General features: G+C 45.4%; 1 protein-coding gene across 3 annotated transcripts; it reads left to right on the top strand.

The window, feature by feature from the left end:
* The first annotated feature begins 98,667 nt into the window (after positions 1 to 98,667).
* On the top strand, positions 98,668 to 221,095 carry LOC122943747 (beta-1,3-galactosyltransferase 2-like). 3 transcript variants are annotated; one of them, XM_044301738.1, is made up of 2 exons: positions 98,668 to 98,687; positions 219,897 to 221,095. In XM_044301738.1, the coding sequence occupies exon 2, from the start codon at positions 219,951 to 219,953 to the stop codon at positions 221,046 to 221,048; it is 1,098 nt and encodes a 365-aa protein (XP_044157673.1). In that variant the 5' UTR covers positions 98,668 to 98,687; positions 219,897 to 219,950; the 3' UTR covers positions 221,049 to 221,095. The 3 variants fall into 3 exon arrangements, with proteins under 3 accessions (XP_044157673.1, XP_044157672.1, XP_044157674.1); XM_044301737.1 differs by lacking the exon at positions 98,668 to 98,687 and adding an exon at positions 207,139 to 207,237; XM_044301739.1 differs by lacking the exon at positions 98,668 to 98,687 and adding an exon at positions 216,712 to 216,808.
* Positions 221,096 to 288,358: the final 67,263 nt, after the last annotated feature.

Consider the following 288,358-nt stretch of genomic DNA (forward strand, 5'->3'; position numbering starts at 1 on the left):
GCAGTCGGCTTCCGGAAAACTGTAGTAGTGAGACTGTTATCCACCAGCCTCACTTCTACATCAAGGAAGGTAATACACCTAGAGTCAATGACACTTGTGAATGTTAGTCCGATGTCATTATTGTTTAGAGCTAACACAAATTTGTTGAACTCCTCTAAAGTACCATTCCAGATCAAAAAGATATCGTCTATATAACGGGTCCAAAAGATGACCATGTCACCCCACCAGGTAGCTTGGTCAGGGAAAACATATCTATCTTCCCACCAGCCCAGGAGGAGGTTGGCATAAGTCGGGGCACAGGGACTGCCCATTGCCGTCCCCCTGAGCTGGTGGTAAAAGGACCCGTTATATAGAAAATAATTGTGAGTAAGGGTATACTCCAGTAGATTCATAATAAACTGATTATGATTCTGGAATTGCGTCCCTCTTGATCTCAGAAAATATGCAGTGGCTGCCAGGCCTTTATCATGCGGTATTGAGGTATAGAGTGACTCCACATCTATACTGGCGAGATAGCAGTGTGGATCAAGTGATACAGTTTCAATCTTTCTCAAAAAATCCATCGTATCTCTCGTATGTGATGGTAAACAAGATACAAAGTCCCTTAATACTTTATCAAGATAGATCCCACAGTGATGGGTGAGTGAGTCTATTCCTGATACGATAGGGCGACCTTTTAGGGGATTTAACCCCTTATGGATTTTTGGGAGGCTGTAGAAGGTCGCCAATTGGGGGTTTTTTGGTAGGAGAAACTGATACTCAGATTTATTAATGACTTTTTGTTCCAGACCTAGTTGGAGAATTGTCCTTAATTGGGACAGAAAAGTTATAGAGGGGTCACTAGACAGAATATGATAGCTGTTCATGTCTTTTAATAGATCGAGGCATATTTTCTGATATTTAGAATGATCCATTAGCACCAAGTTGCCTCCCTTATCCGATGGTTTAATAACTATAGAGCTATCGGACTCAAGTTGTCTGAGGCTGGAGAATTCACTTCTAGAGAGATTATGTTCTCTATTTTTTCTAATGTCCAACCTCTCAAGGTCAGCGCTAACCAGCCGCAGAAAGATATCTATATGCTCGGAGTTTATCGGTGGGGGCAACCTGGTGCTAGTCGGATGTAAATCAGTGAAGGGACCATCCCCTACTGTTCTAGTTCCTTCTTCCCAAAGATCCATCAAGTTCTGAAGATCCGGGAAGTCTTCAGGGTTAATGCCCAAATCAGGGACATCTGGAGAAACTTTAGAGTGCCTAAAATCAATATAGTACACCCCCCCTGCACCCCTGCATGATTTGATGGCGGCGGGTGGTGCAGGGGGGGTGGCGCAGGCGGTGGGGGCGTTGCGGGAGGCGGGCGGTGCGGCAGGCGGGATCGCGATCCCCCGCCCGCCTCCTATTGCGTAATCGTTGGTGTACAGTGGGTATACCAGGGTGCCAGCACATTGCTGGCACCCTGGTATAAACGGCTGACATCGTTGATGCGATGTCAGCCGTTTAACCCTTTCCATACAGCGGTCCGTACGGACCGCTGTATGGAAAAGGTTAACAGTAAGAGGGAGCTCCCTCCCTCTCCGATCAGGGGGCTGCTGTGCCTTTGCAGCCCCCCGATGGAGAGGGAGAGAGCCCCCAGAGAGCCCCCCGAAGCCCCGTCCTCACCCTTCCCCGTCTGCGAAGTTCTGACCATAACTGAGCAGACGGGGAAGGTTCCCATGGCAACAGGACGCCTGCTCAGGCGTCCTGCTGTCCATGGTGCTGAACAGATCTGTGCTGAAAGCATAGATCTGTTCAGTGTAAGTAAAATACAGTACAGAAACCTATAGGGGTTCTGTACTGTATTTTACAGACATCAGACCCACTGGATCTTCAAGAACCAAGTGGGTCTGGGTCAAAAAATAAAAAGAATAAGTGAAAAAAGTTAAGATAAAAAAAAAAACATTTATCACTGAATAAAAATTAAAAAAATAAAATAAACTACACATATTAGGTATCGCCGCGTCCGTAACGACCTGATCTATAAAACGGCCATGTTACTTTCCCCGCACAGTGAACGCCATAAAAATAAAAAAATAAAAACTATGAGAAAATTGAAATTTTGCCCACCTTACTTCCCAAAAAAGGTAATAAAAGTGATCAAAAAAGTCGCATGTATGCCAAAATAGTACCAATCAAACCGTCATCTCATCCCGCAAAAAATGAGACCCTACTCAAGATAATCGCCCAAAAACTGAAAAAACTATGGCTCTTAGACTATGGAAACACTAAAACATCATTTTTTTTGTTTCAAAAATAAAATCATTGTGTAAAACCTACATAAATAAAGATAAAGTATACATATTAGGTATTGCCGCGTCCGTATCGACCGGCTCTATATAAATATCACATGACCTAACCCCTCAGGTGACCACCGTAAAAAAAAAAAAAAAAAACGGTGTAAAAAAAGCTATTTTTTGCCATCTTACGTCACAAAAAGTGTAATAGCAAGCGATCAAAAAGTCATATGCACCCCAAAATAGTGCCAATCAAACTGTCATCTCATCCCGCAAAAAATTAGACCCTACTCAAGATAATCGCCCAAAAACTGAAAAAACTATGGCTCTCAGACTATGGAGACACTAAACAATTTTTTGGTTTTAAAAATGAAGTTATTGTATAAAACTTACATAAATAAAAAAAAATTGTATACATATTAGGTATCGCCGCGTCCGTGACAACCTGCTCTATAAAATTACCACATGATCTAACCTGTCAGATGAATGTTGTAAATAACAAAAAAAAAACGTGCCAAAAAAGCTATTTCTTGTTACCTTGCCGCACAAAAAGTGTAATATAGAGCAACCAAAAATCATATCTACCCTGAACTAGTACCAACAATACTGCCACCCTATTCCGTACTTTCTAAAATGGGGTCACTTTTTTGGAGTTTCTACTCTAGGGGTACATCAGGGGGGCTTCAAATGGGACATGGTGTCAAAAAACCAGTCCAGCAAAATCTGCCTTCCAAAAACCATATGGCATTCCTTTCCTTCTGCGCCCTGCCGTGTGCCCGTACAGCAGTTTACGACCACATATGGGGTGTTTCTGTAAACTACAGAATCAGGGCCATAAATAATGAGTTTCGTTTGGCTGTTAACCCTTGCTTTGTAACTGGAAAAAAAATATTAAAATAAAAAATCTGCCAAAAAAGTGAAATTTTGAAATTGTATCTCTATTTTCCATTAAATCTTGTGCAACACCTAAAGGGTTAACAAAGTTTGTAAAATCAGTTTTGAATACCTTGAGGGGTGTAGTTTCTTAGATGGGGTCACTTTTATGGAGTTTCTACTCTAGGGGTGCATCAGGGGGGCTTCAAATGGGACATGGTGTCAAAAAAACTGTCCAGCAAAATCTGGCTTCCAAAAACCATACGGCGCACCTTTCACTCTACGCCCCGCTGTGTGGCCGTACAGTAGTTTACGGCCACATATGGGGTGTTTCTGTAAACGGCAGAGTCAGGGCAATAAAGATACAGTCTTGTTTGGCTGTTAACCCTTGCTTTGTTAGTGGAAAAAATGGGTTAAAATGGAAAATTAGGCAAAAAAATGAAATTCTCAAATTTCATCCCCATTTGCCAATAACTCTTGTGCAACACCTAAAGGGTTAAGGGAGTTTGTAAAATCAGTTTTGAATACCTTGAGGGGTGTAGTTTATAGAATGGGGTCATTTTTGGGTGGTTTCTATTATGTAAGCCTCGCAAAGTGACTTCAGAGCTGTAGTGGTCCCTAAAAATTGGGTTTTTGTAAATTTCTGAAAAATGTCAAGATTTGCTTCTAAACTTCTAAGCCTTGTAACATCCCCAAAAAATAAAATATAATTCCCAAAATAATTCAAACATGAAGTAGACATATGGGGAATGTTAAGTCATCACAATTTTTGGGGGTATTACTATGTATTACAGAAGTAGAGAAACTGAAACTTTGAAATTTGCAAATTTTTCCAAATTTTTGGTAAATTTGGTATTTTATTATGCAAAAAAATTAATTTTTTTGACTTTATTTTACCAGTGTCATGAAGTACAATATGTGACGAAAAAACAATCTCAGAATGGCCTGTATAAGTAAAAGCGTTTTAAAGTTATCAGCACTTAAAGTGACACTGGTCAGATTTGCAAAAAATGGCCTGGTCCTTAAGGTGAAAATGAGCCTGGTCCTTAAGGGGTTAAGGACTCCTTATGTCCCCTCTTGACCAAGGTATTTAATGAGTGTCTATCCTCGGGCACTCTGCCAAGGTCAATGAGGAGGTCCGCTCTCATACTTCTGTCAAAGGGTAAGGATCCAAGCCATATTGAGAATTGGCGTCCCATAGCGCTTATCAATACGGACAGGAAGATTCTGGCAAAGATACTGTTCAACCGGTTGGTGAAGTTTGCGCCGCAGCTCCTCTTGGGATTCCAGCACTGCTCGGTTCCAGGCCGCAGCACCTTTAGGAACTGGAAGGGGTACATGCTGTCCCTGGATCAGGCAAAAGCGTTTGATCGAGTGAACCACGAGTACCTCTGGTCAGTCCTTTTGAAATATGGCCTGCCGGGGAGGTTTGTTGATTGGCTAAGAACATTATACGCGGGGGCGGAGACTCTCCCGCTTGTGAATGGTTGGTTGGGCCACTCTTTTGAGGTTGGGTCTGGCGTCCACCAGGGTTGTCCTTTGAGCCCGCTGTTATACGTGTTTGCGATTGATCCCTTCATTAGAACGGTTGATCGCGGACCGTTGCCACTCTGAGGGTGGTAGTGTACGCTGACGATGTCACTGTCTTTGTATCCCCGAGAGAGGAGGCAGAGTATGTGATGTCAGAGGTGGAGCGCTACTTGGAAGCTTCCGGGTCCCTGATCAACCAGGATAAGTGTGAGAGTCTCTGGCTGGGGGGGGGGCGATCCAGCTTTCGATCTCCCGGACACCCTACCAGGGCCTCAGTCATCAGCAAAGGTCTTAGGCGTCCATTTCGGCCATGGGGATTACCCCACGCAAAATTGGGAGTGCAGGCTCAAGACCGCCGCTCAAAGGGTTGACCAGTGGAAGGGTTGGTCTTTGACCCTAAGGGAAAGGGTTCACTTAGTTAAGTCATACCTTCTGCCTTTGCTTATCTATGTGGGCAGTGTGTGTATCTTGCCAGAGTCTCTCTGGACTCGGGTCTATAGCCTGTTCTTCCAACTGTTATGGGGGAACAGGCTTAACCTAGTCAAGAGGGAGGTGACTTACCGCACGAGGAGACTAGGGGGGTTGTGTATGGTCAACCCCGTGGTGTTCCTGGTGAACACCTTTGTTAAGATCAATCTATCAGATTTCTATCAGAAAGAGAGGGCTCCTTCGTGGGTAGTCTCCTGTAGGGGATGGTTTCGGCCCTTCTTCCAGGAATGGGAGCAAGGAGGGCGAGTGAAGAACTTGAGGACACATCATGGGTATCTTCCGGCTTACGTCACCCCGGTTCTGAAGGTAATCCGCCGGTGGGGTTTGGAGGTAGGGGAGATCAGGACTCTGTCAAGGCATGCCCTTGCCACCAGGGTCTTGTTGACCCACTTCCAAAAGCCCCTGGCCCTCAGGGATTGCCCAAGTTGGGATCTAGACAAGGGGCTTCAGTTGTTAAATTCAGCAAGGATCCCCTTGAAGTATTGGGACTTGGCTTGGCGCTGTTTCCACGGGAAGCTGTATGTAAGGGACAACTTGAAGTACAGGAACTCTGATGAAAGGGGTTGTCCCCGGGAGGAGTGCGGCTCCATACTGGAAAGTATGGAGCACTTCCTGCTTCAGTGTCCCTTTAATACAGAGGTGTACAAACGGGTGGGAGCTTCCATTGGCTGGCCTCGGCTGGCCGCTTTCTCCTATGCGGAGTGGGCTTATGGAGTGGTCAGAGACCTGGGTGGTCGGGACCCCTGCACTGTTTTCATAGTTAGTGTAGTGGTCAGGTTCTTCACATGGAATGCACGGTGTTTAGTTTCGACCCAGCGGAAAGTCCTCCTGGTGGATGAGGTGCATAGGGACATCCTCGGTGATCTGGTAAAGGTTCGTTCTCTTGATTATGAAAGGCTGGGTACCAGCAGGGCCTCTCTCCTCTGGAGAGTTTTTGCTTTTAGTGTACCTTAGTCTGGTAGTAATCTTCCTGGTGGTGGGCTGAGGCTGTCACCCTAGGGTTTTGTTTTGTATTATGGATACGTTTTCAGAAAGGCTTGCAAAGGCCGAACTTAGTCCTTCGGGAGTCGTGGTAGCGTAGATAGGTTTGTAGTTGTTAGGGAGTTAGGGTCAGTGGGAGATAGTTAGGTTGGGTGGGCTGGGGTAGGGGAGTGCTTTTGTGTGGGGAGGCCTGCATCCAGCCCTGGACTATGCGGACATAGGAGGACATGGGGCGAGGGCCTGGATGTGGGTGGTGGAGGAGGGCTGGCCTCGGACTATACGGACATGCAACAGACATGAGGCGGAGGTCAGCCCTGGGTGTTGGGGTATTGGTGGCAGTTAGGTAGAGTGTTAGGGATAGGAAGGATAGGATAAATTTTGTTTGAAGTTTCCCCAAAAATGGTGAGGGGAAGAAAAAAAAAGGATTTTTTTTTTTAAAGTATATATATATATATATATATATATATAGTAGCAGGAAAGTCCAGAATGCACTCCAAGATAAAAGTGAAAAAAGTGATTTATTCACCCATAACAGGCATAACTCGCGACGTTTCGGCTCGCAGAGCCTTTCTCAAGCATTGAAACAGTGAAAGTGAGGGTATTATAAAAGACATATCATCATTGTGTAACCAATCAGGTAGGGATTACAATTAACATCCAATTACATACATCTGTTATAGACATCTAAAGTGCACGTGCGTCAAAATGACATGTGTCATCTGATTTATATTCTCAAAGTGAGAATCTTTTACAAAGATATATAATGCCAGTGAAGACCATGATAAAACAGTGATATGAGGTAGGGTGCGGATCACAGAAACAAATGCCAGAAGGAGAAATAGCGTCCACATATACCGTAATGCTGATCTAGCGTCTCCATCTCTTCAATGCGCAAGTCCAATGAAGCGTCATCTTGGGAGTCAAGTTACTGACGCATGCGTTCTGTAGCGTCATCCAAAAGGATCACCATCTTAGTTAAGGGCAAATAGCCCTATGTATTGCTAATGTGAGCTGTACCTAATATCATCAACATTTTATACGTAGTTGTAGTAGGGATCTCCTACCTATTTTAATGTCAGTGGAAGGACGGAAATCCCACCCTGCCGAGCGGGACACCGAACCAAAGGGACGAAGGTGTCGACAGGAAGCACTTCCATGATCCATATCAACATCAACGGCCAAGCCCCTGACAAAAAAACAACTGTGGGGAGATCATCCCCAAAATAAGGGACAGCATCACAATCAGACAATAATGGAGAAGCTACATGCAGTGATAAAGCTTATAATTCTGGATTAGTGCATATAGAAGAGACACGAGACGTGCATTATGATGTCCACTATCTCCAACGGGCACAGTTCATGGATCCGCATCCGACATCAGGTGCATTAAAATGTTCTAAAAGGCAAAGAGAAATATTATATATTATTAATCATATAAACTATATTTGAATTGTATATTAACCTTTCACAGTTCTCTTGCACGTTTATACATTCCAAAGAGAGACAGATTGCACACGGGGAGGACGGGGGGCGAACCATGGATCCCAAGACTCTCACCTGAACTCTACATTTAAACCTCTAGGGTATAAGCTGTCTAAGTCATGGATCCACCGCAATTCTCTGGTTTTGAGTATTGCTGAACGATCACCTCCTCTCCTGGGGAGCGTGATCTGGTCAACTATCCAGCATCTCAGATCTCGCTCATTATGCTGGAGGGATCCAAAGTGTCTGGCTACAGGTAAATCAGTACGCTTTTTTCTGATGGAATGTCTATGATTATTAAGTCTAAGCTTTAATTCTGTTGTTGTTTCACCAACGTAAATTAAATTACATGGACAAGACAATATGTAAATGACATATGATGATGAACACGTTAAATGAAATTTGATGGGGAATTCTTGATGTGTAACTGGATGTATGAAAGATCTCGATTTACAAATGTAACGGCAATTTACACAGTTGAGGCAAGGGAAACATCCAAGACCCAACGGTGCCAATGTCCGCTGTATGCTGACCTTCTTAGGGCCGACATCCGCCCTCACTAAATGATCTTTGATATTTTTGTTCTTACGATAAGACATAAGAAGGTACGATTGATTGATGGTTCTCTCCATACGGGCCTATATACCAAGACGACCGATAGAAACACTCTCTTACGGTTTGAGAGCAGTCATCCACGTAGTCTAATTGAGCACTTACCTTATTCACAATTTTTACGCACAAAGCGTATTGTTTCGGATCCGATTGAATTTTCTGCTACTTTGGATAAAATGGCAGATAATTTCAAGGAACGTGGCTATCCTCGCCGATTGTTGAATAAACATAAAAATAAAATTCTTCATACCGATACTGGGGTTGCTCCCATCGTTACTCCCAAAATACGTAGGATACCTTTTATGTCCACATTTTGTGATCATAGTGTGGCAATAGGACGTATTTTGAGGGACAATTGGAGCATCCTGAGCAGATCCATTCAGGATGTACCAGAGTTTGGAGTCCCCCCTCTTATGTCTTATCGTAAGAACAAAAATATCAAAGATCATTTAGTGAGGGCGGATGTCGGCCCTAAGAAGGTCAGCATACAGCGGACATTGGCACCGTTGGGTCTTGGATGTTTCCCTTGCCTCAACTGTGTAAATTGCCGTTACATTTGTAAATCGAGATCTTTCATACATCCAGTTACACATCAAGAATTCCCCATCAAATTTCATTTAACGTGTTCATCATCATATGTCATTTACATATTGTCTTGTCCATGTAATTTAATTTACGTTGGTGAAACAACAACAGAATTAAAGCTTAGACTTAATAATCATAGACATTCCATCAGAAAAAAGCGTACTGATTTACCTGTAGCCAGACACTTTGGATCCCTCCAGCATAATGAGCGAGATCTGAGATGCTGGATAGTTGACCAGATCACGCTCCCCAGGAGAGGAGGTGATCGTTCAGCAATACTCAAAACCAGAGAATTGCGGTGGATCCATGACTTAGACAGCTTATACCCTAGAGGTTTAAATGTAGAGTTCAGGTGAGAGTCTTGGGATCCATGGTTCGCCCCCCGTCCTCCCCGTGTGCAATCTGTCTCTCTTTGGAATGTATAAACGTGCAAGAGAACTGTGAAAGGTTAATATACAATTCAAATATAGTTTATATGATTAATAATATATAATATTTCTCTTTGCCTTTTAGAACATTTTAATGCACCTGATGTCGGATGCGGATCCATGAACTGTGCCCGTTGGAGATAGTGGACATCATAATGCACGTCTCGTGTCTCTTCTATATGCACTAATCCAGAATTATAAGCTTTATCACTGCATGTAGCTTCTCCATTATTGTCTGATTGTGATGCTGTCCCTTATTTTGGGGATGATCTCCCCACAGTTGTTTTTTTGTCAGGGGCTTGGCCGTTGATGTTGATATGGATCATGGAAGTGCTTCCTGTCGACACCTTCGTCCCTTTGGTTCGGTGTCCCGCTCGGCAGGGTGGGATTTCCGTCCTTCCACTGACATTAAAATAGGTAGGAGATCCCTACTACAACTACGTATAAAATGTTGATGATATTAGGTACAGCTCACATTAGCAATACATAGGGCTATTTGCCCTTAACTAAGATGGTGATCCTTTTGGATGACGCTACAGAACGCATGCGTCAGTAACTTGACTCCCAAGATGACGCTTCATTGGACTTGCGCATTGAAGAGATGGAGACGCTAGATCAGCATTACGGTATATGTGGACGCTATTTCTCCTTCTGGCATTTGTTTCTGTGATCCGCACCCTACCTCATATCACTGTTTTATCATGGTCTTCACTGGCATTATATATCTTTGTAAAAGATTCTCACTTTGAGAATATAAATCAGATGACACATGTCATTTTGACGCACGTGCACTTTAGATGTCTATAACAGATGTATGTAATTGGATGTTAATTGTAATCCCTACCTGATTGGTTACACAATGATGATATGTCTTTTATAATACCCTCACTTTCACTGTTTCAATGCTTGAGAAAGGCTCTGCGAGCCGAAACGTCGCGAGTTATGCCTGTTATGGGTGAATAAATCACTTTTTTCACTTTTATCTTGGAGTGCATTCTGGACTTTCCTGCTACTATAACAATTGAGGTATTGCCGCTACCCTATACCGGATAGTGCACCCACACCTAGGTTGATGCTCCCGCTGGATTTCTCTGTTTTTCTATATATATATATATACATATAATAGGCAAGAGGAAATTGCTGTTATGTTTATTTCATTTGTTTCTTTTCTTTATTTTTTATTTTTTTCTTTCTCTCTATTTTTATGCTTTGTTTAGTTAGTACTAGGAATGTTTCCAGTCGGGCCGGCTGGATAAGGTTTAGTTGGGTTTTAGTTTGTTTTTACATAAGTTTTTGTAGTCTAGTTTGTATATAGTTTGTATATAGTGTAGCATGTAATGTATAGGGCTGGGCCAGTTGGCATTTGTTTTGCATTTTGTTTGTACCATATATACCGTAAAGTTTTGTACTTTTATATAAAAATAAAAAGAGTTCCCATAGCAGAGATTCAGGCATGGGCGTGGCTGGTTCCTGCAGCCACAGAGTGAGGTTGTGTGTTTGCTGCAGCTCCTGAACTTCCACCTCGTTAAGGCCCCAGGGAGATTTCCAACATCTTAATATCCTGGGCGGAACCAGGCTTGTGGGGAGGTTTTTCACCTTTCTCCCCAGCCCAGGCCGTGCCGCTCCCTAGGGAGTTGGTGGGGACCTGGGGCAATGACATCCAGGAAGGGTGCCCCTACTCTCCGGTCTAGGTCGGCGGGGAGTGGGGAGCCACAGCAACCGGCCAAGAGTGACAACGGTGAGGGGGTTCTACGATCAGGACATGGCAGAGGCAGCCGAGTCCCCCCTGAGGACCTGAAGTCGCAGGCAGAGGATCAGGAGGTGTCGTCCCAGGTAGGTTGGGTGTCCCCGGAGGGAGAGGCCTACAGCTCCCGCGTGGCATACCACCTCCATGAATTCAGGGAGCTGGGGCAACACCTCAAGAGCCTAAGCCTAGAGCTGAAAATGCTTAGGGCAAAGGCTAATATTACGAACAATAAAAAAAGAGCCCCTATCTCTGAGAAAATCAAAACATTCAAAAAGGAGGTTAAGGAGGCACAGGAAAGGAGGGAAAAGCTTTTGAGTGAGAGCGGTCCCTTTAAGGAAAAACTGCTTAATGAGGAAATGTTCCTGGAAATGGAAGAGAGAAGGAGAGGGTGGAACACAGATAACAGCGGCAGCGACAGTGAGGATGAGGATAATCGCATACCTGGCGTGGTGTCCAAGTCCGTCACTCCCCGGTTGGTCCGGCCGGAGCCTGCACCAGCTCCTCCTGACTCACAGTGGTCTGTGCCAGGAGACTGCAGTATCCCCGCACACCAAGCGGGGTTGCCCTCATCCGAGGGAGAATCGTCCTTGGCCGCAGAGGCCTTCAGTGAAGAGCAGCAGAGGGGGAGGATTGATGGAGGAAATCCGTCAGCTGGAATCCCCTGTCCAGTTCCAGAACTTTGCTTTTGGAGATGAGCTAGTAGAAGAAGAAATCAGCATGGGAAAAAAGAAAAGCAAGAGGAACAAGAATAGGAACAAGAAAAAACAGCAGGCAGTGGAGGCACACTTCATCTATGTCCCTGCGGAGCGCTTGGTGCAGGCTGAAAAGTCTGTGCCGGGTACTCTGCAGGTTGATGTCCCCAATCCACTGCCTGTTCAATCCAAGATGGCGCCGAACGCCGACATAAGAGGCAAAGGAAGCGGCAAAAACCCAGTTCAATCGGGAGCCTCTGGTGCTGATGGCCACTCCCCAGTGGGAGGGGGGGTGGTCCAGCGCCAGAGCTAGCTCCCGTGAAGGAGGTGGTCCCGGTGGTGCTGGGGCGTTGTGATGGGATCGCCGTCCGTCCCACACAAGGCAGTGGCAGCCCCGGGTCTCCGCCTGCGGTTGCAAAAGTGCGTCGGGGATCGGGGGAAGCAACAGTGAGTGGGGCTGGAGGTGCAACTGGGGGTGCGTGTCCGGGCCTCCTCCAATCGACACGCATGTGGGCGTGGCTGGGGGGGTGCTGAGCCGTGCTTCCGGGCACCCTCCTAGTGTTGTGAGTGAGTGCGCAGGCGCAGTGAGTAAGCGCCTGCGCACTAAAGAACCGGGAGTCAGAGATGCCGGGAAAGAGTTGTCTGTGGTGCTCCGGTCTTCCGGTAAGGCAGTGAAGGAAGGTTTTATTGCGCCAAAGTATATGGCCATGTATGTTGCCACTGGGCGTGCCCCCCCTGTCTCTGCCTCCTCCTCCAGTGCTGAATCAAGTGCTGGGGAGGGGAGGGGAGAGGTGTGGTAACCTATGCCCAGGTCCATGGGGCAGCGGAGGTGGGGAGGGGCATGGCCAGGGGCGGTGACAGTGGCAATGTTATTATTAAAAGAACTGATGAAAATAATAAAAGTAGTAAAAATAGTAAAAACAATGATATGGTGACTCCTGCTGCACCAGCTGTCAAAGCAGGGAGAGCGGGTGAGTGCAAGCAGGATGTTGGTAGTGGTATTGGTGGGGGTGCTGCATCGGGTCCCAAAAGTGGGAAGGGGGCTGGGGGTCAGCCGACCGTCGCTGGGAAAGTGGCGGTTGCGGCTCCTGGTGTCCGCCCTTCAGAGGGGTCCGGTGTAGCATCTGGTACTAGCTTAGTGGGGGGGAGGTTCGGTTGCCCCTCCTGCGGCCGTAACACCTGGCAGAAGTTATGCCAGTGTGGCTGCGGCTGTGGGGGGGGAGGGGCTGTCCTCGTTGGCTTCCTCACTCCCGGGAGTTGCGGTTGGTGACTTGCAACGGCGACACCTGGAGGCCCTCAGAAGGGGGGAGAGTTCAATGACAGTAGAGGGTGAGAAGGTGGACATATCCTTATGGATAGACAGGCACGGCCTGCAGGCTTTCCGAGAGGAAAGGAGGGGCGAGACCACCTGGTCCCTGCCCACAACCGGCCCTGGGACCAGACGGAATGTAGTCTGTCTCAAGTGGAGAAGCAATGATGCCTGCCCTACATGAAAAAGGGTGGTGGAGCTCCTGCTTGGGATGGGTTTTAGGGTGGCTGACATCTTCGCCCTGATACATCCCTATGGTTCCAGGGAGTCTGACATCAGCTTTGCCCGGCCGGTGGGCCTAGAGCTTTTCTGGTCCGGGTATGAGCTGGTAAAGAACTTACCGGATTGGAAGGGGTTTTTCGCCCAGGCGATAACCCGGCAGAACAACGTCAAGAAAGTGACCATTTTGACCCGTAACGAATCACTTTCTTGCGTTGATATTCTGACCTGGCTAAGCAGGCATGGTGACGTCCAGGGTGTACCATCCAAAAACCTGGACGAATTTGGCATTTGGTCGGGAGCCTGGACTTTCAATGTGAAGTTGAAATGTCTGGGAAGTACGGTTTCCCACATTCCATCTTCTGCCTTCATCGGCCGGGATAGGATTCTCGTTTTCTACAGGGGGCAGCCTAAGCTCTGTCACAATTGTGGCAGCCCTTCACACTTCAGCGCCAGCTGCCAAGTGCAGAAGTACGCGTTGTGTGGAGGGACAGGTCACCTTGCCGCATCTTGTGAGGAGATTAGGTGCAACTTGTGTGGTGTGCTCGAACACCCATTTAGTCGCTGTCCCCTCTCTGAGGTCAATGAGGCCCGAGCTCATGCAGAAGTGGGCCGGGAGGTCTCTTCGGCTGAGGCGGGTGCTGGCGGAGACAGTCGAGTTAAGGGGTCAGTGAAGAGCAAGAGCGGTCCGTCCCGGCAGGGGCGGAGGGAGAGGTGCCAGGCGGAGAGGGAACAGAAGGAACCCCACCAAAATGGGGTGATGTCTGCCCCTCCCCAAGTGGCGGGCTCCCGTAGTTCAGAGACCCTAGGGGACAGGGAGCTAAGTGCGGAAATCGAGAGACTAGACCGGGCCGATGGGACCCAGTCTTCACACTATGAAAGCGCAGCAGAGGGTAGTGAGACTGGGTCCTACATCAACAGACGGAAACGGTACTCAAAAAAGAAGAGCCCGACCAAAGTAGCCAGGGAAGGCGTAATTGGCTCCCCTCTTGGGCTCTCCAACCGGTATCTCACTTTGGATGAGATCTCCGCCTCCTCTTCATCCGGGGAGGAGGTAAGAAGTGGGGTACCGGGGGTGAAGGTGGGAGGGCTTCCAGGAGGCCCAGTGCCCCTCTCTGGTGTGGATGTAAGGTCCCCAGAAGAGGAGGCAAACCTGATTCCCGGAACTGGGAAAGACAGGGGCGGTACGCAAGAGGGAGCGGTGGTGACAGATGGAATGGACACTACCGTCTCTCTCAAAAGAGGACGTGCCGCCTTAGAGGATAGCCCCGGGAGGGGTAAGAAGGTTGGGAAGGAAGGAGGACATTCAGCTTAAACACCAAGTATGGCGGTACCCACTCAGCTGACACTGGCGACCATTAATGTCGCCAGCGTTAAATCTGATGCGGATCGCTATACAGCCTTTGATTTTTCAGCCGAGTTGAAGCTGATGTTTTATTTTTGCAGGAGACCAGACTGTCAAACTTGGCAGAAGTCCACAAGGAGAAGAGGGAGTGGAGATCTGGGCCCTCCTTCTGGTCTCTTGCGGCTGAGTCGTATAGCGGAGTGGCGGTTCTTTTCACCGTACCGGTAGAATGACGACGGGTGGTTGAGCTGGAAATGGGGAGGTATTTGATCTTGGATATCCTCATGAAGGGACAGGAACTGCGCCTGATCAATATCTACGGGCCCCAGTGCAGGTGGGGCAGGAAATGTCTCTTTATGAGCCGGCAAGTGGTCTTTGGTGGGGACTTTAACACCATCATAAGGTCCCAAGATAGGGGAAACCCGCTGGCTTATGATAGTATAGCTTTAAATAGCATAGCTAGTGAGGCTCGTCTGGTGGATGTCCACATTAGGCACACCCCAGACCACGGGGGTTTCACTTTCTATAGAGGAGATAGGATTAGGTCTAGAATAGACAGGTTTTTTTTGAAGGAGGAGGCTACTTTCTCGCCCTTGAGGGTTATGGAGGTAGAATTCTCCGACCACTGTCTGATTATGTTCTCTCTGAATATTTCAGAATCCCCCCAAATGGGAAGAGGTTACTGGAAGCTGAATGCAGGAGTCCTGGAGGAAGCAGAGGTAAGACATTCCTTTGAGGACTTTCTTCAGAGTCAGGTAGCTTTGCTGGATCTCTGTGACACTAAGTCAGAGTGGTGGGAGATATTCAAAGACCGGGCCACAAAATTCTTCCGCCAGCTCTCGAGCCTCAGGTCCCTGGACAGGTACCGCCTGTATCAGGGTCTGAGGAGGAAACTCGAAGATCTGGTCTCGACTGGGGGTAGCCGCGAGGATATCTCCAGGGTGAAATCTTTGCTCAAGAGGTGCCAGTATGATAGGCACACATCTTTAGTTTTTGAGAGGGACTTCGGGAGGTACCGCTCGCCCGACCCCTACAGAAACTGTAAGATGTCAGTGAAGAGTAAGTTAGTGACAGGACTGGTTGACAGTACGGGTTCCCTGAACAGGTCCAGATCAGGGATCCTGGAAGTCGTCAGATCCTTTTACTCGTGCCTCTTGGGAAAGAGGGATCTGGATCGGGACCAGATGTCGGCTTTCCTGGCTGAAATCACCCCTGAGTTAAAAGCTCACCTCTCTTTTGACGGTTTGGTAGAAGAGATCAGGAAGGAGCAAGGCTTAACATCTGAGTTTTATAAGGCCTTTAAGGACTCTTTATGTCCACTCTTGACTGAGGTATTCAATGAGTGTTTATCCTCGGGCACTCTGCCTCGGTCAATGAGGAGGTCAGCTCTGATCCTTCTATCAAAGAGTAAGGATCCGAGCCGTATTGAGAACTGGCGTCCCATAGCACTTTTTAATACGGACAGAAAGATTCTGGCCAAGATACTTTTTAATAGGCTGGCAAAATTTGCGCCTCAACTCCTTTCAGTGGCTCAGCATTGCTCGGTTCCAGGCTGCAGCACTTTTAGTGCTGTACTCGGTGTCCGAGAGGCAGTTGAGCAGAGTAGAGCAGGCTACTGGAGGGGGTACATGCTGTCCTTAGATCAAGCAAAGGCGTTTGATCGGGTGAACCATGAGTACCTCTGGTCGGTCCTTTTGAAGTATGGCCTGCCGGGGGAGGGGGGGGTTTATCGATTGGTTAAAAATCTTGTTTGCAAGGGCAGAGAGTTTCCCGCTCCTAAATTGTCCTTTGCTCCTAAATTGAGCGAACGATTGGTCTGGCTGCTCTTTTGAGGATGGGTCTGGCGTCCGCCAGGGTTGTCCTTTGAGCCCGCTTTTATACGTGATCGCGATTGATCCCTTTCTTAAGCGGATCGATCGTGGACCGTTGGCGGGAGTCGGGATGGATCGGGCGGCGCCGGTAGCCACTCTGAGGGTAGTAGCGTACGCTGACGATGTCACCATTTTCGTATCCTCGAGAGGGGAGGCGGAGTATGTGATGTCTGAAGTGGATCGCTACTCGGAGGCATCCGGGTCCATGATCAATCGGGATAAGTGTGAGAGTCTCTGGCTGGGAGTTTTTGATCTCCCGGACACCCTCCCAGGGCTCCAGTCGTCAGCCAAAGTCCTAGGCATCCATTTTGGCCATGGGGACTATCCCACTCAAAATTGGAATGACAGGCTTAAGATCGCTGCTCAGAAGGTCGACCAGTGGAAGGGTTGGTCGAATCTGGCAAACCTCTGGATGGAGAGGGCTTCTCCGTGGGTAGTCTCCTGCCGGGGGTGGTTTCGGTCTTTCTTCCAGGAATGGGAGACAGGAGGGCAAGTGAAGGACTTACGTAAGCCTCACGGATATCTTCTGACTTACATCACCCCGATTCTGAAGGTGATTCGCCGGTGGGGTTTAAAGGTGAGGGAAATCAAGAGTCTGTCAAGGCGGTCCCTTGACGAGAGGGTCTTGTTGTCCCACTTCCAGAAGCCCCTGGCCCTCAGGGATTGCCCAAGCCGGGATCTAGACAAGGGGTTACAGTTGCTAAATTCTGCAAGGGTCCCCTTGAAGTTTTGGGACTTGGCTTGGCGCTGCTTTCACGGGAGGCTGTATGTGAGGGACAACTTGAAGTACAGGAACTCTGATGAAAGGGGTTGTCCCCGGGAGGAGTGTGGCTCCATACTGGAAAGTATGGATCACTTCCTGCTTCAGTGTCCCTTTAATACAGAGGTATACCAACGGGTGGGAGCTTCCATTGGTTGGCCTAGGCTAGCCAGCCTCTCCTACGCGGAGTGGGCCTATGGAGTGCTCAGAGACATTGGTATAAGGGACCTGTGCATATGTTTTTTAGTTAGTATAGTGGTTAGGTTCTACACGTGGAATGCACGGTGCTTAGTTTCAACGCAGCAGAAAGTCCTCCCAGTGGACAAGGTATGTAGGAACATTCTGGGTGACCTGGTGAAGGTGCGTTCTTTGGAGTATGAGAGACTGGGTACCAGTAGGGCCTCTCTCCTCTGGAGAGGCTTTGCTTTTAGCGTACCCTAGCCTAGTCATACGTTTCCTGGTGGTGGGCTGACGCTTTCACCGTAGATTTTTGTTTTGTGGGATGTTGAGCTTTGAAGAAAGGCTTACAGAGACCGAGCTTGGGCATTCGGGTAGTTCTGTATAATAGAATATTTTGCAGTGTGTGTTAAATAGTTATGTTGTTTATGTTGATCATTAGGATAGGATGAGTTGGGGCTAGTTAGGTTGGGTGGGTGAGGGAAGGGGTCTTTTATTTGTGCTTTTATGTGTTTTATGTGTGTTTTGAAGTGGGTAGGACTGCATCTAGCCCTGGACTATACGGACATGGGAGGACATGGGGCGAGGGGCTAGATGTGGGTGGTGGAGGTAGGGCTGGCTTTGGACTATGCGGACACGAAAGAGACGTGAGGCGGAGGTCAGCCTTGGGTGATGGGTGAAGGGTGATGGAGTAGGTAGTGGGGGTTAGGGCTAGATTAGGGAGGTAAAAAGGTTTGTTTTGCTTATGTATTATATTAGTAAAAAAGTAATATATATTTTAAAAAAAATAATTGGTGATGGAAAAAAATAAATTTGTTTTGTTTTGTATTATTATTATTATTATTATTATTATTATTATTGTTATTGTTTTGTTAGTCTTATTTGCGTTTTCGTTTTATTGACGAGTAGTCAAGTTTTTCTTTTTGGGTTTTACAGCTGAACCGGCTAAGTAAGTTTCATTTCTTTTTTAGCATTTGTATATAGTTTGTGTATAGTTTTTATAGGGTATTGGTATGAATGTGAGTATGAGTGAGGCTGGGCCAGCTGAGAAGCTGTTCTGTTTGTTTTCTCGCCTGTAAAGTTTTGTATTTTTCTAATAAAAAAGAGTTCCCATAGCAGAGAATCAGGCTTCATGTCATAGCAGAGAATCAGGCTTGACGTCACCCAAAACTGGAACAGTCCATTGTCAGATATTTAGGCCCCAGCACCCAGACAGAGAAGAGAGGTCCCATAGCAGAGATTCAGGCTTCATGTCAACAGAGAATCAGGCTTCATGTCATAGCAGAGAATCAGGCTTCATGTCACCCAAAACTGGAACAGTCCATTGTCAGATATTTAGGCCCTGGCACCCAGACAGAGGAGTGAGGTCCTATAGCAGAGAATCAGGCGTGGGCGTGGCTGGTTCCTGCAGCCACAGAGTGAGGTTGTGTGTTTGCTGCAGCTCCTGAACTTCCACCTCGTTAAGGCCCCAGGGAGATTTCCAACATCTTAATCCCCTGGGCGGAACCAGGCTTGTGGGGAGGTTTTCTACCTTTCTCCCCAGCCCAGGCCCTGCCGCTCCTTAGGGAGTTGGTGGAGGTCTGGAGCTATGTCTCCAGTTGGGACCCAGGATCCTGCTTCCCGGGGTAGGTTGGCGGGAGGTAGGGGAGGCGAGTTACGGGCCTCTGCACCATCATCCGTCTCAGCGGTCAGAAGATCAAGCAGGGGTCATGCTGTGGTGTCCCCTGCAGCCCCTGGGAGTGGGGCTGTGAAGACCACCAGCAAGTCCGGGAGGGTGGATGGTAACCCTGCAGGTGAGCGGAGTGTTCCTTGGGGTGGGCTAGGGAGGATGGAGACTGACTGGAGCATCAAAAGCCCCCAGGAATAGGTTTCCATGTACAGCTCCCGTATTGCGGCCTACCTCAGGGAATATGAAGACGCTGGCAAAGCCTTAAAAAAGCTCAGAAGCGACATAAAGCTGGAAAGAGTAAAGGCGGAGAAGGCTTCAAAAAATAAAAGACCTGAGATATCAGAGAAGATAAAGGTCCTAAAAGAAAAGATAAAAGAAATGGAAGCAAAGAGGGCAATTATACTGGAAAGTAGTGGTCCCTTCCAAGAAAAACTTAAAAACGAGGAAAGATTTTTCGTCATGGCCCAGAGAAGTCTGCAAATGGCTGACCCCCCAGACGATGAGGAAGAACCAGAGGCAGAGAAAAAGGCAGAGAGAAAGACAGAGAAAGAGGAGCAGGCCATGGACACTGGGATGACAGCTGAACAGGTGTGCCTGCCTCTCACAAGCTCAGAAGATGAATTTGAAAGTGGAAGTAGTGGAGTCGGGGGAGGGCTCATGGCTGACATTAAACGCCTGGTGTCACCCCGGCTCCATGAAGGCGGTTTGGAGTTGTTTGGAGAAGAACTTCCAGATGAGGATGAAAATAAAAAAAAGAAGGGAAAAAAGAAGAAAGGAAAAAAGCAGAGTGGAGGTGAGATATGTGTATGTTTCTCACCCCCAGCAATCCGGGCAGGCTGAAAAGGCTGCTTGGATTGCAACCCCCACCATCCTTCCAGCCCCGGTCTCTGCTGTGGGACCGGGCGTCGGGAGAAAAAACACGAGGTGTCCAAGATGGCGGAGGATGCCGTCCTCACTTGCAGTAGTGGGGGCGGCCCGAGAGAAGGTGGGACTGAAAAGTCCAACATGCAGGCATTGAGGGCGGCGAGTTCGGAGGGTGGAGGGGGCTTTCCGGTGACGCGGCTAACCCCGCCCCCGTCCCCGCCGCGGTCCTAAACACGCTGAATGGGTGTGTGGTGGACCTGCGGCGGAGTGACGTGGTGGGGGAGGCTGCCGTGGCCGGCGCTCCTCCCCTCTCTCCCATAAAGAAGGCTCCAGGTTTCCCTGTTTTCTCCTCCGGTCCCGCTGCTCCGGTAGTGCCCGTTGCTCTACCCTCCTGCGCCACAGTGTTGGTGGCGGAGAGCGGTGCTGCGGGGGTGGTGGGCGGTCCAGGGGGCGTGTCTGTCGGTGTGTCTCTAGATGTGATTGAGAGCGCTCCTAAAGGACAATTTAGGAGTGAAAAGCATCGGCTTGCTGAGCGCAGTGGTGCCACGGCACGGCGCTTCTCAAGAAGAACAACTGTTAGGAGGAGGGGATGTGTCTCCCCCCTCCTCCATGGCCGCCTATGTGGCCACCGGTGTCATTCCCTCCTCTTCTGCCTCTGCCCCCAGTGCTGAATCAAGCGAAGGGGATGTGGGGGTAGTGACCACCAGTGCCCAGGTTCTGTGTGGGGCAGGTGGTAGCAGAGGGAAGGATAAGAAGGATAAAAGTGATGATATAAATAAAAGCAATATAAATAAAAGCAATGTAAATTATGTAAATAAAGTGTCAGCTGGCCCAGCAGTGTGTATGGGGTCAGATGTGATTGAGATAGTCCCTGTAAAGGTGACTACTGAAAAAGTGGTTACCCAAAAGGGTTGTGGAGGGGGTGTTAGTTTAGGGGTCGCTCCGGGTCCCGATGGGGGGGTGAATGCGGGGGGTTGCCCTGCTGCTGGAAAAGTGGCTGGGTCCCCCCGTGTGGCCCCCTCAGAGGGATCCGGTGTGACAGTTGAGGCAGGTAGAGGGAGGGGGCGGTTCTGCTGCCCCTCCTGCGTCCGTGGCGCCTGGCAGAAGTTATGCCAGTGTGGCTGCGGCCGTAGGGGGGGAGGGGCTGGCCTCTTTGGCTTCCTCACTCTCAGGACCTGGTTATGGTGACTTGCAGCGGTGACTGTTGGAGGCCCTCAAAAAGGGGGAGAGCTCCTTTTCCGGGAGAGAAGGTGGAATGTTCATTCTGGTTCAACAGACATGGCGTTTTGTCCTTCCGAGAACAGAACGGGGGCGAGACCACCTGGTCTTCACCCACAACCGGCCCTGGAGCCAGACGGAATGTGGTCTGTCTCAAGTGGAGTAGCGATGAAGCTTGCCCTACTAGAAAGAGGGTAGTGGAGCTCCTGCTTGGGATGGGTTTCAAGGCTACTGACATCTTTGCCTTGATCCATCCTTTTGGCTCCAAGGAGTTTGACGTCAGCTTTGTCCGGCCGGAGGGGCTTGAGCTCTTCTGGTCCGGATATGAGCTGGTGAAGAACATGCCGGACTGGCATGGTTTTGTTGCAAAAGCGATAACCCGCCAGAGTGAGGTCAAGAGAGTGACCGTGCTGACCCGTAACGAGTCGCTCTCTTGTATTGACATCATGACCTGGCTGGGAAGGTACGGAGAGGTCCAGGGAATACCAGCTAAAAACCTGGACGAGTTTGGCATTTGGTCGGGTGCCTGGACGTTTAATATCAAGCTTAGGCGTCTGGGCAGTACAGTTTCCCACATTCCATCAGCTGCCTTTATCGGCCGAGACAGGATCTTGGTTTTCTACAGGGGGCAGCCTAAGCTCTGCCACAAGTGCAGCAGCCCCACACACTTCAGCGCCAGCTGCCAAGTGCAGAAGTGCGCGTTGTGTGGGGGGGACAGGTCATCTCACTGCATCTTGTGAGGAGATTAGATGCAACCTGTGTGGGGAGCTCGGGCACCCCTTCAGTCGCTGTCCTCTCTCTGAGGCCAATGCGGCCCGAGCTCATGCAGGAGCGGGCCGGGAGGTCCCTTCGGCTGAGGTGGGTACTGGCAACGGCAGTGGAGTTAAGGGGTCAGTGAGGAACCGGAACAACCCGTCCCGGCAGAGGCAGAGAGAGAGGCATCAGACGGAGAGGGAGGGGGAGGAACCCCGTCCTGGGGTGATGCCCGCTCCTTCCCAAACGACTGCCCCTCCTGAATCCGAGACCCTAGGGGGCAGCGAGCTGGAGGAGGAGATTGAGAGACTGGATCGGGCCGAAGAGACTCTGTCCTCGCACTACGAAAGTTCTGCAGAGGGTAGTGGGGCAGAGTCCCAAAGTAAACGGAAACGGCGTACTAAAAAAAGATCTAGCCCGACCGAAGTCGCCAAGGAAGGTGTAACCGGCTCCCCTCTGGAGCTCTCCAACCGGTACCTCATCTTGGATGAGACCTCTGCCTCCTCTGCTGAGGAGGAGGTTGAAGGTGAGGGGCCGGGGGCGAAGGAGGGAGAGCCTTCAGGGGGCCCCGCGCCCCCCTCTGGTGGGGATGCAAGGTCCTCAGGAGCGGTGGCAAAACCGGGCCCTGAGACTGAGAAAGCCAGGAGTGGTGCGCAGAGGGAGGTGGTGGTGGCAGAGATGGATACCACTATCTCCCTCAAGAGAGGTCGTGCTGCTCTAGAAGGCAGCCCCGGGAGGAGGGAGAAGGATGGGAAGAAGGCCGTCTAATTTAATTACTCTTTATGGCAGTACCCGCTCTGCTGTCTCTGGCGACCATTAATGTCGCCAGCATTAAGTCAGATGCGGCTCGTTTCACAGCCTTCGATTTTCTCAGCCATGTTGAAGCTGACATTTTGTTTTTGCAAGAGACCAGGCTGTCAGATTTGGCAGCGATTTATAAAGCCAAGAGGGAATGGAGACCAGGGCCCTCCTACTGGTCTCTTGCGGCTGAGCCGTATAGCGGAGTGGCGGTCCTTTTTACCGCACCGGTAGAATGCCGACGAGTAATTGAATTAGAAATGGGGAGGTGTTTGATCTTGGACGCCCTCATGAAGGGACAGGAACTGCGCCTGATTAATATCTACGGGAAGAACATGCCGGAAGAATATCTAGGAAATGTCTCTTTATGAGGATTAAGCCTTTCCTTTTTACAAGCCGGCAGGTGGTTTTTGGTGGAGACTTTAATACTGTCACAAGGCCCCAAGACAGGGGAGGCACCAGAAACCGGCTGACTTATGATAGTATTTTTCTGAAAAGAGTAGCTAGTGAGGCTCGTCTGGAGGATGTCCACATTAGGCCTTCACTTTCTATAGAGGTAGTCAGATCAGGTCTAGAATAGATAGGTTTTATTTGAAGGAGGAGGCTACCTTTTCGCCCTTAAGGGTTGTGGAGGTGGAATTCTCTGATCACTGTTTGATTATGTTTTCTCTGAATATTTCAGAATCCCCCCAAATGGGAAGAAGTTATTGGAAGCTGAATTCGGGTGTCTTGGAGGAAGCAGAGGTGAGACAATCCTTTGAGGACTTCCTTCAGAGTCAGGTACCTTTACTGGATCTCTGTGATACTAAGTCAGAGTGGTGGGAGATATTCAAAGATCGGGCTGCAAAGTTCTTCCGCTGGCTCTCGAGCCTCAGGTCCCTGGACAGGTACCGCCTGTATCAGGGTCTGAGGAGGAAACTCGAGCATCTGGTCTCGACTGGTGGTAGCCGCGAGGATATCTCCAGGGTGAAATCTTTGCTCAAGAGGTGTCAGTATGATAGGCACACATCTTTAGTTTTTGAGAGGGACTTCGGGAGGTACCGCTCGTCCGACCCCTACAGAAATTGTAAGATGTCAGTGAAGAGTAAGTTAATAACAGGACTGGTCGATAGTACAGGGTCTCTGAACAGGTCCAGATCAGGGATCCTGGAAGTCGTTAGATCCTTTTACTCGTGCCTCTTGGGGAGGAGGGATCTGGATCGGGACAAGATGTCAGCTTTCCTGGCTGGAGTCACCCCTGAGTCAGGAGCTCACCTCTCTTTTGACGGTTTGATAGAAGAGATCAGGAAGGAGGAAGTTATCCTGGCGGTGGAAAGGTTTGCTCTGAAGAAGTCGCCAGGCCCGGATGGCTTAACATCCGAGTTTTTTAAGACCTTTAAGGACTCTTTATGTCCCCTCTTGACTGAGGTATTCAATGAGTGTTTATCCTCGGGCACTCTGCCTCGGTCAATGAGGAGGTCAGCTCTGATCCTTCTATCAAAGGGTAAGGATCCGAGCCGTATTGAGAACTGGCGTCCCATAGCACTTTTTAATATGGACAGAAAGATTCTGGCCAAGATACTTTTTAATAGGCTGGTGAAATTTGCACCCCAACTCCTTTCGGTGGCTCAGCATTGCTCGGTTCCAGGCCGCAGAACTTTGAGTGCTGTACTCGGTGTCCGAGAGGCAGTTGAGCAGAGTAGAGCAGGCTACTGGAGGGGGTACATGCTGTCCTTAGATCAAGCAAAGGCGTTTGATCGGGTGAACCATGAGTACCTCTGGTCGGTCCTTCTGAAGTATGGCCTGCCGGGAGGGGGGGGGGGGGGTTGTCGATTGGTTAAAGATCTTGTATGCAGGGGCAGAGAGTTTCCCGTTTGTGAATGGTTGGTCTGGCTGCTCTTTTGAGGTTGGGTCTGGCGTCCACCAAGGTTGTCCTTTAAGCCCGCTTTTATACGTGTTCGTGATTGATCCCTTTCTTAAGCGGATTGATCGTGGACCGTTGGCGGGAGTCAGGATGGATCGGGCGGCGCCGGAAGCCACTCTGAGGGTAGTAGCGTACGCTGACGATGTCACCATTTTCGTATCCTCGAGAGGGGAGGCGGAGTAGGTGATGTCTGAAGTGGATCGCTACTCGGAGGCATCCGGGTCCATGATCAATCGGGATAAGTGTGAGAGTCTCTGGCTGGGAGGGGGTGATTCAGTTTTTGATCTCCCGGACACCCTCCCAGGGCCCAAGTCGTCAGCCAAAGTCCTAGGCATCCATTTTGGCCATGGGGATTATCCCACTCAAAATTGGGACGACAGGCTTAAGATCGCCGCTCAAAAGGTCGACCAGTGGAAGGGTTGGTCTTTGACCCTCAGGGAAAGGGTAAACCTGACCAAGGCTTACTTAATCCCTTTGCTTATCTATTTGGGTAGCGTGTGTATCTTGCCAGAGCCTCTCTGGACTCGGGTTTATAGTCTGTTCTTCCAGCTCTTATGGGGGAATAGACTGAACCTGATCAAGAGAGAAGGACTCTGTCAAGGAGGTCCCTTGACGATAGGGTCTTGTTGTCCCACTTCCAGAAGCCCCTGGCCCTCAGGGATTGCCCAAGCCGGGATCTAGACAAGGGGTTACAGTTGCTAAATTCTGCAAGGATCCCCTTGAAGTTTTGGGACTTGGCTTGGTGCTGCTTTAACGGGAGGCTGTATGTGAGGGACAACTTGAAGTACAGGAACTCTGATGAAAGGGGTTGTCCCCGGGAGGAGTGTGGCTCCATACTAGAAAGTATGGATCACTTCCTGCTTCAGTGTCCCTTTAATACAGAGGTATACCAACGGGTGGGAGCTTCCATTGGCTGGCCTAGGCTAGCCAGCCTCTCCTACGCGGAGTGGGCCTATGGAGTGCTCAGAGACATTGGTATAAGGGACCTGTGCACATGTTTTTTAGTTAGTATAGTGGTTAGGTTCTACACGTGGAATGCACGGTGCTTAGTTTCAACGCAGCAGAAAGTCCTCCCAGTGGACAAGGTATGTAGGAACATTCTGGGTGACCTGGTGAAGGTGCGTTCTTTGGAGTATGAGAGACTGGGTACCAGTAGGGCCTCTCTCCTCTGGAGAGGCTTTGCTTTTAGCGTACCCTAGCCTAGTCATACGTTTCCTGGTGGTGGGCTGCTGCTTTCACCATAGATTTTTGTTTTGTGGGATGTTGAGCTTTGAAGGAAGGCTTACAGAGACCGAACTTGAGCCTTCAGGTAGTCTTGTATATTTTGCAGTGTGTGTTAAGTAGTTATGTTGTTTATTAAGATAGGATGAGTTGGGGCTAGTTAGGTGAGGTTATGGGTGAGGGGTGATGGAGTAGGTAGTGGGGGTTAGGGCTAGATTAGGGAAGTTAAAAGGTTGTCTTGTTTTGTGCGGAAAAAAACAAATAAAAAAAAAAAATATATATATATATATATATTTAAAAAAAATTGGGGTGATGGGAAAAAAAATATACAAAAATTGTTTTTGTGTTTGTTTTATTTTTATTATTGTTTTATAGGCAAGAATAGTATTTTTTGCGTTTTCGTTTTATTGACGAGTAGTCAAGTTTTTCTTTGGTTTGGGTTTTAGAGCTGAAGTAAGTTTCATTTCTTTTTAGCGTTTGTATATAATTTGTATATAGTTTTTATATTTTTTATAGAGTGTGGGTGTAGGTGTGAGTGAGAGTGAGGCTTGGTCAGCTGAGAAGCTGTTCTGTTTGATGTTCTGTCTGCAAGGTTTTGCATTTTTGTAATAAAAAAGAGTTCCCATAGCAGAGAATCAGGCTTCATGTCATAGCAGAGAATCGGACTTCACGTCAGCCAAAACTGGAACAGTCCATTGTCAGATATTTAGGCCCCGGCACCCAGACAGAGAAGAGAGGTCCCATAGCAGAGATTCAGGCTTCATGTCAGCAGAGAATTAGGCTTCATGTCTGCAGAGAATTAGGCTTCATGTCATAGCAGAGAATCAGGCTTCACGTCACCCAAAACTGGAACAGTCCATTGTCAGATATTTAGGCCCTGGCACCCAGACAGAGGAGAGAGGTCCCAGAGCAGAGATTCAGGCTTCATGTCATAGCAGAGAATCATGATTCATGTCACCCAACACTTGAACAGGCCACTGTCAGATATTTTTAGGCCCCGGCACCTAGACAGAGGAGAGGTTCATTCAACTTTGGGTTGCCCCGCAATATAATGGTAAATTGAAAATAAAAATAGGATTGAATGAGGAAGTGCCATGGAGTACAATAATATACAGGGAGTGCAGAATTATTAGGCAAGTTGTATTTTTGAGGATTAATTTTATTATTGAACAACAACCATGTTCTCAATGAACCCAAAAAACTCAATATCAAAGCTCATTAATATCAAAGCCATCCATGGATTCTGTCAGTGTTTTGATCTGTTCACCATCAACATTGCGTGCAGCAGCAACCACAGACTCCCAGACACTGTTCAGAGAGGTGTACTGTTTTCCCTCCTTGTAAATCTCACATTTAATGATGGACCACAGGTTCTCAATGGGGTTCAGATCAGGTGAACAAGGAGGCCATGTCATTAGATTTTCTTCTTTTATACCCTTTCTTGCCAGCCACGCTGTGGAGTACTTGGACGCGTGTGATGGAGCATTGTCCTGCATGAAAATCATGTTTTTCTTGAAGGATGCAGACTTCTTCCTGTACCACTGCTTGAAGAAGGTGTCTTCCAGAAACTGGCAGTAGGACTGGGAGTTGAGCTTGACTCCATCCTCAACCCGAAAAGGCCCCACAAGCTCATCTTTGATGATACCAGCCCAAACCAGTACTCCACCTCCACCTTGCTGGCGTCTGAGTCGGACTGGAGCTCTCTGCCCTTTACCAATCCAGCCACGGGCCCATCCATCTGGCCCATCAAGACTCACTCTCATTTCATCAGTCCATAAAACCTTAGAAAAATCAGTCTTGAGATATTTCTTGGCGTTTCAGCTTGTGCGTCTTGTTCAGTGGTGGTCGTCTTTCAGCCTTTCTTACCTTGGCCATGTCTCTGAGTATTGCACACCTTGTGCTTTTGGGCACTCCAGTGATGTTGCAGCTCTGAAATATGGCCAAACTGGTGGCAAGTGGCATCTTGGCAGCTGCACGCTTGACTTTTCTCAGTTCATGGGCAGATATTTCACGCCTTAGTTTTTCCACACGCTTCTTGCGACCCTGTTGACTATTTTGAATGAAACGCTTGATTGTTCGATGATCACGCTTCAGAAGCTTTGCAATTTTAAGAGTGCTGCATCCCTCTGCAAGATATCTCACTATTTTTGACTTTTCTGAGCCTGTCAAGTCCTTCTTTTGACCCATTTTGCCAAAGGAAAGGAAGTTGCCTAATAATTATGCACACCTGATATAGGGTGTTAATGTCATTAGACCACACCCCTTCTCATTACAATTACATAGATGCACATCACCCAATATGCTTAATTGGTAGTAGGCTTTCGAGCCTATACAGCTTGGAGTAAGACATCATGCATAAAGAGGATGATGTGGTCAAAATACTCATTTGCCTAATAATTCTGCACTCCCTGTATGGTTAAGGGGAGGTAGTTAATGTCTAATCTGCACAAGGGATGGACAGGTCCTGTGGGATCCATGCCTGGTTCATTTTTATGAACGTCAGCTTATCCACATTGGCTGTAGACAGGCGGCTGCGTTTGAACAAACAAATAATGATCAGCCGGCACTCCGTACTGAATGGCGTGGTGCTCGCGTCCGAGATAACGATCCCAGGATAATAGCAAGAAAAGACCGGCACTCACTGTATCTTGAAGAAAGAAAATCTTTATTGTCACATTGGATCGTGACGCGTTTCGACTCTCGTCTGGAGCCTTTCTCAAACGTGAAGGATATAATACAAGCATTGGTGAACACACGGCATTTAAATAACCCGCCTAGGCGGAAGTGACATCACGCTACCATGGTTACAGAAATCAACATAGGACAGCTGTCCAATTACAATGTAAGCTGATAAAGTTAAATGAAACAAACAGGAAAAAAAGAAAGAAAAGAAAAGATCCCAGCCGCAATCAATTAGCGATTCCTCTAATAGAAGTTACATAACAATAGTAGGGTTAATAGTGGAAAAGAATTAATGACATGATGATGCTGCTGGGATGTCTTCAAGTTTTCTAAAAGACAAGAAAAAAGCCAAAATAAATAATGTGTTGATTTGCCATTATGGTAGAAACAATATATTACACTAAAAATTAGCACATCTAACAAGAAGGTAGAGAATTACAGGAAACTGTGGAGATCATACTCGCGGTTCAGGCCTTTGGGCTCTAATGTCTGCAAAGTGTGAATCCAATAGGACTCATGCTTTCCAATAGGACTCACGCGGCTGCGTTTGTCTGTAATGACGCCCCCTGCCGTGCTGAATACACGTTCAGACAAAACGCTGGCCGTTGGGCAGGCCAGTACCTCCAAGGCATAAAAGGCTAGCTCTGGCCACGTGGACAATTTGGAGACCCAGAAGTTGAATGGGGCCGAACCATCAGTCAGTACGTGGAGGGGTGTGCACACGTACTGTTCCACCATGTTAGTGAAATGTTGCCTCGTGCTAACACGTTCCTTATCAGGTGGTGGTGCAGTTAGCTGTGGCGTGTTGACAAAACTTTTCCACATCTCTGCCATGCTAACCCTGCCCTCAGAGGAGCTGGCCGTGACACAGCTGCGTTGGTGACATCTTGCTCCTCCTCTGCCTTGGCCTTAGGCTTCTACTTGTTCCCCTGTGACATTTGGGAATGCTCTCAGTAGCGTGTCTACCAACGTGCCCTTGTACTCGCGCATCTTCCTATCACGCTCCAGTGCAGGAAGTAAGGTGGGCACATAGTCTTTGTACCGGGGATCCAGCAGGGTGGCAACCCAGTAGTCCGCACACGTTAAAATGTGGGCAACTCTGCTGTTGTTGCGCAGGCACTGCAGCATGTAGTCGCTCATGTGTGCCAGGCTGCCCAGAGGTAAGGACAAGCTAACCTCTGTGGGAGGCGTATCGTCATCAACCTGCGTTTCCCCCCCAGCCACGCACCAGTGATGGGCCCGAGCTGCTTTGGTTGCCACCCCGCTGTGAACATGCTTCATCCTCATCCTCCTCCACCTCCTCCTCATCCTCGTCCTCCTCGTCCTACAGTAGTGGGCCCTGGCTGGCCACATTTGTACTTGGCCTCTGCTGTTGCAAAAAAACTCCCTCTGAGTCACTTCTAAGAGACTGGCCTGAAAGTGCTAAAAATGACCCCTCTTCCTCCTCCTCCTCCTCCTCCTCCTCCTGGGCCACCTCCTCTTCCATCATCGCCCCAAGTGAAAAGATAAAGAAAAGGACTTACCTAATTCAGAACTAACTGAGAAAATAGTACCTTTTGATTCTATTCCTAGATGTCATGGCAATGCTCATGAGAGTGTTACAACTATTGTCCAAATAGGACAACAGAAAACAGTCCTCGCTAGACTTCCCGTGCCGGAACCCACTGTATGTTTAGGAGACGTACTGAAGTTCATAGAGTGGAAGGCAAGTTTTGAAATTATCATTGAGCATCATTGCTTCAGTCCAATCGACAAGTTATTCTACCTTCAGAGATATGTTGGTGGGGAAGCAAAGAAAGTTCTTGAAGGTAACTTCTATAGAAAAGACGAAGAAGCCTACAAGTAAGCTTATGAAAAATGAAATGCAAGATATGGTCATCTTTTCTTAGTTCAAAGAGCTTTTAGAGAGAAATTGAATAACTGGCCTAAAATAGGTACTAAAGAACACTTTAGACTCCAAGAGTACGGTGGCTTCCTGCAAGCACGCAGCAATGCCATCCCACACAATCAAGGACTAGAAGTACTGAACGACTATCTAGAAAACCACAGGATGCTAACTAAGCTACCTGAAGAAGTGGCTTCTAGATAGAATCGCTATGTGACTGAGCAGTTAGATCTATGTAAGGACTTCCCAAGTTTTAAAGAGTTCTCTGAGTTCATAAATAAGGAAGCATGGATAGCATTTAATCCAGTAACAGCATCTTACGTCTTAAAATCCTTAGAAAAAAGTCCTGCAAGAAATATAAGACGTGCAAGAGCAACTAGCTTTGCAACCAACACAGCAGCTAAAGGTCCAGATACCTACGAGAGCAAGTTCAAAGTCACTACTGGGATCAGTAAAGAGACAGAACCGACAAATCTTCAAACTATCTTCAAGTGTATGTTCTGTGGAGAGAACTCCACTCCATACACAAGTGCCAACAATTGAAGGCAAAGTCCCCAGAAGAAAAGAAAAAATGTGTACTGGGTAACCAACTGTGTTTCTGATGCCTAATAAAAGGCCACGTTACTAAGTAGTGTAAGAAAAAAGGCCACATGCAGCGTTTGCAAAGGACGCCATCCTACACCACTACATGAAGAAAGATAACTCCTCAATACCTAAAGATACTGAGGAAGGGATGAAAGTATTGGTATTCTCTTGCAGAGTGAGGGAAGGAGAAAGCAATGGCTGTCACGGAAGGTGTACAGGAAACAAGACAACACAAAATGAATATATGACTCACTGGATCCAAAACTAAGGAACAAAAAGGGAGACCCCTGCATCAGACCTGGCACTCTCCCTGACTGCTCAGCCTATGCGAAAATCCCAATGGTAGATGATCGCATATCCTCGTACCTCGACTGTATAACACCTGAACACCCTATAATAGTGAGGGGACACGACCACTAGCTCCCTTCACTAGACACGGAGGGAGTCAGGGTCACCTGGGATCCAGCAAACAGAAAATCACAAATGAATGTACAACACTTATCTTGTAGAAGACTGGGAAATAGGATCAGCATGCACACACACTCCAGGAAGTTGTATAAACCACACACTAATGCATTATGGGGAGGAATTTAAAGGGATGCAATCAGTCCAATTACATGACAGCTGCGAGAGGCTAACGAGATGAGGAACTGAAAATCAAAACAAAGGAAGCTCAAGGAGGAGGCTCTGAAAGGCATCTGTCAGAGCTTCTCAGATGTCTGGTAGGGACAGTACCCCTCCCTCTACGAGTGGACTCCGGACACTCAGACCCCACCTTCTCAGGATGGGACCTATGGAAAGCCCTGATGAGATGAGTGGCCTTAATGTCCGTCACTGGGACCCACATCCTCTCCTCAGGACCATAACCCTCCCAATGAACGAGGTACTGGAGAGAACCGCGGACAACACGAGAATCCACAATCCTAGAGACCTGAAATTCAAGATTACCATCAACCATAATCGGAGGAGGAGGCAAAGGCGAGGGTACAATGGGTTGAACATAAGGTTTTAATAAGGACATATGAAAAACATTATGGATCTTCCAAGTCTGAGGAAGATCAAGACGGTAGGCAACAGGATTGATGACAGACAGGATTTTGTATGGCCCAATAAACTTAGGACCCAACTTCCAGGAGGGAACCTTCAATTTGATATTCTTGGTAGACAACCACACCAGATCACCAACATTCAGGTCCGGACCAGGCACACGTCTCTTATCTGCCACACGCATATATCTCTCACTCATGCTCTTTAGATTATCCTGAATCTTTTGCCAAATAGATGACAAAGACGAGGAGAATCTGTCCTCATCAGGTAAACCAGAAGACCCCTCTCCCGAGAATGTCCCAAACTGCGGATGAAACCCATATGCACCAAAAAATGGTGACTTATCAGAGGACTCCTGACAACGGTTATTTAAAGCAAACTCAGCAAGGGACAAAAAAGAACACCAATCCTCCTGATTCTCCGCCACAAAACAGCGCAGATATGTCTCCAGATTCTGATTGACGCGCTCTGTCTGGCCATTAGACTGCGGGTGGAAAGCAGAAGAGAATGACAACCAAACCCCCAAGTGAGAACAAAAAGCCTTCCAGAATCTGGAAACAAACTGCGTGCCCCTATCAGAGACTATGTCTGAAGGAATACCATGCAATTTGAAAATGTGATCAATAAATGCCTGCGCCAGCATCTTAGCATTGGGAAAGCCAGGAAAAGGGATGAAATGCACCATTTTGCTAAAACAGTCCACCACCACCAGAATCACAGAACGAGGCAGGTCCGTTATGAAGTCCATGGACAGATGTGTCCAAGGACGGGAAGGAATGGGTAAGGGAAGGAGAGGACCTGATGGCCGTGAATGAGGGACTTTTGCACGAGCGCAAGTCTCGCAGGCTGCCACAAAACCCTCAACCAACTTACGAAGCGCAGGCCACCAGAATCTCCAAGCGATGAGATCCACTGTGGCTCTTGCCCCCGGGTGCCCAGCAAGGACAGTATCGTGGTGTTCCTTAAAAATCTTGTGTCTTAAAGCGAGAGGCACAAACAACCTCCCAGGAGGACAAAGATCAGGAGCCTCTGACTGGGCTACCTGCACCTCTGCCTCCAATTCATGATAAAGAGCAGAGACCATCACACCTTCAGCCAAAATGGGACCCGGGTCTTCAAAATTCCCACCTCCCGGAAAACAACGTGACAGGGCATCTGCCTTCACATTCTTAACCCCAGGGCGGAACGTGACAACAAAATTAAACCTTGAAAAGAACAAAGACCATCTGGCCTGTCTCGGGTTCAGACGCTTGGCTGACTCCAAATAGGCCAGATTTTTATGGTCAGTAAACACGGTAATAGGGTGTCTGGCTCCCTCTAGCCAATGGCGCCATTCCTCAAAAGCCAACTTGCTGGCCAACAACTCCCTATCTCCCACATCGTAATTTCTCTCTGCGGAGGAGAGTTTCTTCGAGAAAAAGGCACACGGTCGCCATTTGGCAGGAGAGGAACCCTGAGACAAGACCGCACCCACACCCACCTCAGAAGCATCAACCTCAACTATGAAGGGTAGAGAAATATCAGGTTGTACCAAGATGGGAGCGGAAGCAAAACTCTCCTTGATATTAGAAAAGGCCTTACGCGCCTCTACCGACCAGGAAGAAAAATTTACCCCCTTTCTGGTCATATCAGTGAGTGGTTTAACAACAGAGGAATAATTCAATATAAACTTTCTGTAATAATTGGCAAAGCCCAAAAAAACGCATCAGCGCCTTCTGATTCTCAGGAAGCTCCCACTCAAGCACAGCGCGGACCTTCTCGGGGTCAATGCGAAAACCAGAAGCGGAGAGAAGAAACCCCAGAAACTGAATTTCTGGAACCGCAAACACACATTTTTCCAGTTTCGCGTATAATTTATTCTCCCGCAGGATGAGCAAGACCTGACGTAAGTGTTTCTTATGAGTTTTGAAATCAGGAGAAAAAATCAAAATGTTATCCAAATACACTAATACAAATTTTCCCATTAAATGATAAAAAATGCTGTTCACGAAATGCTGAAAAACGGCTGGGGCATTCATCAAACCAAAAGGCATAACCAAATTCTCAAAATGGCCCTCAGGGGTATTGAAGGCCGTCTTCCATTCGTCTCCTTCTCTGACCCTGGCCAGGTTGTATGCCCCTCTTAGATCTAATTTGGAAAAGACTTTAGCCCCAACAATCTGGTTAAACAGGTCCGGGATCAGAGGAAGCGGATAAGGGTCACAAATAGTGATACTGTTCAGCTCCCTTAAATCCAGACAAGGTCTTAAAGAACCATCTTTTTTCTTAACAAAGAAAAAAAACAGCGGCAACAGGTTACTTTGAGGGTCGTATGTGTCCTTTTCTCAGACTCTCAGAGATATAAGCACGCATAGTGACCCTTTCAGGTTGGGAGAGATTGTATAAACGAGATTTAGGCAGCTTGGCGCCTGGGATGAGATTAATAGGGCAATCGTACTCCCTGTGCGGGGGCAAATCCTGAACTCCACTCTCAGAGAAGACATCCGAAAATTCAGAGATTAGTAGAAATTAGTAGAAACCTCAGAAACAGATGTCGTGAGGCAATTCTCTCTGCAAAAGTCACTCCAACCATTTATTTTGCTCGCTTGCCAATCAATGGTGGGGTTATGTTTAGTGAGCCAGGGTAGCCCCAACACAAGAGGAGTAGGCAATCCGCTAAGGACGAAACATGACACATCCTCAACATGAGCATCACTCACAATTAAACGGATATTGTGAACTATGCCCTTTAATGATTTCTGAGAAAGTGGAGCGGAATCAATAGCAAAAACAGGAATATCCTTTCCCAAAGTGCATACCTGGAAACCATGAGTTATCGCAAATTGATTATCAATGAGATTGAAAGCTGCTCCACTATCTACCAAAATCTCACAAAAAATGTTCTTGCTCTCTAGCGCCACCCTGGCAGGCAGGACAAAACGGGAACTACAAGCAAACGGAAAACCTTCAATTTCCGCCTCAACCCTGCCAATAGTAACAGATGGAACATTTTTAAAAGATTTTTTCCTTTTTGTTTCTTTATTACTCCCAAAAAACTGCCTGAATCTCCTAGAGGGACAAACATTTGCCAAATGATTTATACCTCCACAACAAAAACAAACCTTCCCATGCGGGCTGAATCTTCTATTGTCAGAGGCAATCAACCCCAGCTGCATGGGCTCCTGCTCAGAAGGGGCTGACAGCGACTGAGACCCCTGCGCACAGAATGAGACCGCTGCACTGTCCTGGGATTGAGTATGACAGGAAGGAGTGATCTCTCCTCTCTCTCTAAGACGCCTGTCAATACGAACGGCCTGAGACATAGCAGAGTCCAAGGAGATAGGTCTCTCATGAAAGGCAAATGCATCTTTCAATCCCTCTGAAAGACCATGGCAAAATTGACTTCAGAGTGCAGCATCATTCCAACCAGTATCAGCTGCCCATCTCCGAAATTCTGAGCAGTATACCTCTGCGGATTGTTTACCCTGGCATAACAGACGTAGTCTAGACTGCCAAAGCAACACAATCCAGATCATCATATATCTGACCCAGGGCTAAAAAGAATTCATCCACTGAACGGAGGGGCCGTGCCCCCACCGGGAGCGAAAAGGCCCACGACTGACCGTTACCCCTGAGCAGCGATATGATCCCCACCCTCCATTCCTCATCACCAGAGGAATGGGGAAGTAGGCGAAAATGGAGTTTGCAAGCCTCTCTAAAACGCACAAAATTCTCACTACCCCCGGAGAACGTATCCGGGAGCGAGATCTTAGGCTCAGAACAAACTCCATGAACGCAAGCTGAACCGGTCACTTGAAACTGAGAAAGAGTCTTACGGAGATCAGCTACCTCCAATGAAAGACCCTGGAAGCGTTCAGTCAAAAGTGAAACCGGATCCATGCTTGAGATGGTTTAGGCGGTTTATAATGTCACGGAAGGTGTACAAGACAACACAAAATGAATATATGACTCACTGGATCCAAAACTAAGGAACAGCCTGACTGCTCAGCCTATGCGAAAATCCCAATGGTAGATGATCGCATATCCTCGTACCTCGACTGTATAACACCTGAACACCCTATAATAGTGAGGGGACACGACCACCAGCTCCCTACACTAGACACTTGGGATCCAGCAAACAGAAAATCACAAATGAATGTACAACACTTATCTTGTAGAAGACTGGGAAATAGGATCAGCATGCTCACACACTCCAGGAAGTTGTATAAACCGCACACTAATGCATTATGGGGAGGAATTTAAAGGGATGCAATCAGTCCAACTACATGACAGCTGCGAGAGGCTAACGAGATGAGGAACTGAAAACCAAAACAAAGGAAGCTCAAGGAGGAGGTTCTGAAAGGCATCTGTCAGAGCTTCTCAGATGTCTGGTAGTGACAATGGCACATCAATGGTTGTACCAGTGTGCATATTAAATCCTAAAAGGAGGAACAAGAAGGAATACACCTATGCGCTACTGGATGCCCAGAGTGATGTCACCTTCATTGATCAAGAAATCTGCAAGAGATTAAAAGTGTCTACAGAACCAGTGAAGCTCAAACTCACCACAATGATGGGGAGAGACACATTAGTGAACAGTCAAAGGCTCAAAGGACTGAGAGTTAGAGAACTTAATTCAAACTGCACATTAGATCTTAGATCTACCTCCAGCTTATACAAAAGACGATATACCTCTAGATCGAGATTGCACACCTACCTGCAAAACAGCCAATGAATGGGAGCACCTATCCGTCATATCTCATGAAATGTCCCCGCTGAAGGAGTTTGGTGTTGTACTGTTAGGCTACGACTGTCACAAAGCCTTGGTACCACAAAAGGTAATCACAGGAGGAAAGGGTGAACCCTACACTGTTCAAACTGATCTAGGATGGGGTGCTGTTGGAGGAAAACAGCAGATCACAAACTCAAGACAGATGACAGGATTGTGTCATTGTATATCTGAAAAAGAGTTACCAACTGTATGTCCAGCAAAAATAATCAAGATCCTTGAATCCAACTTTGCAGACATAAGTTCTAAAGAAAAGAGTGTATCCCAAGAAGACATAAAGTTCGTACACACTCTAGAAGAAAGTATTCAGGAGAATCAACAAGGTCATCTTGAAATGCCCTTACCTTTTAGAGAACCACCTCGTCTGCCAAATAACAAAAATCTTGCCCTAACACGATTGAAATGTTTGACAAAAAAAATGGGAAGTGATCCCAAATTCAAGCAGGATTATTAGAAATTTGTGGAAGGCATCCTCGAAGAAGGATATGCAGAGAAAGTAAATAATCAACCTAAAGAAGGAGAAGTATAGTACATCCCACGTCAAAGTGTTTACCACTCAAAGAAACCAGATAAGATTAGAGTAGTATTTGATTGCTCAGCAAAGTACAATGGTGTTGCATTGAATGATCATCTACTAAAAGGACCAGATCTTACAAATGCTCTGCCTGGAGTACTCTGTAAATTCAGAAAGTATCCCGTATCGGTGATGTGTGACGTTGAAAAGATGCTCCACCAGTTTCATGTAAAAAATGAAGATAGAGACTTCCTGAAGTTTCTATGGTGGGAGGATGGAGATACAGATGCAAAGCCAGCAGCATACAGAATGAAAGTACACCTGATTGGAGCAGCATCATCTCCAGGTTGCGTCAATTATGGTATGAAGTACCTGGCCAATCAGAATAAAAAGGATTGCCCATCAGCTGCAAATTTTCTGAAGAAAAACTTTTATGTAGATGATGGTCTCATAAGTCTAGAGTCTACAGAATCTGCAATCAAACTAGTGAAAGAAAGCCAAGAGTTATGCGCAAGAGGAAACCTGCACCTTCACAAATTAATCTCAAACAACAGAGAGGTACTGGAATCCATCAGTGACTCTGAACATGCAGCAACAATGAAGAATTTAGATCTCAATTATGATTATCTTCCAGTTCAGAACGTACTTGGATTGGGATAGAATGTAGAGAACGACAAAGTTCTTCTTTGAAGTATCTATTGAAGAGAAAGTTGCAACTAGACAAACCATTCTTCAGTGGCTTCTATATTTGATCCATTGGGATTCTTGGCCCCTGTAATCTTCAGAGCAAAAGAAATACTGCAAGAATTATGCAGACAGAAGTTGGTATGGGATGAGCCTATACCTGAAAATGTGAGGTTAAGGTGGGAGAGTTGGATAAGAGACTTGCAAAACTTGAGAGAAGTTCGAATACCCAGATATTTTGTACCTCATAATTTCAGAAAGTACAAGAAAATAGAACCTCATCACTTTTCAGATGCCAGTAGTTATGGTTATGGTCAGTGCTCCTACGTCAGAGTAATAAGAGAAGAAAAGATACACTGTGCCCTGGTTATGGGGAAGGCCAGAGTGGAACCTACCAGTATTCAGACAATATCAAGACTTGAACTACCAGCAGCCATAGTTTCAGCATCATTAGGCAAGTTTCTGAGAGAAGAATTGGAATTGAAAATAGATGAAGAATATTTTTGGACAGACTCACAAGTTGTCCTAGGATACATAAACAACGAAGCTTGAAGATTCCATATCTTTGTCGCCAACAGAGTTGAGAAAATTCGGGAAATAACAAATCCGGAACATTGGCATCACATTGCACAAAGCATAACCCAGCAGATCATGCTTCAAGAGGCCTGAATGTAACAGAATTGAAAAATTCTAACTGGTTCACAGGCCCAGAGTTCCTTTGGGATAAGGAAATCACGCTCAGTGAAAGTTACACAGAATTGTTTATGGGTGATCCAGAAGTAAAAGTTGTAAAAACATTGAGCACTGCTGCCAAGTGTCAAGATGACACACTTGAAAGACTAGCCAGATGTTCAAAATTGAATACAGTCATAAACGTAGTAGCTCGAATTCAAAGCTTGGCAAAGGGAATCAGAAAGAAGGAATTGTTGAATGTAGATGAAAGAAAGAAAGCTGAAGAAACAGTCATATAGTCAACAGAGATTCTACAGTGAAGAGTTAAAGAGACTTAGTCAAGAACCTAAAAGGCTTCCAAACAACCACCCATTGTAAAAGCTTAATCTTGTTCTGCAGGATGGTATACTGAAGGTGGGAGGGAGACTGGAAAATGCATCATTACCTAGCACAGTGAAGCATCCAGCAATTCTACCCAAAAACTCTACCTTCACAAGATTGATTATTGATCACTACCACAACATATCCTTGCATCAAGGAAGAAGCTTTAACCAAAGCTGTTTGAGAGAAGGTGGTTACTGGATTGTGAAAGGAAGCAAAGGTTTAGCAAAGTATACAAGTAAATGTGTAGTCTGCAGAAAGGCACGTAGACCTACCAAAGAGCAAAGAATGGCAGATTTACCGGCAGATCATGTAAACCCAACACCGCCATTTCTTTATAGCGGAATGGATTGTTTTGGCCCATTCATCACCAAACAGAACCGCAAGGAGTACAAGAGATATGGACTAATATTTACATGTCTAGAGCAATTCACCTGGAAATGTTAGAAGATATGTCAACTGACGCATTCATTGATGCCTTAAGATGTTTCATAGCCATTAGAGGTACCGTCAGCGAGTTTAGATCTGACCAAGGATCTAATTTTGTCGGAGCAAAGAATGAATTGAAGAAAGCTCTAGAAGAGATTGATAAAGAAAAAGTAACTGAGTATTTGTTAGAGAAACAGTGTGATTTTCATATGAATGCTCCACATGCAAGCCATACAGGAGGAGTTTGGGAAAGACAAATCAGAACTGTGAGAAATATGTTAAGATGAGTGTTGAAAAAGAACGCCGGAAGAATAGATGATGCTTCACTTAGGACCCTATTCTATGAAGTAATGTCTATTGTTAACAGTCGTCAACTTACAGTTGATAACATCAACGATCCAACAAGTTTGGACCCTTCAACTCCGAACCATCTACTTCACCTTAAGTCAGATTACATACAGCCACCGCCTGGCAAGTTGACTAAAGAGGATTTATATGCCAGGTGGCAAAGAGTTCAATATTAGGGATGAGCGAACCCGAACTGTATAGTTCGGGTTCGTACCGAATTTTGGGGTGTCCGTGACACGGACCTGAACCCGGACATTTTCGTAAAAGTCCGGGTTCGGTGTTCGTCGCTTTCTTGGCGCTTTTTGAAAGGCTGCAAAGCAGCCAATCAACAAGCGTCATACTACTTGCCCCAAGAGGCCGTCACAGCCATGCCTACTATTGGCATGGCTGTGATTGGCCAGAGCACCATGTGACCCAGCCTCTATTTAAGCTGGAGTCACATAGCGCCGCCTGTCACTCTGCTCTGATCAGCATAGGGAGAGGTTGCGGCTGCGACAGTAGGGCGAGATTAGGCAGATTAAGGCTGCTTTCACACTTGCGTTCGGGGCTCTGCTTGTGAGTTCCGTTTAAAGGCTCTCACAAGCGGCCCCAAACGGATCCGTACTGCCCCAATGCATTCTGAATGGATAAGGATCCGCTCAGAATGCATCAGTCTGGCAGCGTTTGGCCTCCGTTCCGCTCAGCAGGCGGACACCTGAACGCAGCTTGCAGCGTTTTGGTGTCCGCCTGGCCGTGCGGAGGCGTACGGATCCGTTTATAGTTACAATGGAAGTCAATGGGGACGGATCCGTCTGTCCTGGCTCCGTTTTGACACAGATCCGTTCGAAAACGTTCATGTTTCTGCGCATGCCCAGTAACTTCCTGTCCCCCCCCTCATTGTCGGCCATTTTGGATCATCGACTTGGTGAGACTGGTAAGTGTATGAAGTTTTGTCTGTTTGTCTATCTCTCTTTTTTTACTATCTATCCATCTATCTATCTATCTCTCTATTTCTAGGGTGGGGGGGCTGCTGGCACTTAGGAAGGGGTGTGTGTCTGGAACAATGGGAGCCGCTGGCACTGGTGGTGTGGGCTGCCTTTATGGGGGGCTTCTGGCACGGGGGGGGGGGGGGGGGGCGCGTGTGTGGCTGGAACTGTGGTTGCTGCTGGCACTGCGGGGGTGTTTGTGGCTGGAACTTTGTTTTCTGCTGGCACTGCGGGGGTGTTTGTGGCTGGAACAGTGCGGTTTGCTGGCATTGCAGGGGTGTTTGTGGCTGGAACTGTGTGGTGCTTCTGGATGGAACTGCAGGGTTTTTTGTGGCTGGAACTGTGCGGTGCTTCTGGCAGTGCGGGGGTGTTTGTGGCTGGAACTGTGTGGTGCTTATGGCACTGCGGGGGTGTTTGTGGCTAGAACTTTGTTTGCTGCTGGCACTGCGGGGGTGTTTGTGGCTGGAACTGTGCGGTTTGCTGGCATTGCAGGGGTGTTTGTGGCTGGAACTGTGCGGTGCTTCTGGATGGAACTGCAGGGTTTTTTGTGACTGGAACTGTGCGGTGCTTCTGGCAGTGCGGGGGTGTTTGTGGCTGGAACTGTGTCTGCTGCTGGCACTGCGGGGGTGTTTGTGACTGGAACTGTGGGGGCTGCTGGCATTGGGGGGGGCTGAGGGCACTGTGCGAGAGTTGTTTGGAACTGGGGGCCTGATGTCATTCTGGGGGGCTGCTGGCACTATGCGGGGCTGCTGTCTCTCGGGGTGTTTATGTAACTTGGGGGGATTATGGCTCCTGTCGGATTAATTTTTTTAATCATTTTATTATTAGGGTCATTCAAAAAAAAGAAAAAAAAAAAGAAAGAGACATCTGCGGTGGGGAAGCCCATATCTATATTTTAAAAAGTAAGTATAAAAAAAAAATGTTGATATATGAGGAAATAGTGCTCTACAAGTTCCTTTAACGTTATCTGCATTTTGTCTGGTATTCTGTCATCAAAGAAGACATCGATAGACTGGCGTAACCCACCCAGAAGGCGCCGCCGTATCCAGTGGCCGGTAAGTATAAAATCAACACTTGGAGTTTTTACTGTTTGATTCGTTGCATTAATCAGTATGTGCTCTTATTATAGATTTCTTCATCATCTTCAGCGGAGGGCTCTCCAGAAGTGGGCGGCGCTGCCGGGGACAGCTCACCAGCATCCACAGCGTCCAGGGGAGGTGGACCAAGCCCGGACCGGGGCTGTCAAGAAGTAAGTATATATATATATATATATATATATCTATATATATATATATATATATATATATATATATATTTCTTAAAAATTGTTTTTATTTAAGTACAGTCTTCTAAAAAAAAAATATTTGTATTAGCAATCTGCACCTAGAGCCGCCAGCGAGGATCCCCCAGTCGCCTCCAGAGTCTGCGGGAATGATCGTGGCGGTCGTAGACGTGTAAGTATTGAATTTAGTAGTTTTAATTAGCATTTTGTATTAGGATTTACATTAAATTTTGTATTTCCTTTTTTTTCAGGGTTCCCTAGGCTCCACCAGGGAAGATGAGGAGTTCGGGGTTGCGAGTATAGATAACCTGCTCCTCATCCGACTGGTGGAGGCGCGTCCAGCGTTATGGGACCACGCCGACCGCCACCACGCCGATCATCGCCATACCCAGCGGCTCTGGAGGGACATCTCTGCTGCAGTTTTTGAGACCTGGGGGGATCTAGATGCGGCGGCTCAGGAGAAATATGGTAAGTAAAATAATATGCATTTTAATAAATTAAAATATTGTTGTTTTCCTTTCATCATGCTGATTTTAGTTTTTATTGTTTTTTTCCATAGTCAAACTGGTTATAACGCGTTGGCGATCTATCCGGGACCGCTTCAGGAGGGATTACAAGGAGGGTCAGGCCCCGAGTGGCTCCGGAGGAACCTCAGGGGCCACATACATCCATACGGCGGCCCTGGGGTTCCTACAAAAGGCAATGGCACCAAAAAGGTAAATATTTATAACAACTGTTTAAAAAATAAATTGTAAAGGGGCTGTCTGAGACAGTGGAGCGTTTGGCTCCCCTGTTTTGGACAGCCCCCCACAGTCAGATGGACAACTGTTCTCTCCATCTGAGTGTAAGGGGCTGTCTGAGACAGCGGAGCGTTTGGCTCCCCTGTTTTGGACAGCCCCCCACAGTCAGATGGACAACTGTTCTCTCCGTCTGAGTGTAAGGGGCTGTCTGAGACAGCGGAGCGTTTGGCTCCCCTGTTTTGGACAGCCCCCCACAGTCAGATGGACAACTGTTCTCTCCGTCTGAGTGTAAGGGGCTGTCTGAGACAGCGGAGCGTTTGGCTCCCCTGTTTTGGACAGCCCCCCACAGTCAGATGGACAACTGTTCTCTCCGTCTGAGTGTAAGGGGCTGTCTGAGACAGCGGAGCGTTTGGCTCCCCTGTTTTGGACAGCCCCCCACAGTCAGATGGACAACTGTTCTCTCCGTCTGAGTGTAAGGGGCTGTCTGAGACAGCGGAGCGTTTGGCTCCCCTGTTTTGGACAGCCCCCCACAGTCAGATGGACAACTGTTCTCTCCGTCTGAGTGTAAGGGGCTGTCTGAGACAGCGGAGCGTTTGGCTCCCCTGTTTTGGACAGCCCCCCACAGTCAGATGGACAACTGTTCTCTCTGTCTGAGTGTAAGGGGCTGTCTGAGACAGCGGAGCGTTTGGCTCCCCTGTTTGGGACAGCCCCCCACAGTCAGATGGACAACTGTTCTCTCCGTCTGAGTGTAAGGGGCTCTCTGAGACAGTGGAGCGTTTGGCTCCCCTGTTTTGGACAGCCCCCTATAGTATACGGTAGACATAGCATAGAACATGGATGTTTTATTTAAAGAACAATTCCTAACTTTCCTTTTTTTTTCTACAGAAGTGCCAGCAGCACTCGGGAGCCTGACCAACCTCCTGAGGCGGAACCAGAACAGATCGCCAGCGCCAGCCCTCCTGTCCCTCATGCATCGGCTCAGGATTATCATTGTTCAATCTTGTGCCCTTTCATATGAGCCCTTGTGGGAGTCATGGTCTGTCAGCATCATCAGGAATTCATTAATAAATTATGATTTTAACGTTTAATGATTTCCCGATGACGCTAATATAACTAGTGTGATTACCACAAGGGACACGCAAGGGACATAGAGTTTTTAAAGGGGTATTCACATAGACAATGGGGGGATTTCACTTGAATATGCCCCCATTGTCTGATAGGTGTGGGTAACATTGGTAGGACCCGCACCTATATTGAGAACGGAGCGGGGAGCACTGTTGCTGTAGGACACATTTCCCATGGTATGTCCACCGCCAAACGCTAATCCCCGCCTCAACTATAGAAATGGATGGAGGGCGGCCGCATCTACTTTCTTGGCTTCGTTCTCAATATATGTGAGGGAACCAGCCGTGGGACCCGCGCCTATAAGACAATGTAGGTATATCCTTAAAGTGGTATGCCCCCATTGTATGAGATGAGAAAACCCCTTTAAGGCCTCTTGCACACGACTGTATGCCACAAGAGACATATGGTCCATGAGCGGGCCATATGTCCCATAGTGGCATTGATCGTGCACACGAGAGTACACAGCATCATATGTTATGTTATGTTACTAAGTTCTTGTATAGCGCTCTAGAGGAACTCAATCCGATCGAAGCGCTTGTCGACGGCTATATTGGTGGGCCCCTACGTCATCCTACACAAAAAGCCAGGTCTTAACCAACTTCCTAAATTCCAGGTAATTTGATGTTGTTCTAATGTGTTCTGGGAGGGAGTTCCAGATCTTGGGGGCCAATACTGAGAAACGTCTGTGCCCCCTTGTCTTGAGGCAGGTTCTTGGCACCGACAGAAGGGAGGCTGAGGTGGATCTCAGTTCTCTAGGAGGATGGTGACGTGTTATCTTTTTTTGCAGGTAGATGGGACCTGTTTTGTAGAGAGCTTTGTGTGTTAAGCAGCACAGCTTAAACTGCACTCTCTCTTTCACTGGGAGCCAGTGGAGTTCCCTGCGTGCTTTTGTGACAGAATCTGTCCAGTCTAGTTTCTTGATGAGCCAGATGGCTCTGTTTTGACAGTGTTGCAGAGCTCCCAGATCTTTCTCTGGCAGCCCCGCATACATTGCATTACCATAGTCCAGGTGGGAGTTGACTAGAGCTCCCACCACGACCTGTCTGCATGTGTTGGGGAGAAACGGTAGGGCTTTTTTTAGAAGGAATAGGGCAAAGTTTGCTTTCCGTATTACTTCTTTAATCTGGGGACGGAGGCTCATTTCTTGATCCAAGATTATCCCCAGACTCTTTCCTTGTGTGGCGATGGCAACGTTTTCCCCAAAGATAGACGGGGCGGCAGCCTCAGGTGTTTTATGTAGTGCAATAAGCTCAGTCTTGGTCGGGTTGAGTTTGAGGTGGTTATGTGCTAGCCAGTTCCTGGCCTTATTTAGTCCTTCTTGCGTGAGCTTGTAGTCATCAGCGGATTTCGATACTCTCAAAAGGATCTGTGTATCGTCCGCATAAGACTCATAGCTGATGTTATACTCCTTCAGAATAGCGAGCAGAGGTCGGACATATATGTTAAAGAGTAATGGCGAGAGGGGAGATCCCTGGAGTCAAACCAGGCAAGTCCGTGGCTATCTACTCCGATGTCAGCTTTTAATCTATTTAGGAGGATGGGATGACTGATAGTGTCAAAAGCTGCCGACATGTCTATGAGGACCAACCAGGTCCCCCCTCCCTCGTCTGCGACCCCTAGGGCTTCATCCCATAGGCTGACCAGGGCTGATTCCGTGATGTGTGTTGGCCTAAAGCCCGACTGGTGTTCATCTAGAAGTCGATGCTTTTCTACGTGCAGCTGGAGTTGGCTTGCCACTGCTGTCTCCATGATTTTAGCTATTAGGTGGATGTTGGTAATCGGTCTGAAGTTGGCCATTATATTTATGTCTGCTCCTGGTTTCTTGAGGAGGGGAGTTATGATTCCTAACTTGAGAGTCTCAGGGACGTTGCCACTGAGAAAGGAGTCATTTATAATTGTTAGCATTAACGGGGCAATGGTGGTCGTGCATTCAATAAGAGATTTAGTTTGGATATTGGAGAGGGGATAAGTTGCTTTGGACATGTTTTTCATGCTTTTTTTTAGGTCTTCAAGTTTTAATGGGCATAGGGTGAAGGTGTGAGTAGGGTTAGGGTTTGTATATCAACCCAGAACAAAAAATGTGTTTTGACGGACACTAAATAACTTGACCAGCCACACCAGTAACAACAGATTTTGCTGGATATAAACTTGAGGCCTAGTATTTAGGTGCTGGGTGACAGGTATACGTTTACTGACAGAATTAGACTGGGATATGGCCAAAAAATAACCACACTATTGATGGTTAAATGCACTTGGTGTGACATCTTGACCAACCACACTACTGAGGGTTAAATGCACTTTGTGACAGGCGCAGCTTGCCCCTGATGTAGTATATGGCCAAAAAATAAACAGACTATTGCTGGTTAAATGCACTTGGTGTGACAGCTTGACCAACCACACTACTGAGGGTTAAATGCACTTGGTGACGGGCGCAGCTTGCCCCTGATGTAGTATATGGCCAAAAAATAAACAGACTATTGCTGGTTAAATGCACTTGGTGTGACAGCTTCACCCTGATGTAGGCTTTAGCCAAAAAACAACCACACCATTGAGGGTTAAATGCACTTGGTGGCAGCATGTGCTGGCGCACCACAAGACACAAAATGGCCGCTGATCACCCCAGAAAAAAGTGACTGACAAACGGTATGGGCAGCCTAAAAACAGTGAGCAATTGAGTATCAGCAGCTCAATGATCCACAGCTGCAGATCGATCAATTAATCAAGTCCTTTGGAGGAGTTAGGCTACTTTCACACTAGCGTTTCACGGATCCGTTTGAAGGGCATTTCAAACGGATCCGTCTATAAACTGACTAAACGGAGCCAAACGGAAGCCATTCAGACGGATCCGTCTGTACGGATCCGTCTGTATTACGGATCCGTTTGTCACGTTGGTTTCCGTTTTGTCATCCGTTTAGCGGATCCGTTTTGGAAGGAAAAGCATCTCTAGGTTCCATCTTCATGTATTGAGATCTATAGGGTTGTAATGCTCCTATATTTCTCCAGGGCTATCTTGTTGAAGTTCCAAAGCTGGTCCGACTTTGATAATGGACCACACCTTTCGGACTCTTGTGCACGACTACATGCACTTAAAGATGTATAGTGTTCGTTAGCGGGCAATATGTCCCTGATCGTCATTGATAGTACGCACAGGAGTACAGAGCATCATGATGCTGACCATGTTGTGCCGCAAACTGGGCTATTGTCCTGCACTCATATGATATATTAGTGCAAGACTATATCCCCGCGGGCAGCTCCACTTGCACAGGATGAAGCTGTGATACTCAATTGCTCACTGTTTTTAGGCTGCCCAGACCCATTTAACCCTCAATGGTGTAGTTGTTTTTTGGCTAAAGCCTACATCAGGGTGAAGCTGTCACACCAAGTGCATTTAACCAGCAATAGTCTGTTTATTTTTTGGCCATATACTACATCAGGGGCAAGCTGCGCCTGTCACCAAGTGCATTTAACCCTCAATGGTGTGGTTGTTTTTTGGCTAAAGCCTACATCAGGGTGAAGCTGTCACACCAAGTGCATTTAACCAGCAATAGTCTGTTTATTTTTTGGCCATATACTACATCAGGGGCAAGCTGCGCCCGTCACCAAGTGCATTTAACCCTCAGTAGTGTGGTTGGTCAAGCTGTCACACCAAGTGCATTAAACCAGCAATAGTCTGTTCATTTTTTGGCCATATACTACATCAGGGGCAAGCTGCGCCCGTCACCAAGTGCATTTAACCCTCAGTAGTGTGGTTGGTCAAGCTGTCACACCAAGTGCATTTAACCAGCAATAGTCTGTTCATTTTTTGGCCATATACTACATCAGGGGCAAGCTGCGCCCGTCACCAAGTGCATTTAACCCTCAGTAGTGTGGTTGGTCAAGCTGTCACACCAAGTGCATTTAACCAGCAATAGTCCGTTTATTTTTTGGCCATATACTACATCAGGGGCAAGCTGCGCCTGTCACCAAGTGCATTTAACCCTCAGTAGTGTGGTTGGTCAAGATGTCACACCAAGTGCATTTAACCATCAATAGTGTGGTTATTTTTTGGCCATATCCCAGTCTAATTCTGTCAGTAAACGTATACCTGTCACCCAGCACCTAAATACTAGGCCTCAAGTTTATATCCAGCTAAATCTGTCGTTACTGGTGTGGCTGGTCAAGTTATTTAGTGTCCGTCAAAGCACATTTTTTGTTCTGGGTTGATATACAATTCCCAATTTAGCAATTTCATAATTTAGTGGTTTCTGCTGTATCAGAGCTATTTGAAATCTATCCCTAAAAGGGTATATCATATTCAAGGTGCACATAGGGTCATTCAGAATAACTTCACACACCCGCTACTGTGCATTTCCAAGTCTAATTCTGTCAGTAAACCTATACCTGTCACCCAGCGCCTAAATACTAGGCCTCAAATTTATATCCAGCTAAATCTGTCGTTACTGCTGTAGCTGGGCAAGTTATTTAGTGTCCGTCAAAGCACAGTTTTTGTTCTGGGTTGAAATACAATTCCCAATTTAGCAATTTCATAATTTAGTGGTTTCTGCTGTATCAGGCCTACTTTAAATTTATCCCTAAAAGGGTATATCAGATTCAAGGTGCACGTAGGGTCATTCTGAATAACTTCACACACACGCTACTGTGCATTTCCAAGTCTAATTCTGTCAGTAAACCTATACCTGTCACCCAGCGCCTAAATACTAGGCCTCAAATTTATATCCAGCTAAATCTGTCGTTACTGCTGTACTGTTGTGGCTGGGCAAGTAATTTAGTGTCCGTCAAAGCACATTTTTTGTTCTGGGTTGAAATACAATTCCCAATTTAGCAATTTCATAATTTAGTGGTTTCTGCTGTATCAGGCCTACTTTAAATACATCCCTAAAAGGGTATATCAGAATCAAGGTGCTGATAGGGTCATTCTGAATAACTTCACACACACGCTACTGTGCATATCCCAGTCTAATTCTGTCAGTAAACCTATACCTGTCACCCAGCGCCTAAATACTAGGCCCCAAATTTAAATTCAGCTGAATTTGAATACAATACATTGGGCCAAATAATATTTTTGTTGTTGTGGTGAACGATAACAATGAGGAAAACATCTAGTAAGGGACGCGGACGTGGACATGGTCGTGGTGGTGTTAGTGGACCCTCTGGTGCTGGGAGAGGACGTGGCCGTTCTGCCACATCCACACGTCCTAGTGTACCAACTACCTCAGGTCCCAGTAGCCGCCAGAATTTACAGCGATATATGGTGGGGCCCAATGCCGTTCTAAGGATGGTAAGGCCTGAGCAGGTACAGGCATTAGTCAATTGGGTGGCCGACAGTGGATCCAGCACGTTCACAATATCTCCCACCCAGTCTTCTGCAGAAAGTGCCTGAAAACCAACCCCATCAGTCTGTCACATCACCCCCATGCATATCAAGGAAACTGTCTGAGCCTCAAGTTATGCAGCAGTCTCTTATGCTGTTTGAAGACTCTGCTGGCAGGGTTTCCCAAGGGCATCCACCTAGCCCTTCCCCAGCGGTGGAAGACATAGAATGCACTGACGCACAACCACTTATGTTTCCTGATGATGAGGACATGGGAATACCACCTCAGCAAGTCTTTGATGATGACGAAACACAGGTGCCAACTGCTGCGTCTTTCTGCAGTGTGCAGACTGAACAGGAGGTCAGGGATCAAGACTGGGTGGAAGACGATGCAGGGGACGATGAGGTCCTAGACCCCACATGGAATGAAGGTCGTGCCACTGACTTTCACAGTTCGGAGGGAGGGGAAGTGATGAGACCGAGCCAACAGCGTAGCAAAAGAGGGAGCAGTGGGCAAAAGCAGAACACCTGCCGCCAAGAGACTCCGCCTGCTACTGACCGCCGCCATCTGGGACCGAGCACCCCAAAGGCAGCTTCAAGGAGTTCCCTGGCATGGCACTTCTTCAAACAATGTGCTGACGACAAGACCCGAGTGGTTTGCACGCTGTGCCATCAGAGCATGAAGCGAGGCATTAACGTTCTGAACCTTAGCACAACCTGCATGACCAGGCACCTGCATGCAAAGTGTGAACTGCAGTGGAGTAAACACCTTAAAAACAAGGAAGTCACTCAGGCTCCCCCTGCTACCTCTTCTGCTGCTGCCGCCTCGGCCTCTTCCTCCGCCTCTGGAGGAACGTTGGCACCTGCCGCCCAGCAAACAGGGGATGTACCACCAACACCACCACCACCTCTGTCACCAAGCATCTCAACCATGTCACACGGCAGCGTTCAGCTCTCCATCTCACAAACATTTGAGAGAAAGCGTAAATTCCCACCTAGCCACCCTCGATCCCTGGCCCTGAATGCCAGCATTTCTAAACTACTGGCCTATGAAATGCTGTCATTTAGGCTGGTGGACACAGACAGCTTCAAACAGCTCATGTCGCTTGCTGTCCCACAGTATGTTGTTCCCAGCCGCCACTACTTCTCCAAGAGAGCCGTGCCTTCCCTGCACAACCAAGTATCCGATAAAATCAAGTGTGCACTGTGCAACGCCATCTGTAGCAAGGTCCACCTAACCACAGATACGTGGACCAGTAAGCACGGCCAGGGACGCTATATCTCCCTAACTGCACACTGGGTAAATGTAGTGGCAGCTGGGCCCCAGGCGGAGAGCTGTTTGGCGCACGTCCTTCCGCCGCCAAGGATCGCAGGGCAACATTCTTTGCCTCCTGTTGCCAACTCCTCCTTCTCGGCTTCCTCCTCCTCTTCTTCCACCTGCTCATCCAGTCAGCAACACACCTTCACAACCAACTTCAGCACAGCCCGGGGTAAACGTCAGCAGGCCATTCTGAAACTCATATGTTTGGGGGACAGGCCCCACACCGCACAGGAGTTGTGGCGTGGTATAGAACAACAGACCGACGAGTGGTTGCTGCCGGTGAGCCTCAAGCCCGGCCTGGTGGTGTGCGATAATGGGCGAAATCTCGTTGCAGCTCTGGGACTAGCCGGTTTGACGCACATCCCTTGCCTGGCGCATGTATTGAATTTGGTGGTGCAGAATTTCATTCACAACTACCCCGACATGTCAGAGCTGCTGCATAAAGTGCGGGCCGTCTGTTCGCGCTTCCGGCGTTCACATCCTGCCGCTGCTCGCCTGTCTGCGCTACAGCGTAACTTCGGCCTTCCCGCTCACCGCCTCATATGCGACGTGCCCACCAAGTGGAACTCCACCTTGCACATACTGGACAGACTGTGCGAGCAGCAGCAGGCCATAGTGGAGTTTCAGCTGCAGCACGCACGGGTCAGTCGCACTGCGGAACAGCACCACTTCACCACCAATGACTGGGCCTCCATGCGAGACCTGTGTGCCCTGTTGCGCTGTTTCGAGTACTCCACCAACATGGCCAGTGGCGATGACGCTGTTATCAGTGTTACAATACCACTTCTATGTCTCCTTGAGAAAACACTTAGGGCGATGATGGAAGAGGAGATGGCCCAGGAGGAGGAAGAAGAGGGGTCATTTTTAGCACTTTCAGGCCAGTCTCTTCGAAGTGACTCAGAGGGAGGTTTTTTGCAACAGCAGACGGCAGGTACAAATGTGGCCAGCCAGGGCCCACTACTGGAGGACAAGGGGGACGAGGATGAGGAGGAGGTGGAGGAGGATGAGGATGAAGCATCGTCACAGCGGGGTGGCACCCAACGCAGCTCGGGCCCCTCACTGGTGCGTGGCTGAGGGGAAAGGCAGGACGATGACGATACGCCTCCCACAGAGGACAGCTTGTCCTTACCCCTGGGCAGCCTGGCACACATGAGCGACTACATGCTGCAGTGCCTGCGCAACGACAGCAGAGTTGCCCACATTTTAACGTGTGCGGACTACTGGGTTGCCACCCTGCTGGATCCACGGTACAAAGACAATGTGCCCACCTTACTTCCTGCACTGGAGCATGATAGGAAGATGCGCGAGTACAAGCGCACGTTGGTAGACGCGCTACTGAGAGCATTCCCAAATGTCACAGGGGAACAAGTGGAAGCCCAAGGCCAAGGCAGAGGAGGAGCAAGAGGTCGGCAAGGCAGCTGTGTCACGGCCAGCTCCTCTGAGGGCAGGGTTAGCATGGCAGAGATGTGGAAAAATTTTGTCAACACGCCACAGCTAACTGCACCACCAAATGATACGCAACGTGTTAGCAGGAGGCAACATTTCACTAACATGGTGGAACAGTACGTGTGCACACCCCTCCACGTACTGACTGATGGTTCGGCCCCATTCAACTTCTGGGTCTCTAAATTGTCCACGTGGCCAGAGCTAGCCTTTTATGCCTTGGAGGTGCTGGCCTGCCCGGCGGCCAGCGTTTTGTCTGAACGTGTATTCAGCTTGGCAGGGGGCGTCATTACAGACAAACGCAGCCGCCTGTCTACAGCCAATGTGGACAAGCGGACGTTCATAAAAATGAACCAGGCATGGATCCCACAGGACCTGTCCGTCCCTTGTCCAGATTAGACATTAACTACCTCCCCATAACCATATATTATTGTACTCCAGGGCACTTCCTCATTCAATCCTATTTTTATTTTCATTTTACCATTATATTGCGAGGCTACCCAAAGTTGAATGAAACTCTCCTCTGTCTGGGTGCCGGGGCCTAAATATATGCCAATTGACTGTTCCAATGTTGGGTGACGTGAAGCCTGATTCTCTGCTATGACATGCAGACTGATTCTCTGCTGACATGAAGCCAGATCCTCTGTTACGGGACCTCTCTCCTCTGCCTGTGTGCTGGGCCTAAATATATGCCAATGGACTGTTGCAGTGGTGGCTGACGTGAAGCCTGATTCTCTGCTGACATGCAGACTGATTCTCTGCTGACATGAAGCCAGATCCTCTGTTACGGGACCTCTCTCCTCTGCCTGGGTGCTGGGCCTAAATATATGACAATGGACTGTTGCACTGGTGGCTGACGTGAAGCCTGATTCTCTGCTATGACATGCAGACTGATTCTCTGCTGACATGAAGACAGATTCTCTGTAACGGGACCTCTCTCCTCTGCCTGGGTGCTGGGCCTAAATATATGCCAATGGACTGTTGCAGTGGTGGCTGACGTGAAGCCTGATTCTCTGCTATGACATGCAGACTGATTCTCTGCTGACATGAAGACAGATTCTCTGTTACGGGACCTCTCTCCTCTGCCTGGGTGCTGGGCCTAAATATATGACAATGGACTGTTGCACTGGTGGCTGAAGGTGAAGCCTGATTCTCTGCTATGACATGCAGACTGATTCTCTGCTGACATGAAGCCAGATTCTCTGTTACGGGACCTCTCTCCTCTGCCTGGGTGCTGGGCCTAAATATCTGACAATGGACTGTTGCAGTGGTGGCTGACGTGAAGCCTGATTCTCTGCTATGACATGCAGACTGATTCTCTGCGGACATGAAGCCAGATTCTCTGTTACGGGACCTCTCTCCTCTGCCTGGGTGCTGGGCCTAAATATATGACAATGGACTGTTGCACTGGTGGCTGACATGAAGCCTGATTCTCTGCTATGACATGCAGACTGATTCTCTGCTGACATGAAGCCAGATTCTCTGTTACGGGACCTCTCTCCTCTGCCTGGGTGCTGGGCCTAAATATCTGACAATGGACTGTTGCAGTGGTGGGTGACGTGAAGCCTGATTCTCTGCTATGACATGCAGACTAATTCTCTGCTGACATGAAGACAGATTCTCTGTTACGGGTCCTCTCTCCTCTGCCTGTGTGCTGGGCCTAAATATATGCCAATGGACTGTTGCACTGGTGGCTGACGTGAAGCCTGATTCTCTGCTATGACATGCAGACTGATTCTCTGCTGACATGAAGCCAGATTCTCTGTTACGGGACCTCTCTCTTCTTCCTGGGTGCTGGGCCTAAATATCTGACAATGGACTGTTGCAGTGGTGGCTGACGTGAAGCCTGATTCTCTGCTATGGGACCTCTCTCCAATTGATATTGGTTAATTTTTATTTATTTTATTTTTATTTTTATTCATTTTTCTATCCACATTTGTTTGCAGGGGATTTACCTACATGTTGCTGCCTTTTGCAGCCCTCTAGCCCTGTTTTACAGCCTTTTTAGTGCCTAAAAGTTCGGGTCACCATTGACTTCAATGGGGTTCGGGACGAAGTTCGGATCGGGTTCGGATCCCGAACCCGAACATCCAGGTGTCCGCTCAACTCTATTCAATATCTATCAGAACAGTTTTGTAATAGTTGGAGGAAAGAGTACTTAGCCAATCTTATGCTAAGAAGTAGGGTTGAACGAACCCGAATGGTAAAGTTCGGGTTCGTACCAAACTTTAGGATTTTGGACTCTGGACCCGAACCCGAACATTTTAGTAAAAGTTCGGGTTCGGTGTTCGGCACTTTCTTGGTGCTTTTTTAAAGGCTGCAGAGCAGCCAATCAACAAATGTTTAACTGTGTGACCTTAGAAGCCATCACAGCCATGCCTACTAATGGCATGGATGTGATTGGCCTGTGCAGCATGTGACCCAGCCTCTATGTAAGCTGGAGTCACATAGCGCTGCACGTCAGGATGCTGCTGGTGATTTCAGGGAGAGAATAGGAGAGAATCTTTGTTCAGAACTTGAATCTAACTCAGTGATCTACATACATTTAGTTGTGTGGGTGCAGGGCACAACCTTTTTACCCTGCCCTTAGCCCAGTAACCGAAAAAACAACAACTTTTATCCGTCTGTTATTTAGGTGGGCGGCGGACATTTTATGCAAGCTCAGTGCACCAGCACTGCATCTAAGCTTTTGTGACATTGAAATCCAATCTTGGAAAACTGCACTAATAATCTGGTTGTAAAAAAAATCACCCTTTTTTGGCAATATACAACATCTGGTGCATTTGCAGGATTAGTCAGTGTGCAATTTAAGCTAGAAATACAGCCATAATTTTCAGGGGTTTTTAAAACACCCTTTTTGTGCAAAATACACTATTTTACATCCCTAGCTGCATCTGGACATATGAAATTCTAACGTTTTATACAGCTTTCATATTCTGTTAGTAAAAAAAAAACACACTTTTTTGGCACTATACAACATCTGAATCAGTCAGTGTGCAATTTAAGCTAGAAATACAGCCATCATTTTCTAGTTTAAAAACACACTTGTTTTGCCAAAATACAAGACGTTTGAAATTCCAGGGTTATATACTGCTGTCATATTCAGTTATTAAACAAACATCCGTTTGGATGAAATTTTTTTATTTGGCAGCCTTTGCTGCAGATGTCATTGTGAGATACACCCTTTATATACAGGGGTTATATTCAGTTATTTGAAATACAGCCATTTTGGGCACAAATCTTTAATTGCGGCCTAGTGTGGGTCAGGGCATGTGAGATACATCCTTTATATACAGGGTTATATTCTTCTTTTAATAAAACACCCTTTTTGGGGGCAAAATCCAAAATTTTTCCACCCTTGCAGCATCAAGATGTTTGAAATTCCAGGGTTATATACTGCTATCATATTCAGTTTTTAAACACCCGTTTGGGCAAAACAAAAATATTTGGCAGCCTTTGCTGCAGATGTCATTGTGAGATACACCCTTTATATACAGGGGTTATATTCAGTTAATTGAAATACAGCCATTTTGGGCACAAATCTTTAATTGCGGCCTAGTGTGGGTCAGGGTGTGTGAGAAACACCCTTTATATACAGGGGTTATATTCAGTTATTTGAAATACAGTTATATTGGGCATAAATCTTTAATTGCAGCCTAGTCTGGGTCAGGGCGTGTGAGAAACACCCTTTCTATACAGGGGTTATATTCAGGTATTTGAAATACAGCCATTTTGGGCATACACATTTAACTGAGGCCTAGTCTGGTTCAGGGCATGTGAGATACACCCTGTACATACTGTCATTCTATTCAAGTATTAATTAAACACCCATTTAGGGCAAGATCCTAAATTCGAGAAAAACGAGGAGAGCGTCAAATAAGGGACGTGGCCCAGGTCGTGGTGCTGCTGGTGGAGCTCCTGTTGCAGGGAGAGGAGGTGGTCGATCTGTGTGCATCACTTCCTGTCAGCTGACCAGTGTGACATCATTGCAGGTCCTGCAAGGTAAGAGCTGCAGGAGAAACCAAACATCGGGCTGTGTACTGCGCTTGGAGACAGGGCCGGTAGGCCAACGGTGTATGCTGGGGGGAGCGCTGCCCTTTCCCCAGGGGGTGGCGCTTTCTCCCGGTATGGAGACCCGGGGTACGGCCATCCAGCGCACTTTACCAGGCAGCCAGGACGGAGATGTGAGGAGGGAGAGCGTTGGAGACCCAAAGCAAGCAGCTCCGGGTGTATGGGAGGTGAAGGTGGAAGTAGAAGAATTGGAAAAGCCGTGTGTGCATTCAAGTGGACTGTCGCAGCTGGGAGGTAAGCGGCATGGAGTGCAAGAATGGCAGTCAAGTCCTCCAGCAAGGAGCAGTGTGGAGAAGCAGGTCCTCAGTGGCGGGAGTCTCAGGAAGATAAGCAGCCTGGACTCCTCACTAGACCAGGCTGGTTTGTGTTTGGGGAAGCCATACGTGGCTTTGGAGAAGAAAATTGTTGCTGAACAGGCAATGGATAAGGAGAACAAGGTTATTGCTGAACAATCAGCCCGCAGAAGTGTGGTTACTACCAAAGCTGTAAGTCAAGCGGTCGTGGAAGCGCCGCCAAAGGTATTCAGGGGGGAACAGGAGCAGGGGCGGAGGTACGTGACTCCAAACAGAGTAGGAGTGTATCTCACCCTGAGGTGTCTCGTTATGGAGTGTCAGGCATATCTCGCCCTAATGAGTCTCAAACTACAAGCAAGGGGATTAAAGTGATGCCTAATTGCGGAATCCAGGGTCCCACAGATACTGCATCAGACCTGGCTTCCCGTGTAATGTACTATCTTGGACTGTATGATACTGTTAAAATGGACTTATGAAAAGCAAAATTGGAGTACAAAAATATCAAAATGCAGGAGGACTTATTACCTAAAAGAAGGAGAGGAACCCTCACTGCTAAGCTAGATAAGTTGGAGGAAGAGGTGTCATTGGAAGGAAGGAAAGCTGCTATAGAAAGGAATGGCGGTCCTTTTATGGAGAAGTTCAGAAATGATGAATGTTTTAAAAATATGTCCGGTTGTCAGTCCGGATCTTCTGACCTGTCAGGGCTGCAGGTTAGGAGCCAGACAGAGGCGGCAGAAAGTGAATCTAAACAGGACTTCTTGCCGGATGGGCAGGGGGAAACTTCTTGGTGTCAGGGAATAGCCTCCGGGGAGGAAAGAGAGTCTGGTGGAGGGCTGATACTACAAAAGATCAGGCAGCTAGAATCCCCGGTAGGTAAGCTCTATTTTGGTAACGAAGAGGTACCTGAAGAGGAAAAAGTAAAAGGTGAAAAAAAGTAAAACCAAAGTCATAGAGAGACAGGTCCTGGTGTATACCCCTTTTTATCCCGCTGCTGAGCCCAGCCTAGCTCCTGATGTGGAGCTAGGTTGTACAGAGCGGGAGAGTTGTTTGGCTGCAGACAAGGTGAAGGAGAGTTTTTTGGCTGCAGACAAGGTAAAGACGGAGGAGATGAGGGCGGACAAGGTCGCAAAAAGGGGGTGGTGGTGCCTGCAAAGGCACCACTGAGGTCTGAAGAGACAACGGCAAGAAAAGATAAGAAAAGTGATGGCAAAGTGATGGAGCCAGTACAGAATACAGTGGTATCGGTAAGGAGAAGAAATATGCAGCGGCACTCACCGGTGTGCGATCAAACAGCTTTATTCAGCCACAATCAGGCAGGGGGCGGACAAGTCAAACACGCAATAACAGCGGCGGCCGTTTCGCGCTATCTGCGCTTCATCAGGCTGTGCTTCAATGCGCGTTTGTGTCCGCACTTCCTTTAACCTCTGGTGCAGGCCGACGTCATGCAAATAGACGAATCAGGCCACATCTAGGCAAAAGGGGTTGCGTTCAGCAACTACAAACATAGAAGGTGCAACATATTTGCAACAAATCAGCAAGAAATCAGAGACAAACATACAAGTATATAAGACACATATGAATAGATAAAATCAAGGGAGCTTGATTACAGGAATGGGCTGAGGTCATTTCTATCATTCAATCCAAGTTCTCCTAATACAGTGGTGATTAAGGGTAGAAGGGGGAGAACCCGGCCAGTCTAGGGGGATTGAATGGTGGTTCCCGGGGAAAAAGTGAAGTGGCGTGAACGATGCAAAAAGAGATGTGAAAGGTAGTATGAAAGAAGGAGAGTATGGAGTCGGTAATGCAGGACCAAGTGCGGATGCAAGTGGGAATGAAAAAGTAAGTGAAAATATGGAAGAGAGTGGAAATTATGTAAGTGGGAATATTGTAGGTGGTGAAAATGTGGATATGGAAGAATATGACGAAAGGATTTTGACTGCTGAGGATATGAATGAGTTGAGAAAAGAGGAGGAGGAGGAAGAAAAGGAGAGACAGTCAAAAAAGGCAAAACGTACTTTTGAAAATGTCGTTAAGCAGGAAGCAAGGGACTCTTTGCCCACAGGATCTGGCAAGGGTAACTTGCAACAGCGCCTCTTGGGGGCCTTGAAAGACGGTGCCGAGACCTCCATACAAGTAGAGGGTGAATTGGTTGACCTGTCTTTCTGGATGGAGAGACACGGGCTGAGAGCCTTCCAAGATGAAAAGGGGGGTGAGACTGTCTGGCCGTAGGAATGTGGCCCATCTGTTTTGGAAAAGTAAGGAAGCAACACCTTCCAGGAAGACTGTTGTGGAGCTTTTCCTGCAGATAGGTTTTGAGGCGAAAGACATCTATGCCCTCATCCATCCCTACGGGACCAAGTTCTTTGATGTCAGCTTTGTCCGGCCAGAGGGGCTTGAGCTCTTCTGGTCCAGATATGAGCTGACAAAGAGCACCCCGGAGTGGCAGGGGTTTGCCATCCAGGCCATAACCTGCCAGAACAAGGTGAAGAACGTGACTGTGTTAACGTGTAAGGAGTCTCTTTCTAGTGTAGATATAACAACCTGGCTGAGTCGCTATGGTGAAGTGGGCTACCCAGCCAAGGTCCTGGATGAGCATAGTATTTGGTGAGGGGCCTCGACCTTTAACATGATGTTGAGGGCCCAGGGAAATTCTGTTACCCATACCCCCTCCTCAGCCTTTATAGGGAGGGATCGGATAATGTTTTTTTAACCAGGGGCAGCCAAAGGTCTGCCATAGGTGCGGCGACCCCACACACTTCAGTGTACAGTGTAAGACCCAAAAGTGCATGAGGTGTGGAGGGAGTGACCATCTTGTCGGAAGATCAGGTGTAACCTGTGTGGAGACCTGGGTCACCCATTTAGTCGCTGTCCGCTTGACTTTGCCAACCAGGCTCAGGGACAGGCTCATAACCAGGCAGGTACTAGCCGCAAGGCTGGGCCTGCAGTTGGTGAAGAGTCTGCTGCCGGGACTGGGCAGGCTGGTGAGGGGACAAGTGCCGGGGATCCCAGCACTGGAGGAAGCAAAAAGGATTCTGATAAGGGGGAAAAAAAATTACGGCAGCTAGGGTCAGGTGGCAGGAACAACACCATAAACAGAGGGAGCAGGAGGCAGCTAATCCCTCAACTGGTACCCTAGTTGAGAATCCGGCCAATAGTCGCCAAGATGACAGTGATGATGATGGGAACCCCGGAGTTCATCCCGAAGAGGATGACTATGAAGCCCTGGAGCTACCTCTCCGCTGTCTCTGTCTCCTCAGGTGGGGATAATGTGGATGAGGAGGACAGTGAATGGTTGGTGAGGAGGAGGAACAAGCAGGATAAGAAGAGAAACAGCAAGAGAGAGGGCAGGAAGGCCTCTCGAGTGGGATCCGTTCATCCCACTCTCCCTTGACCAGATACCAAGGGAGGTTTCGGCTGGTGCCCCTCTTGTGGAGGTCTACAACTGGTATTGCATCCCAAGTGATACCTCCGAGGCTGGCTTGGCTGAGGAAGGGGGGGGAAGGGATGCAGTGCCGGAGGGTGAAAAGGCCTCCTCGCAGGTTGCCAGGCCCTGCCCTTCAGAGGGGGGGGCCAAGTCAGATCCTGTGGGCAAAGAGAAATGCGATATGGATGTCTCCTGTTCTGCCTCGCGTTATTGAACTGTTGTATAACACTAGTCAGACAGCTTAACAATAATTCAGAAGTCAAGAAACGTGAGACATCAGATCTGTATGTATTCTCTTTTCTGAATAACTTTGTAAAACTACAATATAAACATAAACAAAACATATGTGTCAGTACATTACACATAATACAGCAGCCTCACTCCATCAGTTAGAGTACTCACAGACAATTCCATCATAAGTCCAGGAATAGATCAAGAGCTCCTCTGCATGCAGCCTGCTAGATCCAGGAGCAGTCATGAAATGGAGGAAATACAGTTCCAGGTTAAAGGTTACTGCCTCTGACTCTGAAAAAAATACTTCCTGTAAAGTTCTGGCAAAGTGGAACTAACTTTGACCACTAGATGGCAGCAACGTCAAACATAACATTTCAATATAATCTTTACAGCACATTACATACATTTATTATGCACAAAATGGGCAGAACACTCCCTGTCTGGCATAATTTATTATGTCACTACCTAAATAACTACTGCTATGCAGAAAAAACATATAAACAGGAAATGGAATCCTAGCTAATCTGAAACTAAAACTATGATGTCAGTTATAGGTCTAAGATACATTTTGGAAGTCCCATTCTTTGCAATCTTGACCGCCACCTTCCTAACATTGCCATCCCTGCTTGGTAGAGCATTGACAATAAGTCATACAGGCCACTCGTTCTTGCTCTCTTGGCTGTCCTTCAACAGAACAACATCACCCACTTTTACATTTGGGCGATCCTCAGTCCATTTCCTACGGCGTTGCAGATTTGACAGATACTCCCTCTTCCATCTTTTCCAAAAGGTGTCTGCCAAGCATTGTACTTGCTTCCATTGTTTCGCATGAACTTGTGCTGTACTTATGGTTCCGGATGGAGCAGACAAAGAGTTCACCTTTTGAGTCAACAACATTGCTGGGGTAAGAACCATAGGTGTATCTGGGTCTGGGGACACAGGAACTATAGGCATGGCATTCATAATAGACCCATGTACATCCTGTGTCTTGGAGAAATTCTTGCAATTGTGATTCGCTGGCACAAATGTTAAGTTCCTTGCAGGCTCCTACAAAGTTTGTTCCTCTGTCAGAACGGAGCAGTTTTGCTGGGCCACGAATTGAGAAGAATCTCCTCAAGGCATTAATAAAGCTTGATGTTGACATGGTTTCAAGTAGCTCTATGTGTACAGCTTGGGTGGACAAACAAGTGAAAAGGACTGCCCATCGTTTACTGTCTGCGCTGCCTCCTCTAGTGCGGCGGGTTAAAACGGATCACGGACCAAATACATCTAAGCCCACATTGGTGAAAGGTGGTTGAGCAATTACTGTCCTCTGGTAGATCTGCCATCTTTTGACTTTGTAACCTTCCTTGCAGCTTGCGACAGATGACACATTTGTGTATAACAGCTGATGCCAAGCATTTGCCACCAAGAATCCAGAAACCTGTGGATCTAATTGCACCCTCTGTGATGTGTCGCCCTTGGTGAACTACTTGTTCATGACAGTACCTAACAAGAAGTGTGACAATGTGGTGATCATAAGGTATAATGACAGGCTGTTTCTCTTCCTCCTAAAGTTCTGCAAGAGACAAACGTCCACCTACTCTCAACAACCCATTTTTGTCTAAAAAGGGGCTAAGCTTCCTAAGACAGCTTAGTTTTGGGAATGTCTTTTGTTTTTTAATGCAGTCATTTTCCTTCTGGAAATGTTTGTTTTGAACAGAAGAGATTATAACAGACTTTGCCTGAGCAAGTTCTTCTAGATTGACTTGTTCATGGAAACTTTCCCACCTTCTGACCTGATTGCTGCTGGTTTCCTTCTGGAAGGTTTTAGCGACATGGATGAGTCTGGCTAGGGTCTTAACTAATATCTTCCAGCAAGAAAATCTATCAAAGCAATGTGAGTGAAGTGTGGCTTCAGAAGCTTTGGTGCTGAAGCTTGTAATTTCAAATCTGATTTCAGGGTCAGCTTCAGGCTCTATGAGTGGATAAACATTAGCAGTGTCTATATCCTCACAGTGTGGTTGGTACAGAAAGGATGGGCCTGAGAACCATATAGAGTTCTGCAGGCATGCTGCCTGAGTTGGCCTAGTGGCATAATCTGCAGGGTTTTGATCTGTAGATATATAGAAACACTGATCTGGGTGTGTAGACTACCTGATTCTATTCACTCTATTGGAGCATACAGATAAAACCTCCTAGTGGTGTTGCAAATGTACCCTAGGACAGTCTTGCTATCAGTGAAGAATTTCACAGCATCAAAGTCAGTGTCTAGTTCATCTGTGATTAGCTCAGACATTTCGACTGCAAGTACAGCAGCACACAACTCTAAACGAGGAATAGTGTGGGCTGGTTTAGGGCTAAATTTGGACTTTCCCATGACAAATCCAACATGGCACACATCTTCTGCATCAATTACTTTCAAGTAAGCTACTGCACCTATAGCTGTGGTGGATGCGTCTGAGAAGATGCATAGTTCTTTCCTGCAAGCTGATGATAGAGATACGGGCACATAGCATCTGTCTATCTTTAGGTGCTCTAACGCTTGCAAGGATTCTGTCCATTGAACCCACTCACTTAGTCTCTCTTGTGGAAGCAATGCATCCCATTCACTTTTCCCAGATGATAGTTCACGAACTAAAGCCTTACCTCTTATAGTAACAGGTGATACAAACCCTAGGGGATCATAGAGGCTATTTACGGTGGATAGAATGCCTCTACGTGTAAAAGGCTTTTCCTCTGAGGAAACTCTGAAAACAAAACTATCATTTTCTAGATCCCAACTTAGGCCTAGGCTTTTCTGCAAGGGAAGGGTGTCTGTACCTAGGCAAAGATCTTTAAGGTCCTTAGCTCTGTCTGCTACAGGGAAGGCTCCCATTACTTTTGGGCTGTTGGAAGCGATTTTATGAAGATGCAGATTGGATTCTGCCAGCATTTTCTTTGCTTTACTGAGGATGGAGATTGCATCTTCAGGTGTGCTAGCAGAAGGAAGTCCATCATCTACATAGAAATGTCTCAATACAAAGTCTTTGGCTTCTTGTCCATAGCGCTCTGAATTTTTCTGGGTAGCCTTTTGCATGCAGTATATAGCGACAACAGGAGAGGGGCTATTGCCAAATACGTGCACTTTCATGCTGTACTCGACAATTTCTTTGTCTATGTCATTGTCTTTGTACCAGAGAAAACGTAGAAAGTCACTGTGGTCTTCTCTGACAAGAAAGCAATAAAACATTTGTTGCACATCTGCTATGAAAGCAACAGGCTCAATTCTGAAGCGCATGAGGACACCTAGCAAAGTATTGTTTAGGTCAGGGCCACTCAACAGTACGTCATTTAAAGAGACTCCTTTATACTTTGCGCTGGAATCAAAAACGATTCTGATTTGGTTAGGTTTGTGTGGATGGTAAACACCAAACATTGGTAGATACCAGTGTAACGGAACGCCTGGCACCCCGACTGGGTACCTCCGTCGATAGATGCTCCTAGTGCTTTCCGAGGACTCCAAGCACTCCACTTGACACCGTACGCCCTGCAGACCCCACGAACCGCCGCAGCTTGGTTGGGGTCTCACCGTCCTCCACCCACGCTGGACCTACGACAAGGCTCCAGGCTCCAGTGGGTGAACCTCTCCTACAGCCAGAGAGCAGGAACAGCTCTTACAAGAGCTAGTAGTTATGCCAGGGGAGTATAGCAAATCTTCAGTGTATAGCAATCCCCCAGTTTGATCAGTTATCCAAACACCAGTCTCAACATGATGAAGGATAAAACAGGAACACTTTATTGAGGGCTACTCGCCCGTATTTATGCAGGTCCATATCTGGTGGACACGCGCCCAGGGGACCAGGATGGAGACTGCGACACACCGAACAGATACAGAACATCCCCACAATGCATCATGGTTTCCTCCTCTCTGCCCCAGAGACAACCGAGGGATAATCCAATTATCTCTCAGGACACAGGGAGATCGCCAATACACATGTGGGGACAATAGGACAGACACCACCATTTAAACACACAATGGCACACCCTCCCAGCAACCACATACATTTAACATATTCCCAGATAGCTCAAGTCTGAGTGCATATCATTAGGTGAATGGCACTCAGACCACACGAATACAATTAAACTAGCCATCTGGGTACCCTCACATAATAAAATACAATTCTAAAGACAGATTTAAGCTGTGCGGCCGGCCTGTGTTCTTTAAAGTTAGTATGGGCCATAATCCTGAGGCAAGAGGCTAGCAACCAGCCCCCTCCAAAACACTGTGGCGAGGTTGGTTTCGTCACACATCTCCCCCTTCCAGGGAAGACTAACCAGATACCTGACCTCACGGTCAGTACCTCAGTTAGTCTGGCAGTCCAACCACAACCATACTGGACCTGTTGAATTTTGGGGCCTGGCTCTGTTCCGTATGTCCCCAGCTGTTGAGTGGGCATCTGCGACTCCTTGCTGCCTTGTGGTTCTCCAGCTTGGAGCTGTAGGTACTTGGTGGGCAGAGGCCGACTGCGCTCTGCCCAGATGCCAGCTCTTCCGCTGGGGTCGCTTGTGGGGAGTCCGGCTCTGAAGAAGAGGATAGGGGAGGGCAGAGGCCGACTGCGCTCTGCCCAGATGCCAGCTCTTCCGCTGGGGTAGCCTGTGGGAAGTCCGGCTCTGGAGTAGAGGATAGGGGAGGGCAGAGGCCGACTGCGCTCTGCCCAGATGCCAGCTCTTCTGCTGGGATGGGATCAGGAAATCCTATCCCCAGGACCTTGTTGCAGATCAGCTGTGGAGAGGAGGAATTGCTTACCTCCTCCTCCAGGCATTCCTGCAGGGTTGGTGGGGGATCTGAACCGGCCGTCCAGTATCCTGGTAGGCCTGGTGCAGAGACCGCGGTCCCATCTGCACCATCGAAGTTAGGGGTGCTGTCCCCCTGTGGTTGGGGATAGAGACCGGTTGTCTCTTCTCTCTTTACAACACACTGCTGCTGGGGAGTCAGACCGACTGTCTCAACTCTCTGTAACGCTGCCTGGTGCTGGGTAGTGGGTGCGACCATCTCCACTCCTAGTAATGCTGGTTGCTGCAGGGTCGGGGGACTGACAATCTCCTCTCCCTGTGATCCTGTCTGCCGCTGGGGAGAGAGACCGGTTGTCATCTCTCCCTGTAAGTTAAGCTGTCGATGGGAAGTCAGACCGACTGTCTGGACTCCAGGTAATGCTAGCTGTAGTTGGGGATCTGGGCCGGCTACCCAGCATCCCTGTAGGGCCGGTGGAGAGACTTCGGTCCCATCTCTACCTGCCGTCGGGACGTCTTCCCAGAACCAGTCAATGAAGTTCCCTACTTTGGGAGTTGGTAGGGAAGCAGGGGGTATCGCCGGCAAGTCTTCCCAGTTGTAGGAGGGCAGATCTGGCTCTACTTGTCGAGTAGGTTGGGGATGAACAGAGCTGAGCAGGTGTTGGTAGGTCTGCTCCAGCTCCCACTCCCTTGTTACCAGGTGGATCATGTCTTTGCTCACCTCCCTTCTGTCAGCATAATCATGCATGCTCATCCGGTAGTCGTAGATGTCCCAAAACCTAGACTCCTCCGTGCTGCCAAGATCAATGTCCTCCTCCAAGGCATCCCATAGTAACCCAGGTCCATCATAATCCTCACCCTCGGGTCTGTCGTGCTCAGCCATCCAGGGGGAATGTTGAATGACATGCCACCTTAGGGCCTGGTAAGCGTTCTCTAGCCAAAGCTCCTTACATACCAGGTTCTGGAGCTCTGTTACCCAGTCATCCAGGGGCTGCTCTCCCAAGAGACCCATCCGCATCGCCACACGCTTTTGTAGCCGCTGCTCATAACTGGGTAGACTCTCACCTCGCCGCCGCTGGGCATCTTCCAGGGCATCTTCCAGGGCATCATACCAGACTTCCTTTCTGTCTGCATCCCTCTAGTCCGGGTCATCATCCTCCTCGTAGTGGAACGCTGTTCTAAGACTAGCTGATTCCATCCTGCTGTAGCCAGGGGCGCTATACGGATACTAGCGTTGCCCTCAATATACTCCACAGCTTGGTTGGGGTCTCACCGTCCTCCACCCACGCTGGACCTACGACAAGGCTCCAGGCTCCAGTGGGTGAACCTCTCCTACAGCCAGAGAGCAGGAACAGCTCTTACAAGAGCTAGTAGTTATGCCAGGGGAGTATAGCAAATCTTCAGTGTATAGCAATCCCCCAGTTTGATCAGTTATCCAAACACCAGTCTCAACATGATGAAGGATAAAACAGGAACACTTTATTGAGGGCTACTCGCCCGTATTTATGCAGGTCCATATCTGGTGGACAAGCCCCCAGGGGACCAGGATGGAGACTGCGACACACCGAACAGATACAGCACATCCCCACAATGCATCATGGTTTCCTCCTCTCTGCCCCAGAGACAACCGAGGGATAACCCAATTATCTCTCAGGACACAGGGAGATCGCCAATACACATGTGGGGACAATAGGACAGACACCACCATTTAAACACACAATGGCACACCCTCCCAGCAACCACAGACATTTAACATATGCCCAGATAGCTCAAGTCTGAGTGCATATCATTAGGTGAATGGCACTCAGACCACACGAATACAATTAAACTAGCCATCTGGGTACCCTCACATAATAAAATACAATTCCAAAGACAGATTTAAGCTGTGCGGCCGGCCTGTGTTCTTTAAAGTTAGTATGGGCCATAATCCTGAGGCAAGAGGCTAGCAACCAGCCCCCTCCAAAACACCGTGGCGAGGTTGGTTTCGTCACAACCAGTGTTCCCTGTCTGTCTCAAGTGGTCCTGCAACTTCAGCGTGATCATTGTCTAGCATCCCCTTAATGAATTCAGTGAAATCTCTTTTCACTTCTGGCTTTCTCTGCAGTGTTTTGCTGAGTGAATGCAAACGCTTCATGGCTTGCTCCCTGTTACTAGGGAAAACATGTCTGGGTGTGTGAAAGGGGAGAGGAGCCACCCAACTGAGATTGTCATCTTGGTAAGCATCTCTATCCATAATCTGCAAGAAGATCTGATCCTCTATAGAGAGGGCCCGTTTATCGTCATCTTTAGTTTTCTGAAATACTGTTATCCCTAGATTGTCTGTCTCAATGTTGGAATTGACTTCTTCTTTACCATATAGTGTAGAAGAGTCACAGTGTTGCGTTGACCTGCCAAAGCTTTCCTTGACAATGAAGTTGTTGTGACAGGGACTGAGAAGGGATGTGCGTCCATTTGTTAACACAGACGTCTTCAAAGTGATAATGTTGTCAGGCTGGTGCACTGTCCCCAGGCAAACTTCTCCTACAAAGACCCACCCCAGGTCCAGTCTCTGTGCATAGGGGGCATTATAAGGTCCATTGATTTTCTGGAATACCTTGTGTACCTGAAAAATGTATCTTCCAAGAAGTAGAAGGATAGAAACATCTGGCTCAACAGCTGGGATAAGGTGAGCAATTGAGCGGAGGTGAGGGTGGTGATGAGCTACTTCTGGAGATAGAATCTCAGTTTGTCGTCAGGTATCATGCCACACTCTATTAGGGTAGGAAGTGGGAACTGCACTTTCTTATTAAAGGATTCAATGGTAAAGTCAGTAGCTCTTCTCCCTGTGGTTTCAATTGTCCCCGCACATGTCCTTAGAGTGTATGGAACTGTACTTGCCTTAAGGTTAAACATATCAAAGAAATCTGACTTTGCAAGGATCTGTTGCTCTGTTCATCTAGCACTGCATACATTTTCACTGCCCTTTCTCTCTTGCCAGAGGGATACACAGTCACTAGACAGATTTTAGAGCATGATTGTGCACTCTTGCCTTGTCCACATACTTTGGTGCAATTAGACATTACAGAGGAAAGTGGGGTCTCTTGTTGCGCCCTGCCCTGATCTTTCCTGGGTTCTACAGTCTCTAGTGGGGCAGGAGCAGGGCCAGGGTGCAAAGCTGCAATATGTCTCTCACTGCCACATTCTGTACATTCTACTGGTATTTTGCAGTCTTTGACAATGTGATAAGTAGATCCGCAGCACTTGAAACAGATGCTGTCTTGTTTAAGGAAGAACATCTGCTCTGCAATGGGTTTGCTTCTAAAGCCTTTGCATTTCTTTAGTGGATGTGTTTTTTTGTGTATTGGGTAATGTCTATCATGGTATTCTATGGTGTGTACCTTGTGGGTGCTTTGGTAGTCTGTGACTTCTGAAGGTACAGCTGTTTTGTGTGTGGATACATAGGTCCTACAGTGAAGTTGGGAGGTCTCCCAGGTCTGTGTGATTGATTGCGAAACTGGGATCACTTCGGATTTTCGCTTGCTGTCGGACAAACCTAGAAAACACAGAGAAAGGGGGAAAAGCGACTCCATGATCTTCTTTGAATTTACCTCCCACAGACATCCACTTGTCTTGCAGATTTGAAGGTAGCTTTTCTACTATGGGATTAGTGCCTCTAGCTGTATCTAGATACGAAAGTCCTTGCAAGTAGCCATCCTCTTTGGCATATTCTATCTCTAGTAGAAGATCACTTAGTTCTTGTAGCCGCACGTTGTCTCTGTAGCCCAACTTGGGAAAGACTTCAAGTTTTTTCAACAGTGTTCCTTCTATTACTTCTGGGGATCCATACGTTTCTTATAGTCTTTTCTAGGTCATGTTGAATCCTGCTGCAGGGTTGAACAGGTTTGCTCTTCTCATCCTCTTAGCATGCTCTGCTGACTCAGTGCCAAGCTATTTTATCATTAAGTTAAGCATTTCTGCTGTTGATAAGTTCAGACCTTCAGTGGCATTCGGAAAGGAAGATTTCCATGCCCAATAATTTTCAGGACAGTCATGAAATTGGAGAAAGCCTGAGCTAACCATTTCTTTGCGGATGAGATATTTGGTGACATCCACTGCACATTGTTGTTCGCACATGTAATCTATAGGTTGAGGTGATGGTACCACTTGTTTTTTGTTCTTAGGGGTTTCTGGTGCTTCATTCTTGGTTTGCTGGCAGCCGCTGACCTCATGAGGTTGATTGGGCCTGCTCAGGGGGTATGTTGATCTCGGCTTGAATTCCTTTGCTTCAGGTTTAAGAGACTGTTCCTTTGTATGCGCATCAGTAAGGTTCTGGACGTACTCACCTGTACGATCTGCAGAGAATAGAGGTTTTTCTGGAACCTCTGAGTCTTTATATGATTTTTCACTTCCTGACCGACTTGTTCCCATGGAGGCAATGGCCTCTGCTTCAGCAACTGCAACCTGTCGCTGCAGGATGAGCAATTTTGATTCTAATTCTGCTTCTTCTTGTGCTATGGCAGCTTGCCTAGCTGTTCTCTCTTGAGCTAGGGCAGCTTTCCTCGCTGCTTTCTCTTGTGCTATGGCAGCTTCTCTAGCTGTCTCTTGTGCCAGGGCAGCTTTCTTTGCTGCTAACTCCTGCATCATCATGGCTTCTTTTTCTGCGTACTGTAGCTGGACGCGGGCAGCTTCTGCCTTGGCATGAGCTTTAACTGCTGAGGAACTTGCTGAGGAAATCTTGCTAGCCCGTGAAGATCTGGACACATGCAACCGTGCATCGTCTTACTGGGCACTGGGAATGTTCTCCCTGCCTTGCTGTGTCGGCAGTAGCGTGGCATCAGCCTGGTACTTTGTTCCTGATCTTAGACTCATGCTGCAGTAATGGCGTCTCAGTTTATTCCAGACCGCCACGTGGGTTGTCTTTTTACTGTTCTGCTTCGCGTTATTGAACTGTTGTATAACACTAGAAAACAGAGGAAAGGAGCTTAGAGTACCGAACTAATAATTAGAAAAATACACGTTTTTATTGAATTCATAATAAAAAACACACATGTAATAGATGCCAAAGACAGGGTAAGGGAACAGGGAAGAGAGAACGAGAGCCACCCTGGACGAACACACTGATCACAAAATGTAAATAAAGTAATCTATCAATAATATTACTGTAGACATGGGAAAACAAAGTTGTGTGTGGTACAATGACCAACCCATGAATACAGTATATAGTAAATTGATTTGTGTAGACGGTGAGTAAAGATCAATAGAGGGAACCCACTATGGCTGTAGTGCATAAAATTCAGTACAAGAAACATTGGCCGTACAGAGATACGCAAACAGTATACCAATGAGTAGGCGGTTGTAAGCCAAGTGAGTAGTCTCAGCATTGGCAGCACATAGCCATGACTGGGAATCTATGATCTGAAACTCACCAGAAGAGGACCAGGTGTGAACGGAAAACCAGAATGGCGCTACCCCTTTGTATAACACTAGTCAGACAGCTTAACAATAATTCAGAAGTCAAGAAATGTGAGACATCAGATCTGTATGTATTCTCTTTTCTGAATAACTTATATAAACAATATAAACATAAACAAAACATATGTGTCAGTACATTACACATAATACAGCAGCCTGACTCCATCAGTGAGGGTACTCACAGACAATTCCATCATGTCCAGGAATAGATCAAGAGCTCTTCTGCATGCAGCCTGCTAGATACAGGAGCAGTCATGAAATGGAGGAAATACAGTTCCAGGTTAAAGGTTACTGCCTCGTAACTGCAACGTCAAACATAACATTTCAATATAATCTTTATAGCACATTACATACATTTATTATGCACAAAATGGGCAGAACAACTTCCAATGCCTGAAAATGTTGAAAGAAAGTGAGGAGTCAGATGGTTGTGACGGTGAGGGTGGCGGTGGGGTTTAGAAGAAAGCTATCTAGTTCAATCAATTATGATGGCGGAACTCACCCTGTTGACGCTAGCAAGCATTAATGTTGCTAGCATTAAGTCAGACATGGCTCGTTATGTGGCCTTAGATTTTTCCAGCCATCTTGATGTTGATGTTTTATTTTTGCAAGAGACCTGGTTGACTTCCACGGAGTTAATAGAGAAAGCGAAGAGAGAGTAGAGGTATGGTCCATCCTTCTGGTCTCTTGCGGCCGAGCCACGTAGCGAGGTAGCAGTACTTTTTAAAACTGCTGGAAGAGTGGAATGTAGGAAAGTAGTTGAACTAGAAATGGGAAGGTGCCTGATACTGGATGTGCTCAAGGGAGGACAAGAGCTGAGGCTCATTAACATCTATGGTCCACAAACTGTGTGGGACCGTAAATGTCTTCTCATGAGGATTAAACCTTAAATTTTTTCCAGCCTTCAGGTGATCTTTGGTGGAGACTTCAACAATGTGACAAGAGTCTGTGATAGGGGAGGCTCCAGAGTCAGACTGGATACTGATAGCGTCGTATTGAGTAAGATAGTTGAGGAAGATAGTCTGGTAGATGCTCATTTAAAGCATAAGCCAGACCAAGTGGACTTCACCTTGCATCAAGGTAGCAATATGTCTAGGATAGATAGGTTTTATTTGAAGGGGGAAGCTGTTTTTTCAGTCTTAAAAACTGAGGAAGCGGTTTTCTCCGATTACTATTTAATTCCTTTTTCTTTGAATGTTGCAGAGACCCCCTGTATGGGCAGAGGTTTGTGGAATTTCTCTCTCCTGGAAGATGCAGCAATAAGACAATCCTTTGAGGAGTTCTTTAAGGGTCAGGAACCATTAGTGGACCTCTGCAACAGTAAGCCAGAGTGGTGGGAGATGTTTAAAACAAGGACAGTGAGGTTCTTCCGAGAGCTCTCGTACCTCAGGTGCCAGGACAGAAATCATCTGTACCAGTAACTGAGGAAGAAAATCTTGTCTCGACGGGAGGTAGCCACGAGGATATCTCTTGTGTGAAATCCTTGCTTAAGATGTGTCAATATGATAGGTAAGCATCTTTGGTTGCTGAGAGGGATTTTGGGAAATACCGCTCGCCCGACCCTTATGGCAACTGTAAGATGTCAGTAAGAAGTAAGTTGGTGACAAGCCTGATTGATAGTACAGGATCCCTGAACAGGTCCAAATCTGGGATCCTGGAGGTTGTCAGGTCTTTCTACTCTCACCTCTTGGGTAGGAAAGAACTAGATCGGGACAAGTTTTCAGCTTTCTTGGCTGAAGCTGTTCCCAAGGCAGGAATGGACCCCTCTCTTGCAGTTTTGTCTGAACCAAATCAGGGAAGAGGAAGTGAGACTGGCCATTGAAGGGCTTAAGCACAAGAAATCGCCAGGTGCGGATGGATTAACATCTGAGTGGTACAGGACTTTCAAGGAACAGTTAGTTCCTCCATTGACTGAGGTCTTTAATGAGTGTCTTTCCTTGGGCACTTTACCAAAGTCAATGGGTAAGTCAGCCCTGATTATTCTGTCAAAGGGTAAAGATCCATCCCGTATTGAGAATTGGAGACCCATATCGCTTCTCAACACAGACAGAAAGATCCTGGCAAAAATACTTTTTAATAGATTGGTGAAGTTTGCAACGAGACTTCTTTTGGGGGCTCAGCACTGCATAGTTCCCGGTTGGAGCGCTTTTAGCACCGTTCTCAGTGTCCGAGAGGCCGTGGAGCGAGGCAGGGCAGGCCTTTGGAAAGGGTTTCTTCTGACTTTGGATCCGGCTAAAGCTTTTTACCAGGTGAACCACGAGTACCTGTGGTTCATCCTTTTGTGGTACGGTCTGCCGGGGAGGTTTGTGAATTGGCTAAAGGTTTCTTACAAAGGGGCTGAGAGTTTCCCGTTGGTCAGGACAGCCTTTCAAGGTGGCTTCCGGTGTCCGTCAAGGATGTCCCTTAAGCCCCTTGCTGTACGCGTTTGTGAATGATCCCTTCATTAGACGGGTAGATCGTGGACCGTTGGCAGGGGTGGGGATGGAACTGGCGGGGGCAAGGAGGCCATCTTTGAGGGTGGTAGCGTATGCGGATGATGTCACCATTTTCTCCTCTTCTGATGAGGAGGTGGGGTGGGTGATGTCAGAAGTGGACCGCTATTCAGAGGTTTCTGGGTCTCGGATCAACCGTGATAAATGTGAAACTCTCTGGTCGGGAAAAGGAGATCCTGATTTTGATCTCCAGGGCACTCTCTCAGAGCCTCAGAAAACTGTCAAAGTTCTCGGCATCAATTTTGGCCAGGATGAGGACTATCATCAGAAAAATTGGGAAGGCAGACTGAAAGATGTCGGTCGAAAGGTAGACCGCTGGAAGGGTTGGTCTTTGACCCTCCGGGAAAGGGTTCACCTGTGCAAGGCTTATCTGATCCCGGTACTATTGTACTTGGGCACTGTCTGTGTCCTACCAGGTTCTCTCTGGGCAACAGTCTACAGCTACTTTTTCCACATGTTATGGGGAAACAGGCTGAACCTAGTCAAGAGAGATGTCACTTACCGACCAAGGAGACTAGGTGGGTTGGATATGATCAACACAGTGGTATTCCTAATGAATACTTTCTTAAAAGCTAACATTGCAAACCTCTGGATGGAGAGGGCTCCTTGGTGGGTAAATTCCTGTAGGGAATAGTTTCAGTCCTTCTTCCAGGAATGGGAGACACTAGGGCGTGTGAAAGACCTATGCTCGTCAAGGCAGAGATATCTCCCGGCTTATGTTGCCCTGGTCCTGAGAATTATAAAGCGATGGGGACTTGGAAGGGGAGAGATAGAGACCAAGTCAAGGTTCGCCCTTGATTTTAGGGTCCTGTCTACCTTCTTCCAGCCTCCGTTGGCCTTGAGGGATTGCCCAAGTCGGGATCTAGAGGGCGGGTTGACTTTATTAAATTCGGTGAGGATCCCCTTGAAAGTTTGGGATGTGGCTTGGCGCTGCGTCCATGGTAAGCTATATGTAAGGGATAATGTGAAGTGGTACATTAACCGAGTAACTCTCAGCCCTGGTGGTGGGCTGGCATGACACTATTAGATTTTTGTTTTGTTTCATGATGAAGTAGGATGGTTTCGTTTACAGACACTGAACCATAGCTGAAAAGTTGGATTTTGTGTCATGTATTGTCTAAGAATTATATGATATGTATATGTATAAATTGATGATATAGGGACTTAATGTTTTGGGGTTAGTCAGGTTGGGAGGGGGAGGATTATGCATAAATATGTGTATATTAATATTTTTTTTTTTTATTACAAACCGGTCAGCCCCAGTCCGACTTGAGATGAACTATGGAACTGGAGACGCTCAGGGTTATCCAATTTGAACTTTTGTGGGAGACCGGTTTGGTGCGTTATGTGGAGACGGGTGATGGGTTAGAAGTTAGATTTAAGGGTAGCAGTTAAGGATAGGTCCTGTATATATTGTTGTCTTTTAATTTATTTATTCTTTGAGTTTTGTCCTACTTAGTTATGTAAATATGTATATAGAGTATGAATGTGCATGAATGGGTACTATGAATGTAGAATGGGGTGGGAGACTGGCCGGGTTAAGTCCTTTATTGGAAATGGTCCTTGTATTGTTTTGTTTTAAAATAAAAAGTCCTTCCTCGGGTGCAAGTAGGTGACAGAACCTGCAGCAATATTTGGTCGGGCTTATGCGGCTCCTCGAATGGAGAGGCCTGAACAAGTACAGGCGATAGTAGATTGGGTAGGAGACAATGTGAAGGAACTGGAGGCACTGTCAGCAACCCAGTCTCCTGCTGAAAGATCAGAGTTGGCACCTGCAGCCCATGTCCATTAGTCTTTTAACTCACCCCCTTGCAAATCAGCCAAGCAGTCTGAGCCCTAAGTCATGCAGCAGTCTCTTCTGCTTTTTGATGACTCTGCTAGCAGGGTTTCCCAGGGCCATCCACCTAGCCCTGCCCCAGAAGTGGAAGAGATTGAGTGCACAGATGCCCAACCACTTATCTTTCAAGATGAGTACATGGGAGGACCATTATAGCACGTCTCGGATTATGACAAAACACAGGTGCCAACTGCTGTGGCTTTCAAAAGTGTGCAGATCGATAAGGAAGGCAGGGGTGAAGACTGGGTGGAAGATGATGTGGAGGACGATGGAATCAAGGTTATGCAAGTGACCTATGTAGTTCGGAGGAAGAGGCAGTGGTCGCACAGAGCCACCAGCACAGCAGAAGAGGGAGCAGGGTGCAAAAGCGGAGCAGCCATCCTCTAGACAGTACACCTGCTACTACCCACTTCAGCAAGGGACCGAGCACACCAAAGCCAGCTCCAAGGAATTCCTTGGCGTGGCAGTTCTTCAGACAATGTGCTGACGACAAGACACGAGTGGTTTGCATGCTGTGCAATCAGAGCCTGAAGCGAGGCATAAACGTTCTCAACCTGAGCACAACCTGAGCTGCAGTGCAGTAGACACCTCAAAAACCAAGAAAGGTCTCTGGCTCCACCTGCTTCCTCTTCTGCTGCAGTCTCGGCCTCTTCATCTACCTCTGGAGTGACAGTGCCACCTGCCACCCCGCAAACAGAGGATCTTCCAGCAACACCACCATCTGGGTCACCAAGCATCTCCACAATGTCCCACGGAAGCATTCAGCTCTTCATCTCCCAAACACTGGAGAGGAAGAGGAAGTACCCCCCTACCCACCCATGAGCCCTAGCCCTAAATGCCAGCATTTCTAAATTACTGGCCTTTGAAATGCTGTTATTCAATCTGGTGGAGACAGAGTTTTAAAAGCCTTATGATGGTGGCTGTCCCACAGTACGTTGTGCCCAGCCGCCACTACATTTCCAGGTGAGACATCCTTTCCCTGCACAACCAAGTAGGGGACAAAATCAGGTGTGCACTGTGCAACTCTATCTGTGGCAAGGTCACTACGGACTACGGATACGTGGACCAGTAAGCACGGTCAGGGACATTATGTCTCCATAACAGCACACTGGGCAAATGCAGTGGCGGCTGGGCCTGAGGCGGAAAGCAGTTTGGCGCATGTCTTTCCACCACCAAGGATAGCAGGGCGCTTCTCTTTGCCTCCTGTTGCTTCCTCATCCTCTACCTGCTCCTTATCCGGTCAGCGCAACACTTTCACCACCAACTTCAGCACAGCCAGGGGTAAACGACAGCAGGCAGTTTTAAAACGTATCTGTTTGGGGGACAAACCTCACACCGCGCAGGAGCTGTGGGCGGGCCTTGAACAACAGACCGATGAGTGGTTTGTGCCAGTGAGCCTCAAACCCAGCATGGTGGTGTGCGATAATGGGCGAAATCTTGTGGCAGCTCTGGGACTAGCTGGCTTGGCGCACATCCCTTGCCCGGCGCATGTGCTGAATTTGGTGGTGCAGAGACTCCTTAGAAAATACCCCGATATGTCAGAGCTGCTGCATAAAGTCTGTCTGTGCGCGCTTTCGGCGTTCTCGGCCGCTGCTGCTCGCCTGTCAGTGCTGCAGCATAACTTCGGCCTTCCTGCTCACCACCTCATATGCGACGTGCCCACAAGGTGGAACTCCACCTTGCACATGCTGGCCAGACTGTGCGAGCAGCTGCAGGCTATAGTGGAGTTTCAGCTGCAGCACGCATGGGTGAGTCGCTCTGTGGAACAGCACAACTTCACCACCAATGACTGGGCCTCCATGCAAGACCTGTGTTCCTTGTTATGCTGTTTAGAGTACTCCACCAACATGGCCAGCGCCGATAACACCGTTCTAAGCGTAACTATCCCACTTCTATGCCTCCTTGAAAAAATGCTGCTGGCGATGATGGAAGAGGATGTGGCACAGGAGGAGGAAGAGGGATCATTTCGTAGGGTTTCTGGCCAGTCATTCACAAGTGGCTCAGAGGGTGGGTTCCTGCACCCACAAACCCAAGGTACACAATTGTCCAGCCAGGGCACAGTTCTGGAGGATGACGAGGTGGAGGATGAAGAGGAGGAGGAGGAGGAGGAACTTGTTCACAGCAGGGTGGCACCCAGACCAGCTCATGGCCATCACTGGTGCGTGGATGGGGGGGGGACACAGACTATACACCTCCCACAGAGAACAGCTTTTCGTTGCCTCTGGGCAGCCTGGCACACATGAGCGATTACATGCTACAGTGTCTCCGCAACGACCGCAGAGTTGCCCACATTCTAACTTGTGCTGATTACTTGGTGGTCACACTGCTGGATCCCGTACCATCCTTAATTCCCTCACTGGAGCATGATCGTAAGATGCGCGAGTACAAGCGCAAGCTGGTAGACGCGCTGCTGGTGGCATTCCCACCTGACAGCAGGGTCACAGTGGAAGCACAAGGCGAAGGCAGAGAAAGAGGTCGCCAATGCAGCTGAGGCACCGCCAGCACTTCAGAAGGCAGGGTTAGCATGGCCGAAATGTGGAAAAGCTTTCTCAGCCCACCACAACAACCGGCACCACCAGATGATATGGAACGTCTTAGCAGAAGGCAGCATTTCACCAAAATGGTGGAGAAGTATGTGTGCACACGCCTACACGTACTGAATGATGGGTCTGCCCCTTCAACTTCTGGGTCTCCAAATTGGGTACATGGCCTGAGCTTGCCCTTTACGCCTTGGAGGTGCTTGCCTGCCCTGCAGCCAGTGTATTATCTAAATGTGTGTTTAGCACGGCAGAGGGCGTCATCACAGACAAGCGCAGCCGCCTGTCCACAGCCAATGTGGACAAGCTCACGTTCATTAAAATGAACCAGGCATGGATCCCACAGGACTTGTCTGTACCTTGTGCAGAATAGACATGCATACCTGCCTTAACCAGCCATTGTTATACTGCAGCACAATTGCTCATTTTAGTATTTTGGATATTTCACACTATTTTGGAGTATACCCTAATAAAAAAAAAAGTGTTGGCTATCTCATCCTCCTCCACCGCCGCTTCCACCTACACCGCTAGGTCCATCGCCTCCTCAAACTCCTACTCCATATGGAACTCCACCTCATAAATCACATTTTTTTTTTTTTTTATTTGTACGTGTTTTATGTCATTTCACTACTTTGTCAGTTACATTTTCTGGTGAAATTCACCAATTTTTGGGTGTGATGTACCACTGCTATGCCTAGTAGACAGGTAAAACAGAAACAAAAATTGTCAGTTACATTCTCTGGTGAAATTCACAAATTACCGGGTGTAATATACCCCTCCTCTACCTAGTTGACAGCTTAATAAATTTCAATAATTTTTCTTTTACATTTTCGGGTGACAATAAACAGGGTAATACATTTCTGTAATTTTTCTGTTATATTCTTGGGTTGACATTTTACCATTTTAGACGTGAATAAACCCCTATGCTCTGCATAGGTGACAGGGAATAACATTTCAGAAATTCTTCTTTAATTGATGTGCACCACCTCCTTTTATTCAATGCTTAAACTTTAACAAGTTGTCCCACATTTGCACTTTACTCATTTGTGGTCATGGCTACGGCCAAAAGATATCCGAACAACCCTAGGGAGAGAAACAACGGGAACAACCTAACCCAGCTAGGCGTGTCTTGGCTAACCTGACTAAAAGGCTTGTTGTGTGCCCTAAGCCATAATCGTGGGTAGGCCTATAAGTGGGCAAAAACGGAAAAGGAACTCAATTGGCATGTGCAAACTAATCCCCAAGCCAACTGCAAGGCGTCAGGGATCTAGAGCGAAAAATTCTGGGTGTATGAGGTAAGGCCAGAAGGAGAACTACAACCCATCTTGTGGATGACAAGGCCAGAGACATGATGCTCAATATTGCTGATACTGCCCCAAAGCGGAATGTAGGACCGGGAATACGTTGTGAAATGGATCATAAAAACCAACTGAACCTTGTCAAGTTTTGGTTCTAGGGAGTACTGGCAATGCCCTAGCCTCAGGAGATCGTGGGACAAAAACCTAACTGCCTAGACTATGCAGGAATGAGGGCCAAAAAGAACTATGTAGATATCCATGAATAGTTACCCAGACAGCAGCTAACTGCTAGCCGTGGTCCTCGCGTTGTTCTACTGTGTGCCCCTAAGAATTGTTTTAACACTTGAGACGTGAAGACCGACCTACTATCTGAATCTTCTACCGTGAGGAAATGCTGAACCTTGTCCAAAACCTGATTCAACATGGATGTAGGGAGTCTGAGTGCGGAAAGAAGCTACGAAGCCATAATATACAAGATTGAGTGAGGGAATGCAATTGCAATGAAGCTACCGGTGAAAATGAATTACTGGTCGTGGTAAAAAGGCAAAGACTTTGCGCGGGGATCTGGTTGACAAGATGTGATCGACTATGATCAGAGACTGAAATGTTAGAGGGAATTACCCTACTTGTTCCTCCTCTGGCAGGACCTGAACGAAAGCATGAACAATTAAAGCAAGATGAAATATCTGCGTAAGACATGACAATGATGCTGTAGGGCGAACCGGACCAGTTGCGGTCAAAACATAAAGTGAGCGATCATGGATTATTGGGAAATTAGGGAAGCAGGTATGTATGTGATACATACGGGCCAAATCAGCCCAGCAGGACTGAAAACAGTTATCGGGGCCCCCGAAGCCATCATCGGGGCCCCCAAAGCCATTTTATTTATTTTTTAAATTAAGAAATTCGAACTATAATAAGTGACCTGAATAAGGTGCAGGGGAAATTACACCATGAGTCTGACCAATGTGGCAGGCGATACCTAAGATAAAGTGCGTGGCCTGAATAACATGGAAGGCGAAATATCATTAGGAATGAGACCTGACTGACGTGGAAGGTGACCCCCAACATGAATTCAACTGCATGACCTGAAAAGACGAAGGGAAACGTGACAGAAAATGGAGATAATAACGGACATTAACTAAAATGAAACCTAAATAACATAAGCTGGGATGAGAACCTTAGAATTAAGGATGGCTGGGGAAAAAGATTGGGGCTTAACCTGACGGGTTAAGTAATCAACCGCTACTCGATAACCTAGAAAGACAAAGACATGGGGTAAAGCTTCTTAATGAAATAAGGCTGAAAGTATCAGATGGCGGTATGACCTACCAATGTCGATGACAATTGTGAAATCCTCTAAGCCAAGAGCCACTCCTGCGAGTCCCATATGGCAGGAAGCCATGCGTGCAAGTCCCATATGGCGGGAAGCCATGCGTGCAAGTCCCATATGGCGGGAAGCCATGCGTGCGAGTCCCATATGGCGGGAAGCCATGCGTGCGAGTCCCATATGGCGGGAAGCCATGCGTGCGAGTCCCATATGGCGGGAAGCCATGCGTGCGAGTCCCATATGGCGGGAAGCCATGCGTGCGAGTCCCATATGGCGGGAAGCCATGCGTGCGAGTCCCATATGGCGGGAAGCCATGCGTGCGAGTCCCATATGGCGGGAAGCCATGCGTGCGAGTCCCATATGGCGGGAAGCCATGCGTGCGAGTCCCATATGGCGGGAAGCCATGCGTGCGAGTCCCATATGGCGGGAAGCCATGCGTGCGAGTCCCATATGGCAGGAAACCATGCGTGCGAGCCCCATATGGCAGGAAACCATGCATGCGAGTCCCATATCGCAGGAAGCCATGCGTGCGAGTCTCTTAGGCGGAAAAAAGTATCAGATGGCTGTGCGAACTACAAGTGTCAATCGTGAGGTCCTATAAGCGAAGAGCCACTCGGGCGAGCCTCTTATGTTTTAATTTTTTTTTTTTTATTAAACCACTTATGCAGTACCAGAATGCCTTGGGGACTCGCATAACCAACAGCAAACCTGGGACACTAACTAGCCAACAACCATGTCGTACCCCTAACAAACAAAACATGAAAAACGGTCATGGGTCCCCCGGAGCCATGAGGCCGGATCAGTCATAGGGCCAGAGGGATGACGTTGCGGTGACGATAAGTGATTAAAACGTAAGCCGGACCTGATGGAATATGCAGAGGCTAGAAGGTGGCCTAAAGAACATAACTGCCAACAGGCGTTTAAAATACAGACATTAGTAATCCGAAGCACGTGCATACATAAAACACTAACCACCGCGAACCATAAAACGTAAACATGAAATTGAAACAGAGATGGGAGAAAAACAAGAGCCTGCGGCATTGCAAGTTTGCTAAGAGAAGTCTCTTATCGTGACAAACAAATCAACAGCTTGTGAAAACATAGCAGGAAACTTGCTCCTATTGGCCCACTGACCTCCGCTGAGGAGCTGTTTGGTGAACTGGGGCAGGAGACCAATCTGAGTGAATACGAACCAGAAGTAAAAGGAGACCAGTCTGAGTGATTATGAACCAGAGCGGTGGGTGCAGACTGCCCCGGTGAGATTATGGAGTAAAACCATGACGTAGCAATGAACAGGAGAATGCAGCTTTGAGTGGAAACAGAGTACAACATGATATAACAACAAATGGGTGACTGGAGCTTTAGTTGTGAGTGGTACCTAAAAAACATGGGATGGGTGCAGCTCTGAGTATGGGTAGCGCATGAAAAGCATGGTATAAAGCTGACGTATGAATGCAATCTGAAAGTAAGCAGAGTATTGACGTGATGCGAAAGCAGACATGTGAACGCAGCTCTAGTAGTGAATGGAGTATAGGACAAGATGTAAAAGCAGACATGCGGACGCAGCTTTGGATGTGAACGGAACATTAACTTGATGTGACAGCAGACATGGAAAGCGATTTTGGTGAGTGGGGTATACGACCTGGTGTAGCAGTAGAAGTGTGAACACAACTCTGGGTATAAGCAGAGCATAAAATTTGGTATAACAGCAGCTCTGGTTGTGAACGGAGCATAACATAGATGTAACAGCGACATGAATGCAGTTCTTGAAATGGGCCTGGAAAGAAACTGTAGGATGTGTAAATACAGCTCTGGGTGCGAGTAGAGTAAACCTGATAGACGTATGAATGCAACTCTGGTCGAGGGTGGAGTGCAAAAAATGATTTGACAGCGTAGTGTGAATGCACCTCTGGGTGTGGCCGAGAATGAAATTGGTAGAACAGAAGCTATAAATGTGAGTGGAGCATAAACATGATGTAACAGTGAAAGTGAATGCAGCTCTGAAACAAGCCTAGTATGAACATGTTGTGACAGCGGACGTGTAAACACAGCTCTCACAGTGAGCAGAGCAAACATGGTATACCAGTCGACGCATGAACGCAGCTCTGGTTGTGAGTGGAGCAAGATGTGAACACCAGGGTGGTGCGTCCCGAGAATAAAAATGCTGAGTATACAACATGTAATAACAGGTGTGTAATACGGATCCAGCCATCGGCTGGGCACGGAATGAGATGTAACAGCCGATAGGTGATAGCTTGAATGTGAGACCAATCTGAGTGAATACGAACCAAGAGTAGGGAATTGCTGAACAGTAAAGACGTGCGGATGCAGCATAAGACATGAAATAAAAGCCGAAAGTGTAAATGCCGCTCAGGATAACAGCAGAGCATGAAAGTGTGGCATGGTCTTTAAGTACATGGATCAGTGAAATACATGAAGTCTAAAGATGGTGGTAGCGGGGGGACGGGGAGACATGTGGCAAGGAACAGCTAAATCAAGAGGCCTAAACAATAAACGAGATAAAAAGAAAAATATACAAGATGAACAAAGCGAAGTAAAACTTGTAAGATTTATAGGAACTAACTCCCATTACCAACAAACAAAGTTGAAAAGAAATAGAAGTATTTAGCCCCAACGAGCAAACCTGAGGTAGTAGATTCTGTGGTGAAGCCTCCCGTTCACTAGCAAAGTCGGTTCCGACCGGCCAGGAGAGACGGCCCCGGCCCAACCTACTTACGTAGTATGGCGCGTGCATGCTACGGTAGCAGAGAGCAAAATAACAAGCTCCATGCTGCAAATAAAGAATCCTACCACCAGAGAAGCTAGTCTGCTAATGACACCTAGCAGCAGCTGTGCACCTGAGAACACATGCCTGTGAGTGAGGCTGTGGCTCGTATATGAATAGCCTCCGCCCCTCCCACAAATGCAGGCTGACTAATCAGCCTTACCAACTTGTCCCACATTTGCGCTTCAATAACTTTTCCCACATTTGTGCTTCTGTAATTTGTCCCACATTTGCGCCTCAATAACTTTTCCCATATTTCCGCTCGATCTCCAATTTTTTTTATAAATTTATCTCCCTTAAATGTGATCAACATGGTAGGCTCAGAAAAGAACATCGAAAGTTGATAGAGAAGATATCCAAATGGATGGGTGATGTCACTGGGGCGCCTCTTCATAGGTGACAGGAACATAAATAAATAAAAATCGTCAATTACATTGTCAGGTGACATTTTTCTAATTTTTCCATATAGAAACCACCGCTCTGCATAGTTGACAGGGAATAAAATTTAATAAATTCTTCATTAATTGATGCGCGCCACATCCTTTCATTCAATGCTTAAACTTTAAAAAGTTGTCCCATTTTTACGCTTTAAGAATTTGTCCCACATTTCCGCTCTATAATTTTAAATATGAAAAAATGAATCCTCCCTTGGATGTAGTCTCTCTTTCTCACACTCCCTCTCCGGCGTGGAACCCTGATTCGCCGATAACCATGATCAACATGTTAGGCTCAGAAAAGAACATCGAAAGTTGGTAGAGAAGATATCCAAATGGATGGTGGATGTCACAGGGACATACGATCAGGCAGAAGTTAGCTAGAGTCAACAAAGCGATAGCAGGGCCTCTCCTGGCTAACGTTTTTCAAATCCAAAATACCCCTGTGACATTCCCTATAATTTTTTTATTAATCATTCCAATAACAGGGCCTCTTAAGAGTCCTGTATTGTTATCTATCGTCACTACCTCCCCGAGTCGGAAGTGGGTAATTGCCGCGTGCCCCCTCCTTAACTTGGAAGCTTATGCTTCAATACTTTGTCCCACATTCCTGCTCGATTACATTTAATTTCATCCATTAACCTCCCTTGGATCTGGTATCCTTTTCTCACGCCCCTCTCCAGCCTGGAACCCTGATTCCTCGCCACCCCTGATCACCATGGTAGGCGTATAAAAGAACATTGAAAGTTCATAGAGCAGATATCAAATTGGATCGTGAACATCACGGGGAAGTGCGATATGGTGGGGCAGTAAGTGTGTACATGCCTACACGAACTGACTGACAGGGGTCAGCCCCTGCAACTTCTGGGTCTCCAAATTGGCCACATGGCTGGGCTTGCCCTTTACCCCTTGGAGGTGCTGGCCTGCCCTGCAGCCAGTGCATTGTCTGAACGTGTGTTTAGCATGACTGAAGGGGGTTATCACAGGTTATATTTCCCAGTTTTGGGGTGTACCCTAATTTTAAAAAATAAAGATACATTTAAAACCAAAAAGCAGTGTAGGCTACCTCCTCCTCCACCTACACCGCCACATCCACCGCCTCCTCAACCTCCTACTCCATATGGACCTCGTCCTCCTAGATCAAGATTATTATTTCTTTTTACATATTTTATGCTATTTCAAGTAATTTCCCTATCCACATTTGTTTGCAGAGCACTTGCCATGCTTTTAACCACATTTTGATACCATTTGCAGCCCTCGAGCCCTTTCCATGACATTTTTACAGCCATTTTAGTGCTCAAAAGTTCGGGTCCCCATTGACTTCAATGGGGTTCGGGTTCGGGGTTCGGGGTCAAGTTCGGGTCCCGAACTCAAACTTTTTTGTGAAGTTCGGCTGAACCCGTCGAACCCGAACATCCATCCAGGTGTCCGCTCAACTCTACTAAGAAGTAAATGGCAAAAACCCAGAAGAAATGTTCAAGTTGGGGACATAGTGTTAGTGAAAGAAGAATTACCTAGAAGTCAAAGGAAATTGGCCAAAGTTCTAGAAGTTCAAAAGGATGAAGACAAACTAGTAAGAAGAGTGTTGTTACAAATTGGAGACTCAAAACTTGACAAAAAAGGAAAACGTCTCACTACTCCACTCAAGTTGGAACGTCCTATACAGAAGTTATTTGTTCTACTTGAGAGTGATAAAAGACACTTGGAAGTTGAGTACCTGATGGAAAAATCTTCAAATTCATTTTCAAGTCCTACTACTATGAACATACAATTATAGGTAATTTTGGTGGGAGTGTAGCTGGCCAGCTAAGATCTGTCCTAGGTTGCTAGTATAGCCTTATATGTGTATACAGCTAAACCTGCTAATAGCCTTAATACAGTTCCTATGTTTATGTGTTAAAGACAAAAGCAGAGTTATTTACTGTGACATCATGTTTTGGATGTCATATTACTGTTATATATTGTGTTCAGAGAAGCAGAAAAAGATTATATGCCTTTAAGATTCATTTTGTAATGTAAAGTAAACTCAGTGACACAGCAGAAACAACAGAAAGCATAGTGTTAATCTGTTGTTACTGGGCAGAAGACTAGACCAATCACAGCCAGCTTCTTATACAGCAAGAGTTTTCACCAATCACAGCCAGCCTCACAGACAGCCAGTCTGGGAATTCCCCCAGCTCCTGCTGCTAGAATCACTATTCATAGAAACATAGAATGTGTCAGCAGATTTGGCCCATCTAGTCTGCCCAATATACTAAATACTATGGATAGCCCCTGGCCCTATCTTATATGAAGGATGGCCTTATGCCTATCCCAAGCATGCTTTAACTCTTCCACTGTATTTGCAGCTACCACTTCTGCAGGAAGGCTATTTCATGCATCCACTACTCTCTCAGTAAAGTAATACTTCCTGATATTACTTTTAAACCTTTGCCCCTCTAATTTAAAACTATGTCCTCTTGTAGCAGTTTTTCTTCTTTTAAATATTCTTTCCTCTTTTACCTTGTTGATTCCCTTTATGTATTTAAAAGTTTCTATCATATCCCCTCTGTCTCGTCTTTCTTCCAAGCTATACATGTTAAGGTCCTTTAATCTTTCCTGGTAAGTTTTATCCTGCAATCCATGTACCAGTTTAGTAGCTCTTCTCTGAACTCTCTCCAAAGTATCAATATCCAAATGAGGTCTCACTAGTGCTCTGTAGAGCGGCATGAGCACCTCCCTCTTTCTACTGGTAATTCCTCTTGCTATACACCCAAGCATTCTGCTAGCATTTCCTGCTGCTCTGTGACATTGTCTGCCTACCTTTAAGTCTTCTGAAATAATGATCCCTAAATCCCTTTCCTCAGATACTGAGGTTAGGACTGTATCACTGATTTTATATTCTGCTCTTGGGTTTTTACGCCCCAGGTGCATTATCTTGCACTTATCAACATTAAATTTTAGTTGCCAGATTTTTTACCATTCCTCTAGTTTTCCTAAATCCTTTTCCATTTGGTGTATCCCTCCAGGAACATCCACCCTGGTACAAATATTTGTGTAATCAGCAAAAAGACACACCTTACCATCGAGGCCTTCTGGAAGTTCGCTGATAAATATATTAAACAATATGGGTCCCAGAACAGATACCTGAGGTTCCCTACTGGCAACAAGACCATGGTCTGAATATAGTCCATTGACTACAACCCTCTGTTGTCTGTCCCTCAGCTATACTTATTCACATATAGCAGTAGAAAAAGAAATTTTAATTCACCATTCGCTGGGGCACTTACAGTATATGTAGAAAAACCTTTATTGACTTATATCAGTAGAAAAATAAATATACATTCGCCATTCGCTGCTGCACTTATATCTTGAAAAAACTTTATTCAAGTATAGCAGTAAAAAAAGAAATATACATTTGCCATTCGCTGCTGCACTTATATCTTGAAAAACATTTATTGACGTATATCAGTAGAAATATAAAAATATGTTCAGCGTTTATTGTTGCAGTTATATGAGGTAAAGCCTTTAGTGGCGTATTTCTGTACAAAAATCTATATATTCAGCGTTCAGCGCTGTACTTATATTTGGGAAAATCCTTTTTGCGGTATGCACTGAATTACGTTGTGTTGAAATTTTGTATTTATGTTTTACACACTGCGCACTTACGTGACGACATCCATAAGAGCGGCGCACCAATACAGGTGAATACACTATGCACTAAACATGCACAAAAATGCTAAATAATTCACGCCAGCCCACATCTATCTATGGTATTGCTTACTGGACACTACGGGCACTTTTCTGCAGCACAGAAACCACACGAGGTTCGCGTCTCGCTCTTCCAGGGCGGACCTATTTCCTCCGCTACATCCCGTTCACCTCAGAAAAAATCTTGTATTCTGCGTTAAGCGCTGCACTGATATGTGGTAAGATCTCTTTTGAAATATTTGGTTGGGAAAAAAACTTGTATTCAGCGTTAAGCGCTGCATTGATATGCTATAAAATCTCTTTTGAAAAAAATCTTGTATTCGGCGTTAAGCGCTGCATTGATATGCTATAAAATCTCTTTTGAAAAAAATCTTGTATTCGGCGTTAAGCGTTGCACTGATATGCGTTAAATTCTCTTTTGAAATATTTGGGTGAAAAAAAACTTGTATTCTGCGTTAAGCGCTGCACTTATATGCAGTAAAATCTTTTGTGAATTATTTTGGTGGAAATAAAAATTTCCACCTCCTCCATTAACTTCCTCATCTCTTCATTAACATGGGACACACTAACTTTACACACCCCCCCCCCCCCCCCCGCACCCACCAGCTATATATCTAAGTGGTTCCTGCACCACCTAGGAGCGAATAAAGGTAAATGATACTGCCAGCCTGTTAAAGGGAACTGCAGTTTAAAGTGCCCACATATAGCACATAGTGAGACACTGCATCAAAATGAATCAGGTGTGGATCAGCCAGGATTTCAACACACCAATGCCTGAAGCATCAGACTAGATCGTCCATGGTGCCACACCAACATCTTCAGCGAGTACTAGTATTGCCACCCACCTCCACACTATGTCACCTTGCCACTCTGTGGCCTACTGATGCTGCCATGTCCACACTATGTCACCTTGCCACTTGGTGCTGCCATGTCCACACTATGTCACCATGCCACTCTGTTGTATCATGCTGCTGCTGCTGCCATGTCCACACTATGTCACCTTGCCACTCTGGCCTCCTGATGCTGCAGTCTCCACACTATGTAACCTGGCCATTCGCTGGCCTCCACATATTGCTGCCAACTACATACTCTGTGATTGTGCCAATCCTCATACTGCTGCCACCTCCACGCTGTCATTGTGCCACTCTGTGGCCTCCTGATGCTGCTACCACCTCCAGACTTTGTCATTGGGCCACTGTGTGGTCTCCTCATGCTGCTTCCACCTCACCACTCTGTCATAGGGACACTCTGTGGACTTCTCATGCTGTTAACACCCTCCCCACTTCATGACTGGGCCACTATTTTGGCTTTCGGCCTGGCTGACATTATCATTTATTTGACCTTTCTTCTGATCTGTCAGAAGGAAGGAAAAATGAGATGTACAACAGATCTTGTCTGTGTAGCAGCTGTAAGGCCTGTATGGTCCCATCAGAATTGGCTTATGATTTGGTAGACAAAAGCAGGAGTGGGTACAAAACAAAGAAGACACGCAAATATTCAATTTACGTGTCAGCTCTGTTTTAGGTCCACTCCTGTTTATATTGGCATTAGCAATACTGAGCAAATGCTGACCGAGTGAAGGTGTATGCTCCAAAGACAGGATCCGTTTTTTTGTGGGTTATTGTTCTGACGGATCAGAGGAAGGGCAAATTAATCAGTGACGTCAACACAAACTTACTGCTGACATCCTCTCCACTCTGTCAGGGGGGCTCTACTTGTATAAGTGACATACCATCTATGTGGAATCAGCTGACAAGGGTGTAAAAGGAGTGCACTTCTTCTTGACACTAACATCAACCTATGAGGCAGAGTTCATACTTGAGTAATTAGGCCAGTTTTGGCAAATTTAAGTATACTTTCTTATAATTTTAATCAAGTTTTGGTTTAATAAAAATAATGTTACAATATTTAATTCATTTCATAATAAAAATTAAATGTTGCGTAAGACAGGAGAGAATCGGCCAGTTTTCTGTTTATTCAACGACGTGGTGTCGCGATGGAGAAAGCATTCCAAAAAAAATTACTCTCCACCTGGAGCTGAATCCTGTCAAAATTGATGCAAGTGCGGTATTGCATGCTCATCCAGCAAGATACTTCTGGGGGAACCTGCCTGGCATGCTTAGGCCTCTACTAGCGACAGACAATGAGAAGAAGACAAAGCTTCAAGATTGCTTAGAGCCCGGAAGAGTTGCGAATTTAATCAAGATTCAAACCCACCAGGGCCCAGTTTATTACATTTTATAATAAAAATTACATATTTCCTAACACAGGAGGAGGAGGACATCCTGTGGTGCACGGAGATGGAGATGGTCTTCGGATTCACACATAGACGTCTCAGAAATGAACTGCGGCTCCCAAAAGCAGCTCCTGGGAAGATCATGGAGCATCCCAATCATCCGTCATCTATTCGTCCCACTTTATTTTGGAAGTGTGTAGAACCCGTGTGGGACCCCTACGCTGCAGATTTATGATGGAAACACCGAATTTTATAATATATATGGAATACATTTCATAATAAAATCTTTAATACATTTTAAAATAACAATGTTTTTCTTAGGAGAGAATCAGTCAGTCTTCAGTTTATTCAATGATGTGGAGGGAGGCTCTACACCTGGAGCCGAATCCTATTGAGATTGATGCAAGTGCGGTATTGGCTGCTCATCCAGCAAGATATTTTTGGGGGAACCTGCCTGCCATGCTTAGGCTTCTACTAGCAACAGACAATGAGAAGAAGACAAAGCTTGTTCTTTTCTGTACATTTAATTAATCATTTTTGGGGCCTGTACTCCACTAGCCTGCAGTAAAATTGATATCTAATAACCGTCTAATATACCTCCAGCCACATAATCACTTGATGTTTTCTGTCCAGTGAATGCCTAATGATTGGGGTCTCCCGTGCCTTAAAATAAAAAATTTCCAGCTCCAGCATGCACATTTTTGAGAGTTTTAATTTAAGACGCATAAAAATGGCCCTTGATTAAAATAAATATTTTTTGCGGGAATTTTTGCCATTGATCCCCCACTGGTATGTCACTGTCCATGTTGTGGGATGATTTGTGCACTTCTTGTAAGTATTTGGTGGCAGCAAATATGAGCTGAAGGTTCTTCAGGTTCACCTGCCATTAAAGTGAATGGGTCCAGCCGCGAACTTGTGGTTCACGAACATTTGATCGCGTTCACAATGTTTGTCCATCATTAGTGGAACATTCTGCATAGACAAGACATGACTGAAAGATGTCATAATGGCAGTCTGATCAAAATGGAGGTATGTAATGCTATTTTCTCCAGTATGTTTGGCAGCCCTGAAAGACGGCAGGATGCTGAAGGTAGGGCTGACTCCATAGCCCTCTGCTCCATTTCTAGACAACTAGAGGAGGAGAAGGAGGACACAATGTGGGAGCTGGTTCTGGCAGAGGGGCAGCTTCTAGGACACAACTTTTGAAAATCACAAAGAGGGACAATATGTGCGGCGCTCATCGTGACAATTTATTTTCATCAAGAGGCCACGACTCTAATCAGTTAGGTGAGTGTTCTTTTATTTTTTACAGCATGTGGAGCCTCTGGGACATTTTTTTTTCTTGCACTTCAATATCCATTTAAATATTAGCACATAAAGAATCAGATTATAGATAGTTTAAGGTCCAAATTGCACCAAATGATGAAGTTATGGTTTAATACAGAGGTAGAAACCATATGGATAGTTTAGTAAGGAGACATTTTGTAAATTTATTAATGGACATTTATGCATTAATTCCCCAGGTCAAAAAGGGGAACATTGTTTCCGCTCAGAAGATGATTTTTAAGCAGAGACAAAAGCTGTGCATGCAGGACTTTTGTCTCCGCTTAAAAATCATCTTCCGAGCGGAAACATAACGGACCCCATTATAGTCTATGGGGTCCTCAGGCTCCGTTTGACTCAGTTTGGTGTCAGTTATGTGCTTATCCGTCCTTTCCGTTCTCCTGCCCCTAAACGGAGCAGGGGAACTGAAAGGCTGAACGGTGATGTGAACGTAGCCTTATTCTCTTGTATTAATTCCTTTCAATGTAATAGAGTAGAAATATAATAATTATAAAATGATAAGCTGAAGAAAATAGAGAGGAGATTGAGTATAACATTTTTGTCACATTGTGTTTTTCCATTACAATATGGTGAAAAAGACAACTTGTGATTACTAGTCCCATGTTTTTATGCACATGAAAGTATTTTCTTTCCATGTCTGTTCCATTTTTTATTTTTTGCGGACCGTATGTGGAACCATTCACTTCAATGGGTCCACAAAAAAATGGAAGTTACTCTGTGTGCATTCCATTTTTGTATGTCCGCATGTCCGTTCTGCAAAAAAATAGATGTCCTATTATTGTCTACATTACAGACAAGAATAGGACTGTTCTATTGGAACCAGCTGTTTGGTTCACCAAAATACGGAAGGCACACAGACATCATCCTTATTTTTTGTTGATCCGTTTTTTTGCAGACCACAAAATACATACAGTTGTGTGCATGAGCCCTGAGGCTGAGTTCACACTTCAGTTATTTGGTCAGTTATTTCGATCAGCTATTGTGAACCAAAGCCAGGTGTGGGTCAAAAACACAGAATGGGTGCAAATCTTTACATTATAGCTCTATTATATCTGTGTATGTTTAAATCCTGGTTTTGGCTCACAATAACTGATGTAAATAACTGACCAAATAACTAAAGTGTGAACTTGGCCTCAGGGCTCATGTACACAACCATTGGTTGTTTTGTGATCCGCAAATTTTGGATCCGCAAAACACAGATACCAGCCGTGTGCATTTCACATTTTGTGGCACGGAATATCTGGTCCCTGATAGAACAGTCCTATCCTTGTCCGTAATGCACAGGACCCTTGCTATTCAACTAAATAATCCAGTTTAAAATATAAAAAATATAAATAAAAAGGAATATAAAAATACAGAGATGTGCAGATAGATAAAGTCACTCATGCATTTTATAGTCCCAGAGCATAGGATCAATGAACGTGTTATCCTTGCTGGTTACTTAGTATTTATCATATCTGGATGTGGCATGCTCTAATGCAACAATGTTGATATTGAACTGAACTTCACATGAAGTATATATATTATACTTACCACCCTCTACAGACAGCCATAATAAAAAGCCGCATTACAGAAGTGTATTATGTAAGCAATAAAATGAGCACATGGTCAAGTTCCCAAGTGGAGCTTAATGAAAGTAAAAAAAAAAAAAAAACTTTTAACAAGATTTACAGAATATCTGTCACCATGATCAACCGTATTAACACAATTGGCACTTATGTAGTGAAGAGCTTAGCAGGAAAAGCCCCTGAGATCAACCATACATCCCCAAATAAAGTCTAGCCAGGGCATTAGATTTCAGGGCCAGGCATTCAGGATGCTGCCCTGTCAATCAAGCCATGAGGCAGAGTGGCAATGGGGGAGAGGGGGAGGTGAAGTGGGGCTCCATGGGGCTAGACCAGCTCCTTAGTGCTCTATCACCTAATCTGAATAAAAATAAAGTTAATAATAATGTTGCAATGGTACATTCATTTGCAGCAAAAGATGATTGAATGTATTCACAATTCACTGTTATGCATGGTTTAATAGGGTTGAATATGGTGAGATATACTATCCTATAACCTTCCCACAACAATAAAAAATATAAAAGAAATTGCTGTTTTTTCATCCTTATTTTAAGACCTTTGAACCAGTAGAACCTGCAACTGAAACCAGAAAAAACACACCCTCATTCAGCTACTTCAATGAAAATAATCAACATGTGTTTCCCTTGGAATGTAGTAAAACAAGTAATATAACGTAAACATAACTGCATTCTTAAAGATTTTCTTTAGTGGGTGAGGCTCAAATTGGAATACTTCTATGAGCCGGTGGAACATGGAGGGCTGAATCTTCCCTATTTTAAGGGCTATTGTATAGCCTCACAGCTATGGCTTTATAACCACTGGAAGAAATGTCCACTCTGTAGGAATTTGTTGAGTAGATCTACATATGATAATATGTTTATTAGAATCTGGGTTATTATATAGAGTTCATCAGGACTATAGGGAATCTAGAAAGTTATTTATCAAGACTTGGAGCACTATTAGAGGCTGGTTCAGAATAAAGGGATCTCTCCACAGTATGCCCCAGTATGCCCCTCTAGTATAATTACTATCTACAGGATAAATTCTGGCAAAAAAACTATATTCTGTATGCTGCACAAGTGGTGAATAATTAATATATACTTCCTTTTATGGAGATGACACAAAGAGAGCATGTTGTCACGACCATGGTCATGGTCGTGACTCCTGTAACCGCAAGCAGTTGCCTGCGGTCTCAGTCTGGTTGTCAATCACAGGTGAGGGCTGAAGTATGTTGCCTCACCTGTGGTTGCCGCTGGCAACATTATTTATGTGGCAGCATAGCAGCCTGAGCTGGTGCTAGGCAGCTTGCTGTAAGTGCATGCGGTTGCACCTGGCAACCTGTCTATGTAGGTGTGCCTTGTCTCTGTTTTTGTGCACAAGGTTTATTTATGGGTGCACATCCCCTGGTGTGAGAAGGGTTAATTCCCTTCCTAGTGTGTTAGCACTGGGTGTGTCTGTGTGGGTGTGGCTACATGGGCTATTTAGCCTCAGTTGAGACCTGATGTCTGAGGGGTACTTCAGGCATGTTCCTGGAGTCATCCTCCTGGTCCTTTACCATCTGCCAGTGAGGGCCACCCTTGTGGTCATAAATGTTATTCACTATGTTTAGTTGATGTTTTCTTTTTCATGTTTAATGCACCTATGGATCTGGGTTCCTGTGTGTTTATGTGTGTGTGCTGTGTCCATTTATGTTTGGGTGTGGACACCAGCTTGTTGAGCACGGGATCCAGTCACTGTGTCTGTGGCAGGTAGGTATGGAAGTGCTTTTCATCCTCCTGCCATATCCATAGGCTGTTCATGTTTATGTCTCCCTTTCTTTATAGCTTGGCTAGTGAGACTCCTGTTCGTCCGTATCTAGGAGGAATAGGTAGTCTTACCCTGCTCCTAGTCCAGGGCCACCCTGAGGGCTAGTAGGAATATTAGGTTCCGGAGTATGAGCTCTCCTACCATCAGGGTCGGCTCATATGGCTAGGAGACAGGGTCAGAATTAGGGATTGATAGGAGGTGACCTGCTCCCTGATTCCTGTCCAGGCCTTGCAGCGACCAACATCTTCCGTCATCGCACGGCTGAGGGTTTCCCCCACCCTCAGCCGTGACACATATAGTTAATGTATCTTGGTTTAGACATTTTCAGTTACGTTCGGCACTTTGTAGTGTAAAGGGGAAATTTTTGTTACGGATAGATACTTTTACACCTTTGAATGATTTGATGGGAAATTTAGGGCAGAAGTTAAAAAATTCTCAACTTTATAAATTGCTTCTTGAATTTAATTTAATTATATACATTCCCCCGGACAAAAGGTTTGGGGATCTGCTTTAAGGATCCAACCAGATAATTGGGAGACAATAATGACTAACTTAAGATTAGTGTCACACAATTTTAATCATGTTTTGGTTCAATTTAATATCATACATAGAATATATGTCACACCAGTATGGCTTAATAAATGTGTGTTGACTGAAGTACGTCTAATTGTCCATGGTGTGATTCACCTGGAGCTGATTATTTGCACATGTTTTGGTCTTGTACACAACTAACAGACTATAGTTAAATTTATTACTCAAAAACTGAAAATATATATGGTGAAATGTTGGATCCTGGGTGATTTTTCCAAAATTAATTGTGGTAACTATAAAAGAATTCTTTTAATTAAAATACTTCTTTGGCGAGACTTTTAATCACATGAGCTTGGTTTTCACGAAATACTCCTAGTGTTGGTTGTATGGTTAAATATGGTTAATAAGATTAAGAGATATGAAAAAATCTTATACAAACAAAGAAATTATGATGAGAAATGGAATAAGATATGGTGGACTTGGGTAATAATGTTGAAGATCAAGTTGGATTTTTCTTTGGTAATAAACAAAAAAAAAAAGGAAAGTTACATATGTAACTGCTATAGCTGTCAAACTGCTGTGATTTTGTAGTTGCCGTGTGTTTTTTCAGGTGAAACTGTACAATAAATATGTATCACCTTTAAAAAATGTGCATCCCATAACTACATTCAAGACCAAGTAATTCATGGTAAAGACGAGTATGGTTTTCAAATGCAGTTCTCGACCACCCCTCAGTGGAACCCCCACCAATCTGAAACTGATGACCTATCCAAAGGGTAGGTCATCATTATTTTAACCCTTAGAGGACCTTGTTTTCCATTTTTCCATTTTTGTTTTTCACTCCTCGCCTTCCCAGAGTCCTAACTTTCTTATTTTACCACTATGTGGTAAAATTGACCTTTTACGATTACAACCATACCACACTTGTATAGTTTTTCTTGTGTTTTAATACAGAATTGTTTTTTAAAGCCTTGAGAAAAAAAAATGTCATCACCATATTCTGACCCCTATAACTTTTTGTTAGGAAAGTGTAAGTTATGATTTGCCGGGCGATCTGTACTTTTCAGTGATACCATTTGAAGTGTGTGTGATTTTTTTTATCACTTTTTATTAAAAATTCTTGGGGACTTGAAGTGACAAAATATGGCAAATTAGCAGTCCCCCCCCCCCCCCCGTTACGTCATTTGCCGCATGGCATTAATATTGTCATATTGTATTGCCATTATTGCATGCGGCAATGCCCATGTTTATTTTTTTTATTGGTTAAGCATTTTAATTTTAAGGAACGGGGGTAATTTGAACTTTTATATTTTTTGTATTTTTTTATTTTTATTTTAAGTCACCCTGGGTGACTATAACTGGCAATCATTAGATTTTCTATTGTGTTCATTGATGTCTATATAGCCAGCACTGAACACTTCATTTTCAATATAACAATACTGTGCTGACACCTAGTGGCCTGTATTGGCATATTCATCTAATAGCCCCCGAAGCCTATTCTGGCTATAAGTGTACTGTAAAAGGTTCCCGGATCTCAGCCGGGGAACACTGTTACAAGAGCAGGATCACATATACGAGCCGCGGGTGTCTGCTGTTTTAAACAGCAGACACCTGGCAGCTATGGCGCCCGCTGCATGCGTGAGCGGGTGCCATGCTTAAAGACACGTCTTTCGACGTACATGCATGCCGGCAGTCGTGAAGGGGTTAATCCCAGAAAACCCTTTTAACACTGACGTTCCTTATATAAATCTTAATAAAACATACCCTGGTGTAAAATGCGCTAAATTGATTAAGAGGCCCATGCGTATCTCATGAGATTTATGTGTAAAGTCACTTAGGCCATGCTACCACTGTCCAGACTACACCCACTATTAGAAAAGTGGCACACAGAGTAAGAAGGCAAAAAGTTGCAAACATGTTTTGACTTTTTGGGCCACTCCACTGGCATAGGGAGCTTAATAAATGCCCTCCAATTTTATTTATAGTCTGTAACCATTAGTGATGAGCAAAGCGAGCTTCAGATGCTACATCCATAGTTGCTTCGTACAAAACTTCAGATTAATACTGTACGGAGATCCGTCTCCATACAGTATTAAAATGTTCGGGCTTCGATGAGCCTCACGAGACTTCGTTGAATAGCTTCGGTGATTGATCTTTAAAACCACAATTATATTATCACAGTTGGATAATACAAGTGATGATGCAATACTTTTTTTGTATCATCTGACCTAATTAGCATCTAAGGTCCTTTGATGAAATGAGCTCTTGGAGAAATTGCCCACTGGTGCTTCATTTGTAGTGAAAGCACATGTATGAAAGCATAAATAAGGGTGCTATCTATGCATGCCTCATGGGCAGTTTGAGCAGGGAATGGAAGAGTGAGCTGGTGGCTGCTGCTGTAGAGGTGGTTGCAACCGGAAAGAAGGGTACACAGCTATGGGAATTGCTAGCGCAATAGATGCTGAATATTCCTCATGGTTTTGGAGCCAGAGCTGAGAAGCAAAGAGAAGCCACATAGTCATTGTATCCTAACAGCAGATGAAGCCTGTTAAGGAGACTGACTAGTAACACAGGCCAACCTGCCTGTAAGAAATATTGTGTGATCGACTGTGTGCAATACTGCATGTCGTGAGGCAGAAATATAGCAACAGATAAGTGGTTGTGATGTGAGATACAAGTTGAAAGAGCCTGTTAGAGAGTATGCAAAACTGCGCTATGCGGAGAGGTATCCGTGATGATAAGTGCAGTTAAGACCAGTACACTGCTGCCACTCTGAGAAGACCAGAGCCACAGTGTCAATGTCAGATAATTGAGTGCAATGCAAACCAGAGGGAGTACTTTTTACAGAGACAATGTTCCAAATTATCCTGTTGCCTGTAAATAAGCATGTGCCCTCACTGACATAGGTGGACTGGCCATAGAACCTACAGGCAATTTGCCCGGTGGACTGATGTCCATAGGGCCACCTGAGCTCTCCTCACTGTCGCTGACTGAGTACCTAGTACTGGGGAACAATAGAGGTCAATATTATAGGAAGACTGGCTAACATGTTGAAGGTAGGGCTGGCTTGGTGTGTAGGAGGAGGAGAAAGACTGTGACAGCTATTGATGGCCACCACAGAAGGGCAGCTTCTGGGAAGTATTTTGTGCTGCACTGTGGTATTTGGTTCTGTGGGATGGTATTCTGTGCTGCACTATGGTATTATTGATCCTGCCAACTTGTATTGACCCCATCTACTTATGTTGCCCCACCTTCTGTCAATTTCGACCCACCTACAACATTGGGCCACTTTTTTTTTTTTTTTTTCAGGGCCACTTTAAGTCCTCAGTCCACCCCTACCCATTGAGAGACTGTAACATTTAAGGCTGTTGCCTGTCAAAGACTGCTCTAACCCTATAGTTGTTACTACACATGAGTCAAGTAAAAGCTTGTTTAAAACCTTGTTTAAGTTACAACTATATCTGCCTCATTCCTCCTGCCATCCTTGATTGGGGAGACACCCATACCACTTGGGGCCTAAAAAAGCCTCCACTTTTCTGTATTATATTGCCTGGTGAAATAGCTTTTGAAATAGTACGACTGAAAACTTAGCATTTCCAAATATCACCACCAGGTGGGGCTATAACAGAGATCTTGTATCCAAACTGCATGCTATTCTAAAGTGTAATCTTGCTGATTACTCTAGTAATTACTAAACATAATTATTAGGGTCGAGGTGCAGAAAACGAACACAAGACCGAGAACAAAAGCTTGTCACATATAGTAGTTGTTGTAGCTTTGAAAAAATACCACTCATTTCCATGCATTTTCAACTCCTATAGATAAGCCTATGTGAAAACACATGAAAAAAACAAAACTGAGCTAGTGTTTTATATTTCCCTACTGACTAAGTGAATGCTTTGTTGCAGTTTTCTGGAAAAAAAAAGTAAGGGAGAAAAAAAAAGTAGGAAAAATGCAGCATTTTTCTTAGATACCTAGGGCATGCTACTTTTTTATATGCCATTGACCCCCAAAACACTACAAAAATACCCCAATGCTATGTATTTAGACATGTATATATTTCCTTTTATATTTTTAATTGACTTCCTGTCTCAGTGTTTTAGCCCACAGAAAAAGCAAAACACTGAGCAACAGTGAAAATACTGCAAAAACCTGTCTATGTAATCTACCTTATCGGAATTCTTTTTTATTATCACTATTTTACACAGGCTAAATAATAACAAGTACTGAAAAGTGATAGAACAGCATATGGAGATCATCCATGGAGAGAAGAATTGGGTATGCAGTATTAGGAATACAGAACATTATGGTTAGTATACAGTACCTGCAGCTTCCATACAGTATATCAGTTTCTTCCTTTATACATTGTCTTATGGCCTGTTTTATAGGTTGTTAGGTAGGTTTTTAATACCGGTGTATTGTTCTGTATTTCCTCCAATTCCTATATACAGCAACTGTTAGAATACCTGCAGAGCTGTAAGGGTTAAACATCTAGGTGTTGTAGCTCCACCTTTTTGCTCCCTCATCAGTCATTTCATTGTGGCTTACCTGTTGCCTGACTCATTTTCAGCATGCGCTGTGTATAGAACTCAGATCCCGGTAGGTGAACTTTACTCAAACTGATTTTTCTTGATAAGGCATAACTTATTTTAAACTAATTATGATTTCTAAGGTATGATTGTTAATCACTGTGCCATTCTCTTAATTATAGAAAATATTTTGTGTTAGAAATATAAATTACATACAAAGCATTACAAGATACAATGGTGTAATACATCATATATTCATAATTAAAATTAAATTTAATTCTAAATTCATGCATAAGGGTCCAGAAAAATAGTTACTATATAATAGGTGCCTGTATATCTGTTACAAATCTATGCATTATAGACCTAATATATACAGCTGGGTCGTCACAGGATTTCTAAAACAAGGTACACCGCAATGTTAATGAATAAGGTTTTACATTTTAACTCATTAAAAGGGTTGTCTCACTTCAGCAAATGGCATTTATCATGTTGAGAAAGTTGATACAAGGCACTTTTACTAAATTATAGTGATTATCCATATTGCCTCCTTTGCTGGATTGATTCAATTTCCATCACATTATACACTGCTCGTTTCCAGAGGTTACGATACCCTGCAATCTGGAAAAAGCAGCGGCACATAAGGACTCCCACCCTCCCGGCCACCAGAGAGACTGGCGCTTTTTCTTATAGTGTGCAAGCACGAATACCACTGCTGGATTGCGGGGTGGTAATAATCCCTTGATACCACAGCGTATAATGTGATGGAAAAATGAATCCAGCCAGCAAAGGATTCAATATGGACAATCACAATACATTAGTAAGTGCTTGTAATAACTTTATCTACATGACAAATGCCATTTGCTGATGTGAGACAACCCCTTTAAGACATTTTTTAAGCTTCAGAATGCAATATTTTTTAATTTTTGTGCTGCTGCATTCTGGGGGCCTTAATGTGTTTAGTTTTACTATCAAAGCAGCTTTATTGGTTGCCATTTGGGGATAAATATAAGTTATTTAACTTTTATTATACAGGGTAACTGTCATATTTTTTTTTTATGTGCAGTTTATTAGAGCTAGGCATGTATACCTGAGTTAGTCCGTCAATGATTGCTAAAAGATCTGTACTTACCTTATAATAACAGCTTTCATTAATGTCTCCTGTCCATTTTCACTGCTTCCTTAACCGCCTACAGACCTAACGCAGGATTGCGGTCCGGAGGCAGCTGTCTCAGGCAGAGTGACGCATCGGTGCGACATCTCGCGAGACGTGAGGCTTCCTGTGAACACGCGCACACAGGCGCGCGCGTTCACAGGAACTGCAGGTATGTCGATCTACAGCCTGTCAGCGGCGATCGTTCGCTGGCAGGCTGTAGATGCGATTTTTTTAAACCCCTAACAGGTATATTAGACGCTGTTTTGATAACAGTGTCTAATATATCTGCTACCTGGTCCTCTGGTGGTCCCTTTTGCTTGGATCGACCACCAGAGGACACAGGCAGCTCTGTAATAAGTAGCACCAAGCACCACACTACACTACACCCCCCCTGTCACTTATTAACCCCTTATTAACCCCTGATCACCCCATATAGACTCCCTGATCACCCCCCTGTCATTGATCACCCCCCTGTCATTGATCACCCCCCTGTAAGGCTCCATTCAGACATCCGTATGTGTTTTACGGATCCACGGATCCATGGATCCGATCCGCAAAACACATACGGAAGTCTGAATGGAGCCTTACAGGGGGGTGATCATTGACAGGGGGGTGATCACCCCATATACACTCCCTGATCAACCCCCCTGTAAGGCTCCATTCAGACGTTCGTATGTGTTTTACGGATCCGTGGATCCGCAAAACACGGACACCGCGGATCCGCAAAACACATACGGACGTCTGAATGGAGCCTTACATGGGGGTGATCAATGACAGGGTGGTGATCACCCCATATAGACTCCCTGATCACCCCCCTTTCATTGATCACCCACCTGTAAGGCTCCATTTAGACATTTCCATTTTGTAAAGAAGACACCCCAAGGTGTTTTGTGATGGGCATAGTGAGTTCATGGAAGTTTTTATTTTTTGTCACAAGTTAGCGGAAAATGATGATTTTTTTTTCTTAGAAAGTCTCATATTCCACTATCTTGTGACCAAAAATCTGCGAGTTCTAGGAACTCGCCATGCCCCTCATGGAATACCTTGGAGTGTCTTCTTTCCAAAATGGGGTCACTTGTGGGGTAGTTATACTGCCCTGGCATTTTAGGGGCCTTAATGCGTGAGAAGTAGTTTGAAATCAAAATGTGTAAATAATGCCCTGTGAAATCCTAAAGGTGCTCTTTGGAATGTGGGCCCCTTTGCCCACCTAGGCTGCAAAAATGTGTCATACATGTGGTATCGCCGTACTCAGAAGAAGTTGGGCAATGTGTTTTGGGGTGTCATTTTACATATACCCATGCTGGGTGAGAGAAATATCTCGGCAAAAAACAACTTTTCCCATTTTTTTATACAAAGTTGTCATTTTACCAAGATATTTATCTCACCCAGCATGGGTATATGTAAAATGACACCCCAAAACACATTGCCCAACTTCTTCTGAGTACGGCGATACCACATGTATGACACATTTTTGCAGCCTAGGTGGGCAAAGGGGCCCACATTCCAAAGAGCACCTTTAGGATTTCACATGGCATTTTTTACACATGTTGATTTCAAACTACTTCTCACACATTAGGGCCCCTAAAATGCCAGGGCAGTATAACTACCCCACAAGTGACCCCATTTTGGAAAGAAGACACCCCAAGGTGTTTTGTGATGGGCATAGTGAGTTCATGGAAGTTTTTATTTTTTGTCACAAGTTAGTGGAATATGAGACTTTGTAAGGGAAAAAAAAATCATAATTTTCCGCTAACTTGTGACAAAAAATAAAAAGTTCTATGAACTCACTATGCCCATCAGCGAATACCCTAGGGTGTCTACTTTCCGAAATGGGGTAATTTGTGGGGTTTTTCTACTGTCTGGGCATTGTAGAACCTCAGGAAACATGACAGGTTCTCAGAAAGTCAGAGCTGCTTCAAAAAGCGGAAATTCACATTTTTGTACCATAGTTTGTAAACGCTATAACTTTTACCCAAACCATTTTATTTTTACCCAAACATTTTGTTTTATCAAAGACATGTAGAACAATACATTTTGAGAAAAATGTATATATAGATGTAGTCTTTTTTAAAAAAAATTTACAACTGAAAGTGAAAAATGTCATTTTGTGGCAAAAATTTCAGTAAATTTCGATTAATAACAAAAAAAGTAAAAATGTCAGCAGCAATGAAATACCATCAAATGAAAGCTCTATTAGTGAGAAGAAAAGAAGGTAAAATTCATTTGGGTGGTAAGTTGCATGACCGAGCAATAAACGGTGAAAGTAGTATAGTGCAGAATTGTAAAAAGTGGTCTGGTCATTAAGGGTGTTTAAGCTAGGGGGGCTGAGGTGGTTAAAAGACCGTTGCTATGGCTCATCTGTCTCCCAACTTAATGTAAACAGAAAACAGAGGGGCGGTCCTTCACACTGCATACCTGCATTAGGCTTCAGAGCGAGGAGGCATGTCTTTTAGTAATCCAATCTGATTGGCTGGCAGGAAGCTGCTAGCTACAGCAAGTGTGTATGTGAAGTGGGGGAAAGCAGTTTTGGCCTCAGAGAACTGGCAGAGGAGCCATCTTGAGAAGATCCTCATATTGTAGGATTCAAGACAGCTGTAACTAAGGGGAAAACTCAAGGAAAACTGTGGTATTTGAAGAAACTAAAGATTTCTTTATGCATAATGCTGCTGCAGCAGTAACATATTGTCACCACCAGATCTCTGAGAAGCTCTGACAGACGTTCTTCAGTACCTCTTGCTTGAGGTTCTTTTGTTTTGGTTTTGTTTTGTCATCTCGTTTCCCTCTCTCAGCTGTCATCTAGTTGCACTGATTGCATCTCTTTATATCCCCTCCTATACTGCATCACTTTGCGGTTTATACAACTTCCTGGATTGTGCTCACTACTAGATGCTGCAACTGCTGGTTCCTCAGATAAGTCTGTTCCTTTATTTGTGTTTTCCTGTTGGCTTAATCCCAGGTGACCCTGACTCCCTCCGTATTAAGTGTAGGGAGCCGGTGGTCGTGTCCCCTCACTATTATAGGGTTTTCAGGTGTCACACAGTCTAGGTACGAGGGCATGCAATTATCTATCATAAAGATCTAAAGATCTTTGCATGGGCTGAGCAGTCAGGGAGAGTTCTAGGGCTTTTATAGGGCTCATCCTTATGTTACTTAGTTTGGGAGCAAGTCAGTCGGATGTTTATTTGTATCTTCTAGTTTTCTGCAACACCACCCGTGACACATATGATAAAATAGATTTTTTGATGAAAACATGACAGTTATCCTTTAAATGTATAAGGAAAAAGAAAGAGTCTCTCAGCCATTATTTCAGTTCAGTGTAGTATAAATAATACATTAACTATTTTCTACTGGCCATGATCATTGTGGCAACACCAAATAAGTATGGTTTGTTTTTCTTTCAAACTACACGTTTGCACAATAGAAGCACTTATGAAATCAAAAGTTGTTTACTCTTGTTTTTTACCTTGGTCACTCTAGAAGAGATTTGCCAAACACCCAGCACCAGAAAAGTGGTGGCAAGAAGTCATACATTTTTGCACTAGCCACGTTTTGCACAAAAGTGTACCCTTTTACACTGCCACATTTAACAAAAGTGGGTTTGGGCAACTGTTTTGGACAACAAATTGTAGATGACTTATGCCAGTTTTGTGGATGAAAGTCAAACTAAAAATATACACCAGCACCTAGTGAACGAGTATTCTGGGATTTAAGTCAGGTGACAGAGGAAGCTACCTATTTTTGTTAAATCATTTAAATCCATTGATTCCTATTGAAATTCACAACCAAATCTGCATGAAAATCTGCATGTATTATATGCATATTTTGATGTGGATTTCCATTCTAGTTCAAAGCTGTACACCTTATGTGAACTTAGCCTCCGGGTCTGATGCTAAATAACAAATTGTGTGCCAATCTCTATTAATGAACTTATGTATGTGGTATGGCAAGGGCAGACTGCAGAGTTATCATAAAGTCGCTGCAGTACCAGAACTCACATGTAACCTCATTGTTTTCTTATGGGGAAAAAGTCAAGTGCAGAGCTATATGGAAACATTCGCTACAGATGACCCTTTGAGCTTTGGAGTGCAGATTCATAGAATTTTCTGTATCTCTCCTGATTTTCAAAAGAGTCGAAAGAGAAATAAAACAAATATATATATATTACAATGATGAATTGAAAAGAAAAAAAGGAACACAAATAATAAAATGACAGGTATGCACCTATCTTTTCCAACTCCCTTCATCATTTCCAGTTTCCATCTACATAGTCCATTTTTCAACAAAGATAGTATTTTTCCCTTATTTATGAAACTTTCGTATCTGAATGTAGAATCTACTAATCTTGGCCAACTTCTACATATCAAGTGGATTTTGTATAATCAAAAAATGATGGATTCATTTAAAGGGCTTGTTCAGTTGCGGTGTGAAGCTAGACAAAACTGAAAACTGCAATAAAGAAATGTGCTATACTTACCTAGAGGATCCAGTCTCATTTTACCCAGCTGCAATGGTAATCATATCACGTTGACAACACATGACCCCCTTCAGCGCCACACTGAAGCCAGTAATTGGCTGCAGCGGTTATATGCTATCAAGAGAGGCCTATTCCCCACTGTTGTCCAGTTTCTTAGAGAAAGCAGACAGCTCCTTTACAGGGCATCTTTGTATCTATGAACCTGGCTGACCAGTTGCATACATGCTTGGCAGCTGAAAGCATCTGTGTTGGTTCTTATGTGCTCGCAGTGCTGAGAAAAAATATGTTTGAATATATACAAATTATCCATTAGTTGCCATTACCCCTAGAGGCTCCGGTCTCTCAGCAACTGCTGCGCCCTCTCCACTTTGATTGGCAGGGCCACGTGTGATGGCCTGGCCCTGTCAGAGTGGAGAGGGGGCAGCAGTTGCAGAGAGAGCTGAGCCTCTAGGTGTAACAAAATAAAGCAAGACCTATACCAGGTTAAGGGTAAATAAATTACACCATATGACTGAAAGCCATTTACTCTAAATTCATATCCCTTGGCTGCCCTATCATACTTAACCTTTATTGAGAAAATCAAACCATTAAATTTAAACCCACTGTGATTAAAAAATTATAGTGTTTTGTGTCACTTTATGGATACTATGTTGGATGGGAAAAAATAGGCAGGTGGTTTCATTTCCTCATATAGTCAGGATCTTAATATAAGTGTACCTACTAATTGTAACTTTTATTAATATTGTAGTTGCTAATAAACTCAATAGCTGCACTCAGCTTGCTATCATGACATAGGGTTCTGAATGCACTCTCGTTACTGGACCTGCTGCCTACCCGCTTCAATAGGACACCGGACTTCTTATGCGCTGTCATTGCTGCAGCTGCTGTTTGCGCTATATTTGTCAGGGAAGGTGAATCACTGCCTCAGCTATATGCGAGACACCAGATGTGCACTCAGATGTGCACAATAAATGTTTTCTTCCTTGGCTGTTAATATGGGGTGCCTACTGCACGCTCTCTAGCCTGATTTCTAGTTCCAATGCCTCAAGTGTATACGGAAGACCTTAATTGTGCTCACCAATTGCAATTAGGAACTGGAGGTGCAACTATGTTTAAAAACAGGTCACGTTCTCCCGACATGTTTCACCTAAACAGGCATCAATGGGGGGATATAGAGCTAATAGCGACCACACGCTAGTAATTATTAACTTTGGATGTCTATCATATTAGCCCTCATCCAATCTCCTGTACAGGGATAAACTATTATATTTATTATTAATGGCGGCTGCTAGGAGTATATAAATTGTTGCATAAAATATGATTAAGCATTGGAGTAAAAGGTCCAATCCCTTTCAAAAGGAGAAGGCATGTTCAATAAAATGTAACAAGATGAAATTATGAAAGGATGTCGCACTATTAATCATGGAAGTTCATATAATCACATTATTATTTACAACATATTATATTTCACTGACAGATCTGTGATTATGTTTTTATTTTTTTAAAGTATTAAATGAAGGCTGCAAAACAAATGGCTTCATTCAGGCCACTAGGACTCATCGTATTGAGACGATCTAGCCAGTAAGTCTCTTCCTACAAAAGTCTCCTATTAGAGATGAGTGAACCAGTTGAGATTTGTTTCAGGTCTGGTTCGCCGAATTTGTGAAAAAGTTCAGTTCGGATGCAAATTAGTTCGGGCTGAACCAAAGTTGCTCCAATTGCCCAAGAAGGTTGGTATATAACCCCTTCTAGCCTTCTTGGACTAAAACTTGTTTTTATTTAATCTTTTTATTTTTTTATGATTCCCCCCCCCCCCCTCCTGTTTTAGGAAGTGTGAAACTTTAACATCAATCCTGAAGGTTCTTTAGGATCTCTTAGGATTTGCAACTCAATAATCACAAATATAACAGTTAATTAATAACAATAATATGAAAGGAAAGAAAATATAAAAAGGTATTATATCAGACATAAACAAAAATGAACATAATTATAACAGCTCTAGACAAAAACTGGCAAATACAACAGATGCAATATACATTACTCATAAAAAGTTAGGGATATTTGGCTTGTGGGTAAAATTTCAGGATGCACCTAAAATGCACTCTAACCTTTATAGGTTAACTTAATGCGACCTTCTCTAAACTTTTAAATGCACATGTCCAACTGATCAATGTTTCAGTACTTTTTGCACAACTTACTGTTCTCTAACAAGGAGCTTAGCTGCAAAATTCACAACAGATGTTTGATCCATGAATCACCCAATACAGTTCCTGGTTCAATTAGAATTGGTATTTAAACAGTTCTCCTCATCATGCTGTTCACATTTTGACATCATGAGACCAAGATGATATCTACTAATTGATCTACAGTACCTCACCATTGCATGGCTTCAGGCAGGATGTTCGCAGACAGAAGTGGCCACTAGCTTAGAGTGTCACTGTCATCAGTAGATTGCAACAGAGATACAGAGAGACTGGAAGAGTCACAGAAAGGCATATAAGTGGACGTCCTTTGGCCACATCCCACACTGATGACCACTTCATTGTGAGCAATGCCCTGTGGAACCGAATGAAGAATGGCAAACAACTCCAGGCAAACAACTCCAGGCACATTTTAGGGAGTTGAGATGCACCCAAGTGTCATGTCAGACCATTCAAAACCATTTACATCAGTGTGGTCTGCATGCTAGGCGATCTGCAAGGGTAACTGAGCACACCACCAGGCACAGGTGTCATCATCTTGCATGGGCCAGGGAGCCGCTGGACGAGGGACCAGTGGCCTTGTTGTTCACTGATGAAAGTTTAAATGCTGAGCAGAAATGATAGCCGCCAACAATGTTGGCGACATTAAGGCGAGCGCTGTGCATCAGCCACTGTTGTCACCAGACGAGCCTTTGGTGGCAGTGGTGTTACAATGTGGGCAGGAGTGTCTAGTCAATACAGAACTGCCCTACACTTTGTAAATGGTGCAGTGACAAGCCCAAACTACTTTACCAACATCATTAATCCAGTCACTGTGCCTCTGCATGAACAACATAGGCCAAATTTTGTCTTCATGGATGACAATGCGCCAAGCTCCTCGAGGTTGCATCATTAAGGAATAGCTGCTGGAAACTGGGGTACCTCAAATGGACTGCACTTTCTCCAGACCTGAATCCCATTGAAAACCTATGGTATTAGCTAAGTCTCCGCATAGAGGCATGTACCCCAGAACCTCAATGACCTGAGGGCCACCCTTCAAGAAGAGTGGGATGCCATGTATCAGCAGACAAGCTGTAATTGATGCTGGTGGCCAGGTGACAAGTTATTGAGACACTGACATTTTTTGTGGGGGTATACCCACTACTGTTGTTGGCTTTTGTTTAATTTACCAATAATTGTCCTGCTCTGTAATATAATACTATTTCTTGGAAACTAGGTGGACAATGTGGACCGTTAGCTCAGCTAAGTAGCAGTTTATTATCATTGTTTAAGTCTTACTTAGGCTACTTTCACACTTGCGTTTTGGCTTTCCGTTTGTGAAATCCATTCAGGGATCTCACAAGCGCTCCAAAACGGATCAGTTTTGCCCTAATGCATTCTCAATGGAAAAGGATCCACTCAGAAAGCATCAGTTTGTCTCTGTTTGCCTAGCAGCATTTTGGTGTCTGTCTGACGAAACTGAGCCAAACGTAAGTCAATGGGGACGGATCAGTTTTATATAACAAAATCTGGCACAATAGAAAACGGATCTGTCCTCCATTGACTTTCAAGACGGATCCGTCTTGGCTATGTTAAAGATAATATGAACGGATCTGTTCTGAACAGATGCAGATGGTTGTATTATCTGAACGGATCCATCTGTGCAGATCCATGACGGATTTGCACCAAGCGCGAGTGTGAAAATAGCCTAAGCAAAATAACATCAGTTAATGCTTAAAGCCTTGTTTTTATATTAATTGTTTGTTTTTTAGTTTAATAGAGCCTGTAGTTATACAAACCGCAGGGTCTGAATGAGATATCAAGTAATTTTGATTTAACAGATGAGATATGTCAAGGTATATGCCCTAGGTAGTATAATATGATATAAAAGGGCTAATGGGGCACATTCTATTGTACGAAGAGGTCCTTTATATTTATCCATTCTAAGCTATACAAAAAACTGATAACTATGAAGATAAATATATAATAAATCTCTACATAAAATGCAGGGTTTGAATAGCACATTCCTACACAAATCGCAAGGTCTAAATAAGACATGTATCATTGGCGACATCAAAAAAAGTGCACCTAAGTTTTAGAAAACAGTACAATATAATGCCGTAGACTTGAACTGATAAGTATGGAGATTTCCACGCGGGTGCAATGCATGAGGTGAACGCATTGCACCCGCACTGAATCCGGACCCATTCATTGCTATGGGGCTATGCACATGAGCGTCGATTTTCATGCATCACTTGTGCGTTGCGTGAAAGTTGCAGCATGCTCCTCTTTGTGCGTTTTCCACGCAATGCAGGCCCCATAGAAGTAAATGGGGCTGCGTGAAAATCGCAAGCATTCGCAAGCGTGAGATTTTCACGCATAGTTGCTAGGAGTCAATCGGGATGGAGACCTGATCATTATTATTTTCCCTTATAACATGGTTATAAGGGAAAATAATACCATTCTTAATACAGAATGCATAGTACAATAGGGCTGGAGGGGTTAAATTTTTTTGCTGTGCACAGGAAAAGGACCTGTGGTGACGTCACTACGCTCATCACATGGTCCGTCACATGATCCATCACCATGGTAAAAGATCATGTGATGGACCATGTGATGAGTGCAGTGATGTCATCAAAGGTCCTATTCCTCAAAGAAAAAGACAGAAGAGATGCCGGCTGCGCAAACAAGTGGATTAAGGTGAGTTTAATTATTTATTTATTTTTCTAACCCCTCCAGCCCTATTGTACTATGCATTCTGTATTCAGAATGCTATTATTTTTCCTTATAACCATGTTATAAGGGAAAATAATACAATCTACACAACCTTGAACCCAAACCTGAACTTCTGTGAAGAAGTTCAGGTCTGGGTACCACATTCAGTTTTTTATCACGCGTGTGCAAAACGCATTTCACCCGCGCGATAAAAACTGAACAATGGAATGCAATCGCAGTCAAAACTGACTGCAATTGGGTACCTACTCGCGGGTTTGCCGCATTACACCCGGGACGCCTCCGGAGCCAAAACATAACACCCATGTGAAAGGGGTCTAAGAGTCACTTAGTCTAGGTAAGATATAGTTTACTCCGAACCAGATAGTATATTGTATGTAAATGGTATATATAAGAGAATTATATGACTGTATGAATGGCATCTGTGTATAGGGAATCGCAATATCTGAATAAGGCTTAATAGGTAAAAAATACTTGATAATCCTGTCCAGGGTTTTGATATGAACACTGGCCCAATTCAGTTCGGCTCAGGTATTGGAGATTGTATTATCTCCATATAAGTGTAACGGAGTTCCGAAGGCGCACTCGGTCTCCCATCAGCTGCAGACCTGCTGCTTAGCTTCGGGAGCGAGGATCTGTGTTTGACCTCGTTCCCAGGGCGGCTTTGCTAGCTGGGAGGCTCCCTGCTCCTTGGTCTGCCTTGAGCGCCGAGCTGATCACTCGGTGCTCGACTGGTTGGTCTGTCGGTCATGTGACGCTGGCCACGTCATATGACCCTCACTCCCCACTATAAATACAGGCAGCCTGCTGGCCACAGATTGCCTGTTAATTTAGGTTCCTGGCAGTTGTTGGATACCTGTGTACTTACCTGATCATGTTCCCTGACGATCCTTTGACGGCTCCTCCTGTACTGCGCATCTTTCCTGGTATATTGACCTCGGCTTCCACCTGACTATTCTTTGCGGACTCCTTTGGTACTTCTGGACTCTCCTGGTATTTATGACCCCGGCTTCTCCTGACCTTTCTTTGTTTATCCCTCTGTACTGCGTTGTCCTCTTGGTTTTGACCCGGTCCGTTCACTATCCGTTATTTGTCTTGTCTGTCCTTCCCGCACGTATTCTAAGTTAGGGACTGACGTCCAGTTGTCCCCTGTCATCAGGACTCGTGAGGCAAGTAGGCAGGGGCAAGGGTGAGGGTGGAGCGCAGTGGTCACTATCCTCCCCCTGTGTGTGTGTGTGTGTACGTGACCGTTAAAATAAGTCACAATTTTGTCCAGTTTTCATAACTTTTTTGACCACTGAGGAAGAAACCTATGAGGGTTTCGAAATGCGTCTGGACAAGAAAAAACGCAGCAAAAACTAGGAATCACAAGGTCTTACATTAAGGAGCAATTCTGTGGCTATGGAGCGCGATTAGCATGCGCCAGGTTTCAGGTGCCGGCACCAACGCGCATACAGAGCAGGAACACAAGTGGCCGGAGCAGCAGAGAGACTTATACAAACAAAGTCACATATGTATTAAAGGGTTTCTGTCAGATTTAGGGTCCATTCACACGTCCGTGTGTGACATCGGCAATGTGCGTTCTGCATTTTGCGGAACGCACATCGCCGGCACTTAATATAAAATCCCTATTCTTGTCTGCAATTGCGGACAAGAATAGGACATGTCCTATTTTTTTCGGGAACGGAATTGCGGACCCAGAAGTGCGGATCCGGAATGAAAATGCGGAATGAAATTGCGGACGTGTGAATGGAACCTTAACCCTATTAAGCTAGCTGACATTAGCGATGTGCTAATGTCAGCTAAACCTAACTAGCCTATTCCTACCTTTATCTATGCCCCTGTTACGCCAGAAATCTAACTTTTATAATATGCTAATTAGCCTCTAGGAGCGGGGGGCATTGTTTATGCTTCTAGAGGCTCCGTTCTCCCACCTTTGTCTCCTCCCTCCAAGTCCTGATTGACATGGCCAGGCAGCGCTCACATCTGTTTGCTAGCCCTGTGCTCTGGTGAAATCTTGCACCGTTCAGCATTCGGCGCATGTGCGGTGAGGGAAACAGGCTCGCAGGCCGCCGGATTCCTCACCGCAGCTGCTTCACCACTACTTCACTACTTCACCAGAGCACCAGGCTGGCAAACAGATGCAAGCACTGCCTGGCCCTGTCAATCAGGACTTGGAGGAAGGCGACAAAGGTGGGAGAACAGAGCCTCTAGGAGCAGGAACAACACCCCCTAGCTTAATAGGGTTAAATCTGGTGACAGAATACCTTTAACTGTTATGTGAATCTACAACAACACTGGAAATCTGGTAAGCGGATAATATCATAATTTACCAGACTATCATGTATGACTGTTTTCTTTATTCATGGAATTTAGTCAATAAATAACAACTATAGGAACTCACAATAACAACTGTGTGATCTATATGGAAACTAACCACTAAGCAGCAGTCCTAGGATCAAATAAATCGTGGCTCTGTAAGATACAAAACAGCTACAATAAAACTAGACTTACAGTCAGGTCCATAAATATTGGGACATCGACACAATTCTGACATTTTTGGCTCTATACACCACCACAATAGATTTGAAATGAAACAAACAAGATGTGCTTTAACTGCAGACTTTCAGTTTTCATATGTGCCTCCCACTTGTTATGGGACCAAAAGTAATGGGACAGAATAATAATCATAACCCAAACTTTCACTTTTTAATACTTGGTTGCAAATCCTTTGCAGTCAATTACAGCATGAAGTCTGGAACACATAGACATCGCCAGACACTGGGTTTCATCCCTGTTGATGCTCTGCAGGCCTCTACTGCAACTGTCTTCAGTTCCTGCTTGTTCTTGGGGCATTTTCCCTTCAGTTTTGTCTTCAGCAAGTGAAATGCATGCTCAATAGGATTCAGGTCCGGTGATTGACTTGGCCATTGCATAACATTCCACTTATTTTCCTTAAAAAACTCTTTGGTTGCTTTTGCAGTATGCTTTGGGTCATTGTCCATCTGCACTGTGAAGCATCGTCCAGCATTTGGCTGAATATGAGCCAATAATATTGCCCGAAACACTTCAGAATTCATCCTGCTGCTTTTGTCAGCAGTCAAATCATCAATAAATACAAGAGAACCAGTTCCATTGGCAGCCATACATGCCCAGGCCATGACACTACCACCACCATGCTTCACTGATGAGGTGGTATGCTTAGGATCATGAGCAGTTCCTTTCCTTCTCCATACTCTTCTCTTCCCATCACTCTGGTACAAGTTGATCTTGGTCTCATCTGTCCATAGGATGTTGTTCCAGAACTGTGAAGGCTTTTTTTTTTTAGATGTCGTTTGGCAAACTCTAATCTGGCCTTCCTGTTTTTTGAGGCTCACCAATGGTTTACATCTTGTGGTGAACCCTCTGTATTCACTCTGGTGAAGTTTTCTCTTGATTGTTGACTTTGACACACTACCTCCTGGAGAGTGTTCTTGATCTGGCCAACTGTTGTGAAGGGTGTTTTCTTCACCAGGGAAATAATTCTTCGGTCATCCACCACAGTTGTTTTCCATGGTCTTCCTGGTCTTTTGGTGTTGCTGAGCTCACCGGTGCGTTACTTTTTTTTTAAGACTGTTCCAAACTGTTGTTTTGGCCACGCTTAATGTTTTTGCTATCTCTCTGATGGGTTTGTTTTTTTTTTTTTTTCAGCCTAATGATGGCTTGCTTCACTGATAGTGACAGCTCTTTGGATCTCATCTTGAGGGTTGACAGCAACAGATTTCAAATGCAGACAGCACACTTGAAATGAAATCTGGACCTTTTATCGGCTTATTGTAATTTGGATAATAAGGGAATAACACACACCTGGCCATGGAACAGCTAAGAAGCCAATTGTCCCATTACTTTTAGTTCCTTAAACAAGTGGGAGGCAAATATGTAAACTGTTGTAATTCCTACACCGTTCACATGATTTTGTAAATACCCTCAAATTAAAGCTGACAGTCTGCAGTTAAAGCACATCTTGTTCGTTTCATTTCAAATCCATTGTGGTGGTGTATAGAGTCAAAAATTTTAGAATTGTATTGATGTCCCAATATTTATGGACCTGACTGTAATTCACTGTGAAAGCTATCCTGAGCAAACTAACAACAACAAGTTACCTTGCCTATATTTATAGTATTGCTGTGTAATACAAACATTCATTGTTAGTGCGGGAGCTCCGCACTGATAATAAATAGCGGGACCATGACTATATTTCATGTTACGATAAGTGTTAATATACACATCTAGTATTTTAGCTTTTTTTTTTTTAGCTTATTGTGTTTTATCATATAGGGATTTATTGTGATTTATGTATGGTACATAACTATATGTATATTGTTTTTTAAAGGGAATGAAAAGTGTTATATTACAGAGCAGGTTAATTATTGGTAATTTCATTATAATAGCTAGGTGGTATAGCAGGCTGAGCTATATTCCAGTTGAGCTTTCCTATCTATCTTGTTACTGTACTATCTAAAACCACTAGAGGTCAGCTCCCGGAATATTAAAATTTGGATTGTAGTATTTGACATAACTGTTAAATATATAATGGATATTTGGGGATTCATGGCAAATAAAAGAGAACATCTAGAAAATTTCAACTTTGTGGATGATAAAAGAGAGGAAGCGAATAGCATGCTCCTCTTTGTGCGTTTTCCACGCAACGCAGGTCCCATAGAAGTGAATGGGGCTGCGTGAAAATCGCAAGCAAGTGTGGATGCGATGAGATTTTCACGCATGGTTACTAGAGACGATCGGGATGGAGACCCGACCATTATTATTTTCCCTTATAACATGGTTATAAGGGAAAATAATAGCATTCTTAATGCAGAATGCATAGTACAATAGGGCTGGAGGGGTTAAAAAAAAAAATGAAAAAATAATATAACTCACCTTAATCCACTTGATCGCACAGCCCGACTTCTCTTCTGTCTTCATCTTTGCTGTGCACTGGAAAAGGACCTGTGGTGACGTCACTGTGCTCATCACATGGTCCGTCACATGATCCATCATCAGTGCTTCCGTGGGGTTCCAATCCGTGCCTCCATTCTGCATCTCCGTGATTGATAACCCATTCAAGTAAATGAGTCTGCGATCCATGATGCGGAATGCACGCGGCCGGTGCCCGTGTATTGCGAGCCACAATACAGCCATGGGGGGCACAGGGTCATGTTCATGTAGCCTAAAACAACTGAGACAGCAGTGAAAAGTGAAGTCTTTACAGCACTATATAAAATCAGGTATTACACCAAGAGGTCTGACATTATATAAAAATCCAGCATCAGACCTGTGCGGTGAGGACTTCAACTCACAGTGGGAATGCTTCTTTAACCAGCTCAGGACCGCCGCACGCAGGATTGCATCCTGGCGGCGGCCCTGTTGTTCCTCCTAGATGCGCTGATGCGTCTTCTCGCGAGATGTGAGATTTCAGCAAAGCCGGCCCGCACATGCGCAGTGCGGGCTGGGAATCGTGACATCAGAAGTTAGTCACCAGCCTGCCAGCCAATGATCATCGCTGGCAGGCTGGTGACTTTTAAAAAATCGAATCAGAAGCCATTTAACACCTTATATTTATAAGCCATTTAACACCTTATATTTATAAGCCATTTAACACCTTATATTTAAGTGCTCCTCTGCTGGTCCTTTTCGTCGGTTGGTCCCAGCAGAGGAGCACATATGACAGTGAGTACACCAAACACTACACTTAGCCCCCAGATCACCCTCCATCACCCCAATTAACCCCTTGATCACCCCTGTCAATCACTAGTGAAAGGGAAAAAGGTGATTAGTGTAAACTGTCACTTTTTTTTTTCACTAGTATTGACGGTTAGGTTTTAGGATAGTTTAGGCCCCTTTGTTAGGTAGTTAGCGTCGGTTAGCGCCCAGCCCACCGCACCGAAGTCACTGATTCGCTGATTAGCATTGGTACTTTTATAGTATCTGTAAGTGATCAGAACTGATAACAGTCAGATCTATAATAGTATTAGTGTCACCTTAGTTCACCCTCCACCCAAAACGCAGTGTTTGCCTGATCGGTCGCCCATACGTGCGTTCATCCACGCCCGCCCCGCCGCAGTGACAAAATTTTATTTTATTTTTTATCACTGCACAATCACTTTACAAGCGCTGCGGCGATAAAAAAATCTGTTTTGATATTTTTTATCAATCGCAGCGGCTTCCGGTACTTCGCTAGCCTCGCATTTGATAGGCTTGCTTTTTTTTCTTGGGTAGTCTCAGGGAATACCCCCTAAATTTAGTTGTCCAAATGGTAAGTAAGGGGTATTCTTCTGAAGAGGCCTACAGGCTTCTGACCCAGTCGAATGAGGAATGGGAACCCTCATCTAACGAATCCAGCGGGTCAGAATACAAACCTGTAGAAAGCAGTGGCAGTCTGACCCAAAGTTCGGACGATGAGGTTGAGGTCCCTGATACCCCCAGGCATACCCGGCCCCGTGTTGCTAGACCACAGGTTGTGCAGGATCCACTTCAAGGGCAGCAGAGTGGGGCTGGCGCTGTCGGATTACGTGGTGAGGCATACACCAGCAGTGCAGCCCATCCTGGAGCTAGTACCAGCACTGCCGTAGAACATGGTGAAGTGGCGAGCACCAGAAGGGCAGTAGAAGCTGGTACGGTGGCACGTGCAGTAGTTCCCCCATCGCAGCCACCGCACAAACAGGCCCGTAGAGCCCCTAGAGTCCCTGAGGTGCTGGCAAACCCTGATTGGCAGCCCCCAACTTCAGCCGCACCAGTAGTTCCCCCTTTCACCGCCCAGTCTGGAGTTCGGGCTGAGACAGCTCAGATCGGATTGGCACTGTTTTTTTTTTTTTAGCTGTTCTTGACTGCGGAGCTCTTGGACCTCCAATTCATCACATGCCCATGTTCTCTGCTGCCATGTCCAGGACACAATTTGAGACCATCCTGCGTTTCCTGCATTTTAGCGACAACAGCACCTCTCGTCCCAGAGGCCACCCAGCTTTTGACCGGCTCCACAAAATTCGACCCCTCATAGACCACTTTAACACCAAATTTGCTGATTTGTATACCCCTGAGCAAAACGTCTGCATAGACGAGTCCTTTATACATTTTACCGGGCGCCTTGGCTTCAAACAATACATCCCAAGCAAGCGCGCCCGGTATGGGGTCAAATTGTATAAGCTCTGTGAAAGCGCCACAGGCTATACGCACAAATTTAGAGTCTATGAGGGTAAAGATCAGACCCTGGAGCCGGTCGGTTGCCCTGACTACCTGGGGAGCAGTGGGAAGACAGTCTGGGACTTGGTGTCACCCTTATTTGGCAAGGGGTACCATCTTTATGTGGACAATTTTTACACAAGTGTGCCCCTCTTCAGGCATTTGTTTTTAGAACAGATTGGCTGCTGTGGCGCTGCACGACCTAGTCGCCGGGGCTTCCCCCAACGGCTCGTTACCACCCGTCTTGCAAGGGGGGAGAGGGCTGCCTTGTGTAACGAAGAACTGCTTGCGGTGAAATGGAGAGACAAGCGTGACGTTTACATGCTCTCCATTCACGCAGACACGACAATCGAAATTGAACGAGCAACTGGAGTCATTGAAAAGCCCCTCTGTGTCTACAACTATAATTCGCTCATGGGAGGGGTGGACTTCAATGACCAGATGTTGGCTCCCTATTTACTTTCCCGCAGGACCAGACGCTGGTATAAGAAGGTGTCTGTATATTTAATTCAATTGGCACTGTATAATAGTTTTGTTCTCTACAGTAAGGCTGGGAGAACAAGATCCTTCTCAAATTTCAGGAAGAGATCATCGAGAACCTCCTGTATCCAGGAGGTTCCGTGGCACCAACCACCAGTGTAGTGAGCCGTCTACACGAGCAACATTTCCCCAATGTCGTTGCTGGTACCTCAAACCAACCGCCACCCTGAAAAAAATGTTGTGTCTGTAGCAGGAGTGGAATAAGGCGTGACACCCGCTATTTCTGTCCTAACTGCCCTGACCACCCTGCCCTATGCTTAGGAAAGTGTTTCTGGAAGTACCACACACAGGAACACTATTAGCATAGGGATTGCGTCACACAGGACAGGCACACAGGGCTCTTAGGGCCCTTTCACTCACAGCTGCTGCAAACCTCTCCTTTCACTTGGGACAAAGTGCATAATGTACTTCGCCACATCTCTGGGTGATTTGCGCTTTGCACATTGTCCCATGGGGAAAGAGAGGTTTGTCCTATAAAGGTAAAAAAAGCAAAACAAAAATCACCGGTAAGCAAAAAAGTAAATTTTCTGTTCCAAAAGTTCAATAAAGTTAATAAAAGTTAATGTTCTGTTCAACTGTTATATAAAGTTAATAAATGTATTGCGTTGCAGCCTTTTTTTTTTTTTTTTTTACCTTCTAGGTAGACCAACCGATGAACCAGCTGCAGCACTGATGTGCATTCTGACAGAAGCATTGCGCTGCTGTCAGATTACACAAAAGTCAGTGTATGCGGCGCTGCAAGATGAGATTTCTCCTCTGCAGTAAAAAAGATACGTTTGCCGAGGCTTATGAGCTGAGGGGTGGTGTTCATATGTTTTGGCAAACACTTTGTATATAAAAAAATAAAAATCCCGGCAATGATTTATTCATCCACATAGATTTATGTGAATGGAGAAATCGGGTTTGCCATGGCATACGAGCTGAGTGGGTTTGGATGTTAGGCGGAGCTCCTATGTCCTGGCAGACGCCTTTCCCCGATGCGAATGAAGAAATCTATGCCGTTCATTTTTTCTTTTAGCCCAGAGGCTGAACGGAAAAAAAAAATCTCATTACCCGTATGCTCAATATAAGGAGAATAGCAGAAATTCCTAATGCTGGCCATACATGTAATGATTGCGGAGACCCTCAAATGCCAGGGCAGTACAAGCACCCCACAAATGACCCCATTTTGGAAAGAAGACACCCCAAGGTATTTGCTGAGGGGCATATTGAGTCCATAACAGATTGAACTTGAAGACACCCCAAGGTAATGTAAATTTTTTGTCCCAAGTTAGCGGAAAGGGAGACTTTGTGAGAAAAAACTAAAAAAATCATTTTCCACTGACTTGTGCCAAAATAAAAATCTTCTATGAACTCGCCATGCCCCTCATGGAATACCTTGGGGTGTCTTCTTTCCAAAATGGGGTCACATGTGGGGTATTTATACTGCCCTGGCATTTTAGGGGCCCTAAAGCGTGAGAAGAAGTCTAGAATCCAAATGTCTAAAAATCCCCTCCTAAAAGGGATTTGGATTTCAAACTACTCGCCATGCCCCTCACGGAATACCTTGGGGTGTCTTCTTTCCAAAATGGGGTCACTTGTGGGGTATTTTTACTGACCTGGCATTTTAGGGGCCCTAATATGTGAGAAGTAGTTTGAAATCCAAATGTGTAAAAAATGCCCTGTGAAATCCTAAAGGTGCTCTTTAGAATTTGGGCCCCTTTGCCCACCTAGGCTGCAAAAAAGTGTCACACATATGGTATCGCTGCACTCAGGAGAAGTTGGGCAATGTGTTTTGTGGTGTCTTTTTACATATACCTATGCTGGGTGAGAGAAATATCTCTCTAAAATGACAACTTTGTATAAAATAATGAGAAAAGTTGTCTTTTAGAGATATTTCTCTCACCCAGCATGGGTATATGTAAAAATACACCCCAAAACACATTGCCCTACTTCTTCTGAGTACGGCAATATCACATGTGTGACACTTTTTTGCAGCCTAGGTGGGCAAAGGGGCCCAAATTCTAAAGAACACCTTTAGGATTTCACTGGGCATTTTTTGCACATTTTGATTTCAAACTACTTCTCACGCATTAGGGCCCCTAAAATGCCAGGGCAGTATAATTACCCCACAAATGACCCCATTTTGGAAAGAAGACACCCCAAGGTATTTTGTGATTGGCATAGGGAATTCATGGAAGTTTTTATTTTTTTGTCACAAGTTAGTGGAATATGAGACTTTGTAAGAAAAAAACAAAAAAAAAACATAATTTTCCGCTAACTTGTGACTAAAAATAAAAACTTCTATGAACTCATTATGCCCATCAGCGAATACCTTAGGGTGTCTACTTTCCGAAATGGGGTCATTTGTGGGGTGTTTCTACTGCAGGGCATTGTAGAACCTCAGGAAACATGACAGGTGCTCAGAAAGTCAGAGCTGCTTCAAAATGCGGAAATTCACATTTTTGCACCATAGTTTGTAAACGCTATAACTTTTGCGCAAACCCAAAAATATATACACTTATTGCATTTTTTTTAATCAAAGACATGTAGAAAAAAAAAATTGAGAAAAATTTATATAGAAAAATTTTACAACTGAAAGTGAAAAATGTCATTTTTTTGTGTGGCAGCGTCAGGTAGGAGCAGTGTGTGGCAGCATCAGGCGGGTGCAGTGTATAGCAGAGTCAGGGAGCGCAGAGCATGGCAGCATCAGGTGGGTGCGGTGTATGGTAGCGTCAGGTGGACGCTGACATCTACAGCGTCCACCTGACGCTGCCATACTCTGCTCCTACCTGACGATCCCATACCCAGCGCCCACCTGACGCTGCCATACACTGCGCCCCCTGACTCTGCAATACACTGCGCCCACCTGGCGCTGTCATATACTGCGCCCGCCTGACGCTGCCATACTCCGCGCCCGCCTGACGCTGCCATACTCCGCTCCCACCTGACGCTGCCAAACACAGGGCCCACCTGATGCTGCCATACACAGCGCCCGCCTCACGCTGCCATACATTATGCACCATCACTCTGCCATACACTGTGCCCGCCTGATGCTGCCATACACTGCGCCCACGTGACCCTACCACACACTTCTCTCACCTGACGCTGCCATACATTGCGCCCGCCTGACACTACCACACACTGCGCCTACCTGACGCTGCCATGTACTGCGCCCACCTGACGCTGCCATGTACTGTGCCCACCTGATGCTGCCATGTACTGCGCCCACCTGACGCTGCCATAAACTCTGCCCACCTGACGCTGCAACACACTGCTACCACCTGACGCTGCCATACACTGCATTCGCCTGAGCTGCCATATACTGTGTCCACCTGATGCTGCCATGCACAGCGCCCCCTGACTCTGCCATCCACAGCGCCCCCTGACTCTGCCATGCACTGTGCCCCCTGACTCTGCCATGCACTGTGCCCCCTGACTCTGCCATGCACTGCGTCCCCTGACTCTGCCATGCACTGCGCCCCCTGACTCTGCCATGCACTGCGCCCGCCTGACGCTGCCATACGCTGCGCCCGCCTGACGCTGCCATACGCTGCGCCCGCCTGACGCTGCCATACGCTGCGCCCGCCTGACGCTGCCATACGCTGCGCCCGCCTGACGCTGCCATACGCTGCGCCCGCCTGACGCTGCCATACGCTGCGCCCGCCTGACGCTGCCATACGCTGCGCCCGCCTGACGCTGCCATACGCTGCGCCCGCCTGACGCTGCCATACGCTGCGCCCGCCTGACGCTGCCATACGCTGCGCCCGCCTGACGCTGCCATACACTGCGCCCGCCTGACGCTGCCATACACTGCGCCCGCCTGACGCTGCCATACACTGCGCCCGCCTGACGCTGCCATACACTGCGCCCGCCTGACGCTGCCATACACTGCGCCCGCCTGACGCTGCCATACACTGCGCCCGCCTGACGCTGCCATACACTGCGCCCGCCTGACGCTGCCATACACTGCGCCCGCCTGACGCTGCCATACACTGCGCCCGCCTGACGCTGCCATACACTGAGCCCCCTTACGCTGCCATACACTGAGCCCCCTTATGCTGCCATACACTGAGCCCCCTTACGCTGCCATACACTGCATCAAAGAAAGAAGTAGAAACTAACGTGCCTAATAAAACTATACCTTTATTATTTAATAATAAAGGTATAGTTTTAATAAGTTTGTTAGTTTCTACTTCTTTCTAAAATGTAATTTGGTACGTGTAGTAATTTGATTCATACACTGCGCCTGCCTGACGCTGCCATACAATGCACCTGCCTGACGCTGCCATACACTGCGCCCGCCTGATTCTGCCATAAACATTGCCCGCCTGACTCTGCCATACTTAGCTCTCACCTGACTCTGCCATAAACAGGGCCTACCTGATGCAGCCATACACTGCGCCCTCTTGACGCTGCCTCCTGATGTAGCCATGCAGGGCGCCCACCTGATGCTGCCATAGGCAGGGCCCACCTGACACTGCCATACTCTGCACCAAACTGATGCTTCCATACACAGGGCCCACCTGACTCTGCCATGCACTGCGACCGCCTGACGCTGCCACGCACTACTCCCACCTGACGCTGCCATACACAGTGCCTGCCTGATGCTGCCATACACTGCGCCCCCCTGACGCTGCCACACACTGCGCTCCCCCTGACGCTGCCACACACTGCGCTCCCCCTGACGCTGCCACACACTGCGCTCCCCCTGACGCTGCCACACACTGCGCTCCCCCTGACGCTGCCACACACTGCGCTCCCCCTGACGCTGCCACACACTGCGCTCCCCCTGACGCTGCCACACACTGCGCTCCCCCTGACGCTGCCACACACTGCGCTCCCCCTGACGCTGCCACACACTGCGCTCCCCCTGACGCTGCCACACACTGCGCTCCCCTACGCTGCCACGCTGCCACACACTGCGCTCCCCCTGACGCTGCCACACACTGCGCTCCCCCTGACGCTGCCACACACTGCGCTCCCCCTGACGCTGCCACACACTGCGCTCCCCCTGACGCTGCCACACACTGCGCTCCCCCTGACGCTGCCACACACTGCGCTCCCCCTGACGCTGCCACACACTGCGCTCCCCTGACGCTGCCACACACTGCGCTCCCCTGACGCTGCCACCACACTGCGCTCCCCCTGACGCTGCCACACACTGCGCTCCCCTGACGCTGCCACACACTGCGCTCCCCCTGACGCTGCCACACACTGCGCTCCCCCTGACGCTGCCACACACTGCGCTCCCCCTGACGCTGCCACACACTGCGCTCCCCCTGACGCTGCCACACACTGCGCTCCCCTGACGCTGCCACACACTGCGCTCCCCCTGACGCTGCCACACACTGCGCTCCCCCTGACGCTGCCACACACTGCGCTCCCCCTGACGCTGCCACACACTGCGCTCCCCCTGACGCTGCCACACACTGCGCTCCCCCTGACGCTGCCACACACTGCGCTCCCCCTGACGCTGCCACACACTGCGCTCCCCCTGACGCTGCCACACACTGCGCTCCCCCTGACGCTGCCACACACTGCGCTCCCCCTGACGCTGCCACACACTGCGCTCCCCCTGACGCTGCCACACACTGGCGCTCCCCCTGACGCTGCCACACACTGCGCTCCCCCTGACGCTGCCACACACTGCGCTCCCCCTGACGCTGCCACACACTGCGCTCCCCCTGACGCTGCCACACACTGCGCTCCCCCTGACGCTGCCACACACTGCGCTCCCCCTGACGCTGCCACACACGTCTCTCCCCCCTGACGCTTCCACCACTGTACGCCTCTCCCCTGACTCTGCCACACACTGCGCTCCCCCTGACGCTGCCACACACTGCTGCTCCCCCTGACGCTGCCACACACTTCGCGCTCCCCCTGACGCTGCCACACACTGCGCTCCCCCTGACGCTGCCCACACTGCGCTCCCCCTGACGCTGCCACACACTGCGCTCCCCCTGACGCTGCCACACACTGCGCTCCCCCTGACGCTGCCACACACTGCGCTCCCCCTGAACGCTGACACAACACGGCGCTCCCCCTGACGCTGCCACCACACTGCGCTCCCCCTGACGCTGCCACACACTGCGCTCCCCCTGACGCTGCCACACACTGCGCTCCCCCTGACGCTGCCACACACTGCGCTCCCCCTGACGCTGCCACACACTGCGCTCCCCCTGACGCTGCCACACACTGCGCTCCCCCTGACGCTGCCACACACTGCGCTCCCCCTGACGCTGCCACACACTGCGCTCCCCCTGACGCTGCCACACACTGCGCTCCCCCTGACGCTGCCACACACTGCGCGCCCACCTGACGCTGCCACAGACATAACATAACATACAGTTAGTTTACTATATATATTTTAAACACACAGCCTGCTACATGTCCATTACTCAGATAGAACTACTGTGTGCACATTACACACAGAAAAATGTACAATAGACTGGTTACACTGACATAGCCCTGCTTTATACACACCTTCCATACATGAAGTACCTCTGCATTCTCCACAGCACAGCCTGTGTTCCCATAAGTCCTCCCACACACATGGCTGATCACATGACTGTGAAATCCTTCAAGATCCTGTAACGTAGTGTTTAGTCCAGTTTTTGGATCTGCTCCTGGTGAGAGAGATGTCTGTGAGGGGTGGGGCTTCTCAGAATAAGGGCGGGGCTTCAACTAGGCAGGGGCCCACCGAGGATTTCCCCGACTCCCCGGCAGTCTAATTCTGCCCCTGTACACTGTATACAGAGATGTCTGACTACACTAATTTCTCTTTTTCCCCAGGTGAAGGGTAATCATATATTTATAGAAGATTTCTAGGCTGTCAACTGGGAGCGAGTCGTGTGATGATAGATAGATGCTCCTCGCTATGTGAGCAGATCAATTTGTACTTCTGGCTTCATTTGAGTCAGAAAACTGGCAAAAATTAACATAAATTTGTTGGGGCAACACGCCATTGGCCATTGTCACGCCCACATAGTTTGCAAATTTTTAGCGCCACATTTCAGAAACAAAGCAAATGATAAATCTCCCCTTCAATTCATTTTGTTAATGGCTTACATCCAGTGGCACAACTAGAAATTACTAGGCCCCACAGCAAATTTATAAACAGGGTAACTCCCCAGCAACATATGTGTGATACATAAGCATCACATTCCTGTGTGGGACGGGTAGTGACCTCTTTACTGCTGGGACTGGGGTGTTCTTCCTTTTACTATGTCTGCAGTTATTCACTGATGACTGATTTATTGATAATGTCGGAGGGGCTCTTGTCTCCATGGGAACACAGGTGGGCGGGGATGTCATGTGACTGGTCCTCTTAAGATGCTTGCTACAGTGCATGCTGGGATTTTTACTTTCATTTTACAGCTGCTCCTCCCACACAATCGGTCTGAGGAGCTCCTCCAGGGAAGTGTGCCATGGTGAACAGGTTAGAAAAATGACATATAGCCAGTACATTTCACATGATATAAATACTTCATGGTTTTGGCTATTGTCTGGGGCACTTTGGATTTTTGATACTTAGGGTGGCCAACTCCTTTAAGATTGAATGGAAACCCAGTAAAAGATAATGAGGAAGAACTGAAAAATATATGTATAAAGGCTAAAGAAAAGGATATTATAAATAAAATATGATTTTATATTGGGTACCCCAAAAAAATTACCAGTGTTCTATTGTATCCCTGAGGTGCACAAGGATCCTGTAAATCCACCCAGTAGACCGATAGTTTTGGGAATAGGTTCATTAACAAGTAATATATCTCAATATCTAGACAATTTTATTTGCAGCCTTATGTTAAGGATACTCCCTCCTTTTTAAAAGACACTACAATGGTCGTAAAACTGTTTGAAAATATGCCATACAAACCTGGTTGGATTTTGGCAACATTGGATGTCAGCTCGTTATGTACTAGTATCAACCATGAACAAGGAATACAGGCAGTATCAAAAATACTAACTCAGAAAAATGAATTAAAAATTGAACAAATACAGTTTATATTGGACAGCATAAAAGATGTCCTTAACCATAACTATTTTTATTTTAAATCTAATTATTATTTACAGATGACTAGCACTGCCATGGGCACCAGATTCGCCCCAAGTTACACCCATTTATTTATGGCTGCTTGGAAGCAAATAAAAATAACACCAAAACTAGGGACGAGTCTGGTGCTCTGGCAACGCTAAATCAATGACATTATTTTAATTTGGCAAGATACACAAGAGGAACTGATTCATTTTATAGAGAGTTTAAATAATAATTATGTTAATTTTAAATTTACATCAAATATAAATGGGGAATCAATACAATTCTTGGACCTGAATATTGAAGTCAAGGGACTAAAATTTATATGATGTACCTACCAAAAATGTATAGCAAAAAACTGTTTTATTTTGAATAACAGCTGTCACCTACCTCGTTAGTTATTAAATGCACCATTTAGGCAGTTTCAGCGACAAAAAATGAACTGCACACAGGAGAACCAGTTTGAAAAAGATGCGGAGTCCAGGAATGCCCAGTTTCTAGAGAAAAAATACTTTCTATCTTTATTGAATGATTCATTGAATAAGGTGAGAGAACTAGACATACAAACTTTTTTCCAAACAAAAGAACAAATAAGTAAAGATACAGTAGAGTAATTTAAACTTATACTGCCTTTTAATGTAGAGTACAAAAATATATCTAACATTATAAGTAAGCACTGCCATTTATTACAAGAGGACAAGACATTAGCGGCAACTCTCCCAAAAAGACCACCCATAATACCAGGGCTCCAAATGTAAGATAACAAATAGCCCCCACAGTAAGTAGATGAAAAGAAAAGTCCAAAACTTCAGCATAGGAAAACTTTAAACATTTACAGGTGTGGCGTATGCAGTAGTTGCAAAATCACCAAGTTTGAGAGGAAAACAACCACCATAACATCGAAAGTAAATCTATTTAAATGGGAAATTAAAGAAACATTAATATGTAACAGTGAGGTGGTAATCTACATTTTAGAATGCCCATGCACAAAACAATATATAGGACATACAGGAAAAACGTTGAAGGTCAGAATATCAGAACACATAAATAATATTAAAAAGTATATGATAAACATACTTTGTCGCATCACTTTAAACTATACCATGCCAGTAATCCATCAGGTTTGAAATATGCAGCAATTCAATCAGTGAAGAAGGATTGGAGGGGACTTCATATATAAAATGTCAAGATATGAATCCAGAATGATTTATGAGTTTGGATCATTGGCACCTTCGAGACTCAACTCAGAAATTGAGATCTTAGGGTGTCTGTAACGGGGCCGACGGTAGGTTTACACATGTAAACGATGCGTCTTGCATCCTCTCACCGACCCCTGAACAACATGACAGCAGTTATAAATAGTTTGACAGTATGTGTTTTTATTAATTGTTTTTTTTTGTTTTTGTTTAATCGAGCCTATAGCTATGTTGCACAATTTTGTTATACAAACCGCAGGGTCTGAATGAGATTGTGAGTCATTTTGATTTAACAAATGAGATATATGCCCTAGGTAGTATAATATGATATAAAAGGGCTAATGGAGCACATTCTATTATACGAAGAGATCCTTTATATTTATCTATTTAATATATGGAGAGCAAGCTATACAAAAACAGATAACTATGTAGATAAATATATAATAAATATCTGCATAAAATGCAGGGCTTGAATAACACATTACTACACAAATCACAAGGTCTGAATAACACATGTATCATTGCAAAAGAACAAAAAAAGTGGACGCAAGTTTTAGAACACAGTACAATATAATGCCATAGACTTGAACTGATAAGTAGAGATGTCCCAAACTATTCGCCGGCGAACATCGCTTATTCGCGTTCACCGGGGCGGACGAACATATGTGATGTTCGGTCCGCCCCCTATACGTCATCATTGAGCAAACTTTGACCCTGTACCTTACAGTCAGCAGACACATTCCAGCCAACCAGCATACCCTCCCTCCCAGACCCTCCCACCTCCTATCAAAAAACAAGGACAGCATCCATCTTAGATTCATTCTGAAGCTGCAGCGTTAGAGCCGGGAGAGTGCTGCTGCTGCTGAATTAATAGGGAAATCGTTAGCTAGGCCAATGTTCTGTGTCCACTCCAGTCCTCAAAGACTCATCTGCTGTAAGGACAGCGTCCTGACAGCACCCCAAAAAGCCTTTTTTAGGGCTAGTACATCAGTCTGCTTTTTTTATATGAATATATATATATATATATATGTATATATATATATTGCAGTTGCCTGCCCGTGTGTGTCAGGCCCACTGACTGTACTGTGCCCCCTGCCAGTGCCCACCACTCATATCTGGTGGCACAGTACCTTGCAGATAAAAAAGTAATACATTTTTTTCTCTGTAATATAATTGTAGTTGCCTGCCAGTGTGTGTCAGGCCCACAGACTGTACTGTGCCCACTGCCCACCACTCATATCTGGTGGCACAGTACCTTGCAGATAAAAAAGTAATACAATTGTTTCTCTGTAATATAATTGCAGTTGCCTGCCAGTGAGTGTCAGGCCCACAGACTGTACTGTGCCCACTGCCAGTGCCCACCACCTATATCTGGTGGCACAGTACCTTGCAGATAAAAAAGTAATATCATTTTTTCTCTGTAATATAATTGCAGTTGCCTGCCAGTGTGTGTCAGGCCCACAGACTGTAGTGTGCCCACTGCCCACCACTCATATCAGGTGGCACAGTACCTTGCACGCATAGTACCACTAATCTAAAAAACAATGACAGGTAGAGTCAGGCTACCTCACAGGGGCCATCGCGGTCGTGGTGCTGTGATTTCTTTTGGCCCTAGAATAATGCCCAGTGTTCAAAGGCCATGTACCCTGAACTCGAAAAGTTCTGAGGACATAGTTGACTGGCTTACACAGGACACCCAATCTTCTACAGCTCCCGCTCTGAACCTTGACGCACCATCCTCCTCTAGCTCAGCTTTGGGCACCTCTCAAGTTACCACTCGCCTGCCTGCCGCTACCACCAACACTAGCACCACAGCCGCTTCACTTGATCTGTCAGAGGAGTTATTTACACATCAGTTGGAAGAAATGAGTGATGCGCAACCATTATTGCCAATGGATGTAGATAGGGATATGTCAGTCTCAGTCAGGCAGCATTACACACATGGACATACGGTGTGATGATGATGATGATGATGTTGTACTTGCTGCTGCTTTCTTTGCTGAGTTGTCAGATGCAAGTGAAGCGGTTGATGATGACAATGTGTCCGTGGATGTCACATGGGTGCCCACTCAAAGAGAAGAAGAACAGGGGGAAAATTCAGATGGGGAGACAGAGAGGAGGAGGAGACGAGTTGCAAGCAGGGGGATGTCATCGTAAGGAGCTAGTGGCACAGTCAGACAGCATGTATCGGCACCCGGGGTCAGCCAGACAGCACGCCAATCAACGCATGCTGTTGCCACCACCAGAATGCCGTCATTGCAAAGCTCAGCAGTGTGGCATTTTTTTTGTGTGTCTGCCTCTGATAACAGTGATGCCATTTGCAACCTGTGCCAAAAGAAACTGAGTCGTGGGTCCAATATCCACCTAGGTACAACTGCTTTGCGAAGGCACATAATCTCACATCACAAACGCCTATGGGATCAACACATGATGAGTACAAGCAGCACACAAACTCAAAGCCACCATCCTCCTCCTGGTCCAGCATCTTCAGCCACGTCAACCACTGCTGTCATCCTTGCCTCCTCTCAACCACCCGCCACTCCGCCTCTCACCTTCAGCAGTTCCTGCTCATCTGCCCACAGTCAGGTGTCTGTCAAGCAAATGTTTGAGCGTAAGAAGCCATATGTCACAGAGTCACCCCCTTGCCTGGTGTCTGACAGCTGGCTTGTCGGAACTCTTAGCCCGCCAGCTTTTACCATACAAGCTGGTGGCGCACTTTTTCGATATTCAGCGGCGAAACAACATGCCAGTGAGGCGCTTGATTTGCGACAGCCCGACACGTTGGAATTCAACACTCCTAATGTTCGACCGCCTGGTCCAACAAGAAAAAGACGTTAACGAGTATTTGTATGACCGGGGTGCTAGGACAGCCTCTGCAGAGCTGGTTATTTTTTTTTGCCACGTTACGGGACGCTCATGCCCAATGCCTGTAAGCTCATGCATCCTTTGAAGGGGATGACAAACCTAGTCAGTCGCACCAAAGGCACCATCAGCGTCATCATCCCATTTGTTTTCTTCCTGGAGCGTGCCCTGCAAAGAGTGCTGGATCAGGCTGTAGATGAGTGTGAAGAGGAAGAGTTGTGGTCACCATCACCACCAGAAACAGCCTTATCAGCATCGCTTGCTGGACCTGCGGCAACGCTGGAAGAGGAGTCGGAGGAGGAATGTGGCTTTGAGGAGGAGGAAGACCAACCACCGCAGGCATCCCAGGGTGCTCATTGTCACCTATCTGTTACCCGTGGTGTTGTACGTGGCTGGGGGGAACAACAGACCTTCAATGAGATCAGTGAGGACGAGGAACGGGACATGAGTTGCTCGGCATCCAAACTTGTGCAAATGGGGTCTTTCATGCTGTCATGCATGTTGAGGGACCCTCGTATAAAAAGGCTGAAGGAGAACAACCTGTACTGGGTGGCCACACTAATAGACCCCCGGTAGAAGCAGAAAGTGGCTGAAATGTTACTGAATTACCGGAAGTCGGAAAGGATGCAGCAGTTCCAAAACAAGTTAAAAAGTATGCTTTACACAGCGTATAAGGGTGATGTCACAGCACAATGGGAATCTAACAGGAGAAGAGGTGAAAGTAATCCTCCTCCTACCACGACCACGCCGGCAAGGACAGGACGCTTTACAGACGTGTTGTTGATGGAGGACATGCAGAGCTTTTTAAGTCCTACGCATCGCCACAGCCCTTCGGGGTCCACCTTCAGAGAACGACTCGACCGACAGGTAGCAACCTACCTCACATTACCTGCAGATATCGACACTCTGAGGAGCAATGTACCCCTTGACTACTGGGTGTGCAGGCTTGACCTGTGGCCTGAGCTATCCCAATTTGTGATAGAACTTCTGGCCTGCCCCGCTTCAAGTGTCCTGTCAGAAAGGACCTTCAGTGCAGCAGGAGGTATTGTCACTGAGAAGAGAAGTCGCCTAGGTCAAAAAAGTCTAGATTACTTCACCTTTATTAAGATGAATGAGGCATGGATCCCGAAGGGACTGACAGTGGGGGATGCATTTGACTAAAAAAGGCCTGATGAGATGCCTTGGGCTAAAAATGGTCCACACGCTGCTGTATTTAATTTCTGCATGCCGGATGACTTGCGTGACTTCTCCGCCACCAACTAGGGTTCAAGCCGCGATGTTTTAGTGCACTTTCTGCCTGAAAAACATACATTTTTCCAGCTGCTGCTACAGCAGCGGCTGCAACAATACCTAATTTTTCAGGCATGTGTACATGCCTAATTTTTCAGGCCTCTGGTTCTGCACTGTGGCTGTAAAAACAAAACAAAAAAAAGGCACATACATGTGTCAATTCCCCTTCGTGATCGTTACCTTGTTGTGGTGAAGGGGCTTGCGTATCACAATGAAGCGATCACCTCTATGACAGTGTTGGCACACCCCAGATGATAAGGTTGTTGCTTCATTGTGAACAGACCAAAAGCGATCGTCTGGATAATTTTGCATAGAAAAAACATAATAACATAATTTTCTTTGTGATCATCTAAGGTGATCATTAAAGCCTACTAGGCCAACAATTGGCCCACACTGCAGAATCATTGTTTTCTGGGTCACTTATTTGTCACTGCACTACCTCAGCATGACCATAAGCTTTGAAAAACCGCCATTGCCTGCAATCTCCCAAACGTGGGCACAAGCACAGTCATCACTACACCAAGATTGACGGATAGAGGAATAAAATGTATGTTATGAGTGTGTCAACTCTTTGCGGTTGTCTAAAATCTATTCGATACACGTCCCCTAATAGGGGACGTAACAGGGATTAAACTGATAGGAATAGTACTACTTAACACACCACTCATATAGGGTGGCACAGTACATTGCACGGTGCACGCGCAGTGCCCCAAATTGGAAGAGGACCGACCAACCATCTTTTTCCATCTCCCGGTTCCTAAAATCTATTCCATACACTGGCCCCTGATAGGGGACAAAACAGAGATTTAACTGGTAAGAACAGATTTTTTTAATTTAAAAAAAAAAGAGGACAGCCTCTGCAGAGCTGGGTATTTTTTGGCAGCGTTACTGAATGCTCATGCACAACGGCTGTAGGCTCATGCGTCCTTTTGCGGAGGTGACAAACCTGGTCAGTGAAACCCAAGGCAACATCATCGACCTCATCCCATATGCGTTGTTTCTGGAGCGTGCCCTGCGAAGAGTGCTGGATCAGGCCGTAGATGAGCATGAAGAGGAAGAGTTGTGGTCACCATCACCACCAGAAGCAGCCTTGTCGTCATTGATTGCTGGGACCTGTGGCAACGCAGAGAGAGGAGTCTGAAGAAGAGGAGTCAGAGGAGGAAGGTGGCTTTGAGGAGGTGGAAGACCAACCACAGCAGGTGACCCAGGGGGCTTGTTGTCACCTTTCGGGGACCCTTGGTGTTGTACGTGGCTGGGTGGAGGAAGAGACCTTCAATGACGTCAGTGAGGACAAGGAACGGGACATGGCTAGCTTGGTATCCAACCTTGTGCAAATAGGGAGTTTGCGGTTGTGCAAATGGACTGTTTGCGGTGCGTTAAACGGGGAGTTTGGTCTGTCACTGTGAAGCGGGTGTAACCCTTACACTACCTGATCGATACAACATCATACCTGATCGTATACACACACTGGATGTTTTAAAGCATGTTATTCCAAACAATTTAGGAATGTTAGGTGATTTATGCCTTTTATGGATTAAAACCCGACTCTGCGCCAACTACGTAATTTTCCCCCCTCCGGCATGCCACAGTCCAGGTGTTAGTCCCCTTGAAACAACTTTTCCATCACTACTGTGGCCAGAAAGAGTCCTTGGGTTTTAAAATTCGCCTGCCTATTGAAGTCTATGGCGGTTCGCCCGTCCGCGAACATTTGCGGAAATTCGCGTTCGCCGCTCGCGAACGGAAAATTTTATGTTCGCGACATCTCTACTGATAAGTATGGTGATTCTATAAGAGTCACTAAGTCTAGGTAAGATATAAAAAACAATATGTACCCCAACCAGGGAATAATTACTAAAGAGTAATTAACTGGCATAAGCCTATGGCAAACTACCACAATACAAAACCTCCAAAGACTTCCAGACCGCTTATGATATTATTGCTTTATTACAAAATTCCATGAATTGACATACATGATTAAAAGAAAGTATGGTGCAGGAAAAAAGAAAAGACGACATCACTGGAGGATAAACACAGCGGATACATGTCCATATATCAATCCATCTGTATAATACATTGGAGGATAAAGTGAAAAAGCAAACACGTCATATATATAATACATTAAATGATAAAGTGCAAATGCAAACATGTCATATATGATCAAAGGACATGGAACAATTACCCATGCTGTGTCTCCTCCAGGATGGCGCCAACCCCAATGCCAAGGTACGCAGACGAAGGTTCGCCAAAATGAGCGTTGGGGTTGGCGCCATCCTGGAGCAGACACAGCATGGGTAATTGTTCCATGTCCTTTGATCATATATGACATGTTTGCATTTGCACTTTATCCTCCAATGTATTCTACAGATGGATTGATATATGGACATGTATCCGCTGTGTTTATCCTCCAGTGATGTTGTCTTTTCTTTTTTTTTTTTTAAGAGTGCCAAGACCCCTATGCAGACTGCAGAGGCACGGAGCATTAACATGACTGATAATGCTCCGTGCCTCTCTGTGACCTCTTTACTACGAAATCACAGTGAGATAAAGTTGTCACTGTGATTTCGTAGTAAAGAGGTCACAGAGAGGCACGGAGCATTATCAGTCATGTTAATGCTCTGTGCCTCTGCAGTCTGCATCGGATCTTGGCACTCTTTCACGGAGTGCCAAGACCCGCTCGTGTTAAAAAGCCCTTAAGGAGAATTCTGCGGCTACGGAGCACGATTAGCTTCTCAAAGATTTACAACCTGCATGGTATCGGCACCAGCGTGCATACAGAGCTCGAACACAAATTGCCTGAGCAGCAGAGAGACTTATACAAACAAAGTCCCATATGTATTAACTGTTATGGGAATCTACAACAACAGTGGAAATCTGGTAAGCGGATAATATCATTATTTACCAGACTACCATGTATGACTGTTTTCTTTATTCATGGAATTGAGTCACTAAATAACAACTATAGGAACTCACAATAACAACCGCGTGACCTATATGGAAACCAACCACTAAGCGGCTGTCCTGGGATCAAATCGTGACTCTGTAACATACAAAACAGCTACAATAAAACTAGACTTAATTAACTGTGAATGCTATCCTGAGCAAACTAACAACAACAAGATACCTTGCCTATATATATAGTATTGCTAATAATAATAAACTGCAACTTAGCTGAGCTTATGGTCCACATTGTCCACCTAGTTTCCAAGAAATAGCCCTGTGGCCAGCTTCAGCTTCTTGATGAGGATGAGTCTACAATGTCCATATCCATGGTCTCCCTTTTTATCCAGAATTTCATGAATGGCTGCATTAACCTCTGCCCTTTTGGATATTTTGGGGGTGTGACCAACACTCTCTAAGTTTGACACTGGAGGCCTGACAAAGAAGATTGAGAGTGTGATGTGGCAGTTCAGGCTACTGTTCCAGTCTGCCTGCCCAGAAGTCCGTGGTCCATGGGGAGTTGAAAATGATGAACCGCCAGGTGCAAAGAACCAGATAAACTGTTTTGCGTCCCCAAAATTATTTTCATTGCAAAAAATTCATTGGGTCAGGGAACATGGTATACACCAGAGCATGGTCAGAGTTTAGGTAGGCCTGAACCAGGGCATTGATGAGGGAGCTGTCGGCTGGCAGACTGGCCTGGAAAAACAGTTCCATCATGTTGAGTAGACTGAAATGGCTGCTGCTGCAGCTTCTGCGGCTTGTGGTGGCGGGAGGGAGGGAGACACTGCGAGGGGTGGAGGGGGGCCTCCCTTTCTGCTCGCTGTACAATGCGGCAACCTGTGTGCACAGTGTTTCCTGGTAGCAACATAATTTCTCCTCCCTTTCTGCCAGAGAAAGTTCCCCCATTTTGGCTTGGTAGTGAAGTTTCTAAAAGCATGGCTATCCACTATCCAATAATGAGTAAACTGCTTGATGTCACCGAACTGCCTGTCACTGCGTAAGCAAGCGAGTCTACAAGTTGTCATTCTGACCAGCGTGCCCGAGGACCCAGTTCTTTCCACCTCCATCTCCCAATGAGACGATTGGGTGTCTTGTCTGGTGTCACCCTCATCATCCTCTTTCTCCTCCAACTCTGACTCCTCTTCCTCCTCTTCAAGTGGCAGCACCTCCTAGCCCCTGGGAGTTTCTAAGTGTGGGTCCCCAACAGATACAAGGCCACCTGTTGCATGAGCATCAGCAAAAAATACATGTAAGTGGGATGAGGGACAACTGCAGCATGAACGGCATGAGCTGCCACTGCCCGAAATGGATGCAACACATGCTCCCTGCTGAGACAGTCTAGTGCAGTGATGGCGAACCTATGGCACGGGTGCCAGAGGCGGCACTCAGAGCCCTCTCTGTTGGCACCCGCGCCTTGGAAAAAGTCTATGGCGTACCAATATGCTTTAGACTTTTCCTGCCATTTATCATCACAGAACGCACTATGAACAGCACAGGCAGCGCATTGTATGTAGGCTATTAAGCTATTATAGCTAACTGATAAAGTACATGGAAGATATACTATATTGGTATTCAGGTTAAATTGCCGTGTTGGCACTTTGCGATAAATAAGTGGGTATTTGGTTGCAGTTTGGGCACTCGGTCTCTAAAAGGTTCACCATCACTGCTCTATAACATCCAATCTCTCACAATACTTAGACAAATTACTCCAACCCGCAGTAAAAAAGATCCCCTCTTACATAAAAGATACAACGGACATCATCAAAACATTGGGACACTGGTATTTGGGCACTATGGATGTCAGTTCATTGTACACTATTATAGAACACAAACAAGGTTTGGAAGCACTCAGACACCAACTGCAAATGGCCAAGTTATTACAACCAGACCAGATAGAATATATATTGGAAGGGGTTCAACATATTTTAACGCACAACTATTTTTATTATGAATCTGAATTTTATCTTCAGCAGAAGGGGACAGCCATGGGCACCACATTTGCCCCCAGCTATGCCAACCTTTTCATGGCACACTGGGAACATGAGGTGATCACACCGCAGCTGGGGACAAGTCTGGTGCTCTGGCGTCGTTATATCGACGACATTATTTTCATTTGGCAGGACACTGAAGAACACCTGAATGAGTTTTTAGCACAAATTAATCTCAATTATAGGAATCTAAAATTCACTACTAAAATTAGCAATTCTGAGATTGAATTCCTTGATCTTAAAATTGAGATCAAGGGCACCAAACTCAAATGCAGTACATATCATAAACCCGTGATGAAGAATGGACACATATTATACACTAGTTGTCATCTCCCCCGTTGGTTAGTGAATATCCCAACGAGCCAGTTTAGAAGGCTGAAAAGGAATTGTACCCTAAATGAGGATTTTGAAAAGGAAGTGATAATATTAAAAGAACAATTTCTAAGTAAACAGTATCCAGTAGAAACGTTGGATTCAACCCTAGTCAAAGTAAGAAATATGGGAAGAAAATCGTTCTTTGAGAATAGAAAGAAACAGGGTGAACTGGGAGATAAGATACGGATAATCCTTCCTTTTCATGACCAATATAAGAAAATTAATACATTAATACATAAACATTGGCATCATTTACAAAGGGATAAGATCATAGGCCCCTCCCTGTCCGAGAATCCTTTAATCTCTTATGCTAGAGCACCCAATTTAGGTCTGAAGATTGCCCCCACAATAAAAAAACCCAAAGAGAAGCATCAAATCGAACTGGCTTAACCTAAAAGGCTTTTATAGATGTGGAGTCTGCAATAATTGCAAACTAACAGACTTCCAAAAAAAAAAACACACATGTCCAATCAAGACAAAACCCCTTCAGCCACATAATTAAGGATAGTTTGTCCTGTAACTCCACAGATGTTATCTACATCTTGGAATGCCCATGCCATAGACAGTATGTGGGACGCACCAAGCGTCTCTTCAAAAAAAGGATAGCTGAACATATTGGCAATATAAAAAAGGGCTATGAGAATCATACAGTGTCACATCATTTCAAAACACATCACAATAAGGACTCTTCTGGTTTAATTTATATAGCATTGGAGAAAGTACAGAAATCTTGGAGAGGGGGTAATCATATATCAAATATGTCCAGGGCTGAATCCCGTAAGATCTTTGAATTCGAGACCATTGCCCCTGCTGGTCTGAATGCAGAACTAGAACTTTTTGGGTTTTTATAGGGAGGTGTGCCCTTTGGGGACGGTCGGTTGACGTCAGGCTGTCTATCAGCACCTCGACGGTCTCTCCCCGTTGGGCCCCCCTCCCCATACACATATATCCTCCCAATCACCAACTGAATATACACAGTATCAAGTTCTCAAGGTTTTATCAACCACTATAATTTGATGGCCTATTATTATGATTTGATGGCCGATTTTATCTTCATAATTTTCTATCTTTAATTTTTTTATCCTTAATTTTTTATCCTTATAACTTTTATCTTTCTGATTACTAGTCTAAAATCAATGTTATAACAATATAATGATATATTAGCAGACTATTGTTTTTCATCTCACTGTTTATTGCTTAACATTAATGTTATCTATGAAGAACCTCTATAATTTACAAGGCTGGTAAGGTAGTAATAGGATCCATTTCACATCTTGCCAGTGTCCCAGTTCTTCTAATGATCCCTCCCCTATAAATAGGGGGGAAGTCTATAATGCTGAGGGAACAACAAACCACGTGCGCACCAACGCCATCCAGGACCGGATCTTCACCCACACAGACCAGGGTATTTGCCCACAGCCGCTTACTGAGACTTACAGCCAATGGGGTAAGACTGTTCCTCTATCTATATTTGGGACACAAATGTAAGATCGCAAACATCAATACCACCAGTACGCACAGACTTTCATGCGATTATCCTTCATGCGATTATCCTTGATGTTAGTCCCATTGTGATGCGATTTTTTTAACCGGCTCATGTATCTTCCAACAGCCTCCTATTATATTTTGTGCACATATATATTTTAATATTTTTTATCTATACCTACACACGGATTGATCACCTGTGTGAGTAGGTTATTTGATATTATAACATATCTTACCTTACTGGTTCTATTTTAGGCATCACTGATAATGCCAGCTCTATTGGTGCTATTTTATTTTATTCTAATAAACACCTTACTATATACACTACAATTGTATCAAATTTTTATCTGTACACCCAGCCATTGAGTGCCCTCCATCCTTTGAACCTTTTTCAGTATATCCAATATCTTGGCAATAGGTACTGCCATTTGGAGAGAGCACCAGTCCGTGAATCGCTGACAGTAGAGCCTCTGTAATCTTTTATCCTCAATGTTAGGACTGAGACAACCTGTTCCTCCAAAAGGAAGGACAAACAATAAATAGAGATTGTTAAATGACCATAATAGCCACACCTGGGGAAAGAAGGTGTGGCAAGCACCAGAAACTGCACAGGTAGTCATTTGATCCAAATGGAAAACATGTCACATCAAACCACGAGTTGCCAGTCTCACCGATCTCCTGCCACCTGTAACGGGAACAACCGTGACATCATCTTAAGGAAGTATCCCACTTTGCTGATATCACATAATAGGTACATAAAGGACCCTTATGCAAGTGATGGTTGCCCACTATTGTGTAAATGATATTGGTGTGCAATCGCTATTAGCTCTAGATCCTCTGATGAAATCTGTTTAGGGTGACACACGTAGGGTGAGCGTGACCAGTGTTTTTAAACATAGTCGGACCTTCTCCTAATTACAACATAAGGTTTCCTTCATACACTCGAGGCAGTGGATCTAGGAATCAGGCTGGTAGGAGTGCCAGCTTCCACTATATTGTATGCAATATTAAAATATAGTGCTACTAGAAAGTGCAACTTGTTCTGCAGAAAACAAGCCCTCATATGGCTATGTGAATGTAAAAATAAAAATAAAAAGTTATGACTCCGGAAAGGCAGGGAGTGAAAGACTAAAATGCAAAAAAACAAAAACTGGAGCTCAAAGGGTTAAGATCCTGGCTATATGAGGAAGGGAAACCACCTGCCAATTTGTTCCTGTCCAGCCAGTTCCACGTCATAACATAGTATCCATAACGTGCAATATGTGGACCATGGACCCATTGAAGTCAACGGGTCTCCAAAATATGTATATGCATCTCCAAAGCTTTCATTCCATTTGTACTTACATTTAAAAGGGACCTGTCACATTGAACATGGTGATTGATTGTGTGATGGACTGAACAGTCAATGGGGCTGCTGGAGAAGCCTGAAGGCTAGTCTCCTTCCTATGGACTATAGACCCTGAACTATGGAGACCCCCTCAGACCTTTTGGGGTTACAAGTAACTATTAACCCTGATTGATGTGTGGAGTATTATAGGCCATATCGTTCCTATTGCCCATTAAAGATGCAGGGGTGAACCCAGCAACACAAAAAGGGGTTAACTCTGCACTGAGGCTCCCAAGGAATGTGTTAGTTCATTTGTCCCTTTGTTCTATTGTGTTAGTGATGGGATTAAGTAGCCGACTCCGGTGTAGAGGCGTAGATCACCCTACGATACACTCAGGAGATAATCCCATCTTGTGTCTCCTCTCTCCCTATTCTTTCATTAAGACACTGGGGAGGGGATGTCTGTTTGCATGCTGTTCATGTTTGATTAAGTTATGATGTTAGACTTCTTGAACTGTATATATACTGAGTTTCTCTTCAATAAAGAGAGTTCTTGATTTGTTTCACCCTTAACATAGAGTCTCATCTCATGTGTGGGGGGAACAGTTATATTTACTCTAGGGATTGCTATTGGTATTATACTCCCCTGGGATAACAACACGGTTCTACCCACTGAAAGCTGGATCCATCCTGGTCTTGGGCCCAGGGTGGGTGAAGGACTGCGAGACGCCATCCAAACTGTAACGCTGGAAGTGGGGACTACAGTGCTGATGGTGTCCGGTGGAGTGATTGGAAGTAGTCGCTGAGCATTAGGAAGCATCGCTTGGCGGAGGAATCCAGTCGGGGTGCCAAGCGGTCTGTCACAGATTGATATATAGATTTATGGGAAATGATTCAGCAAAACTTGTATTTTACCAATTTAAATTATTGCTCATTCTGGGCTTTGAAGTCAAGGAGTCGGTCCTATCAGATTGACAGTCTTCCCTCTATGACTGTGTATACAGAGATAACTATCAATCACTGATAGGACCTTCTCCCTGATTTCAAAGCTCAGAATGAGCAGGAATTTAAATGGATAAAATACAAGTTTTAATGAATCTTTTCCCATAAAATGATATATCAATTTACTAAGCTCCTCCTGCTCTATAACATGCTGCCTGCAGCATACATTACATTTTCATGATAACAGGTTCCATTTAAATTGACTGTATATTTTGTCAACCATTTGTTAAGAGTTGTATGCCATAATGACATAATCCCCTTATTCTTCCCTCTCTTCCCACACTCCTCACACTCCTATTATGTGTTTTGTTTTTTTTAAACACATTTTTTAAGACCAGCATTTTAGACACCGTTCTTAATATCCCTTTAGCTGTCAGTGAATACGCTGGTGCCTCTACATAACTTTGGCTTATCCACCGCCTGTCTAAATCTATACTATCTCCCTTGCTGGTGTAGATTTAGACCATTTTCTACAGCTAAAAACCTTCACCACCCACAGCACGCCCCCTTTTTTAGACCTACCGTGAACAGGAAAAAGTTGCAGATTGAGCAGAAAATAATAACCTTTGTGCCGCAATCTGTGACAGATATTTGCCAAAAAGTGTTGTATATTTGTAAGTAAATGACCCCCACAATCTTTAAAGTTGTTTTTCGGGAATAAGTTTAAATTGCTGCCAGTAACCTGTCCAGCTATGTGAGCAGGACTGGTTGCCTCCAGTTGCAGAGCTGCCTACGGGGGTGAGGGGCACGCTACACTGTTATTCAATAGATGGTGATGATGTGATCGTGTATACGATAAACCATCATGGCTGGGCAGCCTGACAAGAAAACTCACCAAAATGTAGCATATGCAAGTGCCCTAGCGTAGTGTGTAGTAAGACCCCCATCCCCTTATCCCCTAAAAACAGGTCTCCAAATGGAGGCAACCAGTCCTACTTCACATTCTAGGACAGGTTGCTGGCAGCCCGTGTTGTGGCCAAGATCATTGTGTGGTCCCAGCCTAAAACCTTCAGAATTTTTTCTTTAGTGTGTAAAAGAAACATTATCCCATACAGGTTTACCATAGAGATAAGCTAATTAATTCTGAATGAATCAGATTTGTTACGAATTTCACAAAAATTCGGATAAAAAATTAATGCAAAGTTTTGCTGATTTGCTTCAAGCTGGCACTATTCTACTTTGACAATTGGGGGCAAAAAGGGCAGGGAGGATGACGATGGAGGATCAACTTGTGTGTTGGATGTGTCTGGCGGGCAGCAATTACATACACAAGACAGCAATTTAGGGTATTGTATAGATAGTTTAGGGACATATTTAGTTAGTTAGAGTGAATAAATAGGTAGAAAAGTTAGGGTCTTATCAGAGAGGGAAAGCATTGAGTCACTCAGAGTTCTGTATATGTTTTATAGTGAGTCCATCTGCTAATAAGTGCAAAGTTTCATGTAATGCACTGTAATCACCAAAATATTCAGCATAAACCCAGGACCGGTTTTAGACAAAATGTAGCCCTGGGCAAAATCAAAAGTGGGGCCCCAAATCTTGTAATAATAACATAGCAACATAGTTTATAAGGCTGAAAAAAGACAGTTAAGCCTGTTATCCTGCAAGTTGATGCAGAGGAAGGCAAAAAACAAACAAACTGTGAGGTAGAAGCCAATTTTCCCCACTTAAGTGGGGAAAAAAATTCCCTCCCGACTCTAATCAGGCAATCAGAATACCTCCCTGGATCAACGACCCATCTCTAGTAGCTATAGCCTGTAATATTATTACACTCCAGAAATCCATGCCCCTCTTGAACTCTTTTATTGTACTCACCATCACCACCTCCTCAGGCAGAGAGTTCCATAGTCTCACTGCTCTTACCATAAAGAATCCTCTTCTATGTTTGCGTACAAACCTTCTTTCCTCCAGATGCAGATGATGTCCCCTTGTCACAGTCACAGTCCTGGGGATAAATAGATGATGGGATAGATCTCTGTACTGACGCCTGATATATTTATACAAAGTTATCTCGCCTCAGCCTTCTTTTTTCTATAGTGAATAACCCCAATTTTGACAATCTTTCAGGGTACTGTAGTCCATCTATTCTAGTTATTTCTTTAGTTGCCCTCCTCTGAACCCTCTCCAGCTCTGCTATGTCTCCCTTGTTCACAGGAGCCCAGAACTGTACACAGTACTCCATGTGTGGTCTGACTAATGATTTGTAGAGTGGTAGCACTATGTTTTCATCATGGGCATCTATGCCCTCTTTGATACAACCCATTATCTTATTGGACTTGGCAGCAGCTGCCTGACACTGGTTTCTACAGCTTAGTTTGCTGTTCACCAAAATTCCTAGGTCCTTTTCCATGTCAATGTTACTGAGTGTTTTACAATTTAGTATGTACGGGTGACTTGCATTATTCCTTCCCATGTGCATAACCTTACATTTGTCAGTGTTAAACCTCATCTGCCACTTCTCTGCCCAAGCCTCCAATCTATCCAGATCCCTCTGTAGCCATATACTGTCCTCTTTTGTGTTAATTACTTTACACAGTTTAGTGTCATCTGCAAAAATTTATATTTTACTGTGCAATCCTTCTACAAGATTATTAATAAATATATTGAAGAGAATAGGGCCAAATACTGACCCCTGAGGTACCCCACTAGTGACAGTGACCCAATCTGAGTGTGTACCGTTAATAACCACCCTTTGTTTTCTATCACTCCAGTCACTTACCCATATACAGACATTTTCTCCCAGTCCAAGCATTCTCATTTTATATACTAAACTTTTATGCGGTACTGCAACTCCTCCCTCATTACTCTGTAAAGGGCCAACACCTTTGGATTTATACTTTTTTACCATTAATATAATTGAAGAACATTTTAGGGTTAGTTTTGATCTATTAATCGGTCTCTAGTTTGGCTGCTTTTATTTGTTTTTTACATATTTTTTTCCTTATAGTTTTTCAGTGCTTCCTCTCTTCCCTCCTGTTCTAGTGATTTAAATGCTTTCTTTTTGTCATTTATTGCTTTCTTTACAGTTCTATTTATCCACATTGGGGTTTTTCTTGTTCCTTAATCTTTTATTCTCATAAGGTATGTACCTCTCACAATTAGATTTTAGGATGCTTTTAAAAATATCCAATTTTGTGGCTGTATTTTTATTTTTGAGGACTTTGCCCCAGTTAGTTAGGCCTACAGCCTCTCTTAGTTGGCTAAATGTAGCTTTTTTGAAGTTTGGTTTTTTTGTTCCTGCCTGATGAAACACTCTTTTGAATGATAATTGGAAGGTTATTACTTTATGGTCACTATTTTCCAGGTGTCCCCCGACCTGCACATCTGTTGTTCTGTCAGATCTATTGGTTAATACTAAGTCCAGTATGGCCGTTATTGCCAAGAACCTGTTACCTTTATGAGATGCACAGGTTTCAGTTTCCCAGTTTGAATCTGGGTAGTTGAAGTCCCCAATAGGGATGAGCGGACTCGAACTGTATAGTTCGGGTTCGTACCGAATTTTGGGGTGTCCTTGACACGGACCCGAACCCGGACATTTTCGTAAAAGTCCGGGTTCGGGTTCGGTGTTCGTCGCTTTCTTGGCGCTTTTGTGACGCTTTCTTGGCGCTTTTTGAAAGGCTGCAAAGCAGCCAATCAACAAGCGTCATACTACTTGCCCCAAGAGGCCGTCACAGCCATGCCTACTATTGGCATGGCTGTGATTGGCCAGAGCACCATGTGACCCAGCCTCTATTTAAGCTGGAGTCACATAGCGCCGCCCGTCACTCTGCTCTGATTAGCGTAGGGAGAGGTTGCGGATGCGACAGTAGGGCGAGATTAGGCAGATTAACTCCTCCAAAGGACTTCACTTGATTAATCGATCGATCTGCAGCTGTGCATCATTGAGCTGCTGAAATTCAAATGCTCACTCACTGTTTTTAGGCTGCCCAGACCGTTTGTCAGTCACTTTTTTCTGGGGTGATCGGCGGCCATTTTGTGTCTTGTGCGGTGCTGCGACCAAGTGCATCCAAGCTGCGACCAAGTGCATTTAACCCTCAATGGTGTGGTTGTTTTTTGGCTAAAGCCTACATCAGGGTGAAGCTGTCACACCAAGTGCATTTAACCAGCAATAGTCTGTTCATTTTTTTGGCCATATACTAAATCAGGGGCAAGCTGCGCCTGTCACCAAGTGCATTTAACCCTCAATGGTGTGGTTGTTTTTTGGCTAAAGCCTACATCAGGGTGAAGCTGTCACACCAAGTGCATTTAACCAGCAATAGTCTGTTCATTTTTTGGCCATATACTACATCAGGGGCAAGCTGCGCCCGTCACCAAGTGCATTTAACCCTCAGTAGTGTGGTGCGTCAAGCTGTGACACCAAGTGCATTTAACCAGCAATAGTCTGTTCATTTTTTGGCCATATACTAAATCAGGGGCAAGCTGCGCCCGTCACCAAGTGCATTTAACCAGCAATAGTGTGGTTATTTTTTGGCCATATCCCAGTCTAATTCTGTCACTAAATCCATACCGGTCACCCAGCGCCTAAATACTAGGCCTCAAATTTATATCCCGCTAAATCTCTCGTTACCGCTGTCCTGTTGTGGCTGGGAAAGTTATTTAGTGTCCGTCAAAGCACATTTTTGGTTCTGGGTTGAAGTACAATTCCCAATTTAGCAATTTCATAATTTAGTGGTTCCTGCTATATCAGAGCTATTTGAAATCTATCCCTAAAAGGGTATATAATATTCAAGGTGCACATTGGGTCATTCAGAATAACTTCACACACACCCGCTACTGTGTATTTCCAAGTCTAATTCTGTCACTAAACCCATACCTATCACCCAGCGCCTAAATACTAGGCCTCAAATTTATATCCTGCTAAATCTCTCGTTAACGCTGTCCTGTTGTGGCTGGGAAAGTTATTTAGTGTCCGTCAAAGCACATTTTTTGTTCTGGGTTTAAATACAATTCCCAATTTAACAATTTCATAATTTAGTGGTTTCTGCTATATCAGAGCTATTTGAAATCTATCCCTAAAAGGGTATATAATATTCAAGGTGCACATTGGGTCATTCAGAATAACTTCACACACACCCGCTACTGTGTATTTCCAAGTCTAATTCTGTCACTAAACCCATACCTGTCACCCAGCGCCTAAATACTAGGCCTCAAATTTATATCCTGCTAAATCTCTCGTTAACGCTGTCCTGTTGTGGCTGGGAAAGTTATTTAGTGTCCGTCAAAGCACATTTTTTGTTCTGGGTTGAAATACAATTCCCAATTTAGCAATTTCATAATTTAGTGGTTTCTGCTATATCAGAGCTATTTGAAATCTATCCCTAAAAGGGTATATAATATTCAAGGTGCACATTGGGTCATTCAGAATAACTTCACACACACCCGCTACTGTGTATTTCTAAGTCTAATTCTGTCACTAAACCCATACCTGTCACCCAGCGCCTAAATACTAGGCCTCAAATTTATATCCTGCTAAATCTCTCGTTACCGCTGTCCTGTTGTGGCTGGGAAAGTTATTTAGTGTCCGTCAAAGCACATTTTTTGTTCTGGGTTGAAATACAATTCCCAATTTAACAATTTCATAATTTAGTGGTTTCTGCTATATCAGAGCTATTTGAAATCTATCCCTAAAAGGGTATATAATATTCAAGGTGCACATTGGGTCATTCAGAATAACTTCACACACACCCGCTACTGTGTATTTCCAAGTCTAATTCTGTCACTAAACCCATACCTGTCACCCAGCGCCTAAATACTAGGCCTCAAATTTATATCCTGCTAAATCTCTCGTTAACGCTGTCCTGTTGTGGCTGGGAAAGTTATTTAGTGTCCGTCAAAGCACATTTTTTGTTCTGGGTTGAAATACAATTCCCAATTTAGCAATTTCATAATTTAGTGGTTTCTGCTATATCAGAGCTATTTGAAATCTATCCCTAAAAGGGTATATAATATTCAAGGTGCACATTGGGTCATTCAGAATAACTTCACACACACCCGCTACTGTGTATTTCCAAGTCTAATTCTGTCACTAAACCCATACCTGTCACCCAGCGCCTAAATACTAGGCCTCAAATTTATATCCTGCTAAATCTCTCGTTAACGCTGTCCTGTTGTGGCTGGGAAAGTTATTTAGTGTCCGTCAAAGCACATTTTTTGTTCTGGGTTGAAATACAATTCCCAATTTAACAATTTCATAATTTAGTGGTTTCTGCTATATCAGAGCTATTTGAAATCTATCCCTAAAAGGGTATATAATATTCAAGGTGCACATTGGGTCATTCAGAATAACTTCACACACACCCGCTACTGTGTATTTCCAAGTCTAATTCTGTCACTAAACCCATACCTGTCACCCAGCGCCTAAATACTAGGCCTCAAATTTATATCCTGCTAAATCTCTCGTTAACGCTGTCCTGTTGTGGCTGGGAAAGTTATTTAGTGTCCGTCAAAGCACATTTTTTGTTCTGGGTTTAAATACAATTCCCAATTTAACAATTTCATAATTTAGTGGTTTCTGCTATATCAGAGCTATTTGAAATCTATCCCTAAAAGGGTATATAATATTCAAGGTGCACATTGGGTCATTCAGAATAACTTCACACACACACACGCTTCTGTGCATTTCCAAGTCTAATTCTGTCACTAAATCCATACCGGTCACCCAGCGCCTAAATACTAGGCCTCAAATTTATATCCCGCTGAATTTGAATACAATACATTGGGCCAAATAATATATTTGTTGTTGTGGTGAACCATAACAATGAGAAAAACATCTAGTAAGGGACGCGGACGTGGACATGGTCGTGGTGGTGTTAGTGGACCCTCTGGTGCTGGGAGAGGACGTGGCCGTTCTGCCACATCCACATGTCCTAGTGTACCAACTACCTCAGGTCCCAGTAGCCGCCAGAATTTACAGCGATATATGGTGGGGCCCAATGCCGTTCTAAGGATGGTAAGGCCTGAGCAGGTACAGGCATTAGTCAATTGGGTGGCCGACAGTGGATCCAGCACGTTCACATTATCTCCCACCCAGTCTTCTGCAGAAAGCGCACAGATGGCGCCTGAAAACCAACCCCATCAGTCTGTCACATCACCCCCATGCATACCAGGGAAACTGTCTCAGCCTCAAGTTATGCAGCAGTCTCTTATGCTGTTTGAAGACTCCGCTGGCAGGGTTACCCAAGGGCATCCACCTAGCCCTTCCCCAGCGGTGAAAGACATAGAATGCACTGACGCACAACCACTTATGTTTCCTGATGATGAGGACATGGGAATACCACCTCAGCATGTCTCTGATGATGACGAAACACAGGTGCCAACTGCTGCGTCTTTCTGCAGTGTGCAGACTGAACAGGAGGTCAGGGATCAAGACTGGGTGGAAGACGATGCAGGGGACGATGAGGTCCTAGACCCCACATGGAATGAAGGTCGTGCCACTGACTTTCACAGTTCGGAGGAAGAGGCAGTGGTGAGACCGAGCCAACAGCGTAGCAAAAGAGGGAGCAGTGGGCAAAAGCAGAACACCCGCCGCCAAGAGACTCCGCCTGCTACTGACCGCCGCCATCTGGGACCGAGCACCCCAAAGGCAGCTTCAAGGAGTTCCCTGGCATGGCACTTCTTCAAACAATGTGCTGACGACAAGACCCGAGTGGTTTGCACGCTGTGCCATCAGAGCCTGAAGCGAGGCATTAACGTTCTGAACCTGAGCACAACCTGCATGACCAGGCACCTGCATGCAAAGCATGAACTGCAGTGGAGTAAACACCTTAAAACCAAGGAAGTCACTCAGGCTCCCCCTGCTACCTCTTCTGCTGCTGCCGCCTTGGCCTATTCTGCTGCTGCCGCCTCGGCCTCCGCCTCTGGAGGAACGTTGGCACCTGCCGCCCAGCAAACAGGGGATGTACCACCAACACCACCACCACCACCTCCGTCACCAAGCGTCTCAACCATGTCACACGCCAGCGTTCAGCTCTCCATCTCACAAACATTTGATAGAAAGCGTAAATTCCCACCTAGCCACCCTCGATCCCTGGCCCTGAATGCCAGCATTTCTAAACTACTGGCCTATGAAATGCTGTCATTTAGGCTGGTGGACACAGACAGCTTCAAACAGCTCATGTCGCTTGCTGTCCCACAGTATGTTGTTCCCAGCCGGCACTACTTCTCCAAGAGAGCCGTGCCTTCCCTGCACAACCAAGTATCCGATAAAATCAAGTGTGCACTGCTCAACGCCATCTGTAGCAAGGTCCACCTAACCACAGATACGTGGACCAGTAAGCACGGCCAGGGACGCTATATCTCCCTAACTGCACACTGGGTAAATGTAGTGGCAGCTGGGCCCCAGGCGGAGAGCTGTTTGGCGCACGTCCTTCCGCCGCCAAGGATCGCAGGGCAACATTCTTTGCCTCCTGTTGCCACCTCCTCCTTCTCGGCTTCCTCCTCCTCTTCTTCCACCTGCTCATCCAGTCAGCCACACACCTTCACCACCAACTTCAGCACAGCCCGGGGTAAACGTCAGCAGGCCATTCTGAAACTCATATGTTTGGGGGACAGGCCCCACACCGCACAGGAGTTGTGGCGGGGTATTGAACAACAGACCGACGAGTGGTTGCTGCCGGTGAGCCTCAAGCCCGGCCTGGTGGTGTGTGATAATGGGCGAAATCTCGTTGCAGCTCTGGGACTAGCCAATTTGACGCACATCCCTTGCTTGGCGCATGTGCTGAATTTGGTGGTGCAGAAGTTCATTCACAACTACCCCGACATGTCAGAGCTGCTGCATAAAGTGCGGGCCGTCTGTTCGCGCTTCCGGCGTTCACATCCTGCTGCTGCTCGCCTGTCTGCGCTACAGCGTAACTTCGGCCTTCCCGCTCACCGCCTCATATGCGACGTGCCCACCAGGTGGAACTCCACCTTGCACATGCTGGACAGACTGTGCGAGCAGCAGCAGGCCATAGTGGAGTTTCAGCTGCAGCACGCACGGGTCAGTCGCACTACAGAACAGCACCACTTCACCACCAATGACTGGGCCTCCATGCGAGACCTGTGTGCCCTGTTGCGCTGTTTCGAGTACTCCACCAACATGGCCAGTGGCGATGACACCGTTATCAGCGTTACAATACCACTTCTATGTCTCCTTGAGAAAACACTTAGGGCGATGATGGAAGAGGAGGTGGCCCAGGAGGAGGAGGAGGAGGAGGAAGAGGGGTCATTTTTAGCACTTTCAGGCCAGTCTCTTCGAAGTGACTCAGAGGGAGGTTTTTGGCAACAGCAGAGGCCAGGTACAAATGTGGCCAGCCAGGGCCCACTACTGGAGGACGAGGAGGACGAGGATGAGGAGGAGGTGGAGGAGGATGAGGATGAAGCATGGTCACAGCGGGGTGGCACCCAACGCAGCTCGGGTCCATCACTGGTGCGTGGCTGGGGGGAAAGGCAGGACGATGACGATACGCCTCCCACAGAGGACAGCTTGTCCTTACCCCTGGGCAGCCTGGCACACATGAGCGACTACATGCTGCAGTGCCTGCGCAACGACAGCAGAGTTGCCCACATTTTAACCTGTGCGGACTACTGGGTTGCCACCCTGCTGGATCCACGCTACAAAGACAATGTGCCCACCTTACTTCCTGCACTGGAGCGTGATAGGAAGATGCGCGAGTACAAGCGCACGTTGGTAGACGCGCTACTGAGAGCATTCCCAAATGTCACAGGGGAACAAGTGGAAGCCCAAGGCCAAGGCAGAGGAGGAGCAAGAGGTCGCCAAGGCAGCTGTGTCACGGCCAGCTCCTCTGAGGGCAGGGTTAGCATGGCAGAGATGTGGAAAACTTTTGTCAACACGCCACAGCTAACTGCACCACCACCTGATACGCAACGTGTTAGCAGGAGGCAACATTTCACTAACATGGTGGAACAGTACGTGTGCACACCCCTCCACGTACTGACTGATGGTTCGGCCCCATTCAACTTCTGGGTCTCTAAATTGTCCACGTGGCCAGAGCTAGCCTTTTATGCCTTGGAGGTGCTGGCCTGCCCGGCAGCCAGCGTTTTGTCTGAACGTGTATTCAGCACGGCAGGGGGCGTCATTACAGACAAACGCAGCCGCCTGTCTACAGCCAATGTGGACAAGCTGACGTTCATAAAAATGAACCAGGCATGGATCCCACAGGACCTGTCCGTCCCTTGTCCAGATTAGACATTAACTACCTCCCCATAACCATATATTATTGGACTCCAGGGCACTTCCTCATTCAATCCTATTTTTATTTTCATTTTACCATTATATTGCGAGGCTACCCAAAGTTGAATGAACCTCTCCTCTGCCTGTGTGCTAGGCCTAAATATATGCCAATGGACTGTTGCAGTGGTGGGTGACGTGAAGCCTCATTCTCTGCTATGACATGCAGACTGATTCTCTGCTGTCATGAAGCCAGATTGTCTGTTACGGGACCTCTCTCCTCTGCCTGGGTGCTGGGCCTAAATTTATGACAATGGACTGTTGCAGTGGTGGCTGACGTGAAGCCTGATTCTCTGCTATGACATGCAGACTGATTCTCTGCTGACATGAAGCCAGATCCTCTGTTACGGGACCTCTCTCCTCTGCCTGGGTGCTGGGCCTAAATTTATGAAAATGGACTCTTACAGTGGTGGGTGACGTGAAGCCTGATTCTCTGCTATGACATGAAGACTGATTCTCTGCTGACATGAAGCCAGATTGTCTGTTACGGGACCTCTCTCCTCTGCCTGGGTGCCGGGGCCTAAATATCTGAGAATGGACTGTTCCAGTGGTGGGTGACGGGAAGCCAGATTCTCTGCTATGGAACCTCTCTCCAATTGATTTTGGTTAATTTTTATTTATTTAATTTTTATTTTAATTAATTTCCCTATCCACATTTGTTTGCAGGGGATTTACCTACATGTTTCTGCCTTTTGCAGCCCTCTAGCCCTTTCCTGGGCTGTTTTACAGCCGTTTTAGTGCCGAAAAGTTCGGGTCCCCATTGACTTCAATGGGGTTCGGGTTCGGGACGAAGTTCGGATCGGGTTCGGATCCCGAACCCGAACATTTCCGGGATGTTCGGCCGAACTTCTCGAACCCGAACATCCAGGTGTTCGCTCAACTCTAGTCCCCAATAATAACGATCTCATTATGATCTGCCGCCTCGTCTATCTCATTTAGTAGTAGATTTTCTGTGGACTCTGGTATATTAGGTGGTTTATAGTAAACTCCTATTAGTATTTTATTATTGTTTTTGCCTCCATGTATTTATACCCACAGTGTCTCGACATGTTCATGTCCCTCACTTTTATATCTTCTCGGACTGTGGGCTTTAGACAGGCCCTTACATAAAGGCAGACCCCTCCCCCTCTCCAGTTTTGGCGATTCTTTCTAAACAGACTGTAACCCTGTACATTAACTGCCCAGTCATAGCTATCATCCAGCTATGTCTCAGTTATTCCCCCTATGTATGAAGGAAAGACCGGCACACGCACTTTAGAGGAGAAATCTGAAATATCACCCCTGGAGCAGACAATATATACGCAATAAGATAGTTAGAGCAGATATAGGCAGTAATAAAACTCGCCTTGGACAAAGTACACTATCCTCCCCCAGACAAGGCACATTGCCATGTTTGAATTGCGTTAATTGCGGATATACGTAGTTATTCCCACTATTTCATAGTCCTCCTCACACATCACTAATTCCAGTTCCCCAGTTTTATTAGTCAGGTTTCTGGCATTAATATACATACAATTAAGAGGTTTATGTATATTTTTTTACCCATCCTCCCATCCTGTAACGTAATTACCCTCCCCCAGTCCCTAGTTTAAACACTCCTCCAATTTTCTAGCCATCTTCTCCCCCAACACAGCTGCCCCTTCCCCATTGAGGTGCAGCACATCCCTACGATAGAGCCTGTAGTCGACAGAGAAGTCAGCCCAGTTCTCCAGGAACCCAAACCCCTCCTTCCTACACCAGTTCTTGATCACTTAACCTCCTTAATCTCCCACTGCCTTTCTTGTGTTGCTCGTGGTACAGGTAGTATTTTGGAAAATACTACCTTTTGAGGTCCTTGCCCTAAGCTTTTGACCTAAATCCCTAAAATCATTTTTAAGGATGCTCCACCTACCTCTAACTTTGTCATTGGTTCCGATATGGACCACAACTGCTGGATCTTCTCCAGCCCCTCCAAGTAATCAGTCAACCCGATCCGGGATGTGCCGAACTCAAGCGCCAGGCCCAGGAAGACAGCACTCCATTCGACGATCCCGGTCTTTGTGACAGATCGCCCTATCTGTACCACTAATAATTGAGTCTCCCACTACCAGCACCTGTCTGGCCTGCCCTGCTCTCCTGGTCCCCTGCTTACTGGAGCTGACATTCGCCTGACTGGCAGAGGAAATGTCCAATTGCGGCAGTGCTCTCCCTGAACGAACATTCCCCTCATCTGCCAACCTTGCAAACTTGTTGGGGTGTGTCAGATCAGGGCTAGCCTCCCTGGCACTCTTTCCTCTACCCCACTTTCTAACTGTTACCCAGCTAGCTACCTCACTTTCCTGAGCCTCTTTGCTACCACCCTCCCTCACATCTGCCCAATAGGATGCTTGCTCAGTAAGCAGCAAACTATTTTCCAAATTGTCAACGCTTCTCAGTGTTGAAACTCCCCGGTTAGATACTCGATGTGCGATTCCAACTGGGCAATTTGCTCATATTTTGAACAAATATTTGTACCCTCAAACAGCTGTTCCAGGACTGCATACATTAGACAAGATGTGCATTGGACTGCGTTGTCAATAATGGAACACATACTAAATGGAGATTACGCAAGAAAAGAGAAAGAAAACAATACAGTGCAGTGATAAGATTGTAACTTACTGTAGTCCCCTTCTAAAGTCCCTGAATCTGAAGTCACGTAATCTAAAGTCACACACTTAATACAAACACACACTTGAACCCAAACAATCGAACGCTCACAAACTCGCATTGTTTGGCTGCTTGTATAAGTGCAGCTCTCAAACCAGTCTGCTTTTTTTCCCTCTGGATTCAAATAATGTACTAACAACACAGTTACATTCTGTCAATTCTGGTCCTCCCTCACAGATTTACACCCCAGAACATGCCACATGCCGCCCCCCCTCCCTCTCACATCAGTGCGTTCCCCTCATTCACGGAATGTGAGAGTGTTAAAAACAGTGCAGGATTCCTCTTCAGGCGCGCTTTCCCCCAGTGGAGATTCGGGAAAGCACCCTGTTCCATAAATAAGCCATAGCCTGTACTAGGCTTCCAGGCTCATTGTTAGTATATCCCAATTCAGGCCACTAGATGGCAGCACTGAACTGTGATATAGTGATTTCTATACAGAATAATGGAGCAATTTGTAAGTTGTGATCCACTTGGAGGACTTAACAAAAATAAAATAAAAAGTAAAAAAATAAAAAAAATTACAATTATTAAAACCACCCCCCATTTCCTAAAATATAAGGAAACAAAAAATAGCATTATGGTCATCACCACGTTCGAAAATGCCCATACTATTAAAATATGAAAAAAAAAGTTTGCCCAAAAAAAAGTTTAATAAACAGCAGGAATTTTAATAAACAGCAAACTAAGCTGCAAAAAACAGTGTCAGGCAGCTGCTGCCAAGGCTAATAAGATAATGGGTTGCATCAAAAGGGGCATAGATGCCCGTGATGAGAACATAGTCCTACCGCTTTACAAATCATTAGTCAGACTACACATGGAGTACTGTGTATAGTTCTGGGCTCCTGTGAACAAAGCAGACATAGCAGAGCTGGAGAGGGTCCAGAGGAGGGCAACTTAACTAATAACTGGAATGGGTCAACTACAGTACCCTGAAAGATTATCAAAATTAGGGTTATTCACTTTAGAAAAAAGACGACTGAGAGGAGATCTAATTAATATGTATAAATATATCAGGGGTCAGTACAGAGATCTATCCCATCATCTATTCACTCCCAGGACGGTGACTGTGACGAGGGGACATCCTCTGCGTCTGGAGGAAAGAAGGTTTGTACACAAACATAGAAGAGGATTCTTTACGGTAAGAGCAGTGAGACTATGGAACTCTCTGCCTGAGGAGGTTGTGATGGTGAGTACAATAAAGTAATTCAAGAGGGGCCTGGATGTATTTCTGGAGTGTTATAATATTACAGGCTATAGCTACTAGAGAGAGATCGTTGATCCAGGGAGTTATTCTGATTGCCTGATTGGATTTGGGAAGGAATTTTTATTCCCCTAAAGTGAGGAAAATTGGCTTCTACCTCACAGGGTTTTTTTGCCTTCCTCTGGATCAACTTGCAGGATGACAGGCCGAACTGGATGGACAAATGTCTTTTTTCGGCCTTTTGTACTATGTTACTATTTTACCATATGAATAGCGTAACATCATTTTTTTTTTATTTTAAAAAGGCCAATTCGCCGTTTCCGATTAGCCGTTTTTTCATCACTTTATCTCCCAAGAAAATTGAATAAAAAGCGATCAAGTCATACACCACAAAATGGTATTGGTAAAAATTGACAGATCATCCCGCAAAAAATGATCCCCCCACACATCTTCGTAGACATAACTATAAAAAAGTTCTGAGGGTTAAAATATCAGGATGAGAAGAAATTTTTTTTTTTACAAAGTGAGTCCTGATGAGGCTTACTGAAGCTGGGCTTGCTGCAGTGAGTGGGCCTATAGACATCCTGAGAGGGGGTGCTGCTAGGGTTGCCACCTTTCCCAACAAAAAATACTGGTTACGCAAGTTAAAAAGGTTGGTGTGGGTTAATATGATCATATTTTACGTTTTGCTCCATTTTATTTCTCAATAAAATCTAACTTTCACTGTTGGGGACACACTGTGTATTTTAGTTTTGTTTAGCTACTATTTTGTAAACATTTGTGTGGTGATTCAAACTCACAACCATCTACAATAAAGGCGTGACCCTTAACTACTGAGTAGGGATGAGCGAACTCGAACTGTATAGTTCGGGTTCGTACCGAATTTTGGGGTGTCCGTGACACGGACCCGAACCCGGACATTTTCGTAAAAGTCCGGGTTCGGGTTCGGTGTTCGTCGCTTTCTTCGCGCTTTTGTGACGCTTTCTTGGCGCTTTTTGAAAGGCTGCAAAGCAGCCAATCAACAAGCGTCATACTACTTGCCCCAAGAGGCCATCACAGCCATGCCTACTATTGGCATGGCTGTGATTGGCCAGAGCACCATGTGACCCAGCCTCTATTTAAGCTGGAGTCACATAGCGCCGCCCGTCACTCTGCTCTGATTAGCGTAGGGAGAGGTTGCGGCTGCGACAGTAGGGCGAGATTAGGCAGATTAACTCCTCCAAAGGACTTGATTAACTGATCGATCTGCAGCTGTGGATCATTGAGCTGCTGATCCTCAATTGCTCACTGTTTTTAGGCTGCCCAGACCGTTTGTCAGTCACATTTTTCTGGGGTGATCGGCGGCCATTTTGTGTCTTGTGGTGCGCCAGCACAAGCTGCGACCAAGTGCATTTAACCCTCAATGGTGTGGTTGTTTTTTGGCTAAAGCCTACATCAGGGTGAAGCTGTCACACCAAGTGCATTTAACCAGCAATAGTCTGTTCATTTTTTGGCCATATACAAAATCAGGGGCAAGCTGCGCCTGTCACCAAGTGCATTTAACCCTCAATGGTGTGGTTGTTTTTTGGCTAAAGCCTACATCAGGGTGAAGCTGTCACACCAAGTGCATTTAACCAGCAATAGTCTGTTCATTTTTTGGCCATATACTAAATCAGGGGCAAGCTGCGCCTGTCACCAAGTGCATTTAACCCTCAATGGTGTGGTTGTTTTTTGGCTAAAGCCTACATCAGGGTGAAGCTGTCACACCAAGTGCATTTAACCAGCAATAGTCTGTTTATTTTTTGGCCATATCCCAGTCTAATTCTGTCACTAAATCCATACCGGTCACCCAGCGCCTAAATACTAGGCCTCAAATTTATATCCCGCTAAATCTGTCCTTAGTGCTGTAGCTGGGCGAGTTATTTAGTGTCCGTTCAAGCACATTTCTTGTTCTGGGTTGAAATACAATTCCCAATTTAGCAATTTCATAATTTAGTGGTTTCTGCTATATCAGAGCTATTTGAAATCTATCCCTAAAAGGGTATATAATATTCAAGGTGCACATTGGGTCATTCAGAATAACTTCACACACACCCGCTACTGTGTATTTCCAAGTCTAATTCTGTCACTAAACCCATACCTGTCACCCAGCGCCTAAATACTAGGCCTCAAATTTATATCCCGCTAAATCTGTCCCTAGTGCTGTAGCTGGGCGAGTTATTTAGTGTCCGTTCAAGCACATTTCTTGTTCTGGGTTGAAATACAATTCCCAATTTAGCAATTTCATAATTTAGTGGTTTCTGCTATATCAGAGCTATTTGAAATCTATCCCTAAAAGGGTATATAATATTCAAGGTGCACATTGGGTCATTCAGAATAACTTCACACACACCCGCTACTGTGTATTTCCAAGTCTAATTCTGGCACTAAACCCATACCTGTCACCCAGCGCCTAAATACTAGGCCTCAAATTTATATCCCGCTAAATCTGTCCCTAGTGCTGTAGCTGGGCGAGTTATTTAGTGTCCGTTCAAGCACATTTCTTGTTCTGGGTTGAAATACAATTCCCAATTTAGCAATTTCATAATTTAGTGGTTTCTGCTATATCAGAGCTATTTGAAATCTATCCCTAAAAGGGTATATAATATTCAAGGTGCACATTGGGTCATTCAGAATAACTTCACACACACCCGCTACTGTGTATTTCCAAGTCTAATTCTGTCACTAAACCCATACCTGTCACCCAGCGCCTAAATACTAGGCCTCAAATTTATATCCCGCTAAATCTGTCCCTAGTGCTGTAGCTGGGCGAGTTATTTAGTGTCCGTTCAAGCACATTTCTTGTTCTGGGTTGAAATACAATTCCCAATTTAGCAATTTCATAATTTAGTGGTTTCTGCTATATCAGAGCTATTTGAAATCTATCCCTAAAAGGGTATATAATATTCAAGGTGCACATTGGGTCATTCAGAATAACTTCACACACACCCGCTACTGTGTATTTCCAAGTCTAATTCTGGCACTAAACCCATACCTGTCACCCAGCGCCTAAATACTAGGCCTCAAATTTATATCCAGCTAAATCTGTCCCTAGTGCTGTAGCTGGGCGAGTTATTTAGTGTCCGTTCAAGCACATTTCTTGTTCTGGGTTGAAATACAATTCCCAATTTAGCAATTTCATAATTTAGTGGTTTCTGCTATATCAGAGCTATTTGAAATCTATCCCTAAAAGGGTATATAATATTCAAGGTGCACATTGGGTCATTCAGAATAACTTCACACACACCCGCTACTGTGTATTTCCAAGTCTAATTCTGGCACTAAACCCATACCTGTCACCCAGCGCCTAAATACTAGGCCTCAAATTTATATCCCGCTAAATCTGTCCTTAGTGCTGTAGCTGGGCGAGTTATTTAGTGTCCGTTCAAGCACATTTCTTGTTCTGGGTTGAAATACAATTCCCAATTTAGCAATTTCATAATTTAGTGGTTTCTGCTATATCAGAGCTATTTGAAATCTATCCCTAAAAGGGTATATAATATTCAAGGTGCACATTGGGTCATTCAGAATAACTTCACACACACCCGCTACTGTGTATTTCCAAGTCTAATTCTGGCACTAAACCCATACCTGTCACCCAGCGCCTAAATACTAGGCCTCAAATTTATATCCCGCTAAATCTGTCCTTAGTGCTGTAGCTGGGCGAGTTATTTAGTGTCCGTTCAAGCACATTTCTTGTTCTGGGTTGAAATACAATTCCCAATTTAGCAATTTCATAATTTAGTGGTTTCTGCTATATCAGAGCTATTTGAAATCTATCCCTAAAAGGGTATATAATATTCAAGGTGCACATAGGGTCATTCAGAATAACTTCACACACCCGCTACTGTGCATTTCCAAATCTAATTCTGTCACTAAACCCATACCTGTCACCCAGCGCCTAAATACTAGGCCTCAAATTTATATCCCGCTAAATCTCTCGTTACCGCTGTCCTGTTGTGGCTGGGAAAGTTATTTAGTGTCCGTCAAAGCACATTTTTTGTTCTGGGTTGAAATACAATTCCCAATTTAGCAATTTCATAATTTAGTCGTTTCTGCTATATCAGAGCTATTTGAAATCTATCCCTAAAAGGGTAGATCATATTGAAGGTGCACATAGGGTCATTCAGAATAACTTCACACACACGCTTCTGTGCATTTCCAAGTCTAATTCTGTCACTAAATCCATACCGGTCACCCAGCGCCTAAATACTAGGCCTCAAATTTATATCCCGCTGAATTTGAATACAATACATTGGGCCAAATAATATATTTGTTGTTGTGGTGAACCATAACAATGAGAAAAACATCTAGTAAGGGACGCGGACGTGGACATGGTCGTGGTGGTGTTAGTGGACCCTCTGGTGCTGGGAGAGGACGTGGCCGTTCTGCCACATCCACACGTCCTAGTGTACCAACTACCTCAGGTCCCAGTAGCCGCCAGAATTTACAGCGATATATGGTGGGGCCCAATGCCGTTCTAAGGATGGTAAGGCCTGAGCAGGTACAGGCATTAGTCAATTGGGTGGCCGACAGTGGATCCAGCACGTTCACATTATCTCCCACCCAGTCTTCTGCAGAAAGCGCACAGATGGCGCCTGAAAACCAACCCCATCAGTCTGTCACATCACCCCCATGCATACCAGGGAAACTGTCTCAGCCTCAAGTTATGCAGCAGTCTCTTATGCTGTTTGAAGACTCCGCTGGCAGGGTTTCCCAAGGGCATCCACCTAGCCCTTCCCCAGCGGTGAAAGACATAGAATGCACTGACGCACAACCACTTATGTTTCCTGATGATGAGGACATGGGAATACCACCTCAGCATGTCTCTGATGATGACGAAACACAGGTGCCAACTGCTGCGTCTTTCTGCAGTGTGCAGACTGAACAGGAGGTCAGGGATCAAGACTGGGTGGAAGACGATGCAGGGGACGATGAGGTCCTAGACCCCACATGGAATGAAGGTCGTGCCACTGACTTTCACAGTTCGGAGGAAGAGGCAGTGGTGAGACCGAGCCAACAGCGTAGCAAAAGAGGGAGCAGTGGGCAAAAGCAGAACACCCGCCGCCAAGAGACTCCGCCTGCTACTGACCGCCGCCATCTGGGACCGAGCACCCCAAAGGCAGCTTCAAGGAGTTCCCTGGCATGGCACTTCTTCAAACAATGTGCTGACGACAAGACCCGAGTGGTTTGCACGCTGTGCCATCAGAGCCTGAAGCGAGGCATTAACGTTCTGAACCTGAGCACAACCTGCATGACCAGGCACCTGCATGCAAAGCATGAACTGCAGTGGAGTAAACACCTTAAAACCAAGGAAGTCACTCAGGCTCCCCCTGCTACCTCTTCTGCTGCTGCCGCCTCGGCCTATTCTGCTGCTGCCGCCTCGGCCTCTTCCTCCGCCTCTGGAGGAACGTTGGCACCTGCCGCCCAGCAAACAGGGGATGTACCACCAACACCACCACCACCACCTCCGTCACCAAGCGTCTCAACCATGTCACACGCCAGCGTTCAGCTCTCCATCTCACAAACATTTGATAGAAAGCGTAAATTCCCACCTAGCCACCCTCGATCCCTGGCCCTGAATGCCAGCATTTCTAAACTACTGGCCTATGAAATGCTGTCATTTAGGCTGGTGGACACAGACAGCTTCAAACAGCTCATGTCGCTTGCTGTCCCACAGTATGTTGTTCCCAGCCGGCACTACTTCTCCAAGAGAGCCGTGCCTTCCCTGCACAACCAAGTATCCGATAAAATCAAGTGTGCACTGCGCAACGCCATCTGTGGCAAGGTCCACCTAACCACAGATACGTGGACCAGTAAGCACGGCCAGGGACGCTATATCTCCCTAACTGCACACTGGGTAAATGTAGTGGCAGCTGGGCCCCAGGCGGAGAGCTGTTTGGCGCACGTCCTTCCGCCGCCAAGGATCGCAGGGCAACATTCTTTGCCTCCTGTTGCCACCTCCTCCTTCTCGGCTTCCTCCTCCTCTTCTTCCACCTGCTCATCCAGTCAGCCACACACCTTCACCACCAACTTCAGCACAGCCCGGGGTAAACGTCAGCAGGCCATTCTGAAACTCATATGTTTGGGGGACAGGCCCCACACCGCACAGGAGTTGTGGCGGGGTATAGAACAACAGACCGACGAGTGGTTGCTGCCGGTGAGCCTCAAGCCCGGCCTGGTGGTGTGTGATAATGGGCGAAATCTCGTTGCAGCTCTGGGACTAGCCAATTTGACGCACATCCCTTGCTTGGCGCATGTGCTGAATTTGGTGGTGCAGAAGTTCATTCACAACTACCCCGACATGTCAGAGCTGCTGCATAAAGTGCGGGCCGTCTGTTCGCGCTTCCGGCGTTCACATCCTGCTGCTGCTCGCCTGTCTGCGCTACAGCGTAACTTCGGCCTTCCCGCTCACCGCCTCATATGCGACGTGCCCACCAGGTGGAACTCCACCTTGCACATGCTGGACAGACTGTGCGAGCAGCAGCAGGCCATAGTGGAGTTTCAGCTGCAGCACGCACGGGTCAGTCGCACTACAGAACAGCACCACTTCACCACCAATGACTGGGCCTCCATGCGAGACCTGTGTGCCCTGTTGCGCTGTTTCGAGTACTCCACCAACATGGCCAGTGGCGATGACACCGTTATCAGCGTTACAATACCACTTCTATGTCTCCTTGAGAAAACACTTAGGGCGATGATGGAAGAGGAGGTGGCCCAGGAGGAGGAGGAGGAGGAGGAGGAAGAGGGGTCATTTTTAGCACTTTCAGGCCAGTCTCTTCGAAGTGACTCAGAGGGAGGTTTTTGGCAACAGCAGAGGCCAGGTACAAATGTGGCCAGCCAGGGCCCACTACTGGAGGACGAGGAGGACGAGGATGAGGAGGAGGTGGAGGAGGATGAGGATGAAGCATGGTCACAGCGGGGTGGCACCCAACGCAGCTCGGGTCCATCACTGGTGCGTGGCTGGGGGGAAAGGCAGGACGATGACGATACGCCTCCCACAGAGGACAGCTTGTCCTTACCCCTGGGCAGCCTGGCACACATGAGCGACTACATGCTGCAGTGCCTGCGCAACGACAGCAGAGTTGCCCACATTTTAACCTGTGCGGACTACTGGGTTGCCACCCTGCTGGATCCACGCTACAAAGACAATGTGCCCACCTTACTTCCTGCACTGGAGCGTGATAGGAAGATGCGCGAGTACAAGCGCACGTTGGTAGACGCGCTACTGAGAGCATTCCCAAATGTCACAGGGGAACAAGTGGAAGCCCAAGGCCAAGGCAGAGGAGGAGCAAGAGGTCGCCAAGGCAGCTGTGTCACGGCCAGCTCCTCTGAGGGCAGGGTTAGCATGGCAGAGATGTGGAAAACTTTTGTCAACACGCCACAGCTAACTGCACCACCACCTGATACGCAACGTGTTAGCAGGAGGCAACATTTCACTAACATGGTGGAACAGTACGTGTGCACACCCCTCCACGTACTGACTGATGGTTCGGCCCCATTCAACTTCTGGGTCTCTAAATTGTCCACGTGGCCAGAGCTAGCCTTTTATGCCTTGGAGGTGCTGGCCTGCCCGGCAGCCAGCGTTTTGTCTGAACGTGTATTCAGCACGGCAGGGGGCGTCATTACAGACAAACGCAGCCGCCTGTCTACAGCCAATGTGGACAAGCTGACGTTCATAAAAATGAACCAGGCATGGATCCCACAGGACCTGTCCGTCCCTTGTCCAGATTAGACATTAACTACCTCCCCATAACCATATATTATTGGACTCCAGGGCACTTCCTCATTCAATCCTATTTTTATTTTCATTTTACCATTATATTGCGAGGCTACCCAAAGTTGAATGAACCTCTCCTCTGCCTGTGTGCTAGGCCTAAATATATGCCAATGGACTGTTGCAGTGGTGGCTGACGTGAAGCCTCATTCTCTGCTATGACATGCAGACTGATTCTCTGCTGACATGAAGACAGATTCTCTGTTACGGGACCTCCCTCCTCTGCCTGGGTGCTGGGCCTAAATATATGCCAATGGACTGTTGCAGTGGTGGCTGACATGAAGCCTGATTCTCTGCTATGACATGCAGACTAATTCTCTGCTGACATGAAGCCAGATTGTCTGTTACGGGACCTCTCTCCTCTGCCTGGGTGCTGGGCCTAAATTTATGACAATGGACTGTTGCAGTGGTGGCTGACGTGAAGCCTGATTCTCTGCTATGACATGCAGACTGATTCTCTGCTGACATGAAGCCAGATTGTCTGTTACGGGACCTCTCTGCTCTGCCTGTGTGCTAGGCCTAAATATATGCCAATGGACTGTTGCAGTGGTGGCTGACGTGAAGCCTCATTCTCTGCTATGACATGCAGACTGATTCTCTGCTGACATGAAGCCAGATTGTCTGTTACGGGACCTCTCTGCTCTGCCTGTGTGCTAGGCCTAAATATATGCCAATGGACTGTTGCAGTGGTGGGTGACGTGAAGCCTCATTCTCTGCTATGACATGCAGACTGATTCTCTGCTGACATGAAGCCAGATCGTCTGTTACGGGACCTCTCTGCTCTGCCTGTGTGCTAGGCCTAAATATATGCCAATGGACTGTTGCAGTGGTGGGTGACGTGAAGCCTCATTCTCTGCTATGACATGCAGACTGATTCTCTGCTGACATGAAGCCAGATTCTCTGTTACTGGACCTCTCTCCTCTGCCTGTGTGTGTGCTGGGCCTAAATATATGCCAATGGACTGTTGCAGTGGTGGCTGACGTGAAGCCTCATTCTCTGCTATGACATGCAGACTAATTCTCTGCTGACATGAAGACAGATTCTCTGTTACGGGACCTCTCTCCTCTGCCTGGGTGCCGGGGCCTAAATATCTGAGAATGGACTGTTCCAGTGGTGGGTGACGGGAAGCCAGATTCTCTGCTATGGAACCTCTCTCCAATTGATTTTGGTTAATTTTTATTTATTTAATTTTTATTTTAATTCATTTCCCTATCCACATTTGTTTGCAGGGGATTTACCTACATGTTGCTGCCTTTTGCAGCCCTCTAGCTCTTTCCTGGGCTGTTTTACAGCCTTTTTAGTGCCGAAAAGTTCGGGTCCCCATTGACTTCAATGGGGTTCGGGTTCGGGACGAAGTTCGGATCGGGTTCGGATCCCGAACCCGAACATTTCCGGGATGTTCGGCCGAACTTCTCGAACCCGAACATCCAGGTGTTCGCTCAACTCTACTACTGAGCTATAGAGCTCCATATTAAGTAGCTAAAAATATATTAGGGTTAAAATCCTGAGTAGTAGATTCCCCTGAATTATGCATTCATATATATTAGAAGTATCATTTTATAAATTCTCTTAGTAATTATATATATTTACTTTGTGCCATAATTTTTTTTACAATTGCTGAAAAAATATATAAAGTGATACGTCTGCTGTATATGAATACCTAATGCAAGAGAAACTTCTATGAGGTTTTTCAGCAATGAGTTAGCATTGAGTTCTATAGCGCAGAGGTTACGGACCTTGACTCTGATGTAGATGGTTGCAAGTTTGAATCCCCACAGAAACATTTAAAAAACAGAGAGTAAGTTAGACTTATATACACAGGGTGTGACCATGCTTGGGAATACCCCTTTCATGTTTATTCAGTTTTGATCTGCTGCCAGACACTTTTGGTGGCAGTTTATTTCCTGGGAGAACGAAATGATCAGGCAAAAATTCAAATTTCACCCCATCCTTCTCTACCACAATATCATCTATTGGGGAAGCCTGGAGCTCCCCATACACAATAAAATGTCAGCTGATGTATATTCCGTAGCTCTGCAAAGAAAATAGAACAAGTCCTATTCCTGACCGTTTTGTGGACAAGGATAGGCATTGTTAAAATGGGTCCACAAAAAAACAGATGCAACACAGACGTCATCCGGATCCACACTTTGTGGACTGCAAAATACATACGGTTGTGTGAACGCACCCTAACTGGATTTCTAACTGACAGAACTTGTGCTAATATACATAATTTGTTAGAGCACAATTCATCATTATTAGAGATGAGCAAATCGAAGCTGACAAAGTGGAATTCGATAGAAAAAAATTAGATTTGCAACAATTACAGCTACACATGTGAGGACATATGGCAAGGAACTGTGGGAAGGCGGGATGACCCATAATACCATGCATGCAGTCAATAAGCAGCCAGCCAGCCCTGTGATGTCACAGCCCTATAAATACGGTGGCCTTCTTAGATTCAGACATTTTCCAGAGTTCAAAATGCAGGGACAGATGTGAGGAGGCGCTAGGGACAAGAATAGGAAAAACCTCACTGTGTAAAAAAAAAAAAACTGAAAAAAAAAATACATTTATAAGTGTAGGGAAAGGATAGGGAGGACTAATTTCATAGCATCTTAGTGCAGGGAGAGGCGTCAGAAGGCTCTAGGGACAGTGCTAGTAAAGCGATTTACAAGTGCAGTGAAAGATTATTTGGGGATCCAAATAGCCATTATACAGCTCTGTCATTCCAGCAATTTGTTCTTGTTATTGGGGTGCAAGTGCTATGTTGAAAAGCCTTTAGTGGTCTATGTTAGTACAAAATAAAAATATATACTAATTTCACTTCTGCATTTATATGTGGTTAAGGATTGAATGGCCTATTTAAGTACAGATAGAAAAATAGATATGCACTGTTGCAGTTATTTGTGGTGAAATCATTTAGTGGCCTATTTCAGTGAAAAATATAAATATAGCTGCACTTCACTGTTGTAGTTATTTGTGGTCAAAGCGTTTAGTGGCCTATTTCAGTACAAAAAGAAAAATATATTGAAAGTTCAGCCCCAAATTGTGTTGCACAATCAAAGATACTAAGATCAAATTTTTTTTCCATTCTAGCCTGTGCATAAAGAGAGCCGCAGCCTATTTGTGGCTGCTTTTGTTAGGGGCTCAACTGCAGCAGCCAGCGTAGTCATAGGTAGAGATGAGCCGCTGAGCCCGGGTAATCACGGACTAGTGGAAGAAAGACATGGAGAAAGAAAAATGTATTTTCATTAAACTATACATGTTTGATTTTGATTAAAAGTTAATAGTGTTACACCCCTATAATTAGATCAGAAGCACATAAATAATGCATATGACCACTTAAAGCACACATTGAATAATACATCAATGGGAACTGATAGCTTACCAGAGAACTATTTCACACAGAGCCATGCTGGGAGATGTGGTTTAACTGATGATGTCATTAACTTGAAATGAAAAAGTATTTGAGGTACCGTATTTTATCAAAGCTAGCGGTACACCAGTTTTCTGCTTACTGCTTGTGTAAGCATGCGTGGCTTAATGGATACGGCTTAATGGGAGGGGCATGTAGACAGAGGTACGACTACAGCATTCATCCAGAAGGCTTACGTGGGTGCACGTCCCAGGATGATTTCTTCCACCCCAAAAATCTGTACAGGTCCTTAATGTTTAGTTTGAGACAGCACAGCAAATGATCTTCAGAATTTATTTTTTTTAATTGATGTTTCAACATCAGTGGTACATGTTATAGCAACGTTTCAAGCCCAAATTTGGTGCCCTTCATTAAGCTTTAAAATAGATAAGGATACACCGTGAAAATGCAATCTACTTAGAAATTATATTTAGCAATTATATATAATTATCAAAGAAAAGAGGAGAGGGGGGTTTGGAGAAGAAATGTAGGGGCAGATCACATATTGTTTACTTACAAATGGATTGAAATAGGTAAGTATTGTGCCATTATGATAATTGTTTAATAAAAGCGGTATACACATGATGATGTAATAGTACGGAGCTTTAAATATAGAACAATAATGAATGGTCTATATAAAACGTCTTAAATGATCCATACAAAACGTCCTGTATATACATGTAATCTTCATAGCTGGTAGCATGACAAATGAATATGATAAAAAGTTGTAGAGTTATGAGTTATGGGACTCGCGCATGCGCATTGGCACACGGAGGGTTCTGACGCCATCTTTAGAACTGGCTGCGTATAAGCACAGTTAAAACAGGCCAGCACATGCGCAGAGGCTTAGAATGGGATTAGTCGCCATCTAAAGTAATGGCAAGTCCCATGTAGCAAAGGGATGAATGCTATATATGTCAGATAGCGTGAGTCATTATAATGGGCCGCTATTTATTTAAAGGGAACCTGTCATGTGGATATTTGATTATAATCTAACTAGTTATATACAATCATTAATTACTAAAAAGTACCTTAGATGTATTCACTTACTGGTGTGACAGATGGTTACCTGATAATGTACCATGAAGAGAAGAAGAAGGTCACGGCACTCTAATTGCTTCCTTGTTCAGTGTTCTTTATTGCACCAAAATCACAGCAGCAACGTTTCGACAATACAGTCTTTATCAAGTTACCTGATAATGTACACACAAAGATGCTGCATGCTAATGAGCTGATTTGAGTCCAGCGTGATGTCATTGAGTCCAGCGTTTATAGCCACTCCCCTGCCCACCTGCTGCTGATTCATATGGAAAATAACTGTCAATCAGCAGCAGGTAGGCAGGGAGAGTCAGGAGCTCATGAATATTCAGGACTCATCAAGATGTTGAGAGATTGACTGGGTCACTTAGTTAGGACACCATAAAACTGGTGACAGGTTCCCTTTAAGACAAAATAATGTCAGCTTAAAGGTGGCACTATAATATCAGTGACTCTCATTCCCATTGTTAGATATTAACAAGCTCTTGCATATTTAAATGTAGAAGTGATACTTGTGACATAAGGGCCGGTATAGAAGGTATTTTCTGTATCAATCCAACTATCCAGTGGGTGCTAATTATATTTCATGTAACAATATTGTGAAAAAGGGGACAGAAGAAAAAAAGAGAGAAGGACATGTTTCAATGAAATTGCCACAAGAAGTTGGTATAGGATTCAATTAATACAATACCCTGATGGTATAGATAAGGACCTGTCTAGTGCTTCTGGGGTGTCCCCACCCGGTACTAGACATAGTCGTGGTCCTAAAAGGGAAGAAAAAAAAAACATATTCAGTATTATAAAAATATAGTTAATAGTATATAATGCATGACATGAGATTATACAATCAATAGTATACATAGTGTAGGTTTATAGAAACCAGTATTCTTTATTCAGACCCCCCGGCCTCAAAGTGCCCAGGCGCCAAATCCATTGCATCTCTTTCATATGTAGTAGTTCCTCATGGTTCCCCCCTCTTCTTGGTATAGGCACCCAATCTATAGCTTGAAAACGGAGCTGACTGGGTGTATGTTTGTAGTAATGGGGCTCCTTTTTTATTTGTCCGTATGTTGGACTTATGCTGGTTTATTCGATCTTACATTTTTTGTGTTTTCTTACCAACATAACCCAATCTGTATGGACATTTTAATAAGGTAGATGACATAACTTAAAGTACAGCAGACGTGTCCCCTGATGGAATATTGCTTCCCTGATGAGGGGTGGGTAAATGTTTTGCCCTTAGTAACGTTGCTGCATTGAGCACAGCCTAAGCATGAATAGGTACCAGGGTTGGAACTGCCAGTGATAGTAGTTTGTGGGTCAATCTTTCTTGAACCCAAGTCAGGTCAGATGAACTGATCACGTATGTTCACTGGTCATTTATACAACATCAGAGGTTTCGTATGGAAAATATTAGGTGCACTTTTTTGTAAAATGTGCCAGTGTTTGTGTACTATTTTCCAAATTGCTGAACTTTGTGTGGAATGTGTCGTGACACAGGGGATTTTAGTATTCTGTTCTTCTCTTGTGGGTTTAGGCTTTAGTAACTCATCTCAAAATAGGCTCTTAGTCCGATCTGTTGGTCTAGGAGTTGTTTGGGAAATCCCCGATTTGGGAACGTCCTGGTCATTTGTGTCATTCTTGTCTCAATGACAGGTGGATCAGATACTATTCTCTTAACTCTCAATAATTGTGACAATGGGAGAGATCTTATAAAGCCTGGTGGATGTTGGTTTTTGAAGCATAAAAGGCTGTTTCTATCCGTGGGTTTTGAGTATAAGTCAAATTGAAGTGAATTGTTCTGTACCTTAAGAAGGACATCAAGGAATTAGAGTTTGGTCTGGCTCATTTCTAGTGAAAATGCAATGGATTTGGTGCATGAGTTCAGGTCCGAGTGGAACTCCAGCAAATCGTCGGATTTCCCCTGCCAAATACAAAATACATCATCAATGTATCTTAACCAAATCTTTTGAAAAGAGTGTGAGTATATACAAAATGTTCCTTAACTTAGTTCATGTATATTACTGCAAAGGATGGGCCACATTACACCCCATTACGGTTCCAGCTGTCTGCAAAAAGAAATCATCCTCAAAAAGAAAGTAATTGCTTTTCATCACAAAATTCGGTAAATCTAGGATGAATAGATTTTCAACAGTTTGGAAGTCATTTTGTTGTATTAGTATCTCCCTAACGCAGTTTATGCCTTATTCAGTGGGGATGTTCGTATATAAACTTGTTACATCCATAGTAACCAAAAAACAATTGCTCCACCAAACCTCTAGGTTTTGGGTTTTGTTCAGAAAATCTGTGGTGTCTAAGATAAATGACTTTTCAGATTGTGCATATGGGCGTAATAGTTGGTCAAGCATGACCGAAGCTGGCTGGAAAATAGATCCATAGCCTGATACAATGGGACGACCAGGGGGGTTGACTAGGCTTTTTTGGATTTTGGGCAATACGTCTATTACTGGAACTCTAGGGTAATCTACTCTTAATAAATCTGCCAGTTTCTTTTTGATGCTACCCTCCTCTAAGGCTGTAGAGATTATATACTTTAATGTTTGCTGTAATCCAATTGTCGGATCTTGTTCTATCTTCATATACTTATGAGTATCATTTATTTGTCTCAAAACCTCCTTTCTATAGTCCTCCCTGTCTAGAACTACAATCCCTGAACCCTTGTCAGCTGGTTTCATGACAATGTCTTTATTATCCATAAGACTAATTAGTGCAGCTCTCTCACAGACCTTTTCAAATTATTTCTCAACTTTTTTAGATGGGAGTTCTTTTCTAATTTCATCAGGTCAGTTTTCACGAAAGAGATGTAGGTCTCTACTGCATCATTGTCATGATGGGGTTCATATGTGCTTCTGGGTTTGCATTTCTGAGCTCTAATATCAAAGATATATGACGGAGATGTATCTTGAGTGGTTGTCCAACTTGGTTTGATGATCTCAATATGGGCCTTTAGACGGATGGTACGGTAAAACTTGGTCATTTCAGAATCCAGGAGAAATAGATTCACATTATTTGTTGGAGCAAAGCCAAGTCCCTTGTTCAGTAATGTAATTTGGCTTGGATCAAGTGGTGTATTTGATAAATTTATCACTAGATTCTCTTGTTTCTGAAATATATTCAGACTCATCTTGGCTGGGTCCTGTTGCTGGACCTGGTTAGGATTTGTTCTCTGCGGGATATAGCGGTGTTTGGATTGCATCCGGTGTTTGTGCCCGGACCTCCTTGGCGCCCTCTTCTTCGAGGTCGGGCCCTTCTAAAAAATGGGTTTCACTGGTGCTAGAGGATCACATGATCCATCATCATGATGAAAGGCCATGTTATGGCCCCGCGCGCCATCCTTTCTTATAACTCCTGTGTTGTGCTGTTCCTCTGGTATTCCTACTACAAACTTACAAACAAATTACCAACTTGGTTTTACCAAGGGGTGTCACAGCAAATTCTCACAACGTCCAATCATTGCTGCTGAAATATTTTACACGTATTCACTCAAAGTAATCACACATTTTCACCAAGAAGCAATGACAATAGTTATATAAACTATAAAAGGAATTAATCAAACTCTTGTGCCTAAAAAGTGCCAGAAAACCCCAAATTTTATGCAAGCTCACTTTTGCACAAAAGTTTAAAATTTTTGTCTGTTTATTCTGTGCTTTCCACTTTTCTAATACATGAACCAGAAAACTTGCTGAATTACACAGGAAATCTACAGAAACTCATGTTTCAGTTTCAAGCACATGGACATCCCATGATGTCTCCTAATAAATTTGATGCAGCTTATTCCAACATATTTTTTGTTAAGATTGTCGTGTGAAACAGCAGTTTTAATAAACACCCCCTATTTTTGTAGAAGTAAGACTATCCAAGGGTGAAGGGAATGGTAGAGATTGTACCTCATGTAATAGGTACAATTTTATAATCTTTCAGGGTACTGTAGTCCACCCATTCCAGTTATTACTTTAGTTGCCCTCCTCTGAACCCTCTCCAGCTCTGCTATGTCTGCTTTGTTCACAGGAGCCCAGAACTGTACACAGTACTCCATGTGTGGTCTGACTAGTGATTTGTAAAGTGGCAGGTAGCTATGTTCTCATTAAGAGCATCTATGTCCCTTTTTTTTTTGTTTAAATTAGTCTTTATTTCAATTTCATAGAAAAAAAACATCCGAAAAATACATCAATCCAATATCAAAAAGACATACAGACGTGGACAAAATTGTTGGTACCCTTTGGTCAATGAAAGAAAAAGTCACAATGGTCACAGAAATAACTTTAATCTGACAAAAGTAATAATAAATTAAAATTCTATAAATGTTAACCAATGAAAGTCAGACATTGTTTTTCAACCATGCTTCAACAGAATTATGTAAAAAAATAAACTCATGAAACAGGCATGGACAAAAATGATGGTACCCCTAGAAAACACAGAACATAATGTGACCAAAGGGACATGTTAATTCAAGGTGTGTCCACTAATTAGCATCACAGGTGTCTACAACCTTGTAATCAGCCATTGGGCCTATATATATGGCTCCAGGTAATCACTGTGTTGTTTGGTGATATGGTGTGTACCACACTCGACATGGACCAGAGGAAGCAAAGGAAAGAGCTGTCTCAAGAGATCAGAAAGAAAATTATAGACAAGCATGTTAAAGGTAAAGGCTATAAGACCATCTCCAAGCAACTAGATGTTCCTGTGAGTACAGTTGCACATATTATTCATAAGTTTAAGATCCATGGGACTGTAGCCAACCTCCCTGGACGTGGCCGCAGGAGGAAAATTGATGACAAATCTAAGAGACGGATAATCCGAATGGTAACAAAAGAGCCTAGAAAGACTTCTAAAGAGATTCAAGGTGAACTTCATGCTCAAGGAACATCAGTGTCAGATCGCACCATCCGTCGTTGTTTGAGCCAAAGTGGACTACATGGGAGACGACCAAGGAGGACACCATTGTTGAAAACGAATCATAAAAAAGCAAGACTGGAATATGCCAAACTACATGTTGACAAGCCACAAAGCTTCTGGGAGAATGTCCTGTGGACAGATGAGACAAAAATCGAAGTTTTTGCCAAGGCACATCAGCTGTATGTTCACAGACGAAAAAATGAAGCATATCAAGAAAAGAACACTGTCCCTACTGTGAAACATGGAGGAGGCTCTGTTATGTTCTGGGGCTGCTTTGCTGCGTCTGGCACAGGGTGTCTTGAATCTGTGCAGGGTACAATGAAATCTCAAGACTATCAAGGAATTCTAGAGAGAAATGTACTAGCCAGTGTCAGAAAGCTTGGTCTCAGTCGCAGGTCATGGGTCTTGCAACAGGACAATGACCCAAAACACACCGCTAAAAACACCCAAGAATGGCTAAGAGGAAAAAATTGGACTATTCTAAAGTGGCCTTCTATGAGCCCTGACCTCAATCCTATTGAGCATCTTTGGAAGGAGCTGAAACATGCAGTCTGGAAAAGGCACCCTTCAAACCGGACACAACTGGAGCAGTTTGCTCATGAGGAGTGGGCCAAAATACCTGCTGAGAGGTGCAGATGTCTCATTGACAGTTACAGGAAGCGTTTGATTGCAGTGATTGCCTCAAAAGGTTGCGCAACAAAATATTAAGTTAGGGGTACCATCATTTTTGTCCATGCCTGTTTCATGAGTTTATTTTTTTACATAATTCTGTTGAAGCATGGTTGAAAAACAATGTCTGACTTTCATTGGTTAACATTTATAGAATTTTAATTTATTATTACTTTTGTCAGATTAAAGTTATTTCTGTGACCATTGTGACTTTTTCTTTCATTGACCAAAGGGTACCAACAATTTTGTCCACGTCTGTAGATATTAACCATTCATAATAATAATTTTAATTGTATTTATTCCCTCCCACTACCCATAGGGAGAGGAAGGGGGGGGACGTGACAAAAAAAACAACAACATCCAGCCCTAAAGTAACCAATTTTTCCATAATTCATCCGAATTTTGTGATTTTTTTTTACTATAACTCTCCATCGCACATTCTTCTATAATTAAATTATCTATTGCTTTTTTCCACTGTCCCACTGTCGGTGGATCGGCCGTTATCCATTTCCTAAGTATAAGAAGTCTGGCTTGAAATAATACTTTATTCATAACTAGGGATGAGCGAACTCGAACTGTATAGTTCGGGTTCGTACCGAATTTTGGGGTGTCCGTGACACGGACCCGAACCCGGACATTTTCGTAAAAGTCCGGGTTCGGGTTCGGTGTTCGTCGCTTTCTTCGCGCTTTTGTGACGCTTTCTTGGCGCTTTTTGAAAGGCTGCAAAGCAGCCAATCAACAAGCGTCATACTACTTGCCCCAAGAGGCCATCACAGCCATGCCTACTATTGGCATGGCTGTGATTGGCCAGAGCACCATGTGACCCAGCCTCTATTTAAGCTGGAGTCACATAGCGCCGCCCGTCACTCTGCTCTGATTAGCGTAGGGAGAGGTTGCGGCTGCGACAGTAGGGCGAGATTAGGCAGATTAACTCCTCCAAAGGACTTGATTAACTGATCGATCTGCAGCTGTGGATCATTGAGCTGCTGATCCTCAATTGCTCACTGTTTTTAGGCTGCCCAGACCGTTTGTCAGTCACATTTTTCTGGGGTGATCGGCGGCCATTTTGTGTCTTGTGGTGCGCCAGCACAAGCTGCGACCAAGTGCATTTAACCCTCAATGGTGTGGTTGTTTTTTGGCTAAAGCCTACATCAGGGTGAAGCTGTCACACCAAGTGCATTTAACCAGCAATAGTCTGTTCATTTTTTGGCCATATACAAAATCAGGGGCAAGCTGCGCCTGTCACCAAGTGCATTTAACCCTCAATGGTGTGGTTGTTTTTTGGCTAAAGCCTACATCAGGGTGAAGCTGTCACACCAAGTGCATTTAACCAGCAATAGTCTGTTCATTTTTTGGCCATATACTAAATCAGGGGCAAGCTGCGCCTGTCACCAAGTGCATTTAACCCTCAATGGTGTGGTTGTTTTTTGGCTAAAGCCTACATCAGGGTGAAGCTGTCACACCAAGTGCATTTAACCAGCAATAGTCTGTTTATTTTTTGGCCATATCCCAGTCTAATTCTGTCACTAAACCCATACCTGTCACCCAGCGCCTAAATACTAGGCCTCAAATTTATATCCCGCTAAATCTGTCCTTAGTGCTGTAGCTGGGCGAGTTATTTAGTGTCCGTTCAAGCACATTTCTTGTTCTGGGTTGAAATACAATTCCCAATTTAGCAATTTCATAATTTAGTGGTTTCTGCTATATCAGAGCTATTTGAAATCTATCCCTAAAAGGGTATATAATATTCAAGGTGCACATTGGGTCATTCAGAATAACTTCACACACACCCGCTACTGTGTATTTCCAAGCCTAATTCTGGCACTAAACCCATACCTGTCACCCAGCGCCTAAATACTAGGCCTCAAATTTATATCCCGCTAAATCTGTCCTTAGTGCTGTAGCTGGGCGAGTTATTTAGTGTCCGTTCAAGCACATTTCTTGTTCTGGGTTGAAATACAATTCCCAATTTAGCAATTTCATAATTTAGTGGTTTCTGCTATATCAGAGCTATTTGAAATCTATCCCTAAAAGGGTATATAATATTCAAGGTGCACATTGGGTCATTCAGAATAACTTCACACACACCCGCTACTGTGTATTTCCAAGTCTAATTCTGGCACTAAACCCATACCTGTCACCCAGCGCCTAAATACTAGGCCTCAAATTTATATCCCGCTAAATCTGTCCTTAGTGCTGTAGCTGGGCGAGTTATTTAGTGTCCGTTCAAGCACATTTCTTGTTCTGGGTTGAAATACAATTGCCAATTTAGCAATTTCATAATTTAGTGGTTTCTGCTATATCAGAGCTATTTGAAATCTATCCCTAAAAGGGTATATAATATTCAAGGTGCACATTGGGTCATTCAGAATAACTTCACACACACCCGCTACTGTGTATTTCCAAGTCTAATTCTGGCACTAAACCCATACCTGTCACCCAGCGCCTAAATACTAGGCCTCAAATTTATATCCCGCTAAATCTGTCCTTAGTGCTGTAGCTGGGCGAGTTATTTAGTGTCCGTTCAAGCACATTTCTTGTTCTGGGTTGAAATACAATTCCCAATTTAGCAATTTCATAATTTAGTGGTTTCTGCTATATCAGAGCTATTTGAAATCTATCCCTAAAAGGGTATATAATATTCAAGGTGCACATTGGGTCATTCAGAATAACTTCACACACACCCGCTACTGTGTATTTCCAAGTCTAATTCTGGCACTAAACCCATACCTGTCACCCAGCGCCTAAATACTAGGCCTCAAATTTATATCCCGCTAAATCTGTCCTTAGTGCTGTAGCTGGGCGAGTTATTTAGTGTCCGTTCAAGCACATTTCTTGTTCTGGGTTGAAATACAATTCCCAATTTAGCAATTTCATAATTTAGTGGTTTCTGCTATATCAGAGCTATTTGAAATCTATCCCTAAAAGGGTATATAATATTCAAGGTGCACATTGGGTCATTCAGAATAACTTCACACACACCCGCTACTGTGTATTTCCAAGTCTAATTCTGGCACTAAACCCATACCTGTCACCCAGCGCCTAAATACTAGGCCTCAAATTTATATCCCGCTAAATCTGTCCCTAGTGCTGTAGCTGGGCGAGTTATTTAGTGTCCGTTCAAGCACATTTCTTGTTCTGGGTTGAAATACAATTCCCAATTTAGCAATTTCATAATTTAGTGGTTTCTGCTATATCAGAGCTATTTGAAATCTATCCCTAAAAGGGTATATAATATTCAAGGTGCACATAGGGTCATTCAGAATAACTTCACACACCCGCTACTGTGCATTTCCAAATCTAATTCTGTCACTAAACCCATACCTGTCACCCAGCGCCTAAATACTAGGCCTCAAATTTATATCCCGCTAAATCTCTCGTTACCGCTGTCCTGTTGTGGCTGGGAAAGTTATTTAGTGTCCGTCAAAGCACATTTTTTGTTCTGGGTTGAAATACAATTCCCAATTTAGCAATTTCATAATTTAGTCGTTTCTGCTATATCAGAGCTATTTGAAATCTATCCCTAAAAGGGTAGATCATATTGAAGGTGCACATAGGGTCATTCAGAATAACTTCACACACACGCTTCTGTGCATTTCCAAGTCTAATTCTGTCACTAAATCCATACCGGTCACCCAGCGCCTAAATACTAGGCCTCAAATTTATATCCCGCTGAATTTGAATACAATACATTGGGCCAAATAATATATTTGTTGTTGTGGTGAACCATAACAATGAGAAAAACATCTAGTAAGGGACGCGGACGTGGACATGGTCGTGGTGGTGTTAGTGGACCCTCTGGTGCTGGGAGAGGACGTGGCCGTTCTGCCACATCCACACGTCCTAGTGTACCAACTACCTCAGGTCGCAGTAGCCGCCAGAATTTACAGCGATATATGGTGGGGCCCAATGCCGTTCTAAGGATGGTAAGGCCTGAGCAGGTACAGGCATTAGTCAATTGGGTGGCCGACAGTGGATCCAGCACGTTCACATTATCTCCCACCCAGTCTTCTGCAGAAAGCGCACAGATGGCGCCTGAAAACCAACCCCATCAGTCTGTCACATCACCCCCATGCATACCAGGGAAACTGTCTCAGCCTCAAGTTATGCAGCAGTCTCTTATGCTGTTTGAAGACTCCGCTGGCAGGGTTTCCCAAGGGCATCCACCTAGCCCTTCCCCAGCGGTGAAAGACATAGAATGCACTGACGCACAACCACTTATGTTTCCTGATGATGAGGACATGGGAATACCACCTCAGCATGTCTCTGATGATGACGAAACACAGGTGCCAACTGCTGCGTCTTTCTGCAGTGTGCAGACTGAACAGGAGGTCAGGGATCAAGACTGGGTGGAAGACGATGCAGGGGACGATGAGGTCCTAGACCCCACATGGAATGAAGGTCGTGCCACTGACTTTCACAGTTCGGAGGAAGAGGCAGTGGTGAGACCGAGCCAACAGCGTAGCAAAAGAGGGAGCAGTGGGCAAAAGCAGAACACCCGTCGCCAAGAGACTCCGCCTGCTACTGACCGCCGCCATCTGGGACCGAGCACCCCAAAGGCAGCTTCAAGGAGTTCCCTGGCATGGCACTTCTTCAAACAATGTGCTGACGACAAGACCCGAGTGGTTTGCACGCTGTGCCATCAGAGCCTGAAGCGAGGCATTAACGTTCTGAACCTGAGCACAACCTGCATGACCAGGCACCTGCATGCAAAGCATGAACTGCAGTGGAGTAAACACCTTAAAACCAAGGAAGTCACTCAGGCTCCCCCTGCTACCTCTTCTGCTGCTGCCGCCTCGGCCTATTCTGCTGCTGCCGCCTCGGCCTCTTCCTCCGCCTCTGGAGGAACGTTGGCACCTGCCGCCCAGCAAACAGGGGATGTACCACCAACACCACCACCACCACCTCCGTCACCAAGCGTCTCAACCATGTCACACGCCAGCGTTCAGCTCTCCATCTCACAAACATTTGATAGAAAGCGTAAATTCCCACCTAGCCACCCTCGATCCCTGGCCCTGAATGCCAGCATTTCTAAACTACTGGCCTATGAAATGCTGTCATTTAGGCTGGTGGACACAGACAGCTTCAAACAGCTCATGTCGCTTGCTGTCCCACAGTATGTTGTTCCCAGCCGGCACTACTTCTCCAAGAGAGCCGTGCCTTCCCTGCACAACCAAGTATCCGATAAAATCAAGTGTGCACTGCGCAACGCCATCTGTGGCAAGGTCCACCTAACCACAGATACGTGGACCAGTAAGCACGGCCAGGGACGCTATATCTCCCTAACTGCACACTGGGTAAATGTAGTGGCAGCTGGGCCCCAGGCGGAGAGCTGTTTGGCGCACGTCCTTCCGCCGCCAAGGATCGCAGGGCAACATTCTTTGCCTCCTGTTGCCACCTCCTCCTTCTCGGCTTCCTCCTCCTCTTCTTCCACCTGCTCATCCAGTCAGCCACACACCTTCACCACCAACTTCAGCACAGCCCGGGGTAAACGTCAGCAGGCCATTCTGAAACTCATATGTTTGGGGGACAGGCCCCACACCGCACAGGAGTTGTGGCGGGGTATAGAACAACAGACCGACGAGTGGTTGCTGCCGGTGAGCCTCAAGCCCGGCCTGGTGGTGTGTGATAATGGGCGAAATCTCGTTGCAGCTCTGGGACTAGCCAATTTGACGCACATCCCTTGCTTGGCGCATGTGCTGAATTTGGTGGTGCAGAAGTTCATTCACAACTACCTCGACATGTCAGAGCTGCTGCATAAAGTGCGGGCCGTCTGTTCGCGCTTCCGGCGTTCACATCCTGCTGCTGCTCGCCTGTCTGCGCTACAGCGTAACTTCGGCCTTCCCGCTCACCGCCTCATATGCGACGTGCCCACCAGGTGGAACTCCACCTTGCACATGCTGGACAGACTGTGCGAGCAGCAGCAGGCCATAGTGGAGTTTCAGCTGCAGCACGCACGGGTCAGTCGCACTACAGAACAGCACCACTTCACCACCAATGACTGGGCCTCCATGCGAGACCTGTGTGCCCTGTTGCGCTGTTTCGAGTACTCCACCAACATGGCCAGTGGCGATGACACCGTTATCAGCGTTACAATACCACTTCTATGTCTCCTTGAGAAAACACTTAGGGCGATGATGGAAGAGGAGGTGGCCCAGGAGGAGGAGGAGGAGGAGGAAGAGGGGTCATTTTTAGCACTTTCAGGCCAGTCTCTTCGAAGTGACTCAGAGGGAGGTTTTTGGCAACAGCAGAGGCCAGGTACAAATGTGGCCAGCCAGGGCCCACTACTGGAGGACGAGGAGGACGAGGATGAGGAGGAGGTGGAGGAGGATGAGGATGAAGCATGGTCACAGCGGGGTGGCACCCAACGCAGCTCGGGTCCATCACTGGTGCGTGGCTGGGGGGAAAGGCAGGACGATGACGATACGCCTCCCACAGAGGACAGCTTGTCCTTACCCCTGGGCAGCCTGGCACACATGAGCGACTACATGCTGCAGTGCCTGCGCAACGACAGCAGAGTTGCCCACATTTTAACCTGTGCGGACTACTGGGTTGCCACCCTGCTGGATCCACGCTACAAAGACAATGTGCCCACCTTACTTCATGCACTGGAGCGTGATAGGAAGATGCTCGAGTACAAGCGCACGTTGGTAGACGCGCTACTGAGAGCATTCCCAAATGTCACAGGGGAACAAGTGGAAGCCCAAGGCCAAGGCAGAGGAGGAGCAAGAGGTCGCCAAGGCAGCTGTGTCACGGCCAGCTCCTCTGAGGGCAGGGTTAGCATGGCAGAGATGTGGAAAACTTTTGTCAACACGCCACAGCTAACTGCACCACCACCTGATACGCAACGTGTTAGCAGGAGGCAACATTTCACTAACATGGTGGAACAGTACGTGTGCACACCCCTCCACGTACTGACTGATGGTTCGGCCCCATTCAACTTCTGGGTCTCTAAATTGTCCACGTGGCCAGAGCTAGCCTTTTATGCCTTGGAGGTGCTGGCCTGCCCGGCAGCCAGCGTTTTGTCTGAACGTGTATTCAGCACGGCAGGGGGCGTCATTACAGACAAACGCAGCCGCCTGTCTACAGCCAATGTGGACAAGCTGACGTTCATAAAAATGAACCAGGCATGGATCCCACAGGACCTGTCCGTCCCTTGTCCAGATTAGACATTAACTACCTCCCCATAACCATATATTATTGGACTCCAGGGCACTTCCTCATTCAATCCTATTTTTATTTTCATTTTACCATTATATTGCGAGGCTACCCAAAGTTGAATGAACCTCTCCTCTGCCTGTGTGCTAGGCCTAAATATATGCCAATGGACTGTTGCAGTGGTGGGTGACGTGAAGCCTCATTCTCTGCTATGACATGCAGACTAATTCTCTGCTGACATGAAGACAGATTCTCTGTTACGGGACCTCCCTCCTCTGCCTGGGTGCTGGGCCTAAATATATGCCAATGGACTGTTGCAGTGGTGGGTGACGTGAAGCCTGATTCTCTGCTATGACATGCAGACTAATTCTCTGCTGACATGAAGACAGATTCTCTGTTACGGGACCTCTCTCCTCTGCCTGTGTGTGTGCTGGGCCTAAATATATGCCAATGGACTGTTGCAGTGGTGGCTGACGTGAAGCCTCATTCTCTGCTATGACATGCAGACTAATTCTCTGCTGACATGAAGCCAGATTGTCTGTTACGGGACCTCTCTCCTCTGCCTGTGTGTGTGCTGGGCCTAAATATATGCCAATGGACTGTTGCAGTGGTGGCTGACGTGAAGCCTCATTCTCTGCTATGACATGCAGACTAATTCTCTGCTGACATGAAGACAGATTCTCTGTTACGGGACCTCCCTCCTCTGCCTGGGTGCTGGGCCTAAATATATGCCAATGGACTGTTGCAGTGGTGGCTGACGTGAAGCCTCATTCTCTGCTATGACATGCAGACTAATTCTCTGCTGACATGAAGACAGATTCTCTGTTACGGGACCTCTCTCCTCTGCCTGGGTGCCGGGGCCTAAATATCTGAGAATGGACTGTTCCAGTGGTGGGTGACGGGAAGCCAGATTCTCTGCTATGGAACCTCTCTCCAATTGATTTTGGTTAATTTTTATTTATTTAATTTTTATTTTAATTCATTTCCCTATCCACATTTGTTTGCAGGGGATTTACCTACATGTTGCTGCCTTTTGCAGCCCTCTAGCTCTTTCCTGGGCTGTTTTACAGCCTTTTTAGTGCCGAAAAGTTCGGGTCCCCATTGACTTCAATGGGGTTCGGGTTCGGGACGAAGTTCGGATCGGGTTCGGATCCCGAACCCGAACATTTCCGGGATGTTCGGCCGAACTTCTCGAACCCGAACATCCAGGTGTTCGCTCAACTCTATTCATAACCAATCGTATTTTTTTTATCTAACTTCAAATGTTCAATTGCCCCCAAAATACAAATGACTGGGTCATAGGGCAGCCGAACTTTCAGACGCAAAAATATGATTTCTAGTATTTCTATCCAGTATCTGACGAGTTTGGGGCATCTCCAAAAGCAATGTATTAAATCGGCTTTCTCATCCCGACATTTTAGGCACTTATCTGACTCCCTCACATCCATTCTTTTCAACATCCATGGAGATCTATGTAATCTATGCAATATGAAGAATTGTGAAATCTTATGTGAGCCCCTATCAGAGACCCTCGCATAATTTCTAAGGGCATCTCTCCATTTCTCCTCCGTAAAAGATTCTAGGTCTTTCTCTCTCCCATTTTCTTACAGCTGGCATTATAATCCTTTTTTTCCTTCCCTCCATCAGAATCCCATATCTCCTTGCGGTTGTTCCTCCTCCTTCCCCTCTAATAAATTTATCCAGCATATCCGATTTTTCTATGTCCCTTTTGATGCCTAGGGAAATTACTTTTTTTTATCATTAGTACTTGTTTTTATATATTCCAACCCCCCTCACATGGGGTAACCTGGTTACGGGTGGGGGGCTGCTTGGTTTGTGCAGGGCCAACAGCTCCCTGCAGTCAGGTTTTGAGAAGTCATGCAGTCAACAGCGCTCGGCATAAGGCAGAGCTGGGGAGGAGCTGATTGGTGGAACATCAGATAATTAAGGAAGCAAGATCGCTGTTACAGGCCTGCCTAGCTGCCACATGTCTGTCCAACCATCTTTCTAGCTGCATGGACCCTAAAGTGCTGCTCGGGTTACCATTCCCGGGGGCCTGCTGTCATGGCTGAGGAAGGGGAAAACCCTCAGCCGTGCGATGGCGGAAGATGTTGGTCGCTGCAAGGCCAGGACAGGAATCAGGGAGCAGGTCACCTCCTATCAATCCCTAATTCTGGCCCTGTCTCCTAGCTGTATGAGCCGACCCTGATGGTAGGAGGGCTCATACTCCAGAACCTAATATTCCTACTAGCCCTCAGGGTGGCCTGGACTAGGAGCTGGGTAGACAACCTGTTCCTCCTGGACGCGGAGAAACAGATGTCTAAACTGGCCAAGCTGCAAGGGGATAGAAACATGAACAGACATATGGATATGGCAGGTGAACTACTCTAGTTCAAACCTACATGCCACAGCCTTGCTGACTGGATCCCATGCTCACAAGCTGATGTGCACACCATACATAAATGGACACAGCCTACACACATACACACACACAGGAACCCAGATCCATAGCTGCATTAAACATGAAAAGGAAAACAACATCAACTTAACATCAGCTATAACATCTATGACCACAAGGGTGGCCCCCACTGGCAGATGGTATATAACCAGGAGGATGACTCCAGCAAACCATGGCTGAAGTACCCCTCAGACCTCTGAACACAGCAGAAGCTATATAGGCCCAAGTAGCCACACCCACACACAGACACACCCAGTGTTCACACAAAGAAGGGAGTTAACCCTTGCTACACCAGGCAAGGGAAGACAGCAACTTAAAGGGGAATACACACACAATAAAGCAGACACTCCACCTGTTACCGCGGGCAATGGCATGCGTGGCAACCATGTCCTGGGGATCAGCCAGAAGGCCGAGACACTGCCACCACATGCACACAACACCACACGTTGCCACGGACAACCACAAGTGAAGGAGCGTGCCACTGAACACACCATAGGCTGTGACACCTGCTCACATAATGACCAGGGGAAGAAGGCTCAGATTCCCAGCATGCTTCCAGGTATGGGAATGGCACATGGTGCAGACTCCCTATCTGGTGGTCGTGTGGATACTCATGGGCAGCCTGGCAAATATCAGTAAGTCCAGGGGTGCAGATTCCACATTATCATACCCTGTACTGTGCCACCTAACCTGTACTATGTTCCCTTATGCCCTGCACTCATTCATTCTGGGGTCCACTTTGCAGCTACATATATACCTGCTCACACAGCAGCAAGACGCTACAAAATGATTATTTATGGGGGCCTCTGAAGCGACTTAAAGAGATTCTGCATCTTTTTCTTACTGATAATCTATCCTCAGCATATGATTGGCAAGGGTCCAACACCTGGGACCCCCGTCGATCAGCCTCTTATATCCTGTACTGTGTATAGTACACTGTATGACTGGGAGCACAGTATATGATATGAGGTCACTGTACAGGGTATAATAATGGGGCACCCCTTCTTATACTCTATACTGTGCCCTTAGTCATACACTGTACTATGCCCCTTACCATACTCTGTACTGTACTCCTTATCCTGTGTTATGCACTCTTGTCATAACCTGTACTGTGCTCTTTTAAACCCTATACTCTGCCCTTAGTCAAACACTGTGCTGTCCCCACTTATTATACCCTGTACTTTACACCCTAATCATACTCTCTACTCTGCCCCTAGTCATAAACTGTACTATGCCCACTTATTATACCCTGTACTGTGCACCCTAATAATATTCTATACTCTGCCCTTAGTCAAACACTGTGCTGTGCCCACTTATTATACCCTGTACTGTGCACCCTAATCATACTCTCTACTCTGCCCCTAGTCATACACTGTACTGTGCCCACTTATTATACCCTGTACTGTGCACCTTAATAATATTCTATACTCTGCCCTTAGTCAAACACTGTGCTGTGCCCACTTATTATACCCTGTACTGTGCACCCTAATCATACTCTATACTTTGCCCCTAGTGATACACTGTGCGGTGCCCACTTATTATACCCTGTACTGTGCACCCTCATACTATTCTATACTCTGCCCTTAGTCAAACACTGTGCCCACTTATTATACCCTGTACTGTGCACCCTAATCATACTCTATACTCTGCCCCTAGTGATATTCTATACTCTGCGCTTAGTCAAACACTGTGCTGTGCCCACTTATTATACCCTGTACTGTGCACCCTAATCATACTTTCTACTCAGCCCCTAGTCATACACTGTACTGTGCCCACTTATTATACCCTGTACTGTGCACCTTAATAATATTCTATACTCTGCCCTTAGTCAAACACTGTGCTGTTGTAACGATCGGCAGGGTGGTTCCATCTGCAGCACAGCGACTCCTCCCACTGGGCGGAGCTACCCCATATAAGCCCCGTGGCAGCTATGCACAGTGTTCCACTAATTTGGAGTGTGCACCGTGCATACTGCTACAGAAGCCTCCCCCATAGGCATTGGATCCGGACCCCGGAACCCCTGGGAACCTTATTCCTCACTCCGCTAACCTCCCTGGCAATCCGGGACGCTACTGAGGACTCTACCAAACCGCAAGTATAATGAATTCAGTGGCTGAATATAACCTGGACTATCAGTACCTTCCAACTAAGCAATAATATTCAAGGCACTCTGTTCTCTGTATAACTTATGCAAGTGAGGTGTGTGTTATGGAAAACAAGATTCATGGACTATAACTGTTGCCTACATCAAAATGAATTACTACATCCACCTGTAGGGCGTACGGCATCTCGCCGCTAATAATACATTCAGAGCAGGGAACAGGTGTATGATGTCAGGATCCCTAACTCTCCGCTCAGTTGTTTGAGAGAGCCGCCTGGGAATCCACTACTGAACCTGATCTATAACCTCACTTTCCTTCTGGGTCTTGGGCACTGGTTAATGCAACACGATTCCGCAGTTGAGATCCTCGCAAAACAGCTCGGTGCATTACAGCTGTGCCCACTTATTATACCCTGTACTGTGCACCCTAATCATATTCTATACTCTGCCCCTAGTCATACACCGTACTGTGCCCACTTATTATACCCTGTACTGTGCACCCTAATCATACTCTATACTTTGCCCCTAGTGATACACTGTGCTGTGCCCACTTATTATACCCTGCACTGTGCACCCTAATAATATTCTATACTCTGCCCTTAGTCAAACACTGTGCCCACTTATTATACCCTGTACTGTGCACCCTAATCATATTCTATACTCTGCCCCTAGTCATATACCGTACTGTGCCCACTTATTATACCCTGTACTGTGCACCCTAATCATACTCTCTACTCTTCCCCTAGTCATACACTGTACTGTGCCCACTTATTATACCCTGTACTGTGCACCTTAATAATATTCTATACTCTGCCCTTAGTCAAACGCTGTGCCCACTTATTATACCCTGTACTGTGCACCCTAATCATATTCTATACTCTGCCCCTAGTCATACACCATACTGTGCCCACTTATTATACCTTGTACTGTGCACCGTAATCATACTCTATGCTGTGCCAATAACCCTATACTGTACTGCCCACCTCTTATACCCTTTAATTTGCCTCCTTATCCTACCCTGTGCTGTGACCCTATATTATACCCTGCACTGTGTTCACTTATACCCTGTACTGTGCCTTTAGTCATATACTGTATTGAGACCCTTTATACCCTGTTATCCAGTTATTGTATGGGGGGGGGGGGGGGCATTATCCAGTCACTGTATTGAGGAGTTATTCAGTCACTGTATGCCAATGTTATGCAGTGAGTGTATGGTGTATTATTCAGTCACTGCATGGAGCTGTTATTCAGTCACTGTATGGTGTATTATCCAGTCACTGTATGGAGCTGTTATTCAGTCACTGTATGATGGTGTTATTCAATCACTAGACAACGGCGTTATCCAATCATTGTACGGAGGTGTTATTCTGTCAGTGTATGGTGGTGTTATCCAGTCCTTGTATGGTGGTGTTAGCTAGTCACTGTATGGCAGTGTTATTCAGTCACTGTACGGTGGTGTTATCCAGTCCATGTATGGCGTTGTTATTCAGTAACTGTACAGCGGCATTATCCAGTCACTGTATAGCGGTTTTATCCAGTCACATTGTAATGAAGTTATCCAGTCACACAGTTATCCAGTATGGTGGTGTTTTTCATCCAATCAAGCTATCGAACTGTTATCCAGTATGGCGTCACCACTGATGTTTGGTAGATATTTACTACTGATGTTTGAGATTGATCTTCTCCTTTGTTAACACTGATCACTTTATTATGACACTTGTGCAGAAACCAGCAAATCATGGTGGCGATTGGCAAATGTAAATGTGGGAGGTATTCAACCACAATGCCATACAGCCCTAAATCTTGCAAGGAAGTCTATGGGAAATATGAGGACAAATAGGCATTTTGTAACAGCTTTTTTAACCCTTTAGTGACTGGATAATGCCTCCACAGTTTTTTTTTTTTGTTTTTTTTTCTCTTCAGCTTAAAAAAATGTATGTGCAATTATATGTTGACATTGTTTTAATGGAGTCTTCCATTGTAACTTTTTTTTTAACATTGCTTTTTTCCCATACAGCTCTATTGAAAAAGTGACATTACAAGGCGGAACAAACTTTTCTATAAAAATAAAATAAAAAAAATCAATACAAAAACCTATTAAAAAACACCAGGTACTGTAATGCCCCATTAGGTGATTTGGTCAGTGATTGTAAGCCAAAACCAGGTGCGGCTCTAAACATAGAACAGGAGCAGATCTTTCCCTTATACCTTACAGGTATGTCTGTGGAGGCTCCAATCCAGGTTTTGGCTCACAATTAGAGATAAACGGAAAAAAAATACGGATGACGTCCGTGTGCATTCCATATTTAGTGGAATGGAACAACTGACCCCTAATTGAACAACACTATCCTTGTCTGTAATGCGGACAATAATAGCACATTTTCTATTTTTTTGGGAACGGAAATACAGATCTACGGAAACGTAATGCACACGGAGTAACTTTGTTTTTTGCGGACCCATTGAAATGAATGGTTCTGCATACGGTCCGCCCAAAAAACTGAATGGACATAGAAAGAAAATGCATTCGTGTGCATGAGCCCTTAGAATGTATTGGCTCTGATGAGCCAAAGTTATTACTTTGCGAAGTCTAGCAAGACTTCATGTAATAACTTTGGGAATTAATTATTACTGTAAAAAACCTTGGTACCGAACTCAGGTTCCGTTTCGAGTGGTGCCAATACAGTGGAGCCAATACATTCTAATACTGTACGGAGCAGGATCTCCATATAATATTAGAAGGACTTTTTAGCTCATCTCGACTCACAATCACTGATGGAAATCACTGACCAAAACACTGATGTTTGAATGACACTTAGGGCCCATTCAGACGGCTGTAATGCTTTGCGGATCCGTACATGGCCGCAACCATAATAGAAAATGCCTATCTTGTCCGCGATTGCAGACAAGAATAGGGCATGTTCTATCTTTTCCGCTATCTTTTCCCTGTAGAACAGAACCACGGATGCTGACAGCACACTGTGTGATGTCCACATCTATTGGGGCCCCATTGAAATGAATGGGTCCGCCCACGTTCCACAAAATTTCAGAACAGATGTGGACTCATTCATACGGCCGTCTGAATGAGCCCTTAAGGCCTCTTGCACATGAATGTATTTTCATTCCGTCCGTTACGTTTTTTTTGTGGGCCATATACGGAACCATTCATTTCAATGGGTCCGCAAAAAAAACGGAAGGTACTCCGTGTGCATTCCGTTTCTGTATTTCCATTCCGCCAAAATATAGAACATGTCCTATTATTGTCCGCATTACGGACAAGAATAGTACTGTTCCATGAAGGGACAGCTGTTCCGTTCCACAAAATACGGAATGTACACGGATGTCACCCGTATTTTTTGCGGACCACAAAATATGTGCATCGGGCCTTAGAACATCTTTAAAAAAATTCTGCAAAAATGCTGATCAAGTGAAAACATTTTTTAGACTTTTTGAGCCAAACAAATGGCAAGATCAAAAAACTGCATGTAAAGAAAATCCTTCCTTCCTATTTTCTGTGCATGTGTTGACTACAATACCAATACTCGGATTATTGACAGCTTCCCTTATAGCTCATAATTAAAGGGGTTGTCTCACTTCAGCATATGACATTTATCATGTAGATGCAGTTAATGCAAGGCACTTACTAGTGTATTGTGATTGTCCATATTGCCTCCTTTGTTGACTTAATTCATTTTTCCATCACATTATTCACTGTTCACTTACAGGGTTTACGACCACTGCTGTAGTGCGGATATGAGGTGACAGGGTCAGGAGCCTCTGAGCATTTTCCTATAGTTTGCAAGCATGGCCACTTCTGTTGGATTGCAGGGTGGTCATAAATCTGGGAAACGAGCAGTGTATAATGCAATAGAAAAATAAATTAAACAAGCAAAGGAAACAATATGAATAATAATACATTGGGAAGTGCCTTGTATTAACTTTGTCTACATGACAAATGCAATTTGCTGAAGTGAGACAGTCCGTTTAGGACCTCTTTCACATACTTTTTTTCAACATTTTAACACGTATCATGTGGCATATGGTCCTAAGCTTCTCTGTATTTTAGAGCAAGAGGAAGTCTATAAATGATACTTATGAGTTCAGTGCCCAAGTTTATTCTCAGAGACCTTTGTATTACTGTTCAGGTTCCACTGTTGCCATAGCAAACAACTTTCAACAGACGTAAGATGGAAAGAGCCTTATCTGTTTCTCTGCAGCCCTTTTATTGTACTCATAAAATACCAATTTGAAAGCATAGATATAAATACAAAATATAAGGGGGAGGGGGGATTTAAGGCCTCTTTCACACTACAGTTTTTTGCGTTCCGTATACGGTCCGTTTTTTGCGTTCCGTATACGGTCCGTATACGGAACCATTCATTTCAATGGTTCCGCAAAAAAACGGAATGTGTTCCGTATGCATTCCGTTTCCGTATTTCCGTTTTTCCGTTCCGTTGAAAAGATAGAACATGTCCTATATTTGGCCGAGAATCACAGTCCGTGGCTCCATTCAAGTCAATGGGGCCGCAAAAAAAACGGAACACATACGGAAATGCATCCGTATGTCTTCCGTATCCGTTCCGTTTTTTGCGGAACCATCAATTGAAAATGTTATGCCCAGCCCAATTTTTAATATGAAATTACTGTATACTGTATTTGCCATACGGAAAAACGGAACGGAACAACGGAACGGAAACGGAACCACAACGGAAGCAAAAAACGGAACAACGGATCCGTGAAAAACGGAACGCAAAACACTGAATGCAACATACTGTAGTGTGAAAGAGGCCTAAGACTGACATTTTATTCACTGGTCTTAACCCCTTCTACCCCCGGCCAGTTTTCACCTTCCTGCCCAGGCCATTTTTTGCAAATCTGATATGTGTCACTTTATGTGGTAATACCTTTGGAACACTTTTACTTATTCAAGTCATTCTGAGAGTGTTTTCTCGTGACACATTGTACTTCATGACAGTCATAAATTTGAGTCAATATATTTCACCATTATTTATGAAAAAATCCCAAATTTACAAAAAAATTTTAAAACTTAGCAATTTTCCAAATTTTAATTTCTCTGCTTTTAAAACAGAAAGGGATACCTCATAAAATATTTATTACTTAACATTCCCCATATGTCTACTTTATGTTGGCATTATTTTGTAAATGTCAATTTAGTTTTTAGGATGTTTAGAAATAGAATTTTAGAAGACATTTCCAAAACCCACTTTTTAAGGACCAGTTTAGTTATGCAGTCACTTTGTAGGGCTTACATAATAGAAACCAACTATAAATGATCCGATTTTAGAAACTACACCACTCAAGTTACTCAGAATTGATTTTACCAACCATTAGGTATTCCACAAGGATTAACAGAAAATGGAGCTGAAATTTCTAAATTTAACTTTTTTGGCAGATTTTGCATTTTAATAATTTGTTTTCTTTAACACATCAAGGGTTAACAGCCAAGCAAAACTCAATATTTATTACCCTTATAAGATAAGATGCCTTTATTGTCACTGTACAATACAACGTAATACAATGTACAATACAATGAAATGTTGTTTGGAGCAATCCTAGATGCCATGAACAGGGGAACAAGAACTGACATTTAAACTAAAGCATTACACTAGAAAAAAGTTATTCTGTGGTTTACAGAAACACTCCATATGTGGTTGTATACTGACATAAGGGCACACGGCAGGCCGCAGAAGAAAAGGAGCGCCGTATAGTTTTTGGAAGGCAGATTTTGCTAGACTGGTTTTTAGACACCATGTCCCATTTGAAGCCCCCCTGTTGCACCCCTACAGTAGAAACTCCCCAAAAGTGACCTTATTTTGGAAACTGTGGGATAAGGTAACAGTTTTATTGGTACTATTTTGGGGTACATATGATTTTCTTTGCTCTATATCACGTTTTTTGTGAGGCAAGGTAACCAAAAAATAGCTGTTCACATAACAGGTTAGATTGTGTGCTATTTGTCTACTTTGTTTGCTTGTTTTACATAATACATTTTTCTGAAAAAAAAATATGTTTTTGTGTCTCCATTTTTTGAACGCCATATTTTTTAATTTTCTGCCGATCGTCTTGTGTAGGGGATTGTTTTTTTCCTGGAAGAGTTGACATTTTTATCTGTACCATTTTTGGGTACATATGATTTTTTGATCATTCATTATTACACTTTATGATGCAAGGTGACCAAAAAATTGGTTGTTTTGGGAATTTTTATTTATTTTTACAGCGTTTGCCTGAGGGGGTAGGTCATGTGATATTTTTATAGAGCTGGTCGTTACGGATGTGTCAATACCTAATATGTATACTTTTTATTATTGATTTAAGTTTTACACATTAAAAGCATTTTTGAAACCCCCAAAATTATGTTTTAGTGTCTTCATACTCTGAGAGCCATACCTTTGTCTTAGGTAGGGGCTTATTTTTTTCTGGGGATGAGGTGATGAGGTGATGGTTTGATTGGTACTATTTTGGGGGGCATACACCATTTTGATTGCTTGGTGTTGTACTTTTTGTTCATCTGAGGGATTAGGTCATATGATATTTTTATAGAGAAGGTCGTTATAGATGTGGCAATATCTACTATGTCTACTTTTTTTATTTTACCTTAACACAATAATAGCATTTAAAAAAAAAAAAAAAAAACATATTTTAGTGTCTCCATAGTCCTAAAGTCATTTTGTGTGATTGTCTTATGTAGGGGCTCATATTTTGCAGGATGAGGTGAAGGTTTTATTAGTACCATTTTGGGGGGCATACACCTTTTTGATCACTTGGTGTTGCACTTTTTTGTGATGTAAGGTGATAAAAATAGCTTTTTTGACACAGTTTTTATTTTTTGTTTTACAGTGTTTATTGGACAGGGTGGATCATGGGCTCCTTCACTGACTGCAAGCCCCTTCTATACCACAGTCAGCGGTTAATCCGCCGGCATCAGCTTTTTCAATGATGCCGGTGGATACAGCAGGGGCCAGCTATCAGTGACTAATTGGGTGCGCACCGCTGATCACCATGACATAATAGTACGTCAAAATGTGGCAAGTCACCTGCCACCATGATGTACTATTACGTCATGTGTCGGTAAGGGGTTAATCCCTGTCCCCCTGGTATTAAATTTCCCACAATTATTAAGATGTGCAAGCCTCTTAATAAGGCCTCTTTGTGGTCTGCAAAAAACAGATCTGCAAAAAATACGGATGACATCCATGTGCATTCCTTATCTTGAGGAACAAAACAGCTGGCTCCTAATAGAACAGTACTAGCCTTGTCCGTGATGAAGACAATAATAGGACATGTTCTATTTTTTTTGCGGAACGGAAATACGGAGTACCTTCCGTTTTTTTGCTGAGCCATTGAAATGAATGGTTCCATTTACTGTCTGCAAAAAAAGGAACGGAAACAGAATGAAAATAAGTTTGTGTGCAAGAGGCCTTATTGTGGCACATCTCAGGCTGCCTTTGCTTTAGAATTGAAATCAACACTCAGGGTATGTGCCAGGGAAAGGCCAGAGTCATTTAGAAAATGAGACAATTTTTTAAAAAAAAGTGGACAGCTGGACAAAAATATTAATATCATACAGCAGAATTTAATTTTGGTGAAGGCACGGAAATGTACCACTATGGACATCTAAAATCTCAGCGATGGGATTTGGCAAAAAGTGCAGCAGACGGTGTAAAGAAGTATTCAATTTTACAAAACAGTAACATTTTGGTGAACGCATGAAAATGTGCCATAACGGGACACCTGACCAAAAATCTGATGGAATTTGGCAAAAACTGTGGGTGATGACACAGAAGTAAATTTTGCAGAATATAATTTTGGTGGAGGTGTGGAACTGCGTTACCATTCCTACAACTAAGTGGTACAGCAGCAAATGCACTGACATCAACTTGGCCAGGTGGGAGTTCAGCTTGCACACAAGCTAATTGCTGGTCGAGAATAGTTTTCTAATGGCCACATATTCCGTTATGGATGTCTCACAATTGAGTGGAGGACAAGAAGGAGGAGAAGTCTGAACAGGAGAAGAAGCTGATGATGATGATGACAAGGACACTGTACTGCTTGACCACACAGGCTGGCTGCTACGAAGAAGACCTGAAGAAACATTATTCTAATTTGGAATGCTGACCAGGTCTATTTTCAAACAGAATCCAGTGATGCAGACTCAAATATTGCAATAGAGCCTTTGTACTTATGGTTGTGGTTGAACGCCCATGGCTTATTTTAATCCTGCAGATCTTGCATAAAGCTGTGGTTTTGTGTGCTGGCCTTGTGGAGAAAAATTGCTATACAGGAGTTGCTCACACAGAGCTAGAGGCAGCCGAACTTGGCCTACGTCTAACATGGTTTCCGTCTGTACCCATTGTATCAACAGCATCATCAGTTCCTGAGCTGAAAGCAATAGAGCAGATCTAGTTTTTGGGGAGGTTTTAGCTATACATTGACCCTGGGTTCACACCTGAGCGTTTTACAGCGCGTTCAAACGCGCTGTAAAACGCTTAAGACATGAAAACCAATGCTTCCCTATGGGAAGGGTTCACACCTGGGCGTTTTACAGCGCGTACGAACACGCTGTAAAACGCCCGACGCTCAAACAAGTACTTGAGCTTCTTTGGGGCGTTTTGACGCGCGTTTGTGGCCATAGGACACTGCAGTCAATGACACAAACGCGCGTCAAACGCGCGTTTACTATTACAAAAAACGCGCATAAAAACGCGCGACAAAAACGTGCGTAAAACGCGCGTTTGCGCAACGCTCAGGTGTGAACCCAGGGTGATTCTACTCTTTGTTGCTGCTGCAGCCACCACCCTCCTCCTCGGATGTCACCTCCTCCTGACCCTCATCCAACTCTCATGTCCTGTTCAACACAAAATCATCATCATAGTCCTCATCATCCCTGACACTTTTATTAGACTGGGATATATCATCATGGGCTCCTTGGCCCCATTCCCTGTATTTGCCCTGAGTTCCCATTTTGGTACCACTATCCCTACCACCAACACCATGATTATAAGTGCCACTACTACTGGCTGGATAGCTGGTGCTACCACTACCCACATTTTGAATCTCGGATGACGAGGGGCTGAGTTGTCATAGCAAGCACAGCCGCTATGCAATGTACGGTGATGTGATGGTAAGCAGCGAAAAGACAGTGATGCTACCAGCTGATCAGCAAGGGTCCTGGCTGTCGGACCCCAACGGTCAGGTAGTGATGACCTATAAATGTCGGAAAACCCTTTTAATCCACCCCACCTATCACACTAAAGTATTTGCTTGTGAATCTAATCAATTTTTGGCAGACTCTGCCACACACACTCCTTCCAGGTCAGCAGCTGAGCACACTATGACGCTTCTGTTGCTTCAGATAGGCATTACCCTGCCTACTGCCCCCTGATTTGTCTGAGCCACTCCTCCCCTACTTCCTCCCAGTATTATGTCATCCTCTATCTTCTTCTTCCCTCATGGTTTTTCCCTGGCAAAACTAATAATAAAATGCTGTTTTTACGCAACTCATCTGAAGTGAACCACAAACGATTCAGATTTGTTTTGCAGACACATTTTTATGACGTTCAGAACTAATCTTATTTGTTTAGAATCGATTCCCTCAACCTTAGCCTTCATGAATAAACTTGGACATTGGACTTATAAAAATAAATTATACACTTACTTCTTCTTCCTTGGAACAAATATAGTGCAGTGCAGGACCATATGCCAGATAATGCTGAATTTTTATTTGGAAACGTGACCTACTTCTGTCAGTCCTTGCTCTGTTCCCTTTGGACTAATAGAGACTGTCCTTAATTTCTATTTCTCTGTGAATTTTAAATTTCACATTTAAAAACACCATTTGTTTTAAGCTTTTTTTTATGGTGTTTTAGGGCTTTGTTACTTTTTACATTTTGGCATACTATACAATAATTTTTTTCTGGCTTTGTGCATTTATTTTCTCTATCATACAGATAGACTTCACTTGGAAGGCTAATATGGCATTTTGAATTGCACTTAATTGTATTGTCCTCTGTCTGCTGTTGCTATGGGACTATATATCGTGTATATATATACAGTCGTGGCCAAAAGTTTTGAGAATGACACAAATATTCATTTTCACAAAGTTTGCTGCTAAACTGCTTTTAGATGTTTGTTTCAGTTGTTTCTGTGATGTAGTGAAATATAATTACACGCACTTCATACGTTTCAAAGGCTTTTATCAACAATTACATGACATTTATGCAAAGAGTCAGTATTTGCAGTGTTGGCCCTTCTTTTTCAGGACCTCTGCAACTGGGCATGCTCTCAATAAACTTCTGGGCCAATTCCTGACTGATAGCAACCCATTCTTTCATAATCACTTCTTGGAGTTTGTCAGAATTAGTGGGTTTTTGTTTGTCCACCCACCTCTTGAGGATTGACCACAAGTTCTCAATGGGATTAAGATCTGGGGAGTTTCCAGGCTATGGACCCAAAATGTCAACGTTTTGGTCCCCGAGCCACTTAGTTATCCCTTTTGCCTTATGGCACGGTGCTCCATTGAAAATGCATTGTTCTTCACCAAACTGTTGTTGGATTGTTGGAAGAAGTTGCTGTTGGAGGGTGTTTTGGTACCATTCTTTATTCATGGCTATGTTTTTGGGCACAATTGTGAGTGAGCCCACTCCCTTGGATGAGAAGCAACCCCACACATGAATGGTCTCAGGATGCTTTACTGTTGGCATGACACAGGACTGATGGTAGCGCTCACCTTTTCTTCTCCGGAAAGAGGCTTCATCGGAGAATATGACTTTGCCCCAGTCCTCAGCAGTCCATTCACCATCTTTTCTGCAGAAGATCAATCTGTCCCTGATGTGTTTTTTTTTTTAGAGAAGTGGCTTCTTTGCGGCCCTTCTTGACACCAGGCCATCTTCCAAAAGTCTTCGCCTCACTGTGCGTGCAGATGCGCTCACATCTGCCTGCTGCCATTCCTGAGCAAGCTCTGCACTGGTGGCACTCTGATCCCGCAGCTGAATCCTCTTTAGGAGACGATCCTGGCGCTTGCTGGACTTTCTTGGACGCCCTGAAGAATTCTTAACAAGAATTGAACCTTTTTTCCTTTTCGGTTCTTGATGATCCTATAAATTGTTGATTGAGGTGCAATCTTAGTAGCCACAATATCCTTGCCTGTGAAGCCATTTTTATGCAACGCAATGTTGGCTGCACGCGTTTCTTTGCAGGTCAGCATGGTTAACAATGGAAGAACAATGATTTCAAGCATCACCCTCCTTTTAACAGGTCAAGTCTGACATTTAAACCCAATTAGCCTGACATAATTATCTCCAGCCTTGTGCTTGTCAACATTCTCACCTGAGTTAACAAGACGATTACTGAAATGATCTCAGCAGGTCCTTTAATAACAGCAATGAAATGCAGTGGAAAGGTTTTTTGGGATTAAGTTAATTTTCATGGCAAAGAAGGACTATGCAATTCATCTGATTACTCTTCATAACATTCTGGAGTATATGCAAATTGCTATTATAAAAACTTAAGCAGCAACTTTTCCAATTTCCAATATTTATGTAATTCTCAAAACTTTTGGCCACAACTGTATGTTTGTATATATATATATATATATATATATATATATATATGATGAATTGATTCATAATGAACTGAGTTTGTTATGAATTTCACATAAATTTATCAGCCAAACGAACCTGAAGCTTTTCAGCTTTACTTCAGACAAATCCAGCTAAACGGCATGCAGCCCCAGTTTACTGCACAAGTTGATGGTCAAAACCAAGCGGAAGGAAATAGATGAATGCTCACATGACCCTGGGAGGAAGTGGGGGGAGCTTGCCCTGATTCGGTCTCAAGCTGACAGCCAATCTGGATCAGCTAATCAGGTTGGCAGCAGGCTGGGAGATGCCTGTGAAGAACAAGCAGAATACCAATCTGTGTTGAGCTATTAATGAGGGACAGTGTGGGGAAAGAACAGAAATATTGAGGGTCTATGATTAGGTAAAGCAGTTTGAAGGAGTGAGGGGCTGGGGCATAGTTCTTAATATAGCTGCTGCAGAACCTCATTCTTGATAGAATGTAGTTACCTTACGGTATAAACTTACACTGGCGCTGGTAGGTAGAAATATAACATATTGAGTACAGTGGCTAGATAAATGTTCCGCTATAATAGAGAATAAGTATCAATTGACGATGCGATTAAATAATCACTGCGGTGGTAATTTCCTTTTCTTTAGATGTGAGCTGGAAAAATGATCTAGGTCCTTTGGATGCTTACACAGTTCCCGTTCCTGTGTGCAGGGAAGTGTGGAGAAAACAAATCTTCACTGCTCACCTACCAGCATTCACACTGTTCCGGCCGGTAGCTGTGTAGTGCGAGGGAGCAGACTGCAGATTCGGCGTCCAGGATCTTCTGTGCGTGTGACATCACCGCGAAATACTACTGGCGCTCCCAGAGATCAAAGTTCATCCGATGCATTTCTGAGCCATCTGGCTCCTTCATCAGGGATGGTCTAACCTCATTCTTGCTGTTCTGTGCTAAAAAAAAAAACAGCCACCTGCAAGACAAAACTATTCTTTTTTCTCATGTGAACATAGACAGTTTTTTTTTCCCAAAACCTCAAGTTTCAACATATTATTATTGCTAGCACAACACTCCAATAGCATTCTGCTGCTGATGGCACATTTTTTTCAGTGCGTTATATCTGTCCTGTGTTATTAAACGCATTGCATTAAAACAAAAGCATTTTACAGCAATAACTTAATTTTTATACCAGTGAAATTAAATGAAAATGACACTGTAGACACAAATATTACCACCTTTACTGTATTGTTATATTGTTGGTGTGGGGGAAAGAATACGTTTGTTTTACAATATAGAAAGGTCTGTTTAGAAACTGCATTTCCAATAACACAGTAGTCAAGAGACAGAAAACATCTTAAACATTAAATAGAAGTTCAAGCAAGCATCTCTTCTAGTGTAACAGAGACAGTGTAGGGAAACAATAGAAATAAATAATTGAGGGGCTTTGGTCAGGGAAAGCAGTTTGAGGGAGTGAGAGATTGAAGGGCTGGACGGTGTTTAATAATGTAGCTGCTACAGAACTTCATTCTTGCTGTTCTGTGCTACGCAACCAGCCGCCTGCAAGAAAAAAATATTCTTTATACTCATTCGAACAGAGAGACAATTGTTTTATCAAAACCTCAAGTTTCCACATATTATAGCACCCCAATAGCATTCTGCTGCTGAGCAATTGCTAATTTCTTTTCAGTAAATTATATCTGTTTAGTATTATTAAACGCTTTGCATTATAGCAAAGTCAGTTTTATGGCAATAATGCCATTTTTAGACCAGTGAAATTAAATGTAAAATATACTATAGACTTAAATATCACAGCCTTTTCTGCATCGATATATAACTGTTGTGCAGGGAATGGTGTAATAATCTCATAACAGGGTTACAACATTGACACTCTGGACCGCAGAGTGAAGGCAAAAGGGCCAACAAGTACTAAGCATCTCTGGGAACTCCTTCAAGACTGTTGGAAGACCATTTCAGGTGACGACCTCTTGAAGCTCATCAAGAGAATGCCAAGAGTGTGCAAAGCAGTAATCAAAGCAAAAGGTGACTACTTTGAAGAACCTAGAATATGACATATTTTCAGTTTCACACTTTTTTGTTATGTATATAATTCCACATGTGTTAATTCATAGTTTTGATGCCTTCAGTGTGAATCTACAATTTTCATAGTTATGAAAATAAAGAAAACTCTTTGGATGAGAAGGTGTGTCCAAACTTTTGGTCTTTACTGTACATGTGTGTGTATATATATATATATATATATATACACACACATAGGGTACACAATGGAATACACATTGAAATACATGAAAGAACCAACTGGTCCTACTGTAGCCAGGATTTCAATTATATGTCAGCGTGATGTACACTGGAACCAGAACAAGGTTGCTGTGGTGATAGAGCAAAAATAATAACAGAGGATGGCAACTGTGCCTGTTAAATCCCCAGGGGTGGGTGTTGTACTGGCCCTGTAAGACCTAGCCATCCATATACACTACTTAAAAAAAGTTAGGGATATTTGGCTTCAGGGCAAAGTCTATGGAAAATGTAAAAAGTTTTACTACAATAATATTATATCATGAAAGTACAGCATTTATGTAGAAGCATGCAATAGTGGTTTTGTTATCTAAAACAAGTTACTGAAACAAAGGCCAACAACAGTGGTGGGTATACCCCCACAAAAAATGTAAATTTCTCAATAACTTGTCATGTGGCCCTTAGCATCAATTACAGCTGGACAATGATTTCTCATTTTGTTCACAAGTCGACTTATTGTCTGCTGAGGTATGGCATCCCGCTCTTCTGGAATAGCGGCCCTCAGGTCATTCAGGTTCTGGGGTACAGAGTTGCAAGCCTCTACATGGCAACTCAGCTGATCCCATAGGTTTTCGATGGGATTCAGGTCCGGAGAAAGTGCAGGCCACAACATTTTAGGTACCCCAGGCTCCAGCAGCGGTTCCTTAATGATGTGACCTCTATGTGCTGGCTCATTGTCATCCATGAAGATGAATTTAGGCCTGTGTTGTTCATGCAGAGGCACAATGACTGGATTAATGATATTATTCAAGTAATGTGGGCTTGTCACTGTACCATTCACAAAGTGTAGGGCAGTTCTGTATTGACTAGACACACCTGCCCACAGTAGTAATGCCCTCAATGTGGCCTGTCACAGTAGTTATTTCCACATTGTGCCTCATGAATTAATAAAGTAAAAACAAAAACTAAAAAACAATGAATACTCACCTGCACTCCCGAGCAGGCACAAAGCGGTCACACATTCCACCTGCTGGGCTGAGTAGGGGGAGTGCACAGGATTATTCCTGGACCTGCACACTCTTCCTACACAGCCCAGCATTGCGATGTGTGGCTGCTGGAGAGTGCCAGCAGCTGAGCTGAATGGTGACGGACTGCTCCCTGCTTCACCGTCCAATTAAGCACCCGGGGGTCCCCTGACAACCTTCTGCATCCAAGGCACATGCCCTGCTTGCTCCCCCCCAGTAGCGTGGCATGGGGGACCAGGGGGCTGTTGCCCCGGGCACCAGACTGAATGAGTTTCGCTCTGCTCTGCTGCGCACTGCACAGCGCCGCAGAGTGAGGGCAGTATTAACATAAGGAGCACACGCTGTGTACGAAGTACAAAGTACGAAGCTCCGCTCACCTTCTGGGTGGGAAAGACACTGCAGAGCCGGAGCAAGAAGAAAAAGATGACTGCAGCAGTGTGCCACTTCAGGACTCCACAGGCAGCCTGAATGAGTGTCGAGCGACACTGATAGTGAGTCAGTCAGTGTCACAGTAAGTGTGTCAGCTCCCTGAGTGTAAGGTGTGGGGTGACCAGGCGGGCTAGCAGTATATGAAATGGTAATACTGGTAGGCCTGGTATATGGACAGCAGAGATGGCATCCTCTGGGTAGTACAGTCTCTGTTCAGCCTTCACCAGCACCCTGACTGCCAACTGCTTAGCCTGGCTTTCATGGCACTTCACTGCCTGCTGCTTGGCTATCAGCAGTGACAGTCAGTGTCCCAGTGTGACTGAGTCACTCCCTGAGTGTTAGGTGTGGGACTCACCCCACATCTAACACTCAGGGAGTGACTCAGTCACACAGTGACACTGACGGTCACTCACCACTGATGTGGTGTTACATAGGACTGCAGGTGACATCTACTGCATTATTTTTAAAAAGGGGCGTGTCTATAGGTTGGGGGGCACAATACTTGGCTTGCCCCAGGTGCTGGTAACCCACGCTACGCCACTGCTCCCCCCTTACCCCTTTTCTACGGCCCTGATGTCATGGACATTTTCATATGGAAATGTATTGTGGCTTTATTATAGACACCTCTAAATGGCTGCTGTGTTTAATAGATGACTGCTATTTCGTGACAGGCATTCCACGTTGCATTTCCATAAAAAGGTGTCACATACTGTACCTGTGGACACTAACAGTATAAAACCAGTAGTACCACTAATAGCCACCATAATATGCCAGCAATAAAGCAGTAACTGACCAATAATTGTGCCTGTCACCTAGTAGCCTCTCACACATTGTCCATGATAAAGCTCATGCCACAATGTATTATGCTTCCAGTTACAGCCCACTTAAAGGGGTTTTCTGGGATTTTAATATTGATAACTTATCTTCAGGTCCGACACCTCTGCCGATGAGCTGTTTGAAGAGAAGGCTGCGCTCCATGTGAGCACTTCTGCAGCACGCCAGACCTGCAGGGTATAGCGACAGTGAGATCACAGTATGGGCAATTGAGGGTTACTCACTTTTTTGGAGGACCCTGGGGAGGCATGCAGCAGTGAAGGAGAGGTAGACACAAGTTCCTCTGGGGCACACTCTGTAGATAGGGACCAGGCCTGATGGTGTGTGAGGTGCCCTGGATGTTATAGGTGTTTTGAGTGCCTGAGGCAAGGTCCCTTTAAGGATCGTGACACCAGTGCCTGTAACGGTGGCACACCAGTTTGTAGGAGTAGTAATTGAGGTACACAGATTGTATGGTGGACCAAACGTTGCTTTACTTGGAAAACAGTCCAACTTTGTACAGACAATTACAGTTGTCAATGATGATGCAGTCCCTTGAACAATACTTCACAAGCAGGTTTCCTTTCAATAATGGCAGGTATTAATCATGCAAGATACTTGGAGGGCAAACAGTTAATGCTTTGCAGTACAATGCTGCTCTATCCCCTCAGCTATTCTAGCTGGCTGGATCCCAAGGCCCGGATGCCTAATTGCTGGCTTTAATCCTTGGTATATAAATCCTTCCTCCAGTATAGACCCTTGCTCTTCACTTTATAGTACTTCTGCCCATCAGGTTACTTCTCTGTACTTGGTTGTATTATCCTCGCTTGGTAGGGAAACTGCAGGTTGCTCCCAGGAGGTCCATCCCTACTACTGGGGTAATCTTCTGAGCTAACTGAGGCTCACTTGATCTATAGGCAGGCTAGGGTTCTCCTGGTTGTAGCTAGCAGCCAGGGCTATCAAGCTGCATGTCAGGAGGAGGCCCTCAGCATATCTCTGGCTGGTGCCTTCTCACTTCTGTCTCCACAGACTCCTGACTATGAACTAACTCCTCCCTGTCTGGGCCTGAACATTTATACTAGGGGCTCCCTATCTCCCTCTAGTGTCTAGGATGCCTAACTACACCCTAATAGGCCTGCCATGCATAATACAGGGGAAACATTGCATGTAAAAACACATAGAAAATGCATTAAAGTGCACAGTCAAATGTAACATCACTGTCCCTTGTGAGCAGAAGTAACACGCAAACCATTTGACCCTTGTGTAGTGCCCACGCCTACCTAGTGGGACACTACACTTCCTTCTCTTCATTGTTTATCTGCTCGGTGACAACAGCGCAGCGGTGGGCAGGTGTACTTACAAGCTATCCCATTCACTTCTATGGAACAGCTCGTTCCTATACACTTGAATGGGAATGTGCCGTCTCATAGAAGTGAATAGGAGAGCTTGTAATTACACCTGCTCACCGCTGAAATGTCAACGACAAGCAGGCAAACAATGAAGAGAAGGACGCGCTTGCACACAGCGCTGCCTTCTCTTCAACCAGCTGATTGACAGGGGTGCTGGGTGTCAGACCCCCGCTGATCTGATATTGATCAGTGGAGGTACTGACCGTATGAACACACTGATGCCACGCACTTTGCTTGGTCTTCGGGATTATTACAGTTACCGCAGCTGTAATAATAAAATAATATTAAAAATAGTAATAATAAAAGAGTAGTCAAAGTGATCTGCAGATCACAATTTAACCCGACACCCGTGAGAATACAGATAAGAACTTATCGCCGCAACATATATACGCCTGTGGTGGTAAACAAAAGGTTAAATGGTTTGTCTTACTTTAGCAAATGGTATTTATCATGTAGAGAAAGTTAATACAAGGCACTTACTAATGTGTCCATACTGCTGCCTTTCCTGTATTACTGATGTATTATTCTTCCAGTAACAGCCCACTTAGTAGCCCCCCCCCCCCACACACACACACACACACACACACACAGTGGCCATGATTTATCATACCTTTTCTCCAGAATTCTGGCTTCAAAAAGTCATAAAATAGAGCTTTTGCAACTTTTTGCACTCACTAGCACAACAATTTGCGTCTTTTTGCCGTTTTACACCACTCACTCCAGTTTTGAAATATTGGCGGAAAAGTGAGTGGGTTAACTATGTGTTTCACTCCAGATTTATCATTGAAACTTTTTTTTAAAGTTGCAAAAAAAAAGTCGCAATCTCAGTTCAGGAGGAGGGTGGAGTAGGAAAACGGTAGTAGCTTTTCTTGACAAAAGTGTTAGGTTTAAGGATAAGACAAATTTATCAAACATGAGACATTTGATAAATGTGGCATAAAGTACTCCAGCAAAACTGACTTCAAATATTCCCCTTATGATAAATTCCCCTCTGTAATAGAGTTCATGCCACATTGTGTGATCCTTCCAGTTACGGCCCGCTTATTAGCTTCCCCACACACACACACACACACTGTATCTTGGTTACAGCTATAGCCCACTAAGGAGGTCATTTATCAGACTGGCATAAAGTAGAACTGGCTTAGTTGCCCATAGCAGCCATTTCATTTTGGGCAGCTTCTTTGGAAAATGAAAAGAGAAATCTGATTGGATGCTATGGTCAACTAAGCCAGTTCTACTTTACACCAGTCTGATAAATGACCCCCTTAGTTTTCTTAATAAAGCTCATGCCACACTGTATTAAACTTCCAATTAGAGCCCACTTTGCATCCTTGATCAGTGTAACCAGGTCTCCCCTTCTTCCTTACTGTTTCGTTCTCTCTTTCCTCCTCTTTCTTCTGATCCAGCTGCAGCCTGTCTCCACTTCAATCCCCAGGAGTCTTTTCCTCCGCGCTTCTCTCTAGCCCCGCCTTCCTTCTAGTTTATAGCTCCTCCCACCCAGGTAGTTATATAGACCTCCCCTATCACTGTCCCTGTTGCTGCTTTGACACATCCATGGATATACACTGCCTTGAAAAAATATCTTTACCCCTTGAACTTTTCCACATTTGTTCATATTACACCCACACATTTAAATGCATTTTGTGTGACAGAAATAGACCAACAAAACGTAGCACATGATAGTGGCAGTGGCATGGTGGAATACGATGGGTGTCAGGCTGCAGCAGTGGCATGATGGTGGCTATGGCATGACGGAGGCAAGCAGGCAGGCAGACAGCAGCAGTGGCAAAATGAGACACTGCCAGCAAGGCCAGATCTATTCATCGGCCTCAGCCGGAGGAGTGTGAAAACCCTTTCCAGGTTTGGTTCATGTTTTGGACACTGGCGGAGGACAATTTGGTCTGTTTGGGTGTCACCACGCCTCCCAGGGTGCTGAAAACTCCAAGATGACCTCTCCGAGATGACACTGGGGATTGGGAAAGAAAGAAGAAAAAGAGCGTAGTGTGCCAGTTCAGGCCATTGTTCCAGTCTGCCTGCTCAGAAATCCATGGGGTTAGGGAACAGGGTATGTGCCAGAGATTTTAGGTAGGCTTGAAGCTGGGCTGAGACGGGAGCTGTCGGCTTGCTGACTGCCCTCAGCCTGATGTGGCACATAGAAAAACTGCTCCAGCCCGGAGACTGAAATGGCTGCTGCTCCTGCTGCTTCTGCTACTCGTGGCTGTGAGAGCAGAGTGATTGGGCCTCCCTTTCAGACATGCTGGCAGAAGTTGTCTGTTTTCCATAAGCTGTAGCGAGCTGCGTACACAGTGTTTCCTTGTAATAACATAATTTGTCCTATATTTCTACAAGACACATGTTTTCCCCCATTTTGCCTTGATAGGGAGAGTATAAAAGTATAGCCATCCAGTAATCATCAGACTGCTTGATGTCAATGGTATGCCTGTCGCTGCATAAACAAGCGAGCATACAAGTTGCCATTCTGGCCAGTGTGCCTAAGGAGCCAGTTCTTTCCCGATCCTCCAGGCTGTCTGGTGTACTTATTAAGTTATGCACCATGGTTGATGATGTACACCATGTAGAGAGCATGTATTATTTTGCCCAGATTCAGGGGAGCCAGAATGTTGTGCCCATTGTCACTGACCATCTTGCCCAGTTGGAGTTGATGTACTTCAGCAATCGATCAAATCCAACACGGCGTGGCAACGCTTGACTTGACATATGTGATAGGAAGGAGGGGTAGTGCATGCGACCCTGTGCCCTGCTGCTGGGGATGTGTCACGGCCTATGGTGTGTTTTGTGACACTTTCCTTCACTTGGTTGCCCGTGGCAACGTGTGGTGTTGTGTGCATGTGGTGGCAGTGTCTCAGTCCTATGGTTGCCATGCATGCCGTTGCCCGCGGCCACAAGTAAAGTGTGTGTTTATGTGTGTACTTCCCCTTTAAGTGGCCGTCATCCCTTGCCTTGTGTTGGAAGTGAAGGAAAGTGTCACAAAACACACTATAGGCCGTGACAGGATGGGCCAGCGTCCATGGAGGAGGAGGTGGCTAAGTGCCTGGTATGGAAGCTAGGTCCATACAATCGTGTTGTGTCAAAAAGACCTGGCCTTGTTGCCGGGGTGTTGCTTCGCCGCTGCTGGAAAAAACTGTGGGCCATGAAAGATACAGTATGTACTGTCCCTGCCTGTAAGAGCTGCTCCAGGTGTTCCCAGTGGTGTGAACCATGCCGCATGGTTAGAATAGCAGGGAGCGGCCCACATTGTTCTCCATGTGAGAGTACAAGGTAGTGGGTGAAATAATATCAGCTAGATAACTTCCAGCAAGGCTAAGCACATAAAATTAGCTCCCTTAAGGCAGCAGAGTCGACTAAATGGTACAGCAACTTGGCTAGGTGCCACTACTACCACCAACATGGCTATGCTTGGGGTCTGCAGCCTCCTCCTCCATCGCCTCCTCAGGTCAGTACAAATGCTGACTGTTCTCACATAAGTCGTCAAGAGGGAGACTCTCTTGACTATCTGCCGTAAGGTTTTGTTAGGTTTTCTTGACACTTCTTAAGAAAAAGAAAGATGCCTCACTAAATGGGGGCAGTGAAGACTGAGGGGACTCCATGGAATGCATTCTCTGGGGCTGCAAGGAGGAGGAGCAGGAGGAACGCTATGACCCCTGGCCCCATGGCACAGCGTCAGACTCCAAAGTTACCTCCACGTCATCCTGCTGCGACTGAAAGGAGAACTGAGCCATCCAATTCACAATCTCATCCTCTTTCTCCTCAACGATAATGTTGCACTGTTCTGAAGCCAACAGGGGCAACTACGGCCTATTACTACTATTACTACTACTACTAGTACTACCACTACCACTACTACTATTACTACTACTACTTCTAGCTGGATAGCTGGTGCTGTTAATACACACATTCTGGCTCTAGGCAGTTTGTTTGCAACCTTTCTGTAGAGCTGACATTTTTGGGCCTCAAAGATAATATTGTGCTGGTTTTTGAAAACGTGTGGAGACAGAAATAAACGTAAATGTATCTTTATGGTTTTTCAAACTAAGAAAAATAAATTAAATAGGTGAGATCACCTGACAGAGTTCTCATTAGTATTCTATATGCCATGCTAGATTGATGCTAAAACACATGTTGCACAGTTTACGATTATTTCACCACCACCCTCCAATTTTTTTTTCCATTTCTGTAAAAATGGGGAAAAAACATTAAAGGGAACCTGTCACCTACTAAATGCATGTAAACCCACCACCAGTACCTCAGGGTAGCTCGCAGTGTGATACTAATCATACTTTTCATCCTGCAGTCCGATGCTGCATAAGGTCAGAAAACAATCTTTTATCATCCCATGCCCTGACATAGGATCGCGCAGTAAAACAGAGGGCACTGCGCATGTGCGAGACTTCGGAATTGCGGGCTGTCACTCAAAGGCAAGAGGGGGCGTGGTTACCTTGACTTGAAGCAAGGAGTCCGCTGCCCCCTTGACTTCAAGCTGACATGCAAATTAGCGCGGAAAGAGGATAAAAGATCGTTTTTTGACCTTATGTAGCATCGGACTGCAGGATAAAAAGTATGATTAGTATCACACTGTGGGCTACCCTGAGGTACTGCTGGCGGGTTTACATGCATTTAGGAGGTGGTAGGTTCCCTTAAAAGAATGTCCTTGCAGGTAGCTGCTTTTGTGGTTTGCAGTAGCTGCACTTTTGCCAGGAGGCACTGCCAGCCTCAGCTCCTACTTCTCACTCCATGGCTGACACCTTCCCTGCCTCCCTATTCTGCACACACACTTCTTCTTCTTTGTAATTCACTAGCAGTAGAATACAAGCTTGATTGATTTCTGACTCTCCCGTACTCCCTAAGATGTTTTTTCTGGTAGACACTGTAAGACCCAACCACTCTCATTTACAGCCCAGCACAGAATGATGTTCTTCTTGCTCTGCTAGGGCACCTCCCTGCCTGCTGCAGCACTGATTGGCTCATCCAGGCTGTCTGTCTGCCTGGGAGCCAATCAGGGCAAGCCCTCCCCCCATCTTGATCTCAGGGTAGTGTGAGCCTTCTTTGAGGATTCGTCTGAAACAAACTTCAAAAGATTCCGGTTCATCTGCCATCTGAAAAGTAGAAAACTTCAGACCGAACCAAGTTCATTACAAACTGGTTCGCTTATCCTTAGTTCAAGGGGTATGAATACTGTAACATCACAGGAAATAAGATAAGAGCTGCATGGACATGGTCACAGCCCACAACAGTAGATAGGCACAGTAAAGGGAAAATATATTACAATATTACAGCTACCTTTATAAATTATTTACTTTAAAGCATGTGGATGCAAACTGGAAAACCCCTTTTAACCCTTTAAGCCCTGGGGTTTTTGTTGTTGTTTTTTTGCGTTTTAGTTTGCATTCCCTGCCTTCCCAGAGCCATAACTTTTTTATTTGTCTGTTTCACATAGTCGTATGGAATTTTTGTGGGACCAGTTGTACTTTCCAACACCACCATTTAATATTGCATATGATGTAGTGGGAAGCGGGAACAAAATTCCAAATGGGGTGAAATTGCTAATAAAAAGCAATTCCACCACAGTTTTATGGGATTTTTATTTACGACGTTCAATGTGCGAAAAAACTGACCAGTTACTTTTATTCTACAGGTCAGTACAAATCCGGCAATACCTTATATGTATAGTTTTTTTTTGCATTTTGATAGTGATAAATTAAAAGTGGGGAAAAAAATCTGTTTTATTTTTTTATATAAAAAAGACTGGGCACACCTGAAGGAATTTGGACACTAAATTTAATAAATAATTTCTGAAATTGCAGAATAATAGATATGTGACTAAAAAGGTATTGCGTTGAATCACTACCAATAAAACAATCCAAATCTCATATAAGTACCACCAAGGGTATACAGTACGTAGAATATAAATTACTATCAATCAATACCAATAAACCACTATAAATATAACATAGGTGTACCACCAGGGTACAAAATATGCAGGGTAAATAAATTGATAGACCTCCTGTAAATAAATAGAATTAAAACATCACATAAAATATAATAAATATAGCAGCATCAGTTAAAGCAGCATTAATGTTGCACTGCAGTGTTGGGCAGCAGCATGTAACAAAGTATAACAGATGTCTCCACTTTTGTTGATCGTAAATGAATGTATCAATATAGAAACTTAGTTACAACAATGGAGTGATGTTGAAACAATAAAATTAGTTACTAAGTATTTCTCTGGAATATGTCCATTCCCATATTCATATGTAGAGTTCACCACACTCTCTGGTATTGTAAGTGTGGGGTATACCGCCTATACGGTGTGTCAGTATCGATACAGCAGATATATCTGAAGAAGCAGTAAGAAGACTGGATGCAGCGGCGTCCCGCTGTATTTGAACCTAGCGGCGTCCCGCTAGAAGTGAATGTTAATATGTGTGATCACACTCCAATTGAAACGGTCTTACCGGTTTCAGAAGTATTGTACCGTCCTATGGACTCTGAAGTCGTTTGCCGCCCTGTGGGCCCTGATCGGATACTTTCCCTCTTTCCTTTCCCAGGATCCACGTTAGCCGCGTCAGTGAACTGTTCCACACATGCCGCTCATTCCAATCCAGGCCTCAGATAACCGTCACTTTCTCCCGCGGACCAAACTGTAAGTGGTTCAGCAGATGTGCTTCATTAACTATTTTTGGTGCTCTTGCGTTCAGGTGGGGGGGTCTGACCAGACGCGTTTCGGGGTTATAATGTCCCCTTCCTAAGTGGTAAACGGTTTATTTCATTTCACTATCCTGTATCGATAAACAAATCCTTTTACATCATAACTGCTGCTCCATCATAATGGCCTTCTGCAGAATCATAATTTCGCAACTGTTCATTGAATACAAATAAAAATAAAAATAAAACGCACTCTTTCAATCCAGCGATATCGGAGCGTTTCTTATCTCGCTGTTAAATCTAAACTTTGAACATTCCTCAATATAAATCTACAGTGCATAACGCTATCCACTATAAATCTGTAATCTTAAGTCACATATATGGTAAAAATGAAATACATTGTAGAAAGTAAAAGGTTAAAAACAAAAGATTAAAAACAAAATTGTATTTATTATATTTATTAAAAAAGATTATTATTTGTTATATTCTATTGTAATTATAGTGCCTAAATAGTAAAACATCACACAATACAATTGCCACTAGTAAGGGGAATTTTAGTGTATGTATGTGTATAGATATTGTATCCTTTTATTCACTCCAATAGTGTTACATTCAATTAGACATAGGTGGGGTTGCCATTTGGTAAGGGCACTCCCTAGTCTAATAGTCGGTCCCTGCACTATACTTGCTACAAATTTTGTATATATTGTCAGGAACCGCAGCTGTCATCTGAACACTTGTATACAAGCTACAAATCTTGTATATATTGTCAGGAACCGCAGTTGTCATCTGAACACTTGTATACAAGCTACAAATCTTGTATATATTGTCAGGAACCGCAGTTGTCATCTGAACACTTGTATACAAGCTACAAATCTTGTATATATTGTCAGGAACCGCAGTTGTCATCTGAACACTTGTATACAAGCTACAAATCTTGTATATATTGTCAGGAACCGCAGCTGTCATCTGAACACTTGTATACAAGCTACAAATCTTGTATATATTGTCAGGAACCGCAGTTGTCATCTGAACACTTGTATACAAGCTACAAATCTTGTATATATTGTCAGGAACCGCAGTTGTCATCTGAACACTGTCAGTGCGATTGTGCTGCATTAACTATATGGTTAAGAGTCTCTTAAAAATGCCTTTAGAGCGATATGGTATATATTACGATCTATTATATATTCCATTTAAACAAGTAAAATATAAATAAGAACTATAAAAATGCCAAAAATAAATGGATCGGTATAAATAAAGTAAATATATACTAATGCGATTATCTGCTTTTTACTACTCTATCCCCAATCCTGTTAGGGACTTGATCCAAGGTGGTTTAAAATTAAGCGGTGCAATGCGGTGTATTTCAGAATATGCAAATGTAAACATATAATAAGTCTATAAAACTCTATATAAATATATATAAAATATATACATATATAAAAATGTGAAAATATAAAATAAATGAAAAAATATATAATGGGAAGTATGGATCTTCATTTAAACAAATATTCTTATTAGGGTTTCCTGTAAGTCACGTCTTTGGATGCGATGAAGGTCCACCGTCCGGGGAAAAGCCCACCGAGCGAATGAATTACACTTGGCAGGATTCACCCCAGATGGGGGACCCTCAACCCCATCCTACAGGAACCCAAATAATTCGTACTCCGCATTTAGTCCTCCCGGCATCATAGTTTCCATCTCAAAAATCCTTCTTGTTTCTAGCCTAGACATTTTACTGATGTGATTCCCCCCTCTCCAACTTCTGGGTACTTGGTCAATGGCTGCGAATTTAATACCCGATGGATCACTGTTGTGGACAGTTTTAAAATGTTTTGAAAGTGAGTGGGTTTCCACCCCTTTCTTAATGTTAGCAATGTGCTCTGCAAGACGTTTTTTAAGAGTTCTTTTGGTTTGACCAATATATTGCCGCTTGCAGGGGCATTCTAAAATATAAATCACATTCTCAGAGAAACAAGTAAAAAATTATTTTATATTGTGTTTGGACCCATTAGTTGTGGAGATTACTTCTTTAGTTTGTTTAGTGAATGACATCACTTTACAATTTGCACACTGCCCACATCTAAAAAAAAAAATTCAAATTAATCCACTTTTGCACCGATTTATTGTTTCCTATGTCCTCCTTAACAGTTGGCACTATTTTGTTACCCAAATTGGGTGCCTTAGTAAATACAATTAGGGGCTCGAGTGGGATAATTGTCCCCACCACCTTGTCTTTTGTTATTATGTCCCAGTGTTTATATAAAATACCTTTGACTTTCTTATGGTCACTACTGTAAGGTAGTATCATTTTTAGTTGGTTTTCCTTTGTTGAGTACTTTTATTCTCTTTTTCTATGAAAATGAAATGTTCCTCTCCATCTCCCTTACTTTATTAAGGGCAAGGTCTAAAACCTCTTCAGGATATTTTTTATTCAAAAATTGTTCTTTCATCCTGTTTGCCTCTAATTCAAATTGATCTGGCATTGTACAGTTGCGTCTCAACCTTTGAAACTGACCCTGGGGAATATTAATAAGCCAGCTAGATAAGTGGCAGCTGTTAAACAGGATGTAACTGTTATGTGCTGAGGGCTTAATGAAAGTGCATGTTTTTAGTTTGTTCTCCTCAACGTAAATTTTTAGATCCAAAAATTCCAAATGTTCCTTGCTAGTAGTGCCTGAAAACTTCAAATAATAAGAATAATCATTAATTGAGGTTAAAAATGTGTTTAATTGTTCGGGACCCGACCGCCAAATAAAAAACACATCATCTATGTATCTCTGCCAGAGCACCAGGTCCGTCCCCAGTTTGGGGGCCACTGTTTGGTCCTCCCATTCAGCCATAAATAGACTTGCGTAACTGGGGGCGAACCTGGTGCCCATGGCAGTGCCCCGAGTTTGCAGATAAAACGCTCCATTAAAATAAAAATAATTGTGCGTTAAAATGAAGTAACTACCGGTACCTTCAATTTTAATTGAAGGTATTGACTTTATTTTAACGCACTGACCCGTACGTAGTATGGCAAACACACAAGGCATTCATAAGAGGCATCTTAATACAAATAAATCACATAGAAAAGAAAAAAGGGAAAGAGAACTAACAGATACTTTAGCAGGGATCTAGAAATAAGCAACTTCCATCTGTCTCCTCAACAATGACTTTACCAAATCCCTCATGCGCACTAAGGCCAGATATTACGCTCAGGGAAACAAAGCAGGAAAACTTCTAGCCTCAAAACTTAAACACCAGCAAGCAAAATCTAGGATCCCCTTCCTCTTACATCCTACAACTAAATCGAAAGTTATTGATCCAAGAGATATAGCAGAGCAATTCCGCCTCTACTACAATGACTTATATAATCTTAAGGATAGCATATCCCTCCCAACTGATTATGAATCCCTTGTACAAGACTTTATAGACAAAGCTAAACTGCCCAAACTATCCCAATCTCACCTATCACAACTAAACGCCCCAATTCAAAATCTTGAATTGAATAAATTAATTTCTTCCCTCCCCCTGGGAAAATCTCCAGGCCCAGACGGGCTATCAAATGAATATTATAAACACTATTACCCTATTCTAGCCCTTTTTCTTCTCCCACTGTTTCCAAAAATGATGTCTGGCTCTTCCTTCCCTTCAGACATGTTGATGGCACTAATTGTCACATTACCCAAACCTGGCAAACCCCCGGACTTGCCCCAAAATTTTAGGCCAATATCCCTTGTAAACTCTGACATAAAAATCTTTGCTAAACTGATTGCTTCCAGGCTAGCCACAATCCTTCCCCAATTAATAGGTGATGACCAATCAGGCTTTGTGAAAGGTAGACAGGCATCTGATAATACTAGACGCTTGTTTAACATCATTAATGTTGCAGAATTACGCAACACTCCTATGGTTTCGGTTACCCTGGATGCAGAAAAGGCGTTTGATCGCCTTCACTGGCATTATGCTTTTTCTGTTCTTGAATCCATGGGTTTTACTGGTCCTATTATTCATGCAATCCGCGGTTTATATTCAGTCCCTATAGCAAAGATTTTTGTTAATGGTGTACTCTCAAAAAGCTTTCATATTACTAACGGTTCCCGGCAGGGATGTCCTCTTTCCCTCCTTTTATTTATTCTGGCCTTAGAACCCCTTGCTCAACACATTCGCCTCTCGCCAGACATACAAGGATTACGAATAGGTTCAAAGTCCCATGTAATATCATTATATGTTGATGATATTATTTTAACAATGACTAACCCTACCCAAACATTAACTCACGCATTTTCCATTATTTCTCATTATGGCGGTCTCTCCTATTATAAAATGAATAACTCCAAATCTCAAGTGCTCCCTATTAACATCCCTCTGACAGAGCTTCTAAAGAATATGTTTCCGCTTGACTGGCAAACATCACATCTCCCTTCCTTGGGAATCAAATTGTCCTACCCTTGTTCACTCGCATACCAACACAATTATGCACCACTCCTCACGACTATGACTAAGGATTTCGCTTCTTTTAACATGCAAGAGATTTCTTGGGTTGGCAGAATAGCGTCCTTTCAAATGATGACTTTACCTAAGCTCATCTATATTTTCCGGGCGCTACCTGTTCCAGTTCCTGATTCCTTTTTCAGAGACGCTCAAAAAATTATCAACAGCTATATATGGAAATCTAGTCATCCTAGAGTGGCCCAATTTATTATGTTCAGAAGGAGACAGGTTGGTGGACTAGGCCTCCCCTCCATCAAAGATTACTTTCTCTCTATTAGTTTTGCTTTTACTAGAGAGTGGTGGAATCCACTTTCAAAAAAACTGTGGGTTAAGATGGAATCCATACTTACCCCTAATGGATCGTTGAAGGATTTACTCTACCTATCTCTATTAAAACCTAAGAGTATAGACCATCCTCTGATTATGGTGAAAAAGGCTATTGTACTGTGGTCCAAATTTCTCTTATCACAAGGCACAACCAATCTCAATATTTTACCGCATGTATCGATGAATACTCTAAGTATGTGTATAAACAAAATTGATCTTTCACCCTGGACCGCAGCCGGCATTATGTCCTCTGCCCAATTAGTGGAGAACTCAGCCATGATTTCCTTTGATAAAATATGCCAATTATACTGCTTACCTTCCTCCCAATGTCTCTCTTATATGAGAATAGACCACTGCCTCAGTAATTTCCTTCTCTCCCCTCCTAGATCTCACCCAGAGGTGATTAGGATTTTCCAAACGCCTTCTCTATTCAGGCATCAGACCACTCATGATTTATACAATATACTAAATGAGAAGGCTAAATTTAGCAAATCTCCTCCCTTATTGAAGTGGGAAAGTAAACTAAAATTGTCATTTTCGGGGGAGAGATGGGCTGAGGCAGTCCGTTTTATTGGGGTTACATTTAAGTGCGTTACACAATACGAAGCAGGGATTAAAACCCTTCTTAGGTGGTACTATATGCCTCATCGCCTAAGCATCATCTACCCTGGTACTTTGGCTTGTTGCTGGTGTGAATGTGGTAATACCGGTTCTCTTCTCCACATACTTTGGGCATGTCCTAAACTCACTCCCTTTTGGGGTTTGATATTTGATCTGATAGCACAAACCACTGGTACACGGTTGTCTCCTTCCCCAGAATTAGCCCTTCTATTCCTTTACATAGATGATCTACCGTTTGATGACAGACGTGTTATAGGACATATCTTACTCAGTGCTAAATTGGTTATCACTAGAAGGAATCCATTGGAAGGAAGCGAATCCTCCAGCAATCTCCAAAGTAATCCATACTCTTAATGCCACGTGTAGACTTGAGAGACTTCCAGACTCAATGTTAAGGCAGATTTTAAAGAAAAATACCTGGTCCCCCTGGATGTTGAGTCCCTATTATGTACCATGAATTCCTTACCATCTTCTAGAATAGGCCGTTGCGCTCCTGATTTCCTGTTATCTTTATGAGGCAAATTGAGGGTTTGTGCCTCACCCTCAACCGTATTGTACTGTACTGTTATTGGTGTAATACCAATTGTTATCTTTATATATATTCTTTTGCACAATGAACATCATCTGTAATCATACGCTATGCAAAATAAATAAAAATGATTAATGATAAATATCATATAAATTATCTCCTATGGTGAACACCGCAAAATTTTTTTTTTTTTTAAGTTAGAATTCCTAATTTATTCTTAGTTGCCACTGAAACTGAAAAAACATAATAACAATCGATCAAAAAGCGCTATTTACTCCAAAATGATAACAATGAAAAATACAAGTCATCCCACAAAAATCAATCCCTCACACTTCATAGAAAGAAAAAGAAAAAAGTATTGTTTCTTTGGAAGCGGCAATGCAAAAACATTTTTTTCTTTTAAAAAAGGGCCAATCCGCAAAAAGATAGGACATGTTCTATCTTTTTGCGGAACGGAAGTACGGGACAAAACCCCCCGGAAGCACTCCCGATTTGCGGACCTATTGAAGTGAATGGGTCCGCATCCGTGATGCGGAATGCCCACGGAACGGCACCCATTTATTGTGGATCCGCAAATGCGGTCCGCAATACGGCAACAGGGCGCACACGCCTGTGTGAAAGAGGCCTTAGGAGCAAAGAGGGACAGAGGAACTTGGGTCAAAAGAGGGACACTTGGGAAGTCTGTGTTACAGCTGATCAGCTGTAGCCACATATTAGTTGGTAAAATGCATGAAGCAACAAAGTGAAGCCTTGCTATGCTGTGTTAGAGCAGATCAACCTTGGTGAGAGTAGCCCTACAGCGATCACTTGCTAAAGTGCATCAAGCAGCAAACATTGCTTGTTGTCTTCCCAACAACTCCAACTTGACAAGGTGGTCAGTGACAATGGCAGGAACTTTGTGGTCTCAATGCATATGGGGGAAATAACACATGCTCACTGCATGGTGCATGCAATAAATGATGTCATGCAATGCTTTTTGGAAAAATACAGTGGCTTGCAGAGGGTACTGGCCATGTCCAGGAGACTGTCCTTGCAGTTCAGCCATGTGGCAAGGAACTCCCTCCTCGACTTGCAGCAACAGAACAATCTGCACTGCTTGATCCGCTAGGTTTCAACTTGCTGGAAAACCACTTTGCTGCTCCATGCTCATGCTCCAGACCACCTCAGCAGGGAGAATGTGTTGTTTTGCTGTCAGGCAGTGGCAGCTTATCAGAGATGTGCGTCACATACTCCTTTGAAGAGGCCACTAGGAGGCCACTAGATTTGTCAGTAAGGACAACTGCAGCATGAAGTATGCCTTCCCCCTGATATTTATCTTACAGTAGATGCTCACCGTAAAGGCACTGCAGAAGAACAGGTTCTACATCTTGCTGGCTGCCCTGTAGATGCTGTGGACCCACACAGAGGAGGAAGTGGAGGATGAGAAGCTACAACTGGTGGAGATGAGGCTGATTATGATGACGATGATATTGGCAAAAATTATCAATTATGTCTGTAAGGGGTGTTGCCAAAAACCTTTGGACCTCCGGGGTGCTGATGAGCATGTCAAGCTGTATGCTTGCTTACCTAATGACAGGCACAGTGGCGTAGCGTGGGTTGCCAGCACCCGGGGCGAGCCATGTATTGAGCCCCACCCCCACCCCAACCTGTGGACACGCCCCTTTTACAGATAATGTAGTAGTCCTATATAACACCACAGATAACACAGTAATAACTCTCTAAGTACAGTTAATGTAGTAGATGGGTCTGAGGCCCCAGAATTCAGAACACGCACAGTGTGACCTGAAGTCTGGGGCCAGAATGCAGCAGGGTGGGCCAAATTCTCAATCCACCCCTCAACCCTACCATGAAGCAAATATGTGTTTGGATATTACTTACATCACTACAAAATATACAGTATAATACAGCAGCCTCATCCATCCAGTGACATCTCCTGTGATGTAGACTTTCCTCAGCGTCTTCATTTGGAGATAAGACTGCCATGACACCTTCTTTCAGTCACGTCTCATCTCTGCAGAGTTTTATTAATATTAGTTATTATTATTATTATATATAATGGCACACTCTGTATAATGGCCCCTCTGTAATATTAGGATATGCAGTATAATTGGCCATTATATATCCTAATAATACAGAGGGGGCCATTATATATTATAATAATACAGGGGGGTCATTATATATAGTAATTATACAGAGGGTCATTATATATATATATATATATATATATATATATATATATATATAATACAGAGGGGGCCATTATATATCCTAATATTTCAGAGGGGTCACTATATATAATATACAGGGGGGCCATTATATATTATAGTTATACAGAGGGGCCATAATAAATAATAATTATACAAAGGAGCCATTATATATTATACAGAGGGGCCATTAAATATAATAATCAAACAAGGGGCCATTATATATTATACATAGGGGCCATTATATAGTATAATTATAAAGAGAGACTATTAATAATGGGCCCTCTGTATAATTCTAATATATAATGCCCCCCCCCCCCCTCTGTATAATTATTATATATTATGGCCCCACTGTATAACTATATATTATAGTTATACAGTGGGGCCATAATATATAATAATTATACAGAGGGGCATTATATATTAGAATTATACAGAGGGCCCATTATTAATAGTCTCTCTTTATAATTATAATATATACTGGCCCCTATGTATAATATATGATGGCCCCCTTGTATAATTATTATATTTAATGGCCCCTCTGTATAACTATAATATATAATGGCCCCCTTGTATAATTATTATATATTATGGCCCCACTGTATAACTGTAATATACAGTATAATGTATCATGGCCCCTCTGTATAATAAAAAACAGTGCCCATTCTTTAAACATACTGGCCTCCTTTGTATCTCTTCTGCCCACCTCCATAGTGCCCCCAGTATGACCCCCAGTACTTACATAAAAAAAATAAAAAATACTCACCTCTCTTCATCACCTCTTGTTTCATCACCTCTTGTAGTCTTTGCTTGGGCATCCCGGCGCAGGCGGTCAAGAACTCATCACACTGCCCTGCTGCTCCACGTCATCACGTCATCTCGCGGGACCCGGCACAGGAGGTCACGGTGATATAATTGCGATCTCCTGGACTCCTGCACCGCTCTACTGCGTCTTAAAGCTTCAGGCCAGGCGGAACGGAGGGAATGGGAGCCATAGGCTTACATGACCTTCATTTTACTGCCTTCTGCCTGGCGCTCCCTACAATTTGGCGCCCGGGGCAACGGCCCCCCTGGCCCCCCCACGCTACGCCCCTGGACAGGCATACCCTTACCATCAGGCAATCTGATGTTTACTGGATAGCTATGCTTTTAGACCCTCACTATAAAAGCAAAATTGCTCTATTACCAGGATACACTTTGTATGCAGCTGTATCCTGCTTCCAATGTGTCTGACCAGAAGGTCCCTCTCCATTCACAGGGAGTCACCTACTTCCCACCATCTCTGATACCACAAGCAGCAGAAGCCGCATCAGCCAGTTCAGTATCATCAACAAGATGGAGCAGTTTTTCCATGTGCCACGCCAGGCTGGCACAGACCAGCAGAGATGTACCACCTGAACAACTAGGTACAGTTTTACCTGGACTGTGGCCTTTTTCCTGCACATACAGTCCTGATCAAAAGTTTAAGACCACTTGAAAAATTGCAAAAAATCATATTTAGCATGGCTGGATCTTAACAAGGTTCCAAGTAGAGCTTCAACATGCAACAAGAAGAAATGAGAGTGAGATAAAAAAAAAATTTGAGCATTGAATTTAATGAAAACAACGAATAAACTGAAACAGGCTGTTTTTAAGCTGATCAAAAGTTTAGGACCACATGCCTTTAAAAGGCCAAATCTGTGCAAAGATGTGGATTCATTGTCATTTTCTGTCAGGTAGTCACACGTTGTGATGGCAAAGGCAAAAAAACTCTCCCTTTTTGAACATGGTTGGGTTATTGAACTGCATAAGCAGGGTCTCTCACAGCACATCATCGCTGCTGAGGTGGGACGCAGTAAGACAGTCATTTGGAATTTCTTAAATGATCCTGAGGGATGGCAAGGGAAGTTTACAAAAATGCACAACAGTTCCAGACAGTAGATGGCCTTCGTGCGGCTGTCTTCACCACTTAGAGAAATGTTCCCACTCACCTCATGAAAACGCTTCCATCAAGCATGCCGAAATGAATTTTGGAAGTGATAAACAATAACGGCGGAGCTACTCATTACTGAGTTCATGTTTGGAAGTTGGATTTCTGTTTTGGGGGGGTTTAGTTTTTTTTGGGAGGTGTGGTCCTAAACTTTTGATCAGCTGAAAAACAGCCTGTTTCAGTTTATTCGTTGTTTTCATTAAATTGAGCGCTCAAAAAATGTTTTGTCTCACTCCCATTTCTTCTTGTTGCATGTTGAAGCTCTACTTGGAACCTTGTTAAGACCGAGGCATGCTAAATATGATTTTTTGCCATTTTTCAAGTGGTCATAAACCTTTGATCAGGACTGTATCATGTTCCCTTACCTCATGGGCTTCTGGGCAGGCAGATTGAAATTGTGTGGCCACTGTATTCCAGTGAACAACAGTAATAGCTATTTGAGATTTATTTATAGTGGTGCTGGATATCTGTAATTATAAGTTGTCAAAAATGGATTATGAAACACAAACTGTATTTGTACAAGTTTACCATCCTTTGGCGTTTAAAAGTAAGCTTTTGGCATGTCAGTTTTTCTGCAATCTTTCCTTTAGGCATCTTTATTGCAGTTGACAAATGTCTGGAAAAATGTCTGTTTAAAATGATACTATAAAAAAATGCAGCAAAAAGCTGAAAGAAAATTAAAAAATTGACCTTTTTTAACACCAAAAATAAAAATGCAAAAAAAGTGTGACAGAAGCCTTAATTAACCACATTCTTTCCAAACGGAAAACATTTGTTAACAGTGGTGATTCTTCAGAGTTCTTCCAAGAGCATAGCTATATTACAAAACATTCCAGGAAAGATTGTCCACCCATTTTTCTACAATCACCCAAGTGTTTTTGCTTTGCTTGAATCATGCAGGTCACATAGATCTATACAAGAACTGGCTTAGTTTCCCATAGCAACTAATCAGATTCATCCTTTCATTTTCCAAAGGAGCTGTCAAAATTGACTTTGCTTGCTCTGGACAACTAAAGCAGTTCTACTTTACACCAGTTTGATAAACCTGCAGATTTTTTCTCATGGCTAGGTAAAGTCTTTGGGGGTCATTTATTAAGAGCGGTGTTTTAGACAGCAGCCTTGATAAAGCCCCTGCGCTGGCAGTGGATCGCCGAAGTTATGTAGAGACGCAGGTGTAGAAGACGCCACGCCCACTTTTTAAGTGGGAAAAGGTCACAGATTTCTAACCATAGTGCCACAATTTGCACCTGAAATACGCCTAATATAGGTGTATTTCAGGTTAATAAATGACCCCCTTTGTGTGTTTACACTTGTGCCTGCACGTTCACCATTGTGGTTGTAATTCACAGTCACACTCCAGCACTATTGGCCAAGATTGGAATAGACTCCAGTCAAAGATATTTAACCACTGAAGTACTGTGATCAGTACGGATCACGGTGCAGAAAGGTCTCCCTTTGCCTATCAGCCCAGGCTTCATAATCTTTGAAACTAACTGGGAAGCACCTTGCAAATCTAACATAGTAACATAGTATATAAGGCCGAAAAAAGACATCTGTCCATCCAGTTCAGCCTGTTATTCTGCAAGTTGATCCAGAAGAAGGAAGAAAAAAAAACTGTGCGGTAGAAGTCAATTTTCCTCACTTAAGGGGGAAAAAATTCCTTCCCGACTCCAATCAGGCAATCAGAATAACTCCCTGGATCAACGACCCCTCTCTAGTAGCTATAGCCTGTAATATTATTACGCTCCAGAAATTCATCCAGGCCCCTCTTGAACTCTTTTATTGTACTCACCATCACCACCTCCTCTAGTTAAAATAGTTGTCACCATGACAGAATACGCAGAAGAAATATTATTTTGATAGAAGGTAACTAATTGTTTTACTAAGCATTCCTGCACACAACCATATTTTTTATATGTGTGCTATCCACATTTATTTCAGATAGCCCACTGACTAATTTCTACGGGCCATGCATACATTTTTTTTTTTTACCAAGCCACCTGGTCCAGTACTTTGCAGACAAGAATAGTCCTATCTATTGATGGGAGTGAGAAAAATGTGGAATTCACACAGAGAGTATCCATACTTTACCGATCCATTGTTTGCAGACCAAAATACAGACATGGCCGTGTACATGAAGCCTTACTTTGTAGGGACACACCTGGCACCTATCTAGGCACTTACCTTAAAATGGCATACAGGGATTTCCCCCACTCAGGACCCCATTTATGAGCCACAACTGACTGCTACTCTATGATAGAGGTCCCCCGTGTAGTGGACTGAAGGTCATCCAATGTAATATTTCTCCTGAAACAGTCACTACAGGAAAATGCCTGGCTAGCCATGGTTCCCCCAGCAAAATCAACTGTCACGGTGCCAGGTGTATGGCCCGCAGGGAGTAGCTGATAGCTGCAGCACCTACATTTTGAAAGGGGTTGTCTCTGAGCCATGTAGCCTTTTTATGTGCCTTATATACTCACTAAGCCTCTATTTTGTAATAATGTTATTTCATTCATGTTTTTCAGGTAGTGTGTTGAATAAGAATAGAAGGCACAGATCTGCATTCTGAATATCCCATCATGCCTCTTTTAAAAAAGTTAATCTGCACCAAGTTGACAGTTAAACTGCTCTTGTTCTTTATGTTTCTTATGATGTTGGCCTTGCTGATTTTAACTAACGCCATTTGGTTTCCATTGGGTTTTGTAAATCCAATTAGTAATTTACAAAATCTGATTCTTAATGTCTCAGGTGCAGTAAAAGCAAATGACCTTCCTGTAGAAAAATCACACACTGAATCAGGAAGTTCAGTGTTTACAGAAATAACTATGACTAAAATAGCTGACGATATCCACAAACCACATCAATATGAGTATTTTATCAATGAACCTGATAAATGCAAGGAGAATGTTCCATTTCTGGTTCTGCTTGTAACTGTACAAAGATGGCAACGAGAAGCGCGTCAAGCTATAAGGAATACATGGGGAAAAGAGGACCTTCTGCCAGGAGTCAAGATACTTAGGTTATTTTTCCTAGGTAAAGACCCCAAGCCGAATACTGATGCAGATCAGGAAATTGTAAAGGAAAGTCAAGAATTCCATGACCTTATCCAGCAGGATTACTTGGACACATACAATAATCTTACCATTAAGGTACTGATGGGTTTGAGCTGGATAACTACATACTGTCCCAATGCTTTGTATGTAATGAAGACAGACAGCGACATGTTTGTGAATACTGAATATTTGGTCTACAAGGTTCTAAAACCAGATCAAGCACCAAGAAAGAATTATTTCACAGGATATTTAATGATAAATGGTTCCCCCATTCGCAACCTAGACAGTAAGTGGTATGTGTCACCAGATGTATATCCCGAAAAAAGATATCCTCCATTTTGTTCTGGGACTGGATATGTGCTCTCAGGAGACTTGTCCCACAAAATAGTCAAAATCTTTCCAAGTGTTAGATGGCTACACCTGGAGGATGTCTTTATTGGTCTCTGCCTTGATAAACTAGGAGTTCAACTGGTGGCTCCACCTAAAGGATCTGACTTTAATAACTGGAGAGTCGTGTATTCAGACTGCAAATACCACAATATTGTTACATCACATGGAGTGAGTCCTGGGGAGATGCTAAATTATTGGGGAAGACTACAAAAGTCCAAACACCTCTGTATATAATTCACCTCACTTGTTAATAAACGCCTGAAACATGAACATCATTCTAAGATGAGCCAAAAATTGATTATTTTCGATCATAATTTAAATGGCTGATCACTAATTAATAAAATGACTTTCAGGCATATACATTTCATTAGTCTAATCCTAAATGCTATTATTACCATTCATAAACCATTTATGTATTTCAATGTTATATTTATGTACATACTTGTTTCTAGAATTGAAATGACTAAAGACAAAAGGGGTCATTTATTATACTGAAATACACCTATATTAGGCATATTTCAGGTAAAGATCTGCGACTTTTCCCTGCCCGCGCCAGGTCTAAAATTGTGCGTGGGGAGTGGACGGGGAAGGGGACGGGCCAGTAGGCCCGTCTCATTTACCATTTTCAATGCCTGTTTTAGAAGTAGAAAATGGCCTAAAAGAAAGACAGCTTGGAAGCTGTCTTACATTTAGAACTGGTGCCTCTTCATAACTTCGGTGGATCCACTGCCAGCTTAGGGCTTTATTCAGCAATTGGTGAACCAAACCTTCTCTTTATTTGCTGTAAAAAAATCACAGTGACACAATCTTTCACTAAACCGCATAAAAAGCCTGCTTATGCATTTCAAATGCTACATCAGTTCTTTGTCATAGCCAGGTGGCAAATAAAGAGAAGCTTTGGTTCATCAATTGCTGGAATTTATACATTTTCTGGTGTAAGGGTACGTTCAGACTAGCGTTTTTCTTTTCCGGCATAGAGTTCCGTCACAAGGGCTCTATACCGGAAAATGAACTGATCAGGCATATCCCAATGTATTCTGAATGGAGAGTAATCTGTTCAGTTTGCATCAGGATGTCTTCAGTTCAGTCATTTTGACTGATCAGGCAAAAGAGAAAACCATAGCATGCTACGGTTTTATCTCCAGCGAAAAGAACGGAAGACTTGCCTGAATGACGGATCCGGCATTTTTACCTATAGGAATCTATTAGTGCCGGATCCGTTTTGCCAGATGACACCGAAAAGACAGATATGGCATTTCAATGCATTTTATTTTTTTACTGATCTGGCATTTTTAAGACTGATCATGATCCTGATCAGTCTTACTAATGCCATCAGTTGGCATAAGTTTTCCGGCGACAGAACTGCTTGCTGGATCTCTATGCCGCAAGTGTGAAAGTAGACTAACTTAAAGCCCAGTCCAGGACCAAGTGCATGCAATAGTAACCATCTCTAAAGGAACATTGTTGAGCTGGATACACCTTTTCCCAATACTTTATGATATGGAGTGGAGCTCTGTTTTAGAAAAATTGAGCTCCACCTGCTATACAGGTGCCACAAATGTCATAGTATTAAAGAGGAACTCCCGCAAAAAAAATAATCTGACCTGTTAGAAAGGTACATGATGTAATCTGTAGTGAAGGTAATCTTCGTACTAGTGTCTGTATTTGTGAGTTATAACACACAGCTGTGTCATGTGACCAACTCTCTGATCTCCAACTGACACAGGACAGGAAGTCAGCTACTTCTCTATTCATTCGTATGAGACTAACATTAAGGCTCCCATAGGAATATATAGAGAAACTGACTTCCTGTCCACACATAAGATGCTGTGTGATTTGGAAAGTCTGATTGCTGGTCACATGACACAGCCAAGAAGCAGTAGGGAGGGGATAACTAACAAATATAGTCACTGGTAAGAAGATTATCTTCACTACAGATCACATCATGTACTATTCTAAAAGGTCCAACAATACAAATTTTTGAGGCAGTTCTTCTTTAAGAAAGAGTTTTGGACTTTAAAATTGCATTGTGTTAAAAGGTGTACTTTCACTTTAAGTTTATAAGCTGCCAGAGACCTTTTACATATCAAAGAACAAGCAGATACATAACTCCTCCCACTTCTGCAACCTAGTCCTTTATGTATTGTGTTAACTCAACAATGACTTCTGATTGGTACACAAATAATCTACTAAAGGGTTAATTGCTGAGACATGCTTTTTTAGCAAAAAAAGAATGCACACTGCTTGTTCAGCATGTACACATATTATCTTATCTCAACACTTTGATCAAAAATATCTGTGCCCATACACCATGGAAAGCTGATCTCAGTCTGGATGGGAAGCCATACCTACCAACTTTTGACAAACAGAAAGAGGAATAATATGTGTGGCACACTATGCGCCCACAAGCAATTTTTTTCATACTAGGCCACGCCTCTAACTCCATCCAAAACATAATTATACACACCCAGTCCCACCGAGTCTCCTCAACCCTTTCACTACCAGCGTCATACAAACATGATGCCCACTTGCATGAGCAGCAGAAATCATGGCAGGTGGGCCTCGCTATTTCAAACACCAGAGACTTGCGGCTAATGACAGTGACAGGCAATAATGCTGATCACGGTCATTAAAGCCTTTAGATGCCACGATCAAGCGCGATCATGGCATCTAATGGGTGAAGAACCCAGAAGCTCGAGCTTCTTAACGGCATCCTCTGCAGCCAATGAGGATGCCAATAATTGGTTTCAATAAGCTAGGTCTCTCTGAAGACGGAGTGCTTCCTGGGGTTCCGTTCCGTGCCTCCGAACCGCAAAAAGATAGAGCAAATTCTATCTTTTTGCGGAACGGACGGATCGCAGACCCATTCAAGTGAATGGGTCAACGATCCGCATGCAGCTGGCCCACAGTCGGTGCCCATGCTTTGCGTACCGCAATTTGCGGTCCACAGCACTTGCACGGAGGGGCAACGGTTCTGTGAACGAGCCCTTATACTCATGCTCGAAGTCCGGGGTGTACAACTCGCTCATGTGAAAGCAGCCAAAGGCTACATCTAAACTTTTTCTAGTACAAGATTGATTTCAACTATTAAGTCACAGTTGCACGCCACGTGTACTAAGTTGCATGCAATTTAATGGAGGTACTTTACAAAGGCCTTAGACCAGGTTTCTGATGTAAAAAAGTTGTGCAAATTATATTTTGTGCAAAAATGTTATTGACTTTTTATATTTTACGCCGCTCTCGACTTTTTTTTTTTTCATAAAGGACTTGACTATTCAAGTCAATAGGTAAAAAAAAGAGGGAAGAAAAAACTGTCCATTTATCATGGATGGTTGCTATGAGTGTTTATTCAGTTTTTTTCACTGATTTGCAAAACTGATAGACACTAATCACATCTGTTTAGAAAAAAACTGACAAACTGAATTCAATAACAGGAAGGCCTCATGCACACGGCCGTTGTTTTGGTCCGCATCCGAGCCGCCATTTTGGCGGCTCGGATGCGGACCCATTCACTTTAATGGGGCCGCAAAAGATGCGGACAGCACTCTGTGTGCTGTCCGCATCCGTTGCTCCGTTCCGTGACCCAGCTAAAAAAATATAACATGTTTTATTCTTGTCCGCACTTTGCGGACAAGAATAGGCATTTATATTGAAGTCTGTCCGTGCCGTTCCACAAATTGCGGAAAGTGAACGGACGCCATCCGTGTTTTGCGGATCTTCGATTTGCGGACCGCAAAACACACCACGGTCATGTGCATTCAGCCAAAAAATGAGATAAACTAAAGCAACAATTAAGGAAAATCGGCCAAAATCATGTCAGCAGAGAATCAGTCTTCATGTCATAGCAGAGAATCAGGCTTCACGTCACCCACCACTGGGACAATCCATTGTCAGATATTTAGGCCCAGGCACCCAGGCAGAGGACAGAGGTCCCATAACAGAGATTCAGGCTTCATGTCAGCAGAGAATCAGTCTTCATGTCAAAGCAGAGAATCATGCTTCGCATCACCCACCACTGTAACAGTCCATTGTCAGATATTTAGGCCCCGGCACCCAGGCAGAGGAGAGAGGTCCCATAACAGAGATTCAGGCTTCATGTCAGCAGAGAATCAGTCTTCATGTCATAGCAGAGAATCAGGCTTCACATCACCCACCACTGTAACAGTCCATTGTCAGATATTTAGGCCCAGGCACCCAGGCAGAGGAGAGAGGTCCCATAACAGAGATTTAGGCTTCATGTCAGCAGAGAATCAGTCTTCATGTCATAGCAGAGAATCATGCTTCACGTCACCCACCACTGGAACAGTCCATTGTCAGATATTTAGGCCTCGGTACCCAGGCAGAGGAGAGAGGTCCCATAACAGAGATTCAGGCTTCATATCAGCAGAGAGTCAGTCTTCATGTCATAGCAGAGAATCATGCTTCGCATCACCCACCACTGTAACAGTCCATTGTCAGATATTTAGGCCCTGGCACCCAGGCAGAGGAGAGAAGTCCCATAACAGAGATTCAGGCTTCATGTCAGCAGAGAATCAGTCTTCATGTCATAGCAGAGAATCATGCTTTTACATCACCCAACACTGGAACAGTCCATTGTCAGATATTTAGGCCCTGGCACCCAGGCAGAGGAGAGAGGTCCCATAACAGAGAATCTGGCTTCATGTCATAGCAGAGAATCAGGCTTCACGTCACCCACCACTGTAACAGTCCATTGTCAGATATTTAGGCCCAGGCAACCAGGCAGAGGAGAGAGGTCCCATAACAGAGAATCTGGCTTCATGTCAGCAGAGAATCAGTCTTCATGTCATAGCAGAGAATCAGGCTTCACATCACCCACCACTGTAACAGTCCATTGTCAGATATTTAGGCCCCGGCACCCAGGCAGAGGAGAGAGGTCCCATAACAGAGATTCAGGCTTCATGTCAGCAGAGAATCAGTCTTCATGTCATAGCAGAGAATCGTGCTTTTACGTCACCCAACACTGGAACAGTCCATTGTCAGATATTTAGGCCCTGGTACCCAGGCAGAGGAGAGAGGTCCCGTAACAGAGAATCTGGCTTCATGTCATAGCAGAGAATCAGGCTTCACGTCACCCACCACTGTAACAGTCCATTGTCAGATATTTAGGCCCAGGCAACCAGGCAGAGGAGAGAGGTCCCATAACAGAGAATCTGGCTTCATGTCAGCAGAGAATCAGTCTTCATGTCATAGCAGAGAATCAGGCTTCACATCACCCACCACTGTAACAGTCCATTGTCAGATATTTAGGCCCCGGCACCCAGGCAGAGGAGAGAGGTCCCATAACAGAGATTCAGGCTTCATGTCAGCAGAGAATCAGTCTTCATGTCATAGCAGAGAATCATGTTTCACGTCACCCAACACTGGAACAGGCCACTGTCAGATATTTTTAGGCCCCGGCACCCAGACAGAGGAGAGGTTCATTCAACTTTGGGTTGCCCCGCAATATAATGGTAAAATGAAAATAAAAATAGGATTGAATGAGGAAGTGCCCTGGAGTACAATAATATATGGTTAAGGGGAGGTAGTTAATGTCTGATCTGCACAAGGGATGGACAGGACTAGCTCTGGCCACGTGGACAATTTAGAGACCCAGAAGTTGAATGGGGCCAAACCATCAGTCAGTACGTGGAGGGGTGTGCACACGTACTGTTCCACCATGTTAGTGAAATGTTGCCTCCTGCTAACACGTTTCGTATCAGGTGGTGGTGCAGTTAGCTGTGGGGTGTTGACAAAACTTTTCCACATCTCTGCCATGCTAACCCTGCCCTCAGAGGAGCTGGCCGTGACACAGCTGCCTTGGCGACCTCTTGCTCCTCCTCTGCCTTGGCCTTGGGCTTCCACTTGTTCCCCTGTGACATTTGGGAATGCTCTCAGTAGCGCGTCTACCAACGTGCGCTTGTACTCGCGCATCTTCCTATCACGCTCCAGTGCAGGAAGTAAGGTGGGCACATTGTCTTTGTACCGTTGATCCAGCAGGGTGGCAACCCAGTAGTCCGCACACGTTAAAATGTGGGCAACTCTGCTGTCGTTGCGCAGGCACTGCAGCATGTAGTCGCCAGGCTGCTCAGAGGTAAGGACAAGCTGTCCTCTGTGGAAGGCGTATCGTCATCGTCCTGCGTTTTCCCCCAGCCACGCACCAGTGATGGGCCCGAGCTGCGTTGGGTGCCACCCCGCTGTGGCCATGCTTCATCCTCATCCTTCTCCACCTCCTCCTCATCCTCGTCCTCCAGTAGTGGGCCCTGGCTGGCCACATTTGTACCTGGCCTCTGCTGTTGCAAAAAACCTCCCTCTGAGTCACTTCGAAGAGACTGGCCTGAAAGTGCTAAAAATGACCCCTCTTCCTCCTCCTCCTGCTCCTGGGCCACCTCCTCTTCCATCATCGCCCTAAGTGTTTTTCTCAAGGAGACATAGAAGTAGTATTGTAACGCTGATAACGGCGTCATCGCCACTGGCCATGTTGGTGGAGTACTCGAAACAGCGCAACAGGGCACACAGGTCTCGCATGGAGGCCCAGTCATTGGTGGTGAAGTGGTGCTGTTCCCCAGTGCGACTGACCCGTGCGTGCTGCAGCTGAAACTCCACTATGGCCTGCTGCTGCTCGCACAGTCTGTCCAGCATGTGCAAGGTGTGGGTATGTCGCATATGAGGCGGTGAGCGGGAAGGCCGAAGTTACGCTGTAGCGCAGACAGGCGAGCAGCGGCAGGATGTGAACGCCGGAAGCGCGAACAGACGGCCCGCACTTTATGCAGCAGCTCTGACATGTCGGGGTAGTTGTGAATGAACTTCTGCACCACCAAATTCAGCACATGCACCAGGCAAGGGCTGTGCGTCAAACCGGCTAGTCCCAGAGCTGGACCATTATCGCACACCACCAGGCCAGGCTTCAGGCTCACCGGCAGCAACCACTCGTCGGTCTGTTGTTCTATACCACGCCACAACTCCTGTGCGGTGTGGGGCCTGTCCCCCAAACATATGGGTTTCAGAATGGCCTGCTGACGTTTACCCCGGGCTGTGCTGAAGTTGGTGGTGAAGGTGTGTGGCTGACTGGATGAGCAGGTGGAAGAAGAGGAGGAGGAAGCCGAGTAGGAGAGGAGCCAACAGGAGGCAAAGAATGTTGCCCTGCGATCCGTGGCGGCGGAAGGACGTGCGCCAAACAGCTCTCCGCCTGGGGCCCAGCCGCCACTACATTTACCCAGTGTGCAGTTAGGGAGATATAGCGTCCCTGGCCGTGCTTACTGGTCCACGTATCTGTGGTTAGGTGCCCAGTGCCGGCTGGGAACAACATACTGTGGGACAGCAAGCGACATGAGCTGTTTGAAGCTGTCTGTGTCCACCAGCCTAAATGACAGCATTTCATAGGCTAGTAGTTTAGAAATGCTGGCATTCAGGGCCAGGGATCGAGGGTGGCTAGGTGGGAATTTACGCTTTCTCTCAAATGTTTGTGAGATGGAGAGCTGACCGCTGCCGTGTGACATGGTTGAGATGCTTGGTGACGGAGGTAGTGGTGTTGGTGGTACATCCCCTGTTTGCTGGGCGGCAGGTGCCAACGTTCCTCCAGAGGCAGAGGAAGAGGCCGAGGCGGCAGCAGCAGAAGAGGCCGAGGCGGCAGCAGCAGAAGAGGCCGAGGCGGCAGCAGCAGAAGAGGTAGCAGGGGGAGCCTGAGTGACTTCCTTGTTTTTAAGGTTTTTTTACTCCACTGCAGTTCATGCTTTGCATGCAGGTGCTTGGTCATGCAGGTTGTGCTAAGGTTCAGAACATTAATGCCTCGCTTCAGGCTCTGATAGCACAGTGTGCAAACCACTCGGGTCTTGTCGTCAGCGCATTGTTTGAAGAAGTGCCATGCCAGGGAACTCCTTGAAGCTGCCTTTGGGGTGCTCGGTCCGAGATGGCGGCGGTCAGTAGCAGGCGGAGTCTCTTGGCGGTGGGTGTTCTGCTTTTGCCCACTGCTCCCTTTTTTGCTACGCTGTTGGCTCGGTCTCACCACTGCCTCTTCCTCCGAACTGTGAAAGTCAGTGGCACGACCTTCATTCCATGTGGGGTCTAGGACCTCATTGTCCCCTGCATCGTCTTCCACCCAGTCTTGATCCCTGACCTCCTGTTCAGTTTGCACACTGCAGAAAGACGCAGCAGATGGCACCTGTGTTTCGTCATCATCAGAGACGTGCTGAGTGGGTATTCCCATGTCCTAATGATCAGGAAACATAAGTGGTTGTGCGTCAGTGTATTCTATGTCTTCCACCGCTGGGGAAGGGCTAGGTGGATGCCCTTGGGAAACCCTGCCAGCAGAGTCTTCAAACAGCATAAAAGACTGCTGCATAACTTGAGGCTCAGACAGTTTCCCTGGTATGCATGGGGGTGATGTGACAGACTGATGGGCTTGGTTTTCAGGCGCCATCTGTGCGCTTTCTGCAGAAGACTGGGTGGGAGATAATGTGAACGTGCTGGATCCACTGTCGGCCACCCAATTGACTAATGCCTGTACCTGCTCAGGCCTTACCATCCTTAGAACGGCATTGGGCCCCACCAAATATCGCTGTAAATTATGGCGGCTACTGGGACCTGAGGTAGTTGGTACACTAGGACATGTGGCTGTGGCAGAACGGCCACGTCCTCTTCCAGCACCAGAGGGTCCACTAACACCACCACGACCATGTCCGCATCCCTTACTAGATGTTTTCCTTATTGTTACCGTTCACCACAATAAGAAAAAAAATATTTGGCCCAATGTATTGAATTCAAATTCAGGCCTTTTTTTACAGACACCTAACACTATCTGGCTATCTATTTAGGTACCGTATTACACTAATAAAGGCACAGCAGTAACGACAGATTTAGCTGAATATAAATTTGAGGCCTATTATTTAGGCGCTGGGTGACAGGTATACGTTTACAGACAGAATTAGACTTGGAAATGCACAGTAGCGTGTGTGTGAAGTTATTGAGAATGACCCTATCAGCACCTTGAATCTAATATACCCTTTTAATAAATAGATTAAAAGTAGCCCTGATACAGCAGAAACCACTAATTTAGGAAATTGCTAAGTTGGGAATTGTATTTCAACCCAGAACAAAAATATATCCTTTGCCAGACAGCAGACAGTATTACAATTGGCTGGCCACAGCTGAAACACCAGATTTAGGGTACTGCTATTTTGGCAATTGTATTTCACCCCTCAATAAAATAGCAAGCACAGCCAAGCCCCTGATGTAGGATATAGCCAAAAAATAACCACACTATTGATGGTTAAATGGACTTGGTGACAGCTTGCCCCTGATGTAGGATATAGTTAAAAAATAACCACACTATGGATGGTTAAATGGACTTGGTGACAGCTTGCCCCTGATGTAGGATATAGCCAAACTGAAAAACGATCTGGGCAGCCTAAAAACAGTGAGCAATTGAATAGCAGCAGTTCAATGATCCACAGCTGTAGGTCGATCACTGACTTAAGTCTTTTGGAGGAGTTAATCACTGCCTAATCTCGCCCTAACAGTCGCAGCTGCAACCTCTCCCTACACTGTTCAGAGCAGAGTGACGTGCGGCGCTACGTGACTCCAGCTTAAATAGAGGCTGGGTCACATGCTGCACTGGCCAATCACAGCCATGCCAATAGTAGGCATGGCTGTGACGGCCTCTTGGGGCAAGTAGTATGACGCTTTGCAGCCTTTCAAAAAGCGCCAAGAAAGCGACGAACACCGAACCCGAACCCGGACTTTTACGAAAATGTATACATACAGTTCGGGTTCGCTCATCCCTACTCCTGTTCTGTATTTTTGGCCCGAACCTGGTTTGGGCTCACAATAACTGATGAAAATAACTGAACAAATAACTGAAGTGTGAACTTGGCCTTACTTGTGGATATAAATGTGGATTTGCCCCAGATCCCACCCTTTAAACTGCACATTTCAAAATCCACACAGCAGTTCAATTTCCAGTTTAAAATTTCGGCAACATGTACTCGAGATTTTTAAAATCTCATCTACTTACAGTATCTTTTATTGTATTATGCCATGGATTTTCAGCACACCATATACATATACCCTGAAGTTTTCTTCACACGTTTTTATTTTTTATTTTTTGGGGAGGGGAGTATGTGAAACCACTAACATTGCCCCTCATTATGTTCACATTTCACCATTTAAAGGGGTTGTGACATCCCATACATTGGTGGCAAATCGCCACATGCCACCAATGTCAAAGAGGTGCAGGTCCCACCTCTGGGGCTCCAATCTCCTGAACGCCCCCCCCCCCCCAAATGAATTAGCGTGCAGTGCACATGTATGTGTGCTCTCCATTCACTTCCATGGGATTTCTGAAAAAAGATGGTCGGTGCCCTTGGCTATTTTTGGAACTCCAAAAGAAGTAAATGGAGAGCACATCATACATGCATGATCACTTTTATGGTACTGGCAGGCCCTGTGCTATTTTCGGAAATTCTATTAAAGTTGAGAGTAGCCGTACTTGCACAGTCACTCTCATTCACTTTAAGCAGCCGTTCTGGAGATACGCACCTATTTGACATTGGTGGTATATCCTAGCGATATGCCACCAATATATGAGATGAGACAACCCCTTTAAAGCAGAGGCATACATGGAGGCGGAGAAAGTATAAAATAAGCCATGTTCACCATACTTGTTACACATCGCTGCACCTATTTCTTTTTCCAGTTAACCCCTTAGTGACCTCCGCCGTACATGTACGGTGTAAATGTGCACAGTAAAGATGGCACCCACTCGCATATGCAGCAGGCTCCAAAGCCCCCGAGTTTCTGCTGTTTTAAACAGTAGCGCCTGGACGGATTTATGCGATCAGTCATAAGGCTGGTCACTGTGCTGTTCTTTCAAATTTAATTCATGCACTGTATTATTATCTCTTCTTTCACTATGTTGTTACCAATGTATTGTTCTCTGCTGCCATCTGCTGGCCGGAATTCGTATACTGCACGCCTTGTTCTTGTTAAATGAAGTTTTTCTCTGCTGGGCGTGGTTTTAGCAGCCTTGGTCCTTGTCACTTCCTGTAGCCATTTTTCAGTGCTGCATTCTTTGTGACTGGAGACACACACCTTGGCTTGTGAAGGCATCAGTTTTTAACCAGCAGTTAGGCCTCATGCACACGACCGTTGTGTGCATCCGTGGCCGTTGTGCCGTTTTCCGTTTTTTTTCACGGACCCATTGACTTTCAATGGGTCAGTGGAAAAATCGGAAAATGCACCGTTTGGCAGCCGCATCCGTGAGCCGTGTTTCCTGGCCGTGAAAAAAATATGACCTGTCCTATTTTTTTCACGGCCAACGGTTCACGGGCCCATTCAAGTCAATGGGTCCGTGAAAGAACACGGATGCACACAAGATTGGCATCCGTGTCCGTGATCCGTGGCCGTAGGTTTTAGTTTCATACAGACGGATCCGAAGATCCGTCTGCATAAAGGCTTTTTCAGAGCTGAGTTTTCACTTCGTGAAAACTCAGATCCGACAGTATATTCTAACACAGAGGCGTTCCCATGGTGATGGGACGCTTCTAGTTAGAATACACTACAAACTGTGTACAAGACTGCCCCCTGCTGCCTGGCAGCACCCGATCTCTTACAGGGGGATATGATAGTACAATTAACCCCATCATATCCCCCTGTAAGAGATCAGGGCTGCCAGGCAGCAGGGGGCAGACCCCCCCCTCCCCAGTTTGAATATCATTGTGCGGCCCCCCCCTCCCCTGTTGTTAACTCGTTGGTGGCCAGTGTGCGCACCCCCCTCCCTCCCTCCCTCTATTGTTTTAATACATTGGGGCCAGTGTGCGCGCGCCCCCCCAACCCCCCCTCCCTCCCTCTATTGTTTTAATACATTGGGGCCAGTGTGCGCACCCACCCAACCCCCCCCCCCCCTCCCTCCCTCTATTGTAATCATCATCGGTGGCAGCGGAGTAGAAGATTTTCATACTTACCTGGCTGCTGGCTGCTGCGATGTCTGCGTCCGGCCGGGAGCTCCTCCTACTGGTAAGTGACAGCAATGCGCCGCACAGACCTGTCACTTACCAGTAGGAGGAGCTCCCGGCCGGACATAGAGATCGCAGCAGCCAGCAGCCAGGTAAGTATGAATCTTCTACTCCGCTGCCACCGATGATCGGGGGGGGGGGGGCACACTGGCCCCAATGCTATTATTACAATAGAGGGAGGGAGGGGGGGGCGCGCACACTGGCCCCAATGCTATTATTACAATAGAGGGAGGGAGGGAGGGGGGTGCGCACACTGGCCACCAACGAGTTAACAACAGGGGAGGGGGGGCCCACTGGCCACCAATGAGTTAAAAACAGGGGGGGGGGTCTGCCCCCTGCTGCCTGGCAGCACCTGCCAGGCAGCAGGGGACAGTCATGTACACAGTTTTTTTGTATATTCTAACCTGAAGCGTCTCCATCACCATGGGAACGCCTCTGTGTTAGAATATACTGTCGGAAATGAGTTTCACGATGTAGCTCATATCCGACAGTATATTCTAACATAGAGGCGTTCCCATGGTGATGGGGACGCTACAAGTTAAAATATACCATCGGATTGGAGAAAACTCCAATCCGATGGTATAACAGAACTCCAGACTTTACATTGAAAGTCAATGGGGGACGGATCCGTTTGAAATGGCACCATATTGTGTCAACATCAAACGGATCCGTCCCCATTGACTTGCATTGTAATTCAGGACGGATCCGTTTGGCTCCGCACGGCCAGGCGGACACCAAAAAGACTTTTTTTTCATGTCCGTGGATCCTCCAAAAATCAAGGAAGACCCACGGACGGAAAAACGGTCACGGATCACGGACCAACAGAACCCCGTTTTGCGGACCGTGAAAAAAAACGTCCGTGTGCATGAGGCCTTAGCCTCAGGAAAGACCTCCACATGACAGCATCTACTCTGTTACTGCATCACTGTATTGCATCACCGTATGTCGCTGCTCTGGATCAAATAAACCGACGTTTGATTGCATCCTCATGTCTACGTCTGGATCCATCTAACCTGAGCATCTGCCGGTCCGGTCTGCTCCGCTGCTTGGATACGAAGGTAGGACAGTCACAAGGTCATTATCAGTTACACCTTCATTCGTCCTCAATGTGGGGACAGAACAGTCACATACATTTAACCCCTTAGTTGACAGAACACTCTATCTGAGCCGTGCAGAAGCATGAGCCGTGTGCTCCCGTGCCTATATCAGCAATCCCTGGCTGGGGAAGCTGTTAGGTTGCAGTTAGTGCTGAGCAAACCTGCCTTTTGGCAGGTTCAAGTTTGGGTTCGGAGTTTAAGTGAATTACGTAATGGATTCCATTCTCACGGGAATCCATAACGTAATTCAATGCTGGCATAGCAAACGAAAGGCCTTGCCAAACGAAAGGCCTTGCGTTTTGCATGCCGTCATTATACAAGTGTATGGCCAGCAGAATAGAACCCTCAGAGCTGGCCATACACTTGTATTATGTGGCATGCTGGCATTGAATTATGTGATGGATTCCATGAGAACAGAATCCATTGCGTAATTCACTTAAACCCAAACTCGAACCTGCCAAATAGCAAGTTCGCTCAACTCTAGTTGCAGTGATAGCCCAGAGCCTCAAGCAGGTTCCAATATCACTGGAATATTTTAATACTACCCAGCAGGTGGCACACTGTATTGCGATACAGTGAATGGCCTGTTCTGTAATTGATATATACCCATTACCGAACACCAGGCCCACCGCTATAATAAGGCAGAACAAGCGGCTGCCTTAGGGCGTAGAGACGTCGAGGCAAGGGGGAAGCTGAAAAATAAAAAACTTAAAAAAAAGAAATAATCACTTGCGCACCGCCGGCCGCCTGCCCACGGCTGTTCCCCTTTGTGTGGTCCTGTTATCTTCTCTCTGGGCTCCTGACATGTTTGAGAACCTTTCCCACTCAGCCAATTAGTGGCTGCAGCTGTGTCACGTGTCAGGCCAGTGATTTCCATAAGATGCATCTAGGTTTTTGAGGAGGAAAATAAGAAAAAAAATATTTTTAACCAAAAGGTGTGCTTTTGGTGGGTTTTGAACTAATGGTGGTCTGTGCATGGCACTGATATGGGGGGGATCTGTGGATGGCACTGATATGGGGGATGTGAGGTGGGCACTGTTATGGGGGGTGATCTGTGGATGGCACTGTTATGGGGGGATCTGTGGATGGCACTGTTATGGGGGGTGGATCTGTGGATGGCACTGCTATATAAGTGTCACCCACAGATACCCCACTCCATAACAGTGCCATCCACATATCCCCCACCCCATGATAGTGGCATCCAAAGATGCCCTAATATACCGGAGATAAACCTGTGGGAGGGGGGAGGGAGGAGGGGCCGGTGTCATGCAAATGCGGCGGGGCCGGTGCGGTCACTGTACTCCGGTCCCGCCGCTCACTCACTGCTTTATTGCCTAAAACTTTTATAATGATAACTTCAATTAAAGTTCCAATCCCCAGCCCCATCTGTACTACTAACTAAATGTCCTGTAGCAGGCAGAGCAGGGCGGCCGGCCGTAACTTGTCCTGCAAAACAAGCCCTCATAAGGCTATGTGAACGGAAATATGAAAAAGTTCTGTTTTTGGGAAGGTGGGGAGCAAGGATGCCAAATGTGCAGAAATTTCTGGACAGTCCATAAAAATACGCGACAGTGAAAAAATAGATGTGTCCGTGAAATTTTTAGGCTGGTGGCACTTGACTAGATTATTTTGGTGGTAATTATCATCCTTTTACAGCTCACAGTAAATGCTGGTAATGAGTTCGTATCAGTATATTGAGCTCTAGACATGTATTACTTTTAACTGGAGTTGAGCGGACACCTGGAAAAAAGTTTGCGTTCGGGACCCGAACTTGACCCAGAACCCCATTGAAGTCAATGGGGACCCGAACTTTTGAATACTAAAATGGCTTTAAAAATGTCATGGAAATGGCTAGAGGGCTGAACATGGCGTCAAAATGTGGTTAAGAGTATGGCAAGTGCTCTGTAATTACTTTAACCACCTCCCGACCGCTGTACGCGTATATGCGTCCGGGAGGTGGTTGCTTTATTCCTCCTGGACGCATATACGCGTCTTCTCGCGAGACGCGAGATTTCCTGTGAACGCGCGCGCACAGGCGCGCGCGCTCACAGGAACGGAAGGTAAGCGAGTGGATCTCCAGCCTGCCAGCGGCGATCGCTCGCTGGCAGGCTGGAGATCCAAATTTTTTAACCCCTAACAGGTATATTAGACGCTGTTTTCATAACAGTGTCTAATATACCTCCTACCTGGTCCTCTGGTGGTCCCTTTTGTTAGGATCGACCACCAGAGGACTCAGGTAGGTCAGTACAGTCCCACCAAACACCACACTACACTACACTACACCCCCCCCCGTCACTTATTAACCCCTTATAAACCCCTGATCACCCATGATCACCCCATATAAACTCCCTGATCACCGCCCTGTCATTGATCACCCCCCTGTCAGGCTCCGTTCAGACGTCCGCATGATTTTTACGGATCCGATCCATGTATCCATGGATCCGTAAAAATCATGCGGACGTCTGAATGGAGCCTTACAGGGGGGTGATCAATGACAGGCGGGTGATCACCCATATACACTCCCTGATCACCCCCTGTCATTGATCACCCCCCTGTAAGGCTCCATTCAGACGTCCGCATGATTTTTACGGATCCGATCCATGTATCCATGGATCCGTAAAAATCATGCGGACGTCTGAATGGAGCCTTACAGGGGGGTGATCAATGACAGGCGGGTGATCACCCATATACACTCCCTGATCACCCCCTGTCATTGATCACCGCCCTGTCATTGATCACCCCCCTGTCAGGCTCCATTCAGACGTCCGCATGATTTTTACGGATCCGATCCATGTATCCATGGATCCGTAAAAATCATGCGGATGTCTGAATGGAGCCTTACAGGGGGGTGATCAATGACAGGCGGGTGATCACCCATATACACTCCCTGATCACCCCCTGTCATTGATCACCCCCCTGTCATTGATCACCCCCCTGTAAGGCTCCATTCAGACGTCCGCATGATTTTTACGGATCCGATCCATGTATCCATGGATCCGTAAAAATCATGCGGACGTCTGAATGGAGCCTTACAGGGGGGTGATCAATGACAGGCGGGTGATCACCCATATACACTCCCTGATCACCCCCTGTCATTGATCACCCCCCTGTAAGGCTCCATTCAGACGTCCGCATGCGTTTTGTGTATCCGATCCATGTATCCATGGATCCGTAAAAAATCATGCGGATGTCTGAATGGAGCCTTACAGGGGGGGTGATCAGTGACAGGTGGGTGATCACCCTGATTACCCTGATCACCCCCTGTCATTGATAACCCCCCTGTAAGGCTCCATTCAGACGTCCGCATGCGTTCTGTGGATCCGATCCATGTATCCATGGATCCGTAAAAAATCATGCGGATGTCTGAATGGAGCCTTACAGGGGGGGTGATCAGTGACAGGGGGGTGATCACCCTGATTACCCTGATCACCCCCTGTCATTGATAACCCCCCTGTAAGGCTCCATTCAGACGTCCGCATGCGTTCTGTGGATCCGATCCATGTATCCATGGATCCGTAAAAAATCATGCGGATGTCTGAATGGAGCCTTACAGGGGGGGTGATCAATGACAGGGGGGTGATCAGGGAGTCTATATGGGTGATAACCCCCCTGTCATTGATCACCCCCCTGTCATTGATCACTCCCCCCCTGGTAAGGCTATATTCAGACATTTTTTTTGGCACAAGTTAGCGGAAATTTTTTGTTTGTTTTTGTTTTTGTTTTTTCTTACAAAGTCTCATATTCCACTAACTTGTGTCAAAAAATAAAATCTCACATGGACGCACCGTACCCCTCACGGAATCCAAATGCGTAAACATTTTTAGACATTTATATTCCAGACTTCTTCTCACGCTTTAGGGCCCCTAAAAAGCCAGGGCAGTATAAATACCCCACATGTGACCCCATTTCGGAAAGAAGACACCCCAAGGTATTCCGTGAGGGGCATATTGAGTCCATGAAAGATTTAAATTTTTGTCCTAAGTTAGCGGAAAGTGAGACTTTGTGAGAAAAAAAACAAAAAAAAATCAATATCCGCTAACTTATGCAAAAAAATAAAAAATTCTAGGTACTCGCCATGCCCCTCATTGAATACCTTGGGGTGTCTTCTTTCCAAAGTGGGGTCACATGTGGGGTATTTATACTGCCCTGGCTTTTTAGGGGCCCGAAAGTGTGAGAAGAAGTCTGGGATCCAAATGTCTAAAAATGCCCTCCTAAAAGGAATTTGGGCCCCTTTGCGCATCTAGGCTGCAAAAAAGTGTCACACATGTGGTATCGCCGTACTCAGGAGAAGTTGGGGAATGTGTTTTGGGGTGTCATTTTACATATACCCATGCTGGGTGAGAAAAATATCTTGGTCAAATGCCAACTTTGTATAAAAAAAATGGGAAAAGTTGTCTTTTGCCAAGATATTTCTCTCACCCAGCATGGGTATATGTAAAATGACCCCCCCAAAACACATTGCCCAACTTCTCCTGAGTACGGCGATACCACATGTGTGACACTTTTTTGCAGCCAAGGTGGGCAAAGGGGCACCTTTCGGATTTCGCAGGCCATTTTTTACACATTTTGATTGCAAGGTACTTCTTACACATTTGGGCCCCTAAATTGCCAGGGCAGTATAACTACGCCACAAGTGACCCCATTTTGGAAAGAAGACACCCCAAGGTATTCCGTGGGGGGCATGGCGAGTTCCTAAAATTTTTTATTTTTTGTCACAATTTAGCGGAAAATGATGATTTTTCTTTTTTTTTCTTTTTTCCTTACAAAGTCTCATATTCCACTAACTTGCGACAAAAAATAAAAAATTCTAGGAACTCGCCATGCCCCTCACGGAATACCTTGGGGTGTCTTCTTTCCAAAATGGGGTCACTTGTGGGGTAGTTATACTGCCCTGGCAATTTAGGGGCCCAAATGTGTGAGAAGATGTGCAATCAAAATGTGTAAAAAATGCCCTGCAAAATCCGAAAGGTGCACTTTGGAATATGTGCCCCTTTGACCACCTTGGCAGCAAAAAAGTGTGACACATCTGGTATCGCCGTACTCAGGAGAAGTTGGGCAATGTGTTTTGGGGTGTCATTTTACATATACCCATGCTGGGTGAGAAAAATATCTTGGTCAAATGCCAACTTTGTATAAAAAAATGGGAAAAGTTGTCTTTTGCCAAGATATTTCTCTCACCCAGCATGGGTATATGTAAAATGACAGCCCAAAACACATTCCCCAACTTCTCCTGAGTACGGCGATACCAGATGTGTGACACTGTGTGAGAAGTACTTTGCAATCAAAATCTGTAAAAAATGACCGGTAAAATCTGAAAGGTGCACTTTGGAATATGTGCCCCTTTGCCCACCTTGGCATCAAAAAAGTGTCACACATCTGGTATCGCCGTACTCAGGAGAAGTTGGGGAATGTGTTTTGGGGTGTCATTTTACATATACCCATGCTGGATGAGAGAAATATCTTGGCAAAAGACAACTTTTCCCATTTTTTTATACAAAGTTGGCATTTGACCAAGATATTTTTCTCACCCAGCATGGGTATATGTAAAATGACACCCCAAAACACATTCCCCAACTTCTCCTGAGTACGGCAATACCAGATGTGTCACACTTTTTTGCTGCCAAGGTGGGCAAAGGGGCGCATATTCCAAAGTGCACCTTTTGGATTTCACCGGTCATTTTTTACACATTTTGATTGCAAAGTTCTTCTCACACATTTGGGCCCCTAAATTGCCAGGGCAGTATAACTACCCCACAAGTGACCCCATTTTGGAAAGAAGACACCCCAAGGTATTCTGTGAGGGGCATGGTGAGTTCCTAGAATTTTTTATTTTTTGTCGCAAGTTAGTGGAATATGAGACTTTGTAAGGAAAAAAAATAAATAAAAATCATCATCATTTTCCGCTAACTTGTGACAAAAAATAAAAAGTTCTATGAACTCACTATGCCCATCAGCGAATACCTTAGGGTGTCTACTTTCCGAAATGGGGTCATTTGTGGGGTTTTTCTACTGTTTGGGCATTGTAGAACCTCAGGAAACATGACAGGTGCTCAGAAAGTCAGAGCTGTTTCAAAAAGCGGAAATTCACATTTTTGTACCATAGTTTGTAAATGCTATAACTTTTACCCAAACCATTTTTTTTTTTTGCCCAAACATTTTTTTTTTTATCAAAGACATGTAGAACAATAAATTTGGCGAAAAATTTATATATGGATGTCGTTTTTTTTGCAAAATTTTACAGCTGAAAGTGAAAAATGTCATTTTTTTGCAAAAAAATCGTTACATTTTGATTAATAACAAAAAAAGTAAAAATGCCAGCAGCAATGAAATACCACCAAATGAAAGCTCTATTAGTGATAAGAAAAGGAGGTAAAATTCATTTGGGTGGTAAGTTGCATGACCGAGCGATAAACGGTGAAAGTAGTGTAGTGCCAAAGTGTAAAAAGTGCTCTGGTCATGAAGGGGGTTTCACCTAGCGGGGCTGAAGTGGTTAAATAACATTAAATATGTAAAAATAAAAAATAATAATCTTGATCTAGGAGGACCAGGTCCATATGGAGTAGGAGGTTGAGGAGGTGGTGGATGTGGCGGTGTAGGTGAAACTGGCGGTAGAGGAGGAGGAGGTCGCCTACACTGCTTTTTGGTTTAACATTTTATTTTATTTTTTTTAATTAGGGTACACCCCAAAACATTGGGAAATATAACCCTCCAGTCGTGCTAAACACACGTCCAGACAATACACTGGGTGCAGGGCAGGCCAGCACCTCCAAGGCGTAAAGGGCAAGCTCAGGCCATGTGCCCAATTTGGAGACCCAGAAGTTGCAGGGGCTGACCCCTGTCAGTCAGTTCGTGTAGGTGTGTGCACACTTACTGCCCCACCATGTCGCACGTCCCCGTGATGTTCACGATCTTATTTGATATCTGCTCTATCAACTTTGGATGTTCTTTTATGTGCCTACCATGGTGATCAAGGGTGGCAGGGAATCAGGGTTCCAGGCCAGAGAGGGAGCGTGAGAAAGAGAGACCACATCCAAGGGAGGATTCATTTTTTTCAAATTTCAAATTAGAGTTGAAATATGTGAGAAATTATTAACCGCTTCCCGACTGCCTAACGCAGGGACACGTCCTGCAGGCGGTTGGGTTGTTCCTCTTCGACACAACGGCGCGTCAGCTCACGAGACGTGAGATGAGGCGCCAAGCCGGCCTCCCACACCTGCGCAGTGCGGGCCAGGAAAAGTCGCAGCAGCAGTTCGTCACCAGCCTGCCAGCCAATGATCTGTGCTGGTAGGTTGGTGACTTTTAAAAAATCTGATCAAAAGCCATATAACACATTATATTTATAAATATAATGTGTTAAATAGCTTCTGTGCTCTATGCAGGTTCCTTTTCATCGGTTGGTCCCAGCAGAGAGCATAAATCAATGTAAGTACACTAAACACAACACATTTAGCCCCAGATCACCCCCCATCACCCCAATTAACCTCTTGATCACCCCTGTCAATCACTAGTGAAAAAGAAAAAAGTGATCAGTGTAAACTGTCACATTTTTTTTTTCACCAGTATTGACTGTTAGGTTTTAGGTTAGTTTAGGCCCCTTTGGTAGGTAGTTAGCGTTGGTTAGCGCCCAGCCCACCGCACCGCAGTAACTGATTCGATGATTAGCGTATCGCTAATCAGCATTGGTACTTTTATAGTATCTGTAAGTGATCAGAACTGATCACAGTCAGATCTATAATAGTATTAGTGTCACCTTAGCTCGCCCTCCACCCAAAACCTGATCGGTCGCCCACACGTGCGTTCACCCATGCCCGCCACGCCGCAGTGACAATTTTTTATCACTGCGCAATCACTACACAAGCGCTGCGGGGATAAAAAAAATCCGTTTTTATATTTTTTATCAATCGCAGCGGCTTCCTGTACTTCGCTAGCCTCCCATTTGTAAGACAGGCTTGCTCTTTTTTTCTTGGGTAGTCTCAGGGAATACCCCCTAAATTTAGTTGACCAAATGGCAAGTAAGGGGTATTCTTCTGAAGAGGCCTACAGGCTTCTGACCCAGTCAAATGAGGAATGGGAACCCTCATCTGACGAATCCAGCGGGTCAAAATACGAACCTGTAGAAAGCAGTGGCAGTCTGACCCAAAGTTCGGACGATGAGGCTGAGGTCTAGACCACAAGTTGCGCAGGATCTGCTTCAAGGGCAGCAGAGTGGGGCTGGTGCTGTCGGATTACGTGGTGAGGCATACACCAGCAGCGCAGCCCATCCTAGACCTAGTACCAGCACTGCCATAGAACATGGTGAAGTGGCGAGCACCAGAAGGGCAGTTGAAGCTGGTACGGTGGCACGTGCAGTAGTTCCCCCGTTGCAGCCACTGCACAGACAGGCCTGTAGAGCCCTTAGAGTCCCTGAGGTGGCAGCCCCCATCTTCAGCCGCACAAGTAGTTCCCCCTTTCACCGCCCAGTCTGGAGTTCGGGTTGAGACAGCTCAGATCGGATCGGCACTGGAGTTTTTTTTAGCTGTTCTTTACTGCGGAGCTCTTTGACTTAGTCGTGGCAGAAACAAACCAGTATGCCACTCAATTTATAGCCGCCAACCCGGGAAGCTTTTATGCTTTTATTTCCGGTGGAAACCCGTCCAAGTTTCGGAATTTAAAACTTTTCTGGGCCTTCTCCTCAACATGGGCCTGACAAAAAAGCATGAATTGCGTTCATATTGGTCCACGAACCCAATTCATCACATGCCCATGTTCTCTGCTGCCATGTCCAGGACACGATTTGAGACCATCCTGCGTTTCCTGCACTTTAGTGACAACAGCACCTCTCGTCCCAGAGGCCACCCAGCTTTTGACCAGCTCCACAAAATTCGGCCCCTCATAGACCACCTTAACACCAAATTTGCAGATTTGTATACCCCCGAGCAAAACATCTGCATAGACGAGTCCCTGATACATTTTATCGGGCGCCTTGGCTTCAAACAATACATCCCAAGCAAGCGCGCCCGGTATGGGGTCAAATTGTATAAGCTCTGTGAAAGGGCCACAGGTTAAACGCACAAATTTTGTGTCTATGAGGGTAAAGATCAGACCCTGGAGCCGGTCGGTTGCCCTGACTACCTGGGGAGCAGTGGGAAGACAGTCTGGGACTTGGTGTCACCCTTATTTGTCAAGGGGTACCATCTTTATGTGGACAATTTCTACACAAGTGTGCCCCTCTTCAGGCATTTGTGTCTAGAACAGATTTGCTGCTGTGGCACCGCGCAACCTAGTCGCCGGGGCTTCCCCCAACGGCTCGTTACCACCCGTCTTGCAAGGGGGGAGAGGGCTGCCTTGTGTAACGAAGAACTGCTCGCGTTGAAATGGAGAGACAAGCGTGACGCTTACATGCTCTCCTCCATTCACGCAGACACGACAATCCAAATTGAACGAGCAACTGGAGTCATTGAAAAGCCCCTCTTGGTCCACAACTATAATTTGCTCATGGGAGGGGTGGACTTCAATGACCAGATGTTGGCTCCTTATTTACTCTCCCGCAGGACCAGACGCTGGTATAAGGTGTCTGTATAGCTAATTCAATTGGCGATGTACAATAGTTTTGTTCTCTACAGTAAGGCTGGGAGAACACGATCCTTCCTCAAATTTCAGGAAGAGATCATCGAGAACCTCCTGTATCCAGGAGGTTCCGTGGCCCCAACCACCAGTGTAGTGAGCCGTCTACACGAGCGACATTTCCCCAATGTCTTAGCTGGTACCTCAACCCAAGCGTAACCCCGAAAAAGATGTCGTATCTGTAGCAGGAGTGGAATAAGGCGTGACACCCGCTATTTCTGTCCTGACTGCCCTGACCACACTGCCCTATGCTTAGGGGAGTGTTTCCGGAAGTACCACACACAGGTACACTTAGTATAGGGATTGCAAGACACAGGACAGGCACACAGGGGTCTTAGGGCCCTTTCACACAGAGCTGCTGCAAACCTCTCCTTTCACCTGGGACAGCAAAAAAGTTAATGTTCCAAAAGTTCAATAAAGGTAATAAAAGTTAATGTTCTGTTTCAAGTGTTATATAAAGTTAATGTTTATAAATTTATTGCTTTGCGGCCTGTTATTTTTTTTTCTCCTCTGCAGTAAAAAAGATACATTCGCCGAGGCTTATGAGCTGAGGGGCGGTGTTCATATGCTTTGGCAAACACTTTGTATATAAAAAAATAAATAAAAAATTCCGGCAATGATTTATTCATCCACATCGATTGATGTGAATGGAGAAATCGGGTTTGCCAGGGCATACGGGCTGAGTGGGTTTGGATGTTGGGCGGAGCTCCTATGTCCTGGCAAACGCCTTTCCCCTCCTTTTTTTTTTTTTTGCAATTTTTTTTGGCAGAGATTTTTTTCATCCACATTGATCGATGCGAATGAAGAAATCTGTGCCGTTCACTTTTTCTTTCTGCCCAGAGGCTGAATGGGAAAAAAAAATCTCATTACCCGTATGCTTAATATAAGGAGAATAGCAGAAACTCTTAATGCTGGCCATACATGTAATGATTGTGGAGACCCTCAAATGTCAGGGCAGTACAAACACCCCACAAATGACCCCATTTTGGAAAGAAGACACCCTAAGTCATTCGCTGAGGGGCATATTGAGTCCATGAAAGATTAAACTTTTTGTCCTAAGTTAGCGGAAAGGGAGACTATGTGAGAAAAAACATCTTCTATGAACTCGCCATGCCCCTCGCGGAATACCTTGGGGTGTCTTCTTTCCAAAATGGGGTCACATGTGGAGTATTTATACTGCCCTGGCATTTTAGGGGCCCTAAAGCGTGAGAAGAAGTCTGGAATCCAAATGTCTAAAAATGCCCTCCTAAAAGGTACTCATTGGAATTTGGGCCCCTTTGAGCACCTAGGCTTCAAAAAAGTGTCACACATGTGGTAAGTAGGACAATGTGTTTTTGGGGTGTATTTTTACATATACCCATTCTGGGTGAGAGAAATATCAAATGACAACTTTGTATAACAAAATGGAAAAAGTTGTCTTTTAGAGATATTTCTCTCACCCAGCACGGGTATATGTAAAAATACACCCCCAAAAAACATTGCCCTACTTCTTCTAAATATGGCGATACTACATGTGTGACACTTTTTTGCAGCCTAGGTGCGTAAAGGGGCCCAAATTCCAATGAGTACTTTTAGGGCATTTTTACGCATTTGGATTCCAAACTACTTCTCACACTTTAGGGCCCCTAAAATGCAAGGGCAGTATAAATACCCCACATGTGACCCCATTTTGGAAAGAAGACACCCCAAGGTATTCCGTGAGGGGTATGGTGAGTTCATGTAAAGAATTTTTTTTGGTCACAAGATAGTGGAATATGAGACTTTGTAAGAAAAGAAAATAATACTAATCATTTTCCGCTAACTTGTGACAAAAAATAAAAACTTCCATGAACTCACTATGCCCATCAGCAAATACCTTAGGGTGTCAACTTTCCGAAATGGGGTCATTTGTGGGGTGTTTCTACTGTCTGGGCATTGTAGAAACTTAGGAAACATGACAGGTGCTCAGAAAGTCAAAGTGCGTACATTTTTTTTTTGCACCATAGTTTGTACATAGTTTGTAAACGCTATAACTTTTACCCAAACCAATAAATATACACTTACTGCATTTTTTTTAAATCAAAGACATGTAGAACAATAAATGTAGAGAAAAATGTATATAGAAATGGAGTTTTATTTGAAAACTTTTACAACAGAAAATGAAAAATTTCAATTAATAGCAAAAAAAGTAAAAATGTCAGCAGCAATGAAATACCGCCAAATGAAAGCTCTATTAGTGAGAAGTAGAGTTGAGCGGACACCTGGATGTTCGGGTTCGAGAAGTTCAGCCGAACTTCCCGGAAATGTTCGGGTTCGGAATCCGAACCAGATCCGAACGTCGTCCCGAACCCGAACCCCATTGAAGTCAATGGGGACCCGAACTTTTCGGCACTAAAAAGGCTGTAAAACAGCCCAGGAAAGAGCTAGAAGGCTGCAAAAGGCAGCAACATGTAGGTAAATCCCCTGCAAACAAATGTGGATAGGGAAATGAATAAAAATAAAAAATAAAAATAAAAAAATTAACCAATATCAATTGGAGAGAGGTCCCATAGCAGAGAATCTGGCTTCACATCACCCACCACTGTAACAGTCCATTGTCATATATTTAGGCCCAGGCACCCAGCCAGAGGAGAGAGGTCCTGTAACAGAGAATCTGGCTTCATGTCAGCAGAGAATCAGTCTGCATGTCATAGCAGAGAATCAGGCTTCACGTCACCCAACATTGGAACAGTCCATTGTCATATATTTAGGCTCAGGCACCCAGGCAGAGGAGAGAGGTCCCGTAACAGAGAATCTGGCTTCATGTCAGCAGAGAATCAGTCTGCATGTCATAGCAGAGAATCAGGCTTCACGTCACCCAACATTGGAACAGTCCATTGGCATATATTTAGGCCCAGGCACCCAGGCAGAGGAGAGAGGTCCCGTAACAGAGAATCTAGCTTCATGTCAGCAGAGAATCAGTCTGTATGTCATAGCAGAGAATCAGGCTTCACGTCACCCAACATTGGAACAGTCCATTGGCATATATTTAGGCCCAGGCACCCAGGCAGAGGAGAGAGGTCCCGTAACAGAGAATCTGGCTTCATGTCAGCAGAGAATCAGTCTGCATGTCATAGCAGAGAATCAGGCTTCACGTCACCCACCACTGCAACAGTCCATTGGCATATATTTAGGCCCAGGCACCCAGGCACAGGATAGAGGTCCTGTAACAGAGAATCTGGCTTCATGTCAGCAGAGAATCAGTCTGCATGTCATAGAATAGAATCAGGCTTCACGTCAGCCACCACTGCAACAGTCTATTGGCATATATTTAGGCCCAGGCACCCAGGCAGAGGAGAGAGGTCCCGTAACAGAGAATCTGGCTTCATGTCAGCAGAGAATCAGTCTGCATATCATAGCAGAGAATCAGGCTTCACGTCACCAAACACTGTAACAGTCCATTGGCATATATTTAGGCCCAGGCACCCAGGCAGCGGATAGAGGTCCCGTAACAGAGAAACTGGCTTTATGTCAGCAGAGAATCAGTCTGCATGTCACAGCAGAGAATCAGGCTTCACGTCACCCAACATTGGAACAGTCCATTGGCATATATTTAGGCCCCGGCACCCAGACAGAGGAGATGTTCATTCAACTTTGGGTTGCCCCGAAATATAATGGTAAAATGAAAATAAAGAGGATTGAATGAAGAAGTGCCCTGGAGTACAATAATATATGGTTAAGGGGAGGTAGTTAATGTCTAATCTGCACAAGGGATGGACAGGTCCTGTGGGATCCATGCCTGGTTCATTTTTATGAACGTCAGCTTGTCCACATTGGCTGTAGACAGGCGGCTGCGTTTGTCTGTAATGACGCCTCCTGCCGTGCTGAATACACGTTCAGACAAAACGCTGGCCGCCGGGCAGGCCAGCACCTCCAAGGCATAAAAGGCTAGCTCGGGCCACGTGGACAATTTAGAGACCCAGAAGTTGAATGGGGCCGAACCATCAGTCAGTACGTGGAGGGGTGTGCACACGTACTGTTCCACCATGTTAGTGAAATGTTGCCTCCTGCTAACACGTTGCGTATCAGGTGGTGGTGCAGTTAGCTGTGGCGTGTTGACAAAACTTTTCCACATCTCTGCCATGCTAACCCTGCCCTCAGAGGAGCTGGCCGTGACACAGCTGCCTTGGCGACCTCTTGCTCCTCCACTGCCTTGCCCTTGGGCTTCCACTTGTTCCCCTGTGACATTTGGGAATGCTCTCAGTAGCGCGTCTACCAACGTGCGCTTGTACTGACACATCTTCCTATCACGCTCCAGTGCAGGAAGTAAGGTGGGCACATTGTCTTTGTAGCAAGGATCCAGCAGGGTGGCAACCCAGTAGTCCGTGCACGTTAAAATGTGGGCAACTCTGCTGTCGTTGTGCAGGCACTGCAGCATGTAGTCGCTCATGTGTGCCAGGCTGCCCAGAGGTAAGGACAAGCTGTCCTCTGTGGGAGGCGTATCGTCATCGTCCTGCCTTTCCCCCCAGCCACGCACCAGTGATGGGCCCGAGCTGCGTTGGGTGCCACCCCGCTGTGACCATGCTTCATCCTCATCCTCCTCCACCTCCTCCTCATCCTCGTCCTCCTCGTCCTCCAGTAGTTGGCCCTGGCTGGCCACATTTGTACCTGGCCTCTGCTGTTGCAAAAAACCTCTCTCTGAGTCACTTCGAAGAGACTGGCCTGAAAGTGCTAAAAATGACCCCTCTTCCTCCTCCTCCTCCTGTGCCACATCCTCTTCCATCATCGCCCTAAGTGTTTTCTCAAGGAGACATAGAAGTGGTATTGTAACGCTGATAACGGCGTCATCGCCACTGGCCATGTTGGTGGAGTACTCGAAACAGCGCAACAGGGCACACAGGTCTCGCATGGAGGCCCAGTCATTGGTGGTGAAGTGGTGCTGTTCCCCAGTGCGACTGACCCGTGCGTGCTGCAGCTGAAACTCCACTATGGCCTGCTGCTGCTCGCACAGTCTGTCCAGCATGTGCAAGGTGGAGTTCCACCTGGTGGGCACGTCGCATATGAGGCGGTGAGCGGGAAGGCCAAAGTTGCGCTGTAGCGCAGACAGGCGAGCAGCGGCAGGATGTGAACGCCGGAAGCGCGAACAGACGGCCCGCACTTTATGCAGCAGCTCTGACATGTCGGGGTAGTTGTGAATGAACTTCTGCACCACCAAATTCAGCACATGCGCCAAGCAAGGGATGTGCGGCAAACCGGCTAGTCCCAGAGCTGCAACAAGATTTCGCCCATTATCGCACACCACCAGGCCGGGCTTGAGGCTCACCGGCAGCAACCACTCGTCGGTCTGTTGTTCTATATCCCGCCACAACTCCTGTGTGGTGTGGGGCCTGTCCCCCAAACATATGAGTTTCAGAATGGCCTGCTGACGTTTACCCCGGGCTGTGCTGAAGTTGGTGGTGAAGATGTGTGGCTGACTGGATGAGCAGGTGGAAGAAGAGGAGGAGGAAGCTGAGTAGGAGGAGGTGGCAACAGGAGGCAAAGAATGTTGCCCTGCGATCCTTGGCGGCGGAAGGACGTGCGCCAAACAGCTCTCCGCCTGGGGCCCAGCTGCCACTACATTTACCCAGTGTGCAGTTAGGGAGATATAGCGTCCCTGGCCGTGCTTACTGGTCCACGTATCTGTGGTTAGGTGGACCTTGCCACAGATGGCATTGCGCAGTGCACACTTGATTTTATCGGATACTTGGTTGTGCAGGGAAGGCACGGCTCTCTTGGAGAAGTAGTGCCGGCTAGGAACAACATACTGTGGGACAGCAAGCGACATGAGCTGTTTGAAGCTGTCTGTGTCCACCAGCCTAAATGACAGCATTTCATAGGCCAGTAGTTTAGAAATGCTGGCATTCAGGGCCAGGGATCGAGGGTGGCTAGGTGGGAATTTACGCTTTCTCTCAAATGTTTGTGAGATGGAGAGCTGAACGCTGCCGTGTGACATAGTTGAGATGCTTGGTGACGGAGGTGGTGGTGTTGGTGGTACATCCCCTGTTTGCTGGGTGGCAGGTGCCAACATTCCTCCAGAGGCGGAGGAAGAGGCCGAGGCGGCAGTAGCAGAAGAGGCCGAGGCGGCAGCAGCAAAAGAGGTAGCAGGGGGAGCCTGAGTGACTTCCTTGTTTTTAAGGTGTTTACTCCACTGCAGTTCATGCTTTGCATGCAGGTGCCTGGTCATGCAGATTTGTGCTAAGGTTCAGAACATTCAGGCTCTGATGGCACAGCGTGCAAACCACTCGGGTCTTGTTGTCAGCACATTGTTTGAAGAAGTGCCATGCCAGGGAACTCCTTGAAGCTGCCTTTGGGGTGCTCGGTCCCAGATGGCGGCGGTCAGTAGCAGGCGGAGTCTCTTGGCGGTGGGTGTTCTGCTTTTGCCCACTGCTCCCTCTTTTGCTACGCTGTTGGCTCGGTCTCACCACTGCCTCTTCCTCCGAACTGTGAAAGTCATTCCATGTGGGGTCTAGGACCTCATCGTCCCCTGCATCGTCTTCCACCCAGTCTTGATCCCTGACCTCCTGTTCAGTCTGCACACAGCAGAAAGACGCAGCATTTAGAACCTGTGTTTCGTCATCATCAGAGACATGCTGAGGTGGTATTCCCATGTCCTCATCATCAGGAAACATAAGTGGTTGTGCGTCAGTGCAGTCTATGTCTTCCACCGCTGGGGAAGGGCTGGGTGGATGCCCTTGGGAAACCCTGCGAGCGGATTCTTCAAACAGCATAAGAGACTGCTGCATAACTTGAGGCTCAGACAGTTTCCCTGGTATGCATGGGGGTGATGTGACAGACTGATGGGCTTGGTTTTCAGGCGCCATCTGTGCGCTTTCTGCAGAAGACTGGGTGGGAGATAATGTGAACGTGCTGGATCCACTGTCGGCCACCCAATTGACTAATGCCTGTACCTGCTCAGGCCTTACCATCCTTAGAACGGCATTGGGCCCCACCAAATATCTCTGTAAATTATGGCGGCTACTGGGACCTGAGGTAGTTGGTACACTAGGACGTGTGGCTGTGGCAGAATGGCCACGTCCTCTCCCAGCACCAGAGGGTCCACTAACACCACCACGACCATATCCACGTCCTTTACTAGATGTTTCCTCATTGTTATCGTTCACCACAACAACAAAAATATTATTTGACCCAATGTATTGAATTCAAATTCAGGCCTCTTTTTAAAGACAACTAACACTATCTGGCTGTCTATTTAGGTACCGTATTACACTGATACAGGCACAGCAGTAACCACAGATTTAGCTGACTATAAATTTGAGGCCTATTATTTAGGCGCTGGCTGACAGGTATACGTTTATAGACAGAATTAGACGGGGATATGCACAGTAGCGTGTGTGTGAAGTTATTAAGAATGACCCTATCTGCACCTTGAATCTAGTATACCCTTTTAGGGATAAATTTAAAGTAGGCCTGATACAGCAGAAACCACTAAATTAGGAAATTGCTAAATTGGGAATTGTATTTCAACCCAGAACAAAAAATGTGCTTTGACGACACTAAATAACTTGACCAGCCACAGCAGTAACGACAGATTTAGCTGGATATAAATTTGAGGCCTAGTATTTAGGCGCTGGGTGACAGGTATAGGTTTACTGAGAGAATTAGACTTGGAAATGCACAGTAGCGTGTGTGTGAAGTTATTCAGAATGACCCTATGTGCACTTTGAATCTGATATACCCTTTTAGGGATAGATTTAAAATAGCTCTGATACAGCAGAAACCACTAAATTAGGAAAATGCTAAATTGGGAATTGTATTTCAACCCAGAACAAAAAATGTGCTTTGACGGACACTAAATAACTTGACCAGCCACAGCAGTAACGACAGATTTAGCTGGATATAAATTTGAGGCCTAGTATTTAGGCGCTGGGTGACAGGTATAAGTTTACTGACAGAATTAGACTTGGAAATGCACAGTAACGTGTGTGTGAAGTTATTCAGAATGACCCTATGTGCACCTTGAATCTTATATACCCTTTTAGGGATAGATTTAAAATAGCTCTGATACAGCAGAAACAACTAAATTAGGAAATTGCTAAATTGGGAATTGTATTTCAACCCAGAACAAAAATTGTGCTTTGACGGACACTAAATAACTTGACCAGCCACAGCAGTAACGACATATTTAGCTGGATATAAATTTGAGGCCTAGTATTTAGGCGCTGGGTGACTGGTATAAGTTTACTGACAGAATTAGACTTGGAAATGCACAGTAGCGTGTGTGTGAGGTTATTTAGAATGACCCTATGTGCACCTTGAATCTAATATACCCTTTTAGGGATAGATTTAAAATAGCTCTGATACAGCAGAAACCACTAAATTAGGAAATTGCTAAATTGGGAATTGTATTTCAACCCAGAACAAAAACTGTGCTTTGACGGACACTAAATAGCTTGACCAGCCACAGCAGTAATGACAAATTTAGCTGGATATAAATTTGAGGCCTAGTATTTAGGCGCTGGGTGACAGGTATAGGTTTACTGACAGAATTAGACTTGGAAATGCACAGTAACGTGTGTGTGAAGTTATTCAGAATGACCCTATGTGCACCTTGAATCTTATATACCCTTTTAGGGATAGATTTAAAATAGCTCTGATGCAGCAGAAACCACTAAATTAGGAAATTGCTAAATTTGGAATTGTATTTCAACCCAGAACAAAAAATGTGCTTTGACGGACACTAAATAACTTGACCAGCCACAGCAGTAACGACAGATTTAGCTGGATATAAATTTGAGGCCTAGTATTTAGGTGCTGGGTGACAGGTATAGGTTTACAGACAGAATTAGACTTGGAAATGCACAGTAGCGTGTGTGTGAAGTTATTCAGAATGACCCTATGTGCACCTTAAATCTGATATACCCTTTTAGGGATGTATTTAAAGTAGGCCTGATACCGCAGAAACCACTAAATTATGAAATTGCTAAATTGGGAATTGTATTTCAACCCAGAACAAAAAATGTGCTTTGACGGACACTAAATAACTTGCCCAGCCACAACAGTACAGCAGTAACGACAGATTTAGCTGGATATAAATTTGAGGCCTAGTATTTAGGCGCTGGGTGACAGGTATAGGTTTACTGACAGAATTAGACTTGGAAATGCACAGTAGCGTGTGTGTGAAGTTATTCAGAATGACCCTATGTGCACCTTGAATCTGATATACCCTTTTAGGGATAGATTTAAAATAGCTCTGATACAGCAGAAACCACTAAATTAGGAAATTGCTAAATTGGGAATTGTATTTCAACCCAGAACAAAAAATGTGCTTTGACGACACTAAATAACTTGACCAGCCACAGCAGTAATGACAGATTTAGCTGGATATAAATTTGAGGCCTAGTATTTAGGCGCTTGGTGACAGGTATAGGTTTACTGACAGAATTAGACTTGGAAATGCACAGTAGCGTGTGTGTGAAGTTATTCAGAATGACCCTATGTGCACCTTAAATCTGATATACCATTTTAGGGATAGATTTAAAATAGCTCTGATACAGCAGAAACCACTAAATTAGGAAATTGCTAAATTGGAAATTGTATTTCAACCCAGAACAAAAAATGTGCTTTGACGGACACTAAATAACTTGACCAGCCACAGCAGTAACGACATATTTAGCTGGATATAAATTTGAGGCCTAGTATTTAGGCGCTGGGTGACAGGTATAGGTTTACTGACAGAATTAGACTTGGAAATGCACAGTAGCATGTGTGTGAAGTTATTCAGAATGACCCTATATGCACCTTGAATCTTATATACCCTTTTAGGGATAGATTTAAAATAGCTCTGATACAGCAGAAACCACTAAATTAGGAAATTGCTAATTTGGGAATTGTATTTCCACCCAGAACAAAAAATGTGCTTTGACGGACACTAAATAACTTGACCAGCCACAGCAGTAACGACAGATTTAGCTGGATATAAATTTGAGGCCTAGTATTTAGGCGCTGGGTGACAGGTATAGGTTTACTGACAGAATTAGACTTGGAAATGCACAGTAGCGTGTGTGTGAAGTTATTCAGAATGACCCTATGTGCACCTTAAATCTGATATACCCTTTTAGGGATAGATTTAAAATAGCTCTGATACAGCAGAAACCACTAAATTAGGAAATTGCTAAATTGGGATTTATATTTCAACCCAGAACAAAAAATGTGCTTTGACGGACACTAAATAACTTGACCAGCCACAGCAGTAACGACAGATTTAGCTGGATATAAATTTGAGGCCTAGTATTTAGGCGCTGGGTGACAGGTATAGGTTTACTGACAGAATTAGACTTGGAAATGCACAGTAGCGTGTGTGTGAAGGTATTCAGAATGACCCTATGTGCACCTTGAATCTTATATACCCTTTTAGGGATAGATTTAAGATAGCTCTGATACAGCAGAAACCACTAAATTAGGAAATTGTTAATTGGGAATTGTATTTCAACCCAGAACAAAAAATGTGCTTTGACGGACACTAAATAACTTGACCAGCCACAGCAGTAACGACAGATTTAGCTGGATATAAATTTGAGGCCTAGTATTTATGCGCTGGGTGACAGGTATAGGTTTACTGACAGAATTAGACTTGGAAATGCACAGTAGCGTGTGTGTGAAGTTATTCAGAATGACCCTATATGCACCTTGAATCTTATATACCCTTTTAGGGATAGATTTAAAATAGCTCTGATACAGCAGAAACCACTAAATAAGGAAATTGCTAATTTGGGAATTGTATTTCAACCCAGAACAAAAAATGTGCTTTGACGGACACTAAATAACTTGACCAGCCACAGCAGTAACGACAGATTTAGCTGGATATAAATTTGAGGCCTAGTATTTAGGCGCTGGGTGACAGGTATAGGTTTACTGACAGAATTAGACTTGGAAATGCACAGTAGCGTGTGTGTGAAGTTATTCAGAATAACCCTATGTGCACCTTAAATCTGATATACTCTTTTAGGGATAGATTTAAAATAGCTCTGATACAGCAGAAACCACTAAATTAGGAAATTGCTAAATTGGGAATTGTATTTCAACCCAGAACAAAAAATGTGCTTTGACGGACACTAAATAACTTGACCAGCCACAGCAGTAACGACATATTTAGCTGGATATAAATTTGAGGCCTAGTATTTAGGCGCTGGGTGACAGGTATAGGTTTACTGACAGAATTAGACTTGGAAATGCACAGTAGCGTGTGTGTGAAGGTATTCAGAATGACCCTATGTGCACCTTGAATCTTATATACCCTTTTAGGGATAGATTTAAGATAGCTCTGATACAGCAGAAACCACTAAATTAGGAAATTGCTAAATTGGGAATTGTATTTCAACCCAGAACAAAAAATGTGCTTTGACGGACACTAAATAACTTGACCAGCCACAGCAGTAACGACAGATTTAGCTGGATATAAATTTGAGGCCTAGTATTTATGCGCTGGGTGACAGGTATAGGTTTACTGACAGAATTAGACTTGGAAATGCACAGTAGCGTGTGTGTGAAGTTATTCAGAATGACCCTATATGCACTTTGAATCTTATATACCCTTTTAGGGATAGATTTAAAATAGCTCTGATACAGCAGAAACCACTAAATTAGGAAATTGCTAATTTGGGAATTGTATTTCAACCCAGAACAAAAAATGTGCTTTGACGGACACTAAATAACTTGACCAGCCACAGCAGTAACGACAGATTTAGCTGGATATAAATTTGAGGCCTAGTATTTAGGCGCTGGGTGACAGGTATAGGTTTACTGACAGAATTAGACTTGGAAATGCACAGTAGCGTGTGTGTGAAGTTATTCAGAATGACCCTATGTGCACCTTAAATCTGATAAACCCTTTTAGGGATAGATTTAAAATAGCTCTGATACAGCAGAAACCACTAAATTAGGAAATTGCTAAATTGGGAATTGTATTTCAACCCAGAACAAAAAATGTGCTTTGACGGACACTAAATAACTTGACCAGCCACAGCAGTAACGACAGATTTAGCTGGATATAAATTTGAGGCCTAGTATTTAGTCGCTGGGTGACAGGTATAGGTTTACTGACAGAATTAGACTTGGAAATGCACAGTAGCGTGTGTGTGAAGGTATTCAGAATGACCCTATGTGCACCTTGAATCTTATATACCCTTTTAGGGATAGATTTAAGATAGCTCTGATACAGCAGAAACCACTAAATTAGGAAATTGCTAAATTGGGAATTGTATTTCAACCCAGAACAAAAAATGTGCTTTGACGGACACTAAATAACTTGACCAGCCACAGCAGTAACGACAGATTTAGCTGGATATAAATTTGAGGCCTAGTATTTATGCGCTGGGTGACAGGTATAGGTTTACTGACAGAATTAGACTTGGAAATGCACAGTAGCGTGTGTGTGAAGTTATTCAAAATGACCCTATGTGCACCTTGAATCTTATATACCCTTTTAGGGATAGATTTAAAATAGCTCTGATACAGCAGAAACCACTAAATTAGGAAATTGCTAAATTGGGAATTGTATTTCAACCCAGAAAAAAATAAAGTGCTTTGACGGACACTAAATAACTTGACCAGCCACAGCAGTAACGACAGATTTAGCTGGATATAAATTTGAGGCCTAGTATTTAGGTGCTGGGTGACAGGTATAGGTTAACTGACAGAATTAGACTTGGAAATGCACAGTAGCGTGTGTGTGAAGTTATTCAGAATGACCCTATGTGCAACTTGAATCTAATATACCCTTTTAGGGATAGATTTAAAATAGCTCTGATACAGCAGAAACCACTAAATTAGGAAATTGCTAAATTGGGAATTGTATTTCAACCCAGAACAAAAACTGTGCTTTGACGGACACTAAATAACTTGACCAACCACAGCAGTAACGACAGATTTGGCTGGATATAAATTTGAGGCCTATTATTTAGGCGCTGGGTGACAGGTATACGTTTACTGACAGAATTAGACTGGGATATGGCCAAAAAATAACTAGACTATTGATGGTTAAATGCACTTGGTGTGACAGCTTGACCCTCATGTAGGATTTAGCCAAAAAACAACCACACCATTGATGGTTAAATGCACTTGGTGACAACTTGCCCCTGATGTAGTATATGGCCAAAAAATAACCACACTATTGCTGTTTAAATGCACTTGGTGTGACAGCTTGACCCTGATGTAGGATTTAGCCAAAAAATGACCACATCATTTAGGGTTAAATGCACTTGGTGACAGGCTCAGCTTGCCCCTGATGTAGTATATGGCCAAAAAATGACCACACTATTGCTGGTTAAATGCACTTGGTGTGACAGCTTGACCCTGATGTAGGATTTAGCCAAAAAACAACCACACCATTGAGGGTTAAATGCACTTGGTGACAGGCTCAGCTTGACCCTGATGTAGTATATGGCCAAAAAATAACCACACTATTGCAGGTTAAATGCACTTGGTGTGACAGCTTGACCCTGATGTAGGATTTAGCCAAAAAACAACCACACCATTGAGGGTTAAATGCACTTGGTAACAGGCTCAGCTTGCCCCTGATGTAGTATATGGCCATAAACTAACCACACTATTGCTGGTTAAATGCACTTGGTGTGACAGCTTGACCCTGATGTAGGATTTAGCCAAAAAACAAACAACACCATTGAGGGTTAAATGCACTTGTTGGCAGCTTGTGCTGGCACACCACAATGCACAAAATGCCCGCCGATCACCCCAGAAAAAAGTGACTGAAAAACGCTCTGGGCAGCCTAAAAACAGTGAGCAATTCAATAGCAGCAGTTCAATCATCCACAGCTGCAGATCGATCTCTGAATGAAGTCTTTTGGAGGAGTTAATCACTGCCTAATCTCACCCTAACGTCGCAGCTGCAACCTCTCCCTATGATGATCAGAGCAGAGTGACGGGCGGCGCTATGTGACTCCTGCTTAAATAGAGGCTGGGTCACATGGTGCTCTGGCCAATCACAGCCATGCCAATAGTAGGCATGGCTGTGACGGCCTCTTGGGGCAAGTAGTGTGACGCTTGTTGATTGGCTGCTTTGCAGCCTTTCAAAAAGCGCCAAGAAAGCGACGAACACTGAACCCGAACCCGGACTTTTACGAAAAGACTGATGGACATCGGCTGCAGGTGCCAACTGTGGTCTGTGTCCTCTGTATCCCTCCCATCTACACACCAATTATGGCAATGAGCTGGTCTGGGTGCCACCCTGCTGTGAATATGGTTCCTCCTCCTCCATCTCCTCATCCTCAACAACTGTGCCCTCGCTGGACAATTGTGTAACTTGGGTTTTTGGGTGCAGGAACCCACCCTCTGAGCCACTTGGGAATGACTGGCCAGAAACCCGACGAAATGATCCCCATACCTCCTCCTCCTCCTGTGCCACATCCTCTTCCATCATCGCCAGGAGCTTTTTTTAAAGGAGGCATAGAAGTGGGATAGTAACACGGAGAACGGCGTTATCGGCACTGGCCATGGTGGTGGAGTACTCGAAACAGTGCAACAAGGAACACAGGTCTCGCATGGAGGCCCAGTCATTGGTGGTGAAGTGGTGCTGTTCCGCCGAGCGACTCACCCGTGCGTGCTGCAGCTGAAACTCCACTATCGCCTGCTGCTGCTCGCACAGTCTGGCCAGCATGTGCAAGGTGGAGTTCCAACTTGTGGGCACGTTGCATATGAGGCATTGAGCGGGAAGGCCGAAGTTACGCTGCAGCGCTGACAGGCGAGCAGCAGCAGGGTGAGAACGCCGAAAGCACGCACAGACGGCCCGCACTTTATGCAGCAGCTCTGACATGTCAGGGTAATTTTTAAGGAATCTCTGCACCACCAAATTCAGCACATGCGTCAGGCAAGGGATGTGCGTCAAACCGGCTAGTCCGAGAGCTGCTACAAGATTTCGCCCTCTATCGCACACCACCAGGCTGGGCTTGAGGCTGACTGGCACAAACCACTCATCGGTCTGTTGTTCAAGGCCTGTCCACTGCTCATGCGCAGTGTGGGGTTTGTCCGCCAAACAAATAAGTTTTAAAACTGCCTGATGTCGTATACCCCTGGCTGTGCTGAAGTTGGTGGTGAAGGTGTTACGCTGACCAGATGAGAAGCTGGTAGAGGATGAGGAAGCAGAGTAGGATGAGGAAGCAGAGTAGGAGGAGGAAGCAACAGGAGGCAAACTGAATCGCCCTGCAATCCTCAGTGGTGGAAGGACATGCGCCAAACTGCTATCTGCCTCAGGCCCAGCCGCCACTGCATTTACCCAGTGTGCTGTTATGGAGATATAACAGCCCTGACCGTGCTTACTGGTCCACGTATCCATAGTCAGGAGCACCTTGCCACAGATGGCGTTGCGCAGTGCACACCTGATTTTGTCCACTACTTGGTTGTAAAGGGAAGGGATGGCTCGCCTTGAAAAGTAGTGGCAGCTGGGCACAACATACTGTGGGACAGCCACCGCCATAAGGCCTTTAAAACTATCCGTCTCCACCAGACGGAATGACAGCATTTCAAAGGCAAGTCATTTAGAAATGCTGGTATTCAGGGCTAGGGATCGCACGTGGGTAGAGGGGTACTTCCTCTTCCTCTCCAGTGTTTGAGATATATAGAGCTGAACGCTTCTGTGGGACATTGTGGAGATGCTTGGTGACCCAGGTGTTGGTGTTGCTGGTAGATCCTCTGTTTGTGAGGTGCAAGGTGACACTGTCACTCCAGAGGTGGATGAAGAGGCCGCGACTGCAGCAGAAGAGGAAGCAGGAGGAGCCAGAGACCTTTCTTGGTTTTTGAGGTGTCTACTCCACTGCAGCTCGTGCTTTGCACTTAAATGACTGGTCATGCAGGTTGTGTTCAGGTTGATAACGTTTATGCCTTGCTTCAGGCTCTGATTGCACAGCGCGCAAACCACTCGTGTCTTGTCATCAGCACATTGTCTGAAGAACTGCCACGCCAGGGAACTCCTTGGAGCTGGCTTTGGTGTGCTCGGTCCCTTGCTGCGGTGGGCAGTAGGAGGAGTACTGGCTAGAGGACGGCCGCTCTGCTTTTGCACCCTGCTCACTCTTCTGCTGTGCTGGTGGCTCTGTGCGACCACCGCCTCTTCCTCAGAACTACATCGGTCACTCGCATGACCTTGATTCCATGTGGGGTTGAGAACCTCATCGTCCTCCACATCATCTTCCACCCAGTCTTCACCCCTGCCTTCCTTGTCGGTCTGCACACTTATGAAAGCCCCAGCAGTTGGCACCATGGTCCTCCCATGTACTCATCTTGAAAGAGAAGTGGTTGGGCACCGGTACACTCAATCTCTTCCACTTCTGGGGCAGGGCTAGGTGGATGGCCCTGGGAAACCCTGCTAACAGAGTCATCAAAAATCAGAAGAGACTGCTGCATGACTTAAGGATCAGACTGCTTGGCTGATTAGTAAGGGGGTGAGGTGAAAGACTGATGGACATCGGCTGCAGGTCCTCTTTCAGCAGGAGACTGGGTGGGAGACAATGTGAAGGAACTGGGTGTACTGTCAGCAACCCAATCTATTATCGCCTGTACTTGTTCAGGCCTCACCATTCATAGAGCAGCATTAGGCCCGACCAAATACCACTGCAGGTTTTGTTGCCTACTCTCACCTGAGGAAGGGTTTTCACTGCAACAGGAGCTCCACCAGCAGCACCATGATCTGCGCCATGTCAATTCCCCCTGACCGTCCCAACCCCTACACCCCCTTGAACCGTAGCTAACGCCTGCAATGAACTCCCCATGGTCCTACCTGGCTGCCCGGGCGCTTTGAACCCCGCAGCCGTGGATCCGAAATCCTGCAGATCCGTCCTCTGCGACGAGACGTCATCAACGGGCACCACCACGGACAGGAACCCCGCACCCCAGCCTCCAAGCTGCTGGGTGCGCCAGAAGATGGCGAAGATGAAACAGACGGCTCCTCTTCCCACCTGCGCTCCGCTGGGCATTCTTCATCCGGCTCTGCATCCCAAGGCCTGGGCCTCCTGTGGCCTGTCACCACGCGCCCAGCCTCGCCTCCCCCACGTGCACCGCTCCCCCGTCGCGCAGGCCTCCCCACCCCAGGGGAGGGGGGATCTTGCAGGCCCTGGTCCGGATCCCACGTCACTAGCAGGGGAAGGCAGGGTAGTGGAAACCCTGCCCTGCACAGGGCTCCGCCGTACAGCGGGATTCCTCCCGCGCCGGGAGGGTGCTGCTAGGGGTCCGCTGAGTCCTCTCCGGCGCGAAGGCTCCCTTGAGGGGCTCCCAATCCGGCGCTGAGCCCGTGGGGTATCACTCGGGCTAAGGCGCACCGGCGGCCGTACCCGCCGCGGCCGTCTGCCCTCTGGCGATCCGCTAGCTGTGCCCGCCGCCTCCCCACTCAGCAGGCTGGATACCTGCACTTCAAGCCACTCCGGGCCCCGCTCCTCCACCGCCGCCCGCAGCCTTTCAAAAATCACCTCCATCTCCAGTATGTGCCAGCAGCCCAGCTTGCTTCAACTAAAGATGGCGCCCGATAGCCCTTGGCGCCACCCTTATAAACCTGCAGCTCCTCCCCTACCAGCTAACGGCTACCTCCCGCCACTTAACCCCTTCCTCACCTCTCGCCCTCTCCAACTAACCCTGTGTCCCCTCGCTCCGCAAAACCTCTAATGGCAGCCTCCCTTAAAGGCTGTCGCCCCCCAGTACAGCTGCACTGGATCGTGGTCCAGAGGCGGCTGTCTCAGGCAGAGTCACGCATTGGAGACGCCATATGATGCGATATGACGCTCACAGCCGGCCCGCGCATGCGCATCGCGGGCCGGAAAAAGTTAGAGGAGTATTTCATCATCAGCCTGCCAGCCAATGATCGTGGCTGGCAGGCTGATGATTTTCAAAAAACAAATCAGAAGCCAGTTAACACTGTATATTTATAAATATAAGGTGTTAAATGGCTTCTCTGTCCTCTGCTGGTCCTTTTGGTTGGTTGGTTCCAGCAGAGGAGCAGACATCACAGTGAGTACACACCAAACACCACACATAGCCCCAGATCATCCCTCATCACCCCAATTAACCCCTTGATCGCCCCTGTCAATCACCTAGTGAAAGGGAAAAAAGTGATCAGTGTAACCTGTCACTTTTTTTTTCACTGGTATTGACTGTTAGGTTTTAGGATAGTTTAGGCCCCTTGGTTAGGTAGTTAGCGATCGTTTAGTGCCCAGCCCACCGCACCGCAGTCACTGATTCGATGATTAGCGTATCGCTAATCAGCATTTGTACTTTTATAGTATCTGTAAGTGATCAAAACTGATCACAGTCAGATCTATAATAGTATTAGTGTCACCTTAGTTCGCCCTCCACCCAAAATGCAGTGTTTGCCCGATCAGGCCTGATTGGTCGCCCAGACGTGCGTTCACCCACGCCCACCCCGCCGCAGTGACAACAATTTTTTTTTTTTTTAGCACTGCACAATCACTTCACAAGCTCTGCGGCGATAAAAAAAATTTTATCAAATTCAGTTTTGATATTTTTTATCAATCGCAGCGGCTTCCGGTACTTTGCTAGCCTCCAATTTGTAAGACAGGCTTGCTTTTTTTCTTGGGTAGTCTCAGGGAATACCCCCTAAATTTTGTAGTCCAAATGTCAAATAAGGGGTATTCTTCTGAAGAGGCCTACAGGCTTCTGACCCAGTCGGATGAGGAATGGGAACCCTCATCTGACGAATCCAGCAGGTCAGAATATGAACCTGTAGAAAGCAGTGGCAGTCTGACCCAAAGTTCGGACGAGGAGGTTGAGGTCCCTGATACCACCAGGCGTACCCGGCCCAGTGTTGCTACACCACAGGTTGCGCAGGATCCGCATCAAGGGCAGCAGAGTGGGGCTGGCGCTATCGAATTACGTGGTGAGACATACACCAGCAGCGCAGCCCATCCTGGACCTAATACCAGCACTGCCGTACAACATGGTGAAGTGGCGAGCACCAGAAGGGCAGTTAAAGCTGGTTCGGTGGCACGTGCAGTACTTACCCCGTCGCAGCCACCGCACAGACAGGCCCGTAGAGCCCCTAGAGTCCCTGAGGTGCTGGCAAACCCTGATTGGCAGTCCTTAACTTCAGCCGCACCATTAGTTCCCCCTTTCACCGCCCAGTCTGGAGTTCGGGTTGAGACAGCTCAGATCGGTTTGGCACTGGGATTTTTTGAGCTGTTCTTGACTGCAGAGCTCTTGGACATAGTTGTGACAGAAACAAATCGGTATGCCACTCAATTTATAGCCGCCAACCCGGGAAGCTTTTATGCCCAGCCTTTCCGGTGGAAACCTGTCCAAGTTTCGGAATTTAAAAAAAATTCTGGGCCTTCTCCTCAACATGGGTCTAACCAAAAAGCATGAATTGTGGTCATATTGGTCCACGAACCCAATTCATCACATGCCCATGTTCTCTGCTGCCATGTCCAGGGCACAATTTGAGGCCATCCTGCGTTTCCTGCACTTTAGCGATAACACTACCTTCCGTCCCAGAGGCCACCCAGCTTTTGACCAGCTCCACAAAATTCGGCCCCTCATAGACCACTTCAACAATAAATTTGCAGATTTGTATACGCCTGAGCAAAACATCTGCGTAGATGAGTCCCTTATACATTTTACCGGGTGCCTTGTCTTCAAACAATACATCCCAAGCAAGCACGCCCGGTATGGGGTCAAATTGTATAAGCTCTGTGAAAGGGCAACAGGCTATACCAACAAATTTCGGATCTATGAGGGTAAAGATCAGAGCCTAGAGCCGGTCGGTTGCCCTGACTATCTGGGGAGCAGTGGGAAGACAGTCTGGGACTTGGTGTCACCCTTATTTGGCAAGGGGTACCATCTTTATGTGGACAATTTCTACAGAAGTGTTCCCCTCTTCAGGCATTTGTTCCTAGAACAGATTGGCTGCTGTTCTTCCCCCAACAGCTCGTTACCACCCGTCTTGCAAGGGGGGAGAGGGCTGCCTTTGTAACGAAGAACTGCTTGCGGTGAAATGGAGAGACAAGCGTGAGACTTACATGCTCTCCTCCATTCACGCAGACACGACAATACAAATTGAACGAGCAACCAGTGTCATTGAAAAGCCACTCTGTGTCCACGACTATAATTCACTCATGGGAGGGGTGGACTTCAATGACCAGATGTTGGCTCCTTACACGAGCGTCATTTCCCCAATGTCGTTGCTGGTACCTCAACACAACCGTCACCCCGAAAAAGATGTCGTGTCTGTAGCAGGAGTGGAATAAAGCGTGACACCCGCTATTTCTGTCCTGACTGCCCTGACCACCCTGCCCTATGCTTTGGTGAGTGTTTCTGGAAGTACCAAACACAGGTACACTTAGCATAGGGATTGCATCTCACAGGACAGGCACACAGGGCTATTAGAGCCCATTCACACAGAGCTGCTGCAAACCTCTCTTTTCACCTGGGACAAAGTGCATAATGTACTTTGCCATATCTCAGGGCGATTTGCGATTTGCACATTGTCCCATGGGGAAGGAGAGGTTTGTCCTATAAAGGTAAAAAAAAAATAAAATAAATCACTGGTAAGCAAAAACGTTAACGTTCTGTTCACAAAGTTAAATAAAGTTTAAATGTTCCGTTCAAATGTTATTATAAAGTTAATAAATTAATTGCGTTGCGGCCTGGTTTTTTCTTTTTTTTTTTAGGTGGACCAACCGATCGACTAGCTGCAGCACTGATGTGCATTCTGATAGAAGCATTGTGCATTCTGACAGAAGCATTACCCAAAAGTCGTTGTATGCGACGCTGCAAGACGAGATTTCTCCTCTGCAGTAAAAGATATACGTTTGCCGAGGCATATGAGCTGAGGGGGCGGCGGTGTTCATATGCTTTGGCAAACACTTTGTATATAAAAAATAAATAAAAAATCCCGGCAATGATTTATTCATCCACATCGATTGATGTGAATGGAGAAATCGGGTTTGCCAGGGCATACGAGCTAAGTAAGTATGGATGTTGGGCGGAGCTCCTATGTCCTGGCAGATGCCTTTCCCCTCCTTTTTTTTTTTTGGGCAGAGATTTTTTTCATCCACATTGATCGATGCGAATGAAGAAATCTGTGCCGTTCATTTTTTCTTTCAGCCCAGAGACTGAACGAAAAAAAAAATCTTGGAAATTTTGGAAAGAAGACACCCCAAGGTATTCCGTGAGGGGCATGGCGAGTTCCTAGAATTTTTTATTTTTTTATATTTCTTTTTTTTTTTTCTTACAAAGTCTCATATTCCACTAACTTGTGACAAAAAATAAAAACTTTCATGAACTCACTATGCCCATCACGAAATACCTTGGGGTGTCTTCTTTCCAAAATGGGTTCACTTGTGGGGTAGTTATACTGCCCTGGCATTTTAGGGGACCTAATGGGTAAAAAATTCCCTGTGAAATCCTAAAGGTGCTCTTTGGAATGTGGACCCCTTTGCCCACCTAGGCTGCAAAAAAGTGTCACACATGTGGTATCGCCGTACTCAGGAGAAGTTGGGCAATGTGTTTTGGGGTGTCATTTTACATATACCCATGCTGGGCGAGAGAAATATCTCGGCACAAGACAACTTTTCACATTTTTCTATACAAAGTTGTCTTGTGCCGAGATATTTCTCTCGCCCAGCATGGGTATATGTAATATGACACCCCAAAACACATTGCCCAACTTCTCCTGAGTACGGCGATACCACATGTGTGACACTTTTTTGCAACCTAGGTGGGCAAAGGGGCCCACATTCCAAAGAGCACCTTTAGGATTTCACAGGGAATTTTTTACACATTTTAATTTCAAACTACTTCTCACACATTAGGGCCCCTAAAATGCCAGGGCAGTATAACTACCCCACAAGTGACCCCATTTTGGAAAGAAGACACCCCAAGGTATTTCGTGATGGGCATAGTGAGTTCATGGAAGTTTTTATTTTTTTGTCACAAGTTAGTGGAATATGAGACTTTGCAAGGAAAAAAAAATCATCATTTTCCGCTAACTTGTGACAAAAAATAAAAAGTTCTATGAACTCACTATGCCCATCAGCGAATACCTTAGGGTGTCTACTTTCCGAAATGGGGTTATTTCTGAGGTTTTTCTACTGTCTGGGCATTGTAGAACCTCAGGAAACATGACAGGTGCTCAGAAAGTCAGAGCTGTTTCAAAAAGCGGAAATTCACATTTTTGTACCATAGTTTGTATAACTTTTACCCAAACCATTTTTTTTTACCCAAACATATTTTTTTTTTATCAAAGACATGTAGAACAATTTAGAGAAAAATGTATATAGAAATTTAGTTTTTTTTAAAAAATATTTACAACTGAAAGTGAAAAATTTCATTTTTTTTGCAAAAATTTCGGTAAATTTCGATTAATAACAAAAAAGTAAAAATGTCAGCAGCAATGAAATACCACCAAATGAAAGCTCTATTGGTGAGAAGAAAAGGAGGTAAAATTCATTTGGGTGGTAAGTTGCATGACCGAGCAATAAAAGGTGAAAGTAGTGTAGTGCCGAATTGTAAAAAGTGGTCTGGTCATTAAGGGTGTTTAAGCTAGGGGAGCTGAGGTGGTTAAATTGCACACTGACTAATACAGATGTTGTAGATTGCCAAAAAGTCCTTTTTTGCTAACAGAATATGAAAGCTATATATATTAAACTTGAATTTAACACTTGCAGATCTGGAAAATACAGTTTTTTGAAGAAAAAAAAAGTGTGTTTTTCAAACCCCAGAAAATGATGGGTGTATTTCTACCTTAAATTAAACACTGACTAATACAGATGTAGTTTGCCCCCCAAAAATGGTGATTTGCAATGTTCCAAAAGCTCAGATGCAGTGCAGGTGCACTGAGCATGCATAAAATGGCCGCGGCCGCCACCCACCTAACAGAATTGTAAAAGTTAGGTTTTTTTGGTCAATGAGCTCAGGGCAGGGCAAAACAATAGTGCCCTGCACCCACACAACTATTTGTCTGTAGATCGCTGAGTTAGATTCTCTCCTATGCTCTCCCTGAATTCACAAGTCCAGCAGCATCCTCTTTCTACACTTGTAACAGCAGAGTGACGTGCAGCGCTACGTGACTCCAGCTTATATAGAGCCTGGGTCACATGCTGCTCTGGCCAATCACAGCCATGCTATTAGTAGGCATGGCTGTGATGGCCTCTTGGGGCAAGTAGTATGACACTTGTTGATTGGCTGCTGTGCAGCCTTTCAAAAAGCGCCAAGAAAGTGGCGAACACCGACCCCGAATGTTTACGGAAATGTTCGGGTCCGGGGTCCCAAAATCCTAAAGTTCGGTACTACCCCCGAACTTTACAGTTCGAGTTCTCTCAACCCTATTCTTTTCTGGTTGTGGAGCCCAAGCTACCTGCCTTGCTCTTGGTTCACAAATTGTCATAGTCGGCAGAATCCACTTACCAGAATGGACGGCGACGCACCCGTTAGGGGGAATGGTGCTGGAGGTAGAATGCCAGCAGGGGCTATAATGAGTCAGTTAACTAAATTTGATGGCAATAATATGTCTGTGAGTGTGTGGGTGGAACAGATACGAATGGTATAGCGAATGTACCAGACCACACCAGAAGTACTACTAGAGCTAGCCATATTGATGTTACAAGGTGATGCTAAGACCACAGTGATATTGCGGCTATTTGAACAAAGACAGACATTTGAGCAAGTGGTCCAGATTCTAGAAACCATATATGTAGAAATAGCATTGCTGGGGGCCCTGCAGGTTCGGGTCTTACAGAAGGTACAACAGGCAGTAGCGTACCGGGGGAAGGGGGGGCGCAAAATTGCAGGGGGCGCCAGGCAGCAAACACTTTAATGAGGGCCACGGGACTATATGCTGGAGGGACTCAAGGGAAGAGAGGGCTGCATTTTACATGGAACCCGAAGGTAGGTGGAGTGATGTATTTTACATGGGACTGTATGCTGGAGGGGCAGAAGGCAGGACGAGTGATGCATTTTACATGGGACTGTTTGCAAGAAGGGCTGGAAGGCAGGGGTGTGATGTATCTTACATGGGACTGTATGCTGGAGGGGCTGAAGGCAAACAGCAAATAGAGGGGGTGTGATATTATTTACATAGGACTGTATGTTGGAGGGGCTGAAGGCGGGGAGTGATGTATTTTACATGAGACTGTATGCTGAAGGGGCTGAAGACAGGGAAGTGATGTGTCTTACATGGAACTGTATGCTGGAGGGGCTGAAGGAAGGGGGAAGGTTGTATCTTACATGGGACTGTATGCTGAAGGGGCTGAAGGCAGGAGGAAGGTTGTATCTTACATGGGACTGTATGCTGGAGGGGCTGAAGGGGGGCATAATTATTACTATAATACTACAGAGGGGGCCATTATAATATTAATAATAATAATACAGAGGAGGAAATAATAATAATAATACAGAGGGCCAGTATACACTCACCTAAAGAATTATTAAGAACACCATACTAATACGGTGTTGGACCCCCTTTTGCCTTAAGAACTGTCTTAATTCTACGTGGCATTGATTCAACAAGGTGCTGATAGCATTCTTTAGAAATGTTGGCCCATATTGATAGGATAGCATCTTGCAGTTGATGGAGATTTGAGAGATGCACATCCAGGGCACGAAGCTCCTGTTCCACCACATCCCAAAGATGCTCTATTGGGTTGAGATCGGGTGACTGTGGGGGCCATTTTAGTACAGTGAACTCATTGTCATGTTCAAGAAACCAATTTGAAATGATTCGAGCTTTGTGACATGGTGCATTATCCTGCTGGAATTAGCCATCAGAGGATGGGTACATGGTGGTCATGAAGGGATGGACATGGTCAGAAACAATGCTCAGGTCGCCCGTGGCATTTAAACAATGGCAAATTGGCACTAAGGGGCCTAAAGTGTGCCCAGAAAACATGCCCTGCACCATTACACCACCACCACCAGCCTGCACAGTGGTAACAAGGCATGATGGATACATGTTCTCATTCTGTTTACGCCAAATTCGGACTCTACCATTTGAATGTCTCAACAGAAATCGCGACTCATCAGACCAGGCAAAAAATTTTTTTTGTCTTCAACAGTCCAATTTTGGGGAGGTCGTGCAAATTGTAGCCTCTTTTTCCTATTTGTAGTGGAGATGAGTGGTACCCGGTGGGGTCTTCTGCTGTTGTAGCCCATCCGTCTCAAGGTTGTGCGTGTTGTGGCTTCACAAATGCTTTGCTGCATACCTCGGTTGCAACGAGTGGTTATTTCAGTCAACGTTGCTCTTCTATCAGCTTGAATCAGTCGGCCCATTCTCCTCTGACCTCTAGCATCAACAAGGCATTTTCGCCCACAGGACTGCCTCATACTGGATGTTTTTCCATTTTCACACTATTCTTTGTAAACCCTAGAAATGGTTGTGCGTGAAAATCCCAGTAACTGAGCAGATTGTGAAATACTCAGAACAGCCTGTCTGGCACCAACAACCATGCCACGCTCAAAATTGCTTAAATCACCTTTCTTTCCCATTCTGACATTCAGTTTTGAGTTCAGGAGATTGTCTTGACCAGGACCACAACCCTACAACCACAGCCATGTGATTGGTTGACTAGATAATTGCATTAATGAGAAATAGAACAGGTGTTCCTATTAATTCTTTAGGTGAGTGTATATTATAATTATACAGAGAGCATTATATTTATGGGCACTACGGGGGAGGGGAGGTCTGTTATCTGAGGATGATAGTAAAGTGAGAAATCCCCAAAATTTTCTGTGAAACTCTACAGAGACGAGACGCGGCTGAAAGCAGTTATCATGACGGTCCTATCTCCGAATGAAGACGCTGAGGAATGTCTACATCACAGTAGATGTCACTGGATGTAACAGGTATGGTGCTGTATTCTCCTGTATATTTCATAGCAATGTATGTAATGCCCATCCAAATATCTTTTTGGGGGGGCTGGATATAGAATTTGGTCCACACTACCGAAGCCTCGCCCCAGACTTCAGGTCACACTGTGTATGTTCTTAATTATGGGGCCTCACACCCATCTACTACATTATCTGTACTCAGAGAGTTATCACTGTGTTATCTGTGGTGTTACGTAGGACTGCAGGGAACATCTACTGCATTATTTGTAAAAAGGGGCGTGGTCACAGGTTGTGGGGGGGGGCGCAATACTTGGCTTGCCCCGGGTGCTGGCAACCCACGCTACGCCACTGACAACAGGAGAATGAAAGTCTTCCCCAATATGTGAATGATATACAAGAACTGCCCCGAGATATTCAAGGGAAGTACAGAGGGGGCTTGCCAGCCTTCTGTAACCCTGATCGGACTCTCCGTTACCAGTTTGTCCTGGGGATCCGGGACGGCAGTTCGACTGTTACCATGCAGGACTTTATAGGACGAGAGACTGATGCTAAATTTAATGACGTACAGGTAGAGCCCATCTCACGTGCCAATAGTATGGTCCTGAAGCCTCAGACCGCAGTTGGAGTCATTTAGTCGCAGGGGGCTAGCTCTGGTCCAGAAACGGTGGAAAAAGGGACAATTAAAGAAATACTCAAAGTAATGCAGAAATTGCAAGAGCAAATGGAACGCCTGCAAACCAGCTGTGCTGAAAATTCTATGAGAATAGCAGACTTCTAGAAAATGAGAGATGAAGGGGCTGGCCATCCACACCAAGGTCAGAATCACCCACAACCCCCCTGGAGGCATGAGGACAGGACCTACTGAAGGGGTCCAAATAATTTAGTACAGCGCTCAGGAGAAACCGAAAGGGCTTACCGAAGGGGCCCGAACCGATGGCCAGAGCGACAGGAGATATGTTGCTGGGACTGTGGACAGATGGGCCACATTGCTGCTAGATGTCCAGAGCTGCAACAAGCTTATGAGAGACTGCCGTTAAAACTGAAGTCCCCTCCGGCTGTAGGGCGTGCAGTAGGGGAGCCTGAGAAGGAGACTATGTGGGGAGAATTCCCTGATGAGAACCTAATCGCTGCAAGTCCCATCATACAGATGGAATTGGAAGGTATTCCGGTTACCGGGATGATTGACGCGGATTCCCAAGTAACGACCCTGAGTAGAGACTGTTATGAACGGTACTTATTGCAACATGTGGAATGTGATCCCCATACATTCGTACGAGTGATCACAGCTAACCAGCTACAAGTCCTGGTGGTGAGAGTGGCCTGGATGAATATCAGGTTATGTGGTCAAGATTTGGGGAAGAAAGGCATTGTGGTGGTACGGGAGTCACATGAAGTACTGTATTTTTTCGCTTTATAAGACCCACTTTTTCCCCCCCAAAAGTCTGGGGGAAATTGTAGAGCTTCTTATAAAGCAAATGGTGGCATTCGGCGTCTGCTCCTCCATGTCCAGCCAGCAGCCTGTACCACAGAGCCCGGAGTTCATCTGAGGGGAGCCACCCCCACAGTGCCCCATCCTCCTCCCCATTTATCCAGCTACCTTCTATAGCTTCATTGTCCCCCGGTATTGCAGGCGGCGCAGCATGGCATGCCGAGGGATGTAGTCCATGCACCTGGCAGAAAGCTCCGGCTCTGTAGCTCGGTGAACTACAGTTCGCAAAAGTCGCTGTTGTAGTGTTAGAAAATGGCAGAGTGTTCTGTGCGGGGATAAAGGAGCTGAGGAAGCGGCGGCGGCTGCTTGAGTACGCTTCCTCAGGGCTTCTCCCATGTGATGGGTGTGTGGCCTGAGGCCCGATCCCTGCCCTGTTCCAGCAGGAGGGTTATCAGGTTGGGGGATGGTGACTGGAAAGTTCAAAGCTTGTACGGGGGTTGAGCTCTGCCCTCCGGTGCAGTATAACAGGAACTACCAGCAGCAGCAGACTGTCCCCATGTATACACATTATGTACATAGCCATGTGTACAACTGTGTACGTACAATATGTGCAGTGTCATATGTATCAACACACTGCACCCCCCCTGTAATATACACATGTCACTGCACCCCCTGTAAGGTACACACATATGTCACTGAACCCCCTGTAATGTACACACATGTCACTGCACCCCCTGTAATGTACTTAGCTGGCTCGTGAAGTCATTCACTCGGTCATGCTCCTCCGACTTCATTAATGAGTGAGGTTACGCTGCCGGCCTGACTGCTGCTTTGCATTTTCTGTGCATCATCCATAGATCCCCCCATAACAGTGTGTCATCCACAGATCCCCCCATAACAGTTTGTCATCCACAGACCACCATTAGTTCAGAAGCACATCTTTTGGTTCAAAATATATTTTTCTTATTTTCCTCCTCAAATTTCTAGGTGCGTCTTATCATCATTTTAGGGATGAATGTGTTAAAAGAATTGTATCAGATTCTCTTTGAAAAGAAAGGTCACGGTTATTGGATAGAAACCACCACCCATCGGCCTACTCAAACAGCGTTCCAGCAGCTGATCAGGATGTGGCTGACAGAAAAGTTCACATGCACAGCGTCCTCTGGCTCGAATTTCAGTCCCTTTGCATACAAAAGTTATATTGCCATCCAGTTGGGAGATGATAGTGTCTATGCCTGTAGGCACCTGTCGGAAACTAGAAGGCATAGCTGTGTTGGTAGAACCACTGCAGACAGCTGAAGGGGGTGTTGATCCACTAGTAGCCCGTTCCTTGGCAGAAATTCACAAATTTTGGATGTATGACAGGGATCTACCATGAGATTCCCACAGGAGAAACCCATCCAATTAGAGAGTGTTACGGACAAATTCCTCCAAAGTTGTATCAGGAAGTGAAAGAACTGTTGACTAAGATGCTGCAGGGTGGGATCATCCGAGAAAGCCAAAGTCCTTGGGTAGCTCCAGTGGTGTTAGAAAGAAAAAAAGATGGGTTCATCCGGTTTTGAGTAGACTATCGGAAATTGAATGCCTGCCCCATACGAGATTCCTACCCCTTACCACGGATTGAGGAGTCCCTCTCGGTGCTAGGTAGAGCCCGGTACGTATCCTCGCTAGATCTGGCTAGTGGGTATTGGCAGGTGCCGATGGCCAAGAAAGACAAGGAGAAGACGGCATTCGTCTTGCCTATGGGGCTATACAAATTTACTAATGCCCCCGAACGTTTCAACGATTGATGGAGAAATGTCTTGGTGACTTCAACTTTGAGTTCACCCTCATCTACTTGGACTACATTATAGTGTATTCTGTGACCTTTGAAGACCATCTCCACCAGTTGGGGCAAGTATTGCAACGATTGCGAGAACATGGGCACAAATTGAAACCCAGTAAATGTCGGTTGTTCCAATCTGAAATTGATTACTTGGGTGAGACCGTCAAGGGACAAAATAGCGGCTGTTCAAGACTGGCCGACACTGACAACCCTGCGAGAAGTGAGGCCTTTTCATTGAGTAGCCGGTTACTATCGACGGTTCATTAAGGATTTCCCTAGGGTAGCAGCACCACTTAATGCTCTCCTACGAGGCACATCCAGTGGTCCGAAAAACTGGTCCATGAAATGGGGACCTGAACAGGAACAAGCCTCCCGGGCCTTGAAGGATGCTCTGACAACGTCCCCAAACTTGACGTATGCTGATTATCACTTGCCATTCCAGCTATATACAGATGCACTGGTCTCAGAGCAGTGCTTCCACAGTTTCAGAATGGCCAGGAGCGTGTCATAGCGTATGCCAGCCGGTCTTTGCGGGATTCTGAAAGATATCCCAAGAATTATAGTTCATTTAAGTTGGAGCTGTTGGCACTGGTATGGACCATGACCGAGAAACTCTGAGTATTTAACCAGGGCTGAAGTTTTAGTACTAACTGACAACAACCCACTAGCTCATCTGGAAAATGCCAAGCTCGGGACTTTAGAGCAGAGGTGGATAGCCAGAATGTCTAAGTTCAATTATCGCATTAAGTATCAGTCCAAGATGGAGAACCAGAATCCCAATGGACTTTCTAGGGTAACTGCCCAGACCCCCGCCGGAGACATGGATCATGAGTTAGAGCATGTGGAGGTGCCTGACTTCAGCAGATTTTCACAGGCCTTGGTCGCCGCTATTCAGTGTGAGATGGAAGGGATTGAAATGGCTGCTTTCTTTGGCCCCTCATGACAAGAATGGGCACAGATACAGCGGGCCCATGAAGGGCTGGCACAAATGATCAAGTGTGTTGAGGAAGGCAAGAAGCCCTGTGGAAAAAGAATGACTGACACGTGAGATATTATCAGTCCTGAGTCAGTGGGAGAAGTTGGAAATTAAAAATGGAGTTCTATGCCGAAAGGTTTATCTACCTTCTGAAATTGACATTCGATACCAAATTGTGGTGCCTAGTGAATTGGCTCGCTCTCTGGCAGTTGAGGCTCACATTTTGGTAATGAGAAGACCTTTCGTTGGTTACCGCGACTGATTTACTGCCCTGGTCTCCGTCAAATGGTCGAAGAAGTATGCCACAGCTGTCAAACTTGTGAGATTCATAAGACAATAGAACAGAGAGCTCCCCTGCAAACCATAGTGATCCAGGAACCTTTGGAAATCGTCATGGTAGACTATATAATGGTGGGCCCATCCAACAGCGGACACCAGTATTGCCTCGTAATGGTGGACCATTTCACCAAATTTGCGGTGGTGACCGCCAGCAAGGACCAGACAGCTTAGTCAGCGGCTCAGGCTCTGTGCCAAGATTTAACTCGATTGTATGGGTGTCCCCAATGCATCCACTCCAACCAGGGCTCCTGCTATGAGGGACGGGTAATGAAAGAAGTTAAACATTTCTATGGGATAAAGAAGTCACATACAACTCCATACCATCCCCAAGGAAACAGGGCCTGTGAAAGATTCAACCAAACTCTGCTACAGATGTTGCGTACTCTGGAGGAAGACAAGAAATTACAGTGGCCTCAGTTCTTGTCTGAGATGGTGTGGGCCTATAACAATCAGGTCCATTCTACAATGGGGTATTCCCCCATACTCTCCTCTTTGGATGGTCTGGGCAAAGTATAGGAGAATTACAGTTGAATGATGTGAATGGGTTCCCTCTGAAGGATCCAAACTCCTGGGTGCGGGCGCACACGGCAGAGACTTGAAACAGTCCATCGATTGGTGCGGCAGCGTCTGCAAGAAAATTTTCATCCTGATAAGAGACCAGTGCAAGAAGCACCATTGCAGCAAGGTGACCTGGTGCTGGTTTGTGTCAAGAAGCCCCAAGGGAAATTGGAAAGCAGATGGGAGGCTCTGCCGTATCGTGTTGTTGGCCACAAGTATGCAAATGGACCAGTGTACGAAGTCCAGAAGGAAGGAGCTGATTGTGTTCGAGTACTTCACCAAAATATGTTGTGCCTGTGTCATTCTGAAGAGACAAATTGTGACGGAACTGCCAATGTCAACAAGTTCTCACGGTCAGAGACTGGTGGTGTGAAATAGACCTATGACGATGAGGATGATTGTTGGCCAATCCCTGCTCCTGAGGATGTTCCAGCTGTGACTACTGTGCCTCCAGCCTGTGCCCCCTCTGGTGCGAAGTCCGCTGGTCCTTCTCAGCCCATGGCTGCAGCACCCCAGAGTATACCAATGGTCCTCAGACGTACCACTAGGCCAAATGCTGGCACTCCACCTATTCGGTATGTTCAGGATGAGCTTGTTTGGCCTGCAATACAACGGTCCACTATCACTCTGTGCAAAAAAAGTACAACCCTCTGAATATTCAGTCATTGGCAGGGACTGCCAATCTTAAAGTGTGGGGGGGGGGGAGATATGTAAGAAACAGCCCAATTATGTAAGTTTCATTAGTCTGTAAACTGTGGTAAAGTTTTGGGCTTCTGGTCCTTTGCAGTGTGTGAGAAGAGAAGCAGGCTGTGAAAAGACAGAGAACAGCAGCCATCTTGGCAAGAGAAAAGACAGGCGTCTGTGCTGTATTGAGAGTGTGTGGAGATAGTAGAGAACTTTCCTGTGCAGCCAAGCTGTATGTATTTCAGTCCAGAGGCGGACGGAGTGTAAAGAGACAGTGTATTTAGTGGAGTCACACTTAAAAGACTGCTCAGTGGCTAATCAGTGAAACTGACATTGTGGCTGTGTATATTGTCACCAAAGTTAGAGACTCGCAGTGCTGTTGAAGTACCGGACAGTAACTGCAAAACCCCAGTGTATGGATTCTGCAGGCCTGTTAGTGTCTGAGTGATACTTGCTGTTGGACTCCATTTGTTTCCCTGCCTGCTGAGGAAGATTTCAGTGCTTCAGATATTGTGATAACCGTGAGGAGAGGACGTTTTGCCATTAAAGAAAGGAATGACATTAGGCCCCACCGCACGCGCTTCTACGGACTGTAAGCGGTCCACCTGGACCACGGGAGAAGGGGGGGTCCGCACCCAACTGTGAAGTTAGGTGTCACGTCTGTAAGTGAGCAACAAGAGCCTACACAGTGAATAGCAACTGACCGGACCCAAACTAGGGAGGATAAAGGGTGACCCCTGTCAGACCCTAAAAGCTCTCCCTAAGCTGCTAAGCACATGTCCGGATCCAAATGGTGGATCGAGACATGCCCGCATACCTGAGGCTGATGACCACTGAAACCCCTACAATAGTGGAAGGGGCACGGCCACCGGTGCCCTGCTCAGTATATGGACGGAACCGGGGTCGCCTCGGATCCAGTCAGTAAATAAGCAGAAACACACAATGTCTGAACACTTAACTGAAGGAGCGGCAGCTGCAGTGAAAACAGATCCAAAGTCAGCAGACAATATCCGAGGTACTTGCTTCAGCAGACGACAGATCCAGTGAAACGATAACACACAGGTGAAGATACTCAAGCGAGAGATACAGCTCAAATGAAAAGTATAATCCGCACCTCTACAAAGGAGGAGGGGTGATTTAATGGCAGCGAAATCAAACACAGGAGGGACAGCTGGGAGGAAGGAAACCGAAAGTAAAGACCTCATCACAGGGGCGGAGAAACAGGGCAGAGGGAACTCCTCCAAGCTTTAGTAGTGACATCATCACAGGGGTGGAGAAACAGAGCTGTGAGAACGTCTCAAAGCTCAGGTAGTGACAGTACCCCCCCGTCTACGGGTGGACTCCAGACACCCAGGACCCACCTTCTCAGGATGAGCCCTATGAAATGCCCTGATGAGGCGAGTGGCTTTAATGTCCGACACCGGAACCCACATCCTCTCCTCAGGACCATAACCCTTCCAATGAATGAGGTACTGAAGAGAACCGCGGACAATGCGAGAGTGTCACGACCCTTGGTCATGGTCGTGACTCTTTAAGCCGCATGCAGTTGCCCGTGGTTTAGTGTTGTGTCAACCGCAGCTGGGGGCACTTTGTGGTTTGCCTCAGGTGCGGTTGCCGCGGACAACAGGCATGCGAGCGGTTGCCTTTGGCAACGTGTGTTTGTGTGCACTTCCTTGTCTGTTTGTTGTGCACGAGGTGGTGTGTAGTATGCACTTGGTCTCTTCCCTTTCCTGTGGTGCTGGAAGGGTTAATTCTCTTCCCAGTGTGTGTGATGTCACTGGGTGTGTTCTGACCGGTGGGTGTGGCCACTTAGGCCTATAAAGCCTCGTTCTCTGGCTTGGCTCAGTAGGTTGCTTTCAGCCAGGCATGGCTGGAGCAGCCTCCTGTGTGTTACCATCTACCAGTGGGGGCCTCCCTTCTGGTCATAAAACTATGTTTCACAGTGTTATGAAGGTGTGTGTGGGGTTTTGTGTTATTGCAGCTTATGGTCCAGGGTTCCTGTGTGATGTCTGGTGTGTGCTGTGTTCCTTGGTGTCTTGAACTAACAGCACCTGCACATGGGTTCCTGGTTGTGTTGTCTGTGGCAGGTGAGTGTTGTGTGGATTACTTTTGCCTGTCACTGCCATAGCTGTTTCTGTTTCCCCTTGTAGCTTGGCCACATTAGACTCCTGTTTCTCCGTCTCCAGGAGGAACGGGCTGTCTACCCTGTTCTCTAGTTCAGGGCTGACTTGAGGGCTTGTAGGGACTATAGGTTCCAGCGTATGAGCCCTCCTACCATCAAGGTCAGCTCATACTGACAGGAGACAGGGTCAGCGTTAGGGACGCAATAGGAGGTGACCTGCTCCCTAATTCTGTGGTCCTGGCCAAGTGGTAACCCATCTCCTGGCTCCGCACGGCTGGGGGTTTCCCCCACCTCCAGCCGTGACAGTATGACCAGAATGGTTCATCACCTGGTGTCCCTCGAAAGAGGGTGAAGCATGCATCGCCATAGGCCGATGGGGTGCATGCGCGTTCTCCGGAGGGAGAGCGTTATGGGGTTCACCGTTAACGGCGCGGTTGGTGGCTTTTTTCCCCGCCACCTTGCTAACCGTGTCCGTGTTGGTGACCCCTCGTCCCTCTCAGGGTTCCTATCTCTGGTCGTCTGCTGGCAGCATTCCTTTGGTGTTCCGGCAGGTGTGCTGGTTGGGGAGTGTCTGCTGGCAGCAACCTGGAGTAGGAACGTCCTCCTGAGTTGGACGCGGTGTCCAGTGTTCCTCCTCCAGACTGCTTTGTTGGCTGGCGACCTGGGACTGTTGTGTACGGTCCAGGTCTGTTGGCGGCAGTTCTGCGGGGAGATACGGGCATCTGCCTGGCAGTGCCTCCAGTTGTTCTCTCTTCCAGTCTGCTTTGTTGGCTGGTGACCTGGGACTGTTGTGTACGGTCCAGGTTTGTTGGCGGCAGCTCTGGAGGGAGACACTGGTGGTTATCAGGCATTGCCCCTCCCCCCTCCCTGTTGTTTGGTCCCACCAGCTTTCCTTTTCGGTTGGGGGGGGCTTTGAGGGGAGGGAGTGTCACGACCCTTGGTCATGGTCGTGACTCTTTTGTCAAGGAACCATGAACCAGGCGTACAACAAGAGGTAAGTGGAAATAAGAAGGCTTTATTGAAAATCAAGCTGTAAGGCAAAAGTCCAAACGGATGGCAAAACCGAAGCAGGGTCTTGCGAAGCCAGAGGTCAGGAACCAGAAGGGTAGTCAGACGAAGCCTGGATCAGGAACCAGCAGGGTAGTCAGACGAGGCCAGGATCAGGAACCAGAAGGGTAGTCAGACGAAGCCTGGATCAGGAACCAGCAGGGTAGTCAGACGAGGCCAGGATCAGGAACCAGAAGCAGCAGCAGTCTTAGAAGCATGTGAACACAGGAGGACCAAGCAAGGAACTGAAGCCACAGACCTCCTATATATATGAGCTAGGCATCCAGCTCCTCCCAGTGGGAAGGAGAAGCCGCAGGGTGGGAGGCTACAAGAAACCCAGAAACCAAGATGGCCGCCAGCACATGTCAAACGAAGGAGAACAGCAAGAAGGTAAGACCATGACATCTTTGAGCTGCATGCAGTTGCCCGTGGTTTAGTGTTGTGTCAACCGCAGCTGGGGGCACTTTGTGGTTTGCCTCAGGTGCAGTTGCCGCGGACAACAGACATGCGAGCGGTTGCCTTTGGCAACGTGTGTTTGTGTGCACTTCCTTGTCTGTTTGTTGTGCACGAGGTGGTGTGTAGTATGCACTTGGTCTCCTCCCTTCACCTGCGGTTGTCCGCAGCAACGTCTGGTGTTGTTTGCATGTAGTGGAAGTGTCTCGGCCTGTTGGCTGTTCTTTAGGACACGGTTGCCGCGCATGCCATTGCCAGCGGTAACGGGTGAGTGAGTTTGTGTGCTTTCCCCTTTAAGTTGGTGTTTTCCCTTTCCTGTGGTGCTGGAAGGGTTAATTCTCTTCCCAGTGTGTGTGATGTCACTGGGTGTGTTCTGACCGGTGGGTGTGGCCACTTAGGCCTATAAAGCCTCGTTCTCTGGCTTGGCTCAGTAGGTTGCTTTCAGCCAGGCATGGCTGGAGCAGCCTCCTGTGTGTTACCATCTACCAGTGGGGGCCTCCCTTCTGGTCATAAAACTATGTTTCACGGTGTTATGAAGGTGTGTGTGGGGTTTTGTGTTATTGCAGCTTATGGTCCAGGGTTCCTGTGTGATGTCTGGTGTGTGCTGTGTTCCTTGGTGTCTTGAACTAACAGCACCTGCACATGGGTTCCTGGTTGTGTTGTCTGTGGCAGGTGAGTGTTGTGTGGATTACTTTTGCCTGTCACTGCCATAGCTGTTTCTGTTTCCCCTTGTAGCTTGGCCACATTAGACTCCTGTTTCTCCGTCTCCAGGAGGAACGGGCTGTCTACCCTGTTCTCTAGTTCAGGGCTGACTTGAGGGCTTGTAGGGACTATAGGTTCCAGCGTATGAGCCCTCCTACCATCAAGGTCGGCTCATACTGACAGGAGACAGGGTCAGCGTTAGGGACGCAATAGGAGGTGACCTGCTCCCTAATTCTGTGGTCCTGGCCAAGTGGTAACCCTACCATCTCCTGGCTCCGCACGGCTGGGGGTTTCCCCCACCTCCAGCCGTGACAGAGAGTCCACAATTCTGGAAATCTCAAACTCCAGATTGCCATCAACCAAAATCGGAGGAGGAGGCAAAGAGGAGGGTACCGTGGGCTGGACATATGGTTTTAAAAGAGCCCTGTGAAATACATTATGTATCTTCCAAACCCGAGGAAGATCAAGACGGAAGGCAACCGGATTGACGACTGACAAGATTTTATAAGGCCCAATAAACTTGGGACCCAATTTCCAGGAGGGAACCTTCAGTTTAATATTTCTTGTAGACAACCACACCAGATCACCCACATTCAGGTCCGGACCAGGCACACGTCTCCTATCAGCCACACGCTTATATCTCTCACTCATCTTTCTAAGATTACTCTGAATCTTTTGCCAAATGGTAGACAAAGACGAGGAAAATCTCTCCTCCTCAGGCAAACCAGAGGGAGCCCCTCCCGAGAATGTCCCAAACTGCGGATGGAACCCATATGCACCAAAGAATGGTGACTTATCAGAGAATCCTCCTGGTTCTCTGCCACAAAACAGCGCAAATATGTCTCCAGATTCTGGTTGACGCGTTCAGTCTGACCATTCGACTGCGGGTGAAAAGCAGAAAAGGACAGCCGAACCCCCAGGCGAGAACAGAAAGCCTTCCAGAATCTGGACACAAACTGCGTGCCTCTATCGGAAACAATATCCGAGGGAATGCCATGCAATTTAACAATATGGTTGACAAACGCTTGCGCCAACGTTTTAGCACTGGGTAAACCAGGGAAGGGTACAAAATGAGCCATCTTGCTAAAACGGTCCACCACCACCAGGATCACGACTTCCCTGAGGAACGAGGAAGATCTGTGATAAAGTCCATGGAGAGGTGTGTCCAAGGACGGTAAGGTATTGGTAACGGGAGAAGGGGACCTGAAGGCCGCGAACGAGGGACCTTAGCGCGAGCGCACGTCTCACAAGCAGCCACAAAACCCTCCACCGACTTACGAAGAGCCGGCCACCAAAATCTCCGAGCAATGAGATCTACCGTGGCTCTACTTCCGGGGTGACCAGCAAGAACCATATCATGATGCTCCTTGAAGAGTTTGTGACGTAACTCAGGAGGCACAAACAACTTCCCAGGAGGACAACGGGCAGGTACCTCAGTCTGGGCAGCCTGGACCTCGGCCTCCAAATCAGAATACAGAGCAGAAACAACCACCCCCTCCGCCAAAATGGGACCCGGGTCCTCAGAGTTTCCTCCTCCGGGAAAACAGCGAGAGAGAGCATCAGCCTTCACATTTTTGATCCCAGGGCGGAATGTAACGACAAAATTAAATCTGGAGAAGAACAGAGACCATCTGGCCTGTCTCGGATTCATACGCCTGGCCGACTCCAAGTACGCCAGATTCTTATGGTCGGTAAAAACAGTGATAGGGTGCCTGGCCCCCTCCAACCAATGGCGCCATTCCTCGAAAGCCAACTTGATGGCCGAAAACTCCCTATCTCCCACATCATAGTTTCTCTCTGCCGGGGAGAGTTTTTTAGAGAAAAAGGCACAGGGTCGCCACTTGGCAGGAGAAGGGCCCTGGGACAAAACCGCACCCACACCCACCTCGGAAGCATCCACCTCAACAATAAAAGGTAAGGAAACATCGGGATGCACCAAGATGGGAGCAGACGCAAAACTCTCTTTAATCTTAGAAAAAGCTGCAAGCGCCTCCTCCGACCAAGAGGAACCCCCCCCTTTTTTGTCATGTCAGTGAGGGGTTTGACAACAGAGGAATAATTCAAAATGAACTTTCTGTAATAGTTCGCAAAACCCAGAAAGCGCATCAATGCCTTCTGATTCTCAGGGGGCTCCCACTCCAGCACAGCACGGACCTTCTCCGGATCCATGCGAAAACCAGAAGCAGAGAGGAAAAAAAACAGAAATTGAATCTCCGATACCATAAAAACACATTTCTCCAGCTTGGCGTACAATTTATTCTCCCGCAGAATCCGCAGAACCTGAAACAGATGATCCCGATGGATCTGAACATCAGGGGAAAAAATCTAAATATCATTAAGATACACCAATACAAATTTCCCCATCAAATGGTAGAAAATACTGTTAACAAAATGCTGAAAGACGGCCGGAGCATTCATCAGGCCGAAAGGCATAACGAGATTCTCAAAATGCCCGTTAGGGGTATTAAAGGCCGTTTTCCATTCATCCCCCTCTCTGACCCTGACCAGGTTGTACGCGCCCCTCAAATCCAATTTGGAAAAAACCTTGGCCCCAACAATTTGGTTGAAGAGGTCCGGGATCAGAGGAAGGGGATAGGGATCGCGAATCGTGATACGGTTCAGCTGCCTTAAATCTAGGCAAGGTCTCAGAGAGCCATCTTTCTTTTTAACAAAAAAAAAAACAGCGGCAACAGGTGATTTTGAGGAACGAATATGCCCCTTATCGAGACTCTCGGAGATATAAGTTCGCATTGCGATTCTTTCCAGTTGTGAGAGATTGTAGAGGCGTGCTTTTGGCAACTTGGCGCCGGGAATGAGGTTAATGGGACAGTCAAACTCCCGGTGAGGAAGTAGCTCCTGAACACCGCTCTCGGAAAACACGTCCGAGAAATCAGAGAGAAATGATGGCACCGTTTTAGTAGACACCTCTGCAAAAATCGCTGTGAGACAATTCTCTCTACAAAACTCACTCCACTCATTTATTTGCCTTGCTTGCCAATCAATAGTGGGGTTATGTCTAGTGAGCCAGGGTAACCCCAAAACTAGAGGAGAAGGCAATCCTTTAAGGACAAAACAAGATATATCCTCCACATGATTGTCACCTACCGCTAACCGGATATTGTGAACAATGCCCTTCAGGGATCTCTGTGAGAGTGGAGCAGAGTCAATAGCAAAAACAGGTATATCCTTTTCTAATGTGCAAACCTGAAAACCATGCATGGCTACAAATTGAGTATCAATAAGATTGACGGCCGCTCCACTATCGACAAAAATTTCACAAGAAATGACTTTGCTCCCTAGCGCTACCCTGGCAGAAAGGAGAAAACGGGAACTGCAGGTCAGAGGAAAAGCATCAATTCCTACATCAACTTTGCCCAAGGTAGCAGATGAAGCAGAGTTTGATGATTTACCTTTTGAGGTTTTTCTCTTATTATAACTCTTAGTACAGTTCAAGAATTTCCTAGACGGACAAACATTTGCCAAATGACCTATGCCCCCACAACAAAAACACACCATTCTCTGAGGACTAAATCCTCTTTTATCAGGGGCAAGTTGACCTAGCTGCATGGGCTCCTCCACAGAGGGAACCGAGAGAGGATGAGGCCCCTGCACACTAAATGAGTCCGCACCACTGCCCCTAGAGTGAAAATGACTGGACCGAGAGGTCTCGTTTCTTTCTCTTAGACGCCTGTCAAGGCGTATGGCCAATGACATGGCAGACTCTAAGGACGTTGGTCTCTCATGGAAAGCAAACGCATCTTTCAATCTCTCTTTGAGAGACCATGAGAGAACTGACTCCGGAGTGCAGCATCATTCCAACCTGAATCAGCTGCCCATCTCCGAAATTCAGAACAATAAAGCTCCGCAGACAGTTTGTTCTGGCATAAAAAACGTAAGTTAGATTCGGCCAGAGCAACACGATCCGGGTCATCATATATCTGCCCCAGGGCCACAAAAAATCTTTCCACGGATCGAAGGGAGGGATCCCCCGATGGCAACGAAAAAGCCCAAGTCTGAGCATTACCCCTGAGCAGGGAGATGACAATCCTCACCCTCTGTTCCTCATTACCAGAGGAATGGGGACACAAGCAAAAATGGAGTTTGCATGCCTCTCTGAAACGAACAAAATTCTCACTGCCCCCGGAGAACGTCTCCGGAAGTGAGACCTTTGGCTCGCAACAGACTCCATGGGCCGGAGCAAAGCCCAATGCTTGAAGCTGAGTCATAGATTGACGGAGATCCGCTACCTCCAAAGAAAGACCCTGCATGCGGTCAACCAGGTCAGAAAGCGGATCCATGTCAAAAAAGGACGGTTTGGCAGATTATAATGTCACGACTGTAAGTGAGCAACAAGAGCCTACACAGTGAATAGCAACTGACCGGACCCAAACTAGGGAGGATAAAGGGTGACTCCTGTCAGACCCTAAAAGCTCTCCCTAAGCTGCTAAGCACATGTCCGGATCCGAATGGTGGATCGAGACATGCCCGCGTACCTTAGGCTGATGACCACTGAAACCCCTACAATAGTGGAAGGGGCACGGCCACCGGTGCCCTGCTCAGTATATGGACGGAACCGGGGTCGCCTCGGATCCAGTCAGCAAATAAACAGAAACACACAATGTCTGAACACTTAACTGAAGGAGCGGCAGCTGCAGTGAAAACAGATCCAAAGTCAGCAGACAATATCCGAGGTACTTGCTTCAGCAGATGACAGATCCAGTGAAACGATAACACACAGGTGAAGATACTCAAGCGAGAGATACAGCTCAAATGAAAAGTACAATCTGCACCTCTACAAAGGAGGAGGGGTGATTTAAAGGCAGCAAAATCAAACACAGGAGGGACAGCTGGGAGGAAGGAAACCGAAAGTAAAGACATCATCACAGGGGTGGAGAAACAGAGCTGTGAGAACGTCTCAAAGCTCTGGTTCCCACATTAGGTTCAGTTAGGGATAGTTCTGGAAATATTGTTCATACAGTGGCCGTACTGCAGAAACAGACGTAGTAAAAGTGGAAACTATTGCAGAACCTGCCTTGAATTGATCATGGCAATACATAGCACATGCTCACCAAAACACATAATACATTTCAAACTAAAGCATTAATAAAATAAAAACACAAGACTAGAGAATGGAGATAAGCCGAGGCCTGTTTATTTAAACTCAAACCAACTTTAATATGTAATCAAAATATTAACCATATAAATACCATGAGCCTAGTGATAAACAACTATTAAGGGTCCATTCACACGTCCACAATTTCGTTCCGCATTTTGCGTAACGGAATTGTGGACCCATTCATTCCTATGGGGCAGCGGGACACGGAATTGCGGACCCGCACTTCCGCGTCCGCAATTCCGTTCCCGAAAAAATAGAACATATCCGATTCTTGTCCGCAATTGCGGACAAGAATAGGCATATTCTATAGTGCCGGCAATGTGCGGATCCGCGGATCCATGGATCCGCAAAACACGTTGCGGACATGTGAATGGAGCCTAATACATCAGAGTCCATCCCATCCCGGGATGACTATATCAACCACCCTGAACAGACCTCGACATTTACAAAATAAAGGGCAGGGGAATCCAGGCTCCCCGGGCAGGTGCGGCAAACAGGCAAACCAGCCCGTGGAACCCAGGCACTTATAGTCTCCTCCACCACTAATCCACCAAAGATTTACTGTCACCAGGGCTCGGGCAAACTTTGCCCCATCCCTGCGACATCATAGGTCATCAAAATGACCAATAAAGAACATCACCGGGCAGAATTAAAATTCTGCCCAGTGATCCTCACAGAAGAGCGGGAAATTATTCCCTCCAAAACCTCCGTCTTAAAATAGCCTCTAATCACTGGGCAGAAAACTGACTGACCAGTGACCAGAACCTAAACACAGGCAATGCAAGTAATGCCATGTGTACCCCTCCATAATATCCGGGGTACTTCCATGGCAATACATAGCACATGCTCACCAAAACACATAATACATTTCAAACTAAAGCATTAATGAAATAAAAACACAAGACTAGAGAGAGGAGAAAAGGCCTGTTTATTCAAACGCAAACCAACTTTAATATATAATTAAAATATTAACCATATAAATACCATGAGCCTAGTCATAAACTCAGACTCGTTTAAACCATCAATATATCAATCACCCACCAGACCCGCAGCGCCTTTAACCACTTCAGCCCCGCTAGCTAAAACCCCCTTCATGACCAGGCCACTTTTTACACTTCTGCACTACACTACTTTCACCGTTTATCGCTCGGTCATGCAACTTACCACCCAAATGAATTTTACCTCCTTTTCTTCTCACTAATAGAGCTTTCATTTGGTGGTATTTCATTGCTGCTGACATTTTTACTTTTTTGTTATTAATCAAAATGTAACGATTTTTTTGCAAAAAAATGACATTTTTCACGTTCAGCTGTAAAATTTAGCAAAAAAAACGACATCCATATATACATTTTTCGCTAAATTTATAGTTCTACATGTCTTTGATAAAAAAAAATGGTTTGGGTAAAAGTTATAGCGTTTACAAACTATGGTACAAAAATGTGAATTTCCGCTTTTTAAAGCAGCTCTGACTTTCTGAGCACCTGTCATGTTTCCTGAGGTTCTACAATGCCCAAACAGTAGAAAACCCCCACAAATTACCCCATTTCGGAAAGTAGGCACCGTAAGGTATTCGCTGATGGGCATAGTGAGTTCATAGAACTTTTTATTTTTTGTCACAAGTTAGCGGAAAATGATGATTTTTTATAATTTTTTCTTACAAAGTCTCATATTCCACTAACTTGCGACAAAAAATAAAAAATTCTATGAACTCGCCATGCCCCTCACAGAATACCTTGGGGTGTCTTCTTTCCAAAATGGGGTCACTTGTGGCGTAGTTATACTGCCCTGGCAATTTAGGGGCCCATATGTGTGAGAAGTACTTTGCAATCAAAATGTGTAAAAAATGGCCTGCGAAATCCGAAAGGTGCACTTTGGAATATGTGCCCCTTTGCCCACCTTGGCTGCAAAAAAGTGTCACACATCTGGTATCGCTGTACTCAGGAGAAGTTGGGGAATGTGTTTTGGGGTGTCATTTTACATATACCCATGCTGGGTGAGAGAAATATCTTGGCAAAAGACAACTTTTCCAAATTTTTTTTACAAAGTTGGCATTTGACCAAGATATTTTTACTCACCCAGCATGGGTATATGTAAAATGACACCCCAAAACACATTCCCCAACTTCTCCTGAGTACGGCGATACCAGTTGTGTGACACTTTTTTGCAGCCTAGATGCGCAAAGGTGCCCAAATTCCTTTTAGGAGGGCATTTTTAGACATTTGGATCCCAGACTTCTTCTCACACTTTCGGGCCCCTAAAAAGCCAGGGCAGCATAAATACACCACATGTGACCCCACTTTGGAAAGAAGACACCCCAAGGTATTCAATGAGGGGCCTGGCGAGTTCATAGAATTTTTTTTTTTTGCATAGGTTAGCGGAAATTGATTTTTTTTTGTTTTTTTCTCACAAAGTCTCACTTTCCGCTAACTTAGGACAAAAATTTCAATCTTTCATGGACTCAATATGCCCCTCACGGAATACCTTGGGGTGTCTTCTTTCCAAAATGGGGTCACATGTGGGGTATTTATACTGCCCTGGCTTTTTAGGGGCCCTAAAGCGTGAGAAGAAGTCTGGAATATAAATGTCTAAAAATGTTTACGCATTTGGATTCCCTGAGGGGTATGGTGAGTTCATGTGAGATTTTATTTTTTGACACAAGTTAGTGGAATATGAGACTTTGTAAGAAAAAACAAACAAAAAAATATATATATTTCCGCTAACTTGGGCCAAAAAAATGTCTGAATGGAGCCTTACAGGGGGGTTGATCAATGACAGGGGGGTGATCAATGACAGGGGAGTGATCACCCATATAGACTCCCTGATCACCCCCCTGTCATTGATCACCCCCCTGGTAAGGCTCCATTCAGACGTCCGTATGATTTTTACGGATCCATGGATACATGGATCAGATCCGCAAAACACATGCGGACGTCTGAATGGAGCCTTACAGGGGGGGTGATCAATGACAGGGGGTGATCAGGGAGTGTATATGGGTGATCACCCTCCTGTCATTGATCACCCCCCTGTAAGGCTCCATTCAGACGTCCGTATGATTTTTACGGATCCATGGATACATGGATCGGATCCGCAAAACACATGCGGACGTCTGAATGGAGCCTTACAGGGGGGTGATCAATGACAGGGGGTGATCAGGGAGTGTATATGGGTGATCACCCCCCTCTCATTGATCACCCCCCCTGGTAAGGCTCCATTCAGACGTCCGTATGATTTTTACGGATACATGGATACATGGATCGGATCCGCAAAACACATGCGGACGTCTGAATGGAGCCTTACAGGGGGGTGATCAATGACAGGGGGTGATCAGGGAGTGTATATGGGTGATCACCCCCCTGTCATTGATCACCCCCCTGTAAGGCTCCATTCAGACGTCCGCATGTGTTTTGCGGATCCGATCCATGTATCCATGGATCCGTAAAAATCATACGGACGTCTGAATGGAGACTTACAGGGGGGTGATCAATGACAGGGGGGTGATCAATGACAGGGGGGTGATCAGGGAATCTATATGGGTGATCACCCGCCTGTCATTGATCACCCCCCTGTAAGGCTCCATTCAGACGTCCGTATGTGTTTTGCAGATCCGATCCATGTATCTGTGGATCCGTAAAAATCATACGGACGTCTGAACGGAGCCTGACAGGGGGGTGATCAATGGCAGGGGGGTGATCAATGACAGGGGGGGTGATCAGGGAGTGTATATGGGGTGATCATGGGTGATCAGGGGTTTATAAGGGGTTAATAAGTGACCGGGGGCGTGTAGTGTAGTGTGG

This window comes from Bufo gargarizans, chromosome 7 (genome assembly GCF_014858855.1).
Source record: "Bufo gargarizans isolate SCDJY-AF-19 chromosome 7, ASM1485885v1, whole genome shotgun sequence".
NCBI classification, from domain to species: domain Eukaryota; kingdom Metazoa; phylum Chordata; class Amphibia; order Anura; family Bufonidae; genus Bufo; species Bufo gargarizans.

What these genes read in the sequence shown, in the direction of transcription:
- LOC122943747 (XM_044301738.1), top strand. Translation starts at nt 219,951, where the DNA reads ATGCCTCTTTTAAAAAAGTTAATCTGCACCAAGTTGACAGTTAAACTG.